Source organism: Lepidochelys kempii, chromosome 6, assembly GCF_965140285.1.
Source record: "Lepidochelys kempii isolate rLepKem1 chromosome 6, rLepKem1.hap1, whole genome shotgun sequence".
Taxonomy (NCBI): Eukaryota; Metazoa; Chordata; order Testudines; family Cheloniidae; genus Lepidochelys; species Lepidochelys kempii.
In genome coordinates, this window is record NC_136385.1 from 92,195,065 (window position 1) to 92,483,422 (window position 288,358).

Sequence of the window (288,358 nt, forward strand, 5' to 3'; positions counted from 1 at the left end):
GGAGGTTGGCAGCTGAGCCCAGCTGGGCTGAAGATTCAGTTGTTTTGCTATTTTCTGTTGGACTTCAAGTGAAGGACTCCGAGGGCCTGGAAGGGGTTGGACTCTGTTAGATGGATTGGCTGGAGGCCAGGTCACTCCTATGGCCAGAGAAGACTCTGGGGAAACTGAGGAAAGGCTGCTACAATACCACTTCCACCCATGATGGGGTGGGTTGGAGTGGCATCTCTGAAACAGTCAGGGGAGCCACGTACTCAACATCTCTCAAAATCTGACCCCAAGTCTCTCCCTTTAGGCACCCAAAATTAGAGCACATTCATGAAAATATGGTTGTGTTTTTGATGAAATTCAAGATTTGTTGTCCGTTCAGTTAGATATTGACTTGGTGTTCGTCTCAGCAAAAATCAAAGGGCCAAATTCAGCTGAAAGGCATGGGTGCATCTCCATTGAAGTCAATGGCACTATACTAGGGCTGAATCTGGCATGCTGTTTATCATAATGCTAAGTATAGCACTTTTCATCTGTAGATACCAAAGTGCTTTACAATGGAGGTTAAGCATCATTATCGCTGCCTTATGGATGGGAAAACTGAAGCACAGAGCTCAACTAGCTCAAAATCACACAAGGCGCAGCTAGGAACAGAACCCATGTGTCCTGCACCCAGCCCACTGCTTCGTCCACTAGACCATGCTGCAAGAATTAGAATATTAGGGAAATGACATGACATATGTTTTTCATGAAATAAGAATTATAAGTCCTGCCCTCTTTACTCAGGGAAAAGGCCCATTGACTCCAAAGAATGCATTGCCTGTGTCGGCACTGAAAGATTTGGCCTTAAAGTAGGGAAACTGCTTTCAGCTATTTACATGAATAATCACCTGGTGTAACCTGAAACCTGGGCCATGCTGGTGTGTCTCCTAGGCTTATTTTGGGAAATCTCCCACCACTGCACTAGCACTGGTGCAACTTTATGGAAATAGTAGCAGTAGTGTATGTGGGACACTAATTTTTGAACATCATCTTACCTAACCCTGCTCAGAGGAAATCTAGATGACATGGTGGTAAAAGTTTTTGATGAGTGCTGGTACCTGGTTTTCACCACCAGAGCTGAACTGGTCCTTGTTACCACACTGTGTGAGACCCCCCAAAATGTCTAATGTTGAGAAGATCATTATTCCCTCAGCTTTTCCTTCTGCCCTCTGTATCCCTCAATACACAGCTGCAGTTGCCACCCACCGGGCCATACCTTTGAGTCCAATTGGTATGGAGAGCTACATATCCCCCATGGAGGTCACTACTGATGTTAAACATCTGGGAGTCAGAGAAGGCTTGGAGAATAGTGCTAACAGCCACTTCCTACAGAAGCTTGAGACTTCAACTGATCTGCTGCTGAGACTGATTTGGGAGCAAGTAGAAGAAATCAGAAGTGTGAGAGGGAAAAGCCCTGTAAAGTCCCATCTAGACCATCCCCACACTTACCAATGCAGGCCAGGCAGGATTGCTTGCTAACGTCCATCCTTAAGGGCTTTATCCAGTCATGCATACGTGTCCCAAAGAACGGGGCTCACCCCGTTCCGTGAAAGACAATTCCATAGCTACACACATAATCACTGGGAGGTTTTTCCAAATATTCAAGGACTTGATCAAACCCCAAACTCCTATACAAATCCCCCAAAGTTTAGTAACTTGTTACTCTGAGCTAACACTAGCCAACAGGGAATTCCTTGGTCTGGGGCTTCCTTTAAAAGTGGGAATTTTGTCAATATCCTGATGTTAGTTGTCAGGGAGTGTCCTGATCAAATGGTTCATGGAGAACAGTAACTTCATTCTCAAGCCCTGAACTCTTTGCAGAGTCCTTCAGGAAGCTGTCTAACCTTGCAGTTACTAACCCAGGTGTCAGCCCCAGTTTATTCTGCAGCAGGAATGCAAAGTTTCATGGAAAGAGTTTGGAATAAAACACAGTTCAGAACTGTACTCAGCTCACATTTTTTCTTGTCTTTTCTTTTTTAACTTCAAGGTGTAAAGGAGTCAAATCCAAGCCAGCATCTGTACTTTTTTTCCTTTTCCTTCTTTTGGTACAGTGAATTTTGTTCACTTGCTTACATACCCAAAGTTGCTGTAATGCTGCTGTGGGGAAATGGTGACTGTGGGGGACTCCTCTCTGGGTGCAGTGCACAGGTGAAAGCCCAGCTTTTGCTGCTTTCCTTAAGACCTATGGTGTGGTGGTGGTTTGTTGTGTTTTTTTTTTTTTTTGTCAGCTGCCTGTTATATCAATCACAGAGCTGGGATCTATTTATAGGTTGGGACTCGGAGTACTGTGTCCTAGTCACAAAGAGGCAGAGACGCAGAGGGGACTGTCGGCTGGTGCAGGCAGAACCAAAAGATATTTAATCCGCAATTAGAAACACCTGAGGGCAAGGGAAATTCTGTTCCAGCCCAGAGCTTCTCTCTCAACCTGCAGCATGTAAGTACTTAACTTCTACCTTTTATTGTGTTTTGGATCCAAATGTCTCCCTGTACTAATCCTTTTATCTGGGCTTAAAATTATGGCAGCATCTCAATGTGATTTAAATTTTTTTTTTTCTGTTTTCACACTGTCAAAGCAAGGTCAGAGTGATCCACAAGCAGGCAAGATGATTTCAGAACTTCATGTAAATCAGTCAGTTTCACTATTTGGATGTTGGGTTTTTTTCTTAAAACAAATGAAAGTTTGAGCAGAATGGGATTTGTTTTGGGAATGGAAATAGTCAGCTTTGCTGGTGTTCTGAAAAGGCCACTGTATAATGTAACTCTGCTTTAAGGGCTTACCAAGGACAGGTGATATTTCCCCACCGCTTGTATAAAAACCACATACTTGGAAACTTCAGCAACCAATTACTAAAAGAAAAAAACAACCATTCTCCCAACCACCCCCCAAAACCCCTAGTTTTGGCTCACACCTTCTCTAGCACACACATGAAAATGAAATTTTGTTTCACCAAAGGCGTTTGGCATTGAGCAGCTGACGTTTGTCTAATTTTAAAGGTCCCCAAACAATTTAATTTCGCAATAGAGGGGTGCAAGACTTTGAGAAGTCAGCACAGTGACAATCAAAGGAGGACTCCATTGTGTGAGGTATTTGCTTTAAGGTATCTAAAATGCAAAATAAAACTCATACAATTGGTGTGTATTTTGGTGTGGTTTTTGTTAAAGGAAAAAGTAGGAGAAGCTCTAATTACAAAGGTTTAAAAATGAATCTGAAACTAGTTTTTATTCATTATGTAAACATTTTTTTGGGTCAAAAAACGGAAATTGAAATCGTTTGTCTTGTTTCTTACTTTGGGCTCAAAGACTTGGGATTTTTGACGGTTTACTTTTAATATTTTTTTTAAAGGATAGAACAGTCTTTATTACAAATGTATGTGGCTTCTTTGAAATTTCTTGCGTTTATAATGTGTCACGGGGGGAAAAAATCAAGATTACATTTTTTATTTTTGTTTTTCCAGTGTGGTACATTTTCGGTTATATACATTGTTCCCAAAGTACACTCTGGCAACTTTTTTTAGGACAGATATTTTAACATTTTGAAAGCAACAAAAAGAACACAAAATGGTTTGGTTTGAAATAATTTGGACTGAACAAACTTCTAATGAAAATATGAACAGAACAACGGGAGAGCTGCCTTTTGATTCAAGTATCAAGTACTAAGAAATAAAGTAGATTGGTGTGGTGGGATTGAGTGTGGGAAGGTGACAAACAGGCCAGATCTCGCCCTATAAATATACATCATATAGAACTGTGGCTTTTTATTCAATGCAAATTTTACCATTCCCAAAGTCTTTGACTTGCGAGTGTATTTTTGTTTTCTTTTGGAACTTATTCCAAATTGTTACTTGCAAAGATTTAAACCGTCCATGTAATGACTGAAGCTAACGAACTGGAATTGTAGAGGCACAGCTTGCAGGACAACACTGATAAACATGTTGATTTTCCATAGGTTAGTAACGTTTAAAATAATTGCAACTCAAAGCTTCCTCCAAAAAAGTAAATCAAATAGAATTCTCAACTTGACAATGCTCAGTATAGAAAGCTTAGTTCTGACTGGTAAGATTTTTTTCACTTTCTGTTGCTCTTTAATGTATTTTTTTTAATGTTTGTTTGGCACAGTATTACATTTATTGTTTCTCTGTTTATTTCCCTTTATAGTTGAATTATTCAAATGAGAGCAGGTTATTCTAAAATGTATTGAAGAAATCAAAATTGTTGTTTTAGTTAAATAAAGAAGGTGTACTGTACAACTAGTTTTAGATCCTCTTAAAATTTTAAAATTAAAAAAGCAACCTCTTTCTCCACCATGCACGCAGCAAAAATCCAACATGCCTACATTCAGACATGACTGCAAATATCCATGATTAAACACTTCTGCAGAGATCCCAACATTCCTGAGCAAGTATTCCCAATAAACCCTCTATCTCTTTAGTCTTAAGGATTTTTGGAATATTTCTTGGCTGTGTCCATGAAACTGCTGGACTTGACTCCCTTTTTCGCTACAGTGGATCTTTTCTTATACAATCTGCAGATTCTTTGTTTTGTTCTTGCATTTGGAAAAATTATCAAGTGCCTGCTGCTGTATAGCTTGTAGATCAATAGATTATGGGACATCTTTCTCTTTTATCTCTATGCATGGTTAGATAAATGATTGGAAAAAACTTTGATGCATTGTGTGGAAGAATGCAGCCTGTTATCATTTAGTTTCTGCTTCGCTAACAATTAATGTTATGTGGACTAAGCACCCATTAACCTCATCTCCTCCAAACTGATTCCTTAAATGTAATTTGTCATGGGCCTGTTTGTGATTTTTGAGGAATGAAAAATCTTGCTCATTACACCCTTTTCTGTTCATTTGACTGCAAAGTAATTGACACATACATTCTCTTTTTTGTTGTTGTGAAAAAATACTTCCTGGGAATTTTGAATAAACCTGTGCTAAACCAACTGTACAGGTGTCTGAAATGCAGCATACCAGGTGTATACCTGTAAATCTCTGCAAATTGGGAATAAACACCTGGGGGGAAACACTGTCCTTACTAAAACAATTCTACGCTGTTAGGGTCCTTCCTAATAACCCCCTGCCCAAAAGTCAGCAGCCAGTTAATAATTATTATTGAGCTATCTTTCTCTCCTTTTCTCTCTTCACCTGTACATCTGTCCAGCTGTTTCTGATCCCTCTATTTTTACATTTCATTATGCTCATGTTTGCTCTCTCACTCGCTCTTTTTCTTTCCTGAAAACACATTTCTATCTGGCACAGAAAATAAACTCAGATTGCGGGTAGTTATGTTAATCTAATTCAATCCTCTGTGGGTTAGGAGTGAAATTCTAATAGTGGAGCTGTTGAGGGCTTTTTTGTTAATGGCTTGGGGATTACATTGAGTTAAAGGCTCATTTCCTAATCAAACAGAGAGGGAGAGAGTGACTCCGAATATTTATGAGTCTCCCAGCGCGAGTTAAACATTGAACTCCAAAGCAGGATTTCAGTGCCACAGAAAGTGTTAAAACCCCTTAGGGCTGCTATGGAAAAAAAAAATGAAATCAGTTAAGCCATCAGCATTTTCAACTGCTGTACAACTTCAGTTCTGTAAGAAAAAATAATCATCTCACAAAGCTAAAATGGAAACTGTAGCAAGCTATTTAAAACAAAGTCAAGTGATGCTTCAGAACAGCTCTCTTGTAGGTAGGCAAGATATATGGAATGCATGCAGAGGCCTAATAGAAACTCCAAATAAATTCTCCACTAACGTATAGTTGGGTGGAGGGGCACATGTTTATGAGAAGAGGAAACTTTTATCCGTTTCTAGAAGACTCGATTTAATGTTTTAATGGATTAGTTTTGGTCCCATTTGTCTCATCGAGAACCCTTTTTGTTTTTTAAAAATGTGGATTGGTAAGCTCCTAAATTGTGCTGCCTCTGTAGACAGATTTGTTAGTGGGCCATATTTGACTCTTCAGGTTAGCAGGAGTCTTGGGTCAAATAGTATAGTTAAGAAATCAGAATCGCGGCCACAGGGACAAATCAATGTTTTGGTGATGGGTTCAGTACAAATGCTTAGATAGAGCCTCGTCCCTCTGAAGACAATAGGTGTTCTGATTGACTTCCGTGGGGTAGGACCCAACCCTATTTTGCTAAGTGTTGGTGTGTTGGAAAATAGGACAGAAGGGCACTGGCCTAGGTTGGGTGTGAAAACCAAACCTGCAAAGACTGAAGTGTAAGAAATGAGCTGGTGCTGTGAAAGTCTCTCTGCTCCCTTCGGCAGGGGTCTTTTAGTGTAGCAGGTGTGCTTCTTGGCTCTGACTACCAAATCACTTCTTCTCCGTGTGCCTCAGTTTCCCTAGCTGTAAAATAGGAATAATGATGCTGATCCATAATCTGAGATAGGTAGATGAAAAACTTTATCTAAACATTCATCCTATGACAAGCAGATCGATATTGAGCTGCGTTCAGCCCTGGTATAACTCTGTTGACCTCAGTGGCATTGTGCATGAGGTCTGAATTTGTCCTATTGTTTTTTGTTAAGATGAACCTCCAGCTTTATTAATCCAAGAGGTAAATATTTACTAAGGTGAAACCCGTGTCAGTATTTACCGTAAGTAACAATAAATCTTGAAGTTCATCCAAACGCTGCATTGATACATGTATTGTTTTATATATAATATATGTTCTGAATATATATATAACAATCATTCTCTTTGCCTTCTCCTGTGCCCTCCATAGTAGTGGCACCCAGGGCAGATCTACAGCAAAGTATTCCCTTCACAGCTTTGAGGCTGATTTCTGTGGCCAAACTGCACCCGGTAAAGTCTTAAATTTTCTTCTGTTCTCCCCATCACAGAACCCTTGCTTCTTGGCTGGTGCAGGAAGAGCTTCCCCTCCTGATTCAATCTATTTTAATCCCTGCCTGGCAGTTTCTGTAAATGCAGGGGTTTACCATGGTGTCCTTTAACCAAAAATTTCTCTTCCTTTCTCCCTCCACTGCTGTGCAGCACTCTGTGGATGGCTTTCTGCCCTCCACCCCAGAGGTGGCTGCATTTCAGTGAAGCTGTGTATGTGTACATTTTGTGAAGAATTTAGAAATATGTATTGCCTTTCATCCTGAAGTGCTTCACAAAATACATACACAGCTCAACTGAAACCTTTACAGAACACACAGTGGCAGGGTACGTATGCCATATGTTACAGACTATTTTAAGAAAAATTATTGGGACTGGTTTTTATCTCTCCGCCTGTAAAGCCAAGTACTGTATTGCCATGAATCCAACTGTACAGGATTAAGAGGAAGCCATAACAATTGGAAAATGTCACAGTTGAACAGTCTGAAATCTCAAGATCTAGACGAAAGCACTGAGTGTCCCACTGGGAATTTCCCCTTTCAGTGGGATACCACTCCTGTTTGGTTAAACATCATCCTCTGGATGCAGAACAGAAGATGCCTAACCAGGGTCTAAGTCTCACATGTATCAGAGGGAAGTTTAATTGGCTCTTTATTTTCATTCATTAGAGGAGCCACTGCCATTTCCCTTCCCTTTACCATTTGCCCAGCAGTTGTGAGTTACAGCCTAGGTGTTTCACTGAGGAGTCATGTGATGCTCACAAAGCCAGGAGAGTGATGTTCATGGTGAGAAGAATTTCACCAGCATTAGGACCTGGACAGATTACCTAACTCAGCAAGCCAGCCTCCCCTTTTTGTTTGATCGCAATCCTCATTTCCTGCTTTGTCAACAAAAACCCTCAGCCCTCTCCTTCTCCAGATATGAATCCACTTGACTCTTGAACTCCTTTTACTCTAGTTGCATTTCTGTGTAGCTTTATGTTGCACTTTTGCTCCCCTTCTTGGAGATTAGATTCGTACCCAAGTTTCCTTCCAGTTTCTCCCTTGTTGGAGTGTGCTCCTATAGTCCAATGCCCTTAACCAGGACCTCCTGAATTCTAATCACACCTCTAATACTGGTTTCAGAGTAACAGCCGTGTTAGTCTGTATTCGCAAAAAGAAAAGGAGTACTTGTGGCACCTTAGAGACTAACCAATTTATTTGAGCATGAGCTTTCGTGAGCTACAGCTCATACTGTCTCCCTGTACTGCCTGTGTCGAGTCCTTTCACTTCTGAGCTTTAGTTTGCCCATCTATAACATGGGATTAATACTCTTCTGCCTCCCAGGAAGGCTGTAAAGATGAACAAGGGCTTTGGAGGTGTAAAGCCCCATAGAAATGCTCAGCATTGTTGTTATACTCTGAGTTCTCCAGTGTGTTTTGCCTATTGTAACCGTTATCCCGTTTTGTGCCATGCAGAACACATCCTTTTTCCTCTCTGCCTGACCTTTTTTCCCTTCCCACCTCCTCCCTTTCCACCTGGCAGTAAACCTCAATTTTGGATCTTTCTTTTTGAAGTGGCCCTGGTGCTGTGGCTCGCTGTAATGCTCACCTACCCCAGCTGTTGCTCCTGATGTCTCCTTTTATGAAATGTCAGCAGGAACTTTGGGAGTGTATTCATCCCTCCTGATGTCAAAGCAGCAGTCAGGCATAGGAAGGCTCTGAAACTGGTTTCTCTGAAGAGGTTAAATGATAGCAAATAAGGGCTCAGGCATCTCCTAAGGAATAAGGACTGTCTGAGAGAATTGATTACTTTGGCTTATTGATCCTTCAGGAAGTAGTTGGCACTGAAGTGACAGTGCTGTTCTTATCACTTTAGGGGATTCTGTACCAAAACCATCCTTCTCTTTGCAGAGGTCAGTGAGGAGAAAGTGCTACTCTTCTACTGGCTCTCCCTAGATATATGCCATCCTGGGCAGCCACACGCTTTGTTTCTTGTCTCTCTTTTTGTGAAGAAGCTCACAGGTGAAATGCGAGTGCTTATAAAGTGAAGGGTGGAGAGCAGGGCATAGCAAATGGGTGGGCTGTGAAAGCAACTCTCCCACAGATTTGCTGAAGCATCTCAGTCCTAGCTTGCACATGGCACTGCTGGTGTGCCCCCGTTTTGACTTGCAGCCACCCCAGATACTCCTCCACCCAAATGACTTTCATTTGCAACCTAACACAAGAGCTGGATTCTTGTCTTCAGAGTTGAAAGGCCAGCACACTGATCATTGCGCCCCTTTCTCCTCTGTTCCCTCTCCTGTGCATGTACATGCACTGTCAACTTGTACCCCCTTTATTTCCGAATGTTCTCCTAGGGTTATAAAGAAACTCACTCAGGTCTCACACAACTGCCTATAGCTAGATTGGAAGGTTGTATGTGCTATTTGCAAAGACCCTGACTCTTGCAGAATCCTCTCCAAAACCAGAGGGTGCTTTAATCTAAAGTAAAGTGTTTTTGTACACTGTCATACCAGTTGCTCACTATACACTTTAAAAAAAATCAATGTAATTGCCCTATATATTATGTCTCTGTATTTCGCTGTACAGTGTTGCCAGTTCTTTGATGTTATTGCAATATTGGATGTTTTACTTAAAACCTCAGCTTCTGGAGACTAGTGATTATGGGAAAATCTCTGTTTTCGTTTTTTAAAAAAAGTTGCTAGCATCATTGTTGCAGAGAAAAGCTTGAAAACATGTTGCCCTCTGATTTTTGGGCCTTTAAGGTTCAAAACAAAACAACCTAACATCTATTTAAAAAAATCTCTTGCCAATCTTGTGACTTTTTGGGGGGGAGGCAGCGGCTCATGATATTTGAATGTTTGGAGCTGGCAGTACTGCGTTTCCTAGAGCACACAGTACTGCACCATGGTTATAACATGTTAAGAAATGAATGAAAAACACTGCTCAATCCCATGTTGTGTTCTGCCCCTGCTCATTCCTTTGTATTTGTAAAGATTCCCACCTTGTGGCTGAGGCCATTGGTACAAGCCACAATGACTGATGTCATCCTGTTTTTATTTATTCATTTAGATCAGGATCAGGGTCCTATTGCCCTGGGGACTGCACAAAGCCATAATAAAAGATGGAGTTGAGGGTCTTACATTCTGATTTTAAGAGGAGACACAACCAGAGGGTACAATAAACAAAGTGAAGGAACAAGAGAAGGTGGATGAGGGGAACAGTGAAAGGAAGACATGGTTATGTAGAATCACCTAGTTATTTTATTTCTAGTTCCTTTAGCGCCTCTGCTCTTTCTGCTAAACAAAGTGCTTTCCATGTTCTCTGTGTCCTTGTACTGAGCTCTTACATGTGCCAACCCTGTTTTCCTATGCTACAGTGCTGCCTTTCCCCTTATTAACATCTCTGGGAGAGTAGTACATTGGTCATCACTTCGTATGCTAATAGCTGAATTACATGCATGTGTGATGTGCTGTTACACAGAGTTGCAACACATTAATCCTAGGGCAAAGCCTTATCTTTGTACTGGATTTTTTTTTTAAATACTGGTATAGTTCAAGCAGTGTACCTGCATCAGTGAACTCTTAGTATAGATGTGCTGCAGCAGTATAAACAGTACAGGGCCCCAGAGTGGGAATGGGGTGATGGTTATGCACAGACTGAGTTTAAGCTGAGTATACTTGTTCTTTCTCTGTCTTCCCCTTCTCCCCCACAACAGCGTGGGCTGAATCTAGATTGGCTGTTGCGAAGGTGTCTGGAGGGCACATGTATCCTGGGGCCCCATGTTAAATATTAACCATTTATAGGAATGGCTCAGAAGCATGAAGATGGTATGTTATAGCATTTTCTGCTATCTGTACCCATGTACAGATTACATGGCAGCCATGGGCTTCAGTCAGTGAAAAATTCAGTCAGTCCCACTTCCATATTGCACAGGCCCACAGAAGGTTTGAAACTGAGGATTCAGTCACTTGATGGGTTTTCATCTTGTGGTCAAGGTGTATCGCTTTGCTGAATCACGCATCAGTGGAGTAATGTTGAATTAGCTGTGAACTACACTGTGTCAGCCAAGTGAACACCTATCCCCGAGAGGATCTTTATTCCCTGTAGCTTCAAGCATTACCTTCTGTTGCATGTTTCCTGCATGCAGGTGAGGGAGGGTGAAGCATAAAGATGTTCCTTTTAGCTGTAGCCCAGCCCAAGGCTCCTTTCAACATGGAGGGGAAGCGGGGTTCAGGGAGGGCAGATGAGCACAAGAGGTTCCACTCTTAAGAAAGGGAGCCTAAGCACAAGAGAATTTGAAGGCCATGAACATTCACAGAATAAGTGTTCACAGGAAGCAACCTCTCATCCCACACCATTAGCATTTAGTGACTGTCTGTGTTGTAGATAGTAGCTCAGGGTCATGTGGTTTCCTCTTCCCCAGTGTAGCCAGCTGCCTTATTGCTATTAGCCTGTGTAAACTCAGAAGCTGAGCTCCTGCTCTTTTGCTGCTTACCGTACATATTCTGTAAAACAGGAGTGTCTTGGGGCAGCTGAAAAAAATTTACCTTCACAACCAAGGATTCAGCTGTGTGGTAAGAAGGTACCACTTCTAGACTCCTCTTGGGGGTTGGAGTAGGATGGGGACGGGATACCTGTTCTGTTCCCTCTGGGGGATGGGGAAGACTGGTGGTGCTTCTATGGCTTTGAGGGGCAGCCAGGCTAGCGAGAGCATCTTTATGTATGTGAAGGTCCCTCTCCTCTCCCTTCTAGGGCAGGGCAGTCGGGATTGTGTTTTCCATGCTGTTCCCAGCCCCTGAAAGTGTCACTCCTCTAAAATGACATTGCTGAGGCTACAGTGTGGATCAGGTATCAGTGAGCCAACTTTCAAGTGGTCCGTCTGGGAGGGCCATCACAGACCTGCTGCTCTGCGTAGCAGGGTATGGGGAGTTTTCCCAAATACTTGAGCACCTAATTCTGCTCCAGCCCTTGTCTTTCTTTGCTCTCATCCCCTGCTGAGTATGTGCATCAATAGCCCAACCTCAGGCACTGACCGAGCTCTTCATCTTCAAATTGCTTTACAGACAGTAAGGGCTGAATGGCCCCCTTCTCTCCTCTGCCTGGAGGGATGACGGTGGTAAGTGTCAACAGAATAGTGTACCCCCTCTGACTGCCTGGGACACCAGGGGAACTTCACTGGGTCTTCCCTCTGTGTTGTTTTGTAGAAGGGGCTAGAAACCAGCTGTCCTCCCTGGTTGATGCTCCATATTTCGGCTTGGGAGTTAATGCTGCTTTCCCAAGGGTTGCTTACTGCATAGCTCTAGGGTAGACTTTGGCCAATGGCAGCATGGCTTCTGAAGGAGGAGCTGGGTAGGACTAGATTTGCCCAAGGTAAGAGAAAGGTTAGATGAGGGCTACTCCAATCTCCCAGGCTTTTCTGTTTGGGTTATGAAGCTCAGGCCTCCGGTTCTGTTCTGGACCTTGACTACTGAGACAAGCCACAAATCCAGCTATAAGCACTGTGAGGCCAGGCTTTAAAATGGGCCTATTAGAAGTGCATGCTTAAAACAAACTAGGTTTTCCAGTGACGCACTGTGGATGCATAGTTGTTCACTTCTCATACAAGTGCAATTGCAAGCACGAATGCTGTTTTTGTCTGTGCAAACAGATGCCCTTATGAATTTTACAGGTATAGTTTTAAAGGCCTTTTTGAAAACTGGGCCCTGTAAAGCACTGAAATAACTATGGAAAATAAATACATTTAATTTTATTGTCACAAAGTGTAATGCTAAAAACTAAAAATTCCACCAAGTAGATGAGGCCCCTGTAAAAAGGTGACCCGTTCACAATGCTCTCTATGCAAAATGCAGTGGTAATTGGGAAGAGTTTAGTGTCTTGGTGCTTAGTGCTGTGTGCTCTGTAAGTAACTTAAGAGCACATTGTGGGAATAAGGCACCTCCTGAACTACTACTTTAACATGGTCTTCCTCAAAAGATCCTGGGGCGAGAAAAGGAGATTGGATGGGTCCAGAGTCTGAACTCTCCATTGATGCCTAGGCTGGGCGGCAGTCAGGAACAGCTAATTTCATTAGAAAAGAAAAATAACACTTTCAGAATGATTTGACTCCCCCTCCCCCCTTGGTGGTCCTTGATTGATTGTTACACTTACCTTGTATCTTGTTTCAAATTTAGATTTCAAGTTCTGTAGGGCAGGGACATTCTCTCCCCTTGTGTGTCTGTACAGTGCTTAGCACATCTGGGCCCTGATCCTGACTGGAATAAAAAGCTGAATCTCTAATGGTGTGTGATCTCCTGTTCGGAGTCCTCAAAGACCTGACACACTCCTGGCAGGTCAGGAGTGGTAGGGAGCCACACTACTATTTATACTCCATGCCAAGCCACAAACAGCACTGTCTCCCTTTTTCTGAGCCCAGTTGAAATGTCAGGTAAATGTGAATGCTGATTTGCTGTTGTACAAACACACATTTTTTAAAAGAGAAGATGTTCTACAGGCATCTCTTAAAATGCAACCAAGTGGGAGTTTGTGCTGCTGCTTTCCTGCTCATCTGGGAGCCCCTGCATCTCTGTTAAAAGCACGTTTCTGAGAAGAGAAGCCAAGCTGCTAATTTGTCAGTAGGACCTTATTTCTGGAATGCAGCGGTATTTCACCAGTGGAGGAGCTGTCCTGGAAACTTACAACACAAGGTCAGCTTCCTTCTTGTCTTGCTTGTATCTGTCGTGTTGTACTAATGCTGGATAACCTGCCCCCAAATAGCAAAGTTGAGGCACGAGCAGGTGGCACTAGACTGGATGATAACCTGCCCCCTTAAAACATCTGACCACCTTGACAAGGTGTCATTGAAGCTATTGATTGTAGGAGCAGTGAGTAAAAGAAGCCTGTACATGTTTCCAGTGGAAATATGGTGGGGACCCTGCTACCACATAAACACATGCATGTCTGTGGGTGCGGGCAAAGGTGAGAGTGAGACCTAGAGGGGCTGGAGTAGCTGCTGCAGGGCCTGGGACTGGGTCGGGGAACAGCGAGAGAACCTAGAGGAGCTGGAACATGCCTGCAACTGGGACCCCTGGAGCCCTCCTTCCTAGCCTGGAGCCGCCGCCCAACTTCCTCCTCCTCCCCCTGCCAAGTCTCAGTACCTGTCCCTTCCCCACAAGTGAAGACATGGTGGCCCAGACTTCACCTTGGGCTGTACAAGCCTGCCCAAAACCTGAGCCCATGCTCCCATTCCTAGCCCATGATACTGAGGACTGTGGGGCCCCAATCCCAGTTTGAGGCCTTTGGGTGCTACCATAATATAAATATTAACTATTATAATAATAATAATAATAAGAGGAAAAGAAGTGATCCTGGACGGATGAGAGAAGTTGTGGCACAGAGAGGCAGGGTTATGGAATTAACTGATTTACAACTATGGTCCTGTGATAAAGGTGACTTTAGTCTTATAACTAAAAGGAAAAAGTCTTTTTTTTTTTTTTATTTTTTAGTGGTAAAGTCTCATTGACCACTGGTACATGTTCTGAAAAGTTTGAGTAAACAGAGCAGAACTTTTTAAAATATTTAATCTATTTTGCAGAGTTTCACCAGCCCAATGACATCAAAAAACTCAAAACATGGATGAATTTTACTGACCAGTCTCAGTGTTTTTTTTTTTTTTTTTAAATCCATGTGCTGCACAGCATTTAGCACTGTGATATCCAAGTGCTTTAGAAATGCTGATAGATTAGACAGATATTCTCATTGGCATAAACAGGCAATTTTCCAGGGCAGAGATAGTGAAATATTTAAGAAATTGCCATTCTATGAAAACTAGCTGATGGAAAAATAAAGAGATGATGGATAATATATTCTCCAACAGCCCTTGTTGTAGGTGAATCCTTTAACTGACAGAAGCAAAGATACTGTGTGGCTTGTACACATCGCACTCTTTCAGATGACTGCTTTCTACAACAATTTCAAAGTGGCAAAATGAATATAAAGTCATAGGGTTTGTTTTCTCCGCCCCCCCAGGCCAGAAGGGACCACTGTGGTACTCAGGCTGGCCTCTGCCATCACACAGGCCATAGAATTCATCCAGTAATTCCTGTATAACTTCTGGTTGTGCTAGAGCATATCTTCTAAAAAGACGTTTCATTTTGATTTGAAGACTACATGGGTATGCCTACACTTTGAGCTGAGGGTGTGATTCCCAGCTTGAGGTGGCATACTCCTACTACCTCTCATTAAGCTGGCATGCTGGGTCTTGGATGGTACGTACTCAGGGCAGCTAGCATGTCCCGCCACTTGTGCTGTCATGGCTATATACTATTTTTAGCACGCTAGTGTAATGAGAGCTAGCTTGGTGATGTCTCCTTAAGCCAGGAATCACATCCCCAGATCAAAGTGCAGATATGCCTCAAATGATGGAAATTCCAGCATGCCCGTAGGGAAATTGTTCCAGTGGTTAATTACCCTCCCTATAAAATTTGCACCTTAGTTCTAGTCTCAGATTTGTCTAGTTTCAGCTACAAGTTATAGGGTCTTGTGCCTTTTTCTGTTAAAGTGCCCTCTACTATCAGCAATCTTTCCCCCATGTAGGTACTTATAGGCTATGATCAAATCACCTCTTAAACTGCTCTTTGATTAAGCTCAATTGATTGAGCTTCTTAAATCTCTCACTGCACGGTGTTGGTTTCCAGCTAGTGTTGGTGTGGTAAATGCCACTCATTCCATTTAATCCAATAATCTAGTGACCCCTCCATCTCTTTCATCTAAACTGTGTCTTCAGTTACTTGTACAAAAGAAGAAAAAATGTTTTAAAAAAGGGAAATATCCCAAATAAGACCTTGTTTAAGAAACCAATTGAGGCGACTAACTGGCAACAGTTCAGTGGCAAATCACATACTTTATAAAAGCCAAGGTCTTAAAAGCAAGGAAGTAAAGAGATAAGGACATTATACATTTTGCGCTGTCTATATAAATAACATATGCACATTATTCACACCAAGTAAAAAGAAATGCATATTAAACTACAACAGAACAACCTAACTCTGACCCTGAAAATGTGATTCTTTCATCAGTAAACTCAAAACATAAATCCTACACAAAGCCCTTCTGGAAAAAGAAACACACACATTACAGGCCAGATTGCAGCTTTAAGCATTGCCCTGGATATAGGGGCAGTGCATAGCTGGGTAGCCTCAGGAAGAGCCCTGGGGAATAATTGTGACTCACAACTACTGGTTTCAGAGTAACAGCCGTGTTAGTCTGTATTCGCAAAAAGAAAAGGAGTACTTGTGGCACCTTAGAGACTAACCAATTTATTTGAGCATGAGCTTTCGTGATGAAGTGAGCTGTAGCTCACGAAAGCTTATGCTCAAATAAATTGGTTAGTCTCTAAGGTGCCACAAGTCCTCCTTTTCTTTTTTCACAACTACTGTGCTCCCCTCCTTCTCCCAGTGAGGGAGAATTGGGAGGTAAGTTACTTGGCTCCATCTCACAGTGCAGCTTGCTTGCTTTCTTCTCCTGTGCCTGGTCAACTCTTGCAGCACACCTGTGTATGTATGGAAAGTTCAGCAGGGGGTGGGGGGCAGGGGAAAGAGCTCCACTTCCTCCTCATCCACTTGCTCACAAGAAATGGATTTTTGGCCATTCAGCTTCTGCTTGTACCCTCCACCTTGCATACCAGCTGTGATGCAAGCTACTGTCCTGTTGCCATGCAAGAGCAGTATATATGGGTGGGTGGGGGAGATTACTCCCCTTGGTAGTGTATTAGGGCCAGTCAAAAACCAACTGTGTGTGTGTGCGCATCCATTAATGACATCTATTGATCAATCTCCAATGCAGGTGCACTTACATTCATAATTTTATCATAAGTTGACACTTACTCCTCTTTTTATTAAATTACAGTTCATTAAAAGAACAATTGTAAATATTCTACTAAAAAAAATCAGTCAGCTGATAAACACATTGAACTGATGTTTCCCATTTAACCCATCCTTTAAAAGAAAATACTTAGATCCTGAAATGAAAATAGCCAGAATAATACATGTAAATGACCTGCATGCGTCAGACATACGGCTGTTGTGATGGAATAGGTCTTTCTTTGAATAACACGGTTCTGTTTATGATGTGTGCTGTGTAATACTTATGGAAGCTGATTTTCAGCTGGTATATGTCAGTGTAGCTATGCCAAATTACAGCAATTTAGGATCTGGCCCTTTATTTCCTTGCTTTTAAGTGCTTGGGTTTTGTACACGATATAGATAACTACATTGGTGTCAACTGAAACTGTTTAATGTTTTTTTCTATCTTTTGGAATATACATATGTGTAGGGAAAACATTCTAATAACTGATGTATAGGTGGAAAGCAGTAAAGGTCTAATGGTAGGCAATAATAGTGAGCAGCAAATAGGATCTGAGTTGGCACAGTGGCATGACACCCAAAAAATGAGAGAGAGAATTTTAGTCTTTGAATGGGATTTGTTTGTGCACACAGAAGCAGCACCTCATGGAGCCAGTGAGGTAGAATACTCCCTCTCCGTACAGCTCTGATAAGACTGCCAGTCTTTCCACTGCAATGGCAAAAAGATAGAGGAATCTTGGAGGGTAGTTAAAGAACAAAAATTGTAAGAGAGCTGGAGGGATTGCTCTATGAGGGAAAGATCAAAAGCATTAAATATGTAGAGTTTGGCTAAATGATGACTAAGGGGGAAATGTGAAAACTACCTATAGCGGTTTGAAGGATATTAATGCTGGAGCTGAGCAAACAGTGGGGGGAAACAGTCTGTGAATTTGAAAGGGATTTTCAGCTCAACTGTGTTTGCAACCCTTTTATGATTATGTTCTGCCAAGATTTTCACACTCAAGCTTTACTGAATGAATTCTCACAAAAGATATTAAGCATTTGAGCTAAAAAATATGTGCAAAAGTGAACTTTTAAATGTAGATTCAGTTTTAAAGTTTGCATTGTGTTTAGTTACATAAGTCACCTAACTGGGTCTAGGTTAGTTTCATGAGTCACATGGTGAAAGAAACAATAGAGCACAAATTACTGCTCTGATAGTTAAATATACAATTTGAAAATTGTGCTCTTGGTTAGTTGCATATGTGTTGTGGTAGTGGTTTTGTTGCAGGGTTGAATATCTTATGTAACTGACCAACACAGCGTGAGTTGCAAATATTTGCAGTCAAATTTTCACAAACCACCCAAAACCAAGAATGACTGAAGAAATTCACTAATACTTTAGCATAACAAATAAACAGGTAGTGATAGTCTGTTCTGTTGCTGACAGGATGTTTTTTAATGAGTGTGATTTGTATGTTACTCTGTTACTTTTATAGACTTTTTTTTTACTTTTATCCACTGTCAAAGTGACTAGAACCTAGAGCAAGCGCTTTCTATGTATAATGATATTGCTATAGATGGTCTATGAGATGGGGTGTGAGTGTGTGTGTGAAATAAATGGAACAACTTCACAATCTGTTCATGGACAATTCACAAAACAACATAGGAGAAATTATTTGTCACATTATTCTTTTAGCTTTAACAACAGAACAGTTGTTTATGGTCCAAAAAGCTATAATTTACAGAATTGGGATAAACTTTAAGAGAAGGAAAATTCAGGCTGAATACTAGGAAAAATTTCTTACTAGTGGTGAAGTAATATCCAGGTAGAAGCTCCATTGTCCATTTAAAATTAAATTAATTTGTTGTCCATTTAAAATTAAATTGGACAGCAAAACATTGGAAAACTAGTTATAGGGCCCAGGGCTATACTGGGTAAGTGTCGGATGGACTATATGATCTGATAGGTTGTTTCCATCTCTAACTTCAGTGACTCTATGAATTAATAAGTATTTGTATAGAAGTTAGAGATGGGAAAGGCTTGTCTGGACATTAAGTGTGTTTCCCAGTTAATACGGGATTGATGTGTGCTGTCCAGTGAGTGATAGAAATACGCACTGAGCCATATAGATGCACATTTCAAGAAAATGCATCTCTGGAGCTGACTGTGTGTGTGTGTGTGTGTGTGTGTCGGGGGGGGGCATGCACATACTGTACAGAGAAACTATAGGCTTTGACCTATGCAAACACACACCAAATTATAGCCTCCCATAAACAAATTAGCATGCTTAAAAGGTGAAAAGCGCTATAAAATTGTCTCCTCTGTTGTTTATAGTGTGAGTAGAGGATGCCTACATTGCAGAGGAGCTCACATTCCTCTCTCTCCCTTTCGAAATGGACGTGTGCTCCGTCCATTTCACCATTGTTCCTGCCAGCCCGGTCCCAGCAGGGGTTCCCTAATTAGCAATCTCTTCATTTCCAATCAAAGCACAAAGCGGCCCCAAAAGCCTCTCTTTATGAGGGAGCTGAGCAGCGGCTGGGGACGTGGAGTGGGATAATTGCCTTTGCCACTGGCAGCGGTAAGCAGCCTGGCTAATTCATTATTGTAATAACTTTGCTTGTCCTTGGGGAGGGAGGGTTAGGGTGGAGAGAAGTGAGCCTATTGTGAGCAGTGCTAGCTGAGGACAGGGGGAAAGGGAAGTCCAGCCAGAGTTCAGGTAGGATGGAAACAATTGGCTGGGAAGAGGAGACTATACCAGATGGGGTTTCTGTCCTCCAGCTCCTTAAGCAATCTCAGGAATTCATTAATTTGTGGCATGATGGCCAGTACTCACTAAGATACAATGTTAACAGAACACCTATACTCTGTCCTTTGTAACATTCACAGAGACCACCACCCTAAAAAGTACACAGTGTGAGCAGGATCAGGATGCTGTGGAACCCAGTTATGATGGGAGAAAGGGTGAGGGAATGCCTCTGAGATCTGATAGAAACCTCAGATGTTTGAGACAGAACTAGAATGGCTGACCTGCCCAACACCAGCAGTCTATGACACTAACCTAATCATGAGACTAAGTTTCTTCTCGTGTCAGGAAATCCTCCACCATGCTTCTCTAATGGATGCTGGCTTGATATGCGTTACACACAGTGATGTAGTAGGGTTTTTTTTATAGTTTTTTCTAAAGTGTCTTTCACCATAATGTCTGTGATGCCTCCTGAGGCCCACAACTTTGTCTTCAGTGGAGCTGTGCCAATTTACAGTAGATACTGAGGGTCTGGCTCAGTGTGCAAAAAGCAAGCTTCAGGCACATGAAGAACTCCAGGAGGTCTAAAGCCAGCCTCATGCTGCAGGAGGCACTGTAGGCAATGGTGTGGGAGTGGTGGCTGTGGGGAGCTGCCTTCTGTTGCATGAAGGACTCTTCCTCACGTGCAGCACTGCACAGTCAGTTGGGGTTGGGTTTTTGACTTCCTAATGAAGCCTTAATTAGTAGCCCCTACTGTAAACAGGACACTGGGGTTGATGGGTCAGTGGCTTGAGCAGGTATGGCAAATCCTGTCTTCCCCCTAGGCCCTCTGATCCTTCCCGTTTACTCTTCCTCTTCAGTGTAGGTGGGGTGGCCCCTCTGTGACAATGCCCAGCAATTGTGTTAGTAGCAAGGAATACACAATCTTTATTGCTTTTATGATTCCTCTTCCTACTTTCTCCCAGCTATTGTTGTTTATAGTACAGCAGTGCCTAGGGGGCCCCAGTGCAGGATTGGGGCCCCATTGTTCTGGGCAATGTACAAATAGACAGCCCCTGCCACAAAGCATGTACAATCTAAGTAGCTAAACTATTGATTTGGGGAAAGGTGTCCCTTGGGTAGATTGGCCAAAGGTGCTGGCAAGTAAATGAATAAACATTTGGCCAATCCACCTAATAAACAGATTTTCCTGCATCAATAGTCAGCCTAGTCCTGCACGAGTTGCTAAGTATGTTTCTGGTGGGATCAGTTGGATGGGATCTGTAGCTTACACCATCTCTAACTTCTCTGTTTTAGTATGTACAATTAGCCTCTTTGAAGCTGCTTTGCCTGCAGTTCCCTCTGTTAAAACCAAAGCAATGTCCTCTCGATGAGCCTGGCTGCTCTCAAGTAAAGAGCAAAGCCCCTCTACCCTGTATTGGGACAGGGTGGAGAGGATGCTTATGGCTGAGAAGAAAATATCTGCCTTTTGATTCCTGTGACCAGTGTTCTTGTCTTGCCAGCCTTGTGCTGGGTGGGTGCTACCTAACATAGTATAGATGACCTTGTTCAGGGAGTGGGAGGTTCTGAAGGTCTTGTGGGCATTTACAATGGTCTGAGAGTGCTGTGCCATCTCCAGACTTCCCAGTACTGCTTGCTCAGTACCATTCAATGTGCAACTCCTCTCCATCTAAGGGATTGTTACAGCTACTCGTTTCTTATCCCCTCACACTCGAGCTGTCAGGACTAAAGTGTGGACCCAAAAAGAAGGATGCATTCCTAAAGAGCAGAAGCAATGATGGGAAAATTGCACCGCTCTCACTACTTAAATTATTCATGAACCACAGGAAGCTGAAGATAGATTAACAGCACGTGTTGATGAGACAAGTCAATGTGGATCCCAAATGAGCTAGAAATGAGAAGTGTCTCCATTCCTGATTCTCCAGGACCTTCCTGCTTTCTGTTGTGTCCTATCCCTTCTTTAACTGAGGTTTCATAGTGGAAGCTGTGTTAGTCTGTATCATCAAAAACAACAAGGAGTACTTGTGGCACCTTAAATTTGTTAGTCTCTAAGGTGCCACAAGTACTCCTTGTTGCTTTAACTGAGGTTGACTCTCTCAATCAGCCAAACCTTTGAAAGTATATGTGGTGACACAGATGAGTGGGATAAGCATTCTCTTGTTGTTCGAGCAAACAACTGGGAGTCCGGGCTTCTGGGTTCTGTTCTGCCACTGACTGTGTCTGACCTTGGACAAGTCAGTTCCTTCTTTGTGCCTTTCTTTCTTTGTAAAATGGGGATAATCTTGACCCACCTCTCTGGAGGATTGAGGCTCAGTGGCCGTGAAGTTCTTCGGGATCCTTTGGAAGAGGAGTTAGAGGCAATGTGAGATGCAGGAAGACATTCTGGACAGAGCCCAGTGGTGCAGCCTGACTGGATGCCAGGATGTAGGAAAAACTGGCTGAAAAGTGATGAACAGAACCTGTTTGGGGTCTCAAACTTCTCCCCCTTCCCCACCCCTGCCACTTCAGTCTTCAAGTCAAAACTGTTGCATTGAAACAATCACTTGTGAAGAGGCTGGAAATCATGGCAATGGGCAGGAGAGGGAATATTAATGATCCAATTTCCAGGTGGGTTCCACTCCAAGGCCTCGCCAGGCGATGTGCATTTTTAATCATAACAAACCAGAATGAGAGGGAGTCATTTACAGTGAGGCAGTCCTGTGTCTGAAGCTGCAGAGTGTGATGTCATCTCACACCTCTGCCTGCTGCATAAAGGAGACTGTGCTCATAGGGGCTGCTGTACAGGATCTGAGATGGAGCACTTTCCAACAGGAACGTGACCGCTCCACACCGGGGCAGGCCTATGATAGAAATGACACCACAATCCAAACTGGACCATATGTCTAATAGAAACTGGATCTCTAATGGGAAAGGATCCCTGGGAAGAACCTTGGAAGAACCTTGAACCAGACTGAACCTCTGGGCAGAACCAGAGGGTCCCTTGAATTAGAGGGGAACCCCAGACAGAGTGGCCAGGGCTGAAAATTGGACCTGATCTGAAATGTGCAGAACCATGAACCAGAACAAGCCCTCCCTCAACAACCAGACAGTACCAAGAATCATAAGTCCTCCCTCAACAATGAATGAAACAGAATCCAGAGTGAACCAGCCCCCAAATTCCATGTCTTTCAGGAGCCCTTACTTCATAGAATCCTAGAATATCAGGGTTGGAAGGGACCTCAGAAGGTCATCTAGTCCAACCCCCTGCTCAAAGCAGGACCAATCCCCAACTAAATCATCCCAGCCAGGGCTTTGTCAAGCCTGACCTTAAAAATCTCAGAGGAAGGAGATTCCACCACCTCCCTAGGTAACGCATTCTAGTGCTTCCCTACCCTCCTAGTGAAAGTATTTTCCTAATATCCAACCTAAGCCACCCCCACTGCAACTTGAGACCATTACTCCTTGTTCTATAGTCTGCTACCACTGAGAAACAGTCTAGATCCATCTTCTTTGGAACCCCCTTTCAGGTAGTTGAAAGCTGCGATCAAATCCCCTCTCCTTCTTCTCTTCTGCAGACTAAACAATCCCAGTTCTCTCAGCCTCTCCTCATAAGTCATCCTTCCAGTCCCCTAATCATTTTTGTTGCCCTCTGCTGGACTCTTTCCAATTTTTCCACATCCTTCTTGCAGTGTGGGGCACAAAAATGGACACAGTACTCCAGATGAGGCCTCACCAATGTTAAATAGAGGGGAACGATCATGTCCCTCAATCTGCTGGCAATGCCTCTGCTTATACAGCCCAAAATGCCATTAGCCTTCTTGGCAACAAGGGCAGACTGTTGACTCATATCCAGCTTCTCATCCACTGTAACCCATAGGTCCTTTTCTGTAGAACTGCTGCCTACCCATTCGGTCCCTAGTCTTTAGCAGTGCATGGGATTCTTCTGTCCTTAGTGCAGGACTTTGCACTTGTCTTTGTTGAACCTCATCAGATTTCTTTTCGCCGAATCCTCTCATTTGTCTAGGTCCCTCTGTATCCTATCCCTGCCCTCCAGCATATCTACCACTCCTCCCAGTTTAGTGTCATCTGCAAACTTGCTGAGGGTGGAGTCCATGCCATCCTCCAGATCGTTAATGAAGATATTGAACAAAACCAGCCCCAGGACCGACCCTTAGGACACTCCACTTGATACCAGCTGCCAACTAGACATGGAGCCATTGATCACTACCGGTTGAGCCCGATGATCTATCCAGCTTTCTGTCCACCTTATAGTCCATTCATCCAGCCCATACTTCCACAGTATTCTTGCCAGCAAGTTAAAGGAGACCGTATCAAAAGCTTTGCTAAAATCAAGGAATAACACGTCCACGGCTTTCCCCTCCTCCACAGAGCCAATTATCTCGTCATAGAAGGCAGTTAGATTAGTCAGGCATGACTTGCCCTTGGTGAATCCATGCTGACTGTTCCTGATCACTTTTCTCTCCTCTAAGTGTTTCAGAATTGATTCTTTGAGGACCTGCTCCATGATTTTTCCAGGGATTGCGGTGAGGCTGACTGGCCTGTAGTTCCCTGGATCCTCCTCCTTCCCTTTTTTAAAGATGGGCACTACATTAGCCTTTTTCCAATTGTCCAGGACCTCCCACAATCACCATGAGTTTTCAAAGATAATGGGCAATGGCTCTGCAATCACATCTGCCTACTCCTTTAGCACTCCCGGATGCAGCGCATCCGGCCCCATGGATTTGTGCTTGTCCAGCTTTTCTAAATAGTCCCAAACCACTTCTTTTTCCACAGAGGGCTAGTTGCCTCCTCCCCATGCTGTGCTGCCCAGTGCAGTAGTCTGGGAGCTGACCTTGTTCGTGAAGGCAGAGGCAAAAAAAGCAGTGAGTACAGTAGCTTTTTGCACATCCTCTGTCACTAGGTTGCCTCCCTCATTCAGCAAGGGGCCCACACTTTCCTGGACTTTCTTCTTGTTGCTAACATACCTGAAGAAACCCTTCTTGTTACTCTTAACATCTCTTGCTATCTGCAACTCCAAGTGTGATTTGGCCTTCCTGATTTCACTCCTGCATGCCTGAACAATATTTTTATACTCCTCCCTGGTCATTTGTCCAATCTTCCACTTCTTGTAAGCTTCTTTTTTGTGTTTAAGATCAGCAAGGATTTCACTGTTAAGCCAAGCTGGCCGCCTGCCATATTTACTGTTCTTTCTACACATCAGGATGGTTTGTTCCTGTAACCTCAATAAGGATTCTTGAAAATACAGTCAGCTCTCCTGGACTCCTTTTCCCCCTCATATTATTCTCCCAGGGGATCCTGCCCATCAGTTCCCTGAAGGAGTCAAAGTCTGCTTTTCTGAAGTCCAGGGTCCATATTCTGCTGCTCTCCTTTCTTCCTTGTGTCAGGATCCTGAACTCGACCATCTCATGGTCCCTGCCTCCCAGGTTCCCATCCACTTTTGCTTCCCCTACTAATTCTTCCCGGTTTGTGAGCAGCAGGTCAAGAAGAGCTCTGCTGGAGACTCTTGCTGAGTTCTCTGCCAGACCAGGGACCATCTTGCTGCCTTGATGTTGGTTACACCAGGCCTTCTCAGCTTTGTCCACATAATTCCTGGAAAGTGGCTTCTCTGGTTTTCAGGGCGCACTAATTTTCAGTCTTACTGGCCTACCCAGCAGGAATCTGTCTCATGACCAGTTTGTTTGACCCTTTCATTCCTAGAGGGGCAAGACTACTGAGGGAGTGTGGGAGAGCCTTTTAAGGTTCCCTCCCCCTTCCATCAGGTAACTGACCACTATTACTCTCCTTCAAGCCACAGAGGACTTGTACTGTCTTTCCTTTGGAGCCCATCTTCATGTGCTTAAGGTGGCCAGAGGGAGTTGCTGTTGGGAGACATTGGCCGTGCACTTCACAGGGCTAAGCACTCTTTCTGCTGGTGTTTTGGGGTCTGTGTGCCAGGCCAGGTCTCCTGACATGCCCTTTACTTTCTGTTCCTACTGGGTTCCCATTCTGCCATTCTGTTGGTTTCCAGGTTCCCCGCTACATGCTTTTGTATGGACTCACTGAGCATAAGCCCCTTTGTCTCTAGGGTTAAACAGCTGGTAAGCCTTGGTCACCTTGGACTTCAGTTCAGTGGCTACGTCATTGTGTGACCACCCATCATAAGTGGGGATGGAACTTAGGCCTTTCTGTTTCAAAAATACAGGCCTACCTCTGCAGTGAAAAAGGAATCACCTTAGCTTTACCAGTGCAGGGTTTATGATGCACTGAAATAGTGACTGTCATTCCACCTAGCAGAGGGCAGTGGTATCACTTCCCCACACATTAAACACTTCTATAGTTCAGAGGCTTTTGTAAAAGGGAACAACCTTCCACTTCACTTCCACCAACCCACACTTCCTCAGGTAGTAACAGGCCTTAAATCACCCATCACACTGGATGCTGAAAGCTGCCACTTTGTTGCCAATTCTTCATGCCAGTGGATCCAAGGCAGGGAGGAGGGCTAATAGATTTGTGTGTGCCCCTCATGTGACATCCCTTGCTGAGTTTGTTGCAAGGACAAGAAAAGTGGAAGGGGTGGTTGGGTTTTGATGTTCCACTGCCTCCACTTATTAGTGAGTTGATCCCAGGGAAGCAGCAGATGAGACAAGGTGGAAAGAGGTGAAGGTGATTTCAGGAGGTGAAGAGCTGCTCTTCTGGTCATCATTCCACTAAGCCACAACATGGATGGTGTTAGTGAGTCTGGTCCCTGCTGACCCAGTCAATCCCTTTTCTATGGGCTGGGGGCTAGAATCCCACGCTGCTCTGCTTCCGGCACAAAAGCTGTTTCTTTAGGAAAAGGAGGTCCCTAAAGAACCCTGGTATCTGCAAAAGCAGAGCCTGGCAAAACCACATGCGCCTGCCACTGTACCAGGGAAAATACCAGCAGCTTACAGAATTTTTGCTTTTGAATAAATGTTATAGCATTCACTGGAGAGCTGCTTCCACCTGAGCAGAAAGTGAATGTGCTGAAATGGCCAGGGGCAAGGAGGTGCCCTGTAATATACCCACAGCAGCCACTGCTGCTGGTCTGAGGGTTCTGGTTTGAGATGAGATGAGGGTTTATACATGCTATGTTCACGCAGCGAGTCCAGCCCTGAAAGGGGCATCCCTTCATACCCAGGGGCCATTCTTCCTCCTGCACAAAATATTTTTTGGGTTGAGGTGTTGAAAACCTAAATTGTCAAAGATTCATTTGTGTATGTGGGTATGAGAGAGAGTGATATGGGGGGCAGGTATTAAGAGAAGACAATCTTTCCCCCTTTAACAAGTGGATCTGATGAGAGAGTGAATGAAATGAACTGTTTTGAGCCCTTGTAGCTGCCAGCCAGATGCTGCCAGATGTGATTTTTATGATCACTTTTTAAGCAAGATGGATACAGCTTGCTGAGTAGGCAGGCATTTGTAATTGTCATCCAGGCAAAACTATTTACAGCAGCTCTGTGTGTGTGTGTGTGTGTCTATATGCCTGTGTTTGTGCATGCTCATGTATGCCTCTATTTCCATACTCTAGCCGCCTGCCTCTGATTTAAGGGCAGGTTTTATTCCCCAGCTGCCTCAGGGCTCCTCTTTTCTGATTGCATTAAAGTCTCTGTAATTCTCCCCTCATTAATGATTGGCATATTTTTACCTCTCACTAAAGGAGCTTGGAGGCAACTCCCGAGGGGCCCTGCTCTCCAAATGAAACAATTTCATCCTGCTCCAGAAACGCATTAAAAAGGGTTTGTCAGGATCTTATCGCTAGTTAGGGAAAGCTAATCAAATTACTTCTATTTATTAGCTGCTGCAGCAATGTGTCATTCCATCAAGTACAGGTAGTGGGACAGGCTGGGACCGTGCTGAGAGCTTCCCACAGCCAGTGCTCCTGCCTTTTACCTTACAGCACCTCCTGTTGGAAGAGCAGGGACTGGAGTAGCTGTGAGCTTTGCACACTTGTGCTCCAATTTCCGACCTTACACTGCCTCTTGCTGTGCCTAGAGTAGCTGTGGGTTCCCCACAGCCAATGTTCCTGCCTCTGACCTTGCAGCGCCTTCTGCTGGGCCTGGAGTAGTTGAGAGCTTCTATTGCCAGTGCTCTTGCCTCATATCTTAGAGTGCCCCCTATTGTGGGAACTGCAAGTGGAGTAGTTGTGAGCTCCTCCCTGTCAGGTCTGCTGCACTGTTCTCTGCAGCCCTTCCCCCTCCCCCCATTACTCTCCTCTTCCAGCAGTATCTGTGAACTCCATTATAATCAGTGCTTCTGCACTGTTCCCTCTGAAGCCAGTGGGTAACTTGGCACCTGACTGACCAATTCCTGCTGCCACTGACAGTTGCTGATTCTAATTGCGATGTGGGCTGTGGGATTTGGTTTTTGTCTGCATGTTAAACTCCGTGTTAGACCAGCACTAGTCACTTATTTTATAGTTTCTCAAAAAGAAAAGGAGTACTTGTGGCACATTAGAGACTAACAAATTTATTTGAGCATAAGCTTTCATGAGCTACAGCTCACTTCGTCGGATGCATTCAGTGGAAAATACAGTAGGGGGATCTTATATACACAGAACATGAAACAATGGGTGTTACCATCACTCTCGTTCTAGTGTCCGGTCACCATAGGTGGGGAAGGTGCTGGCTCATCAACTCACACCAGCCCCTGCTCAGCCCGGGCTGCCTTCTACCTGCATCTTGTGGGCAGGCAGGCTCTGCATCAGCGGCTGCAGCTCCTGTCCCAGCCCTAGAGCAGAGGGAGTACAGCTGGATGGAGGGATCCAGTAATGTGGAACGGATCCAGTAATGGGCTGGGGGGGAGGGTGGAAGAGCAGTGAGCTATGGAGGGAGCGGGGGGAGGGGCCTTGCAGGAAGAGGTGGAGCAAGGGGAGGTTCCTGCACTCCTGCTGTAGTGTCCAGTTTTTAGACATTGACAGAGCTCTGAATGCAGAGCCCAGAACTAGAATAGCAGGGAGCGCTGCAGGTCAGGAGTGAGGGGTTTTAACAGAGCTGCGTGAACAGGGATAGCAGAGGATACCATGTCGCAAACCCCTAGCATTCAAAACCCAAGAGTTAGGCCTTGAAATATTACAAGTGGTGTAAAAATCATGAGATTGTCTTCTGCCTTTTTGCACCATTAGGTATCAAATTTTCAATTTTTTTCTCTGCAACCAGGAAGTCTAGAAAAATGGTTTATTTAAAGTATTAAAGCAGAGAATCTTGGATAATTGCCTGAGTCCAGGAGCGAGCATTTTACGAAACCCTTAAAGTATTGCTAGGCTTATGATGAAATTGCAGGAGTTGGCCACACTGAGGATGCCAAAGATTGGCAGAACAGGAGAGGTGAATATGAACTTTTAAAAGAATTCAGATTCCTACATATGCCCCACACGTTGTACACACTTTATTTCTCTTTCTCTGTCCGTCATATGCACACACTCAGTACGCTTGCACTTATAACCAAATAGATACACGCGTACATTCTTGCATGCAAATATTCCCTCATCCCAGTAAGAGTACACAAATACACATACACTCAAAATGTTCATCTCTACATACACCCCAGGGGCACATCGGTTAAAACTTCAAGAAAATACAAAACAACTTGAATTCATGGTTTCTTATGGTCTTGAAACTGGAACCATTTTTTGCAACACAGTTTACTGAGCAGTGCAAATGTTTTGAGCAAGCAGGCTAATTTTCAAGTGAAAATGGGCCCATTTCCTTGTAAAAATGGCCTCGCTTTAAAAAATAAACATGAAGATAGCCATTTTGCTGAAATGTGTGTGAGTACAGTGGTATAGAATTCATGGTAATCATTTTGAATGGAAAAATTCACCATTTCATTTCAATTTCATATGCCCCAAATGCTGCTTTTAGAGGTGAATACAAATGCATACAATGAAATGGAAAAATATTAAATAAAGAACTTCCTAAAATGAAAACTGCATTTCACACACTAGTAATACAAACACATGCCCCCCCCGCCTCATTCTGCCACGTGTGTATGCTCATAGATGTTGCTTTCTCGCACATGCACTAACACAGGTTTCCTGTCTGAGTGCACTGAAGTTAAAAACATTCCAGTGCACTGGCATTGTGGACCCTGACGTTTGTGGCTTGTGTAGGTGAGAGGAGTGCAGGTGACAAGCTATTATAACTCAAGTTGAATTCACTAAATGGTCTTATGAGTTGACCCTGAAGTGCTACCAGTCAGCAGGGACTCCCCAGGTGCTGTTTAGCGGGATTAGTGAGGGCTCTTTCGCATCGGCCCATACAGTAAGCCATGCTGCGGCATCCTCGTTATCCGGTGCAGTTCAAAAGGTAGCCTGGAGTGGTCCATCATGTCCCACAAAAGGCTGCATCGATTGGTCTGTCGGAGCATTTCCTGGGGTCCTTTATATCTCTCTGCCTCGTTGTCTGTAATGAAGAGGCCAAGTACTGGGCGAGTCCCAGACTCCTGACTGCTAGGATTTCTTCATCTTCTCATCAGGATTTTAATTAGACACGTCCGAGAGGGCAGCATGTGTGAGGGCGGCGGGAGCTTTATCAAGCAGGCCACATCTTTAATTACTGTTTGCTGACAGATAACAAGGCGGGGGTGGGCACAGGTGAAGGGGGAGGCAGGAAAAGGACAGCAACCCCCAGAGTATCTGCTCAGCAAAGGAGAAGGCCTTTTTCACAAATCCTGGGGAAATCATGCCCCATTTGCCATGCTGCTTGTCTGCTACCTGGGCTGAGGGAGCTGCCGTCTGGCTCCATTCTGAAGGGCTGTCTGGTTTGGCAGAATGGGTATGGATGATGATAAGTGATGGAGGGTCGGGGCACTCAGAAGGAAAAGTACAAGTTAAATTGGAGGGAAATAAAGAAATCTTCCTGGCTTGCTGCACAATAGCAGTTAAAATAGGGCCCTGCCACTGTTGTTCTGACTGACTTGATGGTTGACTACGTGCCCTCCCTGCCTTAGCCCTGGTCTACACTACAAGTTTAGGTCGAATTTAGCAGCGTTAGGTCAATTTAACCCTGCACCTGTCCACACGGCCAAGCCTGTTTTGTCAACTTAAAGGGCTATTAAAATCGATTTCTGTACTCCTCCCCGGCAAGGGGAGTAGCGCTAAAATCGACCTCATTGGGTCGAATTTGGGGTAGTGTGGATGCAATTTGATGGTATTGGCCTCCAGGAGCTATCCCAAAGTGCTCCATTGTGGTCGCTCTGGACAGCACTCTCAATTCAGATGCACTGGCCAGGTAGACAGGAAAAGCCCCAGGAACTTTTGAATTTCATTTCCTGTTTGGCTAGCGTGACGAGCTGATCAGCACAGGTGACCATGGAGTCCCAAGACCATGAAGCGCAAAAGAGCTCCAGCATGAACCGAACGGGAGGTATTGGATCGGATTGCTGTATGGGGAGAAGAATCCGTGCAGGCAGAACTGCCTTCCAAAAGACAAAATGCCAATATATTTGCCAAAATCTCCAAGGGCATGATGGACAGAGGCTACAGCAGGGACACACAGCAGTGCCGTGTGAAAGTTAAGGAGCTGAGGCAAGCCTACCAAAAAACAAAGGATGCAAACGGTTGCTCTGGGTCAGAGCACCATACATGCGGCTTCTATGATGAGCTGCATGCAATTTTAGGGGGAGCCCCTACCACTTCCTCACCACTGTCCGTGGACACCTGCAAGGGGGGAGTCTCACGCAACAGGGATGAGGATTTTGTGGATGAAGAAGCGGAGGAGGAGGTTGAGGATAGCGCACAGCAGGCAAGCGGAAAATCCCTTCTCCCCGGCAGCCAGGAACTGTTCATCACCCTGGAGCCAATACCCTCCCAAGGCGGGCTCCCGGACCATGAAGCCGGAGAAGGCACCTCTGGTGAGTGTACCTTTGTAATATAATACAGGGTTTAAAAGCAAGTGTGTTTAATGATTAATTTGCCCTGAAGACTTGGGATGCATTCGTGGCCAGTGTAGCTACTGGAAAAGTCTGCTAACGTGTCTGGGGATGGAGTAGAAATCCTCCAGGGACATCTCCATGAAGCTCTCCTGGAGGTACTCTCTGTGTTAGCATCAGGAGAGTGATATCATTCATGGTCACCTGGTTGAAATATGGGAAATTTGTTTAAGGGGACATTCAGAGGTGCCCATTCCTGCTGGGCTGTTTGCCTTTGGCTGAAAAGAAATTATCCCCGCTGTTACCCGTGCAGTGGGGGGCTGACAGGGATCTTCCCTGATACTAGCCACGCTGTGGGGGTGTGTGTGTGAAGCGATCATCCCAGAGAATTGGGTGGCGAGGTGGTTTGGGCTGTGCTGCACATTCACCCTAAAACCGTAGCCCCTCCTTTTAAATGGCCGACCCAACGGGCTTTTCTTGGTATGGGAAAGGAGGGCGCTGCTGTTTGAAACTGTTCCCACATGTTATGAAGGTTGAAGAAGCCAAAACCCTTTGCCTTACCATGGCTGCCTGCAAGCCAAATTCTGTTGCCTAGCCAAGCGTGTGTGATGTCTCACACCAAACCGGCAGGTACTCAATTATAAGTGGCAAAATGTGACCTTGTACCAAAAGCACATGTGCTATGTAATGTGAATCGCTTGATTCAGTGTGAAATAGTCTTTCCTTTGTTCTCTAAAATGTATCTTTTTAAATACTACTCTCCCTTTTTCTCTCTCCCACAGCTGCAAATGTTTCTATGCTCCCCCTATCATCTCCGTCCCAGAGGCTAGCGCAGATTAGAAGGCGAAAAAAACGCACTCATGATTAAATGTCCTCATAGCTCATGCAGTCCTCCCGCACTGAAAGAGCTCAGCAGAATGCGTGGAGACAAACAATGGCAGAGTCCAGGAAAGCGTTAAATGAGTGCGATGAGAGGAGGGAGGATGCAATTCCGAGGCTAATGGGGGAGCAAAGTGACATGCTCAGGCATCTTGTGGAGCTGCAGGAAAGGCAGCAGGAGCAGAGACTGCCGCTGCAGCCCCTGTATAACTGCCTGCCCTCCTCTCCAAGTTCCTCACCCAGATGCTCAAGAATGCAGGGGCAGAGGCTATGGGCACCCAGCCACTACACCCCAGAGGATTGCCCAAGCAACAGAAAGCTGGCATTCAATACGTTTTTTGAACCGTAGTGTGGCCTTGTCCTTCCTGCCTTCCCTCATCCACCACCCCACCAAATGCTTCCCTCCTCACCCACCCCTCCCAGGCTACCTTGTGAGTTTTCCCCCTATTTGTGTGATGAATTAACAAAGAATGCATGATTTTGAAACAATAATGACTTTATTGCCTCTGAAAGTGGTGATCGAAGGGGGGAGGTTGGTTGGCTTACAGGGAAGTAGAGTCAACCAAGGGAGTGAGTTTTCATCAAGGAGAAACAAAGAGAACTGTCACACTGTAGCCTAGCCAGTCATGAAACTGGTTTTCAAAGCTTCTCTGATGAGCAGCGTGCCCAGCTGTGTTCTTCTAATCGCCATAGTGTCTGGCTGTGCGTAATTGGCTGCCAGGCAATTTGCCTCAACCTCCCACCCCGCCATAAACGTCTCCCCTTTACTCTCACAGATATTGTGGAGCACACAGCAAGCAGCAATAACAATGGGAACACTGGTTTCGCTGAGGTCTAACCAAGTCAGTAAACTGCGCCAGCGAGCTTTTAAATGCCCAAATGCACATTCTACCACCATTCTGCACTTGCTTTGCCTATAGTTGAACTGCTCCTGACTACTGTCCAGGCTGCCTGTGTATGGCTTCATGAGCCATGGCATTAAGGGGTAGGCTGGGTCCCCAAGGATAATTATAGGCATTTCAACATCCCCAACAGTAATTTTCTGGTCTGGGAAGTAAGTTCCTTCCTGCAGCTGATGAAACAGACCAGAGTTTCTGAAGATGGGAGCGTCATGTACCTTTCCTGGCCATCCCACGTTGATGTCGGTGAAACGTCTCTTGTGATCCACCAGGGCGTGCAGCACCATTGAAAAGTACCCCTTGCGGTTTATGTACTGGCTGCCAAGGTGGTCCGGTCCCAAGATAGGGATATACGTTCCATCTATCGCCGCATCACTGTTAGGGAACCCCATTGCAGCAAAGCCATCCACTATGACCTGCACATTTCCCAGAGTTACTACCCTTGATAGCAGCAGCTCGGTGATTGCGTTGGCTACTTGGATCACAGCAGTCCCCACAGTAGATTTACCCACTCCAGATTGATTCCTGACCAACCGGTAGCTCTCTGGTGTTGCAAGCTTCCAGAGGGCTATCGCCACTTGCTTCTCAACTATGAGGACTGCTCTCATCTTGGTATTCTTGCACTTCAGAGCAGGGGAATGTAAGTCACAAAGTTCCATGAAAGTGCCCTTACTCATGCAAAAGTTTCGCAGCCACTGGGAATCATCCCAGACCCACAATATTGTGCGGTCCCACCAGTCTGTGCTTGTTTCCTGGGCCCAGAGTCGGTGTTCCATGGCAGGAACCTGCCCCATTACCACCATGATGTCCAAATTGCCAGGGCCTGTGCTTTGAGAGAAGTCTGTGTCCATGTCCTCATCCCTATCGTGATCGTGCTGTCATTGCCTCCTCCCCTGTTTCTGCAGGTTCTGCACATACTGCAGGATAATGCACGAGGTGTTTACAATGCTCACAACAGCAGCGGTGAGCTGAGCGGGCTCCATGCTTGCCATGGTATGTTGTCTGCAGAGTTGTAGCGGAAACGGTGGATGACGACGATGGTTTAGTTGCCCTACTGCACTGGCTGCTGACAGCAGTATGGCAGCTGCACGGAAAAAAAGTGCAAAACGATTGTCTGCCGTTGCTTTCACGGAAGGAGGGACGACTGACGACATGTACCCAAAACCACCTGCGACAATGTTTTTGCCCCATCAGGCATTGGGAGCTCAACCCAGCATTCCAATGGGCAGCGGAGACTCTGGGATAGCCATGATACTGTGGACGCGCTCTGCCGACTTAATGCACTTAGTGGGGGGACACACAATAGACTGTATAAAATCGCTTCCTAAAAATCGACTTCTATAAATTTGACCTAATTTTGTCGTGTAGACATACCTTTGGATGACTCTGCTGGCTCCCCATTCACTTTAGGATTTGATGCAAAATCACTTTCCTTGGTTTTAAATCCTTCCAGTTGACTTTGCAGGCCTATCTGCTGCTTTCTCTGCTACTGCTTCTCATCCATCATAAACCGCTTCTCTGTCCCTTCATGGATGCGCTCCACTGCTGGTCTGAGAGCCTTCTCCTCTGCAGCTGAAGACACCTAGAACAGGCTCCCTGCAACTCTCCCTCATCTCCTCTCCTTCTGTTTTTAAATTCCATTTGCAGATGTCCCTTTTCTCGCTGGTCTCTGAATCCCCCTCTCCCTCCAGCTGGTATTTATTATCTAACTCTATAACACTGTGGTTTCCTGGATTGTTCTGTTCATTTGCTTTGTGTAATTATGCCCTGACTTTTTTGTGTTGTCTCAGGGCCTGCATTTTCCAGTTTGTTGATGCTGAGCCAGATGCACCTATGTACATGGTGGTGGTGCTGCTGTCTGGCTCATCCAGCCCCAGCCTATGAGGCCAGCATGTATGGGACCATCCCAGTGTGTCAGGTTAAATCTAGAACGGTGACCGTTTCTGCTTGAGCCACTCATTGACTGGAGGCTCAGCTGAATCACACCAATCTGGAGCCAGCTGATTGTTTCAAAAAACGTGCCACCAGCCCTGTTCCATTTGGATCCAGTACAAGGCAGCACAGTGATTCCAAGGGATCAAAATGCTGCTGCCTTTCCCTGCAGTCAGTGCCAGGGCAGGCTTCCCCTTGACCCAGACAGACCCTGGCTGATCTGCACAGAGCAGAGCCTGAAGGATGTGCCCAGGATCAGCAAGGACTCAGTAATTGGACTGTTGTTCTTTCATTTTGCTACGCAGTAACAAGCAGATTATATAGCCCACATGCTATAGATTTCCTGTCATCCTTCATGAATCAAGCTCAACTGTCTTATTTACTGTCAGCTAGTGCCTGTGAATAATATCACCTGGGGATACACTCACGCACTTGTGCAAACACACAGTACAGAGCGGTCAGATGCACCTTTGAGTTGTAATCCCCCTGTTCTCTCTCCCTCCCTTGTCTTCCTAACAAGACTTCATCAGAGAGAACAGCTCCTTCTTTTCCCATCTGTATGAAATGGGCACTAACTTGCCTCTGACCAGGGCAGGTATTATAATGTTAAAAGAAAAATCTGTGATATCACAATAGCATTGAGATCTAGATTGTAATTGCGTGAAAGTCAAAGAATTCAGTTAAGGTTCCTCTAGCCATTTTATCCCTGCCCTTTTGTGCCTGGACATTCCCTCGCTTGCCAGCCATGCGGCTAGATATCACTTCAAGTTCCCTGGAAGCAACATTTCTTACGAAAACTGGAAGGTTTTCATTGCTCATCAGAAAGGAAGGTGGACTTGTGGCTAAAATACCGTATTGGAAGTGAGGACCTTAGGCCTACTCCCAGGCTCCGCCCAGGGGTGGCACTAGACATTACGCTGATCTTTGGGCACTGCTACCGCAGTGCAAATAGAGAATAATATTGACCCTTTCCCCCCTCCCTCCCCGAAAGGGTTTTCTTGGAAGTTTCTCAACAATTCAACTCTAGGCTGCAAACAAATGTGAGAAATCTGATCCCAAGAGAGAGAATTGTTTTGGGAAGTGTCTCCATCTCTCCTATGACTATATAATGAGAATCGGTAGTGCATCCTGGCAAGAATAATTAAAAATGGCAGGATCTGCTGTAGACACTACGGAATACCAAGAAGGAGGTAAATGAGTAAACATCCACTGCAGGATTAGCCTTGCGTATGAGGAATCCAGCCAGAAATTGAGCTGAGGACCTTGTGCATCCAAAAGCAGTCGGACTACCGACAGAGCGACAGGGTAGTCTGCTTCATCTCTCAGTAGTGGCCCTCTTGGTTACAACTCCTTTTCCTATTGCATTTGTTTGTGAAGGCTGTGGTCAGAGGTTTGGAGAGCTGAAGTAGGCCTACTTGTAGTCTCAGTATTTGGTGGTTCTTGGGCAAATTAATAACTAAATAATTGAAATCTTGTGCTGAAAATGTGTAGATACTTGCCTGTGTAACTGGGTCTGGGATAGGCATTGGATGAATTGATATAGTTATGTGAAATAAACAAATACTGGAGCTTGTAAGATGGTTTGTGGTACACAAAGAATGCATGTTCTAGACACTCCTTTTCCCCTTGGAGGTCTGCAGCACAAATACAGACCAAGCCAAACACTGTTAAGTCTTAAAAACTAAGACCAGCCTGTTTAAACAATCCAACTACTGCACCTTCAGTTGGAACTTCCATAAATTATTTGTCTTGGTATGCGCTTGTAAATTGGGCTGGTAGCACTGCCTTTTGTTAAAGTTGCCCAGGACTTACCTTTATAAGAGCCTATTTTCAGTGGCTTACTACTTTGCCAAACAAACTATTTGTACTGAAATTTTCCATGCCAGGTGTCTGCATCAGGCTGAATATTTTTGAAAAAAAATTCCACCAAAATGGTTCAGTCATAATACATGGTTTTGCAATTGTGTTTTTAAAAAAAATTGTGGTGATCTCTTCTTTGAAAACCACTGTTGCCCTAATGCTTTGGAGCCAGGGACTTGAATTTTGGCAGAGTTGGCCTTTGGGTCAGGTATGTGCCTTCTGCCATCCCCATGGAAATCTGCCCACATCTGGCCAAGTTACCAGCCCTTGAAAAAATGCAGTTAGTACCTGCTCAGTAGAGATGTCTTAGATTTACAGCAGCGAAATTCCCACAAATGCTCTGTCCATTCAGGGCTGAACCTGTCTCTCCCGTGCCCTCTATGAGCCCCCTTGCTATTACCAGACAACAGGAAGAAGGAAGCTGCTAAATGCAGAGGGGACAAGAATGCAGAGTGTTTGAGGGTGTGAGAGAATAGTTTGGGTTAAGAAGCGGGGGGGGGGGGGGGCAGTAATTAGGGCTGGAGGGTGGGACAGAGAACATGGAACTGGGCATTGTGGGGTGAGGGGAAGAACTAGGACTGTCTGGGCAAAGACACAGTAAGAATTTTTCTTTACATGATCAATCATAATCATAAGGCTGCACAGGCAACCTTATTTCTGGTATTTTGTAACTTTTGAGTGCTTGATTTTGCAACCTTAATAACATAAAATAATGTTCTTTTAACATACTTGTGTGTGTAATACTATATCATTGAGTTTAATAGGTTAGGTGCTTGCTCTGCTTATGTGCTTAAAAATCATGTTGCCCCCAATCTATGCCATTTAGAATATGTATTGCTGTTTCATGTAGTTGCATATCAGCTAGTTACATATGGACAAATTCCAATATCCTTACTCACACTGAGTGGAATCTGATTCTGTAAGTCACACTATTGAGGTACTCCTCTGTGTGAGTAAGGGTGGCAGAACAAGGCTCATAATTTCGCTACATGCAAACATTATTGAGAACCACACATTGCTGCTTTTAACAGGGTAATTACTCTTAATAAATTATTGGGGATACTCGTGAGCTTTTGTCAATCTGTTTTTTTTTAAATAGTTGTTACTGCTTGCAGCAAAATGCAAGACCAAAGAATGTCACTGGGGCATATGAAAACCTGGAGCTATGACCTGAAAATCTTCACTGTCATGTGGAGAAAAGCCTGGCAAACATTAATTTTCTTAGAGCGAGAATACAGAACTGTTCAGCACTCAAAATGCCTAACTTTGTGTAAATTGAAAAGGAGTACTTGTGGCACCTTAGAGACTAACCAGTTTATTTGAGCATAAGCTTTCATGAGCTACAGCTCACTTCATCGGATGAAGTGAGCTGTAGCTCACGAAAGCTTATGCTCAGATAAATTGGTTAGTCTCTAAGGTGCCACAAGTACTCCTTTTCTTTTTGCGAATACAGACTAACACGGCTGTTACTCTGAAACCTGTCATTTGTGTAAATTGCATCTCTGCTTACTCGTTATGTACTTATTCAGAGATATGTGTGTCAGGGATGTATACTGTAATAATAAATGATAAAATGGGTGGTATTAAAATCTATTGATGTAGGTGTCTTATACTGTGCTGATCATTGTGGTATTTGAACCTAGCCTTTGCTGCTCTATGGTACTGTGGTGTTTGTGGAGTTTCCTAAACTTACGATGGAGAAAGTTCCACTTATTGACTATTGGCAACAATTACAAGTAGAAAATATCAATATTTGAACTGTGTTTACTTCCATTTGATCTTGTAGGTGATGTTGATTTTAAAGGTTCTAGGCACCTTCTGTAAAATGCACTCTTCCTATATCCTTTCTCCTCCCCTTCCATTGCTCATTGTTTTACGTCTAACTTAGATTGTGTCATAGTTTAATCAGAATAGGAGCTTGTTAGTGCTTTACTGACACATAATAGCTAAGCACAATTCTAGGACTATATAAAACATCTTTCTTAACTAGAACTGTTGACGTTTTTTAATATTGGTTAATTTTTGGAAAGTGCAAGTCATGTGCTGTGTCTCATTATTATTGAATGGTGGCAAATGCTCTCTTCCCTCCCATATTTTGTGGATGAATCAAATATGACTAAATAGATATTTTTTTTAAAATCCATTAAATTCTTGAGCACAAGAAATTCCAGGTTAACAGGTATGTTTCTGAGAATGGCATAAGCAGCCTAAAGGCCAAGTTAAGGTTGTGGGAAACTTGTATAATATCTGCCTGCACTGTGCCTCGTTCTCCCTTTAACCTGTGACTCCCTCTCTTTAAAAATTCCTTTAACACCTTTCCCCACTCTCATCCCTTCATCACCCACACACTATTTAAACTCGAAAAAAATGAAAAGAATCAATCTAATTCTTCTTCAGTCAGGACAGAGTGAGAGGTGAAGGGGAGGATAGAAATAGTGGTGCCAAAATGCTCCGTAAATTGAAAGCTGCTGCTGAGCAGGAACTCTGGTGAGCATCCCTGCAGGCAGGCAGACAGCTAAGCACGGCATGGCACTCACAGACAAAGAAGAGAGGAAATAAACAGCAAACTATCTGCTCCTGCATTTGGTCAGACGGAAAGGAAAAAAAGTGAGTACCTTCAGGTGGGAGCCACCATCCACATGGGAGCACAAAATCTACAATTTCCCTCTGGGAGAAATAAAACCTGTTCATTAAAATAGTGTTCGGCCAGATCCTCAGCTGGTAAAAATCAGTGTAGCTACATTGACTTAAAAGAGCAATGCTGCTTCGCACTGGCTCAGCATCCTGACCAGAATTTCTTGTCATTCTTTGTGGCCTTCCATGTATAGCTCTCAAAACATTTTACAAACATAATCATTGTCTTCCCTTCCCCTGCCTCCTCACAATATGAAGCAGGTCAGTATTATTTTACAGATGGGGAAACTGAGGCACAAAGGGGACTGACTTGTTCAGGCATTCTGATTTCCAGTGTTATTTCTAGCCACTAGACCTGCTACCTTCTTTAATGAGCTACAGTTTTGGAAATGACTGGCAGAACTCTCCAAATCAGGGAAAGATGGCAAGGGGAAAAACATCATAAAGATGTAGTTACAAAATGCACAGTTGGGTCAGCACAGTGGGCATAGCTTGTCTTACAGACATGGCTATACTTGCTGCACTGGCAAACTTGGTCACATCTGTTTTGAAAATATTGCCCATGGGCATCTCCCTCACTGTGGGGCACCTGGTCTTCTGGAGAACTGCATGGAGCGGGTAGACTGAGCCAGTGCAGTAACTGTGGGGGACGGAGCATTTCCTTGCCTCCATCCAGCTCCTTGTGGCAGCATGGACATAAGGTTGGGCCTTGGGCATTGTGGGAACTGCATGTGCTCAGAGGCTGAGTGTCTCGCTCTTTACAGATCTGTCAAGCAGAAAATGTTTGCTTGCTGCTTTGGATCCAGGACCTAGGTGAAAAGAATAAAAGTGATTTTAACCTCTGGTAGGAGGGAAATCATCTGACTGAACAGGAGGCAGAGGACAAATGGGACCGTACGATGTGGAGGAGGGGAGATACACTGGTTTGAATTCATTAATTATTCAGCTTCTAATTTTTGGCTGCTCTGATTGCACAACTGTTAGAAATAAAGATTCTTTTCACTGTCTCAGTGAATCTGTGACATGGGATCGCGCTCTGTGACATTGGCTGTGTCTTTGAGATGGGCAGCACCCTCTAGTGGTCAAGGATATTCCAACACCTCCTGTGTCTGGCAGCCACAGTCCCAGCATGCTGGGTTTGGGCTGTGTTGCATGGAGATTGCAGAGAGGCTCAGGTTAATTCCAGCTGGCTTTCAGGTTGCTGTTGCTACTGTGAAAGCCACGGCAGCTGGAGAAGAGGGTATAGGATCTGTCAGGGATGAAGGAGGGAAACAGAAGTTTGAAGAATACGTTCTCCCCTTCTTTCTCGGACTTTTGGGCCTCTGAATTTGTAGCCAACCCCTTTTCAAGCCTCTCTGCTCCTCTGGAAATGGATGTTAGGTGCTGTGCACTATCCATGCCACTTAGTCTGGCAGCTGCGCCTATCCAGTGCCCCCATAATCCATCGCAGGGGACACACAAACCCAGTTCAGTTTTTGCTTATCCCAGGAGCTGTACCCAGAATCCATTGCTAGTGAGCACCAAAATCCAGTCTGGGAGGGCTGCATCCTGAGTCTATCCTCTTCCTCCTCTTTCCCCAAGGGCATATAAATCCATTCCAGAGCTCTCACCAATCCAGGTTTGGTTCTTTTCCTTCTCCCAAGTGCCAGAGTCTGTATAGCCCATTGCAGGGAACACAGGAATTCAGATCAGGTTTCCCTTCTCCTTCCCCTAAGTGGATTAACAGGCTGAGGGGATAGTCTCTGCCTGCCTGACTCAATCTTCATTAGCTAACGTTTCACCAGCCGCAGTGACATCCTGAGCTGGGTGGTTATGTTTAATAGGAGTAGATTCTGGCCCCAGCCTCCATACTAGCAAAGGGCATTGGTCCCCCTCAGAAGATTTTCTTGAGGGCTGGGCCCTGCAACCATTCCTGGTATGGGCCCGGGGGCTGCTCCCCTGGGGAGCAGCGCCCATACCTTCTTGTATTATATTTTCACTGTAATAACTAATCTCTACAAGAGCCTGCTAGGTGAATCTGGCACTTAGGCCCCTACTGCTCACAGTGACATACCGATGTCATTGGAAACAGGGAAATCTTCCTGGTTTTTAGTGGGGGTTTTCTTGCTGTGGGAACTTCTCTCAAACATGGAAGGAACATGGGACTGTTCTGGTGCTCTCGGCTCTTATTATTAGGCTGTTACTTTTGGGCACCATTTCTCCAACAAGTGTTTCTACTGTCGATTCTAATGTGGTGACTCCCACCCCACTGTAAGCAAGTGACTGTCTCTATGCGGGCCCTCCCCCACTAGTCCCCTAGCTAATGCTGCTTTGTGGCTACGGTTAAATTGATGCAACCCTTTTGTATGGACACTTTTATTTTGGTTCACAAGTGCCTTGTATCAACTGAACTGATTTCAGGTCCTTACCAATTTGAGCTAAGGGCTTATCTGCATGAATAAGTTGCACCAATGTAACTTAAATTGGTTTTAATCTAATATAGATAAGCCGTTCAACCCCCTGTGTGGACCCTCTTCAAACCCCCTCAGTTTGAGGGGTTTATTTTCGTTTATTATACCATTTCTCAGATAATCATGGTTTAAACTGAAATAATAGTTGCCTTTTGCACCAGTTTAACTAAATCAGTTTAAAATTGTACCTTACACTATACTCATTCAACTTTCTCATGTAGACCGGCCTGAGCGTAAGGAGAGTATGTTGTGGGAGAGGAGCATGGCTAATACTAGGTCCCACTGAAAGGCTACCAACCTGCTGCTGATCATTGTAGGTATCTCAGCCCCTTCTGGCAGAAGTCTCAGCCCTTGTTATGGGGAGACTAAACTCAGTGGGGTGGCCTCTCAGAGGAACTGACAACAGTAAAGCCTTCTGGTTGTTAAATGGATGTCATTGTGTTCAGTTTGGGTCTGATTACATTTCTGTTAAAATGAGGTGTAAGTCTAATATGAATGTTGTCATGACCTTTTAAAAATTCCAGTGCAAGGGTTTTTTGAAAAAACAAATGTTTCCCTTCCATTTTTGCAACGCAAACATTGCAGCAGGATGCTAGTGCATGGGAATCTGAAAGCAAGGTTAACTAGAAAATGGCCAGAAGCAAAAGCAAAGCTGTCTGTTTCTATGTCCAACCTGGGAGAAAAACAAGAAGTAAACAAACTGCTCGATTGGAAACAGGATTTTAAAAACTATTTAGGCATGTGTGGCAGGTATAATAGGCTGGGGAAGGCTATGCCTCCCCAAACAGCCCTGTGGGGCCCCGCCCATGTTCCGCTCTGTGGCCCCCTTTTCCCTTGGTCCCAGCCCAGGCAGGCTGCTTCTCTTCCAGGGAGCCTGCTGGAGCTGGGACTTGAGGTGGCTCGTGGCTGGGGCCGCCTAGCGCTGGGGGGGGGGCAGGGGTTGCGCTGCCCAGCGCTCCAGGACTGGGGTTGCGCCGCCCAGTGCTCCGGGGCTGGGGGGAGCGGGTGGGGGTTCTCTGGGCTTTGGGGAGGGAAGAAGGGTGGGCAGGGCCTCAGGCAGAAGGGGTGGGCTGGGGGCTAGCCTCCCCAAGCCCGTGGTTCATCCACCGCCCATGTGTTTAGGATTTTATATCCTAAAACTGTTAGTAAGAAACATAAGGGATCAACTGACTATCCCTAACAATGTTTTTTAAACCACAAAATCTATTAACCCTGCCACCTAGGAACTGGGAATAGGCTTGCTATGGCATCATGGCCATTTCCAAACCCACAAGTCTTGGTATTCAAAGCAGCAAGACTGTGCAATTTCCAAGAGTGATCCCTGATTCTTTAGCATTCTAAGCTCAGCAGGGCAGAGACAGTCTCTGTGCCTGTCTCTTGTCCAGGCCTGAGCAGGCTATCATCACATGATGAGCACAGAGTGAGAAACAAGGTTTATGTTGACACACCAACCCTACAGATGTGGCTGGTCCCTTCAGAAATGAATGGGTAGCAAAGGAGATGCCTCTGGAAGTACGAATAGAACAGATCTAATTGGATGTTGCCTCTCAGGGGGTCGGGAAGGTTTGTCCTCTCTTCCCCTTTCCCTTCACATTCCCTCTTGTGGCAGGCACAGGATTCTTTTTACTTCATTTCTTCCATTTGTAAATCAGTCCACTACATGGAACAAGATTGGGAGAGAAGCCCTATTCTTTGGGAAGAGGGGGAGGTCTGCATGGGTGAGTCCAAGAACATTAGGACTCTTGGAGGCCATCAGACTCTCTGGGGCCATCTTGGATCACCAGGTTTGATGATGATATCTCATTCCAGTAGTGCTTTCCTTTTCAAGGGATCCCAAATATCCAAACTATTGAGATGATTTTGCCCATCACTGAAATGAAGCCACTTCTGGATGGAATGCAGCAGCATTTAACAGCACACAGCAACGCTATACAATAGTTCAAGATGGGGAGTGAAGGAGAATGTTGTATCCAATGAAAAGTGCTGGCAAAACTCAGGGAGGCAGAAGGGAATCACCAAGATTGAACAAGATGAGCTTTCCACCCATCATCCTTTATTTGCCAGGTGTGTGTCTGAAGTAGTAATTTACAGCCTTCCCCTTCCTCCTCAATGCATTACCTCCTTGCTAATGAATTACAGGCAGCCATAAAGCAGGACAGCATGGTATATCTTACCTACTACTATGTTCAAGTGTAAGGACCGGACTAGCCAAGTCCAGCCTGGTGGCTATTTTGAGTCTCTGCTCCACTCTAGTACCTCCCAATGGAAAAAAACCATGCTGCTTGATCTTCTCAGAGCCATGGTATATCCATGTCCCAGTGACTCTGCAGATGACATCAGAGTCAGATCACCTTGGGAACGCTGTGTCCCGATGACTCTGCTAGCGACATCAGAACTGTGTTGCTGTGGGGATTTGTGTCTCTTTTTTTTCAGGTGAATTTATCACTGGTGAAAGGTGCCGTGCCAGATACAAGCGGGAACTTTCTGAATTTAGGAAATAACTCCTCCCCAGTCACTGATTTGGTGAAAGGGAAGGAAATTGCACTAGCAATTTCAGAGTTTTCAGGGCAAGAGAAACTCTTGATGTTTTTATTTTATTTTTTTTCCTAGTGTGTCCTAATGTTCCCTCCTGAGCGATTTTTGTACCCCTGCCCTGACATCTTGGTACACATGACAAAATCTGGGCTATTTAAGTATGAGTTGGATCTAGGTGACGACTTGACCTGCTTTCTAAGCAGCTGGATCTGGTAGCTGATCCCTCCCTGAGTTGCTTTGCCAGCTGTGGACTGATTTGAGTGCGTCTGCTAGGAGTGTCAGGTCTTTGTCTTCTCATTGGCGTTCCCTCCATCAAACATGTCTATTAAACACTTGTCGAGTCCCTGAAGGCACTTGCTCTGTGTTTGAAGAGAAGCAGCCTAACCAAAAGCAAAGAGAAAAGCCCTTGTACTCAACCACAGTTGCTCTAAAGGGACTTAATTGAAAGCTAGTCAGAGCCTGCTGCGTATGCTGGGTGCCCAGAGCCCATGTGTGCTGCATCCCTCAGGAGGCCTGTTTGATGCTTTCAGTGTCCTTTGCTATTTTCTCACTGAGACTCTGGCACAGCCTGTATCACCTGGGCACTCTGGACATGAATTGTGTTAACTTCCCTGAGACCCTGGCCTAGGGAAACCTCTGGACGATTCCAAGCAGCTCCCCAGCCCTCCTAAACCTTCCCAAGTGGAAATGTCTGGCCCTGTGGGAAAGGAGCTTGATAAATAAATAATCCCCTCTGTCTCTCCTGATCAGCCCAAGAAGTTGAGATTGCCCCTGGGTGCCCAAATTGCTTTGTTTAAAATGGCTTTTAAAGCAATTTCACCCTTATCTGATGACCCAGCTCCTCCTCCTAAAAGAGCAATTGCTTCTTTGGGGAGAGTTTTTTGGATCTCGTCAGCAGTGTTAACCTAGGTGAAGTAGGGGGATATTTAATCAATTAACCCCTTCACTACTACTGGATCCTGTGTATGCCTCACAGCCCCCATCAGTTTCCTATGGCAGCTGATCAGTAGAGTTGTGACTGGCAAGTGCTCATGCTGACCACACACAGTGTTCTGCTTAGTACTGATGTGCACAGTACCTTGCCACCCCCCCACCATGTCCTAACCACTGCCAGTGGTCGAAATTCCTTTTCCTCTATACTGCATGCTCCCCTTGTCTGTATGTGTTCAGTGTCCCCTCTTGGTTTCATTGAAGTTGGCATCTCAGCGAGTGCATTTGCCAATCACACAAGGAAATTGTTCCAGTAACGTTGGCTTAGCCTGGTAGCACCCAGGAGATGCAGAGCTCTGGTGCCATATCTCTCTCCCCTGGATATTGCAGCATGTAGCTAATTGTCACCCATTGTGTGAGAAGCTTGCGGGGCACATCTGAGGCTCTCAGGCAGCTCACAGATATTTAATTAATTAACTTCCACAGTGCTCTGTGATGGAAATGTTATACTCGCTATACTGTTGGAGAGAGTAAGGCACTGAGAGGTTAAATTACTTGTCCCAGGCCACACAGTAAATTAATGGCAGATTTAGGAATAGAACCCAGGAGTCCAGCTCCCAGCTCTAATGATGAGAGAACAAAAAATATTTGTGAGAGTTGTCCTGCTCAGTTGAAATAATGATAATACCCAGCTTTTATACAGCACTCTGCATCCATAGATCTCAAAGTGCTTTACAAAGGAGGTCAGAATCGTATCTCCATTTTACAGATGGGAAAACTGAAGCACAGGGAGGTGAAGTGATTTGCCTGAGGTCATCGAGCAGGCCAGTGGTATTGCTGGGAGTAGAACCCAAGTCTCCTCAGGTCAATCCAGTGCGCTATCCACTAAGCCACACAAAGTAAGCATTTGATAACTGACCCAAAAGGAGTCATTGCTACACTAAACTCTCAATATAATGCCCTTCACAATAGTGAACCTTGGGCTATAGTGAATGTGGTCCCTGGATCTCACCTCCAGCCCTGCCTGCTGTGGTGGGGGGCTGAGAGCTCCTCTGGCTGCAAAGGGGAGGGGGCTTCTCCAGTCTGGGGCTGCGGTGGGGGGCTGACAGGTCCTCCAGCCCCAATGCCGTGGATGGGACAAAATGCTCCTCTGCCCACGGGGCTGGCAGCAGAGTGCCCCTCTGGCCACAGGACTGGAGTAGCATTCCATCCCAGTGGCAAGCCCGGGGCTGGATGAGTACTGTCAGCACCTGCAGTGGCCCCAGGGCCAGAGGAGCTCTCTTTCTCTCCCCACTGCAGCCCCAAGGCCGGAGGAGCACTGTCCTGGCTGTGGCCCTGGGAGCCGCCTCCGCCTCCCTCACTACTGGCTATACTGAACAAATGGCTTGGATCCCCAGGGGTTCTCAATAGCAAGGGTATACTGTAGTATCTTATATTAATGATACATACTCTGTGTGTGTGTGTAAATATATGATATAGTACACAGGGAGAAATAGTCCCTGCCCCAAAGAATTTACAGTCTAATCCCAAGGAGCATTTTCAGTGACTGCATTGGAATACAGACAGTCTAGGTCTAGGTATATCCCAGTAGAATGCATGTGCTCGGCTTCTGAATGTACTAGTTCTGTCTGCATAGGAAGAGCACACCTACCGTGCTGCTGAATATGCTAGGTATGTTCAGATAGCGCTCACTTTCTGTGCTCTGTAGGATGTCCCTGTGTTGTGCTGCAATATCGGGGGAATAGCTGTGTTGGGCTGCCTGCCTGGTGAAATTCCCTGTGTTGTGCTGCCAAATGGATCCAATGCCTCTGGTTAGAATGCAGCTACCATGCTGCTGATCATGAAACAGAATGAGCAGATTCTGCATCTTGGTCATTAGCCCCGGTGCTATAGTAGCCACTGACCAAAAGTTTTGTTCTAACTGCTCTGCTTTGCTAATAAGATTGAGGCCATTGAGGCCTGTGCAATTATCACTGACATCGAAATGCAGGGTTTTATTAGGGCACTCTGAGTCCTGCCCAAGGATTTTCCCCTGGATATACAGTCAGGGATCTCCAAGTCACCACAATGGGACTAGTTTGCAGAATCCTAATTACATTTGAGGAAGTAATAAATGACTAGACAAATCTTTTCCAGTCTGTTCTGCTTATCCCCCAGCTCTCTGAGCTCACAAGAAAGAGAAGGTTTAACAAAGAGAAGTGATGGCCACACATTGCGGTGCCTCCCAGGGCATTGTAGAAGCACCTAGTGACACCTTACTCTTGGCGGGTAGCCCATCCTTGCCTGCTGGGCTGCTGATTGTACTAGCTATAGAACTACCTTATGTTCGTCTCCAGGCTGACTGTAAGAGATCTCCAAACAGGACACTTCTTCATAATTGTCTTCTCTGGTAATTTTCGTAAAGCAATCAAGAATGTGGTACCGGTTCTGGGACCCAAACTAGCCACAAGTGAGACATACTCTGTGACAACAAAACAAAGTATTTACTGAGTCATCATACAGCCTGTGACACTGCAGCCCCCTTTGTTGTTGTTCCAGAGAAAGGGAGCTCAGAGCAACTTGAGATTTTTTCAGTGAGAAGCTTTGAAACTTGAAAATTTTCCCTCTCTCTTCCCCATGCAGCCTTCAATGGGAATTAAGGTGTGTTGCCTTGATGGTAGCAGCTACAAAGCATTCCACTTCCTCAGGCCCCTTTGCCTTTCTACATCAGACCCATTAACATGTCCCTTGCAGCACACATGGCAATGACTTTTTAACTCTTTCCTTGCAGCATAGGAGCAAATAACTATTATTCCTTTTGATAACAAGGAGGCACTTCTTTTGATCAGTTTAGTCGAGAGCCTATCATTGTAAATATTAGGGTCCTGAGGTCAGTTTCTTTTAGACTAGTTAGGGTGCAAAGAGTTAAAGACAGAAAACTCCCCTGAACCAGGGGAATGAATGAGCACCCTGCTAACCTTCTCCCTACTCCCCTGACTTTCCATTGTGGCCCTCTGCCCCTAGCTCTTTCAACCTTTGTGCTGAAATTAAAGAGCTGCAGGTGGCTAGATGCTGTCTGCTTCTCTCTGCCATCTGATTGGGTGACCCATCAGCCTGGGGAAGCTGTGTTTGTGATGTCTTGGTGCTTTGTAATGGAAGTCTTGGTGATATCCCAAGTGAAGGTATTTCAAGGCCCCTTGATCTTCTTCCTTTCCTGCCCCGCAGCTGAACAAAGGACCCTGGTGCTGCTGTCTGGACTGTGAGCAGTGTCTCTGAGGTCACAGGTGGAGAAGGCTCTGTCGCAGCTCTGCAGGGATTTGGAGATAGGATGGGGAGAAGGGGAAGCATACTAATAGAAAATATGTAACTGTCAGTCTGAATAAGATCACTCACCATTTAATGCCTCAGTTGTGTCCTGTCCTACCAGGGCAGCCTCATCAAGGGCTGAAGGTAATACAGTAAATGGAGGGAATCACAAGGGAGAAGATCACCAATAGGTCAAAGTTTAGATCCAGACCACAGCTCTCATCGTAGCTCTGCCTGGTGTAACAGATCCATCTATTTGCCTTTCTAGCTATCCATCTTTCTTTGTGGGTGGCAGGCTGCTGTCTGCTGTAGTTTGAATGGATTTATGCAAAGATCTGTTACAGCAATAGGCTGCTAAAATATGATCAAAAATACTGTGAAGTCTTGTTAAACATTTCTGGACCAAAAATTCCATATCAAATGCCCCAACAAAGGCAATGATGCAAGAGGGAGCTGATCTTTCAAATCCTTTTTGTAGATTTCCTTCCCACATCCACCTCACCTCCCTTCCATTTTAAAACCTCTTTCAAAGATGGAAAATAAAACCTCCCTCCCAGATACCTTTTATTTTTTTCCATTTGGCAAAATACGTCTTGCTCACCTCCTGCTCTGACTTCTTGTTTTGAATTCAGCAGTTGATGTGCCTCTTTTTGGGATGCTTTTTTGTGTGTACACTTGCATCAGGGGTGTCAGGCACGTGCACTGCTTTGGAAATAGAACTTGTCCTGCTATTAGTATTGCAAAGCTGGAATAAAAAGGCAAAAATAGCGTGGGACCTACAAAAATGGGGACTCTTGTTTAGATTGTTTTCTGATTTCTCCATGACAAAGGAGTGGCTATTTTTATCTTATCTCAAGACTGCTTAATACTCTTGTATCTAAGCGGGAAAGGGGGAAAAAATCAGAACTTCATGACTATTCCCCCTCTCAATTCTACCAATCTTAAAATAGGTCAGATTTTTGGGGAACAGAATTCTGCAACTACAGCTGAGGACCAGAAATCAAGACACTTGGGCAAGTCACTTAACCTCTCAGTGTTTTGGTTTTTCCATCTATAGAATGGGAATGAGAATACTGACTTATCTTCCAGGAGTCTGAGGGCTAATTAATGTTTGTGACACAAGTAGATTTGCAGACAGAAGGCTCTATAGAAGTACATCATAATGGTAATGAACTGGCTGCTGTACATATTCCCTTGTTAAAAAATCATTAATAAAGAGTTAAGGCAAATCCCACTGACAGAAACCCTCAAAATCAAGGAGCGTATATTTAATCTACATACACATCCACCCTCTTACACATCACCACTACCACATCCTAAATGCACAGCACACACCGTTGCCACTTATTGCCTCTACAGTAAATATGCAGCCTTAACTACAAGCATGGTAGCAGTGCATTTCGGATGGATGCAATTAACAAGTAAGGTTAATAATTTTGCTTGAGGAAATGTCTGTGGGGGGCTTGGTTCATGTTAGAAAATTGTCTTTGGAGTGGCAGATAAACATTTCGTACTGTGCAATATGTGTTCTGTGTGATCTGTGCATGAAGAGTTTTACAGGGACAGTTGTAGAGAAAGCGGAGCAGAGTAGGGGAGGGATCCTATGTGTTGTCCCAGTTGGGGATAGCTGATTGCTGTGGAAGGTGATAGAATGGGAGGTGGTGTACTTCTGCCAACAGCTTAAGGGAGGCTCTCCTTTAGCTCAGGAGATTAGGGCCTATCGTTAGGGGCAAGAGGATCTGATTTTACCCACACTGCCACTGTGAAGTTGAGTGATCATGTGTACAACATAGATACATCTGTGAAGCCCTAGTGGGTAATGGTTTTGTTACAATATTATTGCCATAGAATCATAGAAATGTAGGTGTGGAAGGGACCTCAAGAAGTCATCTAGTCCATCCCCCTGCACTGATGCTGGATTAAGTATACCCTGTAGCTCATCCCTGACAGGTATTTGTCTAACCTGTTCTTGAAAAGCTCCAATGATGGGGATTCCACAACATCCCCAGGTAAACAAGTTCCAGGTAACTTGTTCATAAGCAGCATAAAATAATTGTTTATCACATCAGTATGCTATATGCTGTACCTTATAGCATACTGATGTGATATGGTGTCAGACACAGACATGTATACTCAAGTTACTTGCCCAGCTCTCCTAAGTTTTGCATCAAATTTTTTTTCTGTGCAGATGCCACCTTACTGACTTTCCCACAAGAATATCATGGGAGATCATAGTGGGGACTTTTTAAAAAAAAATCTAGGTCTGTTCCATATGTTTGCATTCCCCTTATCTACAAAAAAACATAATTTTATCAAAGAGTGAAATCAGGTTTGCTTGGCATGATTTGTAGGTTGCTGCTGTATTAGACCAAATGAAATTTCTGTCATTCAATCAATCAGCTTGCTGGAAAGTTGACCGTTCTTCCATGATAAAAGTTAAAAAAGTAAAAATTAATCCATCAGAAAATAGCTTAGTCATTAAAGAACAGAAAATAAGTCTCAAGAAAATCTCAGTTCATCAGCTCTCAGAAAGCCAGTAAAAGTACCAAAGATCTGTAGTGATGTGAATTTGCTGTTTTCTTTCTGGGCAGGAAACAGTCTGGTTTAGAGGACTGATATCAAACTATAGAACAATTTGCCTATAGGACACAGATTCCATTCCATCCTATTAGCGAATGAAAGTATTTGCTATCTGATAACTGTGTGGTGGGGGTCATGGATCAGTGTTCACATCACACTTCCTATCAGTACCTGGCCCAGTTTGGAGAAGCTAATGATCCAACAAGCGGACCAAATTCAGCGATGAATCCTGGTCTCATGCTACCTAAGGCACATTGTGCATACGCTAAGAAGAAGACTGTTCAGTGAGCCAGGTGTGATATTGAATGGAGAGAATCAAATCCACATGCCCACATCATGAAAACCATCCCCACGGGTAGTGGCTCACTTGTTGGTATTCCCAGCAGAATGACTATGTACTGAATGGGTGGTAGGGTAACTGAATTGATGTCTCTCCTAGAGGTGATCATTCAAGGGCAGGGTTAAGATCAGTTGGCAAACCTACTCACTGTTGCCATTGTTGTTTTCCTCTGGGAGGGGAGGAAGCCCCACTGGCAGTTTTAGAAGCTAGAAAAGCTTTATGAGGACTGTCGACATCGGCTTTTTGAAAGCAAAATGAAGCCTCTAACGCTCCACAGACAGCGTCTTGGGTTTGTGGCCCTGTTCCGTAGAGACTTCAAGATGGCAGATGTGGCAAAGCCTATAGTGGCCATCCCCTCAGGTTCCTGAGGAGGGAAGCAGGGCTCCACTTAGCAGCTATGTTTTAGTAGCTAAATTTTAGCTACTCCAGAGGCATGGAAAGTGTCATTTGTCCATTTACACTGGGTCTAAAGTGATTATAATTTTTGCACCAAAAATGGGTCTGCGCAGCCGCTTCACAGATTCCCATCTCATCTTTGCCTGGGCAGTTCCTGTCAGCAGGAGCCCATTATCTGAGCACAAAGCGCCATTGTGTTACTGATGTCAGTTAATTAGACCACATGGAGCCTGTGCCAGCCAATTGGATGGCTCCCTGGCTGGCTCCCCTAGGCCCTGATAAAAGTTTAGACACAAAATGAAAACTTCAGCTATTGGGAAAGTGGCAGCTGCCTGAAAGGCCAGTTACCAAGCTGACCGCTCATTGCCTGAAGCAGCACACAAAATGGCTGCTCACTAAATCAGTCAGGGTGCAGCAGGTGAGCAATAGTCCACAATGGGAGACTCGATTTCAGATAAATAAGACCAATCAGAAGCTTCAACCACCCTTGAACCAAATCCTATCCATTCTCAGATTAGATAAAGGTCCCTCCAAACCCCATATCACAGGGCATATTCCAACAGGACCCCTATGGATTTTCTCCAACCCCTCCCATCATCCATCACTAACTGTGCAACATTGGGAATACGTCTTCAAGGGGCAACTGGATGGCCTCTTGCTTCTATTTCATCATCAGTGGTTTCTGAACAGTCTGCTCCCTGCTGTGACCTCGGACTACTTCAGGAAGCATCCTGGTATTTGCTCCCCACCCCTCCTATCAGGTTTCCTCACAGAATCATAGAATATCAGGGTTGGAAGGGACCTCAGGAGGTCATCTAGTCCAACCCCCTGCTCAAAGCAGGACCAATCCCCAATTTTTGCCCCAGATCCCTAAATGGCCCCCTCAAGGATTGAAGTCACAACCCTGGGTTTAGCAGGCCAATGCTCAAACCACTGAGCTATCCCTCCCTCCCTCCTTTGAGGCTGACTAGATTGCCTGCCCCTCCAGTCTGGTGTAGTGGGCCACAGTAATCCTCCTGTTGGATCCCACTGATCTGCCACTTCAAAATATAAAAACACCCCACAGTATGCTTGGTTTTGTGAGATTCTTTGGTAATATCCCTTTCTCCTTTCCCATAGGACCTGCTAATCTCATGGGTATAAAGGGATCTCTCACACAATGTACTCCAGGGTTTTACAATCCCATGGTATACTCTGAGTCACATGCTCTGGCCAGGTTGCTTTTACTGCTTGAAAACAAGACCCACCAGAGGTGTTCCTGGGCTTCTGTGAACCACAGTGGAGAGAACATTCACCCTCAGAACAAGAAGAAGACTTACCAAAGAAGATGGCAGATCATTGCACCTCTTGACAATAGAGAGCATACCAGGGCAGGGGGCAGCCTGACCCAGTTGCAGGGAGGAAGATTGAGAGAAATCTGAAGAGAAGAATGATTGGGAGCACACAGGTTTGGATAAATGTGTAAACATATCCATGCTGAATCAACCTGCCTTTTGCAATTCACCTATCACTGACATTAGTACTGTGTGCAACCATCAGATAAAGTGATTAATTTTCCATCAATCATTTGGTCTAATAAAACATAAGTACCATGTAATAGAAAATTCTTACAGGATCCAGTCCTCTGGCCTTGGAAATAAAACCTCCGCTTCACTTTTTCATTTATGTAGTGCTAAAGAAAGTTGATCTCTGCTACTATACAATGTATTTTATTCTTTATTCTGCATCCTTTAATGCACTGTAGGAACATACTGTAAGATTTGCTATAGTGGACCAGGCAGTTGGTTTGCTATAGTGGACCATCTACTTCAGTTATCCCATCTCTGGCAGTGACAGGCACCTGACAGTGACAATACTTGAAGTTCAGAGAGAGGCTCAAAAAGCCATCAATGCATGTGGAATAAGAGGATAAAATCCACAAACAATCCCCTTGTGTCATTAAGCTTGAGATATGATTTCCTCTTATCTCATTGTTTTAGGCTCTAAGCCCTGATTTACGCTACGCAGTTAGGTCGACATAAGGCAGCTTTATGTCTGTCAGTGTATACACTACAGCTTTGCTCCCACTGATGTAAGGCCTGGTCTACACTGCAGGTGGGGGGGAATCAATCTAAGATATGCAACTTCAGCTACGAGAATAGCGTAGCTGAAGTTGACGTATCTTAGATCAACTTAGAATCACTTACTTTGCATCCTCGCAGCACGGGATCAACAAACACCACTCCCCCGTCGACTCCGCTTCCGCCTCTCGCTGTGGTGGAGTTCCGGAGTCGATGGCAGAGCGATCGGGGATCAATTTATTGCATCTACACTAGACACGATAAATCGATCCCCAATAGATCGGTCACTGCCCGCCGATCCGGAGGGTAGTGTAGACGTGGCCTAAGTGTTCTGCTACACCCAACATAATATCTCCACATCCACGAGAGGCATAGGGCTTATGTTGGTGTAGTTAGGGTGACAGTGTCCATATAGACGCTCTGTTACTTACTTACACTGGCTGCTGACTGTCATTCTTGTCAATTTCACGGCTTCATCCTCCCCATGCCCAGCTAGGTTGCTGCCCACTGCCTGGGCACGCCGCTTGGAGCTGGGCTGCTCCTGGCATCCCTGGTGGGGTGGGGGTGGGGTAATGAGCTCCTGGCAGGGAACAGGGAGGCAAGGTGGGGCAAGTGGGCCACCGGGCTCCCAGTAGGGAGTGGGAAGGCGGGGGCGCAACCAGGCTCCCAGCAGAGAATGGGGTGCGGGGGAGAGCCAGTGGTGAGCCGGGTGCCTGTGGGGCAGCCAGGCTTCTGGTGGGGAGTTATGAGTGGAGCTGAGGTGCTCCCCACACTGCTCCTGTTAGGTCGGTGGAAGCGCTTCTGGTGTACCACCGACCGAAGGAGTGTAGTGTGGACATGCACCACCTCAGTAATTACTACGGTGGCTGTAAGTTGATCTAATATAGGTCAACTTAAGTTTTGGTGTAGAAATGTCTTAAGAGTTGCAAATGCTATTAATGGTCAGAGTTCCAAAAATCAAGCCACATATTTTGCCTGATGCCTCCTGCATCAGTGAGTTTCACAAGTTAACAATATATACTGCAGTATATACAATAGTATTTAATTTATTTTGTTTTACACTTACTGAATGTACTGTTATTCTTCTGGGAAATGGGTAAAGCAGGGAACTATGGGCTTTCACTAGTGGAACCTTTATTAACCAAATCTCACTTATCTGAAAATCCTCATAATTCAAAACAGAGTCCTTTCCCCAGGTCTCTGTTTTTATTTACATGCTAAAGTCTTAGTGAACTGCAGAATTCAGAGGTAAAGATTTAAGTGCTTAAATCTTTATATGCTCCTGTGCATAAAGATGTATGCATGTAAATGTTTATTTCAGTTCATATAAATCCTGTTTCTCAGAACTGTCTATAATCTGAATGCAGTGGTGTTGTGGCCATGTTGGTCCCAGGATATAGAGAGATAAGGCGGGTAAGGTGATATCTTTTATTGGACCAACTTCTGTTGGTAAGAGAGAGAAGTTTTTGAGCTTACACAGCTCTTCTATAATCTGAATGTCACCTGTTATATTCTGCTGTAAATCACCTGTTATATTCTGCTGTAAGTATGTCATACTCTCAAACATCCCATTCCAGTCCCCTCTCCCGTCTCTTTTCCAAACTGAATCATCCTCACTTTTGCAGTCTCTTTCTTTGTAAGCTCCACCATGTTGTACCTCTAACCATTCTTATCACTTTACTTTGATTATTTAGTCTGTTACATCTGAAGGTGAGTTGATCAAAATCAAACACAGTTCTCCAGGTCAGGGCACACCATTATTTTATACAGTACTTTGATCACATTGGGGCAGATTATTACCTAATGTAAATTGATTTAGCTGTACTGACTTAATGTGGACTTCAGTGGAGCTATGATGGTTTGTACCAGCTGAGGATCTAGCCCATTATTTTATCCCTTCCTCAATATCCTGCAAATACGGATCCTCTTGGCTTATATGAGAAATTTAAACTACTTTAGCCAATGTACATTGCTGAATACTGAACCAAGTCAAATTTCACTTGCCATTGTGCTGTGTAATTCCCCTCATTTGAATAGCTCCAATCTGTCTAGTGCTTTACCTGGTGTATTACACCATAGCCTCCAGTTATGGACTCAGGTTTAATGCTGTGTTATATAATGAAGCAATCTCCTCTTTGCCCTAACTTGGGTTTTTTTCCCCCTTGGCATAGGAGAACAAGGGGTTCTGCTGTCCACAGATATATAGAAAGACTTGTTTGGCTTAAAAATCTCTATTTTTCTTAATTATTTATTAAATTAATTTTTAATTTATTGAGTAGCAAAACTCCAAAGATTAAAAAAAAGTAGAAAGCAGGGCAGAGAGAAGTGAAAATAAGATTTGCATGTGTCTGGTTTAGAACATGGAAGATAGCAACAAACAACTAGATCAGTAATAGAACTTTGTAGGAGAGGGACTGCCAGTGTGAGTGTCTGTATAGTATGATCATGTATGAGAGACTCTGACTTTGCATGTGTGGGGTTAAGTGTGAGTGTTTGGATGGGGGTGAGTGTGCCAATGTAACTGTGTGGTTTGAAGGTGAAAATATGTGTGTGAACATGATGGTGTGGGAGTTGGGGGAGATCCCATTGACTCTAATGGCAGCCAATAAATGTGTACAAAGCCTTGGAAATGTCTGTGTGTGTGAGAGAGAGTGAATGTGTGTGATTGACAGTTTGAGTCTGAAATTGAGAAGTTTTGTGAGCACTTCTCTGCAAATGTATGTATCAATGTATTCTGCTGTGTTAACCTCTCAGGGTGTTTCTTTGCACCTCTGGGCGAGAGTTAAAGGTTTGTATCTGGAATGCATGCATTTACCCTGAAGATCTGATTCTGGTCTCGCTTATACAGGTTTTATACCACTGTAAATCCATGGGTTTCATTGAATTTATTTCTGATTTAAATTGGTATGAGATCAGAGTCAGGCCCTATTCTTTGTATGAAAGAGGGTGCATATGTATATTTCAGAATGAATCATTCTGTGTGTGTATTTGAGGGTTTGTATATGGGGATCTGCATATATTAGTCTGTCTGTGTGTATTTTGGGTGGGCTGAGTCACTGTGTGTGTATATTGGTGTGCGCCCAGCACTGAATTGCGTACACCCATACAAGTGTGTGTGTGTATATCTGTTGAGCTGTGTGTGTATTTGTATAGATATACAAATGGAGTGATGTGTTTGCATGTGACAGTGCATGTGTCTGTGTGCATAGATGTATGCAAACTGGTACGTATGCATGTCTAGGTGTGCGTATGGACTACTGTGTGTGAATGTATTTGATAGTGTCTCTGGACATGCACTGAAGTACATGTGTGGATGTGCATGTAGATTGGAATAATACATAAAGCACCTTTCACTTCAGGGTCTGAGTGCTTTATGAACACTAAGTACAGTGAGTCGGTAGGTAAGAGGCTGACGCGTAAGTGTGGGTGTGCATGCACATGCGGGGAGAGTCACCATGTCACAATAACTTACATTTTAAGATTGAATCAGGTGATGGTAGTTAATATTACTGTTATCATTTGCATTTCTAAATCACCCATCACTGTGGCATTTGACTAACAGACATCACCCTTTGGTGAGTGCCAATAAATCCAAGAAGTTCTGTTTCCCACATGCATTCAAACTGGTAGTCACACATATTCATTTATGAGACTTTATTGGCATGACAATCCAAGTACTGACAAAGAGTAGAGACAGAACCCTCAGATTTCTGTCAGGGGTGGATAGGATCCTCCCCGGATACAGCTATGCTGTATCCAGCAGTGTCCATTCGGGAGCTGGTGTTGGGCTGCTACTTAGCACTATATTGTGTCTGCTGTGTCTCTCCTTTCTGTTAGGGTCAGTTTTTCCTCAACACTTTCTGATGAGAAGCCTTTTGTGATTCCTGATAACTTGAGGAAATGATCAGGAATTGCTATGAATGCACAAGCAGCATGAGGTTTTGTTGCTGACCCCAAAGTGTTCCCCCGGCAGACACTTTAACAGTCACAGGCATTCAGAGGAATGCACAGGCTATGTATCTGGAAACAAACAAAAAACAAAGGAGACCCACCAGCCATGAGGTCCTGTCTCACTCAGTTCTGCTGCCAGTGGAATTCACATTGTAGAAGGCAAGGGGGACTGTGTAAAGGACCGAAGGTCACTCCCTGTCCCCCTGGTTTTGCCTAGCCAACTGCAGGATCACAAGCTCTTTGGCTGTGTGATCAGCATTCTCTTCCTCTGATGCTATTAGCCCATGTGTAGGTATGTTAGTCTATTGAAGTCTCACTAGCTTGCCCCCCACCTCCCTCCTTCTCACCCCCCTCCCTGCCCAGTTCTGCTCTGTCACTTCAAGTCCAGCCCCTGAGTGGTAACCAATAGCAGCTTTGCCATATTCATCAGTCTCTCAGTCTTAAAGCTACAGTGGAGTTAGTGGGATCTAAATCTCTTGTGCCTGTGTCTTCTCAGCTGCCTCCCTTCCCTCTGCCTGCTTCAGTGTGTCTGGATGAGTGTATGTGTGTGGATGTGCATATGTCTGTCTCTCTTTCTCTCCTACCCTCTTTAACTGTCTCCTCTTTTTCTCCCACCCCCTTTCTTTCCTTCCTTGTCCCTTTTCTTGCAGTCTGGTCCCCTTTCTGTGGCTCCCTTTTTTCCCCTTCACTCTCTCTTCACTGTAATTTAGTTGCTTTTCTCTGCCAACTGGGAATGCTAAAACTGGACTGATGGACATTTCCGAACTTTGCATCTCAGACCCTCTCAGCTACCACAACCAGTAGGTGCCCTGTTTGTTTGGTTTGGTTTGTTTGGTTTGGTTTGCCTGTGCTGGAAATGACAGGCTGGCACTTGTGTGACCCTGAGTATTGTCTGACATTGAGTTGGGAAGGGGGGAAAGCAATTTTTACTTGAGGTTTCTTCCCTCTCCCCCCGCACCACCCCTGAGGAGAAATTCCTCTGCAGATTTCCTATCTTTTGGACAAATTATGTAGAGGTGGGCAGGGGATTGTGTGAGGGGGTATCAATGTTCCTGTCTGAGGCTTGGAGGGAAGCAAATCTCCTTTTAGAACAGGTGCAGACCAAAAAGCCTGCTTAGGTGAAAGGAAAATCTCTCTAAGGAATCCACAACTCAGTTTGATTTGACTTTAGTTTGTGCCAATTTATTAATTTCCTTCTTGCAACTTCTTCCTTTAATGCTTCATCTCTGGGGAACACAGACTGATGAAACAGAAAATCTACAATGCATGTTCTGCTTTCACAGATTTACTTTCTGTTTGTGCTCAGGGCTATGTAAAATTTCTATTAGATGAACTAGTGCCTGGGTGTAAATAGATATATACTGTCCACACAAAGTAGATACAGTACATGAAAACACAGATATTTTACTGGGTTCACTTATTTAAAAGAAAGGCAAAAGCTTCATCTGTGGAAAGCCAGCCTTCCTAGGCTTGCAATCAGGGCAGCCAGCGCGGGGAAAGAGTGGAGGAGAGCTACTGAGCAGGCATCCCAAGCTGGACTGATGACAGATTCCTCGGCACCTGCTGGTGTTCTCATTCTTTGTATGTTATATTGGAACGTGCCCGACAATGCTTTGTATAAAATCACTTCAGCAAGTAAGTTGGATTTGATCCTTTTTGGGGAACTTGGGAGACAGGATGAATTCCTTTTGCAATTTGTGTCCGGTCCACCGGTACAATTCCTTTTCAAGTACGTTTCTCCTCTCCGACAAATCTCTTTCTAAGTCGAGTCTCCTTTTGTGTATTTGCATATTAGTCTGTGTGTCACCTACAAGGGCTCCATGGTGTCACCAGAGACGGAAATAGTCACTTTGGCTGGTTCATTATTTGTTTAATAACTGCATCCTAGTTAGCATGAATTAAAAGAGAATTAAAAAATTATGCCTTTTACTCTGCTCTTCTCATTACAGCTCTCTTTCATCTCTCTCACATCTTTCTGTTTCTCTCCCTCCCTTTTTCCTGACTTGCTCTCATTCCTTCTTTCCTTACCTTACTCCTTTGCTTCCAACAGCGCTGTTAACATGAGATTTATTATTTTAAATGGGAATTACCAGTTTAAGCCCTATGGCTTTTGTGACTGGTGCTTCGCTTTTGGCTGTTCCGCTTTGAATTAAAAATAAACAAACAGATTTGTAAAGGAAAAGTGGATTGCATCCCATTAGGTATTTTTAATACAAAGTCAAAGTTTTGAAAGTGCGCTGTTACCTCCATGAAAAATAGTTTGTAGCTTGATAATTACCAACTGTCATGTCTGCTCTTGTTAACTTTTTTCTGTTCATCCGTTCTACTTGTTGAATCCGGAAAAGCAATTCAGACAGTACCAAAACAATAAAAGTAAATCACTCATTTGATTATTGTTAGTACCTTTTACTATTTAATGGTCTCCCTGGACAGCCCCCAACAATCGTGTATCCAAGGTGCTTCATTCCTGCTTGTGCCTCCCTTAACTTTGGCTTCTGTTTAGACAAATGAAAGTGACTAGGAAATGTGAGAGATCCATGGCTTCAAAATGGGTTGGAGGAGCTATTCTTTGGTAATGATAAACTCTTGGTGTGATCTCTGTCTTCTTTTTCCTGGGCTTGCATGGCTTCTAAGCTCATTTACAATTTTTTTTTGGTGTGTGTGTGTGTGTATGTGTATGTGTGTGTGTGAGAGAGAGAGAGAGAGAAACTAAATTGGGAGAATTAAAAAAACCAAATAAACGCATTTAAAAAAAATTAAAGTAAAGAAAAGTTAAAGGAGCACAAGCTATGGGGCAAGTGCTATGGAAGCCATGACTAATTCAGAATCTGAAGAAAGTCAAGAGGAGAGGAAAGATGTAGGAAGCCTTCCAGATAATGTGTATAAATAAAAATTTATACAATGGTCAGGTTCTGCTTTGGTTTACACCCTTGTGTAACTAAGATCAGATTTCAGTGTGATTGTGTGTGTGTATCAGTCAGGGCAGAATTTGGCCCAATATATGTACATTTACCTATCTATCCAGTATGTGTAAATAGTACAAGTACACTTTGCAGCAAGTGTAAAATGTGTATGCATGAGTATATATGTACATACAGCATATTGTAGAGTGAGTGTGTGTGTGTGTGTGTATATATATACATTTATATCTGTATCTATTTGCATGAGTGTACTATCCTACATACAGTGGCTTACTACGCTGAATACTGGGTATTGAAATAATGTTATTTTCTGTCCAAACTCTCTTGTTTTAATTATGTTCGCAACGATTGTTTTTGGCAAACTGAACATTACATTGAATGTGAACTTTAAAATATTGAAAGCTGCTCCTTTATTTATGTATTTTAATAGTGGTAAAATGGGGGGATAAGTGTGCATAGCACCTTGGGTGATCCATTGTGGAATGCCCAGAAGTTGTAGTTTACATAGGAGACAGAGAGAGAGAGAGAGGAAAATGGTCACCTCACCACTTTGGAGTCCAGGGAAAGATCTAAGTTACACAAGTTCCAAATCCAGGATGAGTCCAGACAAGAACTAACTGAGCAGAGGAATTTACCTCTTCTAATCAAACTCCATTATACTTTGAATTTCACCTTCTCTGAGTAGTAAAAGTTCCCTTTTCTTCTGCCTGTATGTGTGTCCTGACCTAAGAAATGACACAAGGAGTCAGGGAGGACTCCGGTTATTGGTATGCATTGTTTCCTGCAGTGCTGGATCTTGCAGTGACAGTAAAAAAAACACTTGTTCCTAATTGTTGACTCTGAGTGTGTGTGTGTGTGAGAGAGAGAGAGAGAGAGAGAGAGAGAGTTGATGTGTTGGAGTTACTGCTTTGAGGGACTCATTGCTGTCTCCATGTACTGGGGTTTGGGAAAGTTCTTCTGTCAGTGGCAGGTGAAGCAGGTCCAAGGAGGAACCTTTTGCAAGGGTAGGATTAGCAAACTATAAAAGGTAATGATTTGAGTCTGCAGTTTGTCTCGGAGGTCAGGGCAGGTGGAATGAACATACTTACACTGTGCTTACGATGTCTATCAAAAGTACAGTACATGTACATACACGTTTTTAAAGTATACAGTATGCATACACATATATATATAAAATGCCTCTATTGTATCTCTGCGGTATATAAACGTAAGATTTTTTCACAAGAGAGTGAAATCTGGCATTTTATCCTTTAATATTAATTTCACACTCCCAGATGAGAGAAGAGGTTCTTTTTCTGTTTTGTTTTTGTTACTGCCTAAGATGTTGATAGGACTGTAGGAAAATATCATTGCCATTTCTAATTAATATCCTGGAAAGAGAAAGAAAGAGAGACTGACCAAGTTACGTGTGTGTGTGTGTGTGTGTGTAATTGCCAAATTAGGGCATCCTACTAAAGGTTATGTCTTTCAGTGTTTTTCCTTTGATGTAAAAGAGAGATGCACAAATCATTGTCCGATGATGATTCTGAAATCTTATTGTGCAATTAGAAAACAAAATTTAAAAGGAATAAAGTATCTGTATGATCATAGAAACACAGACACAGAGAGATACTGTACTGGAATTTTGATACAATCAAAGAGCAAATTCAGAGAAAGACTTTGTTTTCATTTGTTTTTGTTTTGTTTTGTTGATTCTTATTTACAGATTGAGGAAATGTCACTTTGTTTCCAGTAACCTCCAAAATCTCCACAGTCTGTGAATGGAAGGAAATTGGTGTCAGATGCTGACTGTAGCTGTGTACTTTGAGCACTTCTGAAGGACTAGAACAAGGAGTTGTTGTTTTGGGTTTTTGTTATATTTTACTGGCAGCATAAATTGAGAAGTGTCTGTAATGAAAAGGACTGAGTATCTGAGTTCCCTGAGCAGGTTCGCATCACAGGATGGGGTCCTGCTTTACTGAGCTTATCAAGAATCTGTCTGGCACTGGAATTTGGGAAATTATTTTATAGGATTTTTATTAACATCCCCTTCTCCTCCTCCCAACTTCCACTTTAAAAAAAAACTTTAATCATATTAATTATTGAGAGATATGGAAAGATCAATTTATTAAAGAAAACCCAACCAAACAGATCTTTCATTGTATTGATTTGAAGTAATCAATAAATATTGCATTTAGCCCGAGAGGGAAAAGACTTTGGAGGGATTGCGTTCAAAGAAAGTTGCTGTGACAGAGATTTCATATCCCAGACCCTTCTTCTCAGAGACTACATTGCTCACTACCAACTGCCCTGACTCAGAGACTCCCAGCCCCATTTCTGCTGCATTATTACCTATGCTTGATTCCCATTATTTTTAATTTCATGCTTCCCGAAATTTCTTATGCTCTTTGAATAATTTTAGTCCATTAAGGAGGTTTGTGTGTGACATCAACAACTCTCTACCAAAGACTTCATGTTTTGGGAGGATGGAATCTCTCCAAAGAAATGTAAAAAGGAAAGGGGGTGGGGGAATGGATATATCTAAACCGAACTGCACCTCATGGTCTCTGTGGGGGTGATGGACATTCTTGGGAAACCTCTTCAAAGCATGTAAAATGTTTTGGCTGCATACAGTTAGAGAAAGAAATAGCAAAAGAAGATGATGATGGTGTATGCTGGATATAAAAGCCAAATCCCTTCTCTCAAATTCTGTCCTTTCTGTTCTGCATCCCACAGTTCAGAAGTCGGGAAGTGCTAACAGCAACCAGATTTTGTGTGTGTGTGTGCGAGAGAGAGAGAGAGAGACTTTATTGTAGACCTCAGAGACAGGGCAAATTCTTCTCCGCAAGTCCATCTCCGCATCTTAGATAGTTAGTTATTTGGCAGCTGGGGAATACAAAAGGTTTTTTACATTTATTTTTAGTTTGCATGAGTAGGTAGGTATAGCATTTGTACAGTGCCTAGCGTAAGAGGCCAGGAACCTTGATTGAGGTTCCTAGGCACCACCGTCAAATAAATAATAAACAGAAGTTCCATAGGTAGCCATGAATCTATTGGCTGTTTGTCTGAAGAGGCTGGTGGACAATGAAAACAGCAACAGCAATCAGATTTGTGTATTTTGCTGAAAACAGGAAAAATCTTGCACTGTTTCTGCCCTCCAGGATCGGCTGCATTTCAGCAGCAGGCGAGGTGATTGCTCCATGTAGTTTGTGGGTTAGTCTGAATTGCAATGTGTTCTGGGATCTGCAAGTGGAAATGTAATGTAACAGCCTTATTATTTATTAATAATAAATATTGAGCTGGATAAATTATTATTTATTGAAAATAATAATAACTAATTACCTGCAGAAATCTTAGCCAACTTCTGGGGAATTTATTGTTGAGGAGCTAAATTTCAGTAACTTCTATCAATATCAATTTCTGTACCTGTCATGTCGCTTCTCTTTAAAACTCTGCCCTGCCTCTTCAGAGCACTAGAGATGCCCACAAAGTGACCCTTGGTGCTGAAACACACTTTACTTTGTTGATCATGTAGAGCTTTTAAGAGCTCTGCTGCTGGAAGCGACTGTCCGTGAGGAGAAACATGCTTGCTCAAGGTGGAGCGGGCTGTACAATAATATATTTGTCATGTTTGTAATTGCAAATGTAATTAGCAAACAAGCTCTGGGGGATAGAGGACTTGAAACTTTCACTGCACATCATTTGACCCTGTGCTGGCTGGACAGGAGCTTGTGTATTGTTAACCCTCACCATTCCTGCACACCGCTCCTCTCTGTCTTCCTAGGGTTTACTAATGCTAAATTTTCTTTTCCATAGGTCTGACCTTGCTTTGATTGGGTGTGTGTGTTTATAATTTATTTTATTGCAAATGATTACGGTCGTTTCACTAATATTTCCTATTCCCTACTGCTTCTGACACCCTCTGGAAAGCATTCTGTGATGCCCTTTACAAAGAGCACTGTGTACAAATAAATACTAGCACATTGCACTGTTCAGTGCATTCTGATCACCGCAGGCAATGTTCCCATTCAGTGCCCCCTTACACTTCGCAAAGGCAACTTGTGAAAAACAGGTGGCAAGCTGTTATCACACAACCTGTGTTGGGTTTGTGTCCCTGCTGAGCTGAATTTTTCTTGCTCCCTTCTTCTAAATGGGGGAGCCTACTCAGCTCTGTTTCTTTCTATTGGGAGAGGGGGAACGGAGCACAAGAAATCCAATTCAATTTTTTGGGATCCCAGAAAATCCCACCCTAGTCATCCTTAATCTGACTTTGTCAGTTTGCAAAGAATATACTTGGCCCATGAGAATGTTATGGACAATAGAACCAGAATCCCTTCAGAAAAAAATCACGAACTTGTGTGTGAGGGGAAGAGTGTCCTTTGCTTTCTCTTGCAAATTCCTTCCTTAGTTGCTTTTCTGCTCCTTTCTGCGCTTGGGATTTAAGTTGCAGTAACATTCCATGACAGAACTGTTTTTGTTTTGTTTTTTAGTGTGAAAGGGAATGGATTGAGCATAGAGAGAGGCGGCCTGTCTTGTCCGATGCTGCACTGCCGGTGAGGTGTTCATTCTTTGGGCATCTCCCTGATTTTACATCCCATTTGAGAGGGGTGGGAGAAAAAGGAAACCTGTTCTACATTTGTTCTTTAGGAGGCTAAGAGCATTTGGTGAGAACCCTTCTCTGACAGTCCCAACTTTCCTTTTCTGTCCTAGGAAATCATGTCCAGTTCACCATACATTTTAAGTCTCAAACACTTTCTTTAACATAAGAAAACTAGGCCATCGGATGGGTTAGAGAGAGCCAGATACTTTCAGTTGGGGAGCCTGTGAAAGAGAGTCTCTTTTCAAAATGCCATTCATTCTGAACTGATTGTGCATTTTTAATACAGCTGTTTTTATTAGGAGATTTCTTGTTGCTATTTTTCTCCTATTCTCCCAGTCTTTCCCACGCGTATAGTTTCACAAAACATTATTTTTTAATTCCTTCTGTTTTTCTCCTGGCACTTTAAAGTTCCCTTCAGTAATAATGAGCCTCAATCGCTGGTGATGAAGCCATCACCGTGAACGATACCGGTGAGCGTATTGTCTCACTGTCCTTTGACTCAAGAGAAAGGTCAAAAGAATAGCCTTAAAAATGTTTAATTCTGTCATTATGATTTTGCATATGGAGATGATCATTTTAAGAGCATCTAGTTTTTCCTCCTCCACAAAGATGTGGGGAAAAGTAAAGGACATAAATATAATTTTATGTCAATTGCCTTCAGTAAATAAAGATTTTTTTGAATGTGTCTTTAAATGTGCTAGCAAAAACAATTACAAAACATCCTTCCACTGCGCTTTATACCAGTTTGTAGAGTTAAAAAAAAAATAAACACACAAAAAGAAGGACAGCAAATAATTTTGGTTTTCCTGATTTTATTTTTAAAAAGTTTTCCTTGCATTTTTTTGTTCATTCAATCTGACATGTTTTGAAACATCAACAGTGTTGTTTTATTTGCTTATTCTTAAAAAAAAAATTCTTTATGGGATTTTCGCAGACTTAGAAATACAACAGTTAAAAATATAGGCTTGTGACATTGAGTTCAGGGGCTCATTTTATAACTGTTACCACAGTACTGGTAGCCAGGGTTAATCCCAAAATTTTGTAAATGTTTGTGTGTGTGTATTCATACTTCGTCTGCTTTTCATTTTTTTACAAATTATCCTTGATTGAAAGACTGTTTCTGAGAATTACCTTTGTCTTTCATTTGTTCCTTGTTTCAGAATTGGGTATGATAGGCAAACACTGCCTGATATATATTTTAGCTGTCTAAAAGGTGGGGGGAAGGTCAGATTAATATCTTTACAACACTCAGATTGCAGTCCCTCTCTAGCCCCTTTTCAGCCTCTCTGGGCATTGCCTTCCTCTCTCCACCCCTCTGACTTGCTGCTTCATTCAGCCTCTCAAATGTTTCTGTTTTTCTGCCGTTTGCATTTTTGGTCATTGTGAGGGAGTGTGTGTGGGGTGGGGGGGGGAGGAGGCGCTGCTCTGTAGTGAGATGCAGGGCAGCTACTCCTATGAAACCAAAGACCTTAATACCCGTTGCCTGACACTCTTTTAGCAGCCAGTTTGCTTATCAGATTAATCTGTAGTGCAAAGGTATCAGAAGGGAGCAAGGCACTCTTTATGCTTAACTGGATTATTAAGCAGTGATTTCCAGGCAATTGAGTGTAGCCTGCAATGCAGTCTAACCTGGGATCAGGGGCAGGGAGAGGAAGCATAGCTGTCTGATAGAGTCAAAACTTACTTTCAAAGCCAAATTAATCCCTATACGGGGGCCTGTAACAGTGGCACTTCAGCTTTAGAAAATATTTTACTTTCACTCCTTGTGGGCTTTTTCTGCCTTAACAGATCGAAGCAAGTGTGACCTTTTGAAAATGATGGTGAGATGTACTGATGTGTCCATACATTCTACCTTATACAAATGATACCAGACAGGTCGCCCTTAGAATAATTGATGAAAATTGTGCTGTTGCACCTTACACACTACACAGACTTAACATGAGTAAAGATGAGAAAGAAACAGTTTTATTCTCACATGCATGTGAATAAGTGTTTATATGTATAATCTGTGTGTGTATATATGTGTGACCTGAAGAAGAGCTTTGTGTAAGCTCGAAATCTTGTCTCTCTCACCAGCAGAAGTTGGTCCGTTAAAGGATAGTACCTCAGCCTCTTCTCTCTCTAATATCTTAGGACCAATATGGCTACAACAACATTGCATGTAATATATTATAAATAAACAAGCACACATACCATGTGTGTATGTGTGTGTGTATATTTCTATATAAAACAGGTACATATACTGTATATGTGAATATATGTGTATATGTATACTCTAAATATAGTGTGTGTGAATACTGTCTATAAATGTGTATATCTACAGTGTGTGTACATAAAGTATATATGAAAATACTTCCTTCCTCATAGAAGTGTTCTATGGCTTAATTAATTAATATTTCTAAAGCTTTTGAGATCTTTGAATAAAAGGCATTCTAGAACTAAAAAGAAATTTAATGGTATCTAGATACAGTGTACATAACATCTGTATTTATAGATTTTTATAGTCTGAATTAGAGCAGATATAATTAGATCGTAGATAATAAGATTAGATATCATTGGATAGCTAAATGTGGTTAGATATTTTGTTTATAGATTTCCCCCCCACATCAGGGTTTCTGATTTTAAAGAAATGCAGTGATATTTACTTCTATTAAAATGCGAGAAAGGATGAAAAGACAAATGTGCAAAATATGGAGCAAACCACAAAGTACTGTTTGGATGAAGCTGGGGACTTGTGCCGAAGCCGGAAAAGTCAACACTTTGGTTTAATCTTTGGTTTACTTTTGGGAACTTTTATTTTGTTTTGGGGAGATTTTAAGCATGGCGCTTATGGGAGGGCACAAAATGTAACATGCTTCCCACTGTATAGTTCATCACTTTTGAAAGAGTTTGAATAAGGAATTTGAATAAGGAATAATTCAAGTCACACCCTATCAAAGCAAACAGCATTTCTGACCATCCTGTTATAACTGTTAGGAGCCGCTTGCGATTTAAAATGAGAACTATTTGCTTTTGGTTCCAGTAAATTACAGTTAAAAGGCTGAAAGAACCATATGCCCTAAACAGTGCCTATACCCGTTTCTCCCATTCCAGAACAGATCCGGTCTTCAAATTTCTCCCCTGCCTCAAGACCATTGCCTTTTTAAGCCCCAAAACTGCAGTTTATTTCCCTATCATCCTTCATTTTCCCTCTGTGTATATTTGCAAAAGGAAATGAATTCCCCCAGCTCAGCACTACAGTATTATGTATATTTTTAATGTATTCATTTTTTCCTTTAAATTTTCACCTAAGGTGTTTAGGAAAATAATAGACACAACCATTTTTTAATGGTTAGTTGAAAGGAAAAAAATCTGCTTTTGGCTGTTCTGCTCTGTCGACATAGAGCTTCTTTTCTCAATTTGTGGGAAATGTTATAGATTCAATTCCCCTGTTGGACCAAGAGTTAAAAATTAATTCATGAATAATAAAAACCAATCAATCTGGTTGAGTTTAAGAAGGATTAGAAGAAAGGTTTTTGTACAGAAGCAGTTATATATCTTGGTGCTGATGTTGAACTATTAGATATTGTTCTGGTCTCCGCTGTTTATCTGATAAAGGTACTTGATTTGCAAATAGGATTGTTATCCTGATGACTAGCTCGATCCAAATCTCCAGCTTGCTGCACACATTCCTGCCCCATATGGAGATCACCAGCTGGGAAGGGTCAGTCTTTCAAGAGCAAAGTTTTGAAGGTGCTGGACTAGAGAAAGTATGAATTGGATTAATTAAGAAAGGTCAGGTGGCTGGTGTCTATTACAAGTTCTCATCCACTGCTTAGCAGATAATTCATTTGATTAAAAATGTATGGATGGTAAAGGGAATGTAACAAAATACATGTTTTAAAAATAATTTAAACTCATTATTTGTAAAAGCTGGGATATTCAACAAAGCCTATGGGATTTAGGCATCCAAATCCCCTTCAACTCCAGTGGGACTGTGGCAAATGTGCTGGGTTCTGTACAATACACAGCAGGCAAGGTAGTCCCTGCCCAAGGGAGCTTACGGTCCAGTAGACAGGCATAGAAAGAACAGACAAACTGGCAGAGCCAGAGGAAAGAGTTACTTTCCATAGTCTACCACCTTCAAAACTTTGCTCTTGAAAAGTGGAGACTCCCCAGCTGGCAGTTTCCTATAGCGTGCAAGTGAGTGGGCAGCAGGCTGGAGATTTGGATCCAGTTAATTTATTTGCTTCAGGAGGACTAGAAAGAAAATGTTTTGGTTGTTTTATTTTTCAAAGGTTGGGCTCCAGTTTTGGGGAGTTTCTTTGCTGTTGAAAATAACTGATAAAGAGCAATGTATGCACAGTTATTCTCTCAGAGCAGAGTCTTGCTGTGCAGTGGTGTGGAATAGGGTATGGGGTAATTGCACGTCTCGTGAGATAGCGTTGGAGCTCAACACAAGAGTGAATAAGGCAGGCCAAGGACAGAAGCACTACGTTGTCTTTCCACACCACAAAGCGATTCACCGCAATCAGTTAAGAAGATGTGCTTATGTGGGTGAGGAAGAAAGACATGACAGCGGCATTGGGTAAGGCAGAGTAAAGGGATAGAGCCAGTATAAGCTCCAAAAAGTCTGCTCCTGTAAGAGCTGTTCAAGATTATATAGCACTTTGAGTTAAAAACAACTGCTCCGTTAACAGGAGTTTGAGGTTAACCCCAGCTTCAGCTTCAAATAGCCACAGCACCTTCTGCTTTGGCAGTTCGGTATGGAAAAATTGTCATTGCAGAATTTTTCTGAGGTTACAGGATATGTCAGTCACTAGTTTAAACCTGAAGGAGACTTGATGTTAAATAGGAATAGGAGAGAGACCTGAGAAAGTAGTGTCATTTTTCCAAAACAAGAATGGAACTGCATACCTTACTGGGAGATCAGTCAGTCAGTGCCCATCATCTTTGCCTCAGCCTGCCTTAAAATAGCTCTGACCATTACGGTACTCCAATCCATGCACCAGATGAGAAAAGTCAGAAGAACTCTACAGCCCCCTGCAGGACTTGGTTGATACTGCATTGACACATCAGAGTTGATGAAGTACTGGGAAGGGTTACAATCACAGATTACTTTTTACATATGTAATTCTGGGAAATAATCAAATTACTTTGTGGTCTGAGAAGTAAATATGGATTCCTTTCAGCCACTTATCTTGGCAGTTCTTTAATTCCTGTGTCAATCACAGAATCAGATATTAGAGATGTAACTATTGGGTCATCCAGCCCATCTTCCTATGGCAATGCAGGATTCTGCTCTATGGTACATTTTCCAGTATTCTATCTAGTCTAGTTGTAAGTGTCACAAGTGAGGAGACTTCCATCCCTTCCCTCCAGGGATGATTCCACAGCCTAAGGAGTTCTCATAACAGAAAATACTTTTTCCTAATATTCAGCGCAAAAGTTTTCCTTCTTAATTTCATCCCATTCCTCCTGATTATGTCCTCTACTATCATGCTAAGCAATTTCTGTCCATCCTTCCTGTTTATTCTCTCTTCAAATATTGGTATATTGTTATCCCCTTAGACATCTGTTGATCTCTCTTCCTAATGAGTCCAGACAACCACCTGATCACTTTTGGGTGCTCAAAGCTGCATCCAGTTTGTCAGTATCATTCTGATAAAATGATGCCCACAAATTAACACAGTATTCCAGGTACAATTACAGCAGAACTGTGTGGAGAATTGTCACCTCCATACTTCATGACATTGTAAGGCAATATCCCTGGAGTGGACGGTTGGCAGTGGAGTTAACACACAAGACTTCAGGATCTGAATGACTGAGCTAGAAGACTCAGGTATGTTGCTCAGTGTCTGTAACAGGCTCTTTGTAGTCCAGACACTAGAGGGAGAGAGAGAGAGATTCATTGTGTAAGTGTGGTATACACATTCCCCAGGACTTTTCCAAAATAACAGTCTGTGGAGCCAGATGTTTGTTAGCTAATCCCCTGTCTGTCATAAAATACATTTTGTTCAGAACAACTAATGAATATATATATTCTTAAGTATTCTTTTACTTTCTTTTTATTAATAGCTGGTTTAGCAGGGTGCTTCTTACTTCCAAAATGTTTGTTCCTCTTTTATTTCTCATTAAAGGCAGATGTTGAAAAGCAGTAACCCAATCATTTTTGGCTTGCCACTAAACTAATCCCCCTATTCAATCTTTAATAGTCCTACTTCCTCCAAGTACTTCTACCATGGGGAATGACGCCATGAAAGTCATGCTGTCCAATATGAGCAATCTCCGTATGTAATGATCACCAGTGTTACAGCTACATTAGAACTTTGATACTTCTCATGGCGGACCATCAGACGAGACAAAAGAGCCTCACAAACTCAAGAAGGAATCTTTGTTGCCTTCTGAGATGGAAGACCATACTAAATGGCAGTAACTCACAGTGATTCACTTTTCCCCACACAGAAGTAAACTAATCAGTACTTCACAACTTCTAGGAGTGACTAATGTGTAACTGATTCCATTTTACATCCAGCAATGAGTAATTTGTAATAATTACTGCACATTCTCAAAGTAACTAACAACCATGAGATGCTGTCAGTGCATGTATAGTATAGAAGGATATTGTTGATAAGAATGTAAATAGGAGACTAAGATAGGAGAGGTCAGTAAATGAAGACACTATCATCAAGTCTTTTGAGTTCTGCATCTGAAGATGCTTTGGGTGGATTCTTATTTTCACTGGGGTAAATGAGGAGTAACTCAGTTGAAATCAGTAGTTACCCCAGTGTAAAACTGATGTGAGATCAATATTAGGCCTTTCAGCTTCACATCATAATAAGGGAAGATACACCTGGAATTGTTTAAAGAGATCTCTGTGAGAAGCAGACTAATGCTCCTACTGTACGGGGAAGACAGAAACTAGCATTCTACGCTCTGCAAAACTGCCAGGTGCTCTTATTGAGTCAGATCACCAGCTGCTTCTTTCAGAGTTCAGGTTTCATGCTTCTAATGCATGAAACAATTCCTTCAGTCCTTTGGGAATAATTTGGAGTATGCTGGAGGAAGCTACAGAGTGGTAATTGGGGATGAATTTGATGCATTGCTGAAATGCACAGAGGACAAAAAGGCAAATGAAGTGTGAGAGGAGACAAAGTGTGAACTCACTGAAGTTGCAAAGAATATTATTGGGATAAAAACATGGCAGAGAGGAATAAAACAAGGCTCAGATGAAGTATTCTGTCATGTGGAGAATCCCTGAGAACTCCAGGCAGGAAGGTGCTCTGATGAGAGAATGAGGAAGAAATCCATGTGGAGGGAGTTGACCCATGCAAATGCTGTTGAAACTCTATAGTGCCACCAAACTGAGCAACAGTAAAGCCCTCACAACAGCACATGAAATCAAGAAAAAGTGAAAGAAGGATGATAACCTCTGCTCTGAAACAAGGCAGGCTGCCTGATAGCCCCGACTGGGGAGGAATTCCAAAAGAACTCTCTAGCCCCTTAAAATCTGAAATGAGCAACGTGTGAACAAAATCCACAGAGACAAAGCTTGGAAGAGATGACAGCACTGCTGCTGAAAAAGGGATGAGTTCTTTACACAAGATCTCTCAGGCCAGAAGGGAAACCAGCAATGGCTGGATGACTGATACCAGCTGATAATCACACCTCTGCCCCTCCACCCCAGACAGGTGGTTTGAAGGAGAGTTGGAGTTACAGGCTAGCATCACACAATTCTCATGTGAGCAGCACCCTACAACCAGTTACTCTAGGAACAGTGTTTGAAGATGGAATGCAAACTGGAGGCAGAACAAGCAAGGGCAGAACTGAGGTCAGGGAGCGTCGGATCAGACATGTAACCGAGACATAATGATTGGGGGAAAAAAACAAAGAAAGTGAACCCAGTCCTCATGACTGTCTTATTCGTGTAACCAGGGTTTCTGGTTTTAGGTTGAAACTGATAAACTGTGACAAATTCCCCACATTTAAGATAAAGTTTTATAAAATATACACTGCAAATGCCCAGGCCAGGGGCAGTTCATTCCAAGGAAAGGCGGGGTTTTGAGTTTGTATCTATAGTGAGCTGGGGGGAAAGGATTTTTTAAAATGCATATTAGAAAAACCGACTTTCACAAAAACTGAGTCAGGATTTGCTTAAAAATAAACATTAAATCCAACAAACAATAATAACAGCACTAACCTTTGTCCTATCCATCTAACGAGCAATTTCAAACCAACACCTCAGTATGCCTCTGAGCCACTCTGCTGGAAATGGGCTTTCCTTCAGGTTTGAGGAACATGTCACACTGAGCAAGTGGCAGCCAGATCGGTGCAAGGTGTAGCACTGCAGAGAGGTTTCGCCACAGCGATTAAGCTTTCATAAAAATATACAATGTCCTTTGTGCTCGATGTCTCTGATAGTGCCAGGTCATTTGTGAAAGCAGAGTCTGCTACCTGCAGCCTTCTTGATGAGTGACATTGAGATCTGGAACTATGCGCAGCCAGAGGTGAATTGTACCTGAGAGAGATGGTGAGACTTGGGAAGCAGGATATTCCAAAGAGCGGAAGAGTTTGAAATGGAGCCATTGATAATGGAAAGAGTTATAGTGATGGACTTCATGGAGTTTGAGGAATAGGGATTGCCCTCATCAGATCAGGAGATAATTTATTACAGCATGTTTAGTGTCCTGGAAATTGGAGAAGACACACTAATTGGAAGCTGATAGAAGCTCTATCTTATGTGGATGCTCCAAAGGAGTGGGAGGAGACAGGAACCATGTCCCAGTATGAGGCTTAATGGAAACTGATGGAAATGGAATCCAAAGGTGGTGTTCACGGTGAGGTGGAGCACATGGCCTGCTGAGTCCTGGCTTGGCACTTGGAGGGAGCAGAAGCTCAGAACCATCCCGTTTTGTCATTTTTGCCTCTGTGATGGATAAAATAAAAATAGCCATAAGAGAACAGACAGGGAGGAAAACTTACAGTGAATCAATCCTAGAGAGAGAAAGGTGATTAGCTTATCTCAGGGTTTTCTTTGACCTGCTCAGTGGGCTCATGCTGACACTTGCAGTGGCTTTAACTCTCTGTGCTCTAACCTAGTGCTTAGTCCTGCTCCATGGAATTACTGAGTCCTCCAGTTGTTCCATTGCGGTTTAACAGCAGTTAATGGCAGTAGCCAGCCTCACTCTCTGCTGATTTGAAATATTTTATACTGAAAATAGAGTGAGTGAGGTGAGAGTAGAACATGACAAAGACCCTCTCTGCTTAAAGGGTCATTAAAGGGCCAGGCTGATTTGCGTTCTGGCCATTTATATTTGCAAAGGTGCTTGTCACAGAGTATGTAGGTTTGGGTGATGTGGGGTATGGGGGGTTCTGTGGAAAGTGTTCATCTGTATGTGTTTGTTGAATGCTTTGTTTAATGTCTTTATGTTGGTGTTTAATGTGAATGTAGGAGTATGCATGCTTGTGTACATATGGTGGGTAGTGGCGTATATGTCTCTTTGTTAGCATTAATGGATTTCAGTGTGTCGATGCATGTGTGTATTGTTTGATGCTTGTGCATGCATCTTGTGCACACTCATGCGTGATCCTTGTGCACATATTATTCTTTTAAGACATGCAAAATGCAAGTTACAAATGAGGCCTACTCAGTGTGGCCCAGATATTTCAAGCAGCCAAGGTGCTTGCAGCCATCCCAGCTCCATGCAGTTCCTATTATCTTGGCCAGAGGGAAGGCTCCCTTTGGGCTCACCTGGAAAAGCTAGCGCCTGAGGGTACTGGAAGACCTAACTGGAGTGTGAATTGCAGTACTGTGCAGATGCTCATACTTGGGGACTCAGCCATGAAATGGGGAACTCCAGGAACCAGAGGCCTCCACTCCAGTGTCTGGCCCAAGGCTGGCGATAGAATAGAATCATGGAATTATTTATTCCGTAGTGCCTACAAATGAATTTATTCTGTAGTGCCTGTCTAATCCTATGTCTGTGAAGAATATAGGATTAGACAGGTGTTTGCCCCTCAGAGTTTACAATCTTAAAGGACAAAGACCAAACAAGGGACGGGGGAAAGGGGAATAGCAGTCTAGAAATTAGTGAAGGAAAAGCCCACTGGGTTCCATCCAGATCTTGCTACCAGAGCAGAATTGTTCCCTACAGCACCTTTTCTACAGTTTTGTTGTGCCTGGATTTAAAGGTGCAGAGTTCTGAGTAAGCAACAAATATCTGTGCATGCGAATGAAAGAGCAAGGCACTGTTGCTCCATGGGGAGTGAGGAGGTGAGGTGGCAACATGCACTCACAAGTGATTCTAAGTCCCTTGCAAACGTGGTATTGTCAGTCGGGTGAGTATTTTGACATTTACTCGTCACTCTGAAAGAGAGGACACAGCCTCTGTCTCTGACAGCAAGTTTCTAGAATGGAGTTAATATTGTTCTGTGACTGAAAGGGCCAGTGTGTCTCCAAGAGACACCAACCAGCAGCACTCAGAAATATTAACAACAATAAAAGTACATTATACAATTCATCAATCTTTTTGTTTCCTGCATTGAAGCGATACTGCTCAGGGCACTCTGGTTACACAGAGGTCAAAACTTTCATTAGACCTCCCCCCCCCCCCCCACGCTCGCATACATCCTTTCCCAGGGTGCTCTAGAACTTTCCTATAGGAGTGGGTGCAGCTGGCAGCTTGGCACAGGCGCACGGGGCCAGGAATGATTGTTTAGTTCAAGACAAAGTGAAAGATCGGTCTGTTAGATAGGAGTGAAAATATTACACATTTCCTCCATGTCAGTGCAGGCCAGTTCTGATTTTAAAAATGAAATATGGCAGCTAATTAATCTAGATCACAGCTTAATCGCCTGTGGTCGTTTTTTAAAAAAACATTTTTGTGTGAATTTAGTGCTCATGAAAGTGAGAAACTCATATCATTGGGCAGACCAAGGCACGGTGTGAGCAAGCCACTTCCCCCTGCCTCTCCACCAGTGCACCTCAGTCTTGACCTGCCACAGCCTCTGCTGTTCAAGATCTGAGCACACCCTTATTTTACTTATGTACCTTAAACCTAGTGTGCAGCAGATTTCCACAGCTCTGCCAATGAACTTTGATCCAGATCTGCAGCACCCCTGTACTTCATTAATCTAATCATGAAGATTCCAAAGCACAGACTTGCAGTTGTGCAGATTTATAGTTTGATGTTGGTGGGCAAATATCCGCTTACGTATTTGCATTATAGTAGCACCCTGAGGCCTCCTACCAGGATTGGGGCTCCATTTTGCGGCATGCTGTTCAAACACATGGTCAGAGATGGTACCTGCCCTGCAGTGCTTCCAATCTAAAAGGACAAATAATTGACAAAGGAAAGGGGAGCAGGTTAGAACACAGATAGTGATCAAGGCCCTGATAGGTGCATATCTTGCCAGTTCCATTCTTCCCTCAGAGAACATCCCAAGTGTAAGTAGCAGCATGGAGGAAGGCTTGTAGACATTTATGTGAGGGGCTGACAAATTGGTGGAAAGCGCTGGCATAGCTGATGGACTAGAAAAGGTGGGCTGGGCAACATGGTAAGTTCTGTATTAAATTCTTTACGGTGGTTTAAAAAAATCCTACAGAAAAGGCAATAATTTTCTATTAAATTCTGTAGGACTGTTCATTGATGGTTACATCATTTAAAAACAAATAATTTGCTCCATCCTCATGCTTGCGGTTATCCTTGCCTGGGTTATGATTTTGGCTGATCTAACAGGCTAGGCAGAGTTAAACCCGATTAGTATGCTGTGGGAGGCCTGCAAGGAAAACTTTAGAGCAGTGTAAAAGGTGATGCTGGTGAATCAAGATCTTCACTCTCGAAGAGTTGAACCACAGCAGAGTACTGGTGTTGGGGGGCTGTGCAAGAGGCCATCGTCTTTCAGATGAGATGTGAAGCTAAGGTTCTGACTACTGTGTCCTTAACCATCCCATCATGTTGGGGTATTAATCAGTTGGGGCATTAATTCCAGTGTCCTGACTAAACTTCAACTGGGGTAATTCCATTCTTGCTCCTTGTGTTCTGCAGGAGTTGCAACCAGACACAAGATTCTTCTTTTCCTCCTATCTTAAACTGTCGTGCAGCATTGATATGTACTATAAAATAGCTGCTGTGTTCTGCCTCAGAGGTGGCTACATTTCTGGAGAGGATGAATGGATCCCTTAATGTGTGATCAATTTGCAGAGTGATTTGAAAACCTTTTGGCTGAATGGCACTGTGTAGTACGTATAAAGTTATTGCAATAATATGAACACCACATTCTGTCAATTTTTTTTAAATGTCCTTCTTATTGAGTGGATAACATGAGTGCTTCCATTTTGTGAGGTAATAACTGTACCATAAAGCTAAATAAAATCGAAGGCCAATAACTTTGTGTTAACAAGAAGTTGTTAATATATTAATAAAACTTCGCAATAGTGCTTGATATCCTTTATATTAACTGATTATACTTATCTGTCTAAGGAGTGAAATGTTTTGAGATGTAATGGGGTAAAAATATTGTCTCTTATTCTGTCATCTGGATGAAACAAGATGATGAGGTGGCTGTTTGTTGAGGGCACATGGAAGGTGAGCCCTGAGGACTGCAGCAAATCAGAGTGCACGGATATGAAGAATGGATGGTTAATATACAACTAGAGCCTTGATTTGTGGAGAGAGATGCATCTCAATATAGTAACTAGGATCCAGACAAACTACCATAACCCTGAAAGCACAATACTAATGGGGTAAATTTTGCTAGGTAGCGTTTGAGCAGTGACTCTCCCATTGGCTTCAAGTGAGGGTCGTGTGGCTATCTTGGGAAATGGTTTGAGAAGTTCAGGGTACGAGTCAGAGAAAGGGCAAGAATTCAGAGTTCACAGTTATGTGGAACAGAGCAGTTTCACTGTAGTCTAACTATTGTAACAGGTAGAGCTGCAAACACCCTTAGCCCAGACCGAGGGCACTAAAAGTCATTTGTGATGGCTTCAGGTAAGGACCTGTCTGTTAATCAGGACATGGGCAATAAACAAAAATTCACAGAAGCCTGTGACCTGTCCCTGACTTTTACTAAAAATAACTGTGACAAAATGGGGATGGAGGAGGATCCAGCATCCACCACTGCTGGGACTCTGGGGTCCCCACAGTGGCTGAGAGGGCCAGGGTCTCCCTCGCTGCCCGTGGCAGGTGGGATCTGTGGCTTAAAGCCTGGGGCTGAAGTGGAGAATGTCACGGAAGTCTCTGGAAGTCACAGATTCCATGACCTCCGTGACAAAATCTTAGCTTTAGTCATGATCTCTCTCTTTTCCATCTTCTGACCTAATTCCATCTATCTACAAGCTACTTGCACTACTGTACAGCCTCCACCTCCATAGTATCTCAAGTCTGTTGGGTGTTTAGTGGGAGGAAGAATAGTAATATTTATATGGGTTTTAGTATTACACATTATTAATTCTTACAAAACAGGGCTGCCAGGAACCCTGGGGGGGGCGTACCGTAAACTGTTTCATTTTATTGCAGCCCCCTGGGGAAGAGTCTGGGTTTCTGTCTCTGGAATTGCTTTGTAAAGGTGATGGCTAGTTAGCATTTATCTAGAACATTTGATCTCTGAAGCTCAGTCAACTGTCACTCAAACTTTGTCCAGATTAGAGGAGGAGAGAAAAACAAGACTGGGCTAAGCACCAGTGAACTGACTTACGGAGCCGTCCTACACTGACCCCTTGGGGTGCTGGTGGACTAGATGGAACTTATTGGGCTTTTCCAGCTCTAACTTCCATGATTCTATGAAAATTAATGAGGCAAGGCAGTCAGCAGTCTTGGAATGAAAGAAATCCGAGGACTTCCAACCAGTGTTCTCTTTTGTTTTCTCCATCAAGGGGAGCTGATTAAGAGGCAAGAGCATCGCAGCAGGTAACAGCGCAACCGCCCCAACCTCCATCCATAAAGTCATTATTCATGAAACTGAGTTCACACTGGCCTAATGGAAGGGTCCTTTTCCCTTCATTGCTTATTTCTGTCCCCTACCCAAGAGTCTTCCACTGATGTTATTGCTGTGCAAAACTCTTACCTGCCTTCTCACCAAGAGTCATTAATTTAGCTCGAGGACAAAATTTTTAGAGAAGAAATGGCAAAAATTTGACCTTCAAGAAAATTGAAGGTTTCCTGTGTGATGTTGGACAAGTGACTTAATCTCTCTGTGCCTCTATTCGCCATGTGTAAAATGAGGGTCATAGTGTTTTCTTTTCTCTACTATTTGTCTGTCTTCCTACTTAGATTGTCCCTGCCCTAATAAGTACAATCAATTAGTAGGAGTGTGTACAGTGCCTAGTGCAGTGGGGCATCTAGGCACATCTCTATTAATACTAGTAATGATAGTGATGATGCTTTTAATAAGAGACCTTTCTGCTCCATCCATAATCCCATAAATCAGATTGTTTTCCATTCCTGTTTTGTCAGGACTGGAGTTTCCAGAGATGGATGCCACGAATGCTGGGCCCTGTGCCCTCAAAGATGCATTTCTGAATTCAAGGGGACAGCTTTCACATTGGAGACCTGCGCATGCACTACCTTGTCATAGAAACTTTAGGCAAAAAAAGCAGAAGCTGACCTTGCTCCTCTAAAAATGGCTTTGCAAATATGGCCTGTATTTGTGTGTGTACTCCCGTCCCTCCTCCCACAAACATACAATGAGTCACTTGCATATGGAGGCACCTGATTAGCACATCAGGTGATGAGGTGCGTGCATTTTCCAGTTTTAAAAAATATGCTCCTATCTATTCTTTCCCTTCCTGCTAGTAGCTATACTAAAAATAACCAGGGCCCTAGACTAACCTCTGTAGGCACCTGTGACTAGGACTGGAACCGTTTTGGGATTGTGTGTTTCTTAAAGTTATGGACAGAGCTGTAGATCAGAGGAGCAATCACATTTTTTTTTATGTCAGGAAGCTGCTGGTCAGTTGACTATTATTATTAATTTGTATTTTGGTTGCAATCTACTGGTCCTAATCAGGATATAGGCCCTAAAGTACTGGATACTGCACAAACATAAAAGTCAATCCCTGCCTGGAGTTGCATTGGTGCAGCTGCACCACTCTAGCTTTTAAGTGTCAAGAAGCCATTGGAGTCTACAATCTAATATAATAAAAGATCCAAGAAAAGTATGTAATGGACAAAAGATGGGAATTGGGGAGGGAGGATGATGGTAGCAATGGTTTGAACACACAGTACAAGGGTAGTATGCGTTTCATAGCACAGAGTAAAGTGACAGAGCTCAGTGGAGCCTGATGTGTTGCCAACTCTTCTGAGTTTATTGAAAGTCTTGCAGCATTTGGTGTTTTTTCTTATAGCATCAGCTCCTGGACTCAGTTTTCTCCACTTTCATTTTAAAAAAGTAACTCTCTAGCCCTCAGGAATGCAGAGAAAAGTTTGAAAGCATGACTCAAGAAACCCCAGAAGGCTCAGAAACATAGAGGCAAATAAAAAGAATCTAACATTTATTATTATTTAAAATATCGTGATTTTGGGGAGCCTGACTCATGATTTTTGCATGCTTGAGTTGCCAGTAGTAAGGCTGAACAGTGTAGGACAGATCTGAGCTGGGGAGTAATGGGTTAAAGCAACAGAGTGGCGTATGGAATGAGTACTGTAGGACAGGCCTGAGCTGTGGGAGAAGCCCTGTGGGAGGGATCTGTGCTCATCCAGAATCCCTTTGACCCAAATCCACTGGCTGCATTAACCCATGCAGATCCGTAACTAGAAAGCGGGAGGTGACTCTGCCAGTGTTAGGCTCTGTATTGCTCCAAGCATTCAGGTGATGCATGCAGTGTCCTCAAAAAGATCCCGGTTCCTGGCTGCTCCCACCTGGCAGATTGAGAAGGCTGGAAGCCTGGGAGTCAGTCCAGGAACTGCCTCTCCGAGGCAGGAGGGGGGCAGCATCTTGCCTTTGTACCACACACAGACTAATCCTTGCCCTTCCCCAGCCCTGGAATTGATGCCTTGTTTCCTCCTGAGCTCTCCTGCCGTGTGGGGTACATTCCTGGAAGAACTTTGCCTGTGACACAGCAGATCGACGGGCCCAGGCTCAAGTCACCTCTCGTTCCTGGGATCAATACAATGTTGGCGTGTGATGCTGGGGCTGGCATCACTGCTCCTTTCAGGTCTAGCATTGATTAGCTGCAGCCTGCAAATAGAACTAGAGCGGTAATGCTGTGTGACCTCGATAACCCCTTCTCAGGAGCCTGCTGGAGCCAAGGGGCTTCTCACCACCATCGCAGCCAATAGAACCATTTCATTAGTCTGGAAAGGTTAATTGCATTGAAAACTGGCATAGTCCTCAGTGCGTGACCATCATAAAGCTGCACAGCAGTGCAAGGCCTGGAACCTTCCCAGGGAAGGGGGAGCACATCTGAGCTCTGAGCATGAACCCAGCTCCACCCAACTGCACTTCTGAACAGAAAAAGTCAGACCCCAAGTTTTTCTCTCTTGTCTCCATTCCATTCCTCCTGCTGCTGCGCATCCTCCTCTTCACTTCTGCTTACCCTTTGTCTCTCATCCCTCTCTTCTCTGCCAGGGTACATCTTGCTTTGGGGAGGTGGGGGGTGGGGGAGAATTGGCTTCTGAGCTGGTGAAAGATATTCCCTTGTTATGCATCAGTCAGAATCCTGTCATGCAGCCCACAGCTGCTTGAATGGTTAATACAGATGTGTGGCCAGTAGAAGCATTGCAGGCTGGGATCTGTAGTCTCTGTGAGCCACAACTCTGTGCTTATGGTAAGGCAATTGCATTCTTCTCTATTTTATGCCAGTTAGATATAGACCTCGGGCTTCTGGCAAGTTGTTGCTACAGCTCTTGGCTGGGTGTAGTTTGAGTTCCCCCTGCTGCAAAATGCCGTATTTACATTTTGTATCCTTCCCAATTCACATTACAATCACCACCTCTGTGGAAAACAATAGGACAAGCTGATTTTATTAAAGGTTTGCCCTTCATCTCAGACATTTTATTGATAATATAAAATAAAAATTATATATTTTGCAAGATGAAAATTCCTCCCAGAGAGAATTGTTAATGAATCTGCTCTAGGGAGCATGTATATTTATTTACATGTCTGTTAAAAACATATTATTTAAAAAAATACGAGGATTTCCTGGTCTGTGGGAGAGCTGAAGATGGGTGGGGAGATGAAGTGTAAGGGCTGCCACCTTCTAAACACCATCCTCTGTGGCAGACTCAGTCACATCCTTACTCTAGGATGTGTGTATTGTGGCATCACAACTCAGTGTTATGATATCCTGATGTAGCCAGCACCACATCAGGTTTAATATCTTGTAAGCAGCCACTGGACAGCTCTTTTGAAACTGAGACTCCCCTTCAGCCACAAGCAGGATGGCTTGCTATCTGGGACCCCTGCCTGCTGGAGATGCAGCAGTGTTGGAATTTAGCTGTCAGAACTACAAGGATCCCCACTTTGTTACTTTTAGCCCCCTTCCCGGCAGGTACTAATGCTCAGTAATTCCCACAAAGAGGAGAATATGGTGTGCAGGAACCTCCTGCAGCAGCTTGAAAGGGAAGTAAGGAAAGAGAGAGAGAGCCAAATGGAGGTCTGAAGGATGAAAAGGAGAGAGGAGGATGGGGGGACGTCTTGTCCGTGTCAGGAGGGCTGTTTTTGTATTTTGAATTGCTGTTCCCATGTGCGCTGGGCTCTCAGTGGGAAGGGCACAGCGAAGAGCTCTCTCTTTAATACAGTATGTGTTTTATCTCCACAGACTTCTTGCAGACTTAGTTTAAAGATCTCAGCTCAATACCATTAGTGTATCTCTGCTGAAGGCCCTTTATAAAATTGATTAGAAAGTGGGCTTTTGCATGTGTGTGTGTGTGGGCTCTAATCTGATTTGAGTCCGAGATGGTATCTTTAATTCAGTGCATCGCAGCAACTAACTCACGAACTTCACCGAGAGTCAGGGCCTCTAATTTGGTTTGAGAATACATTAGCAAAACGAGCTCAGAAGGCCCCTTTTGGGAGGGGATGCTGTGGGGAGAGGGGGTGGAGTGACTTGATGGAAAAGAGTAGTGGATTTAACCAAGATCCTGGGCATGATATTCCTGCAATGGTTCCTAGGGAAAAAAAGAGAGCAAGATTGATTGATTGCTGGGCTTGCACAAATCATGGAGAACAAAGTGAACCTCAAAGCAGGCTTAACTCTTTCCACTCCAGGCAAACAAAGGCCTAAAGAGCTGTTCATTCAGCACTGTTTTCTCCTTCCACACACTTTCCTCTCCTATCTGCGAAGATGCCCCAAATAGGTGCCAAATGGTGTAGAATTTAAGCTACATTGCTGCAGTGACATACGGTCCACAACGTCAAAACCTTTTGGGGCTGTTCTGATCACAAAAAAACCCCAGCCATGCTGTCATTGCTGGGAGTGACCGTGAAAACCATAAGGTAGCCGAGACCCATTTCACTAAGTTTAGTAAGCAGGTAGTGTGCGATAACCAACTTTGAGGGAAACTGACTTGGCCCTTCGGGGAAGTCGTTGCACACAATAGCTGCTTTATTGCTGCCTTTCACTTTTAAATTGATTATTCATTGATTGTATGCGCCAGGGATTGTGTGTAACATTGCATACCTCTCAAAACCTACATTTCAGTGTTAAAAAAAAAAAAAAGTTGGGGACAGGAAGTAAGCCTGATTATTCCCCTTCCCTTGGGGAAAAAAAGATCATGTTCATTTAAAAAAAATAAGTGTGCAAAAGGTAGGAAAGCAATTAAGTGTTAGATTCTATAGGGTGATATAATGATACCTAAGATAGAGGAAAGTAAATATTTATTTTGAAAAGTTAATTACCGAGTTATTAAATATAAAACCTATGGTATATTAATTTTAATTTAATGGCTGAGGTTTTACATACACAGGATGTCAGGAAACTCCAAGTTCTGCTTTCTTTGGTAACCATACTGCAGTCCCCTTGCAATTAGATAATATTTTGTATTACTATGAGTGATGATGACTTTAGTGTTTTAGAGCTAGCTGCCTAGTTGTTGTAAATCATCCCTGCTACATTGTCTTCAAGGGACCTATGCCAATTTACACAAGGTGAGGGTCTGGCCCTTAATGTGGCGTGTGTGCCAAATTTTTGAACATAGGTGTCTAAATCATGCCTGCAAAATATTCACAGGCAAACACACAAGTATTTGTATGCACAAAGACGTGTGCACATAATTGCACATGCAGATACATGCTTGTGGGCAGTTGAGTCTGCTTTCATTTTTGAAGCAAAAATGCATATTCATACAGGCATTTTTTATGGATGCAATTTAGGTGACTGTTCGAAAATATGGCCCTCTACGCAATGTGTCCATGTCACATGTGTTTTGGAAAGTGTAATATTGAATTTCCTGACTTCAGTGCACGTAAAAGCTTCATCATAATGTTCCTTTGGGATTTTTTTTTTTTGCGCTTGAATCCCTGATTAAAACAACAAACAAAGATCAGAGCTGTCCCTGAGGGCATGGCATATTCAGTGACTTGCTCTTATAGTTTTCAGAGGCCCTTTGCTCTGTGATACTTGTAGATCACCTTTTGTGGGGAGGGAGGCTGATCTACTATTTAAAAAGAAGGAAAGTCCAGAAGTGATCCTCAAAATCAGGAAGATTCTTTGATATCCTGGGATGATCTGACAGGTGGGCCTATCACTGTCACTTGAATTGAAACTGGATATGCTGCTTGATTTGAACATATCCATACATGGCCACCATATTATTTAGCCTGACCAAGTAACTCCATGCCCTTCAAATTGTATCCCCATATGGTTAGATGATTTCCCTGTTTCTACCTTCCCTGACAAACTGCTGAGGTCAGCTATTTTAGTTCAGTAGCTTGCTCCAATGAATTTGAGTTCTATACCAACCTACCCATCCAGTCAGCACCGCAGTGCAGAGAAATAATCCAATTTTACTTGATTATTAATAATTACTCTCTTCTGTAATTTTTTTAGTTGATTGATTAGAATAAACACTGATCCAAGGGGACTCCCTCCCCTTCACTTCCATCCACCCTGATCTTTGGAGGTACAGAGACCGCACAAGCAGCAGGAGCGGAAAGTGGGTTACAGGGATATTTAATATTTGGGAGAGACAGATGAAGGGTTCTTTCAGTCCTTTGTAGCCTGAAACTCTATCCAGCAGTTCTGGAGCGTCAGAGGAACTTTAAAGCATTTGCAGGTTTGCCAGAAACCTAAACATCTCAGCTAAATTACACACACAAAAATAGAAAAAATAACACTGATAGGACTAGCTGTTTGTGCTGGGCAGGAGCAGCCACTGGAAATGGCCCACATTGATTATCACTACAAAAGGTCCCACTCCCTTCCCTCCCCCCCCCCCCCCAGCTCTCCTGCAGGTATTAGCTCACCTTAAGTGATCACTCTCGTTACAGTGTGTATGGTAACACCCATTGTTTCATGTTCTCTATGTATATAAATCTCCCCACTGTATTTTCCACTGCATGCATCCGATGAAGTGAGGTGTAGCTCACGAAAGCTTATGCTCAAATAAATTGGTTAGTCTCTAAGGTGCCACAAGTACTCCTTTTCTTTTTGCGGATACAGACTAACATGGCTGCTACTCTGACACCCAGGATTGCATCTCAATCATCACAGTTCCCTTGCTGACCCATTCTGTACTGTATCAAAGGCAGTACCTTCATACAAGTTCCCTGTATGTGCCTAGGGATGAGCAATGATGCACTTGGTATCTCAGCAGTCTACAACAGGTGATTTGCTAGGTAGCTGGTGTGATCTGCAGTTTTTCTGTTGAATAGCAGTTGTCACTGCATACTGGGATGCTCTCTTGTCAAGTGGCTGGTGCTCTGTTCTGGTTAATTCTTGTTGTCTGAGCTTGGGGACTCACTTGAGTTCCTTCTGTTGTGAGGATATTGCTGTTTTTGGGAGGAGAAAGTTGTTTGGACTTGGACTGAATTTTCTGCATCTGTGAAGGCACACCACTTGTCAAAGGCACCTGGAGCTTGGGATGGGTGGTTGTTGTTTGCTTGTTATGAACTCAAGTAAATAAAGGAGTCATTCATAGAGGGACACTTTTAGGGTAGCTGTTGCTGCTGAAGATTTCTTCTAGAGTGATCTGCACAGGGTGGGTGAACTTGCTGACAGCTAGTGGTGAAATGGTCTCCCTGGGGTCATTGTACTACTGGATGTCACCAGAGGACTGGGATGTGTTAATTGACTCATTACTTCCAGTAATACTCAAATACTGCAGTTGCCACCAGTTGGGTATCTAGCACCCTCAGCAATACATGCAGCGTGACTGACACTACAGTTTGTTAGCAATGTTTATTAGCATTACTAGTGACTTCTGACAAATTTGTATCATTGTGGCAGGTCTGCTCACGCCCTTTCCTTCCTTGGAACAGCCTTGTCTTTGATCTAAGTACCTATTTCAAGAAGAGCTGATTCAGCTCAGGCATGGTAGGCAGACGGACCTCCAGCAGGAACCTCAGAAATCTGACCCTCCAAACTAAAGGCAATGGATGGCACTACTTTTTACCATATCCATCAGAGTACATATGTCCTGTATTCTCAGGTCCAACTCCCACTGGAGTCAGTGGGATTCTCACCATTTAACTTTAATGGGAGCTGGTTCAGGACCTAAATGCAGATGTGGGTATTTCTCTTACCTAATTTCTGATGGTCTTCCAGTGGAGCTATAAACGATTTGGGTAGGATTTAGGTGGTAGATAGGATATTGCTTAACAACCATTCTTCCTCAACAGATTGTAAAATTCACTATTGTTCAATGGCTCACACAGCTTCTGTAGCTCCTATCACAAGTGGATGAGGAAGAAGTTTCATTCAAGCTCATTTCAAAGGGGATAAAATGTTCAGGTCACTTTTGCAAGTCAATATGCAGTCAGGATTTCTGAACCTCTTACCAGATACTAGCACCAAGTTCATCTTGTAGCAGGAGAATCGGTGTAAAGCTTAAATGGCACCATATGGAAAAACAGACTAGGATTTCTCCATGAGCACTCAGGTTTCAAAACAGGGTGTTTGGTTTTAGCTGTGTGAAGCCTACGACATGTGGCTAATTCCCCTACCCTTACAAAGCTCTGCATAATAGAGGGTGACCATTTCACATGAATTAAGGGCAGAGCATCCACTGTACTTGTGAATTGTCAGGGTTTCTCTTTTAGCATTAGAACTTTTAAAGTTATTTCAATGTAATTTGTAAGCCTCCCTCTTTCTTCACCATTAATCTCCCTATTTATATAGATAAGTGTTGAAATAGAAGCCCTTTCCATACACAATACATATGTAAAGGGGGACATGAAATGCTGCATCTTCTGTACTGTAGATAAGACAGAACAAGGCAGGATTCAGATACAGAATGTGTCACAGGTAGATGGAGTTGGGACTGGAGCTGTTCAAATAACAGATTTTTCAGTTCACTGGCAGTCCCAAAATATTGGGGGGAGGGATAATTTCAAGTTGACCTGAAAACTACTTCAGGTTAAGCTAAAAGTTTTGTTTGATCCAAAATGAATATTTTCATTTAAATTCTGAGCAATTATTTAAAAATATAATTGAAAGAAATTCCAAAATGGAAAGTCTTTTTGACCCAAAAAATCAAAACATTTGGTTAGAACACGTCAAAACAAAACATTTTGATTTCTTTGGAATTTTTTTTTCCCTTCTAGACTAACAGTTTGGCAAAACTGACACAAAGCCGTGAGCCAACTCAGCTCGGAGGAAGAATTTAATTAAAAAAAATGTTAATGATTATTGGAAATTGTTTAAGAACACTTTACTAGATGCCCCCAAAGCCACAATCGAGGAAGAAGGCTGTATTGTCAGGAAGAAAGCTAATGTTGTACCAATATTTAAAAAGGGTAAACAGAATGACCCAGGTAATTCTAGGTCTGTAAGTCTGATATCGATCCCAGATAAAATAATGGAGTACCCGATATGGGACTAGATTAATAAAGAATTAAAGGAGGGTAATATAATTAATGCCAATCAACATGGGTTTATGGAAAATAGAGCCTGTCAAACTAACTTGGTATCTTTTTTTGATGAGATTACAAGTTTGGGTGGTAAAGGTAATAATGTTGATGTAATAGACTTCTATAAGGCTCTTGACTTGGTACAGCATGGCATTTTGATTTTAAAAAAATAACTAGAATGATATAAAGTTAACCTGGCACACATGAAATAGATTAAAAGATGGCTAACTGATAGGTTTCAAAACATGACTGTAAATGAAAAACCATTCAGTGGATGTGTTTCTAGTGCAGGGGTGGACAAACTACGGCCCATGGGCCGTATCCGGACTGCCAGCCGTTTTAAACCGACCTTTAAGCTCCCACTGGGGAGCGGGATCTGGGGCTTGCCCTGCTCTGGAACTCCAGCTAGGGAGCAGGGTCCGGCACCGTTCCGCACGGCTCCTGGAAGCAGCAGCATGTCCCCACTCTGGCTCCTACGCATGGGGCAGTCAGGGGGTTCCGCTCCACACACTGCCCCACCCCAAGTGCTGCCCCTGCAGCTCCCACTGGCTGGGAACCGCAGCCAATGGGAGCTGCAGGGGCGGCGCCTGCGGATGGGGCAGTGCGCAGCAGAGCGACTTGGCCATGTCTCTGCGTAGGAGCCAGAGGGCGGACATGCCACTGCTTCTGGGAGCTGCTTGAGGTAAGAGCCACCCAGAGCCTGCACCCATGAGACACCCCCTGCCCCCCCGCATGCACCTGCCCCAGCCCTGATCCCCCTCCCACCCTCCGAACCTCTCGGTCCCAGCCTGGAGCACCCTCCTGCACCCCAAACCCCTCATCCTCCGCCCCACCCCAGACCCTGCACCCTAAGCCAGAGCCTTCACCCCCCTGCTCCAACCCCCTGCCCCAGCCCTGATCGCCCTCCCGCCGTCCAGACGCTCTGTCCCAGCCCAGAGCACTTTCCTATACCCCAAACTCCTCATCCCCAGCCCCACCCAGAGCCCGCAGCCCCAGCCAGAGCCCTCACCCCCCACACACACCCCACTTCCCCCTACCCCAGCCCAGAGCCTCCTCCTGCACCCTGAACTCCTCATTTCTGGCCCCACCCCGGAGCCCGCAGCCCCAGCCAGAGCCCTCACCCCTCCCTCACCCCCAACCCCAATTTCGTGATCATTCATGACCCATCATACAATTTCTATACCCAGATGTGGCCTTTGGGCCAAAAAGTTTGCCCACCCCTGTTCTAGTGGGAGCCCACAGGGATAGGTTCTTGGCCCTATGCTATTTAACATTTTTACCAATGAACTCAAAGAGAACATAAAATCACTTCTGATGCAGTTTGCAGATGACCTAAAAATTGGGGGAGTGATAAATAATAAAAAGGACAGGTTATTGGGCACAAGCAAACAATATGCATTTTAATATATCTAAATTGAAATTGTATACATCTAGCAATAAAGAATGTTGGCCTTACTTACAGGATTGGGCACTCTGTCCTGGGAGGCAACTCTGAAAAAGATTTCGGTATTGTGATGGATAATCAGCTGAATGTGAGCTCCCAGCGTGAAGCTGTGGCTAAAAGGGCTAATGCAATTCTTGGATGCATAAAGAGGGGAATCTTGAGGAGCAGATGTTATTTTCCCTCTTTATTTGGCACTGGTGTGATCGCTGCTGGAATATTGGGTCCACTTCTGGGGTCTGCAGTTCAAGAAGGATGTAAATAAATTGGAAAGGGTTCAGAGAAGAGCCACAAAAATGATTAAAGGATTAGAAAACATACCTTATAGTGATAGACTCAAAGAGCTCAATCTATTTAGCTTAAGAAAGGGAAGGTTAGGAGATGACTTGATTACAGGCTAGGAGTACTTACATGAGGTACAAATATTTAATAATGGGATGTTCAGTCTACCAGAGAAGAATATAACATCATCCAATGGCTGAAAGTTAAAGCTAAACAAATTCAGACTGGAAATAAGGTGTAAGTTTTTAAGGGAGAGTAAGTAACAACTGGACGAATTTACCAAGAGTCATGGTGGATTCTCCATTACTTCCAGTTTTGAAATCAAGACTGGGTGTTCTTCTTGAAGACCTGCTCTAGGAATTACTTTGGGGAAGTTCTATGGCCCGTGTTATATAGGAAGTCAAACTAGATGATTACAATGGTCCGTTCTGGCCTTGGAATCTATGAATCTATAAAAGTCAGTAAATGTTTGTTTCACCAAATCTGCATTTTTTCACCAAAAAATGTTTGTCTGAGAAGTTTTGCCCAGCTCTAGTTGGGATGTAACAGAAGAATGGGTTGTATGGAGATGGGGGTCAGGAGATGGCTGGAATCTGAAATGGGACCCGGGGAGATAGAGGTAGAATGAAGTTCTTGAGTGAGTTTAGGGTGTAGTGAGATAGTGGTGCAGGCAAGTAGAAGGAAAACCGAGTTGGTCTGAATGATGCTAATACTCATTGTAAGATGTTTACAAAGTATATGTAAGGCTTCTGTTTGTCAAAGTTTATTAATTTCATTTTTCAGGGTTTATTTTTAGCAATTTTAGAGTTTTATATAGGTGTTTAAAAACTGGGGTTTTTTGGGGCTTTCTCTTTGTATATTCTGTAATGAGTAATCTCTTTGTAATGTCTTTAGTGCATTTTAACATAGTATATTTCAAAAAGTACTGTGTTAACACTAAAGGTTCCCAAGTGCATTTTCACCAGCAGGGTCTACATGGACTGATAAATGCTCAAAGTGTTAGTGTACTTTCAAAATCACAGCCCTGTTGTCCACATTACTGCTCCGCATAGACAAGCCCTTGGATACAAGTAACCATTTCCAGATTTCATTGTTTTTTGTGTCAGGGTGTTTTATGTTTTTATTGGTTATAACCTAAAATAAGAAGTCCTAAGTATATGTTGTATTCCCATCTAGTGGCTAGTCCACATAGAAGAAACCTGCTTACTACTACTGCCGGCTAGTGGAGTTACTCCTTTAGTTGAAATGGCAGAGGTCTGTGCTTTGGCGCTGAAGGAATGGGTTCAAACCCTAATGACAGCTTGTCGTAGAGGTTATTATGTGAGCACTTAAGATAAAATCTAGCCATCATGTTTAATTCACTCATTCTCATAAAATCTATATGCTTCATATTTCCAAGCACTGTGTAAACTTTAACGGATTAACCCTCACAATGCTCCTGGGAGGTGGGTCAGTCAATTTGGGAAACTGAGGAACAAGGTGTTGAAATGACTTGCCCAAGTCTACAGAGGAGAGTGTCAGAGTTGGAATAAGAACTTAGAATTGATTCTGTGCCCAGTGCTCAGTGCCCTATATCATGTTGCCCCACTGTGATGATGAACAAGAGAGAGGGAACTGAGTTATATAATGGGTCTCAAGGGCATGCATGGGGCTAGGGAATACAGTGCTCACTGGAAAAATAAAAGGTTAGGGTGCAGAATAAGTCACACAGAGAGTATTTGCAATAGAATGATGAGTCAGTAGAGGACACTCAGAGGGAGTAAGACGTACTAGGGTATATGGCTCTGGGGAGACAGGGCTTAAGAGTTTAGAAGAGGTTGGAAGGAGATAGGGCTGGGATAAAGCTTAGTCTCAAGAAGTCAGGGCTGGGCTATAGATCAGGTCAAAGATAGCTGGAGGTTGGCTAGACACTGTAGATGAGGTCAGAGGGTGTGGAGTTATAGATTCTGTCTTTACACATCACACTGATCTCATTCCAGTGTATTATACTGAGAGTTTCATTTATGTAATGTGGATGTTTTATATGGACTTGTTTATTTTTAATCCCTAGGTGGCCAGCAGTTTCCCACTTTGTCAGACACACAGACACTCAATGTGGCTGGACTGGGAGGCAGAGTTCAGGTCTGGATAAAGATTTTGCAAACTGGCCCTTAAAAATTCATAACCTCCACAAAAATGGCAAGTTCAAATGTTCTGGACTGAGTCAGAAGCAGAATATCTGGGGCCTGATTCTCCATTGTCTGGCACCTTGTGTTGCCATTTATGCAAAGTGAGTGTAAAATGCTACCAAATCATAATGGCGGTATTATACACCCATGCTGAATGGATGTAAATGACTACACAAGGAGCAAGGTGAGGATATCAGCCTTGTTGTGATTTTGACTCTCCATAGCCAAATGTAGAATCCTGACTGAAGAGATGAGGTTACATGTTTTATAATGCACTTGTCTCTCTCTCTCTCTCTCTCTCTGTGTGTGTGTGTGTGTGTGTGAAAAGTTGCAGTCTGTCAGCCAGTTGGGGCATGTCGGAGATGTTCTTGTGGCAGAGGAAAGCTCCTATTGCAGTGAGCATGTTTATTACTTAACCCCACAGCGAGAGCTCGTTCTGTGCACTAACAAAGTGATCTTCTGTCCCTCCATTTGAGAATAGATCTGTGTGGCATTGGAGGATATATTATCTAGTTGATCCCAGAAGAAAGGCTCTTTCAACATCAGTGGGACGACAAGGCAGTGGACAGAAGCTTTCTGTGGCAGATCCACCTTATCAGCTTTATCTGCAGAAGGAGCTAAGTTTTTTGAAAACAAGAGGTAGCCAGGCGATCAGAAAGTCATTGCCTTCCAGAGAAGGTTGTTGTTGACAGAAGCAGGCTTCTGTGTGGTAGTTTAGGGCTGACCTATATGTGTGCACCTCCCTTTGTGTGTTTTTACAAATAGTCTGTGTTAGTTTGGGATTGGTATTTTTAGTTGGCTTTATGTTTTCTTTGCATTTGATTTTTTTTTTTTTTTTAAAGAAGGGACAGTATAAAAGAAGGTACTAGTGAGGCTGGATACTGACACCTGCCACTTGACAGGGTATGAAACTTTTGGAATTCTGACCCGTGTCATGTGATTTAGGCCAGGAACTATAGAACAGTCTCTTACCAGCACTTTTGTGTGTTATGTTGTTACTACGCCACCTCCAGAACTCGCCATGTTTCCTCATCTCTTCAAGGCTGTAGTCAGGAGTTAAACGGATTCTCTTTCCCCAAACTTGAGTGCAATGCCTTGTGTGCATCCTGTGTGTTGCTAAACCCCAAAATAGCCAGGAGAAAAATAAAATCTTGGAAGCCACCCCATCTGCCACTGATTGGTTTTCAGTTCACACTGCTGGCCCGTAATCACAGATTGATCTCCAGTTCTCATATTTCTGAATTCTTGCATGTCTCCAACCTAGTGAGCTCAGTCCCATCTGGAAGATGGACCATCAGAACCAGCCATTTGCAGGCTAGAGCTGACTTACCCCCTGGAGAACTCCAGCTGGCAAATGCCTGGCAAACTCCTGATGTCAATGTGTTCGTGCTCCTGCTTATTCCTGCACCGTCTCCAGCCCCCACACACTTCCCTTTCTGCACATCTTTTCCCCTTCATCGCAAGACTGTCTGTCCATCACCCTTTCTTTCTACGCACCTAATGGAGGGTGGTAATCCCGTTAGGTGCTTGCAGCAGGCGCTGCCGAGTTTGCTCGCAGCGCCTGTGCCAGGTCGAGTGTCATTGCCAGCAGCGCTCTTGGCGGGATGAAGGTTGCATTAGTGAACAGTAATTGAAATGCAAAATAACATTTTGATCGAGCGAGCAGGCTGTTTATTTATCAGATCAATAGCCAAAATGCCCCATCTGGAGAAGTCAGCGTGATAATAAGTGATAGCATTCCAAGGGCAAACGGAATGCATGCACTAGGGAGGACCCGCCATCAGGGTGGGCTAGGGTGTCTCTGAAACATGCTCTCCTATGACTCCCCTTCACCCTTCCCTGCAGAGGGCAGCCCCTTTCCTACCAGCAGCCACTAAGAGCTGCGCCCTCTTTTCTGTCTCTCAGGAAAGAGAATGACCATCTCTAAAATATCAGATTCAGTGTAGTGCAGATATATGGAAAATCATGTGAGACATTCTCCCTTTCATGTCCCGGTAGACACAGGGCTCTGACACAGGGTGCTGCTCACAGATATTGTGGCGCTGGTAGGCAATGATTTTCTTCTTTACTTAGTATGTTTTTGTCTGTTGTAAAGCTCTGTGTACAATTATGTCGCTATATAAATATTAAATCATAGTTTGGCAATGCAAGGGACCCATCACCATGGTATTTAGACACATGTAGAGAGGGAGAGCAGTGTGTGTGTGTAGCATAAATTTATATTATACATGCATGGTATATATTTACCACATATACACATATGCGCACACACACGTAACATCACATACACCTCTCCCTCAGCACATCTGTATAATGTGGCCTGGATACTATGGTGGTGGATTCATTACAAATTCCTAATTGATTTAATATTTATACCACTTCAGTACGTTATATTTAGATATACATGCATAAGTATAGAAACTGATTTGTTACAGATTAATTTCTATCTGTTTCATTCTCTTTCATTTATGTGGCTGATCCAAAGTCAGGTCAGTTTTTATTTGCTTAACGGAGCTGCCAAATGTTAGGAAAATCTGGCCAAATCTCCATTATCTTTCTGTGCGCCTCCTGGCCTGAAGTCCCAGCTGAAAACCACCTTCTTCCATATACACTCAATGAAGACCATCTGACCCACAATGCTCACCTTAGGCAGATACACAGTGGAAGTCTGTCTCTGCCATATAAGCAGATGCAAATCTCCTCCTCCCTGGGTTTTCCATCTGTGTTATTCTGTCTCTTTGGCTTCTGTTTGTCTGTTAGTAGAAATATTGAAAAAGGAGAGCAGGAAGTGAAACTGACATTGAAGTAGTTGTGAGTTTGATGCGTTTCCCTTTCCTCCCTGAGGAATAACACAAGGCAGAGTGACAAATTCCAGTGATGGGAGAGAGGATTCCAGCTTCTCAATTTAAATCATTGCTTTGATATTTTTGAATTTGATTATTTTTATTTTCCATCCAGTGATGTCATCTGCTTTGGGAAGGCACAGGGAGAAATTTCATGTTTGGTTTGGGTTTTTTTGTGTGTGTTGGTGCTCAGAGACGTGAAAGGCACCTAGAACTGGCTAAAAATTAAGGCATGATGTGGGCATTTGCTGTGCATTTTTCCTTCACACAGCTATCCCAAAGCACTTGAGACCTGACTTCAGAACCCTTTTCTGTTTCAGTTCTGGGTGCGCTGATGAGCCTCAGTCATGATCTGCAGATCCATTACAGTCTTGAACTCCATATTCTGTATATATATGGATACAGACATGTATAGATGTAAAACCATTAAGAACATAAGAACGGCCATACTGGGTCCATCTAGCCCAGTATCCTGTCTTCCAATAGTGGCCAGTGCCAGGTGCCCCAGAAGGAATGAATAGAACAGGTAATCATCAAGTGATTCATCCCCTGTCGCCCATTCCCAGCTTCTGGCAAAAAGAGGCTAGGAACACCATCCCTGCCTATCCTGGCTAATAGCCATTGATGGACCTATCCTCCAGGAATTTATCTAGTTCTTTTTTGAACCATGTTATAGTTACATAGATTAGATATAACACAAGTATAATTTGTAAAGGTCTGCAGAATCCTCTGAGAGGAAAGGTTCTCTATACATGTAATAAATTATCACTATAATAAAAGGACCTGCTCATTGCGAGGGTGAACTTTCAGTAACCTCAGTGGACTATTACTGGTTTTGAATTTTGTCAATAACTAGGCATTCTCAGTACCAGATTATATTGCATAAAAAATGAAAAAGGTAAAATGCTCCTGCAGTTGTCTTTGTGATGCTTTCTAATCATCTATATTGGGCAGCTGGAATTAAAGGTATGTCTGTTTTGTAGTCAGAAGATATTTCTACTCTTTTTGAATTTCTGTTCTTTTAGTCCTAGGATAATTGATATTTTAGGGGCCTGGAATATTGAAAGTTTATTACATTCTTTCTGACTGTTTCCGTAGAGACTGTGTTTTTCATTGTTATTGGCCACTTCACACTCTGTAACAAGGTGACTGTCCCATATCACAGTTCTAGTGACATCTCTCTGATTCCTCTGTCGAACAGTTGGAAGCACTTGCAGTATTTATGAGTGTACAGAGGAGAGAATGAATGCATGCGCCATAAAATTCCAGATTATGGAATTATCGAATAGAACAACAGTTATCATGACCTATGGCTCCTTCTCATCTCTTCGATCAGTCAGGCAAGAGTGCATCGCATGGTGTGGCTGAATTCGGACTGGGCTTGAGTGCGATGGAAACTTCTTTGTCAGTACGAGGGAGGAGTGAATAGACAGACCGTCTGGAAGGTGGATGGATGAGGTGGATTTAAAATGAAATTTAAAATTTCAAAACCCAGACTGAAAAGGAGTACTTGTGGCACCTTAGAGACTAACCAATTTATCTGAGCATAAGCTTTCGTGAGCTACAGCTCACTTCATCGGATGCATTCAGTGGAAAATACAGTGAGGAGATTTATATACACAGAGAACATGAAACAATGGGTGTTACCATACACACTGTAACGAGAGTGATCACTTAAGGTGAGCTATTACCATCAGGAGAGCGGGAGAGGGGGGAGAGGAGGCACACCTTTTGTAGTGATAATCAAGGTGGGCCATTTCCAGCAGTTTACAAGAACGTCTGAGGAACAGTGGTGGTGGGGAGGGGGAATAAACATGGGGAAATAGTTTTACTTTGTGTAATGACCCATCCACTCCCAGTCTCTATTCAAGCCTAAGTTAATTGTATCCAGTTTGCAAATTAATTTCAATTCAGCAGTCTCTCCTTGGAGTCTGTTTTTGAAGTTTTTTTTGTTGAAGAATTGCCACTTTTAGGTCTGTAATCGAGTGACCAAAGAGATTGAAGTGTTATCCAACTGGTTTTTGAATTTTATAATTCTTGACGTCTGATTTGTGTCCATTTATTCTTTTACGTAGAGGCTGTCCAGTTTGACCAAGGTACATGGCAGAGGGGCATTCCTGGCACATGATGGCATATATCACATTGGTGGATGTGCAGGTGAACGAGCCTCTGATAGTGTGGCTGATGTGATTAGGCCCTATGATGGTGTCCCCTGAATAGATATGTGGACACAGTTGGCAACGGGCTTTGTTGCAAGGATAGGTTCCTGGGTTAGTGGTTCTGTTGTGTGGTGTGTGGTTGCTGGTGAGTATTTGCTTCAGGTTGGGGGGCTGTCTGTAAGCAAGGACTGGCCTGTCTCCCAGGATCTGTGAGAGTGATGGGTCGTCCTTCAGGATAGGTTGTAGATCCTTGATGATGCGTTGGAGAGGTTTTAGTTGGGGGCTGAAGGTGATGGCTAGTGGCGTTCTGTTATTTTCTTTGTTGGGCCTGTCCCATAGTAGGTGACTTCTGGGTATTTTTCTGGCTCTGTCAATCTGTTTCTTCACTTCAGCAGGTGGGTATTGTAGTTGTAAGAATGCTTGATAGAGATCTTGTAGGTGTTTGTCTCTGTCTGAGAGGTTGGAGCAAATGCGGTTGTATCATAGAGCTTGGCTGTAGACAATGGATCGTTTGGTGTGGTCTGGATGAAATCTGGAGGCATGTAGGTAGGAATAGCGGTCAGTAGGTTTCCGGTATAGGATGGTGTTAATGTGACCATCGCTTATTAGCACCATAGTGTCCAGGAAGTGGATCTCTTGTGTGGACTGGGTCCAGGCTGAGGTTGATGGTGGGATGGAAATTGTTGAAATCATGGTGGAAATCCTCAAGGGCTTCTTTTCCATGGTCCAGATGATGACGATGTCATCCATGTAGCGCAAGTAGAGTAGGGGCATTAGGGGGCGAGAGCTGAGGAAGCGTTGTTCTAAGTCAGCCATAAAAATGTTGGCATACTGTGGGGCCATGCGGGTACCCATAGCAGTGCCGCTGATTTGAAGGTATACATTGTCCCCAAATGTGAAATAGTTATGGGTAAGGACAAAGTCACAAAGTTCAGTCACCAGGTTAGCCGTGACATTATCGGGGATAGTGTTCTTGATGGCTTGCAGTGCATCTTTGTGTGGAATGTTGGTGTAGAGGGCTTCTACATCCATCGTGGCCAGGATGGTGTTTTCAGGAAGATCACCGACGGATTGCAGTTTCCGCAGGAAGTCAGTTGTGTCTCGAAGATAGCTGGGAGTGCTGGTAGCGTAGGGCCTGAGGAGGGAGTCTACAAAATCTCCCCACTGTATTTTCCAGTGAATGCATCCGATGAAGTGAGCTGTAGCTCACGAAAGCTTATGCTCAAATAAATTCGTTAGTCTCTAAGGTGCCACAATTCCTCCTTTTCTTTTTGCGAATACAGACTAACACGGCTACTACTCTAAAACCCAGACTGGAATTTGGGTCCAGTGTAAATGGCTACTTGTTATCGCAAAGACATGTGTCTTAAGGGAACTGCTAAATAGCTACCAAAGATGGGTCTTTAAAGGTGAACAAAATTGCACTGGAAACCTTGGGATATCTTAAATTTGTGGCTGAAAACAGTGCTGTACATTAACAGTGGCCTCTGGTACACATAGGTACATTGAGTGTTTTAGGGACACCAGCAAAGGGATTGGGTTACAAATTTTCCACATTAAGCGAACCCCTCTCTAGCTTTCAGTATTGCTTGTGAAATACTGAGAGAGGCTGAGAGAAAGGGCAAAAGCCAGACACAGAGTAGGTATGTGCCATGCAAGTGTACTTCACACAACTCTGCCAATGCATCTCAGTCCTTATCTGTAGTGCCACCCCCACCCTCCACTTCTTTTCTAGACCTGGACTCATCCCACAGCCCTACAGCTGTACTTCAATCCTGATTTGCAGTATTCATGCCCCCCCGCCCCGACTCTGCCACGTGCCACGTCTGTAGCACCCCTGCTGTTCCATTCCTAATTTCCCTATACCATTCTGGCAGTAGCCCAGGGGTTCTGTGGAAGCCAGACTATGCCAGTTCCTATGCCCATGTTCACACCCTCACCCTACTTTTGTGCCCTCTCAGTCTGATGACTGCTTCCAGGGAAGTCGGAGAGAAAAAGGTCTGATTGAAAAACACTAATTGCCCCTTGTTATTTTCGGTGCCATAATTTGTGTGGAATGAGATTTCAATCAGTTGTCCAGCTCAGGCTGGTTTTGACTAATCTTTATAATGATGAGAGGCTTAATTATAGATTTCTGTAAGAGCTCCGGGTGGAGTCTAGGCCCAGCAGACTGCCGCTTACTGGTTCAATTCCTCGGGTGGGTGGGGAGGGAAGATAGAGAGGCGATGTCTTGCTCCTGCTCTGGATTGTGGGGGGGGGGGTTGTAATGGAGGGAGACTAAGAAAGGACAGAAAAAGAAATTGAACAACAAACCAAAGTCAGAGAATCCCCGAACACAGTGAAGTTGAAGAACAGGAGTGCTGGGGTTTCCAGCCTGCCTATGTCTAAATAAATCCAGAGTCCACTTTTCAGCAAATACATAGTTAGAAGGTAATTCTTTAGTCTCTTTTCACCTTTGTTCCTGGTTTTGTGTCCCTGATTTCTCCATCAATTCAGTGCCACTTCATTTTGTGTAGTGTCTTTTCTCCCAGCTTCTTACCCAAACATTTCACGGAGTTAAATAATCCCCCACCTCCCTCTGCTATTGTTCAACATGAAGCATAGGCAAAGTTAAGGGGAGATGCTATCAAGGGAGATCTAAAATGTGATAGAGAACTGGTGATAAGGCAGGGAGGAGCAAGAAGGCTGGTCCAGACTGAAAGAAGTTGCAAAGGAGGAGGCCTTCTCACTGACAGTGCGAAGGTGGTACTGAGGGAAGGAGTGCTAAATGAGCCAAGGGAGCAGGGCAGAATGCTAAAATGAATGGGATCTCGGGGAAGGTGTTGGAGGGTGGCATGTTTGCCTTGCTTTCCACATTTGAGAGCGTGGACGCAGAATGCTGTGCATGCTGGAGATGAAATGTTCTATTTTATTCTGTTAGGTTCTTGTATAGCACGTATTACCATAGTGTTTGAAGGACATTGGGAAGGACACTTTAGATACCAAGGTGAAAAGTATCTTGTAAATACCATAGATAAGTAGACTGTAGAGAAGGGGACTCCAAGAGGAGATGAAGGTTTGGCTGAAAATTTCAGCAGGGGCTGAGTTGTGGCCTTGGGCATTATATGAGCAGTATTGTGGAGGTGGTGTGGTTAGATTTGCAGATACAGGAATGATTGCAGAAGGCGCAGTGTAGTAAGAAGCAGGCAGGCTAGAGACATGAAAAACAGGATTTTAGGGGGGAAATTGGGGTCTTTTTGGATAAATAATGATTTGCAAGTCAGTCTTGGTCTTCATTTTGTTGGGATTTCACCAGTAGCTCTCCGTTAAAAGCATTAGCCCACATAATAAAGCAATTTACTTTGGAGGAAATGCTTGCAATGCACCAGAGGGCAAAGTAGCATCGGAAGCTGACCTGCTAATAAGAGAGTGAACTGATAATATGTGTCACAGCTCCAGATTAATTGTCTTAATTCATCTGTATAATTCTTCTTACAGTTTACAAACAAGAGAGTACTCTTAAAGGTGAAATAATGAGGAGTAGGACTGGGGGGTGAGGTGGGGAGGGGGATAAAGGCTAACAGGAAAACCAGAAAGTCTCCTCACTTCAAGAAGACTCTTATTTTTTTAAAGGCATCCAGACAGCTTGTGGGGCAGCTTTTGTCAGTATGATCAGACCTGGGCTATTGATGTATAGCTGGGATCTAGTTATACAATGGATCAGAGGAATAAAATGTTTCCTGGGTGTTAAGCAAGTGATTATTATTTGTGCAAGACTCTGAATTTGAGCATCCATTTCTCCATCCCCCAATTTGCTAGGAAGCGTGGATTTAAGCCTCCCCCTGGCCCCATGCCAGGAGTCGATTTCTTTGATCCATTTGCAGGAACTGGGTCTCAGCCAACAGCCCATATCAATAGACCTAATATAACCCAGTTCTCTTGTGGCCACCAGTGAGACTGCCCCCTGGAGACCTGCCTCAAGATAGACTTCTCAGGGTGGGGAGCTGTTGGGTTTACTGGCAAACTCACTCGTTTACAGTTTCAATCCATCTCTTTCAACCTCTGGACTCATTAGCTTTTCCTCCCTACAGGAAAATATAAGGCCAAAATTTTTTTTTAAAAAACCCCACCCAAAAAACCAGATCACTGCACAACAAATCAGAGACAAGGGGGCAAGGTGGTTGCAATGTATTTGTACAAAAGAAACCAGATCCAGATTAATAGCAAAGAGAGAAGCAATAGAAAAATACTCCAGGTTAAACTCAAAAAGTCTGGGCTTTGTTACAATCTGGAACTAACTCATTTAGCACTTGAGGATTTTTACCCCAAATCAGGGCAAATTCAGCAGCCTTCTGCTGTGAGCTGTTCTTTGTGTATGAGCCCAAAACAGAAATCTGATATTAGTGAGTGTACAAAAAAATCCATGTGAACACAAACCCCTGCAACCTAAAACCGTGGGGATTTGCACTACTCTAGAGAAGAGGCACAGGAGACTCAGGAGAAATAGAAAACCAGACAATCCAAAGGGAGGAGCTGCTGGGGAGCTGAAAGAGCTCTTAGAAAAGCATCTGTAGTCCAGGCCAAAAACACATAAATTAAATTAAAGTTGAGACTCTCTTGACCTTTAAAGCAACCTAAGCAAAGTGCTTGAGTTTAAAAATCCCCAAGCCCTACATGCTAGAAACTCAAGAACGTCACCGTTAAGATCCAATTTATAATACCATCTCTAACTTTGCCCTAAACCCTGTCCACTTACAGCCCAGAAACTCTTCCCTGCTGCCCTACAAAACTGAAGTTTGCCCTGCTGAGCGCATGAATTCCAACAGGATGCTCTTTAGTTGTAGAACGGGTTAACCCACACCAGCCCTTCCAGCCTACATCAGCTATAGCAGGATCTCTGCTAAATAACTGTAAAGTGTCCAGACCAGATCCTGGTATTTTTGGGATTCAGACCTTGCACTGAAAAGGGCCACCAAGTTTGTCAGGAGGCGGTGCCCATGTGATGATTCTCTGCCTTCTGCCAGTGTAACATGCAGGGTTCATAATGAGTGGTCAGAGGAACCGGGAAGACTTCAGGAGTATCTGCCCTTCAGATGACATTAGTCATTTATTGACAGACCTGAAAGAATGGAGAGCATGTGGCAATTATGAGCTATCCATAGGTGATAAGCTGTCAAACAGGCCTACACACATGGCAGCTTCCCTCTCACCTCCCTTGCTCCACGACATCATCCCTTTGCATATGCAGCCCAAAAATTTCATTGGCCATTGTTGTAGCCACATCACATTGCAAACTCTTTTCTGATCTGCTGCCAACGCTCTCCCCTTGGTCTCTCTCGAGTATTCTTCATAGACTGATAGATTCCAAGGCCAGAAGGGACCATTACGATAATCTAGTCTAACCTCCTGTATAACACAGGCCATAAAATTTCCCTAAAATAATTCCCAGAGCAGATCTTTTAGAAAAACATCCAATCTTGATTTTAAAATTGCCAATGATGAAGAATCCACCATGACACTTGGTAAGTTGTTCCAGTGGTTAATTACTGTCATGGTTAAAAATGTACACTTATTTCCAGTCTGAATTTGTCTAGCTTCAGCTTCCAGCCATTGGATCATATGATACCTTTCTCTGCTAGATTGAAAAGCCCATTATTAAATATTTGTTTCCCATGTACGTACTTATAGACTATAATCAAGTCACCCCTTATCATTCTCTTTGTTAAACAAAAGAGATTGAGCTCCTTACTATCATTCTCTTGGCTTTTCTCTGAACCCTCTCCAATTTATCAAAATCCTTCTTGAATTGTGATTGCTGCTGGAATATTGTGTCCAGTTCTGGTGTCCACAGCAGTGCCAAATACAGAGGTAAAATAACCTCTCTACTCCTACTCAATATTCGTCTGTTTATGCATTCAAGGATTGTATTAGCCCTTCTGGCCACAGTGTTGCACTGAGAGTGACTTTTTCAGAGTCTCAGCTTCCCAGGATAGAGTACCCATCCTGTAAGTAGGGCCTACATACTTGGTTCCTAAATGTGTACATTCCCATTTAGCCATGTTAAAATGCATATTGTTTGCTTGCACCCAGCTTACCAAGTGATCCAGATCACTCTGTATCAGTGACCGTTCCTCTTCATAATGTACCACTCCAATTTTCGTGTCTGCAAACTTAATCAGAAGTGATTTTAGGTTCTCCTTCAGGTCATTGATAAAAATGTTAAATAGCATAGAGCCAAGAAGTGATCCCTGTGTGGTCCCACTGGAAACATATCTGCTTGATATGATTCCCCATTTATAATTATGTTCTGAAAACCTGTTAGCCACCTTTTAATCCATTTCATGTGTACCATGTTAATTTTATACCGTTCTGGTCTTTTGATCAAAATGTCATGCTGTACCAAAGCAAACGCCTTACAGAAGTCTATTATGTAATCACTATTACCTTTATCAACCAAACTTGTAATCTCATTAAAAAAAAGATATCAAGTTAGTGTGCCAGAATCTATTTTCCATAAATCCAAGTGGATTGGCATTAATTATATTCTTGCATCTGGGTTTCTGACTACTTTTTCTCAAGTATAGTTACTACACTTTTCTAAGATGACTCTCATTTTCTTTTTTCTTACTCATGTTAAATCTCTCTAGGTCTGTTTGGATTGTTCCTTTGTCCTCATGAGTATTTTGCAACTCCTCTCAGACTAGCATCATTTGCAAATTTTATAAATGTTTGGGATTATTTTGGTTATAAATCTGTTAGACTCTGTTAACGTAGCTTTAAAAAGCAGCCACAGCACCCTGAACTGAGAATTTCTTTATTTTTTCCAACCTTAATAAAAATTTAATTTATTTTCTACTTGTATGCCTGGACAGACTTTGCTTCTGACTTCAGTGCAGTTTCTGTTTGGTTGGTGGTGTTTATGAGGTTTAAAAGTTCTGCAGCCTTTGCTGGTGGAGCTTAAAACTTCTATGCTGCTGCAAATGTGCTTCTCAGCTCTCACAAGTTGGTATCTGATGTGAGTTGAACAGAATTATAGTGGGGGCCCCACAGACCTCCTTCGCCAGAAAAGCCTGTCACCCCTATGAACTCCCCCCCACCCATTTGAGGCTTTACAAAAGTGGTAAATTCCACCAGCATAGCCATAAGCACATGGAAGTTAGAAGCTTTACTGGTATATTGCTTGCAGAGGTTACAAACTTTATGGCAGAGTTTAGGGATTAAAATAATCAAGATTTCACACAGTTTAGAATCCAGATCCCATAGTGGGAACCAATGAAAAGGCCCCTTTTTGACTCTTTGCTCTGCCAGAGTATCCAGAACAGAGAAACCTCTGCAAATAGATAGCAATCTGACACCCCCACTTCAGAAACACATAAGAGAATGTTCCTTCCACCACTTTTCCCATGCCCAGAAATGTCTGCAATTTCTTATGGGAAATGGTTCAGTGTTTGTCCCTTTTAACCATGATTTAAATCTTGGTCATGGAAATCTCGACCACTTTGGGTCAGTTTATACATGACTTGGGCACAAGACCCTCATGACAGACCTGGCCTATAGGTCAGAACTTCCAACAACCACGTCCTGCTCCCTTACAGGAAGTTGGAGTCTAGTATTAGGCTTGGGTGATGAGATGCCACTGCCTCCTCCCTGTTCATTTGTCCATGTGGTGAAGACTCAGCCACTGAAGAAGTTAAGCAGAATTATTTCCTGTAGCCTCCAACCCCCCGCCTTCTTGGTATTGTTGGCAGGAGGCGGAGAGTTGGGGCCAGATTTTTGGTCCTGCTCCCACCACTTTTGTGCTGCTCAGATAGCAGAGAGTAGCTGGATTCTGGCCAAAAGTAGCCAACAGAAAATCCCTCTGGTGGATGGGAGCTCCCCTCTAACATGAAGCCAGCTATTGTTCCAGCTATTTCACACTGGCATTGAGTTTGTGCCGGGGGTATGGATATGTCTTTGTTCCACTGATCCTCCACTGTCCTAAGTAAGAGTGTGTTACTGGAGATTAGAAAATGTTGGCCTTTTGCAGGAAGAAGTCTGGTATTCCACAGCTATGTGTGTGGGGATGGGGACGAGGGCAGGGGAAAAGGGTGACTTCTTACAGACATCACCATGAATAACGTGCCAAAAATTGGTATGGGAGCTTTAACTGCACATATCCTGAGTTTTTGCCATTTATATATTATTTCTGAATTCGAAAATTCTGTGAAAGGGTGTGTTAAAGGGCAGTGTTCACTACCTTAATGTTATAGTGAGAATACTTTGCCTTCTCTAGCACTATCTATCTAGCAGCCTTTCCAGCTCCTAACATTGCTCTTAAGAGTGTGTTGAGCCATTAGCAATCCAACCATTTCAGGGAAGAGGGGGAGGATGAAAGGCAGGAGAAAAGCTAGTAGAGAACTGGGAGAACTCCTAACTCCCATTAACCTAACATCACTGCCTAGAAAGATAATGCAACCAATATTAATAGATGGAATCTGTAAGCTTCCAGAGCCCAGTTCTGCCCTCATCTAAATCTGTACAGCTCCATCCAAAGTCAATGGGATTTGTGCACGCGTGTCTAACGGCAGGATTGGGTGTGTAGAGGCTAACAGCATCATGAGCAATAAACAACAATGGGTTTATGAAACAAGTTCAACAGACAATAGCTGTTCTTGATACAATTAGATAATTAGTGGGCAAAGGCAATACTGTGGATAGACTGTCTGACTTTACTTAGGCATTTGACATGGAGCCATACAAGATCTTATTAGGGAAATTAGATCCAATTGGTTTGGATGCAAATCCTGTGAAATGGATCGCAGACTGGCTGACAGACTGTAAAGGGAGGGAAGTTCTTTACCATGCTCGGGATGAAATGTTCAAAAGGTCCTGAAAGAGTATGTGAAAGGCACAAGTTGTTATATTCACAGACAGTCCCCAAGCTGGAAGGTCCTGGAAACAAGTACCTAGCAAGTGAGGAAGCTGTGCTAGAGGGGTTTGGTAAAATGGATAGAAATTAGAAACATGAGGCTGAAAATGGCAGAATCCCCTGTGCTAATGGAAGCAAGGTGGCTAAAGCTGTTACGTTCAGAAAGACCAGGGTGGGTTAGTGCAGAGGTTCTCAACCTTTTTCTTTCTGAGGTCCCCCCAACATACTATAAAAACTCTACGTCCCACCTGTGCCACAATAATTGGTGTTCTGCATATAAAAGCCAGGGCCGGTGTTAGGGGGTGGCAAGCAGGGTAATTACCTGAGGCCCCATGCCACAGGGCCCCCCACGAACTATATTGCTCAGGCTTCAGCTTCAGCCCCGGGTGGCGGGGCTCAGGGACCTGGGCTTCAGCCCTATGAGGTAGGGCTTCAGCTTTTTGCCCTGGGCCCCAGCGAGTCTAATGCTGGCCCTGCTTGGCGGACCCCCTGAAACCTGCTCAAGGCCTCCTAGCGGGCCCTGGACCCCTGGTTGAGAACTACTGGGTTAGTGGTTACCAAGTGATAGCAGCCTATAATGTGATCCAACCGCTAGAAAAGCCAACACTGTAGTGCACGGCCAGGAAAGAGACTCTCCACAGAGCCCTGGCATGATTGCACTTGAAGTTCTGCATGCAGGTCTGGACACCTCACTACAGGAAAGACTGGCAAATTGGAGAGAATCCAGAGAAGGGCAACAAAGATGCTAACAGGATTAGAGGGAATGACCTATGATTAGGAAAGGTGAAAAGAACGAAACGCTTAGAACCTCTAAGCTTGTTACATGGGCACAGAAATAGTAACGGAGCGTCCTGTGCCAGCTCGGAGGAGAATTGGATCAAGTCTCTCTCCTTTTATATTCCCAATAAGAGCAGGAGTACTTGTGGCACCTTAGAGACTAACAAATTTATTTGAGCATAAGCTTTCGTGGATACAGCTCACTTCATCAGATGCATAGAATGGAACATATAGTAAGAAGATATATATACATACAGATTTCAGAGTAAAAGCCGTGTTAGTCTGTATTCGCAAAAAGAAAAGGAGGAATTGTGGCACCTTAGAGACTAACCAATTTATTTGAGCATAAGCTTTCGTGAGCTACAGCTCACTTCATCGGATGCATACTGTGGAGAGCACAGAAGATCTTTTTATACACACAAACCAACATACAGAGAACATGAAAAGGTGGAAGTTGCCATACCAACTCTAAGAGGCTAATTAATTAAGATGAGCTATTATCAGCAGGAGAAAAAAAACTTTTGTAGTGATAATCAAGATGGCTCATTTCAGACAGTTTACAAGAAGGTGTGAGGATACTTAACATGGGGAAATAGATTCAATTTGTGTAATGACCCAGCCATTCCCAGTCTCTATTCAAGCCCAAGTTCATGGTATCTAGTTTGCAAATTAATTCCAGTTCAGCAGTTTCTCATTGGAGTCTGTTTTTGAAGCTTTTCTGTTGCAAAATTGCCACCTTTAAGTCTGTTGCTGAGTGACCAGAGAGGTTGAAGTGTTCTCCTACTGGTTTTTGAATGTTATGATTCCTGATGTCAGATTTGTGTCCATTTATTCTTTTACTTAGAGACTGTCCGTTTTGGCCAATGTTCATGGCAAAGGGGCTTTGCTGGCACATGATGGCATATATCACATTGGTAGATGTGCAGGTGAATGAGCCCCTGATGGCGTGGCTGATGTGATTAGGTCCTATGATGGTGTCACTTGAATAGATATGTGGACAGAGTTGGCATCAGGCTTTGTTGCAAGAGTAGGTTCCTGGGTTAGTGTTTTTGTTGTGTGTTGTGTGGTTGCTGGTGAGTATTTGCTTCAGGTTGGGGGGCTGTCTGTAAGCAAGGACTGGTCTGTCTCCCAAGATCTGTGCAAGTGAGGGATCATCTTTCAGGATAGGTTGTAGATCTCTGATGATGCGTTGGAGAGGTTTTAGTGGGGGCTGAAGGTGACAGCTAGAGGTGTTCTGTTATTTTCTTTGTTGGGCCTGTCCTGTAGTAGGTGACTTCTAGGTACTCTTCTGGCTCTGTTAATCTGTTTTTTCACTTCATCAGGTGGGTACTGTAGTTGTAAGAATGCTTGATAAAGATCTTGTAGGTGTTTGTCTCTATCTGAGGGGTTGGAGCAAATGTGGTTGTATTGTAGAGCTTGGCTGTAGACAATGGATCATGTGGTGTGTCCTGGATGGAAGCTGGAGGCATGTAGGTAAGTATAGCAGTCAGTAGATTTCCGGTATAGGGTGGTGTTTATGTGACCATTGCTTATTAGCACAATAGTGTCCAGGAAATGGACTGATTGTGTGGATTGGTCCAGGCTGAGGTTGATGGTGGGATGGAAATTGTTGAAATCATGGTGGAATTTCTCAAGGGCTTCTTTTCCATGGGTCCAGAAAAGCTTCAAAAACAGACTCCAACGAGAAACTGCTGAACTGGAATTAATTTGCAAACTAGATACCATTAACTTGGGCTTGAATAGAGACTGGGAATGGCTGGGTCATTACACAAATTGAGTCTATTTCCCCATGTTAAGTATCCTCACACCTTCTTGTCAAGTGTCTGAAATGGGCCATCTTGATTATCACTACAAAAGTTTTTTTTTCTCCTGCTGATAATAGCTCATCTTAATTAATTAGCCTTTTAGAGTTGGTATGGCAACTTCCACCTTTTCATGTTCTCTGCATGTATATATATCTTCTTACTATATGCTCCATTCTATGCATCTGATGAAGTGAGCTGTAGCCCACGAAAGCATATGCTCAAATAAATTTGTTAGTCTCTAAGGTGCCACAATTCCTCCTTTTCTTTTTGCGAATACAGACTAACACGGCTGCTACTCTGAAACCTATTCCCAGTAAGGTAACCAGACTCAAGCAAATAGCTGCTGTTCACTTTGTGAACTTGCAGGACAGGTGGATCTATTTTGCAGTTATTTCTGCTGTTCAGAATGCCTCATTTTGTGCATTTTGCTGCCATCACTTTGAGTCATCTTAAAAATAACAAACATTCCTGGTCCAAAGGGGGGATTTTTTTGTTAGGAGTGTTCATGGAACCTATGGAAGGTCAGAATTTGTCAGGCTTTGCTCAGCACATGGAGCTTTTTGGGAGACCCAGAACAGTGCTAACCCTGGGCTGTGATGGGATGCACAAATTGTGCCATAGACCAGAAAATAAAAATATAGGCTCAGTTAGTAACAAAGATGTCCTGATTGCCAGTTCTGTTCCTCAGTGGCACATGCAGCCTTTTACTCCAAGTCACTGATGCAAATCTGGCCTAGTCAGCAGTCACTAGTCCTTACTTATTACCATCTATTGGCTAGTCGGTGTCCCACGTGAAATGGCTTGGGGAGGACTCAGTCTAGATCCTAGAGGACTGGTGTCAATATCTCGAAAACCACCATCACAGGTGGCACTATCTGGCCCCTGTGTGTTGGTCTCAGCACTGAGTCAGAGGACTGAACTGGGCCAAGGAGACTGAGCATCCCTCACATTCCTCCAGCACAAGAAGGCAGCACATTGATGGGTCAGCATATAGGGAAGCCCACCCTGCCTCTATTCGTGGCCTTCCTATGCTGGAGATAAACAGAGGCCTTCAGTCTCCAGGTTTGTCAGTCCTTTAAATACACGTTTGACTATCAGGGATTATGATTTTGAGAAGTGGCTGCAAACTAGAGTCATCTCTGGGCTGGGTTACGATTGGCCCAGACAGGGGCATGAAACCTAGATGAAACCTCACTTAAAAGCTATTTTTAATAAACGAAGACTCAGTATGGGAATAAAGTAGAAGATGCTTCTAAATGTTCCTGAGTCTCAGCCAGAGAGAGTATATCTGGATTTTCTTGAACTATTATGGGGGAAGTCTCACTAGTACTGTTCTCCTAACAGTCACAACTCTATTCCTTCTAATAGGGGTTTGCTTTATATTTTTGAAAGCTACCATTAGACTGTGTTGCAGCAGACTGAGTATGTTTCCTATGATTCATGTGGAATGTGCTCTTCCCAGGATGTGGGTAGCTACCAGCTCAGACACAATATCAGAGTATTCTCCATCTGTTTTGTTAGCCCCTGATGCTGTCTGTCTTCCATTAGGGGTGTTTGGTGCCTGACTATGGGGTACGCTAGCCTGGTTGTATTTCATTTCTGTGTTTGGCTTATATTTTCCCAGACCCTTAATTTATCAGCTTTCAGTATCCTTTTCCCAATTCATTGAAGGGTCTAATTTGTATTCCTGGGGGAATTCTGCATGACTGTGCGTGCACAGAATTCATGGCCCCCGCAGATTTCTTTGCTTCCCCACAGAAAAATGACTTCTGACGGGGAAGCAAAGGGAAGCCGCAAAAGCGGTCATGCGCCCCTCCTTGCAGTGCAGACAGGTCAGTTTGGGTGCCTGGAGCAGCCAGTAGAGACATAAATCACCAGCAGGACAGGAGGGCTGGGCAGTCATGCATTTGAGAGAGAGAAACACTCTGTCCCTCTCGCTCGCTATTGTGGCATACTCATCATGGAGGGGCAGGGCTTTGGGGTGTTTCTGGGGAGGTAGGCATGTCCCCTCAGGCAGAGCAGAATGTAGCAGCTTGCCTGCTTAGTGAATTGTTCCCATTGTTCTTAGTGAATTCCCCCAGGAGTATAAAACTGGTGTAAAAAGTTTAAGGCTCCTTTACGTTGCCAGAGTGGTCTAAAGGAGCCTTATTGTAAAGGACAGGGTGGCCTCATAAATACTTATGGTGCTTTAGTGATTAGAACTGGTCTAAATTTTTGGACCGAAAAAATTTCCTATCAAAATGTGCTCCATGAACTGTTTGCTACTGACCTTTCTGGGGATGGTCAGTAGCCAATATAAATTGTGAATTTGAGTTCCCAGCCCTCCCTTGTTCTTCAGTTGCCTATGATGTAACACTGAGCATATTTGTTGACTAATAATTAGAAGTAAAGGGTCAATACTAGCTACATTACTATTAGAGGGGATTTGTGGTATTTCCTCCAATGCTCCTCTCTCCCATTCTTCATCCATTGGATTGTAGTTTACATAAATTACCAAAATAATTGAAACCAGAGTGATTATATGGTGTTAATTTAACAAATAAAATATGCAGAATTTTGCAGACTTTTAAAATATTGTGCACAGAATTTTATTTTTTGGTGCAGAATTCCCCCAGCAGTAAATTTGCCTTCCTTTGTCTCCCCTTCCCCTTAAGCATGTGAATTACAGTCTTCTTAAAAGAAGAGGCTGGGATTCTAATTCACCTGTTTGAATTTGGGAATGTGGCTCACATCCCAGTCTGATCTTTTTCATAATCCCCAACATAGTGTGGGGGCCTTGCCTATATGCACAGCATCAGTCCCTCCATCTGGTGTTATGACACAGCCTGTTCTCACCTGTGAGCTCCTTTGTGCAATAAAAGGCAACCAACATTGTTTTTTGGTGTCTCTGCCTTCCATTGTGACCCTCACCTGATGATATTGTGCCAGCTGCTCTTCAGATCAGAGCTGCATCTGGACTCCTTTCACAGTGGTGGTCAGATAGAGTGAAGCCGGGAGCTTTCAGCAGTGTGATAACAGCTTTCATCTACAGAGATGTGGCCATGGAGGATAGAGGTGGGTCTCAGCATGCAAAGCTGTATTTTGACCAAAACAGACAGGTAGCTTTGCATGCTGAGATCTGTGGTTGCTGTAGCTGCCCTCTCTACTTAAGATGAATGCAGCTGCAGTCAGCTACATTTTTGCAAACTTTTGGTGGACCTTAGTCCATTGTAGTCCTCTGCTGGGCGAGGCTTGGGTTGGCCTTAACTCTTCAGATCTTGTCTCTGAGTGGGACTAACAGTTGGGCTCCTCTTTAGTAACCCTGGCACAGAGGAGCCCATCAGGCCAGGGATGGGAGATGCCTGCCCACACTCTTGAGGTCAGAAGTCTCAATAGGTAACAGAGTTGTTGGCAGATCTAGATCAAACATATTGGGCTAAACAGAGAGTAGAGGAGGGAAAATTAGGAGAGACTTGGTTACAATGAGGTTATGAAGATACAGGATCCTAAAGCTGCTGCATCTCCAATGTGTAGCTGCATGTACATAAATACACAGGCATGAAGCACATACACATTGGAATAAGTACTCACCTACTCATGCATACTCTAATTTTGGTACATGAGAGAAGCTCTGTCGTGTTGTCTCTTCTGGGTTTGACCTTCTGATGGCTGGATGGTGGTACATTTAACAGGTACCTGGGCTGAAATTAAAAACAGAATGATAAAATACCTAGATGATTAGGGTATGGCAACCATGAAGGAAAATTATGTGTCACCGATCAGTTAGAATTCTTTGGGCATGTCAACAAATTAGTGCACACAGGACAACGAATTGCTATCATTTATTTGGATTTAAAAAAAGCTTTTGACAAATTCCTTCACAAGAGGGGAAACTCAGTAGTTCTGGGGTGAGAAGTTAAGTACTAGTATGGATTAAAAAGTGTCTAAGAGGCAGAAGACAAAGGGTAGGAATAACTGATTAATTTTCAGAATGGCAAACGAAGGTTAACAGTGGGGTGCCTCAAGGTTCATACTTGGGTTGTTTAATGGGGAGAGCAGTGAGTTGGCAAAATTTGCAGATGACATAAAGTTAGTTATTTAGGTTATTCAAGACCAGAAAAGACTGTGATGAACTCCAGAGGGTCCTAACAAAGCTGGGTAAATGGGTAGCACAATGGCATATGAAATTAATTGTTGACAAATGTAGGATGATGTACGTTAGAAGGAATCATTCAATTTTTCATACATGTTGATGGATGTAGGCATAGATCTTGCTGGGCATGAGTAAACTTGCACATAGCTTGATTTGAGTGCAAGGTTAAATTGTAAACAAGGGTGTGACAGGCTGTGTGCTGGAGATGGCATTTTCGGGCTATTTGAGATAAGTGGGAACACGCTGAACTGATAGGCTTGAAAGGTAAATAAGGTGAAGGACATAAAGCAATTTCTCCTTATGTGATCTGTGTGATGGCCAAACCAATCAGGTCAAGAAATATGGATGTTAGTAGTTAGGAAAAATATATATAAACTGTGTAGTGTGTGACATGATTTGGAATTGTAGTATCACTCTGTTTCTAAATCCCTGTGTCTGGCCCTGGCCTGTGTGGGCATAGGGTACAAGCCTAAGTGATGAGGGGACTTGAACTGAGTTTTTGGATCCCAGAGAACTGGATGAAGTGTTCTCCCAGAACTGGACGAGGTGTTCTGGATAAGCTGTGTAGAAAAGGTCTCGGATGGAATCCCAGCAATGAGTTCTAAATTAACTGTAATAACTCAGAAAAAAGACTTAAGCATCATTGTGGACAACTCAGTGAAAGTCTCTGCTCAGTATGTAGCAATGGTTTAAAAAAAACCAAACAATGGTAGAAGGTATAATAAATGGGATGAAAAATAACACTGAAAATATATAATGTCCTTATATGAATTGGAGATTCATCCTGATCTAGAACACTGGGCTACACCTGCAGCTGGAGAATTGATTTCAATGTAGTTATGCTGATTTACATCAGCTGAGGATTGGGATCATTGAATTCAGTTCTGGTCACCCTCTCTAAAAACAAATATAGCAGAAATGGAGGAAGTTCAGAGATGGCTGATGAGACCAATGAAAGGCCTGGAAAGACTTCTGTATTAAGAAAGATTGAAAAGATAGTGGGGAAATGAATAAGTGGGGAAAATGACAAAGGTACACCAAGTAATGAATGACATAGAGAAAGTAGATTGGGCACTCCTCTTCACCCTCTCACAACACAAGTATAAAGGGTCTTTTAGTGAAATTGAAAGGCAGCAACTTTAATACTGATACAAGGAAATAATTTTTCACAAAGTGCACAATTAACTCATGGAACTCACTGCCACAAGATATCATTGAGGCTGACAGTTTAGTGGGATTCAAGAAAAGATCAAACATATCTATGGCTAATTAAAATATTCATAGATACTATAGATGAGGTTTTGTTTGTTTGTTTGTTTCTAAAAAACCCTCAACAGTTGGGAGGCTTTTACAAACTGTTATCTGTCAGCTTCTGAAGCCTCTCTTCTATAGGATTCCCAAATGTTTAAGAAAAAAAGAAAAAGGTGAAAAAGAAAACAGTGGGCATAATAACCCACTTTACTGCAAGGGAATTTACAAATGGAAGGTGTCCTCTCTTGTTGATGTCCTACTATGGAATCTGCTAGTAAACTCTGTTTGCCTGGAGCAGTGTCTGGGAATCCCAGATTGAGGGATCCCGCACCTCATCTGACACCACTACAGACCTGCTCAGTTCCTGATCTTCACCTGTCCTCCATGGTAGTGAACTCCTGCTCTGGATAGATTATAACCAGCTGGCACTGCTAACAACATAGCCGCTTCAACAGATTGCTCACTGAAATTTGGGACTGTCTCAAAAGGTGACCTACAAAAAATATCATGGTGCTTACTTACCCATTGCTCAGGTCAGTGGAGAGTAGGGAGGCAGCTCGTAACAAATTGGACTGATGTCCATTAGGAAGTCAAAGGGAGTGGGTTGAACTAGACCAAAGGTGGGAATGGGATGGACTCTGTGGTGACTGCACCCTGCCTGATATTTCTGTGGACTGATAAGTTTCCGTCTTCCTACAGGCTGCTTGGCAGAATGTCCACAGAGGAGCGGCATCTCACCTCTAGCTGCGGATCCTTCATTAAGACTGAGCCGTCCAGCCCATCTTCTGGCATTGATGCCATCAGCCATCACAGTCCCAGCGGCTCCTCTGATGCTAGTGGTGGCTATGGCATCGCCATGGGTGGCCACCCAGACGGCCTGGACTCCCCACCCATGTTCAATGGTGCGGGGATTGGGGGTGGGTCCTGCCGTAAGCGCTATGACGACTGTGCCAGCGCCATCATGGAGGACTCGCCCACCAAGTGCGAGTACATGCTCAATGCCATCCCCAAGAGGCTGTGCCTGGTGTGTGGGGACATTGCGTCTGGCTACCACTACGGCGTGGCCTCCTGCGAGGCATGCAAAGCCTTCTTCAAAAGAACAATTCAAGGTACAGTGTGGTGGGAGAGGGAGCTCACACGTTCACTCCATGGGGGGCTGGGTTCCTGTGGTTGAAGAAGCTCTTGTACTCCTGTGGCACTTTAAAGGAGAGAAGGACAAGCAACAAAAATATACATAATCTATCCTCTGCTCCCCAGCACAGCTCTGCCAAGCCTCCTCCACCTCTCCCCCACCCCTGGATGTGACCCAAAGCCTTTATACTTGGTGACTCTGGGAAGCTTTGCTAGGTTCCCAGCTTTCAACATCATCATCACACGTGGCAAAGCTGTTTTCAAAATGTTGCTGCAGGAAATGTAATTCCAGGGAGTTCTCCAGTTTTGCAGTGAAGAGGCAGCACCCCTCCCCACTCCTGGAGTCACCCACTGATTTGTAGCTGGCAGGGGGGTTAGGGTTTACTCTGGGAGGGTATTCGTTTGGCACAGGCTCATCTGGAGAGCAGAATCCCTGCCTGCTGAGGGCATCAGGATAGGGCTGGGGCCTTGTTAGTAATGTTATGCATCTTGTGGGGAAAACAACAGTGCTCCAGGAAAAGAGGTTTTCACACAAACCTGTCAATCCTTTTTGCATCCGTTAAGTTCTGAAGCACTATAGGCCTCATGGAGATGCTGTATAGTGCACGCAGATACGGAGACACACTGATACCTCTCCCTTCTCAGCAGCACAGCACATGGTTGTAAAGATTTAGATGAAGATTTTCAGATGCTGGGGGTGGGGGGGTTAGACACCCAATTTCTGATTAGTCTCAGTCAGAGTTGCAAATTCCTTAATGTTCCTCACACATTCTTGTCAACTGCTGGAAATGGCCCTCCTTGATTATCACTACAAAAGGTTCCCCCCCCCCCCCCCCGCTCTTCTGCTGGTAATAGCTCACCTTACCTGATCACTCTTGTTACAGTGTGTATGGTAACACCCATTGTTTCATGTTCTCTATGTATATAAATCTCCCCACTGTATTTTCCACTGCATGCATCCGATGAAGTGAGCTGTAGCTCACGAAAGCTCATGCTCAAATAAATTGGTTAGTCTCTAAGGTGCCACAAGTCCTCCTTTTCTTTTTGCGGATACAGACTAACCCGGCTGCTACTCTGAAACCTGTCATTAAGTGGTTTTGAAAATTTCAACCTTGGCGTTTCAGTGTAAACAGCAGCGCACGCACCACAGTCCCCAAATGTGTGCACGCATGGACACAGACACAAACATACAGCCAGATATACCTGCATGCGTACCTACATGCGCACACATATGTACACCTATTACATACCACACACACACAAAGGTACACAGAAGAATTGTACATACACCTCTACCCTGGTATAACACTGTCCTCAGGAGCCAAAAAAATCATACCGTGTTATAGGTGAAACCGCGTTATATCGAACTTGCTTTGATCCACCGGAGCACGCAGCCCCGCCCTTCCCCCCTCCCCCTCCGGAGCGGTGCTTTACCGCATTATATCCAAATTCACGTTATATCGGGGTAGAGGTGTACCTGCAGGACCAGTGATGCATACCAGCAAAGGCACACGTGTATACATGTACACAGATATACCATGCAAATATAGACAAATACACACACACTTACAGGCAGGCTGCCATACACAGATACTTGTATGTCCATTCATATACATGTACCAGTATAAGCACACATGCATAGACACGCTGTACATACATTCCCCCCCTCTCCAATTGAAAAGATGGACAGCATCATTCAGCCTGCAATAGAAAGTGAATTGAATTTACTACAAAGACACCTTTGACTCTGATTAAATTAATTAAATATGTATGCGGGAAGGACACACGTTTTATTTGTACTCAGTGAGTGGTTCCCTCATATCTGATCACACCTCATTGCTGAGGATGCTGGAATCTGGACTGGACAGAGCTGGGCAGGGAACAATCCTCCATAGGTCTCTGTGGATAGACTGTTTCTATCTCTGATCTCTCTGATTCCAGGCATCTCTACTTACTGTTACACTCCCTGGAAATTAACTCTCCATTGCCCCAGACTGACATGGTCCATCTCCCTCTGCCTGGCTTGTCCTCTCTCATCACACCATGTAGAAAACATGAACCACTATGGAATGCCCAGCTGTTCATATGCAATATTTCTGTGGCTTGTCATTGCAGAGTTTTCATGGGTTGAATGTGAACTTTTACATCCAGTCTCACTTAGCAGCGCTGAGTGTCATCCCTCTCTTGATCCATTCTTGGTATTTCAGTTCTGAACATTTGGGCAATCAACACTAAAGGAGGGACTTGGGGAGGGGGATGACACACCGGGGGATCTTTGTATGGAAAGAGAGTAAAGGTTAACCCTTTAGGGGAGCAACACTGGGGAATCTCTGTAGCAGAGGAGAAGGCAGTCTTTACCGTACCCTAGAAAACTACCAGCCACAATAGATCAGGAGAGATGGGGAAAGACCAGCAGCTGTAGAGTTCAGAAAGAATGAGAGAAAGCGAAGGGGGAAGAGACAGTGTAATCAGAGACTCCACTAGCCTATGTAAGCTATCAGCTGATTTCATCCTACAGCACAGAGAGACCCGCTGAGTGCAGCAGCCTTGCTGGCTGCTCCCTAATTGTAACGTGTAACAGATGGGGAGAAGGAATAAGTGGGGATTTCTCTCACCCTGTCATCAGCCCATCTCAGGCAGCATCACATCCCTCTCTCCATCGGCTGGTCTAGCAGTTAGGGCACCAAAATGCTCTTATTCATCTGAGCTGCAGAGCTCGGTCTAATGCAGTTGAGACTGAGGCTTTTATTCCATCATGGAGATGAGGGGCAGAGGCAGAGAAGGTGATCAGATTGGAGGAAGCAGGGCCTGCTTGGGAGCCAGGGCGGTCTGCAGATTGCACGATCAAAAAAGGCTTTGCTGCAGGACATGTTGAGCAAAAGGAGAATGAGCTCTCAAGTGTGACAGGGCCCTATGTAGGGAGCAGTAGGAGGGAAGAGACAGAGGCTCTCTATATATCAGTAGCAACAGCAAACAGGTTTCCAAAAGCCTTATTCATCCTGCAGGTTTATTTCATTCACTAGATTTGATAACAAATGAGAGAATTTAAATCACCATCCAAGCTTCTTAATATACATGTGCGCATGTGTCTGTGTGCACCCGTGTGATGTATTTGTGATGTGTGTTTTGGTCTAACCTATTACATTGCCTGCCAGCACAGATCATCTTTTTTGTGGCTGTGATGTCAGAGAGAGGTGCTGTCTGATCGTGCAAGCACAGAATTGGGACTGGGGATGCAGATAGCACAGTGATGTGCATACTATAAGAACCTAGATAGACAGATACTGCGGATAGATTCTGTACTCAGTTCTGACACTGACACCCTTATGGCCTTGGACAAATCACTTCACTCCTCTGTGACTTAGTTTCCCAATCTGCAGAATTAATGACTTCATTACATGCATTTCTAACCTGTCTTCTTTACAGGCGTTACATGGGGAGCTAAAGTAGTAACATGCTACTGTACTGTTCTCTGCATGGTGCTAAATTCTGATTCCTGTGAACAGTGAGACCGAGTGCAGCATGTGGCCTCTGATTGCAAAGCAGAGTTTCATGCTGAGAGCACGTCACTGATGCTCCCTAGCCGCACTGACTCCCTGTTGATTTCATAGTGGAGTTGAAAGCTGCTGACCCCTAATTGGTTTGGGACTGAATTACTCGTCATATCCTCTCTCCCGATATGATACTGCCATAGCTGTGATCAAACAAGATGCCCAAGCTGAAGATCTTTTGATTTAAAGGACTGGCAGAGTGTTTTCTGTGAAAGCCCATCAGTTTTGGACCTTGCTTCCCTCTCCTAAACACATTGCAAAGTCCATTTCTTTCAGGCTCGGGAAGGTGATGGGCTGGGGGATTGGAGGGATAAGCTGTTTGCTATGTAGTTATCATGAAAGCTGGTCAGGAATTTTCCAGCTGAATGATTTTTCCAACAGAAAATGCACTTTCCACCAAAAACAAAATTGTGGGAAAATTTTGTTTTTTCTGGACATTTTTTATTTTTTTTCCACTGGGGAAAATCTAAATGAGATCTTTCATTTGGGGTAACAAAATATTAAACTGAATTTCCCAATCAGTGTATTGCCATGTAGGAGTTGTAGTTTAGGCCCCAATCCTCTCATCTTCCACAAAGCTGGGCTCCACGTGTCCAATAATGCAATGCAGATTTCCCTCTGGCTGAGTGTGCAGTGCATCATGGGAGTAACATGACTGTGGGTGCACTGTGGGAGATGTAGTCCAGCCACATAACCTGGCACGCAAGGGGCGAATGGGGGTGTTAGGCTCCCAGACTACAGCTTGCGTGAGGCAGTGTGCCAGTGTTAGAATATGCAGTGCGTTATTGATCAGATTCAAAGTCTTTTGGGTGAGTTCAATAAACTGAAATGAAACATTTTGATTTTGCAAATGTTGAAACATTTTGTTTTGATATTTCACAATTGGAATTTTTCAGAATGTCCATTCTGCAAAAATGTTGACTTTTCATCCTGATTTGGGACAAAAGCAAATGTTGAAATGTCGGAATTTCTCTCACAATGGAAATTCCAAATTTTGCTCTGCTCTAGTCATTATTAATTTATTCGTTTGGGCTGGTATTTTGATATATTTGATTTTTTTTTGAATTGTTAAAAAAAATTAGGGTTCTGGGTAGGCAATAAAATAAATGTAAATTGTTGTATTCTCCTCCCCACAAAATCAGCTTGTACTATGCTCTGGGTCTCCGACCCTCAAATCTAGCCAGTGTACTAAATGACAAGAGATACCAGAACCTACAGCTAGTGAAGACACAGACAAACAGAAACATTTTACATCATATTTTACCTGGCCAGGTTCTGGATCAGCCATATCTCTGAAAGTGAATTCCAAAGTGGAGAGCCCACTCATATGAATGCCCTGGATCCTGTAAGCATCACCCTCAGGACAAATAGCTGACTGTAGCTGCTATGGCAGGACATAGCAGGATGTGCAATTTCTGGAAAAAACATAGCTGGAGTTTACACCAGTTAAGGCTTAAAATGTGGATAATGCTAATCACCCACCTCATAGGGGTGGTAACAAAGTGCTTGTAACAAATCCGTGGATTTCTAGGGCTCTGTGGTTGTTGCTACAATGCTCAGAGAGGCCCCTGGGAACTTCATAGCAGCAGCAAGGATAGAATCCAGATCTTCCTGTTCCAAAATTCCAAGCCACTAGTGTTTGAGCTAAAGGAAATTTCCCCCTAGTGGTTGGCCCTATAGGGCTTAAGACACACAATTGAACAGTTCTGCTTCCATCCCGTAGAGAGCAGTGGTATGCATGCATATGCACACGCTAGCCCTCTTGTAAACTTATCCTCAGAGATTTATATGTTCTTTCTCAGCTGAAAGGTCACAACTTAGAAATAGGATTTTTTTTGAAAGCTCAGAACAACTTTTCCATTACAACCAATAAAATTGCATAAACTAATGTCAGCTATGTAGTGATTGGCTAAGTTATATCTTATGTCACAGTCAATGTTCCCTCTAATTTTTGACAGGCCGTGTGTGCAAAAAATTTCTTCTGTGCAAATTTTTGACAGGCCGTGTGCACAAAAAATTTCTTCAGTGCAAATTGTTGTGTGCGTGGTGTTTCGCCGTGTGCGCGGGGTTTAGGATCCGTGTGTGCACGCACACATGCACAGCTTAGAGGGAACAGTGGTCACAGTCCTTCCACCCATAATGAGAAGATGTCTTGAAATCAGCTGCCTTGAAATCAGACAGCATCTCGGACACCCCTGGTTTTCCTTTTTCTCTGAGGAGAAGAATCATGCAGACTGGCTCCATGCAGAAGCATATCTTCCCTGGGACTTTAGTAAAAATGTATTTTACTTGTTAAAATCCTGTGATAGTATTAAAATATAAACAAAGCAGAGACATGCTGGTGACTCAAGCTTGGCATTTGTGGCTACTGTCAGCAGACGCCCTTGATGGTATCATGCCTTATAAGTGTTTAGAATCTCACCCTTCCCTGCCATGAGACCTGGTTAAATGAAATTCTTGGTTAACCAAAGTGCTATTGCACAGAATCTGCTTTCTCAAAATCTCATTGTCCCGAAGATTACACCCATGCACACACTAGTCCTTGCCAAAATTTTCAAAAATAGGCTGTAACTTTAGGCTCCTGAATCCATATTTAGACACCTAAATAAATGGCAGTCGGGAGCTGAAAGGTGCTCACCAGTTTTGAAAATCAGGTCACTAAAATATGAATTTTGGAGCCTAATTTCAGGCTCCTATTTTTGAAAATCATAGTCACAGAGTGTATTTCCCCCCCCGACACAAACACACACACTCACCTCACTTGAATATAGCTGAAGGGATTTCCTTCATATTTTCATAGGGAGCAGAATATGAAGTTTCAACCCAAACAAGGAATGTGTCTGTAAATGATGCATGTGTAAAAGCAGTGGGTTAACACGGAATCAATTCTGCAAACTGTCACTTACACATAGTATCCGCGTTAACGTAAATCTGAGTGAGTTACTGGGAAGAGAGCACTGCTGAACTTTACTGGTACAGGGTGCCGCTGTATCATTTCCAGGTTCTTTTTGTGGTGGACAACCTTGATTGATCCAAGTGAACAAGTTCAGGAACCAAACTGGAACCCGAGATAAAAAGTAACTAAGTAAAACACTGATGGAAACTGGAATGACTGTGTCCCCTGACTTAGTTGCTTGTTGAATAGTCCAGTTTTATTCCCATTGAACTGTCCAAATGTTGGGACATCCAGGACTGTAGCCTGTATGGCTTTGTGCAGTCCTGACCATGCAGAACTGCTAAAGTGTAGATGCAGTATTCTGCACGTGACGTGTTGCTCTTTGATTGAACAAAATAATTTGTCTGCTAAAGTAATCTCTTATATTTAGGCCATTTTGAAGCTATTTCTGATTAAAGAAAGAAAATGAGAGGAAACGTCTCTAATGTTATGAGAAATGGAATAAAGGAAGAACAAGTGGTGTGATCTGAAATGGATGTGAGACCAATCCTGATGGGAAATCCTGCTTCCCACTTCCCATGCTCTATGGGACCGAAGAGTGGCATCATGCCACCCTAGCAAGTCTATGGCAGAGCCAGAAACTGAACCAAAGAGTCCTGCTCTAATCACTAAACAACACTGCCTCTCCTGTCTTTTAGTTTCATAAGTAATTTCTGATGTAAATAATGTGCAGATCTGTTTGGATCAGAGGTAAATACTGTTCTAAAGTGAGGAAAGCCCCTGTAATGAGAGACTATTCAGAACTGTTTCTTGGGAGCTTAGGTTTACCCATCTTCTACTCTTCCCTTCTGGCTCATATAATATTAAACACACACGAGGCGCACACACTCACCACAAATTCAAACACATGCAGATACAGACTCACATGCAGGAACAAACACGCACCCTTGCAGCTGCTCATTGACACGCACAGCCTCCTCCGCTGGCTGTCGCAGAGAATCGAGTTCTTTTAGCCTTCCTTCCCCAGAGCACCCAGTCTGTGGTGACTGAGCTGGCAGCGTGACCGCCAGCCAGCAGGAGGCTGCCGGAATTCCGATGAGTTAATCTCATCACTTTATCACAGGGCACTTACAGAAATTACAAGCCAGCGTGAGCAGCTCAGCTGTGCTGGCAGCCGGCCCAGGACCCATAAAAGAAATTGAGAGGAGAAAAAAAAAAGTCAAAGAACTTTGCTAAAGTTTTGAAGACAGTAGCTTTTCTTGGATGAGTTTTGCTTGGCTAACACTGACTGCGTCTTTCTCTCCTCTGTGGTGTCCTCCTCGCTTCACCCCCTGCAAAATGAAGAACCATTTTAGGCAAAGGTACTTCATCCCTGCACATCATCCTGTTTACAGCAGAGAACAGATTTGGGCCAAGTGACATCTGGTGTAATTGCACAGAAGTAAATGGAGTTTTACACTGGGGTGAACTGGCATGAAAGGGACATATTGAGACTGATTCTCCACTGGCTTGCAAGTTTGCACCTGTACAAGTGGATATAAAATGCTGTTCTGACTTAATACTTTGCCAGATGTAAATGACGACGCAAGGTGTGTGGCAGGGAAGAAAGGGGCACAGAAGCATGGATAGAATTAAAAGAGAAGCCAGGAAATGAAGGATCCGCTATGCAAGGGACTACTGCATTCCCATCCTGAAGGGTCGGTCTGAGAGATGAGCACCCTCCTTTTGCTCTGCTATGGCTATTGTACTGACTGTGGGGAGCCACTGGCTCTTGCATACAGACTGTAGCATTTACAGACTGGTACTCCATCTGACAGTGTCAGAGCTTTCTCAGGGTACCTTCATGTGACAGTCCCAATTTCTTACATGACAATTGGCTCCTCAAATTGGGAGTAATGTGAAGCGGTGAAATCTTTGCCTTAATCCATCTGTGATGACCTTGAGCTGCAATGTGAGGAGCCCTTGTCATCCACAGATGCAAAGTTTTGATATGAGGACGCACAAACCTCATAGCAGCATAGTGCAGTGTTGCTGCCTCATGAGGTGACTGCTGAAATCCCATAACATTATGGTGCTGTAGGCCTCTTAGCAGGAGGTGGGGCCTCATTTGGGAGGGCTGGGGTTTTGCTTGTGAAAGAGAGGCTTGGAAACAGAAAGACGGGAACCACCCTGACAAAATGAATCTGCCACGTTCTTCTCCTTCGGGGTGTTACTGCATACTCCTCATATGTGGGACACAGCAGCTGTGCAGCCCTGAGGGCAGGGACGCTGCACTCTCCAGTCTGTGGCTCACTGGATGTACAGGAACAGAAGTGGGAGTTCCTTTATTACCTTGGGACCAAGCCTGAATCTCAATTTCCAGTTTTCAGAGATATTTGATACTTAGACGGCTATTGAAATTCAGGTGCTGTACAATGCTGAGGTATATACTGAATGGAAGTGGCTTGTGCAGCTCTCTCCGCTTCCACACAGCGTCCGTGTCTCCGATCCAACTGTGTGATGGCAGTGCTGCGAGCATGCAGACGAGCGATGGCTGAGAATTTAACAGTGACGCTGGAGATCACTGTCAGGGTGCAGGGCTTACAAGACAAGAATCTGAAGGTGAAAGCTCTACATACTGCATGCAGACATCAAGTCTTTGTGCCTTTGGGGCTTACAGTGCTCCTGGCCCCATGCCACCAGTGTGGGACTGAAATTCTCCCACATAACACTGTGAGCTAAACAGCTGGTGAATCCTTCACTTTGAATTTCCCTTCTCTGCCCATCTTTAGCCCTCTTCCACTCAGATTTTCAATGGGCTTTATATGGGGTTGGTCTAACTAAACTTCACCTCTCACCCCATCCCCATGCAAAAGGTGGGTATTAGAGCATCCCCATTATACAGTGAGCTGTAGCTCACGAAAGCTTATGCTCAAATAAATTTGTTAGTCTCTAAGGTGCCACAAGTACTCCTTTTCGTTATACAGAGGGGGGACTTGTTGAAGATCACACAAGTCCACTGCAAAACCAGGAACAGAACCCTGGAGTCCTAACTCCCAGACTTCTGCTCCAACCCCACTAAATCAAACTCTCCCTCCCTGATGTGGTTATAGAAGCCAAGAGTCCTGACTCCCTCTCCCCTCTGCTCTAACACTAAATGAGTACTCCTTCCCAGGGCTACCAATGAAAATCCAGGAGTCCTAAATCTCAATTTCTGCTCTAGCCCACCAGAACAAACTCCCCCCACAAAACTGAGTATGGAACCTGGGACTCCTGACACAAAGCTGCCTGCTTTAACTACTAGACCTGCATTTCTTAAATACATTATTGCTGTCGATGTATCACTATCAAGCTTAGATTTCCAACCCCCTCTCTTCACCCCTTATACTGAACAGTCCTGTCCAGAAGTATCTTCTGAAGAGTGATTGGCAGGAGGTGAGACAGCCCCATTTGTTACAGTCTTTAACAGTAGGGTTAAAAAAGTTCTGTGATGCTGTGACCGGGCATTACAGCACTTACATCCTCATGTCAGGTCATTGTACCTGTGTCTGAGGTTGTGTTCTTGCTTCATGATAGTGCGCCATGTGGCAGGAAATAAATTTGGGGTGCTTTCTTTGCCCTTGGGTGTTGCAAGGGATGAACCAGAGCCCTGGCAGCTGGAGTGGGAGGTGACCTAAAAGAAGAAAGTGAGAGGTGCACCTGGAAACATGGGGGCTCTGTGTGCTGAGCTCAGGGACTAGAGGTAGGAACTGACAGGATCAATATCCCTCAAATGCAGTAGGAAGCCTCCATCCCTCTTTGGAGCAAAGTCCTCAGAAGAAGTCCCTGTTTGTAACAAAACCAGATTCTGTTTTCATTAAGAAACCAGAGTCTCTGGCCAGGTTTGCTGAAGCCCATGCACCTTTTGCCAAGTCCAGCGGCCAAGTTTCAGGAGATCTGCGTTCAGTTTCTAGTTTCCATGGGAAACCATTGGAAATGTGTTTGTCCTTGTGATTTTGACCCAAAACCAGGAAAAAAATCAGTATTTTTGGATAAATTTGACTTTGTGTTGGGGGTTCATTTGAACTCCAAATAAATTCAAAGACAAGATCAGGGGACATCAGTGGCACATCAAGTGAAACCAAAAAGGTTTGCATTATCCTTCCTGTAACCAAACCTGGGGTATTCCACAGGAATGTCCTACTCCAGATCGAGCACTTCCCTGCCCCTGCTATCCCATTGTACTGTACCAGATCATAAGCATAAGATCATTAGAGTCAGTGTGTGACACAGTGAAGAGAAAAGTCACTTCCCCAGCTCCCTGCCCCCCAAAAACAAAAGGTGGAAAAGATCAGCAAGAGTCCCAAAGCCCTGAGGGAAACACAATCATCACAGGAAAGGCTGAGACTAGGGCAGCAAACGGAACAATCCCCATGGGTTGGGCTCCTGGGGATACGGTTATAACAGTAAGGGATATGTGCCAATAATAACACCAGGTGCATTGATTAGACTGGTAAGCAGTGCATCTCAGAGACACTACATGGCTGAAGGCCAAGCACCCCCAGCTGGGCTTGTACTCTAATTCCACCTGCAAGTACTGCTTTTTATTTAATGTTTTCATTTTGCTTTTCTAACAAAGAAGCCCAGCCTGTGTGGTAACCCCAAACATTTTCACAGATGGAGTCGTCATCACAGTCCCCTAGTGTGTGAATGAAGGAACGGACAGTATGCATCTGGGTGGTGTAGGGGGTATAAGGGTATTACCCAGTGCAGGCAGGAGGCATTGTACTCTGGCCATGATAGTGATTCCTGCTGTTAGAGGGAACAAGGCCTCTTGAGTGACCATCTCTGTGTTTGATTGCAGGGAACATTGAATACAGCTGCCCAGCCACCAATGAGTGTGAGATCACGAAACGGAGGCGCAAGTCCTGTCAGGCCTGTCGCTTCATGAAATGCCTCAAAGTGGGGATGCTGAAAGAAGGTAAGATAGAGGGTACTAGGGACTTGGGACCACTCACTACCTTTGAGCCTGGGCCAGGCCTCGTACCAGCTTCCAGACTGACTGCACAGGGGCCTCCCTGGCTTTCCCAAGGTGCAGCCCTTATAAAGGACTCAGGAAGGACAACAATCTGTTTCTGCTAAGTGGGAAGATGGGCCCTATGAGGGCTAGTTTCAGGGTATGTCTACACTTACCTCCAGAGCGATCAATCCGGGGGGGGGGGTGTCGATTTATCGTGGCTAGTGAAGACGCGATAAATCGACCGCCGAGTGCTCTCCCATCAACTCTGGTACTCCACCGGAGCAAGAAGTGTAGGCGGAGTCAGTGGGGGAGCATCAGCAGTCGACCTACTGCAGTGAAGACACCCCAGTAAGTAGATCTAAGTACGTTGACTTCAGCTATGTTATTCACGTAGCTGAAGTTGTGTAACTTAGATCGATGCCCCCCATCTCTCCCCTTCCACCCCCATCCCCCAGTGTAGACCAGGCCTCAGTCTCCAAAGGGCAGGGTCCTTATGTTATATTTTGTATGGAGCTGCAAATCTGACAATTAGTGAGAGCCTGACCCATGATAGTGTACATTCCCCTTCTAAAGGAACCCCAGATGGGGGCACATCCCTCCCTCCCACAGTGACTTGGCTGAGTAACTGTACTAGTACCTGTACAACTGGAGGGAAGAGGGAATTATTGTTGTTAATGAACAGGTTGGGTTGTTTGTAGGGGAGGGTGAAGTTGGCATGAAGACATGTCACAGAGTGCAAGGAGGGTCTGGCAGCTATTCCATTCTGAGGGGAGGCTTTAAGAAAGTGATGGGGAAGAGACCTTTTTCCCTGAGCAGGTGGGTCCCTCTGCCCTGCATGCTCAGCCTGTCTCTCCCCTCTCTGAGCCTATTGATCTGCGCAATGTTCTCTGAGCAGCGCTCGGCTCCTTTCTTGTGCTGCTCTTTCCCCTCATCCTTGTCTATTCAAGGTGAACCACTGGGAATTCAGTGGCAATTAAACACATTCTTATGGATTGACTTTAAAGCTTCATTTCCCCAAGTTCCTTCTGGGAGAGGAAGGGAGGAGAGGCACTGCTTGTAATTCTCTGCATTGCTGTACCTGGCAAAGCACAGCGGCTTCAGCCTAACCCCAGTGAATAGCAGCCGGCAGTTGTCTGTGCAGGTCCAGCACGCTTGAGCCAAGGATGCCAGCACTTCACACTACTCACTTCCAGGCACGCCATCCTATGAGCCAGTGATGAATTGTAAGCTCTTGCCAGGAGGGTGTGTTGCTTTGCTGTGGGGTGCTGATACTTATCTCCTGGGAGACAGGCTGGTGGCAGCCAGTGCTGTTAGGAATGTAGATTAGATTTTAAACCCTTGCCTGTTCTTTGATGGATGTGTAATGTCTGGGGCTAGATATCTTCCTACCACAGCTCTCCAGTGACTGACTTTGTGAGGGTGTGAGCAGTGTACTGTCTGACCCTCCATGGCCTTGCCTTAGAAGGTGATGGAGTCTGAAGGATACATCAATCTGTTTATAAGAGGGATGCACCTACTTTTGGGTTAGGGGTTGACCCCCTTGATACCACTGCATTCAGTACTGCAGAAAATGAAGTATCCTCTGGTCTCTTTTGCTATTTCATGTTTATTGACACTTATTTGCTGTCGTGTCTTATGATACCAAACAGCCTTAATGGCAGAGTTCCTTACTGTTCTTCTTATAGGGACTGAAACTGCATCATTAAAATCAATCAGAGTTTTGCTACTGATGTCAGTGGATCTATGACTGGACCTGTAATATTTTAGATACGTAATATAAAGGTAGTTCAACAGTAGTATAATATATGTGCATATAATAATCTACGCCAGGGCGGAGGAGATTGGTTGAGTGATCTGAAAACAGATCTGGTATCCAGGATTCCTGGTTTTGACACAGACTTGCTGGGAGAGTTAAGGCATGCTTTTCCACTCAGTTCCTCAGTTTCCCCATTGTAAAATAAAGATCATACTGACCTGGTTTGCAGGTGGACTCTGTGGATTGATTAGTTAACTTACGTAAAGTCCTGTGGAAATACAACATATTATTATATAGAATTCAGTCAATACACATTTTTAAAAGCCAAAGCCAAAAAGGGGAAAAAATGGTTTTATAGTACATGGTCTCCACAGAGTCAGGAGTTTCTGGAAAGAGGAAATCCATAATTGTTTGACTTTCTGCTCAAAAATGGAGAATTGACAGAGGATTTCGATTATAAAAGGTTCATTGGTCTTTCCCATCTCTGATTTCTGTGATTCTATTAGATCATCCACTCCATCTCCCAGCCAGGGCAGGATTGTTCCCCTTTGTACATTTTCTAGTGCTTTGTCCGGTCTAGTTTTTAAAGTCCCAAGTGGCAGGGTTTCCCTGGAGAGATTGCTCTGATTTCTTGAAGAGCTCACTGTGAAGAAGTGTATCTGGATACCCATGCTAAGTTTCCTCCATTTTAATAATTTCATCTAATTATTCCTAGTTCTCCCCACTCCCTTATATCACACCAAGTAACTCCCCTCTCTCTTCTTGGTGTTTACCCCTTTCAAAAGACTGTTAACACATTTCTCCCCCCAGCTGCCAGGAAACGAGGTGGGCACTAGAGACTACAGATGGTCTAATGGTTAAAGCAAAAGATCAGGGAGTCAGGACCCTGGTTCTATTCTCTGATGCCCCTGTGGCCTTGGGCAACTATTTTCTGTAATGGTTCAGTGTAAAGACACTGACCATCCTCACAGGAGGGTTGGGAGACTGCACTGGTTAATATTTAGTTCAGCTGCTTTGAGATCTTTGAGCAGTAGGTACTACAGAGGGGGAAAGTATTAATTTTAATTTATTGTATTACATATTTATACCTTCCTGCCTGCTCGGCACTTGAGTTAAGCCAGAGGGATGTCTGGGGACAATATGTAGAGGTGACACGAAGAAAGCTGGTAATGATTCTGAGCCTGCTCCTGTTGGGATCCATGGCATGATTTCCATGGGAGCAGGCTCAGACCACAGTTGGTATGTGTGGGCATGAGCAGGAATACACATGCTCCCCCCTGCATCAGGTGAAGATGGAATGATCCAGTAGGATGCATTGATATGACTGTGCCCCTTTAAGACCCAGCAAGACTATCCCTGGGATGAACACAGCAGTGCAGGTTTGTTATGGGGGAAAGTGAATGAGAAACAGGCAGGAAGGGAGCCAAGTGAGAGATCAATAGGTTTCTCAGATATCCCCAGGTCACTTTCTTTAAGAGAGCCCTGATCAATGGGCTGCAACCAGGGAGTTGCACAGGCACCGGAGTTTTGACATCTCAGGTTCTTCCAGCGTGATGCAGCAGAGCATGGGAGACTTGCTAGGGAGAATACAACATGGTGCAGAAAACTCTTTTTGCAGAGCACATCTGGCTCCTATTCCTAAAGCATTTGCTTTTTGTAGCTTTTTTGCCTGTGAATCTCTCTCTCTTTTCATCTAGAGCTTACCCCAGTTAGTACTAATTGGCCCCCTTGTTGGCAGTCTCAGCAGAGAAGCCAAGGCTGTGTGGACCTGAAATTCTACCTAACCGCCAGAGAAAGGCATGTAACCTGGGAACTCTGTGCTACTTGTGCTGTATTGTTTGGTGTCCCTGCCTGAATTACATCAGGGGACAGTGGTTGAGAACCTTTCACCATCTCCTGTGCAGGGCCAGGCACTATCCTGGTCCATGTGTTCCTACTGTGCAAAGACTGGGGAATCTAGAGCAAACTGGTACAGATTCCTGTGTACCCCACACACAGGACAGTGGAACTGGGCCTGTAAAGGGAGAGCATATGCTGCTGCTTGCAAAAGAGAGGGGATGTTCAAGACTGTGCGCCCCCACCGGCATTGTCTGTTTCAGACACACAATTGCTGGAACGTAGCTCCTCCTTATCCCACTCCAACACAGGCAGTGCTTACAGCACAGTCTTGCCTGAAGTGCTTATACTTTGCTACCTCCTGATCATGGATTTGTGGATCTCTGGAGTGCTGCAGATATGACTCTTCTAATCCCTGTCTGTGCCGTATCAGCTATGGGGAGAATAAGCCTTTGCTACTCATCCCTCAGTCAGCTGTTGTGTTTCTTTTTTCTAAGAGTTTTTCAGTCATGCTCACAGTTTCTTTGTCTAAAAGTGGAGGAGAAGGATGTAATTTCAGACAATGTTCATGTAAATGGGTTCAGAGAAAGGGGGATTGGTTCCAGATGGAAGCTGATTGGATAAGGTCTCCCAGCCCAACTTCTCCATCTTTCTGATACTGCACTGAGGTCACAATCCTATGTTTGTTACCTCATAGGGTGTTGCTATGGAAATGACTATGGTGTCAGTTTTCCCTGAAGGAGCCAACAGGAGAAGAGGGTGCCAATCCTTTGTTTAAACATAAACAGCGTGAGCAGCTACAAGACATGGGAAGGGGGATGATGTATGGCCAGTGAGAAGCAGCTGCATGTTAAATTCCCCCTGGAAAAATCCCTTGTTGAGGGGAAAGGGAGTGGGAGGAGGCCTGTTTGCTGGGATCACAGGAAACCTCACCACAGACAAATGCGCAAAGCGAAGAAGGAGAGGAGCTAGAAGTTGCCAGAAGTATTGAGGGCACAACAAAGATACCCTCCAGCCCCATACTAGGTGAGCTCACAGGCAGCTTATTGAGCAGAATGGCCCTAGGAGTTCTCTGACACAAGCCTTTCCTTCTTCCTTGTGTGGTCATTCAGCCCTTTGTGATATCCCACTGAGACCTTTCCCCGCAGGGAATGCTTGCCTTGTCCCTGAAGCCGTGTAAACGGCAGGTGGCTGCCACTGCTCACAGTTCTGTGTTGGTGCCTCTTATTCTCATTGCAGCTTGGCACACACCTGGCAGGCTACCAAGGCTCAGCCCACTCAGTCACTTTTCACTTTGAAAGAGAAACTGTTTAATCTTCCAAAGGCCCCGTCCTTTCAGTGCCTGCTCCCTCGATGCTGCTTTTAGCTCCACTGCACTTCTGCAGCAGCATTTCACACATCTAATAGGAGTCAGAGAAACTCTGAAGGGAAAAATGCTCTGAAGTCAGGAGTGCCAGATCCCTTCACAAAGCACATGGGTGGGGCGGGGGAAAGAGGAGGGGTCACCAAAGTGCATAGCCCTCTAATAATCCTGTCATGCTTTGCTGGCTGGCTGGCCATGGAGAGCACATCCTGCATTCTTGCTGTTTTCTTTCTCAAGTGAAGCAGTAAGAATCTGTTTTATGTTGCTAAGACTTAGCCATCTTCTGCTCCCTGCAAGCAGTGTGCTGAGACTCATCTCTTTTGAGTCCCCACTCGCTGTAAGGACTGGGAGCAAGTCTCTGAAATAGGCTAATGGCCTCCATCCAGTTCCTCGTGGACTGGTAAAAACTATCATTACAGTTGGTACTAACTGGCTCCTACACTGGCACTCTCAGCAAATAAGCCAAATATTGATTGGGCTATGGAGCCAGGAGCCCTTCTCACTCTAGAGATGGTCCCAGAAGACCACGGGTGGGGATTAACACTACCACTGCTCATGCTGTACCCATTATTCTGTGGATAAACAGAGGTGCTTTGCTCTCCACAGATGTTAATTACACACATTTCACCAGCCTCAAATTTGCTAAAAATACTGCTTGTAAAGGACTGAGAGTAAGTTGCTCAGGAGGGGCAGTTTCTGAAGCTGCTAGTTCAGGAAAAATGATTCCATAAAAGGATCTGAAATCTGTTCAAACTAAACCTGGTACTCTGGGGAATTGCAGATTGGTACCAGGATGGGGTTTGTCAGATGCCCCTTCTGATCTGGTGCCTCCATGGCCACTGCAGGAACCTGTATGCTGTCTCACCTGGCAGGTATAGTATGAGGGAAGCTTTCCCCTGAGGCAAAGGAGTGTTCAGCTATTGCATAAAGCAGACAACAACTGTAGTCTCCCAGATTTCCAGCATTTTACCTATAAGAACTAGAGTAATAAAGGCAGGAATGGGAACTTCCATCCTAGGGCAAGAGCTGTTGCTCCGTGAAGATTCTCCATACTTAGCGTGTCTGGGAAGGGAAGTGTTCTTCTTACTTTCCTGCACCAATCGCATTGCACCAGGATTCTGAGGACTCCCCCAGTGACTGTGCAACTTGTGTTTCTTTGTGAGATGGGATGTGGTGAGACTGACAAATGCAAAGAAGGTTCTTTTCATAGCAGAAAGAAGAGGCTGGGTCTCCAGGAGCAGAAGAGGGACTCTCATCAACAATAAGAGACTCCCAGAAGACACTCTGACTTGGCAAAAATGGGATATGATTTATTTTCCTCTCTACATATTCCATTCTCCCAAGAACTGGAACTTCCATGGTACAGGAATCCCAGTTACTGAGATTCCAGAATGAGCCTTTCCTTTGCTACCTTTTGCTACTTGTCACACTCGTGAATTTGCAAAGGACGTGACAGAAAATATGTTAGGGCTTGTCTATGCTGGCTTGTCTACGCTGTCAGTGAAAAAACACCCCCCTGAGCGCAGCAAGTTGCAGCCCTGTAAAGCGCCAGTGTAAACAGTGCCCGAGCTCTGAGAGCTACGCCCCTCGTTGAGATGGGTTTTTTTAGAGCGCTGTGCCGTGACCACACAGTGTTGCTGTGGCAGAGTTGCCAGTGTAGACTAGCCCTTAAAATTGAACAGTGTGTCCAAATTCTTTCTGTTGCCAATCTCACAAGCTCTTGGACTCCTCTCTTCCTAATCTAATCTCTTTCTGGTGCACTCATCATCTGAGTACCACCATTGTGGGGCCAGGTAGTGAAATAAAATATGAATGGGAAGTAAACAATGACCACAGAATTGACCCAACTATCCTTTCTGTTAACTGTATACCTTCCCAGCACATTTCCAACTGCCATGGGAATGGTCTCAATCCTAGGACCTTCCAACCTTATACCAACTCGATCTTTTTGCTCTCCAAGCCTCTCCATGTCCATGTATTTGGGAAGTAGTCACTGTTCACTTTTAGTGATGAGAAGAATGGAAATCAAACTCATCTCTCACCCCAAACAACTGTCCCTTGCTACTTGACCTTCTTTCTGTGAACCCAGTCTGTGAGCTGTGAAGTCCTGTAGACAATGGCACTTTACTCAGGTTTAGCCTCCATTTTGCTGTTCCCAACCCAACCAGCTGCATGGAATGGCAGGTGCCACCCAGTGTTTGTAACAGAAATAGATTCACTTCTCACCCAGGGCCAACCCACATCTCTCGTGATGTGAATAGAATATGGTGGTCTTGTAACTAAATGGGAAATGGCAGGCATCAGTGATCTCAATCCACTTCCATTTAATAACCCTGCACAAAACCCCAGAAAGCTGGATAAACAGTAGAGCTTGCTTCCAGCAGAGTAACCGAATCTGGGGTGTCTCTTTTCTGTTTAAGTTTCAGAATCTCTCAATAGAGCAAAGTGTTTCCAGAAACCTCCCTCCTCCACCTCCTGCCCCCATCCTTGTTTTCAGACCATGAGTTTCCTAAATGATATTTGATTTCAGTGAAAGCTCAGCTGGAATCCATGCAATATGCTTGGGCTGTCTCGGTGCTTCGTGGGAAGGATGAGGACTCCTCTGGGAATTCTGGGTAATTGGGTTAGTGGCCAGCTCATGTCAGGAAATTAAAAGGCAGCCCCGATCAGGTTGCTGCTGCAGGGATTTAATGGTTTTGTATTTATAGAGTATTCTGCCTCTAGCTCATGCCAGAAATATCACTTTTCTAAGCATCCAAATGAAGAAAGAGAATGAAAAACAATTTTTCTTTCTCTAAAATACCCCTGTGCTTAAAAACAAACAAACAAACTCCATGCCCTTTAGAGCAGGAGCCAGGGCCAGTAACACTTTGATGTCTGTGTCACCCACACCCTGAGTACCTACCATTGTAGGAATATAGAATTTATATACTGGAGCCACATCATTGGTCCATCTGGTCTGGTATGTCAGCTTCCTGCCATAACAGATCAGACCACTGGCATACCTGAACAGACTATTAGGTTACCTGGTCCGGTTTCCCCCACTCTGTGTATCATTGAGCTGTCTAGTTTGGTATCTAGTCTGCTGCCAGAGTGAATTGGACCATTGCACCAGCAAACCTGGTGTCCCGCTTCCATTAGTGGTATATAGCTCTTGTTTCAGAAAAAGAGCTTCAGGTCTGCACCAGGCACTCTGCAAGTGGCATTTATTTTAGGGGACTTCGGAGAGCTTAATAGATCTAACTCCCATCCCCCCTCTCTCCCCCCCCCATCTGCTTTTCCCACATCAGGGGGATTCTATTCAGTACTTCGACAAAATGGACATTGGGAAAGGAGACATCTGACATCCTGGTGAAGGTCCCAGCTCTGCAGAGATGTCCAGGCCCATATGGCTACATGTTAGCCAACTAAAACCGTTTTATGAAAGCAAGACTGAGCTCCAAGCAGGGGTGGGATTATGCTAGATACCTGCTTCTCTGAGCCAGTTAAAGGCACTTGGATAAAATTTTCAGAAGTGCCTACTAGGTCTCATTTTCAAAAGTGACAGACACTCGGCAGCCTATGTCCCATTTATTTTCCAAGTGTCTAAGGCCCCGATCTTTAAAGATACTTTAGTGCCTAAGTTCACCATTAGCTGCCACTGACCTTTTCAAAGCTGCTGCCAAACCCGTAGGCGTCTGAGGCCCCAGGCGGCTAAGCTTCCACCAGTCAACATTTGCCTAAATGCCAAATCCATCCCAGTGGCTAGTGAGCTACTTGGAGCCTTAACTCAAGCCAAAGCAGCCCCGTACCTAGATTCTCAAACTCAGGGGAATGCCTATCTTGCCAGCAGGGTCTGATCCCATGGGCATGTGCAGAGCGTGCCTAACACCTGTCACCTGCCAGCCACCACATCAGGAGGGCCAGAGGCAGGCCACCAATAGGGGGTGGGACGGCCAGGGGTACATGCAAATGCAGGGCGAGCACGAGAAAGGTATTGAGTGTGAGCAGGAGAGAGAGAAAGCAAGAGATATTTTCGGCTGCTAGGGTATGGGGTACCTAAGCTGCTGATTTGGCATAGGTACCTACCTCCAGGAGGGGGGCTCACAGCTATGGCATTGTATGAATACCCGTGGTAGTGGTGCACGGGAGTAGAAGCTGTACCTGATTCCAGTTAGCCTGTGAAAGCAGCTTCTGGCCTCTGTATCCAGGGCACAGCCATGCGGTGGTGCAAACACTAGGGCATCACTCCCTGGCCTATGCATTTCTCTTAGAGCTCCATTTAATTATGTTCTTTTCAATCTGCGTACCAATCATCCCATCAAAGCCACTTGGCAAAATTCTGCTGTGAGCCCTTCGGGCTGGGATAGATCGCTCTGTTACTATCAGTTCAGGAGCATGTGATAGGACTCTATAGAAAGTGATGTGAGGCTAGTAATTCGATGTGACAGCTGATATTGGGCCTAGGCTGCATTTCCCACTGGCCAAGGCTGAGCTTCACAGAGCTTTTAAGAGTATTTTTAGCCCCCAGAATATAAAAGAGAAACTAAACCTGATTTCCCGTGCTGCTGCCTCTGCACACTCGGCTATTTTTACTTCCGACGGACTAGGCGTGGGTCCAGCTTTTAAAAAAAACGCTGGAATTATTTTACTCCCATTAAGAAAAAACCCCCAAAGCCTGATGTTATCAAGTCAGTGAGGGGACATGTGATCTTGAACTCGTCAGGCAGATGTCTCTCTGAGGGGGCACAGCAGAGAATTGCAGGGAGCTTGAACAGATCAGCAGATTGGCTCTTGCACTGCAGAGGCTTGGCACTGGTACAGACTTTTTCACGTGAGCTCCTGGAACACGAGTGGCACCAACAGGATGGTTAGAAAACTGACAGCCCTAACCAGGGCAGAATGATGGGTTGAAAAGGACCAGGCAAACACCCAAGTCCAGGGCCTCCACCTTCCTTCATCCTGGGACCCCCTTTGGGATAGGGCAGGCAGGGGAACTAATAACATACACCTCTAATCAAAGAAAGCCAGACAAACATGGCAGACGCTGGTCAGAAGGGAGTCTCGTGTACGTGTCAGGGCTAACACAGGTGTTCCTTTCAGAGGCGACAGGACTGGAGTGTGCCCTTCCCTTTGTTACTGCACAAGTAGATCTGTGGGATTGTTTACATTCTCAGCACAGAAAGCATCCATGTCAGAAGGAGCCCCTGCCCTAAAACTGGAATAGAAAAAGCAGACTTCCCCCCAAACTTTCCCATGCCAATGTGCCTCACACCTGATGCGGAGGGACTCCCTCTAGGTGTGAGGAAGGAATTCTGAAGCCCATTCTGTCTATGCCTCTCTGCTGAAGCTGCCAACATGGGGGCCAGTGAGTGCCAAGTCCTGGTGGTGATTTTCTGATGGGTACATCTGTCCTGCTGGGAACTGGACTGTGGTGGCCCCTGTGTGAAATGAGTTGGAAAGTCATAGAGCAGCTGGAGGGTAACAAGTTTCCCTTGCTCCCATCATGGGATGGGTTGAAGGCAGCAAATCATGCGTAGGTGTGTCCACTAAAGGCTTGGCTGCCTCCCACAAGTATCTGCATACCAGGTGTCACAGCCTGCAATTCAACCTCAAAGGAATTAAGCAGAATGCTTAACCACCATGTGATTTCGGATTGACATCCATATGTTTCCAGGCCCTGCACAGCCTGGTGTCCTGGCTCGTCTGTGCCTCTCATCTCATCTCTGTTTGCTTCCTTTACCCTCCTTGTTCTACTCAGGCTCACAATTTGTCTCCCTTTTTGTTTCTTTCTCCCATTCTTATCTCATCTGACTGCTCCGGGCCTGGCACTGCCTCTCTAGCCCCACCCATCCTGCTTTGGACTTGACACTGCCTCTCTGTGACTGCACCCATGCTGCTCCGGGCTTGGCTGTGCTTTTCTCACCCCACCCACCACACGTCCAGTCCTTCTTCACATCTCTCTTGGAACCCCATTTTAACACCCTTCTTCTTCCCTCCCCGCTTCCTTGTAAGAGGCAATAACAAAATCAGACAATAAACAAACCAAACAGAAAAGTAACAAAACCCAGGGAAGTGAAAAGTTCAAGAGAAAAGTAAGCGCTCTTGTTATCAGCTGAGCTGCCTTTGTGTCTGTATGGGACTGTTAAGACTGTAAGCTCTTCAGGGCAGAGTACTTCTCTTGTTACTTGTCTCTCCACTATCTTGCACACTGTTCCCAGGATTGACATGCAGTTTGTTGCTTGTCACGCCTACAAATTGCTCCGATTAACGATTGGAAGATGGATGAGATGTTTCGCATGTGGGTCAGTCTACGCACTGTCTCTTTAAGGCTAATGCTTGTGTTGCTGAGGCAGAACAATGGTTGTGACCTTATTTAAAGCGTTTGCCTCAAGGAGTGTCACACTGGATGGGGAACAGGAGGAAAATACAGTCTCATTCAAAATTAACAAGCCAAAGTCCTTGGAGGAACAGGCCTATATCCACTCAGCCAGGGAAGGAGGGATGGAGGGTAAATCTCCTTGTCTCTCTCTCTTATCTCTTTTAATGCACTTAAGTCCTTTGTGTCCCTATAATCTGATTGAGGATCCCTAATACCTCTGCAACCTGTGCAGCCATTCCACCAGCCAAATGCTGGGGACGATGCGCCTGTCTGCATGTCTCTTTGGTAAAAGTAAAGTGACTCCCTCCCCAGGTTTTTTTTCCTTTCGCTTCATCAAAATGTGCAGAGAGTGCACTCTGGGGAATTGCAGATTGGTTCCCAGCTTCCTCTACTAAGCGGATAGGTGATTCCACCCTTTAATATCATATCTGCCCATCAGCACATAGAAGAAACAGGAGCTGCGAGCCTCTAGTGAGAGGGAATGGGAAGTTGTGTTTCATTTAGAAAGCCCTGCTTGGGCCAGGCAATTCAGTCATATTCGTGATGTTTGTCACTTTCACAGCCTTTTCCCCATTCTGTTGCTGACTCAGCACTTCCCGGGGAGGCATATTTTCTCACTGACTGACTTGAGGCACTGCTCATTCAGCACAGCATGCGGTGGAGGCCTCATGGGGTTTCTGTCTTTTGAAATCTGAACAGATTTATCTCAATGGAGAAGTCAAAGGAGAGAAGCCAGTCTTGGGGTCTCCTGGCTAATACAGGACTCCAGGTTTGTACTCACACAGGTCTACCATTCTTCCTGGGTCTCCCTAGGCTCCAAATTCTGCTGTTTTCTTTTTCTCTTCTCTCCCTGGAACTTGATGGGACATCAGAGAAGGAGCTGTCCAGCCAGGCTCCTTGGTGCTGAGCAGGGAAATAAGAAACACCCGCTAAAATTTTCCAAGGTGCCCCTGTAATATGGAAGCCAGGTCCTATCGACTTTCTGTGAGTTCAGTGGGTCTCTTCATTGGATCAGTGACGAGCTTAGAAAATGTGCCAGTTGCAGCAAACTCGCTCAGTATGCTCTGACTCCACACATTTCACTTCCTGGGCTTTCTTCTGACATATCTCTGTCAAGCCATCTAGCCTCCCTCCCCCTGCTCAGCACTGGTACCTGAGCCCCTGAATACCCTGACTTTACTCACAGGAAAAACAACTATTTGAACTCATTGGGGCTGAATGGCTCCTGCCTTGCACTTTGCGTAAGATTCTCCAGTCCGCGAAGGCCTCTTCGTGCCAAATAAGTTTGCACCATATAAACGACACAGAGTGGCCTTAAAAGAAAGCAATATAAGTGAACTCTCTGCTGGTTGAAAGCTCTGCCACCTCTCACATCAGTCAGCTCCCACACCCCATGCACAAGGAGGGAAGGGGTGTATCGGGGCATTTGTGGGGAGTGATGTGGGCAGCAAGCATGTGGTGGAGTAGAGCCGTACCATATCTGTGCATCTACAGGCATTGGCCTTTACATCAGTAGTGGAAGTTAGAGTAAGCCCTGTGTGGTTCTAACTTCTCCTGGGGCCAGGTGGCTGAAGATCAGTCTTTTACCCTGCTCTATGCAGCCACCATTCCCTGCTCTATCCAGGCACAGCTCAGACATCATCAGGGCCCTTGTGTCATCATTTGCACCTGTGCAAAGTGGGTGTAAAATGCTGCCAACTCAGAGTGATTGTGTGGGACACGTACTTTGCGCCCCTCTGCACTCATGTAAATGACAATATGAAGGGGAAGGCAGTGGAGAGAGAGGCCTAACATCTCAATTAAAACGAATAGTTCCAGGGCCCAGACTGATGGCTTAAATTATAGTTTTAGGGCTTGATTCTCTACTGTGCGGGGCCTGGTGCAGAGAGGGGCTGACATGCAGCTGATCTCATCCTGATTCTTAGCAGCCCAGCCTCATCTGCAGGGAGACAGCTTTAACTTATACCACTAGGGCAAGGTCCGATGCCAGTGGAGAACCAAGTGTAGCAGAGCCTAACTCAGCCATGTTCCCTCTACTCCCCGACAGCCGCATCTCATGCTCTACCCCTCTCTTTCCTGCATGCTGGGCTATGCAAGGGCAACTCACAATAGCAATTCCTTTGCTCTGGGGATTTCAAGGACTGGTCATTTCTGCTTCTCTCCACATGGGAGCAGGACTCTGAAAGGGAGCAAGGTGGGTCTATGGCTCCTCTCGCTACAATGCTGGCTCCTGGAGTGGGGATGGCATACCAGGGGAATCAATCTGTTCCATCAGATTGGATGGCACTGATTGAATGTACCTATCTACCCACGCCCAGGCTCGTGTGCAAGAAGCAGCGCTGGAGAGCCGTGCTTCATGAAGAGGAAGCTCCTTGTGCAGCCCCAAGAGCCTTGACATGCGTACGAACAGCAGCACCAATAGCAATACCAAGAACTAGGCACCCCTGGCACACAGCACGAACAGCACCATTGTCAGCAGAAGCCTCGCCCACAACTGTGCTCCTACATCGGTACCACAGGTGCCACTGCGCGGCAGCGGGGCTCGCCCTCGCGCACTACTCAGGCCTGTAGCTTAAAAACCACCCTGTAGCCCTTAGGTGGGCGCTGACGTTGGGCTTTGCCAACAGCCCTGGGTAGCCCTATACGGGGTGCTGTAGGAGAACGGTTGTGGAGCGTGCTGGTGTCGATGTATTTGTACCGCTAAGCGTGTTGGCGCTGGTGCGTACAGACATGCATGGTAAGGGATGGTAGGGCTAGCAGCAGGGTATGACGGCTCGTATTGGGCAGGGGTATCACTGCTTCTGGCACGGCTTTCATATAGCTCCTCCCGCGCTGTTGGTATTGGTTAGTGACCAAAGTGCTGATCTGAAATGAATAATTTACTTGTCAGATTAAGTCTCTTTCTGCTGTAAAATATCTGTGAGCAGACTGCAGTTTCCTCAAAGGTACGTGTTGTTCAAAATTTATTCATCTATCACGTTCTCTTTTTTATTTTTTACTGTATGGATTGATCACCAAATATTTGTTGCTTATTATGATTGGTCAGATAAGTCACATGGTGTTGTTTCTGTACTCTGGATGAAATCAGCACACAAATATTACAGGTGTGAATACTTGCATTTGCAAATTTTAAATTCAATTTCCATGTATACTCACAATTGACTTTCAACAGCTGTTTGTCCATGTAAAATTCAATTCCCCCAATTTCATAGAAATTGAACACAAAGGACCAAGGATCCAACAAGAAAGGAATTTATTTAATAATCTGGACAACTATTCATGGTCTTATTTTTCCACCATTTGCTCAAGTCTAGTACTGATGTAGAATTTCAGCTGCTGTTCTTGTATCGATGCTTGATCCTGCTGTTGCTGTTTGTATAGGTATAGTGATTTCGGTGTTGTATTTGACGCTTTGTTTGCTGTTTAACTCATTGTATTTGAGGCATTGTTGCTACAAATCTTCGCTTTCTGCCTAGTTCAGTTTTATTATTGCCTTACTGTGGTAGAGGTTGCATTGTCTTGTTTCTGTTTATATTTAGTTCTACTTTCGTTATGGGTTGCCTTGCTCGACAGATCTTGGTTCTATTCATATTTCATAATCTATTTGTTATGGGAAGCTTTCCTCAAATATAGACAGTGAAAGGTCACAGAATATTTAACTTTTCATTTTTAAGAACAATCTAAAGGGGTTTTTTAATAAGCGCAGGTTTGATTGACATTTCTGAGACTTCCTTTTTAAAAACATGATCATCCAGAGAGCACTGAAATCTGAAGCCCTCAATTTATCTACCAAACAGATGATGATTCAAGAGTTGAGGTGGGTTGGGTTTTGTCTTCATTAATGTTTTTAAGAGAGGTAACTATCCCAGTGATGTGGTCAGAGCAGGAGGCTGCCCAGCTGGCATTGTTGGGACAGCTGTGCTGGATTCAGTGGACAGGCCAGGTGGCCTGGTCAGGGAAGTTCTGCTGGGTAAGGAAGAATATCCAGGCCTCCTCTCTTACAAAGCTGTAGCAGTGAAATTCCAGGATTCACTACGACACTGCTAGGGGATCACGAGTTTCTTTCCTCTCTTACCCACAGGGGTTCGTCTGGATCGAGTCCGCGGAGGACGCCAGAAGTACAAGAGAAGACTGGACTCTGAGAGCAGTACTTATCTGAGCTTACAGATCCCTCCTCCAGCCAAAAAGCCATGTATGTACAAGCTTCCTATTGTTTTCCTTAAGGCCAGCACAGCTTCTTTTTCTGTTGGTGCCATGGATGCACAAATAATGTTGTGTGGTTGTTGTCCCCTTCTGTTTCCATTACAAATCACCATTGTCAGATATTCATTTTTTTTCCAATGAGTATAGTGTGTGGGTGGAATAGTGTCATCTGAGGTTGTGGCCCGTTGATGATGGGATTCTTTGGATCATCAGTCAGAGCTTTCTCAGAGAGGGAGACTAACTGTATAACTTCAGTGATGTTCTGGTCTTCCCTGCACCCAAGATCCACTAAATCAGCCTCACACCCTGATCTCTCTCTACCATGTCACCAAGTTGTTTTCTGAACTTCTCAAAATCCCAACAGTTGTTTGTCTATCACATTCATCTTAGGCTTCTCTCACCCTGTCATATCCCCATGGGATCTACCTGGTATAACTGAGCCATGACTTAAAATGGGCTCCTGCTTTTTTCAGACTTCTACAGGTGTTGGCTCAGTACTGAAGAATCACAGATTCTAGTTTCCAACCTCTACACCAGTGTTTTTCAAACTGGTGTACACATACCCATAGGGGTACGCAGGCTCTATCAGGGGATTCATGAGAAAAGTCCTGTAATGGCGGACAACGCATTTTATTTAGGAAGACTTGGCAATCTAATCATAGGTCTATTATTATCCTATCTCAGATGGGGGTATCTGGTAGACTATATTATTTGGAAAGGGATATGCAGCCAAAGAAGTTTGAAAACTCTACTCTTAACTACAGTGCAGTCTCCCTCCTGCTGTGAACAAAACACATTTCTGAGATCCCAAATTGCAGGCCGTATGGTACGAGAACTCCTATCAGTTGTGTATCCTGCTAAGTGTTGTCTGAAAGCTGCTACATACACACCATCTCCTGAAAGGTACAGTAGTAACTTCTCCTTTGACATTTGCAGTGACTAAGATCGTCTCCCACTTGCTGGTGGCTGAGCCAGAGAAGATTTATGCCATGCCTGACCCCACTATGCCGGAGAGTGACATCAAAGCACTGACAACCCTCTGTGACTTAGCAGACAGGGAACTGGTGGTGATCATTGGATGGGCAAAGCACATCCCAGGTAATGAAGGGGAAGTTACGGATGGGGGCATTAGTGTGAAAGACAAGGGGAGGTGATTATTTACTCTGTGAGCATCACTTTATTTTGGCACTCTGATGGGTTGAATCTACTTCAAGAGAAAGCTGCTCATGGTGAAGCCTCATTAACATTGAGTTCCAATACAGTGTGTATTAATTTGTGTAAATTAATTATTATATACACGTAGTGTCCTGGGATTATGTGGTAGCCTTAGAGATGATATTGTACAGCAGTCAGTAGTGCCTGTGACCGAGTGGTACAGCAATAACCCCTGCTGATTAACCTTTGGGACTAGGTGGTACAGTGGTAGGCTTCGGTGATTTTGCATGACATTTGCTGCACCACCACAGAATAGGGAGCTCACCGCCCATCTGAAGGGGAAGCTTTCCTAGCCATAAGGAGCGAAGCCACAGAGCAAGGCCCACTCATACAGGACACTGATTAAGGCGCCACTCTGGAGCTCCTGTTTCCTGTGTTGATGGAGGCTGGGAACACTTTGACTGTGATGTGATCAACCTCTGACAGGAAGCTGACTGGAGCATTCACAGGACTTCCATACTCTTCGTTCAGCACAGCAGCAGCAGTCCATGTAGACTATCAGCACTACAGTAACAGATCCAGGACTGAAGGAGTGGCCATCTCCCTCATTCAGATATTGGGGGCTCCCATGTGATTCCTGCTGTTGGAAGAGTTGCATTCTGAGTCCACGGCTTGACCTTATGTCAAGCTCCATAACATAAAGTATCAAAGGGAGATGCCCTGGCACCTTGAACAGAAGTTCTGATTGCAAAGCAAAAGTGCAGTGGCTAGTAGGGAGGGCTTTCAGAAAGTGTCCCCAGGGCTCACTTTGCTGCGTTGCAGAAGACTGCTTCAAATAGACATGCGGCATGAATAATCTGATACAGCAGTCTCATCCCCTCTCCCTTCTTTCCCCCAAGCCCAGAGGAACATTTTGTACTCAGCTACTGGACCTAATCTGCTGCCAAATCTTGCACATATTACTCCAGCTTCAGTACAAGTTCACACTCTCCCATCCCGCTTCTTGGTTCATCAGTTCCTTGCTTCAGCCATGCAGCATGTTTCCATGAAACATTTTCGACCCCATCTGATCATTTGGGAATATCTGCTATACGTCAGTTGTCCTAGCCTAGCAGACATTTGGCTCACACAATGACTAATTTCTGCAGCTTGTCCTTGTTCTCTCTTTGACTGCCGCTCCTCTTTGTTCTAAGTGACTGTTTCCCTGTAAAATTTGTCATCATTGGATTCTAAGGTTGGAGGCTCCCCTTGAGAAGACTTCCTGGGCTGTTTGAAGTGGGTACCTTGGGCCTAGATCCACAAAAGGATTTAGGCACCTGAAGTGCAGATTTAGATAACACTGTGATCCACAAAATCCCCGCTCAGCTATCACCCAACTCTATATGCGCCTAAACTCACTTGGCACCTACGTTTCCACTGTAAAAATTCCCTAGGCCCCTCTGGGCATGTGCACTGCTGCATCCGGCAGGGGTCCAGACGCCTCTCTCATGCCTAAACCCCAGCAAAATCCTCAAACAGGGGAAGACAGGCATTCCCCCGCCTATCTCCCCCAGGGCCCAATCCAGTAGGTGTACTCAGAGCATGCCAAACATCACAAGGGGGCCTCCCTTACATCCAGTGGTTAGGGTACTCACCTGGGATGTGGGAGACTCCAGTTCAATTCCCGCACTGTCCAATGAGAACGGTTTTGAACAGGGGTTTCCCCATCTCTCAGGTGAGTGCCCAAACCACTGGGATATAGGATATTCTGATGTGGGTCTCTCTTGTTGAAGTCATTCTACTTTCATTAAAAAAATATATTAATTGGCCCTAGAGTGTGAGGAACACTCTCCAGTTCAGTGGTTAGGGTACTCGCCTGAGAGATGTGCAACTGCTGTTCTAATCCCTTCTACCCATCAGGCAGAGAGGGGGGAATTAAACATGGATCTCCCATGTCCCGTGTGAGTACCCAAACCACTGCGCTAAAGGTTGTAAGGAAGGTCACCACTGTCACCTCCTCCTCACAAGAAATGGCTGAGATGGCGACACCATCTGACTCTAGACAGCGGGTCCTGGCTATGGATTGCAAGCAGAAATAGGTGCCTGCAGCCTGGATTTAGATGCCTATCTCCATGATGTGGGTGGGTGGGTGGTGGGGATTAGGACACACCCCTCTTGCTGGCATCACCCACTGACTACTTTACATGGCTCTCTGCCTAGCGTGCAGGCTTTTATGGATCCCATTCTTAGGCACCTACCTCTCCCCCATTCATTGTATAGGGAGCTTAGGGGCCTAACTCAGGCTTTGTGGCTCCCACTGTTCTTCCAGTGATTTGCTAGATGCCTACGAGTTAGGTGTTTCATAGAGCCACACCCCTGATTATAGAGTTTGAAGAAATAGGTCTTTCTGCAGGCAGTGTTTCTGAGCGGAGGTTAATGCCATGGGTGCCCTTCTTAAAGGAGATCTTCAGTATCAGGGATTACACCACTTGCTAGCTGTGGAATCCACCTGAGGCTGATTCAGCACAAACAAGGCTATGTTGCTGATTGAGGAATCTCAGCCTGGATTGCTCCATTAACCCAGCAGCAGGGTTAACTCCATTAACAGAAAGGGCATTATCACAATGCAGCTAGGGGTATGGCTCCACAGCCTAAAAACCCTACAACAGTGAGTCTCAGAGCTCAGGTGAACTGATTCAGGCTCACGCCACAGGGCTAAAAATAACAGTGTAGATGTTCCTGCTCAGGTGGGCCCAGGCTCCAGCCCCAGCACAAATGTCTACACTGCTATATTTAGCTCCTGAGAGTCCTTGCCATGGTCTTTTTGTTTTTGCTAGATAGACATACCCAAACACAGTTACTCACAGATTACTGTCACTGTGGCTATTAGTTCCCAAACACCTAGGTGTTGCAGGCCATTATCACTGCTACGCACTGGGGATGCCCTACAGTAGCTCAGGGATCTCTTGCTTACACCTGTGATGAATAGCTACTCCTCCCTGAATTTCATTTTGGAACCAATGCACTTTCCATCTTGCTGCTGCTCCTGCTGCTCTCCTAGAACGGGGATGTAAGCACAAGGTGACGACTGCTCTGTAAAAGGGGCGTTTTTTTTCTTCCAGAAGGACAGGGTACTCCTGCAACCTCCTCTGTTTTCTCTGTATTTCCCTTTCCGGCAAAAAAAAAAAAAAAAAACCCCAGTGTGGCAACCCAATCAACACAGCTCCTGGGTCGGTCAGAGGGCTCAGTCCAGCTTTATACAAGAGATTTTAATATATATAAAATAGGATACAGCCTTTTTATTTTAATCCCCCATCAGAAATAGAAAAGGACTAAAACAAACTGAGCACATCAGGAGCACGGGGAAGGGGACTGACTCAAATGGGCATGTCAATGCAGTCTGTTCCCTTGAGTCTGCACTCCCCGAACCCCAGACACCAAGGAGCTCACACATCAGGGTGATCGCATGCTCAGGTTCCCACACAACTGCGCTCATAGACATGTGAGGCTTGATTCCCAAGGGGCACTTAGGCTGAGCATTTGCAGTGCATAGCCGTTAGGCACCCTGCCACCCAGTAGAATTCAGAGCCTCAAGTTAGGCACCCAGGCCTGGGGAGAGTTCGGAGCAAAAAAGGGGATTAACAGAAGCCAGTATGCTAAGGGGGGAGCTGCCTAAGCTAGGCCCTCAGAGGTAGTTAACTCAAGTCAAGGCTGGCCAGAGATGCCTTCCGCCACTTGGGATTCTCTTGTTGAAGCTTTCCCACTTTGTATAAAAATACTTAAATCGCCCTGGGGCTAAGGGGAAGAGGCCCCTACAGGTATTTTTCCTGCAACAGCCCAGCAGACTCCTTCTTACAAACAGCTTGTTTATGATGTTAAACTGATCTCCCATTGGCAAATCCAGGCAACAGCATTCTGGCATGTGGCTCACACATTAGGAGTGCACTGTACCAGAGCGTCCTGAAGGAATATTTTTCGTAACATCATTCCATAAATTTGAATTGTCTGCAAGGCTGTCTTAGTGGGGCACCATGGTTCATTCGAAATAATAGAGTTCTCTTCAAGTACAGGGATAGACATTGGCAGGTATGTCACCAGAAATTGTATGTCAGAGATAGCTCACAAGGGAAGTACATAGTAGATAAAGGCTTCCCCTAGGACAGAGGAGACTGTGGGTTCCCGTGCACTGCAGACGTTCCTGCTTGGGCTGGAGCCCAGGCTCTGAGACCCTTCCCCCCAAGCTCCAGCCTGAGTGGGAACACCTACACTGCTATTTTTAGCCTCGTAGTGCAAGCCTTATGAGACTGGCTGCCACATGGCTTTTTCTGCAGTGTGGATACACCCCATGGCACACTTCCTACTATTCTGCTCCTTTAATGGCCACACTTGGGATCTTTTGGTCTGAAAAGGAGAGTTCCACTGTTGCATGGCCAGACTTATGGCCAGTTGGCTTTTGAACCTTTTCAGACACCAAAGGATTTGGTATCTACCTTGATAAGGTAGGACAGCCATTTGCTGTGTATTTTCTTTGAGCCTATGGCAGTTGTTACTGCAGTAATTTTATACTACCTCTGGCAGAGCTGCAGGTCAGCCCGCTTTCAGGCACAGAATGCCTTACCTGAAACTCTAGTTCACACTATTTTTGCAGTCATTCAGTTGCTCACAATGGCTAAGGAAAAAAACAGATGAATTTGGCAAAATGGCAGCCTCAGGATGGCCTATGACATCAAATTGACCTCTTAGTTCTCAGACCAAAACTGGGATGGGGAGGAGTTGGCTGGTTTCTTTTCATAGCTGTGATCTGTCCCATTTGTGACTGTGCTTTTTGTTTTGGGGTTTTATTCCATAGAGGGTTAGAGTTTGAGACTGACTCAGTGGGTGGGCACTTGTGGGAGAGTTCAAATCCCTGCTCCAGTGACTACTTAAGTTGTCATTGCCCCCCCACACTTGAGCAGCTGGGGACATGCGCACGGCCCTGGCAGAAATTTAGATGCCATGGGGACCTTATCAGTGGAAACTTAGGTGCCTGCAGGGTTAAGGAGCTGCTGGGAATAGGAATTTTTGCAGCTCTAAATGTTGGACTTAAAGGCTATGTCTACACTATGCAGCTTTTAGCGACACGGCTGCTGACAAAAAACTTCCACCTGCAACAAGAGCGCTCCTGCTGACAAAGCGCTGTTCACACCAGCACTTGTCATTGACAAAACTTTTGTCTTTTGGGTGTGTGTGTGTTTTTTTAAACACCTCTGAACAACAAAAGTTTTGTCTTTCACTTGCCAGTGTAGACAAAGCCTTTGGAACCTAAAGTGGCAGTTTAGCGCCTAAGCCCCCCCTCGTGAACCTAGCCCCTGGATCTCAGACACTAAGAACAAGGCGAAAGGACTAAAGATCACATCTGTCAGTCCTGTGTTAAATTAGAATGCTGTTTTTAAAATCAAGGCACAGGATTGCCTGCACTTCAGATACCAGGTCCCAGAGCAAACTCTTATTCTTTAATGTCAGCAAAATGAAACTGATTAAGCTTAAAGCCACTCTCCTGCAATCAGGAACATGAAAACACGATTTAAAAGTGTTCAGCAAACATTATTAGCTCAGTGTCCTCCCCAGCCAGCTTGGAGTCCTTGCCCTTTGGATGAGGCTCTCCCTTTTTTTTTTCTCCTTCCACCCAGCCCCTCTGTCAATCACATTTGTATTTCATCTACCTTTTACATGTGCTTTTCTGCGGGACGAGGAGACTTCTCTTGAGGGACAAGAACAGAGGCTGTCCCAAGGTAGCCGTTGTGCTGTTTTCACTAGGAAGCTGATAGCACCAGCACAGAATGAAATATGGCAAGTGGAGTGACAGCAGCTGTGTCTGGAGTGGCCTTAGATCCTATAATTACAGCTCCCTTTATTACCTCTGCTAATGGCCCTCCAGGATGACAGAAATGATAATAAATTAACAGATTATGAACTCCACTTGCCACAAATTATGTGTGTGGGTTTAAAAAAAAATTCTGGGACCTCACCCTGCCAAATCACTGAAATAAAAAAACCCAAATGTCACTACATCAGCTAGGGCAAATCAAATAACTTTCCACAGGGGATATGGCAACCTGCAGCTGGAATACATGGGAAGGAAATGCATGTGTGGCTCTGTGCTAGAGGTGACCAGGTACAGTGCTAGGGTATAGCAGAGCGAACGCAGCTGCAGCACATCACGGTAGATTCCTGAATGCTTCAGTACAAGGGCATAAGCAGTAGGAGTGGTGTCAGGAAGTTGAGTGCTCAGCACCCTTCAGGACCAGGCCCTAATATAGTAGCACAGAGACAATCATGTCTCATTGCTGAAGGTTCCCCAGTGTCGTAATCTAGTGGAGGCGATTTACCTTTCATTGCTGGGTCTTTCTGAAGGCTGTGCTGGCAAACAGCACAGGTAATGCAGTCATATTGCTGGAAGTTCTTAGATGCTGTATCATTAATGCAGTTGGGCTCTGTATATTAGAGAGCTGGTCAAGGTGAAACCAATATATACCTCTCCACACAGCAATTGCAGCATCAGGGCCCTAGGCTGTATAATCTTCGGGGCTCTATCTTTCTGATTGTCAAGCAGTGCCCAGGACAACAGAGCCATGATCCTTCTACTATAAAACAAATAAATAAAATTGGGGAACTGGGGGCCCTAGCTTGCAAGCCAGTTGCTGGCCCCCCACTGTTGTGCTTCTATGCCAGTCTGCTGGTGCAAAGCTGCTTAGTTGGCTTCCTGAGAATTCCCCTGTCAGAGGGGGATCTCCAGGCAGTATAGGCCTAGTGTAGTTGGCTCTACACCACCAATCTTGTTTGCCTGGCCTAGGGAGCATTGCTATGGCAAAGGATGCATGACCAACAATCCCCAACTGCCATAACTATCCCTTGGGTTGGGGGCCATTGTGGCTGGGTGGAAGTTAGAGCAACCCTAAATAGTGCTCTAACTTGCACCAAACAGCCGTTAGCCAGCTGCATGGGTTACAAAGGTGACATAAAACAGTTTCTTTGCTCTGTGTTGAGCAAAGCTCAGGCAGACCTGAGCAGCTAACCCTGTATCTCTATTTTTGCATTCAGTGGGGTTTTGTCTATGTACTGTTTCTTATCATTCCTGCCTCCCTAGTCTTGTTTCTTCATTGGTATAGGAGGCAACTGGTGAGTTTGCTGTGCATATAGATTAGGTCTTTATGGCCAGTAACTCTCCCAATTTTAGTCCAACTAACAGAGATTCTGGAGAATGGACAAGAACAGAGGAGATGGCTGAAGCTGGGTGTAGAGTCCATGCTGATGCAAACTGACTTGTAACCTCACACTGCTACTAACTAGCTCCAATTGAACAGGAAGCTTCCTTCTTCCTGGGGACAGGCTTGCTCACTGCTTCTAGTTCTTACCACAAATCTCGACCTAAACTCCTCGGGCCACGTTCTGATCTCAGTGACATCAGCGTAAATCCAGAGTTCACTTCGCCTGGGGTCCATGGAGTTACTTAATTTATACCAGTGTGAGATCAGAATCTGGCTCTTTAAATCACAGTTCTCTGGTAATGACTGATCTCTGAGGGGGGTAAGAGAGACAGGCACAGGTGCCATAGGTCAGTGGTTCTTAACCAAGGGTCCATGTACCTCGGGGGTACACAGAGGTCTTCCAGCGGGTATGTCAACTCATCTAGATATTTGCCTAGTTTAGAACAGGCTACATGAAAAGCACTAGCACAATCAATACAAACCAAAATTTCACACTGACAGTTTATACTGCTCTGTGTACTATATCAGAGTTTTTCAACTGGGGGGGAGGATCATAATTTATTTTATAAGTATATGGTAAAAATGAGAAAGTCGCAGGTTTTCAGTAATTGTGTGCGGTGACACTTTTGTATTTTTATGTCTGACTTTGCAAGGTGAAACTTGGGGTACACAAGATAAATCAGCCTCCTGAAAGGGGTACAGTAGTCTGGAATGGTTGAAAATTACTTGCATAGGTCCATCTAATATACACAATTCATTTCCAGCGAGCATACTTTCTAGCAGTTTTCCACAAGTGCTTGCCATTTGTACAGGCCATGAAGGAGGCACTGTATGTAACAATACAATGGCAGTATAGGAAGCAGGCCACATTTCGCTCTTACGTGGGTGCCTGTTGCAGTCAATGGAGAGCATGCCTGTGTGAAAGGGGGATTTAGACCAGCAGCTGCAGGTGGAATGGGAGTTAGGGTGCAGAGGCGACACTTTGGCGAGAATGACTGAGCCCAGGGGGAATCAGAACCCAGCAGGAGATGGGGTTCCACGGTGTGTTTTGAAGAGAAAGTTTAGGACACAGTTCTGTGCAGGAGCAAAGGGGGCTGTTTCTGATGGTGCTGGCATAGTGGGGAAAGGATGTACTGCCTGCTGGGACTGGGGACAAGTAGGTCAAGCTGGAGATGTCATGGATGACATCGTGGGAAGACTGGTGATTAATAAGGTGTACTTACAGAGGTGGATGCATCTGAGCATTGCTCTGGGAGGCCAAAGGAATCAAAGCAATGCACAAGATCCATAGAGAGCAGGATGGACTTTGTACACGCACCTGCAAAGCCACATACTGTGCACACCAGCAGCTGCAAAGAAAGGAAATAACTTGGAAGAACTGATTGACGCTATCCAAAAAGAAAAGCAGGAGGAAATTCTGTGTGTCTGGGCCCCATTACCAGATGGCTGAACACCTCAAAATCTTCACCATATTTATTGTCACAACACCTCTTTTAGGGAGAGAAGTGCTATCATCCCCATTTTACAGATTGGGAACTGAGGCAGAGTAAGACTAAGCAACTGACCCAGGACAGCTGTGAGAGTTGAATCTAGGGCCCTCAAGGCTAGAGCCCAAACCACTGGACCAGCCTTCCTTTCCGTAGCTGAATGAATGGATAATGCCACAGTAGTTGGACTGAGGGTAGGAATGGGGAGTGCAGATAGGAGAGAGAGAGAGGCTATAAACTTTGGGAACCGAAGCTATAACTACTCTGCACAGCAGACGTCCTCTCTCCCAGAGGGGATAGCATCAGCTCCACATGCAGTAGAGGGCAGTGTCAGCAAGGTGTCAGGAGATCAGGAGCCTGATACGCACTTCACCTCAGCCCATTCTCCCATTTACTCAGAATACTGCCTTCAAGGGCTGGGGTAAAGGGGACTGTATACTAACTGCCGAGGAGGGGCTGAGGACAATGAAGAGGCAGATCTAAGAGAAACAGATTTTTTAAAAGAAGGAACCCATATGTTACTGTTCTCTTGGCTGTGACAGCCTGCAGTAGGGGGCACCAAACTTTACTAATGTGAAAACTGAACCCTCCAGGACCTCCACGCACTTCTGGCAGAGCACAGCTAACTCAAGAACGCAGCAGGTCCTTCCTATACAAATATATCCAAGGCCTGGAACAGGCCTGGATTGTTATCTGGAGAGAAGCCTGTGGCAATGGGGATTCTGCGCGAGCATCCCTCGCATAATGATGATAGACCAGACGCTGTTGGGCAGATAGCTCTCAGCTAGGGATTCAATCTAACTCATTTCACTCTCTATTCCAGCTTGTCTCCCTGGTGGTCTTTAGCTGTTCCCTTATTCCCTCTGGCACTCCTCCCCAATGGATTATCGATTCCTCCCTCCCACGCACTGCTACCCCCAGACCTCTCTCACACACACTCACACAACACGTGACAGCTGATTGGTATCTGTTAATTAATGTAGCCTGGGGCCTCTTTTCTATTCAGGGGCCTGATAAGGGAAATTGGATGTCCAAGGGCTGCCATGCCATTATCACCCTTTTCTTCCCCTGGCAACACAAACACAAAACATGGCGTAGTGATAAATAAATAAGACTAACCCATCCCTCTGCCCTCACTTCCTTGGGCTGAGATAGCACAGATAGAAAAACAGAACCCACAATCGGTCAATACAGCAATCACCAGCTCTTTTGTTAATTGCTGACTTGATAACAAGAGAAATCAAATGATCACTGCAGTGGCTGGTGACCTGGGCCCAGACACAGCGACGTGAGCGGTGAAGGCTGTGGGAATAAAGGGCATCTCACTGCACACAGTTTGCAGCCTGCCGGGCTAGGGAGTCTCAGAGGCAGAGGCTAATGAGCTCAGACAGGGCTGCAGGAGGAGAGTGATCCAGGGGCAGAGGATGCTGAGTTATGAGAGAAAACTGGAGGGAAAAAAAAAAGCCAGTGTTGGGGAGAGAGGCAGCAGCCTGAAGGTGAGAGAGGGGAGAGAATGCTACACCAAGTCTTAGGTGTTCCTGCTGCTTAGAAATACCCAGGCCTTCCCATTTCAACTCAGTGCTGTGAAACTCTATTGCCAGGACAGGCTGCCCCAGTGCTGCCCAAGTGTAAACAGAGACAGACACCCCGCTCAGGTCTCTGTCAGGGTGGACAGGGACACTACATACCGTGATTTCTGACAAATAGACGCAGGGCAACTGTGTCCATTCAGGATCCAATGTCAGGCTGCTACAGAGCCTGAGGTCATCTCTGCCATATCGCTCCTTTATCTGAGGCTCCAGCAGAGTTTTTCCTCATAGCTTTTCTGATGAGGTCTGATCATTTCTGGAGAAATCTTTCTCAAACTCCCTTTTATGTCAGACACTGGAGCAGAGAAAGCCTCTCGTCTCACTCTCCTCTGTCACGTGGGTTGTGAACTCACTCTTCTTTTGGTGTGAGCAGTGCTTTGTGCCTCCCAGTTTATGGTTATTTTGTCTGTATTTGGGGAGGGTCTGCCTCAGGTCTGCCTGTCTCTGTAGTGAGCTCTATTCATGTGGGCCAGGATCTATGTCTGTGGAGGGATCTGTACCATCTTGCTGCTTGGTTTGTTCATACTGACGCATCTGTTGGTATTTTAGGGTTTGGTCTGGCAGCCTGAGCATTTTTCAATATTGGGTGGGGCTCTTTCACTAGAAAGCTGGAGTCGCTGAGTGCGGGGAGTCGTGATGGTCAGAAGTGGATAATGTTTTCATATGGATTTAACTTTTGATCCTCCAGTGTGCTACAGTGGAAGAGAATTTGCCACTTGGCTGAGATGGCATTTTGATCATGATGAGCTTGAAACTCAGGCAAGCGTCTTCTCTTCCTACCCCATCAGGAGTCCACTCTCTCCCTTTGGAGTGCTTCCCTGTCAAGTCAGCAGAGTTCCTGGCTGGGGTATGGAGACAATGGGTTGCATTACATAAAATACAGCATGAGGAACAGGGAAGAAAAGTACCTACCAGGCAGTACTGCAGGAGGAACAGGGTCAGGGTACATCCCACCATGGTGTGGCCTGAGGACTTGGCTGTATTCAGGACAGCGCTGCAAGGAAAAATGGGGAACACAAAGGATGGATTCCAGGCAGGGCTTCAGGTGGACTGGGAAATAGAGAGATGGGTGAATTCCAGAGGTGCCAGACACTACATGATAGGGCCACGTAAGTACCTAGACAGGGCATGTCTACACGGCCCACAGCAGCAAGCCTTCCAGCCCAGGTCAAGAGACGTGGGTTCCCAGTACCACACTAAAAATAGCTCTGTAGACATAGCAGCTCAGACTCTGAAGCCTGGGGGGAAGGAGGTGGCATTAGAGCTCCAGCCCAGGCCACAACTTCAGAGCACTGTCTCCACAGCAGTTTTTGAGTGCTAGCAGGAGCCCCACAAACCCAAGGACGTTGACCAGAGCTGGCAGGCTCACCACAGGCTTTGGAGAGGTGCTCAGAGATTCCATGTAATGAGCAGGGGATTGGGAAGATGGAGTGACTCCCAGAAAAACTGGGGAGCTGTGGGGGATACAGCCTTTGGAGCCCATCCCAGTTTGACCCTGCTTGTCGTTTGCCCTGCCAGGTTTCTCTAATCTCTCTCTGGGGGACCAGATGAGCCTCCTGCAGAGCGCCTGGATGGAGATCCTCATCCTGGGCATTGTGTACCGCTCACTGCCCTACGAGGACAAGCTGGTCTATGCCGAGGACTACATAATGGATGAGGAGCACTCGCGCCTGACGGGGCTGCTGGAGCTCTACATGGCCATCCTGCAGCTGGTGCGCCGGTACAAGAAGCTGAAGGTGGAGAAGGAGGAGTTTGTCACACTCAAGGCCCTGGCCCTTGCCAACTCAGGTAAAGCCATGACCCGGTCTGGTGTGAGGCTCAGGGAGCCAAGGCCAACATGGATCTAGCATTCTAAGATGCTCCTGAGGAGTCAGAGGACTAGTGCCTGGCAATGCTCTGCCTCCTGGTAACAATGAGTCTCTCCAGTGGGTCTAACACAGCACCCACTCTCCCACACTGTTTTTCCTTCAGTTTAGAAGAGAATTGAGTACCTGGTGGAAATGTAGGCCTTATCTCCAGGGGGTCTGGAAATAGGGTATAGACCCTTTTCCCTCTTAGAATGCTGCTCCCAATATGGGCCCTGGTTGGAGAGGAATGACTGGCTGGGACAGGAGTTGAGGTATGAAATATGAGCCCTTTCACTTGCGAGTCCCCAGCTCCAATCTGACCTCAAGTTTGTTGAGAGAAGGGACTGGCTGGCTTTGGGAGACAGAACTACTGAATATGGAGCTTTTTCCCACTAGTGTACTGGATCCAATCAGACCTAGGTCAGGGGGACAGGCTGGATAAGGGAATGGGATATGGAACCCTTTACCTTGAAGTCACCAGTTCCCATTCAAGCCCAGGTCAGAGGGAGCCAGATGGCTCTTGGAAAATGGGATTCAGCACTTTTTGTTTCAAAGGCCCTGTCTGAATCTGGTCCAACTCAGTGGTGACTAGAGAGAAGTCAGACTGTAAAATCAGATTTTATACCCTACTCAAATGTATGGGTGTATGCTGGCCAGTGTGAAATTAGTTGAGAGTTCCAATCCCAGTTGACAAGTGGCTACAACACCAAAACCACCACTACAGTCGGCACTGACTGTCCCCCTTCATTGGCAGCCTCACCAGAGAAGCCAAGGTCTGAACAGGCCACAGAGAGTAAACTCCACTTTAGCCAGAAAATGGGGAGAGGCCCTCCAGAGCAGAGTGAGGTGCACTGGTTGGGATTAGGGCAGAGAAAGCTTGCCCCAAATCACAACAGATAGTGTGTGCTATGTTAATACTGCCCATGCAGCTGAAAAGGTTGCTACTCGCACATCTGTCCACCAGGGAACAGTGAAAGTCATCAGAGCTAAAGCTACTGCATGATGAGACCTGCATGCCTAAGCTTTCAGAGATTCATAGAGCTTAAGGCCAGATGGAGCCATTAGATCATCTAGTCCAGTGGTTCTCAACCAGAGCTCTGAGGTCCCCTGTGGGGCCACGAGCAGGTTTCAGGGGGCCCATCAAGCAGGGCCAGCATTAGATTTTCTGGGGCCTAGGGCAGAAACCCAAAGCCCCACTGCATGGGGCTGATGCCCCGAGGCCTGCCACCTGGGGCTCAAGCCAAAGCCTAAGCCTGAGCAACTTAGCTTTGCAGGGCTTTGCGGGGACCCCTGGAGTGTGGGGATCCAGGCAGTTGCCCTGCTTGTTACCCCCTAATGCCGGCCCTGGCTTTTATATGCAGAAAAAATATGTTGTGGCACAGCTGGGTTGTGGGGTTTTTGTAGCCTGTTGGGAGGAGCCTCAGAAAGGAAAAAGGTTGAGAACCCCTGGTCTATAACACAGGCCATTTAACTTTACCCAGTTATTCTGCCTTGAGCTCAATGAGCTGTGTTTGTAATAGTCTAAAACATAGCTTCCAGAAAGGCATCCAGTCTTGAAGATATCAAGAACTGGAGAATCCACCACTTCACTGTGTAGCTGGTTCCATGGTTAATCACCCTCACTGTTAACAGTTTGGCCTTACTTTCTCACATGAATTTGTCTGGCTTCAGCTTCCAGCTATTGGTTCATGTTATGCCTTTCTCAACTAGATTAAAGAGCCCTTTAGTGCCTGGTATTTTCTCCCCGGGAAGGTACTCATACAGCTTAATCAAGTCATCTCTCAAACTTATTTTGGTAAGCTAAACCAATCAAGCTGTTTAATCTCTCACTGTAAGGCATTTTTTTCAGTCCTTGAATAATTTTGTGGCTCTTTTCTACATCCTCTTCAATTTCTCAACCTTCTTTTTAAAATGTGGACACCAGAACTGTATGCATTATTCCAGTTGGTTTCCCCAGTGCTGTAACAGAGGTAAAGTCCTCCCCCTACTCACTACTCCTGTTTATAAGACCACATTGGCCCTTTTTGCCATAGCTTTGGAGTGGCAGCTCACGTTGAACTGCTTATGACCCTCTAAATTATTTTCAGAATCACTGCTCTCCAGGATACAATCCCCCATTCTAGCAGTATTGCCTGCATTCTTTGTCCCTACATGGATAACTTGACATTTGGCTGTATTAAAAGGCATTTTGTTTCAATGGTTGCTCTGTATGACCACACGGTCCTCATCATTAGTTACCACTCTGACAATCTGTATCACCCACAAGTTGTATCAGCAGTGTTTTTATATTTACTGCCAGATCATTGATGAAAATGTTGAACAGCATCAGGCCTAGTTCCAATCCCTGCAGAACCCCATTTGAAGATGATTCCCCATTGACAACTACTTTTTGAGATCTGTCAGTTAGCCAGTTAACATGCTTTATTGCTATCCTACAGTGCTAATTTTTTAATCAGTGTTGTGTACTACTAAGTCAAACACCTTACAAAAGTCTACGTCTATTTTTTCTATGCAGTTACCTTTATCAGCCAAACTTGCAATTTCACCAAAGAACAAAATCAGGTTTGTCTGACATGCCTTATTTTCCATAAAATAATGCTGACTGTCAAATGTTATATTCCTATTCTTTATTAATGGAATCCTGAATCAGCTTTTCCATTATTTTTCTTGGGATTGAACGCAGGATAACTCGCCTGTAATTCCGAGTCATCACACTTGGTCTTTTTGAATATTGGCATATTAGCATTCTTCCAGTCTTCTGGACTTTCCCTGGTATTACAAGATTTATTAAAAAATTATCAGTGAGCCAGAAAGCTCCTGAGCCAAATATTTTAGGATTGTTGGGTACAAGTTATCTGGGCCTTCTTATTTAAATTTTAAATTTTAAAAATGTTCATGCCTAGATGTTGTCTAACGTTGTCCTCAGTTACTCAGGGACTGAAAAGTAGTTCTTCATCCTCAGATAATGAGATTACATCATTCTGCTTCTTTCCAAATACAGAACAGAAATATTTATTGAATACTTCTGCCTTTTCTGCATCATTATTAACAAGTGCACAATTTCCACATAGTAATGGAGTACTGTTGCTAGATTTTTTGTTCCCTAATATACTTTTTAAATAAACCTTCATTATTGTCCTTAGCCTGACAGCCATAGATTTTTCCCTGATGTCCTTAGTTTCCCTTATCAATTTTCTGCACTTCATCACTTCTAATTTATATCGATTGCCATCTATTTCCCTCTTTTTCCATTTGTTATGAGTTGCTTTTATATTTCTAATTGCTGCCTTCACTTTGCACTGTACCAGGATGGGCTTTTAGCCACAGTGGACCTCTTTCTTGATTGTGGCTTTTTGGCAATCTACTAAACTCTTTATGAAGAAATAGCCTCTAACCTAAAAGGAAGGTCCCTGCATTACACTGGGAGCAGAAACCAGAGCAGTGATGTGAAGGAAGCTACAGGCCCTAACACCCACCCAGTTGGGCTGAAGTGCTAAGGAGTACCACAGGAGGTTGTTTTGTGGGCTATACTCTAAGTGGGGACATATGAGCTCGATGCTGCCATCAGGGTTTTTTGCAATAGGCGCTTCAGTACTCAGTGTTGCTCTCTCTCTCTTGACCATGCTCATGCCTGGGGCATAAGCAGGGCAATGCCCAGCTCAGGATGCTGGAGCAGACAGTCTGTGGGGTGAGTTACAGTGTGTGAGATCTCCCTGCATGCCTCTGTTTTTTTCCTGTGGAAAAAATAGGATGTGATCATGTAACTAAAAACTGCATCACAATCTATACACACAGGAGTATGAATTAAGGTTGCACAGTTGACCTTAGGCTGGCATTTTCTAACTTTTTAGAACTTGACTTAACCTTAATGTCCTTGTAATGTCACTATGGACTCAATTTCCATCTCGAGGGGCACACTTGCACAAATGCAGGGACACACATAAATGCCTTCATGCAAATGGCCAACACCTGCACCTACAGATGTACCTCTGAGCCAGTCCCCAACTCTACTAATCATGAGCTAATTCAGTTTAAACTAAGTGGAAGGATAAACAAAAATAAGTCTGCAACTAGGGACTTTGATTTCAAAAGGGCAAACTTAAGGGAATTAGTTAGGGAAGTGGACTGGACTGAAGAACTCAAGGATATGAATGTACAGGGGGCTTGGAATTACTTTGCCAAGTTGCAGAAGCTATCTGAAACCTGCATCCCAAGCACAGGGTGGGAGGAAATTCAACCAAACTGGATGAGCAAGCACCTCCAAGAGGTTATTAAGAGAAAGCCGAAAGCCTACAAGGAATGGAAGATGGGACAGATCAGCAAGGAAAGCTACCTCCTTGAGGACAGAAAGTTTAGGGAAAAAGTGACAACTGCCAAAAGCCAAATAGAGTTGGACACCTGTAGATGAGGGGAAAGTAGTGGATGTGTTGTTCCTTGACTTTAGCAAAGCTTTTGATACGGTCTCCCACAGTATTCTTGAGGGAAGTTAAAGAAGTATGGGCTGGATGAATGGACTATAAGGTGGATAGAAAGCTGGCTAGATAGCCAGACTCAACAGGTAGTGATCAATGGCTCCATGTCTAGTTGGCAGCCGGTATCAAGCGAAGTGCCCCAAGGGTCAGTCCTGGGGCTGGTCTTGTTCAATATCTACATTAACGTTCTGGAGGATGGCGTGAACTGCACCCTCAGCAAGTTTGCAGATGACACTAAACTGGGAGGAGTGGTAGATATGCTGGAGGGTAGGGATAGGATACAGAGGGACCTAGACAAATTAGAGGATTGGGCCAAAAGAAATCTGATGAGGTTCAACAAGGACAAGTGCAGAGTCCTGCACTTAGGACGGAAGAATCCCATGCATCGCTACAGACTAGGGACCGAATGGCTAGGTAGCAGTTCTGCAGAAAAGGACCTAGGGGTTACAGTGGACAAAGAAGCTGGATATGAGTCAACAGTGTGCCCTTGTTGCCAAGAAGGCTAACGGCATTTTGGGCTGTATAAGAAGGGGCATTGCCAGCAGATCAAGGGACATGATCATCCCCCTCTATTCAACATTGATGAGGCCTCATCTGGAGTACTGTGTCCAGTTTTGGGCCCCACACTACAAGAAGGAAGTGGAAATATTGGAAAGCGTCCAGCAGAGGGCAACAAAAATGATTAGGGGACTGGAACACATGATTTATGAGGAGAGGCTGAGGGAACTGGGATTGTTTAGTCTGCAGAAGAGTAGACTAAGGGGGAATTTGATTGCTGCTTTCAACTACCTGAAAGGGGCTTCCAAAGAGGATGGATCTAGACTGTTCTCAGTGGTAGCAGATGACAGAACAAGGAGTAAGGGTCTCAAGTTGTAGTGGGGGAGGTTTAGGTCGGATATTAGGAAAAACTTTTTCACAGGAGGGTGGTAAAGCACTGAATGCGTTACCTAGGGAGGTGGTGGAATCTCCTTCCTTTGAGGTTTTTAAGGTCAGGCTTGACAAAGAAAGCCCTGGCTAGGATGATTTAGTTGGTGTTGGTCCTGCTTTGAGCAGGGGGTTGGACTAGATGACCTCCTGAGGTCCCTTCCAACCCTGATTTTCTAAGACTCTATGATCGCAAAGGAAACTAAAGCCAATAGTAAAAGGTTATATAGCTATATAAACAAAAAGAAAATAAGGAAAGAAGAAGTGGGGTTGCTGAGCACTGAGGATAGGGAGGAGATGAAAGATAATCTAGGCATGGCCCTCTGTTTTTAATAAGGCTAATAAAGAGCTTTGGGAATAGTGGCTAATGGGAGTGAGGATATGGAAGTAGAAATTACCACATCCGAGGTGGAAGTCAAACTCAAACAGCTTAATGGGACCAAATGAGGGGACCCAGATAATCTCCACAGAAGAAGAATACTAAAGGAACTGCCACATGAAATTACAAGCCCACTAGCAAGGATTTTTAATGAATCTGTAAACTGGGGGGATGGTCATACCCTTTACCTGGAGAATTGCTAATACAGTACCTATTTTTAAGAAAGAGGAAAAAAGTGATCTGGGAAACTACAGGCCTGTTAGTTTGACCTCAATTATAGGCAAGGTCTTGGAACAAATTTTGAAAGAGAAAATAATTAAGGATATAGAGATAAACAGTAATTAGGCTAAAATACAACATGGTTTTACAAAAGTTAGGTCATGCCAGATTAACCTGATCTCCTCCTCTGAGCAGATAACTGAATTTTTAGTAAAAGGAAATGCAGTAGATTTAATCTACCTGGATTCCAGTAAGGCATTTGATATAGTTCCACATGGGAAATTATTAGTTAAATTGGAAAAGATGGGGATTAATGAGCGAATTGAAAGGTGGCTAAAGAACTGGTTAAAAGGGAGACTACAATGGGTGATACTGAAAAGTGAACTGTCAGCCTGGAGGGAGGTTACTAGTGGAGTTCCTCAGGGATCGGTGTTGGGATCAATCTTATTTAACATTTTCATTAATGATCTTGGCACAAAAAGTGGGAGTGTGCTAATCAAATCTGTGGCTATCACAAAGTTGGGAGGTATTGCTAATACGGAGGAGGATCAGAATAGCATACAAGAAGATCTAGAGGATGTTGAAAACTGGAGTAATAGCAATGGGATAAAATGTAATAGTGCAAAATGCAATGTCATGCATGTAGGGACTAATAAGAATTTTTGCTGTAAGCTGGAGACACATCAGTTGGAAGCAACAGAGCAGGAGAAATCCTAGGTGCATTGGCTGACCACAGGATGACTGTGAGCCACCAATGTGATGCAGCCGTGAAAAAGGCTAATGCAATCCTAGAATGCATCAGGTGAGGTATTTCCAGCAGAGAGAGGGAAGTGTTATTGCCATTACATAAGGCACTGGTGAGACCTCATCTGGAATACTATGTGCAGTGCTAGTCTCCCATGTTTAATAAAGATGAATTCAAACTGGAACAGGTGCAGAGAAGGGCTACTAGGATGATCAGAGTAATGGAAAACCTGCTCTACAAGAGGCAACTCAAGGAGCTTGGCTTGTTTAGCCTAACAAAACAAAGGCTGAGGGGAAATATGATTGCTCTCTATAAATAATGGAGAGGAGTTATTTATGTTAAGCACCATTGTTGACGCAAGAACAAATGGATATAAACTGGTCCTCAACAAGTTTAGGCTTGAAATTAGACAAAGGTTTCTAATGATCAAAGGAGTGAAGTTCTGGAATAGCCTTCCAAGTGGAGCAGTGGGAGCAAAAACATAACTAGCTTCAAGACTGAACCTGATCAATGCGGAAGGGCTGGTATGATGAAATTGCCTACAATGGCATGTGGCCCATCTGCAACTGCTACTAGCAAGAATCCACAGTGGCCAGAGATGGGGCACTAGCTGGGGAGGGCTCTGAGTTACTACAGAGAAATTCTTTTCCAGGTGTCTGCTTGGTGGGTCTTGCCCACATACTCATTATCCCCAGGTCAGATTGGAAGAGATCCTGGGGTTTTTTCACCTTCCTCTGCAGCATGGGCATGGGTCAGTTGCTGGTTTAAACTCAAGTAAATCGTGGAGTCTCTTTAAATTATGATTTGAGGACTTCAATAATTCAGCCAGAGGTTATGGGTCTATTAAAAGAGGGGTGTGTGTGTGTGTATAGGAGTGCCAGTTTTGGTTGTACATAGTCCTGGAGGTTTCAGCACATTAATCTTTAATTCCTGGATACTCAAGGAGAATCCTGGAGGGTTGACACCCCTATGTGTGTGAAGTTCTGGGGCCCTCAATGTGCAGGAGGTCAGACTAGATGACCACAATGGTCCCTTCTGGCCTGAAAGTCTATGTGAAGAAGCTGAGCGATTCAGCTGAGCACAGACAGGAGATTGCTGGGAGACAGCTTCCATTGCTGGAGCCCTGGCAGATCACTGACCCTTTTTGTGTGTAAAGCTTCAAGGAGCTGCTGTGTGGGACTACTGGAGAGAAGAAGGAGTGTGGTTTTATTTGGAGAACAACAACAAATAAAGAGCAGTGAAGACCACCATTTCCCAAATACTTCATTCGAAACATCCCGGCAGGGAGCAGGTTCTGAATCGCCTGTTGCCCTGTTATTCTGTGCTGTGTGTGCCACAGTGTCAGCCGTTACCACCCAGAGCCTAAGCATTCAGAGGAATTCTAGTGCTGAGGGGCTCCCCGCAGTTGAGCCCTAGTTAGTTTGGGGGATCTCATCCTGTCCGTAACCTTATCCCTTTATTCCCTGCAGCTGCCCTGCCTGAAGACATAGTGCTGAGGTGATTTGAGCACAGTTCTGCAGCAAGGGGTGAACTGTGCCACAAATTCTGTGAGGGTAGAACATGGAGACCCCTGCTCCTATGGGGCGCCAGGGTGCCAGCTTAAACTAAACTTTTGTTGTTGGGGGAGGCAATAGGCCCTGTCTGCAGCAACTTCAACAGACTGGCTGTCCATTATCACACGTTCACTCTGTCCCCCCATTCACGGAGCTCTGCAGAAGTGCAGGCATGGCTCTTGCTGAATGCACACGTTAGGAGGGAGTCCTTAGATTACCATGCCGTATGCCCCTGTGGGCCACAGCCTGGCAGCCTCCCTCCTCCTTGGTGCTCTGGCAGCTGTAAAAATTCATAGCCATTGATTTTGTAATTAACAGTTTATCAATGCAATCAACGCTCACTCGCTGATGGATTGCTGGGAAATTAATCCTGCACTGTTATTTTAGTTTTTGCAGGCCGCTGCAGATTTGGAGCTCTTCTCAGCATAGAGAAGGGCAATAGGCAGAGCGGGTTTGGGGTGCAGCTGGGTCTTTATAAAAGAAACAGAGGGGAGGAAATGGGAAATACATTGCTGCAGGATTCTTCGGCCTATAGAAATCAGCTGGTAAGGAGAAGCAGCGCTGTTACTCTGATTCACCTATCACACAACAGCAACCCCACTCCAAGAGTACCTGGTATATAAAGCGCAGTAAGGTACATGCTTCCACCCGATCCCACTGCCCCTAAGGGAATGAACACAGGGAGCGTGAGCTGGGGCATAGAGCTAGTGATAAGGATCAGATCTGGTGTTCTCATTTGAAGCTGACTCGTTGTATCTTTGGACAAGTCACTTAGCAGCTCTGTGCCTCAGTTTTCCCATCTGTAACACACCTCCCTCTCAGCTGGGGTTTGAGGCTTATCTGTAAAGCACACAGACTGGCAAAATACGATTGTAAGCACTCACCTCAAGGGCAAAAGCTTGTTGTTAGCAGCTGCCCATGTGCCTCAGATAGACTGTGCAGCCACTCCAGTCACACTGCTCAGCAAAAGGGGGGAGCCACAAAGCAGCTGTGGAGAAAGGATAGTTTTGCTGGTTAAAAGCCACACTGATGCCGCTCTGTGACCCTCTGCTCCACCATGTCCTGAGCTGGGTATGGCCCTGCCAGTACTCCAGGAAGTGTTTCCGTCTCTCTGCCATCCCGAGCAGCTGCACAGCAATTAGTTCATACTGATGAAGCTCTATGGAAGTGTTAATTATACCTACTGCGATCACTCCTGATTGATGGCACAGCAGCAGCCCCTCACTGTTCATGCCACTCCCCCTCGGGAACATAGAGGGCTGGTAGGCACAGGAGTAGCCAAGTACCCATCCTAACTTCAAGCTAGTTTCGTTCTTGCACAGCTCTCTAGCCCACCTGTAGAAGTGGTTTGGTTATAATGCAATTCACCAGCCACCCTTTGCAGCCCTACTGGCCCCTGAGCAGCCACTGCTAGAGTGCTGCAAAGCCTGGCACAGGGAGCCACACTGGGGGGCGCACCCACCACTTCCAGCAGCAGCCCTGCTAGCTCTTCTCACAGGGGCCCTGATGCTTCCTACCCAGGAGCTACTTTCCAGAAGCCGCAGCATTGACAAAGCCTTAGATTCAAATTAAAAATGCAGTTCTGTTTTTTGACCGTTGCTCTTTGCTATCTGTCTGCCCCCTCACAGATTCCATGCACATAGAGGACATGGAGGCGGTGCAGAAACTCCAGGACCTTCTCCATGAAGCCCTGCAGGACTACGAGCTGAGTCAGCGCCACGAGGAGCCGCGGCGGGCGGGCAAGCTGCTGCTGACCTTGCCCCTCCTGCGGCAGACGGCCGCCAAAGCCGTGCAGCACTTCTACAGCATCAAACTGCAGGGCAAGGTCCCCATGCACAAACTCTTCCTAGAAATGCTAGAGGCCAAGGTCTGACAGCCCTGGTGCCAGCCCGCTGAGGCCGGGGAACAAACTAGAAACAAAGACGCAGACACAAAGCAATCCAAACAGCAGCAGGGGCCGGCTTTTATCTCCAATCATTTATTATGGAAGAATTATTTAATGTCCAGTTGTCGGCCTGCTTGCCTGCCTGCCTGCCTGTCTGCAGAATCTCATGTACAGAGGGGGAAACTCTTTTAATCAGTCACCTGTTTCTCTGTGTTTATTTTCTCTGTAGGAAGTACCAGAGCGTGCACGCACTCTTGCACTTGCAGAAGGGGCTGAAGGGAATGTGGGCCCCTGAGCAGTTACGCTCTCTGCCCTATCCGGGCCAGCCTGTTCCCCAGCTCCCTCCACCAACTCTGGAGGGGTGATGTGGTGGGTTGAAGCAGGACATGAGGAAGAAAAGAGGCAATAGACTTCATCTCCTGGTGTTGTGAGGGAGGAGGCAGAGAGGGCAGCTCCTGCTGTTTGTCATCTCGTGCCAGCTTGCAGGCCCATGGGGCAGGTGCTTGTTTAGAGAAGAGCCTCATGGGACCTCTTCACTCGAAAACGGTTGCCTCCTGCACGCCTCTAGCCACATAGAACACATGTACGTAGAGGCCCCACTTCCAATGGGGAAAGATGTTCCTGCCCATGGAAGATATTTGGCGATCTTGTACAGTGTGTCATCACGCCTGGCTATTCCACGCCTGGGGCAATCCCACATTCGCCCAGGCTTGGCAAGTGGGAGGCTACATGTTTCTGAGAATGCGAGATCCCCCCCCCCCCCTCACGGGGAGGAGCCTGACATTTTGCTCCGGTGCTGGATTCACATGATAGTCTCTGCAACCTCACCCATGGTGCTAATTAAAATCCCCCCATTTCCACCATGCAGTGCGTCAACTCAGTAAATAGTCCTTCCCCCACTCATGTGACACAAATACCTGTCTGCAATAATGGGGCCCAAATGTAAATACCCCCCTCTCCTACCCAAGGATTACCCATCCATTTTTGAGAGAATGGATGTTTGCCCCCAGAGATGCTGGGACTTTACTCCACCCACTAGTTGGGAACAAAGGGAACTGTCCTTTGGAGAAAACTATGTACCGCAGGCCTAGGAAGCTGCTAGTTGATGCCAACTGAAAACACATTTAAATGGAGTCATTTAATCCCTGACTCCCACATACAATTGGCCATGTCCCTTGCCTCCCTTCCACCCCAAAAATAATCAACAGCCCATCTCAGAATGTTCTGTGGCCTCGTGAAGCCTCATGGGGCTGGCTCCAAAAGAAAATATTTCTTTTCAGGAAACTTTCATGGGGAAGGGTTTGTGCCTGTCCTACTCCCCACCTTTAACCAGGTTTCTAGAATGGCTTTTGAGGTGGGAACTACCACAACTCCAGCCGTCAGAGGGGAACTTCAGTGGCTGAAGAAATTGGGGAAGGAGTTTCAGTGACTACCTTTTCTAGGGCACTTGTTCAAAGCCAGCCTGACACAGTGATGGCTCAAAATTATCTTCTGGCACCAGATTTGGGGAGGGAGGGCGAAGAGTCTTGCTTAATTTATGCATCCTAAACCTACCAGCACGACTGGCACTCAGTGAGCCCTTGCTGGCAGTCTGAGGAGAAAGGCCATGAACTGACTGAGCAGGTCATCCCCTAGACGTAGCACCTCTGAGGCAAGGCTGAGGCACATTAGCACACAGTATCGTGGAGCTTGATCTCCATGAGAGCAGCAGGCATCATTGTCCAGGACTGTCATTCAAACTACATTTGCCACTGCTACACTCACTCCCTTTCTGGATCAACCACGTTAGAGAACAGACAGAACCACCCAATACAAGGCTTAGGTGGCAGAGCCAGCAGCCACTTGGGAGATGTGCATCCACTTCCTCAAGGCCAAGAATGGACAGCAGCCTTGTGCTTGGAACAGACTCCGGTGCTGATCACCAGCTGCTCTCGAAACAGACTTCGGTTGTATAAAACATCCATGTAATGCTCCGTGACCTGAGCTGGGAAACACGTATGGTTGGCGTGTAGCCAGCTCTGAGTACATGCTGCATTTTGGCAGCTGGTTCTGGCTGTGTAGCATCAGGTAATTTTACTCACAAGCTGGGATGGGCTCTACCCAGCACTGTGGCCAACACCCTGGATTCACGTCCTGTTAATGTCACTTCCACCTGGAGCTCTGCAGGCAGCTGCACTGATCTGTGTTCTGAGCGAGCCTGGCCATGCCTCTTTTCTGTGCACAGCACCCTGGTACAGACCTGGCTGTAGAAGCCCTCAGAAGCGGTTAACATCAGTGGCCTCAGCCACAGGTCCCTGGAAGAAAGCCTTCTCTTTGTTGCAAAAGGGCTTGTCCTACAGTGCTACTGGTGGGACCATTTTTGAGTCACTAAGGGAAAGTTGAGCCCCAAAGGAGGGAGAAGAGAGGAAGGAGGGAGCTGCTGAATCGAGGTCCCATCTCCCCAAGGCTGCTGGCTAGTTCAGCCTGAATAGTTTAGTGGTGTAATTTGTGTAGTGAGAGGGGAGTGTAAAACTTCTGAAGTGCTTTCTGCGGTTATCGCCTCACCCTTCACCCCTAATGTGCTACCATTGGAGATAAGCAGAGCCTAAAGCAGGCTGGATGGATACATGCTGCCCTCAGAAGAGCTGCAGGACTCTTTCTCCATTTTATCTGCATAATCCTTGTGCCCATCACGTCCCCTCACACTCTAAGATGACAGACCCTGGACCAAGCCATATAAGTATCTCAGTGGGCTGGAAAAACCAATCAGTGTGTTAATGAATCGCTTTGCCTCTAAGCAAGGGCTGTGATCTCTCCCCTGGAAATGCAAAGGGAACACATGCCGGGAACAAACCCCAACAGCCGCCCCACCTTCTTTAACTAGGAAACAAGGCCACAGCTCTTTAGCACGTGAGGTAGTCATAGGAAACCTACATCCAGGCTTACTCTAACCAGCCAATATGATAGCAGTACTTAAAACTATGGGGATGGATGCCCAGGCGAGCAAGACAATGGCATTTGGGTTTATGGGTGTGTCACACTCCAGGCCTCTCACACTTAGAGAGCCTGGGGGGCTGCAGTTACTGCTTAGGCTAGTGTATGCTCAGCAACATCTCCCACACATGGTCAGCGATGTAACAATCTAGCCTTTAAATAGGAAAGAGGTTCTAGGACAGATTCCCTAGAAACCCTGTAGGGAATTCATGCCTTGTGTAAGAGTCATTGATCCAGTCCTGTACTACTGTAACTTCACATGGTGTAGGAGATGCTGGAATGCAAACTTGGGATGCATGTGGTTACTAAACACCTGAGATTAGTTTAAAACAAGACACAGAGGTAAGTGCCTCAACAAGTGTGCATAAGCATGAAGCCGAGTCCACCATTCATTCACACTAATGGGAGCTGCATCACACAGCTCCCACTCACTATGTACCACACACAGCAAAGCTTTGCATAGGCAGATAAACTAAATAGCAGGCAGCTGCTACAAAAGGTAGTCCTACTCAAGAGGGGACAGCGCCTCTTAGACAGTCACATTCCTCTTGGGAAACAGAGGTCTCTGGCCTCTAGAGCAAAACAAATTGCACAGGGATCAATTCAGATAAATGGTGAAACGCTGCATGGAACTATGTTTCTGGGCAAACACGGGCATTACCTTACAGTGAAACTATGACGCTACGGAAGAAACACTGAATCACAGCCTGGCAGTATAGTTCATGCCAAACAGGGGGCATTATTCTCTCTCATTAACCTGACTGCATCAATTTTTGAACTATTACAAACATATTATAAAATCATGCTGCACCAGAAAATATGTAGGAAACGATTAAAGGAAAAGTCACTGAGAAAGACCCTAAAATGTAACTGGTTGAGCTGAGAAAGAGCTTCCACTGTGTATCCACAAGCTGCAACCAGACACCTGGTCAAAGTCCACCCTGTTTCTGTGGCTGCACTATATGGGGAAGCCGGAGGGAGAGTGAGGCTGTACGAATGATGCAGGGAGTTGTAGTCAGACAGTGCAATAAACAGTATCTATTTTACTCAACTATTATCTGCTCCTGAAAAACTGTTAAATAAATAAATTGTATTCTTGTGGTACAGGGCATTTCAAACAAAACAAGAAATAAAACACAGACATGTACAAACTAAGCCAGCCAAGGTGATGTTTATTGGGTTTCTGAAATGCTCCTTCCCCCTTTGCTGAGGGGAGGTGGCATTTTGCAGTGCACTATAGGGAAACTATACCCATTTCACTTTGTATAGAGCACTATGATAAAAGGTTTAGAACAGACTGAACTATGAGAAAAGATTAAAATAAAACTGGGCATGTTTAATCTTGAGAAAAGATGCCTGAAGGAGGATCTGATAACAAGTCTTTAACTATGTTTAAAGGGGGTTATACATGGACTGTGGTCAATTGTTATCCATGTCCACTGAAGGTACGTCAAGAAGTAATGGGCTTAATCTGCAACAAGGGAGATTTAGGATAGATATTAGGAAAAGCTTTCTAACTATAACACAGCAGGGCACAGATTATGCAACAAGTTTTTGGAATGTATTGGAGACAATTTTTTATTTCAGAAAGTGGAGAAAGCTACTGGGGGGAGGCTGTTCTGGATTTGATTTTGACAAATAGGGAGGAACTGGTTGAGAATTTGAAAGTGGAAGACAACTTGGGTGAAAGTGATCATGAAATGGTAGAATTCATGATTATAAGGAATGGTAGGACGGAGAACAGCACAATAAAGACAATGGATTTCAAGAAGACAGACTTTAGCAAACTCAGGAAGTTGGTAGGCAAGATCCCCTGGGAAGCAAGTCTGAGGGGAAAAACAGTTGAAGACAGTTGGCAGTTTTTCAAAGAGACATTATTAAGGGCATAAGAGCAAACTATCCCACTGCGTAGGAAAGATAGGAAGTATGGCAAGAGACCACCCTGGCTTACCCAGGAGATCTTCAATGATCTAAAACTTAAAATAAGAGTCCTACAAAAAGTGGAAACTCAGTCAAATTACAAAGGATGAATATAAACAAATAACACAAGTATATAGGGACAAAATTAGAAAAGCCAAGGCACAAAATGAGATCAGACTAGCTAGGGACATAAAAAGAAACATGAAAACATTCTACAAATACGTTAGAAGCAAGAGGAAGACCAAGGACAGAGTAGGCCCATTACTCAAGGAGGGGGGGAAAGACAACAACAGAAAATGTGGAAATGGTAGAGGTGACTTCTTCGTTTTGGTTTTCACCAAGAAGATTGGTGGCCATTGAACATCTAACATAGTGAATGCCAGTGAAAATGAGGTAGGATCAGAGTCTAAAATAGGGAAAGTCAAAAATTACCATACTTAGACAAGTTAGATGTCTTCAAATCACCAGGGCCTGATGAAATGCATCCTAGAATACTCAAGGAGCTGACTAAGGAGATATCTGAGCCATTATCTTTGAAAAGTCATGGAAGCCAGGAGACATTCCAGAAGACTGGAAAAAGGCAAATATAGTGTCCATCCATAAAAAGGGAAATAAGGACCACGCGGGGAATTACAGACCAGTCATCTTAACTTCTGTACCCAGAAAGATAATGGAGCAAATAATTAAGCAATCAATTTGCAAACACCTAGAAGAAAGTAAAGTGATAAATAACAGTCAGCATGGATTTGTCAAGAACAAATCCGCGTCAAACCAACCTGATAGCTTTTTTTCACAGGTAACAAGCCTTGTGGATGGGGGGAAGCGGTATATGTGGTATATCTTGACTTTAGTAAGGCTTTTGATACTGTCTCACATGACCTTCTCATAAACAAAATAGGGAAATACAACCTAGATGGAGCTACTAGAAGGTGGGTGCATAACTGGCTGAAAAATCATTCCCAGAGAGCAGTTATCAGTGGTTCACAGTCATGCTAGAAGGGCATAACGAGTGGGGTCCCGCAGTGATCAGTTCTGGGTCCAGTTCTGTTCAATATTTTCATCAATGTTTTAGATAATGGCATAGAGACTACACTTATAAAGTTTGTGGACAATACAAATCTGGGAGGGGTTGCAAGTGCTTTGGAGGATAGGATTAAAATTCAAAATAATCTGGACAAACTGGAGAAATGGTCTGAAGTAAATAGGATGAAATTCAATAAGACAAATGCAAAGTACTCCATTTAGGAAGGAACGATCAGTTGCACACATACAAAATGGGAAATGACTGCCTAGGAAGGAGTACTGTGGAAAGGGATCTGGGGGTCATAGTGGATCACAAGCTAAATAAGAGTCAACAGTGTAACACTGTTGCAAAAAAAAAAAAAAAAAAAAAAACAAACATCATTCTGGGATGTATTAGCAGGAGTGTTCTAAGCAACACACGAGAAGTAATTTTTCTGCTGTACTCTGCGCTGAGTAGGCCTCAACTGGATTATTGTGTCCAGTTCTGGGTGCCACATTTCAGGAAAGATGTGGACAAATTGGAAAAAGCCCAGAGAAGAGCAACAAAAATAATTACAGGTCTAGAAAACATGACCTATGACGGAAGATTGAAAAAATTGGGTTTGTTTAGTCTGGACAAGAGAAGACTGAGAGGGGACATGATAACAGTTTTCAACTACATGAAAGGTTGTTACAAGGAGGAGGGGGAAAATGGTTCTTCTTAACCGCTGAGGATAGGACAAGAAGCAATGGGCTTAAATTGCAGGAAGGGCAGGTTAGGTTGGACATTAGGAAAAACTTCCTAACTGTCAAGTGGTTAAGCACTGGAATATATTGCCTAGGGAGGTTGTGGAATCTCCATCATTGGGGATTTTTAAGAGTAGGTAGGACAAACACCTGTCAGGAATGGTCTAGATAATTCTTAGTCCTGCCTTGAGTGCAGGGGACTGAACTTGATGACCTCTTGAGGTTTCTGCCAGGCCTGCATTTCTGTAATTCTGTCAAAATTCTCTTGTGAGCAGGTAAATAAACCTGGCTGTTTAAAGTTTGGCCAGCAATTCTACTTTTAATCTATGGTGATGTATGCATTGTACTTGGCACTGGCTTGGGAAAGGTCCATCTCTATTATTGCACTTTTGTCCCTGCAGCCTGAGCTGCACTTTCATAGGGCATAAAAATAAGCAAGTGATGAAAAAGCTTGAAGCTGTTCCAGTGAAACAGTGACTCGCTAATCATAAAATACACAGTAGGCCTAAATGCAGCAGTGACATGAAGAATGATGCAAGCTGCGTAGCAGCTCTAAGTTGCTCAGAAAATCAAGGGGAGCAGTAAAGTGGTGTAACTTGCCCTCATTTGGCATTCACAGGATGTGAAAATCTCACACATTGAGCAGATGGAGGAAGAGTGATTCACTGGCTGAGGCAGAGAATTGGGAGTCATCAAACCTGGGTTCTGAGCCTATTTCTACCACCAATACTGGGACCCAGGGCCAGTCAGTTCCCCTCTCTGTGTTATTCGCTCCAGGCTGAGTGCATCTTACATCGTGCATGGTATGAACTCAGCAGCACTGTGGGGCAGAGCTGTAGTTCCCCCTCCAAGCCACCCATGACCACGGTGGTACCTGGTGTCAGGTAACTAAGGGTATGTTGGACACTGCAGCTGGAAGCAAGCCTCAGCATGGGTAGACAGGCCTGAGCTAGCACTGGAAATAGCAGTGTGGACCTTGCAGCTTGGACAGCAGCTCAGGCTCTCAAGCCTACCCAACCCCATGTCTGAGCTCTGGCAGCTAGCTCCAGTCTCTGCTGGGGCTGCAACGTCCACACTGCTATTCTCAGCGTCCTAGCTCAAGCCTCACTTGTGCGAGTCTGTCTACCTCTGCGCTGCAGTGTAGACATACTCCAGGAGGCCTCTCTGGCCTGTACTCCATAGAGAAGAGGAGAAGACACCAGTGGTGGCTAGAGGAGGAAGGGGGCAGGATCTGAACAGGATTAGTATGGAAAGCAGGGGCTGAAAGAGGGTTGATCAGAAGAGTAGTGTGAGTAAACCCAAACCCCTCACACATAGCCCCAAGATGCTCCCCCACCCATAACTATCTTTGCACCCCCCCAAAATCTATCCTCCTTCCAAACTCTGTCCTCCCACCCCCAAACACACTGGTGATCTCTGCATCCCCTCACCACCACCGAAAGTGTTAAACTTCGTTCTCCTGTACCAGTAAATGACAGAGCTATGACTCATTCCACATACCGCATCCAAATGCTTCATCATCCAAGGAAATTTTCTCTCATTGCCACTGACCTGTAACTGACACCAGCCAAAAAACTGGAAAACTAACTATGGGGAATAAACTGAAACCCAATTGCCAGGATGGGCGGGAGAAACCTAAAAAAAGTAAACTAGGGGTGGCTAAGAAAGACTAGGTAACACAACCTTACCTGTATGGTAGCTGTAATGAAACACAATGGGCCTGCTCCTGAGGCCTTTTCAGCCAGTGGAGAGACTTCCATCACCTGTAACCAGATTGAAATCAGGCTCAGTATGATTTTGGCCTTTATATGCAGAGTTCAGCTCATAGAGCAGGGAGGGGATATTCGCTCTCCACAGGGCTCTGTATCAGAAAGATGTTGCTAAGTCGGAGGAAATTCAAAGACGAGCATCAAGAATGAGCAACAGACAGTAAGGACCGATGTGAGAAAAGATTACAACACCAGCTTGGCACGAGGGCACTCAGCAGCTCCCGCGGTGACCCTTCTGGTCAGATTTCCAGAAGAGTTCAGCATCCAATGTACTGAGCTCCTTTGAAAATCTCGTCACTCAGTTTGTGCCTAAACGGGAGCTGAGCTCTTGAAAATCTGACCCCAACAGAGGGTGCTGAGAAATGAGCACATATGAATACCTGGCCCATAGTGGCCCCTAGAGACCATTTTGATGTTGATGATTGCCAGAATGCAGGACTTTTCTCCCTTCATGGCCCCTCTACGCTGAGTATGTGTTAGGAAAATGAGTGGTGCAAAGCTAATTTGCCCTTTAAGGCAGCTGTCCCGATGATTTGCTCTGCCTGAGCTAGATACTTTATGGACATGTATGAAAGCAAGGTCCCGCCTAAGAAGAGATTACAGTTTAAACAGTATAGAAGATAGATATCTTTAGTCATTCTTTCATGCACAGTATTGTATGCAGTTAGTGTGTATCTTCAAAGCAGTTTACAGACAAGAACTAATTAATACCATACTTAGACTGGTGATTTTTTCTGATTTAAGAAACAATATACCCTCCTTCCTTTTTTTATTCATTTAATCCTTGCCCTAATAGATTCCTTTCCCACCTGAAACGGAAAGAATTATAAACTCACCTTGCCCTTTACCTGGTAATCTCTCTTTATTACAGTACAAATGAAATGTTTAGGAAAAGCCAAGTTTTTAAAGTATTTCTTGAGGCTGCTGTCTCTCTACTAAAACTGATTTTCTGATTAGAAATCCCACTTTTTGTAAATTCCATAATCAAAATTCTCTTTTCCAAAACATTTACAATGAAAACATTTACCCTTTTACAAAATAGTCTGAGCCAAATGCATTACTGGAATGAATGGAGTTACACCTGGGATGTATTTACTGCTCTGATGAATTGGCACATTTTCAGTAAGCTTTATCGTACACTCCCAACATGGCTGCAATTGTAGAATAATAAAGGTAGAGCAACGATCAGATAAGCAGAAGCTAAAATAGAGCAAACTGAAACCACTTTACCTAAATTGCCCGGAAATCAACACAAAAACCAACCCTGTATTTAATAGATCAGTTAGAATCAAACCACGTAAATCACCTTTTTGAGGAGGGTTAATTTACACCACCTGTCAATTAAATTGAGTGCAATGCATAGGTTATTAATACATTTATTGGGGTGAGAAATACTATATTTGGAAGGAAAATGATCCATCTGAAGCCAAAATTATGATCACCTCTGATCATTACATTTTCAGAGTTGTAAAATTAATTTCTATTGCAACACTGAAATCAGTCAACTTTGCACATAATTTTCTCATACCATTTACATTATCAAACCCAAACTCATTAACCAAAACATAAACAACCATTTTACCAGCAGTTAATGCCACTGCTAACCAATGATCCCCTGGATCTGATTTAGAAGACAATGTAATCTCACCACAACCCAATGACCAACCAAGCCGAGCAAATGTAATCCGGGCTAACAAGCAATTATTTATCTCCCATTAGTTTTTTCAGAGCTTTAAAACATTCTCCCAGGAAAGCACACCAAAACCTCACATGATTGTACTGTGAGAATAATTCTATCCCCAGCCCTCTCACTACCTCTATGTGCCTCAGTTTTTCCAGCTGGAGATAATATTATGCAATAAAGGTGTTAGAATCCTGGATGAGTTTCCCCAGGCAGATACTCACCAGGGTGGATCCCCTGTGCCCTCAGACTTGCTGGGGGTGGACAGAGACTAAGAACTGGCTCTGGGCCTCCAGACACAATCTCAGGGTGCATATCCTTTCTCCAGCTCCCCTTCTGAGGTATTGGACTCTGCAGTCCAAATGTCTAGGGCCTGAAACTAGTACCAACTCTCCCATGTTTCCCTAGTGACTTCTTCACTCTATCAGAGTTTCCCTGAAGCTGTGGACCCTCTGGAATACTATTTCACCCGTGAGGGCTACTTGACAATTAAAGCAAGTAAGTAAAGCAACACAGACTTTGCACAGGAATCTCTAAACCCATCATACTTCACTCACAGACAAGCATAAGAGATATAGAGATCTATGGAAAAACAACAAAACCCACACGGAAATCCCTGCCTCAGCTTCCTCGCAGCTACACGTGAGGAGTGATAAGGATTTTGTCATATAGGGAAGATGAGGATTGGATCAGTGTCCTTTCAGGGTTCCGGGACCCTCCTATCATCATCTTCCTCCTCCTGTCCCTTCTGGCTTCCCTGGGCAGCAGCTAGCTCTTTCATTTGACCATCCAGGTTAACAACTCTTGATTGTGCTCCATTGTTAATCCTCTCCTAGGAAGCACTGCTAACACCTCCTAGAATCCCAGTCCAAAATGGAAGGTAAAAAACAACAGAGAAGGCACGATACAGTTTTACAATCAAAATGGTGTTCACAAAACAAAGTGGAGTTTGCAGACTGAGACAGAGACATGCAGATGTATACTAATCAGGCACAAAAGGGTTAAGCTTGAAAAGAAATTTCAAGTTGCCACTCATCCTGCAGGACGCTTTATGGGGCTACACTGCTGTTGAGTCTTACAGACACACATGCAGACTGGAACCAGCTGCAGGACTGAGACAAAAACTACAGCCAGGCTAGCTCACAAAGTACACGCTGCTCAGATGCAGTTAACAGTTATTTCTTGTTGATCATTAGATAAATCAGGTGTCCTAAAATCTGCCTCAGTTATCAATGAAATACCACATGTAACCAGATGTGAAAAGAATGGAATGCTGGTAAATTGCAACTAGACTGCAAATGTTTAATGGAAGTAAGTGACACAAATTTCAACAATGAGAACGGTGAACTAAGAATGGCTGCAGTAAACCCTTTGCAAATGCAACATATAAATCTCATAGCAGCTCTTGTAGGGGATGCTGAGGAGATCTCGAAAAATTCAAATAGCAATTTCAATTGTAGCTGAAAGCCAGAAGAGTTAATAAAATGGAAGATAAGCCATAAGTATTGCACATTTTTTGATAATGGCTATGCTGAAGTGTGGCATATCCACAATGCATTTTAAGGGAGAGGAAGTTGTGAAGAAGCAGTGATCGGTTTAAGAATAATTGTACCCCTAGAAAAAAAGTGTTCCTTATGAAAGATATATTCCAGATAAGGACTCAAAAAAAGGAACAATATTAGCAATGTGGCAACTGTCAGGAGGACAGCAAATGTCAAGCATTTGGGCAAACGCAGAAATAATAATAAGTCCAACCTTTTTGCAGAAATGTGAAGACAAAGCAGAAAAGTGGATGATGGGCTAAAGGAAGAATGTGAGAATCCCTCAACTAAAGATGAGCTCTTCATAAATATAAAAGACTGATTCTGCCAAATCAAAATAATAGCTACTAAAGACATGCACAAATGGTCTACATACAAAATATATACAGAAGTGCAAGTGAATGTGTTGGGAACACTGGGGCATGGCCACTAGGTAACTCGAGGGGATGGAAGACCACAAGTGTCGATGAAGCCCCCTCGCACTAGGCCCCGGTGTCCTTGGCCCCCCCCTCCCACCTGGAGGCACTCGCAGCAGCTCTGCGTGCTAGGCCCAAGTGTCCTTGGCCCCCCCGCCTGGAGGCACACACAGCAGTTATGCTGAGAATCTGCAACAGTATGTTGCAGAGTCAGACTGCCTGAAACTAAGCAAGGCCAAACAGGGGAGATATGGAAGAACAATGCTGAATAAAGCAGCTTTATGTATAGTTTAACAAATGATACAGAGAATCAGGAAACTAGCTGGGAACTGGATTGGCTGGCTATATGGATACTTGGAGCAGCTTGCTATTGGATAAGTATGCTGGGAAAAAGGATGTATAAAAGCCTGTGTAACTTCCTGCTCTGTTGTGCAGGATTTGAGATTTTATTCTCCCTGTACCTTTTTGCAGCTGCAAATAAACTTTTCTGCTTCTCCACCCCGTTGTGATTATTGGGTGTAGCACACCGGGTAACGAACCACTCAAGCTGTTGTTCAGCCTCTTGGCACTGGGTGCCGGCAACAGCTTTTGGCGTCCCTGGGTGGGCGACGAGGCTGCAATTTAGCCTTGCCCGGACCCCTCCTGGAGGTCGAGGATTGCGGCGAGAACCGACGCCCAGCGCGCACCGGTGAGTTCATCGGGGGCCTTGGAGGAGACGCGATTTGATCGACCCTAGAGGGCACAACGGTGCAACGTACTCATATAGTGGAGAAGCTGTTGTGGACGGCGGTGAAGAACCGGTCCCTTAGACATGGGGGAGCAGCAGCTGCAGGACGGCGGTGAAGAACCGGTCCCTTGGATAAGGTAGGAACCTTTTAAAATCCGGATTATATGCTCTGTTGGAACCTGGGGACGCCCAGAGTTACCCTGTAGGTATGGGACAGGGACAGAGCTCAGAGGTTAGGGCACGGTGTACGCCCCTAGAGTGCATTCTAGCAAACTGGAAGGTATTTGGTGCGGATCCGATGACTAAGAGCCAATTAAAACGATTCTGTACAGTTGACTGGCCTCAATATCAACTAGAGGACCAGGAGTGGTGGCCACCAGGAGGGTCAATTAATTACAACACGATCCTTCAGTTACTCCTGTTCTGTCAGAGAACAAGGAAATGGAATGAACATATGTATGCGCATTTGTTTCTGACTTTATGTACTTGACCAGATATTTTACAGCACTGTAATCTGACTCCGACTGGTTCGGTAGCAGCTAATGTTAGTCCCCAGACCCCCACCCCCACTGTAATGGCAGAGCCGGTGTCCCCTTCGGCCCCTACACCCACACCTTGTAAGTCCCCAATGGTTGGCCTATACCCCTTAATCACTGAAACTAAAGTCGCCCGGTCTGGATCAGACAGGCGTCCTGCCACAACTATGCAGGTTTATACTCATGTGCCCTTTAATCCTGTGGATTTGGCTGCTTTCAAAGCACAGGCAGGAGAGTTTTCCACCCAAGCAGGTTTATTTCAGTCTTTGAGGGGTGCCTCAGTAGTCACAAGCCGATTGAGACGACTGTAATATCCTCCTGAGAACCTTGTTGTCTGAGGTGGAGAGGGATCAGGTTACAGCTAAGGCAAGGGGAGCGTCAGCGTTCAAGCGAAAAAAAAGAAAGGAATCTGTCAAGTTCCTCTCCAAATAATTGTAAGCAGCTCAGGGCATTTCTGGGTATGGCAGGCTTTTGCAGGATATGGATCCCAGAGTTTGGACTGTGGGCTAAACCCCTGTACGACTGTGTAAAAGGAGCAGATCATGACCCTTTCTATTGGACCCCAGAGGCTGACAGGGCATTTAAAATCCTGAAAAGAAAATTGATGGAAGCCCCAGCTCTGGACCTGCCGGATCTCTCTAAGCCGTTTCAGTTGTATGCACATGAACGAAGGGGGGTGGCCCTAGGAGTGCTTACACAGCTGTTATGAGCATGGAGACGTCCCGTGGCTTATTTTTCTAAGCAATTGGATCAGGTTGCAAAGGGTTGGCCGGCATGTTTACGGGCGGTCGCAGCTACTGCCCTATTGCTTGAGGAAGCCGAGAAGCTAACATTGGGAGGGGTTATGCAAATCTATACTCCCCATATGGTCCGAGCCTTACTGGATGCAAAGGGAGGGCTTTGGCTCACCCAGGCTCGGATTGCTCAGTACCAGGCTAAGCTGTTAGAGAACTCTGAAGTCACCCTACAGCCTTGCCCCTCCCTTAACCCAGCCACTCTCTTGCCAGAAACAGAGGAACAGAAACATAACTGTTTAAAGATCATAGATGTCCAGTACTCCAGCCGTCCAGATTTAAAGGATGTACCTCTCCCAAATGCAGATTATGAGTGGTACACTGATGGTAGCAGTACTGTAATAGATGGGCAAAGGAGGGCGGGTTATGCTGTTGTGACCCTCCATGACACTGTGGAAGCTGAAGGTTTGCCTGCTGGGACCTCTGCCCAGCTTGCCGAACTAATAGCCCTGACCCGTGCACTTGAACTGTCAAAAGGAAAGCGGGTCAACATTTTTACTGATTCAAAGTATGCTTTTGGTGTGCTGCATACTCATGCTGGCAGGGAAGCACTTATCCAACTAATGGGAAAATACTTTATCACTTCCGGACTCCGACCCCTGGCTGCCCAGGTACAAGCGGACTGCTTAGTCTGCCAAAAGAATAACCCCCGACTGGGACATCCTGTGCCACCAGCTGCCCTAGAACCCACTCCGGGCCCCGGACAAGGGTGGCAAATAGACTTTACTGAGTTTCCCCGGACCCAAGGGTTCAAATATCTCCTTGTTATAGTGGATCGGTTCAGCGGATGGCCAGAAGCCTTCCCATGCCGTAACTGCACTGCCAGGACAGTGGCCCTCAAGTTTGTTAAGGAGCTCATTCCTCGCTTTGGACTCCCCCTGTGGATGGAATCTGACAACGGGACACACTTCACGTCAAAAATCATCCAAAGCATCTCACATGCCTTACAGGTCCCCTGGAAACTCCATACGCCCTGGAGACCGCAAGCCAGTGGTGTAGTGGAGCGGACCAATCAGACCCTTAAACGGCATCTCTCAAAAGTGTGCCAAGAAGCCTCACTGCGATGGCCTGATGCTTTGCCCCTCGTCCTACTCCGTATCCGCGTTCTCCCAAAGGGTAGATTAGGGCTCAGTCCCTTTGAAATTATGTTTGGAAGGGCATGACCCATGAATGGCACCCCGGTTCTGTCAGGGGAATGGGAGTTGGGTAATGTTTTTTTGTCACAGTATATGTGTTCCCTGTCTGCTGTTCTCTTGTCTCTTCACAGGTATACCAAGGATTCCCAGCCTCTCCCCTTGGACTCTCCCGTTCACTCCTTACAGCCCGGTGACTCTGTGCTTGTTCGCACCTGGAAAGACGAGCCTCTCCAGGAAAAGTGGAAAGGACCCTATACCGTCCTGCTGATCTCCCATACAGCGGCAAAAATCAAGGGACACAAGAACTGGATCCATCACTCTCGTCTGAAGGCAGTACCTGCCCCCTCGTCAGCAGAACAGTGGACCATCCAACCTGCTGACTCCTCATCTAGTGACGATCTCGGGCTAAAGCTACTGTTTAAAAGACACAAATAGCGGGCACCTTAATGCTAAAATGGGCCCACCCAGGTACTGGAGACCCTGGGTTGGGAAGACTCTGGTAATAATTAATTGGGTAACATTGTTATTCTTTGTATTGGTATTTCCAAACTGTGCATATCGGGAGCATAACTCCTTTGTTTTGCTTGCGCACCATGTTGCTACTTTAACGAACCAGACTGATTGCTGGGTATGTGCTCCAACTCCACTGTCCCCCAAAACGGGAATGCCCCTTGACATGCTGCCCTTGACCCTAGCAGAATTAGCCACCACCAAAGAGCAGAAAAGAACGGACTTACCGTTCTGGAACAAGACCTCTTTACAGCAAGCCACCTATCAGGACCAGGAGTATTCAGTTGCAGTACTCACTAAGGGAGTGTTATGTTTTACCCGAAACCAATCTGATCACTATGGGCATCCTGTGGGAAAGAGCTCCTGTGTTATTACACAGTGGGCTGATGGGTATTAAATAAAAACCAACACGGGAGGCCAACAATGTGGGTGTAATGGTTCCTCCCCTTTTAGGGAAACTCTTACAAATACTCTTACCACAAAAGAGGAGTTTGGAAATGTAACTTGCCGTCCAGTTAATATCTCCAATGTAGCAAGCCCAAGTGAGAAAACTCAGAGCCAAGGCTGTTGAGTGTTCTCAAAGGGGGGAGTTGTTGGGAACACTGGGGCATGGCCACTAGGTAACTCGAGGGGATGGAAGACCACGAGTGTCGATGAAGCCCCCTCGCACTAGGCCCCGGTGTCCTTGGCCCCCCCCCCACCTGGAGGCACTCGCAGCAGCTCTGCGTGCTAGGCCCAAGTGTCCTTGGCCCCCCCGCCTGGAGGCGCACACAGCAGTTATGCTGAGAATCTGCAACAGTATGTTGCAGAGTCAGACTGCCTGAAACTAAGCAAGGCCAAACAGGGGAGATATGGAAGAACAATGCTGAATAAAGCAGCTTTATGTATAGTTTAACAAATGATACAGAGAATCAGGAAACTAGCTGGGAACTGGATTGGCTGGTTATATGGATACTTGGAGCAGCTTGCTATTGGATAAGTATGCTGGGAAAAAGGATGTATAAAAGCCTGTGTAACTTCCTGCTCTGTTGTGCAGGATTTGAGATTTTATTCTCCCTGTACCTTTTTGCAGCTGCAAATAAACTTTTCTGCTTCTCCACCCCGTTGTGATTATTGGGTGTAGCACACCGGGTAACGAACCACTCAAGCTGTTGTTCAGCCTCTCAGCACTGGGTGCCGGCAACAAATGTAATAAACGGAAGCAGAGCAACACAAAGCAAATATTTAACTTAAAAGTCAAAGTCAAACAACGAGAGGAACAAATGCCAGCTCCCAGAGAGTGAGTGAACTGTCATTAAGGTACAAGAGCTAAACAAGACAAGAGTTTGTCATAATACACCAAGGACAGCCATCGGTTGGGCTTGCACACATGTGATGTGCTTGGCTTAGTCAAGAGAGAGAATGCCACAGAGAGGAGTCAGAACAGCAATGCTGGTAACGAGCCAGAACCAAGATGTGCCTGTGTCCCATGAAGATGCGTCCACAGGAAAGTGATGTCTCCCAGCAACAAACAAGATGCAGAGTCATTTGTAGACTAGAAGAGCCAACAGATGGCTTAGAAATTCCTTAGAAATTGTAGAGGGGAAAAAAGGATGCAGAATGAGGTAGTGCATTGACACCCCCCTCCCCCGGAGCTGAATGCAAACACTAAAAAGGAACATTTCCACATGCCTACAAGGAACAAAATGTTTGCTGAGGTGGCAGGAGCCACATTCTTCAGAAGATTAGCTGCACTGGCAGGGTTTTGACACATTTCCTTGGACACAGAATGCTCCAAGATTGGCACTTTCAAAACACTCTTTGGCAGACACTGCTTTTTTAGATTGCCTTTTGGAATACATTCAGCACCAGAAGCCTTTTACCACACAACGTCCCAGAATTAGGGACTCCCGGGAGCGAGTGTGGGTGTAGATAACCCAGCAGCCTCATGCAGCACTATAGCACTTCTACTCAACATTAGGAACGAGTGTGAAAATTCCTGGGAACTGCAAAAAACTATCTTAAATGGAACAAGGCTATGAGTGAATTTCACACAACTGAAAATTACTTAGGAGAGAAACTGACCAAAAGGGTATAATGCTCGACGAGTTTAAGACTCCAGTGACAAAAATATGCAGCGGCCCAAAGATAAAAAAGTAGAGACAGCAAGGTATGTTGAATTAGTGAATTCACATCCAATTATGCAGCTTGGGCAAGTCACTTAAGAAAATTCGTTTATAAAGATTCAGAATGGGCATGGAAGCCAAAGCATGAAATACTAAGGGCTGGTCTAAACTACAGCTGTAAGTCCACCTCGGTTACACTACTTCAGTTAGGTAAGTTACATAACTGAAGTCGATGTAACTTAGGTTGACTTACAGTGGTGTTTACACCATGCTGTGTCAACAGGAGACACTCGCCGGCCGACTTACCTTACGCTTCTTGGGGAGCTGCAGTACAGAAGTCGACAGGAGAGCGTTCTGCCATTGATTTAGCAGGTCTTCACCAGATCTGCTAAGAAGTGTTTCTCAAATATGACCACTGTGGCTACATGTGGCCACCAGGGGCTTTTTGTGTGGCCACAGACTTCTGGGTGGTGACTGGGGAGGCGGGGGAGCGCAAAGCAGTGTTAACAAACATACAAACAACACTTTTCACAGAAACAGACTTACTAGCTAACGAGTCTAAAAAAAAAAAAACAACCAAACAAGCAAAAGAAACAAAACAAACAAACAACAGACAAGAACATGCAAAGCACATTACTTGTTTCTATTCCGTTTAGATCCAGTAAAGAACAGAGACAACTTACATTATTTTTTATTATTGAGTCCGCAATAAAAACCTACATAAATAAATTACAATGATCTGGACCTGTATATGTGCATATCTATTTGTTTTTCCTTAAAGTGGCCACCAGCAAGAGTTAGTGGCCGCACTCTGAGGCCACCAAAAAATTTCTTGTGAGACCCCCTGCGCTAAATCGACACCATTGCATCAACTGCAGCAGTGCTGATCTAGCTGTAAGTATAGACATGTCCTAAAAATATCTGAAGGATGTACTGAACTCAGCACAGTGCTGCTACTTTTTGCCCTACTGAAAGGGCTCAAGACCTCCACAAGATTCTTCAAAAGGAGGGTGGAGAGCTGTAGTGTTACCGAGATGCGACAGTGAATGGCTGGCTGTAACGTTTGGTTTGAGAACCATGACAGCAGCAGAGAATACATATGTACAAATTAAGAGAGAGATGCTAGGCATCATCACTGGCTGTTTAGAGTGTCATAATTTTCTCTTTAATCCTCACTTCACAGCTGAAATTAATCAGGTCATCTAGATGAAAGTACTATAACGGGAGTGCAAATTGATTGAAAAAAACAAACTCAGAGAGCAGTTATCAATGATTCACTATCAAACTGGGAGGCCATATCTAGTAGGGTCCCACAGGGGTCTGTCCTGGGTCTGGTACTAATTCAGTAGTTTAATTAAAAATTTGGATAATGGAGTGGAGAGCATGCTTATAAAATTTGAGGATGACACCAACCTAGGAGGGGATTGCAAGCATTTTGGAGGATAATATTAGAATTCAAAATGACATTGATAAATTGGAAAACTGGTCTGAAGTCAGCATGATGCAATTCAATAAAGACAAGTGCTTACCAAGGAAAAAATTAAATGCACAAATCCAAAACAGGAAATAACTGGGTGGGCAGTAGTACTGCTGAAAAAGATCCGGGAGTGGATCACAAATTGAATGAGTCAACAATTTGATGCAGTTTCAAAATAGGCAAATGTCATTCTGGGTGAATTACCAGAAATGTCATATGTAAGACATGGGAGGTAATTGTTCTGCTCTACTCTACTTTCCACCTGTATATTCCCAATATAAAAAAGTGAGCTTTCACTGATTAAAGAAGTTCCCATCAAAGTACAAATATCTTAATTCCTACAGTGAGGAGATGGAAACCATTGGGAAGAATTCACAAAGAGCACTTTGGGATGATGAAGTCCTAAAGAAGAGCTGGGAAAGTCCCATTCTGGCCACAATGGAACAGTGATATTGCTGAAATGGTGAGCTAGTGTGGGACCTGCCCGAAGTACACGGATACATAACACCAACAGAGACCCTATGACACAAGCGCCGATTTCCCAAAGTGCCGGGGGGAAGGGGGGTTGCCCTCAATCCCCGGCTCTGCTCCAGGTCCCGCCTCCACTTCACTTCTTCCCCAAGGCCCCACCCACACCCTGTCTCTTCCCACCCCACCCCCACCGTGCCTCTTCCCACCCAATTCCGCCCCTGAGCGCACTGCGTCCTCGCTCCTCCCCCCACTCCCAGCCTCCTGCATGCCACAAAACAGCTGATTTTGACGGGCAGGAGGTGTGGGGAGGGAAGGGGAGATGCTGATCCACAGGGCCCGCTGGTGGGTGGGAGGCACGGGGGGTGGGGCTGCTAGTGGGTGCTCAGCACCCACCATTTTTTCCCCATGGGTGCTCCAGCCCCGGAGCACCCAGGGTGTCGGCACCTATGCCCTATGATACCCAATGATCAACCAACATTTCCAGGGGACATATTAGAACTACCAAGGAAAACAGGACCAGCTGCTTATAATGAACTGTTCTAGCAGCCTTCCAGAACGGTGACACTTGCAGATACCACAGCTGTGATCAAAGACATTAAATCCATCTTTTCACATAACAGACACCCAGAAAAAAACAAACATTGGACCATGGTCCAAGAACAGCGAATTTCTGGATTTTTCTAAAAAAGTATGGATTTCAACCTGAGATATCTAGCCCAAGTTATATATAAGCAAATGGACTAGCAGAATGTAGAGTCCATCTAGTCAGACACTTGGTCAAATAAGTAAGCGATGCAAGAGGAGATCCATATTTAGTACCACTCAGGTTCAGAGCAACACCGCTGCAATGTGGAAAATCACTGGTAGAATTGCTATATAACTGACTTATAAAACACACTCAATTACCAGAAATGAGACTAAAAACCAAAGCATGACAAATAACTCTATTATCTTGTCCAAGACATTAGTCAAGTCAAAACAAGATATAACAGAGGCATAAATCCTTCATACAGATTAAAAACAAAGTTTAGAATTTGGCAAGATGGTTGTTGACCTGAACAAGTTACAGCGATTGAAGAAGTGACACCATGTTCACATTCACTGATCAAAGAAAGTAGGACCATTTTATAAATGAATCAAACATCTGCTAAAGGTGCCCAGAAATGGAAACATGAAAGAAAACAAGCAGTTAACAGAGAAGAATGAAGAGAGAACAGATACGCTGGAGGAATGCTTCGTGGATTGATCCTATTCTGGATTAGGTGAAAGAGACCAAGTTGTCTGATAATACCACTGGCCATCATGCTGCCCAGTATCATCTCATTGTTTTGTGCTCTGCTGCCTGTACCCCTCTGTTGTCTATTGTCAGCTCTTTGAGGCCGGAACAGCCTTTTTTGTGTTTGGACAGCACCTAGCACAGTGGGGCCCTGGTCCACAACTGCGGCTCCTAGGCACTACTGCAATATAAGTGAATGAATAAAATAAAATAATGGACATGCCTAAATATATTTTTGCTTTACAGCAGATCTGGAATCCTGTTGAAATATTGCAACACACTGACTAAGACCTCTCAAATACAAAATAAAAGATGTTAAATCGCTGGGATTTAGAAGCCAACTGTTCAGAAACCAGTTTGTTAAAAGGGAAGGTGTCCAACATAAGAAGTCTAAGCTTTAGTAGGGAGTTTAAAGATGCCACACATCAGACAAGACACTATGCAGTTCTGACACACTCACAGAGACAGAGAATACAGCCAGGCTAGACAACAGCAACAGGGGTGCTGTGTTTCTAACTTATCCCTTGTTGTTAAGTTAAATATAAGTTATCCTACAACCTGCTTCAGTCACCAATGAAATACTACAGCAAGTACGAACACTGTCGCCTCCTTGGTACCACATGTATACATGGCTGGCTTCATGTACCCACCCACCCATAAGTCATTAAGGCAGGTGCCTTTTTCACTGACTCTGGCCACTGTGTCTTGGTGGCATGAATGGTTTATCTAGCAATGGTGCAGTATTCTTTTCAAAAATCCAAACCACCAAAGGAAAGGAATTGCAACAGCATCTGTCTTGGTCATTTATATGACTCAATGAGATTCTGATGTGATATCCTTGAGGAGGGGGCTGACCCAGTTTAAGGTGCTGTGGTAGGAGATGAGCAGTGCTGGCTGAATGTCCTTCAGGAAGGTGTTCTGGTGACCTCCCAGCTGCGATTGAGAAATGAGATAGTCTCTCTCATATACATCAGGTAACTGGCTACCCAGCAAATCTGGAACACACAGTGCCTCAGAAACAAAAAAGACAGAGGGGACAGAACGATAGAATGATAGCACATGAGGGAAAAAAGAAGGTTTCAGCAGTTCCTCAGAATCTCAGCATCTCAACTTGGCTGAGGATTCAACCCCTTTTTGAGGTTAGCTCTTCATTTCTCAATGATTAATGCACAGCGGATTAAAGAATATTGACCTCTCTAGCTCTGCTTCCTTCACCCACCTTCCTGTTTTGTTTCCTGTCACGGGTTCTATCACCACCTGCCTTGTAACTTCGGGTGCCTTAATGCTATGCTGATGTCGCTCAAAGCCTTGACACCAAGAGCCAATTCACAAGCATAAAAGTCTCACCCTGGCTTCCACCAGCCAAGTTACTCTTTGGAGAGTGACCTCAACAGCGCTTCCAGTCCCGAATCTCCCAAAATCTGTCTACACCGAATTCTTAACTACCAGACACTTAGACTTTTCCCGTGTGGGACATCACCCCCAAAATTGTGAAATAGGCCCCCAATTGTCAGTTAACTTTGGGGGGAGGGGGACATGCCACACTGTTTGCACAACAGACACCTATTTGGGGTAAAAATAAACAAAAAGTTGAACAGAAAAAAAAATCACAGATTCCAAGATGAAGTAATAATGCAAACACATACAAGTTACACAGGAAAACAAAGATTCAACCTCAAGTTTTACACTTCTATATCAGCTAAATTCCCTTTTCTAGTACAGGCAACCTGTTGCCTCTGAAAAGTTTCCCAGCATTCCCTCTATGCTAGGGGAGCCAGTGTTTCACAGACAGCACCCTGCTTAGATGTCAGCCCTCAGTTTCTGGATATCCCTCACTAAAAAGAGAGGGGGGTTGAAGTATTTCTTTTTTCTCTCAGACTACGGTGGTTCATGGTGGGGCAAATTCCCTCCTCTCTTAGGCTTGATCTACACTACATACTTACTTTGGTATAACTACGTTGCTCAGGGGTGTGAAAAATCCACACCCCTGAATGATGTAGTTATACTGACCTTAACACCCCACCCCCCCATAGACAGTGTTAGGACAGTGGAAGAGCTTCTCTTGCCAACATAACTCCACCTTCACAAGAGGCAGTAGCCATTAAGCTGATGGGAGAGCTCTCTCCCGTTGGCTTAGAGCGTCTTCATCAGATGTGCCGCAGCAGCTCAGCTGAATAGGTGCAGCTGTGCTGATGTAAATTTGTAGTGTAGACCTGCCCTTAGTTTTTCAAGACTGGGATTTTCTTTTCAATTTCAAGTTGTTTCAATGTTTTCCCATTGGCTTTAATGGCCCCACCATTGTCTCCTCTGGTTGGGCAATGGTGGGGTACTTGAAGTTGGTTTCATGTAAACAACTAGACTGGGAGGTGCCCCTCCCTGCTTGATTGCTTCCTCACACTGTTGTGAGGTGATGCTGTAGTTGCACCACCATTACTGTTACAATGTTACACACAGACACACACCCATAACCTACATACCTATTTTCTAATGACCATCAAGTTCACATTACAAGATTTCATAAAAGACCTTACTGGATACATTTTTATACTTAATAATATTGTATATAACCAGTTGATTCAATGGCTTATTCTTCAGGGTCCAGCCCCCCTGTTCTCCCTTTGGGGTGTCTGGACCCTGATTGTCACACTAATTCCACGTCTTAAGGAGATGTGGGTAGACACTGGGCATAATGCAATTTCCTATCAAGCCAGGTTCAACATGGACCCAACCAGCTTGCCCAGAAAGAGATGACCTTTTTCCTGCACCAGCAGAGCCACTTCCTGTGGAGAATCCTTACTGCATTAATGTACACCAGCCCCGTTTTGCATGGTGCCTTCTACAGCCTGTGTGGGAAGCTAGGTTCCCAGCTAATGGCTGCCAGGTCCTGCACAAAAAAATATCAGAACACCATCCAAGTGCTCAGCTGCCCCCTGAGAGTGGAGGGGAGTCTCACATCCCAGGTGGTATTTGGGATTTAGCTGGAGCCAGTGGTGGTGTTATCTTGGTCCCTCTCTCTGGCCTGGCCTGGCCAGAACCTCTCTCTGGATTAGGACAAAGAAGGTCCAGGGTCCCAGAAGATGGTAGCGGTGGTAACTATGACGGAGAAGATTGCTCCAGCAGTCAATTTTTCTCCCCAAAGTTGCTGTCTTTCAGGAGCCCAAAAGAGAATGGTGGATAGAATAGCCCATCCCCTCATTATTTTGTCCACCAATTAAGCCTAATTTCCAGCACCAATTCTGGTTCAGTGATTTTCTTGTTTACTAAGCGTGATCAAACAGTCCTTGAGTTATATCAGTAGGTCTTTTTGTCTGGACTAATTCTGTTTGTCTCACTTTTGCGCCTTTTCCATACGTTTGTTATGGGTTATTGTGACATCTTATGAATTTACATTCACTTTTCACAGGTAAAAACTCACAATTAGGATAAATTTGTAGACCCAAGTATCACAACAGTGGAAAGAAGAATGACAACAGTGAGAAGACAACACAGCTTCCCTCCCTTGTTAGTTGGCTGATGCAACAAGTTTTGCCACTTGCTACATGCTTAGTTAATCAGAAGAGTAAATGGCATGGATTTTTTATAGCCTTTTATCCTATCCCCATCAAAAAGGCTGCCACAAGTAAGGATATGGCAAGAAAATGTGAGACTGCCATCTCCTCAGAGGAGGGAGAAAGAGGAACCACTGGCACTGGGGGAATATACTGCTACCTCCCATCTACACGGATTCCATCTCTGACTTTTGCCTCTACACAGCTGCTCTCCCCTTCCATTTCTGGAGCAAGACTTGGATGATTTCTGCTGCCACCCTGGGTTACAGAGAAACATGTCAGGTACAGATTAGGACATCGCCTTGTGCCATGCCTGGAAGGTCAACTGAAATGATCAATGCTGATCAGGGTGGACAACAAGTTCCAGAATCAAGGCACTCACAGAGAATGCTCTCCCAGCAGCTCTCTAGTACCAAAGGGCTGGCTGACCCTGTGCAGGTATCACATAGGGAGAAGGGCTCTCAGGCAGGCAGCTCCCATGCCACCTAGGGCTTTATAGGCCATAACCAACACCGAAATCAACAGGCAGAGGGTTTCTTTGCACAAGACTTCACCACAGAGGATGTCAGGGAGGTACTGCCTCCAGAATTACTCTTTTCGGGTAGGGAAGATGAGGCATCATCAGAGATCAAGGTATCAGAAGAGGTGGTGCTGGAACTAATTGATAAATAGTAACACATCACCAACACCACAGATGTATAAATCCAAGAGATCTGCATGAACTTGAGAATGAAGTAATTGAGCTAACAAAACTATACACTCTCTTATTAAAGTCAGCTACTATTAGCAAATGTTGTATCGTCCTGGATCATGCCAATACTTTTAAAGAGATATTTACCATTCACTTAGCCTTACTTCAATACTAAGGTACATTGGTTGAATAAAGTTAGGACCCTAGGAATGGACTGATGCAAAGAAATCATTTAGCTTTTCTGCAATGTCCTTCTCCTCCTTCCTCCACTCCCCGCTAGTCCAGGGGACCGCCCCCCAATTCTTTTGCAGGCTTCTTGCTTCTGTGATATTTTAATAATTTGTTGTTTCTTTTTATGCCTTTGGCTACATGCTCATGAAACTCCCTCTGAGTCCTCCTTAACTTCCATCCTACACTAATCTAACACTGAACTAACAAAAGATGTAGATGGAAAGTGTATCTTTATTTATTCAAATAATATATTAATTACGGTCACTCAAAGGATCCTGGGCCCTGCCCAAAAAAGTCAATAGTTGAAAAATCAAACTATGCTCAGTGCCCTACAGCTACCAAAACTCCAGCATCAGACCCTTCCCCTGGCTCGATCTCAATGGAAGGGAAATGGAAATTGTAGGCGGTTACTTGGAGAAACTGACCCAAATAGGATTTTGCCAGGAGTTCTGAAAAGAGCCACGGAGGAGATTGTAGGAACATTTTCAAGGAAGAAGCTTCCCAGAGAGCCCATAAACTGCCTGATCCAGGCAGGATAGAGAGTAAAGCTAGCTGATCTGTTTCCTGGGCAGGACCCAAGGCAAGAGATAGTCCTGCAAGTGTCTTGGTCTTGGAAGCCAACTGTCAATCAAATGATCAATGCCAAAAAAAGTCTGCAGAGCCGTTTTCCACCTCTTCTCCCAAGCTGCTAAGAAGGCTACCAAATGCCTATTTGAATGCAACATCAAATATAACTCAACACAGGCAATATGTGATTAGCAAAACTGTACCTGTCACAGTTGCAAAATTAATAAAATGTAGTTGGAATGAGGTGCGTGAATCTTCACAGGCATGAAGCTTTTAGAATCAAAATGGACAACAGGCAGAGCCTCTGAGATCCCATGAGAATACCAGCCACAAACACTTAGAATTAGTGAGCGAAAAGGGTGGAAATAGAGGTGCTTTCGCCATGAGCCTTAGCAGAGCTTTTCAGGTCTCCCCAGGGACTGGTGCATAATGGGCCTTTGTGAATTTCATTTGGAGAAAATTAAACTCTTGCATCACTGCAAATCAAGGAGGGAAGAACACCTGTCAGGGACAAAGGATGAAATGTCTGTTGCCATGACACATTCTGTATTGGAGCAGTGTCATTTTGTTGGTTTGTGGACAGTGCAATACAGATTATTAGTATTTATTTACCCTGGGCATTGATCTCCACACTATGCAGACATAGTGGATGCCCTGGTTTCTGCCCCCAAGAATGCTGCAATCTAAATTGTAGACTAATCCTTTGTGGCTTTTTGTTGCTACTCTCGCGCAGTTTCTCTCCAGTCAAAACTGCTTTCGCTGTGCAAGGAAGGAAACATTTAGGAAATTTTGAAGAAAAAAAAAAAAAGTCGGAAACCTGAGCTGAAAGGACCCCCTGAAAGAACGTGAGAGGAGTTTAATCCCCAAGAACAATTCAATCCTTGGCCTCTCTGCTGAGACTTGGAAACCAATTGGTACCAACTGTGGTGGTTGTGTGGATAACTACCCACCAAAACCAGGACTGTGCGCACCAACTCATTTCATAGGCCACCAGACAGCAATGTTTGTTTCTTTCTATTAGCCTGAGGCTGGACTGGAACAAATGACCTCAAGGTGAAAGGCTCCCCACCCCACTACCAATTCCTCCTTGGAGAGGAGAAAAGAACCTTTAAGAAAGGAAGACAAGCCCTTTGCTGGCACTGGAAATTCCCCTGAGTGACAGGGAGCAGTTCTACAGCAATTGCTTTGTTTAAAATGCAAAATGTGGATGTGTTTAGAGGACATATCAACATCAATCACTGTATGTAAATGCCAACCATGGAGAAGAGCTTCCCCTGTAAGTCACTCCTCACTGCCCTAATCGAGTTAATGCTAGTGGCTGAGGGCAGTCTGAATGCTGATCGGCTGCTGATAGCACTGTCCCAGGAGAAGATTAATAAGAGGCTGCAGGAAGCAATCAGGCCCAGCTTGGGGACACAGCTGAAGGGAGACAGAAGCCTCTTCCACTCTAGCACTCACAACCCACAACTACACCGCTTCATCCTGCAGAAGGAAAGCAAAGCTTGCAAGCCACTCCTCCAGCCCACGACACACTCACAGAATGCCAGCGAAGTTCATGTCAGGTGAGCTTGAATATAATGAACTATTTATAGTACTGGAGAATGAGATCCTCAGTTGTTCCAGCACATTGCAAAGGGTTTGCATTCCACATGGGCTCTGCCAACACTGGGGATATTTTTGAAAAGATTCCCACCATTGCTAACGCTGGCTCAGCTGAACTGGCATGAGCAACATTGGGAGCACTAGAGTAAAGGCCCAGCCAGGTGCTGACACAAATTTTCAGCATGGTTTCAACTGACAGAGAACCTGGTGTTGGAATTTGGTGTCAGCCGCAGGCAGTCTGTCTAACCAACACAGATAAACTCGGCATGAGTGTTCCAGCTACAAGTGGTTTCCTCTGTTAAGTGCAGTGGTGCTTTGCACTTCCCGAGCAGATATGAACAGAAGCGTTGCTAATGATGTCCATTAACATCACATCCCCCCTGCTCACATCAGGCAGAACAAAAGGGAAGAGCGGGAAAGCAGGAGGAGTGCAGATGTTCTCAGCTCCTTCTGCAGCAGCAGAAGGATAAAGATGAAGGTAACGGGACTGGCCAGGTTGCTCTAAAGATCGTTGCATCCTCCCCTTCGTAACTCCACTGTTGCCTACACTTTTGTTCCCATTTCCTCTGTTCACCTTCACTCGACATGCACCTCTCAGGCCTCCCCCCTTATCACCCCCTCACTAACTAATTTGTTCCCCTTTCAGCGTCACACCTTCTTCCATGCCAGCCCCTACTCTTGGGTCAGCTCCAAGCTTCCGTGCCATGAGGGTCTTCCCTCTCCTCCACTGAGTCCCTCCTTCAAACATACGTCTTTTGCAAAGGCTCCCTTCTTTATCTCTTCTGCCTCGTCTGCCCTCCTCAAAGTCTGAATTACTGTCCCATGTCTCCTGTATGTCTGAGTTGCACTGGCAGCCTGTCAGCTCCTCAGAGAGCAGGAATCTTGTCTTTTATGTGTCTATAAAGAGCTCTAAACATTTATGATACTCTATAAATAAGGATAATAAGAAGTCTGCTGCCGGCAGCTCCAACAGATGCATAAGGAAATTATGGTGCCTGGCCCAGAAGAAGAGAAAACTGAGCAGTGAGATCATTCTGCTTACTGTGAAGATTTTTTTTATTTTTTATGCCCAAAAGGCTGCCCTTTATACGGAGTCCAGTGAGCATCAAAACTCCATTGACATCTGGGACATAAAAGCAAAGTCTGTGTTAGGGAAGCATTAGCAGCTGATTCAGATGGAATGATTTGTACTGCTGCACTTCTCATTTGCGCAGTGCATTGAAAGAAACAGAGCTCAGGTAACAATGTCTAGTAACTTCCAATCACACACAGAATCATAGAAATGTAGGGCTGGAAGAGACCTTAAGAAGGCATCAAGTCCAGCCCCTGCCTCAGAGCAGGACCAAATAAACCTAGACTATCCCTGACAGGTGTGTCCGTCCAACCTGTTCTGAAAAACCTCCAGTGATGGGGATTCCACAACATCCTTTGGAAGCCTGTTCCAGAGTTTAAGTACCCTTATAGTTAGACAGTTTCTCCTAATATCTAACCTACATTTCACTTCCTGCAGATTAAGTCCATTCCAGTCCAACTCTCCACATGGAGAATAATCTATCACAGACCTCTTTATAACAGCCCTTAACATATCTGAAGACTGTTATCAGGTGTGTCCCCCTCCTTAGACTTCTTTTCTTAAGACTAAATATGCCCGGAGTCTTTTTTAGCCTTTTCTCATAGGTCACATTTTCTAAACCTTTTATATTGCTCTCCCCTCTGGATACTCTCTAGTTTGTCCATATCTTTACTAAAGTGTGGTGCCTAGAACTGGACACAACACTCCAGCTGAGGTCTCATCCGTGCCCAGTATAGCAGCACAATTGCCTCTTGTGTCTTACATACAACACTCCTGCTAATACACCCCAGAATATTATTAGCCTTTCTCACAACTGCATCACATTGTTGACTCATATTCAATTTGTGATCCATCAGAAACCCCAGATCCTTTTCAGCAGTACTACCATCTAGCTAGCTATTTCCTCATTTTGTAGTTGTACATTTGATTTTTCCTCCCTAAGTAAATTACTCTACACTTATCTTTATTGAATTTCACATGGTTAAATTCAGACCAATTCTCCAAATTGTCAAGGTCATTTTGAAATTAATTCTAATCCTGTTCTCCTAAGTGCTTGCAACCCCTCCCAGCTTGGTGTTGTCTGCAAATTTTATAAGCATATTCACCACTCCATTATCCAAATCATTAATGAAAATATTGAATTGTACTGGATTCCTGACACATGGAGAACAACTTCTGAACTCCTGAAAAACATCATATTTGCAGGGATAGACTGGTTCTGGGGATTGCGAATGGGATATGGACCCATCTGCCCCTAGTGGCTGTGTCCTACCTGAAATGAGTTGTTGGTCTGAACCCAGTTCCTAGAGAGAACCATCAGCACAACTGACAGGAACCAATCAAGGAATGAGTGGGTCATGGAACCTGAACATCTTTCTCACTGCTATAAGCAGTGTATCCAGGGCATTGTGGGTGCATACCAGCAGGACAGCATGGGATACCTACCATCCTCTAGAGTGAACACAATACTCCCAGTAACACAATGCAATGATCCTTATGTTACTATGGCAAGAGCAGGCAGGATGGCGAATGATAGGAAAAGTAGACCCTTCCAGCACCATGTTTCCACAGTAGTTTATGGAGCTGTCACATTCTGCAGCTCCAAAATGTACCTGCACTATCTTCTGATTTTTAACTTAAAACATTGCCAGAGCAGATGAGGGCAAGGGATAGTATTCAGCCCCTAAGTTATCCTTCCCTACCACTCCATATGCCCTAGAAATATCCCTGTTTCCCTCTAGGTTATCTAAAGTGATGCTGGGGAATTGATGGGCTGTTGGTCTGCAATTAAAGGGGTGATTGTAGATTATTTCTTGGGTGGGTATAGAAGGGGGGTTGGACAGGAAACTCTTCTTATAGTTATGTCCCTCCCCAGCATATCCCCCATCCATGCATATACTTGATTCAACCCAGTGCTACACCATAGACCAAACAACGAATATACCAGGAGGTGGAAGACTGGGAAAGGCCCTACTCACAATCTGTCATTTTAAATTGAATACTGATGTCCTTACTCAGGCATCAGCCTCAGTAGGAGATTCCCTGAGTAAATCCTCATGATTTGGCTCTTACCAGCAGTCTTTCTCCTTGAATCAGGTCCATCTCATTCCTCCCAAGCCAGAGTCCTGACCTGTACAAACCATGACTCTTGGCCCTGGGGAGCTGAGAGACGGACAGAGCAGAAAGGGCGTCATTGCACTTCCAGGCCTGACTTCTTCATCCCTACTGATGGAGAGAGTGTTTGCTTCTTGGATACAAGACATCTCAATGCTGGGGAGGCGGGGGAGCAGAAAGCCAGGATTGGGTGGTGGGGGGATGTGAGCTGACAGTTCCAGCTTTACAAGAGGATGATAAATGATAACAGCACTAGGAACAAAACCAAACATCCTTCATGCTGTCAGAGCAATGAAGCCAGCACATAACAAGACATGGGCACAGGGCAGCACAGTGCTTTCCAGAGAGGCACACAACTATCAAGTTACTTCTGCTCAGAATCAACAGACCAATTCATCTTCCCTGGGTTCCCATGGAACAGGGGCAGGGTGGGGGGAGATGCTTCTCTTTGGTTAGTTCAGCGCTACAGCCTCTCCACAGTATATTGGACGCATCATCTCTTTGCAGAGTCAGGTCAGTCCTGGGAGCTGGTGCTGAAGGTTCCAGACACGGAGCTTCTATGAGAGACTTAAGTGTGCTGCCTCTCTTGTACCCCCTATATCCCTCGCAGCAGTCAGCAAGGGCAATGAGGAAACACCATCACGAGAGAAATGTCACAGAATAGGTTCAGCCCCCCGGGAAGAGGCAGACCCAGGGGAACCTGGCCCACCAGAATGTGTTCTCCCCACAACTGAACAGATCACATCAAACAAACATAAAACCCAGGGCCTCCCCTGATTCCCATCACAACTCAGCGGGTGTGAGAGGGTGAGCAGGGCTGTTAGTACATGTTATTGGTGCTGGCTGCCTATTTTTCAAATTGAGGGACACAAAGAAGTTGTTTAGGCTCAAATTCCAACCTCCCTTACCAAGATAAAACTTTGCATTTTTCATCTTACAAACAGTTCATCTTCACCCACCATGGGAGAGACATGGGTGACTATCATTATCCTCCTTTTGCAGATGGGAAAACTGAGGCAGAGTGGGGAAGTGACCTGCCATGGGTCATAGACAGCAGGGGTTAGAGTCTGGGTTTTCCTAGTTCCCAGTCCTCCATTTTGCTCACAATTTTCTCTCTCAAAATGGTTTATAACCTCTCATACCCCATAGTATGTGCTGCCAGCTTTTCCACAGGCTAGGTCTCTACCTCTCCTGGTGACAGGCACACACCCAGCCTCTCCCCACAGGCCCCAAAGTGTGGTAGGGCTCAGAGATACCAGCAATGGGGCTGGGCCCAAGGCTATTGGCACTGCTGGCTGTCTTCTCGCACTTCGGGGGCAGGAGCATAGGGAGGCTGAAGTGGACAGAATATCATGACTGAAAGCACGCACTTCTCACATGGCTCTGGCAGGAATGCCTGTGACACAGGAGAGCTCATGAATATTAAATGAATACAGCCTTTGGATTCAGGCATAAATATATTTTGCCATTTAACAAATCTCAAAGAGATTATTCAGGCCCAGAAAATGGAAATCCAATTTAAGCAGCGCCAGTAAAAAGGACCATAAATAGTAAAATGTAAGATGGACATAGAATGTCAGGGGGATTCTGAAACAATTAACCACATTCATAAAAATATAAGACAAGTATATTGGAAGCAGGAAACCTGTGAGAGATTTGGTGGATCTGCTGGATTACCAGAGGAAAGGGGAACAATTAAGGAGGATAAGGACATTGCAGAGATGCTGAACGGCAGCTGGGCAGATACATACCCCAGAATTACTCTTTCCAGGTAATATAGACAAGACACTGCCAGAAAGGTAGGTGTCACAGCAGAAGGTGCTGGAACAAATCAATAAATTAAATAGCAAGACGTCCACAGGACTGGATGTCATTCACCCAAGAGTCCTGAAGGACATCCAGAATGAAGCAGCTGAGCAGCTAACACAAAACACACTATCTAAATAAAATTCGCTATTATACAGGAGAACTGGAGGGTAGCAAATGTTGACCACCCACACCACTTTTACACTGCTGTAATTGTGACATTGGAATTACTGTAAGTTACAGCAAAATCAGGCCCACACACAGAGGAAAGATTTCCCAGAGTGCCATTAGATGTTTAGGGCATATATCCAGCTGTGCATTTCCCCTCAGCCAGATATATACCCATCTCTCCAGACACAACAAAGCCCACTCACAGCCCCATTACTCATCATTAGTCCTGATTAGAACTTTTCAGAGTGACCATATTATTCCAATATTCTCAGCAATGATTAAGAACATTGGGGAAGTCTCCTTAGCCACAGACCTACAGCTTTGGGTTCATTTTGCCCACTCTGAGCCTGGTCCTTTACTTGCTCCACTCACTGCTTTTACAACACATGGCAGCTAAGCTCCCCTGCATCCCTCAGGCCCTGGCCTTTCCACCTTACTCCTGACAATAGCTCCCAGATATTACTAACCCAGAGCAGAGAAGTAGGAGCTTCAGATGTCATCCCATGTCCCACACATCCCAGACAAGCTTGAACCTGTAGCACAGAATCCTGCACATGCAGATGTCAAAGGCTAGGGAAAAGTCTCCTCAGCTTGGAAGTTAAAAGGACGTCCGTCCCTAACCTAATAAATCCCCAAATTTGCCAGGAGAATTAATTAGGAAGGGAGTCACGAGGGAGACAAACATAGGTGCCGACTCTTGTCGGTGCTCAGGGGCTGGAGCACCCACGGGGGAAAAAAAAAAAAAAAAAAAAACAGCCACAGCTGTTTGGCGGTGCCCCCGATGAGCTAAAAAGCTGATCAGCAGGTCGGGTAGGGGCTTGAGGGAGGGCAGAGAGCAGTGGGCAGGCGGGGACCTTAGGGAGGGGATGGAGCAGGGAAAGGAAGAGGTGGAGTGAGGGCAGGGCCTCGGGGAAGGGGCGGAGTGGGGGCAGAGCCTCGGGTGGAGCACACCTGGGGAAAACTAGACATCAGCGCCTATGGAGACAAAGGTGTTCGACTGAGAGCTCTAGGAGCAGGTTGATGCACAAAAGCATCGTTTTTGTGAGAAGTCTGGGGGTGAAGCAGTCCATGAAAGCAAGAGCTCTCATAGCTGGTTCTGAGCAAGAGGAATGGGGCACGTAAGTGTTGTGTAAACTTCCACCATACTGCTCTGCCTATGTCCCTCAATCCTGAACCACAGATGCCCCTTCTATTCCAATCCTGGTCTCCTCAGAAAACTCTGTTAGTGCACCTCAGTCCTGCCCTACAGCACCCCTTCTCATTCCACTCCACTATCCTACATCCACCCACCCAGCTCTTCCAACACCTATCTACCTTTCATCAGTTTTCTGGGCTTTCCTTGCCCTACAAAAGATATTTTAAGAATTTATATACAACTTCCTAGAATTTACAAGTCACTAAGGAGAAATTTGTATTAAAAAAAGAAATAAAATACTGTCCTTGAGCTAAGCTTTTAGAGATAAAAAGAAAAGGAGTACTTGTGGCACCTTAGAGACTAACCAATTTATTTGAGCATAAGCTTTCGTGAGCTACAGCTCACTTCATCGGATGCATACTGTGGAAACTGCAGAAGACATTATATACACAGAGACCATGAAACAATACCTCCTCCCACCCCACTCTCCTGCTGGTAATAGCTTATCTAAAGTGATCACTCTCCTTACAATGTGTATGATAATCAAGTTGGGCCTTCTCCCCCCCACCCCTCCCCGAAACACACACACACAAACCCACCTGCGGAAATGAAGAAACAGATTGACAGAGCCAGAAGAGTTCCCAGAAGTCACCTACTACAGGACAGGCCTAACAACGAAAATAACAGAATGCCACTAGCCGTCACCTTCAGCCCCCAACTAAAACCCCTCCAACGCATTATTAAGGATCTACAACCTATCCTGAAGGATGACCCAACACTCTCACAAATCTTGGGAGACAGGCCAGTCCTTGCCTACAGACAGCCCCCCAACCTGAAGCAAATACTCACCAACAACCACATACCACACAACAGAACCACTAACCCAGGAACCTATCCTTGCAACAAAGCCCGTTGCCAACTGTGCCCACATATCTATTCAGGGGACACCATCACAGGGCCTAATAACTTCAGCCACACTATCAGAGGCTCGTTCACCTGCACATCCACCAATGTGATATATGCCATCATGTGCCAGCAATGCCCCTCTGCCATGTACATTGGTCAAACTGGACAGTCTCTATGTAAAAGAATAAATGGACACAAATCAGATGTCAAGAATTATAACATTCATAAACCAGTCGGAGAACACTTCAATCTCTCTGGTCACGCAATTACAGACATGAAGGTCGCTATCTTACAACAAAAAACCTTCAAATCCAGACTCCAGCGAGAAACTGCTGAATTGGAATTCATTTGCAAATTGGATACTATTAATTTAGGCTTAAATAGAGACTGGGAGTGGCTAAGTCATTATGCAAGGTAGCCTATTTCCCCTTGTTTTTTCCTACCCCCCTCCCCCCCGACATTCTGGTTAAACTTGGATTTATGCTGGAAATGGCCCACCTTGATTATCATACACATTGTAAGGAGAGTGGTCAGTTTGGATGAGCTATTACCAGCAGGAGAGTGAGTTTGTGTGTGTGTGTTTTGGGGGGGGGGGGGTGAGAAAACCTGGATTTGTGCTGGAAATGGCCCACCTTGATTTTCATACACATTGTAAAGAGAGTGGTCACTTTGGATAAGCTATTACCAGCAGGAGAGTGGGGTGGGAGGAGGTATTGTTTCATGGTCTCTGTGTACATAATGTCTTCTGCAGTTTCCACAGTATGCATCCGATGAAGTGAGCTGTAGCTCACGAAAGCTTATGCTCAAATAAATTGGTTAGTCTCTAAGGTGCCACAAGTACTCCTTTTCTTTTTGCGAATACAGACTAACACGGCTGTTACTCTGAAACCTTTTAGAGATAAAGTCTCAGCTAGGATGGAATACTCCTCTCTCAGTATGGGCTCATTATACAGTAGTCAATTCGTAAGTGCCCAGCATGTGACCCACTGGCCAAACACAGCCCACAGAGCTGTATGATGCCCCCTTTATCTTTCGATATAGAAGAAACCCAAGGAAACTATAGGTACCAAGATGCAATACTCATATAGATCCTGGCAGCTGGGTTCTCCATGGAGCACTGTATGCTGGGACATGTAGTCTTCATGGGCTGTACCTCCATCCTGAAAGTGAAGAGTACTGCAATCTGCTCCATGAATGGCCAGACAATTGACTCACTGCTCCAACTATCTGGGAGCTCAACAACATAGGGCAGCCTAATGCACAACACAGACACCCTTGTCACCTGCTATCCCACTGTCCAAGTTTCCTGGGCTCTCTCAACAGTAGGTGCATGTGCACCCCAGAGGAGCACATACAGGGTTAACTTTCTTGAATTCCTGCCCAGAGACAAATGGTTTGTGTTGAGGAACTGCTGCTGGGAAGAAAGAAAAAAAAAGCCCCTTTTTTATTATTCTGAGGTGCATTTTAATTTGCACAAGCGACATTGTGTCTGTGATGGATTACACAGAGGGAAACATTACAGCCCAGCAAGCTCGGCAAGGGGAAAAAAAATAAGGGAGATATGGAGAGGATTAAAAACAACCTATTGCAATCCTGAATTCTGATAAGGGGTCCGAGCTGCTTTCAGAATGGGAGCAGGTGGAGTTCAGAGTGCAAGGGAAAGAGAGAGGGACATGGGCAGAGACAACAGTACTCCACTCCTGTCCTCTCTCCTTGTCTAACCTACTGCTGCCTCCTTCTCCCCCCAATACCCTGCCTCTCCTTTATTCTCTGCCTCCCCATGTACCCTCTTTGTGCTCCCCTCTCCACTGTCGCAATTAATAATATTTTGATCTTCGTGGGTCTTCTCAAAGTGCTTTGAAACACTAGTGAATTAAGCCTCACAACCACCCTGCATTATGGGTCAATATCTTTATCCCCACAGCAGCCGAGAGAGCACTACCAGTCTTTGGAGTGGTGGGAAGAAACCCAACCCAGAATCATAGAATATCAGGGTTGGAAGGGACCTCATGAGGTCATCTAGTCCAACCCCCTGCTAAAAGCGGGACTGATCCCCAATTAAATCATCCCAGCCAGGGCTTTGTCAAGCCTGACCTTAAAAACTTCTAAGGAAGGAGATTCCACCACCTCCCTAGGTAACGCATTCCACTGTTTCACCACGCTCCTAGTGAAAAAGTTTTTCCTAATATCCAACCTAAATCTCCCCCACTGTAACTTGAGACCATTACTCCTTGTTCTGTCATCTGCTACCACTGAGAACAGTCTAGCTCCATCCTCTTTGGAACCCCCTTTCAGGTAGTTGAAAGCTGCGATCAAATCCCCCTCTCATTCTTCTCTTCCGTAGACTAAACATCCCCAGTTCCCTCAGCCTCTCCTCATAACTCATCATTCCAGTCCCTTAATCATTTTTGTTCCCTCCGCTGGACTCTTTCCAATTAGTTATCATTATGCAACATACCATGGCCACTTGGAATTTCACAGTCACAGCAGGGAAAGAACTCAGATCCTTCTACTTCAAAAGCACAGACTCCTACCACTTGAGTAAGGGAGAATCTCAATTCACCATTAGCTGTATATGGCCTCTGACATAGTGTTAAACAATTCTGATTCCATGAAGTAGAGAGCAGAGTGACATTTATACTCTAGCCAGTCATTAGAATATGTATATTCTCCTAAATGCCCAATGGTCTTTTTACTTCCTCTCTTTTTCTATAAAGACTAACTATAAAGGCATATCCCCAGGAACAATACAGCATGGAATTAAGGAAGGTGCATTTTGGGGCCTAAAGAGATTGGGGGCACTTGACAACAATAATAAACATACAGCTCAATAAGCATCCTTCGAAACCCACTAAGTAGCCAATGAAAGTCTAGGAAGTAAACTGAATTAGATACACTTGGTGTTAAACCAAGCTAACAAATTCTTTGTACTGTGTATTGTATAGAGGATTTTGAAGTGACTACAATAAAGATTTATGTTTTAATTTATACAATGCATCTTATTATAAAAACTCAGGGCATGTGTACAAGACTGAAAAGAAAAGAAAATCCTCCCAGAATGTCTACAATAATAAGCACATAAATAAAAAGAACAGGCCTGCCTCAAAAACAAACTAAGCCCTGCAACTAGCAGCTATTTCTATGGGAATTATAGATGCTCAACATGCCTTTTGATCAAATCGAAATACCAACCCCCAAAGACTCCTTAGTCAGGGAAAAGTCTGATGGAAGAGAGGAGCCCAGGGGAATTCCCTTAAGGTCAACAAAATTGGGCTCTATTGGGCCAAGCATATTCTAGAGTTTCTGCTAACAACACTTGTCCTCCAAGGCATTTACATTTGTCTATTTCTATATGCACACAAAAAACCACACCCACAACCACATATAAAATGCCAGCACAGCAGGAGGTTTTATGTTTAGGGTATCTCAGTGATTCCAGGTCAAATGTCCTCAGTTTATACATACAATTAGATTTTTACTAACTGCCCCTAACACAAACTTCTTCTGGGCTCTGAGAGTCAAACTGGGTTCTTTACGTCTCACGCATCATTAATCATAAAGATTCTGCAGACCAAATTTTGCTCCCAATGACACTCACAGCTGCCATCAATGGATTTTCACAGAAGTACCTGACTGGACTCATTCAGTTGGTAGGGCTTGAGAAAGAACAGAACCTACAATCCTCTTTTATAGCCGTGTTGACTCTACAGCACTGTGGGAGATTTGTGCACTATTTTTGTAATATTATGTGTGACTCAGTTTACCTACCTACTTTTGTATTGTGGGCTACAAAGGGACACAAAGGCTGATTCCTGCCTGGAGCTGTCCTCCCAGGAGAGAGACAATGATCTGAACTAACTCTGTCACTCAATACTTCATCAACCACACAGGTGATCAGGGCTGCAAAGTACTGTCTCTACACAGGTGGGCAGATGCCCTGGCTTGGGATAAAGGAGGGGGAATTATTGAGGTAGGAAAGCTGAAAGTAAGGGATTTGATTCTGTTAAAAAGAAGCCCTGACAAACTGGACGAAGAGGACTCTGAGGAATGTCTACACAGCAACGTAAGCCCAGGTTCAGACTCAGGCTTGAGCCCAATCCCCTATTCCATCTAAGATCTCGTACGGGGACAAGCCCGAGTCAAGCTGGGACCCAGGGTCCAAACCCTATCACTTTGCAGTGTAGATGCAACCCTGCCCAGACCCAGGTCCTGGGAGTCTGTCAAAAGTCTCCCACAATCCCATGGGCCAACTTCCTTTGTCCTCTCCCCGAATAATCACCAATTGACTCCAGGGAAACAGAAATAACCTCCTTTGTTGTAGTACAGCAGCTCAACAAGTCAGCGTTTAACCCTTCCATTTTATTCTGACCACCAAGCTGCTAACATGCCTTCAGAGAAGCTTCTGTGTTTGCAATGGACACCATCCAGAAGTCATCCTTTGCAAAGGCGTGCTGCTTCATGGTGACAGGAGCACAGCCGAACAGATTAATCACGGGTGCGAGGCGCGCAAAACAGTGGATTTTAGTAAGAGTACCATGAATGACCACAATTATCTTCAAACAGCAAAGAAACAGGCAGCACTGGAAATTTACTGACCAATAACCAGTGCAGGGAGTGGATTAGGCAGCTCAAATCTGAATACTGGAAAACCAGGAACCAAAACTGCATCTTGGGCAACTCGCTGACCTCATGCCTGTTTTATGAGTTTAACCAGCTACTGAGTACTGTGTCAAGCTCAGAGCCTACAGCAATTCAGGATGACCTGGTCCGTCGGGATGGTGACCTACTGGCTCCTGTGGAAAAATCTCCTCTAGGACTGGTAGCAGCAGCAGCGTCACTAGCTGATCTCATTCGGCACCAGCTGCTGCCTCCCATCAGTTCCCATGCTGGATTCTGGGGCCAGTCATATTTCAGGAAAGAGACTATTTTCCAGGGCCCCCTCAGTAGCTGACCAGCACACTCCACTCATAGATGAGCTGTTCAGTCACTGTATTTTGAATACTTCAAGGGTATACACTGCTGGTTTCCCACCGGTAGCTTATTAATACCTCTCTTTGTCAGTCAAGCACCACAAGGACGGTTATGTCCTCCAAAATGTGGAAGGTCTGAAACAATAGAGAAATTTTCATAGTATGGCCACCAACTGTCAACTATCTACCCCAAATCCAAATTATTCTGCAATTTTTAGGGTGGGAAAGGCTTTGATTTTTAACTTACCATTGTCTCTGCACTTCTTTCAGTGCAATTAACCAGGCTATGTCCAGGGCGTGTCTGAGGCATCCCTCTCACAAAATATTGAAATTCAGATTGGAAAAGTAACATTTCATGTCCTTGAAATTCCACCTGGATTTTTGCTGTGCTTCCGCACAGAGCTATTTGAGACCATCGGCCTCTGTGTCTTGTCCTGTTCCAGGCCCCTTGATCTCTACAGGCTGCAGTACCTCCACAGCTTGGCTCACAGTGCAGGAAGCCTGGCCCAGCGTGCCATCACGCACTGTTTCACAGGGAAGCATTTCATGATGAACTTATGGTTGAAGTTCTGGACGGGGCCAATAAGCAGAGAGGCCAAAGATAGAGAGACTTAATAGCCAGAGGAAAGGCTCAGGCTGGCTGCACAGCTTGAGAACACAGTTGCAGCACAGAAGCAGGTACTTGCTTTGCAGTTCCTGGAACAGGAATGACAGCTAAGAAAGGAGGACAGAGCTCAGCAGAAAGAACCATTTGAGTGGCTGCTATCACTAATGGCTACAAGATTGCCAGCTCCTGTTGCGTTCACACCCTGGCCTGCATCCCCTCCACAGTACCGTGATACAGTCCAGGAACAGCTTGGACAACTCCATGGCTGGGTGAACCTGTGCAATCAGGCCCTATGAGTGACTGGGCAGGGAAACTGCCCCATGCCGTCCTCCATATTGATCTCTTTCCCTGTGGAGGCCTCCACCCCCTTCCCCTAGCACCAAGTGTGCAGAAAATGTGGAAGGAAAGGAAAGGAAAGAACAGGCAGCCAGGGCACTGTCTTGTACATGGTTTCACTGTTTGCTCTTGCTCATATTAAGCCAGTTTATTGCTATCACTGTATCACATCATACAACCTGTATTGCAATTAATAAAGGTAAACACATGACCAGGGACAACTGGGAATTTGTATGCAAACACTATTTCTCAATCAATGCAATTAGCTACATCAATCCATACACCAATCACTTCCGTACAGCAATCCATACTGTGAATCAACCCCCTTACCTCCCTCCCACTTGATAACCGGTCAGGTCATTCATAAGTACATTGCATGGCAATCAACCCCACCATCCATCCCAAACACTGACCCTCTCCCCTCCCCCAATCACATTCAGGTCTGCATATTGCAGTGTGGATGCCACAGTCCCGGATTTGGGCCCAGGATAAAAAAAATCTTATCTAGGATCATAGGCGACGACTCCATGGGTGCTCTGGGACTAGAGCACCCATGGGAAAAAAATAGTGGGTGCTCAGCACTCACCGGTGGACCCACTGATCAGCTCCTCTCCCTTCCCCCCCATTGCCTCCTGCCTGCCATGATCAGCTGTTCAGCAGCATGCAGAAGGTGCTGGGGAGAAGGGGGTGGAGCAAGGGCAGGGTGCACTTGGTTTCAGGGGCAAAATGGGGTAGGAAGAGGTGGGGTGGGGCCTTGGGGAAAGGGGTGAAGTAAGGGTCGAGCACCCCCTGGGAAATGACAAAGTTGGTGCCTGTGCCTAGGGTTGGCAACCCGTGTAGATGCTCAAGCCCTGGGTTCTCAAACCCAGTGGCTGCTGACTTGAGTCCCACTAACTCTGAGCTTACATTGCAGAGTAGACATGCCTTGGAGAGATGCTGGCAGGAAGTCAGAGGTGGGAGCTGCAGGCTCCCTCCCCCAACCCAAGGCTGAAGGCTCCCTCGGCTAAGCAGGCCTGCTTAAGTAACCAAGGAGAAGCTAACATGTAAGGCAAGATACATTCATTCTTTGTTTTTTGAATCCACATCTCTGCACAGTGTGTTCCCGTTGACAAATACCTGTTTTTTTAAAAGGCTGACCCATGTCATTGCATATTACTTCCAGTTACCAACTGCCTAGAGAAAAGACTCCTAGGGGCAGCCCAGCCAAATTGGCCCTGCTGAAGCATGAAACAGCGATGCTGAAGCTTAGGGACCTACAGTCCCACGAGAAGCAAAGTCCTGGAAAGCCACCTTGAGGGACGTGGAGGCTCAAGGCCTATCACAGGAAAAGACTCATGAAAGACTGTAGAAGAGTACAAGGCATAGCATGCTCCGTGATCTGTGACACAGACTAACAAGAGTAAAACATTGTCACTAAAAACAGCAGATCCACACAAAGGGCAGATCTGCCCAGTAAGAAGATGCCTTCCTTATTCAAAGTCATTTTTTGGAGCAGAACTGACTTTGATAACACAAAGCAAAGCTCTCATGAGTCAAGAAATGCCAGCATTAAGGCTGCATGTGTCATGTCACAACAGTAAAGAATCACAGAAAGTTACTTTCTTCTAATGCTGAACAAGGAACTTTATTGAAATAAGAAACCAGGTTATCTGTAAAGCCTCTCTCTCTCTCTCTCTCTCTGCCTCACTACACAGCTTCTGCCCAGAACCTTCCACAATTCCCCATCTTGCTACAAATTTAAAGAAAGAGTACTCACATCCTTACAGCACACAAACACAACTTTAACTCTGCTCCCAGTGTGGGTCAAATTCATTCATATGAACTAAACTATTTGTCAGAAAGTAACATGCAACAAATGACACTTGGAAAATTCAATGTGAGTTCACCTACAAACAGAATAATTTGAACAACTTAAGTTCCAAGCCTGGCCCCTTTCACCAGTGCTAAATTCACTTAAAAACAAACCAACCTAACATTGTCAGGCAGGGATTCTGAATTGAGTTCAACTCCCTCCTTTCCCAGTTAATCCCAAACATTGCTGGCTCTTTCCCCAACCAAGCAAGGCTTAGGAAAGCAACCAGTGCAGCCTAATTGGTTTCCTGCTGTGACGGACATAGGCTAAAGAGCCTCTGAGATAACCTTCCCCACTGAGATTTGTTTTAGAGACAGAATGAATGTGGCAGGAAACATTAGTGCTGCCTGGAGATCTCTTGATAGGAGAAGGCTCTTCTCTTGCAATGATGGTATCACTGGCACTGGGTCACCTCAGCAGGGCCCAGCCTATTCCTCTTATCCTTTATTTTTCTTTTTTAATTTAGTTTTATTCCAATGCTTAGTGGCTCACAATAAAGCCAGGAGGGGAAGACACAGTAACACAGACTAACGTTTGGGTGAGAAAGGGAGAAGCATCTCCTGAGAAATCACCCTCTGAATGGCTGTCGGGCTGGGACAGAAACAGCATCAGGATGTATTTTGTTAGGGGACTGACTGGCTTAGGAAATTGGGAATTGGCCCCTGAGCCACTTGTCTCTAAGTCACACATTGCAGTTGGCAGCAATTGACCCATTAGGCTCAACTGGCTCAGCAGGGAGGCCAGGGACTCATCGGAAACAGAACTCTCTTTTGACTTTCCAGAGGAAGCCCCTCCCCTAAAGAGTCAACATACACTGTTGGGGCAATGGGTGTGCATGAGTGGGAAAAGCTGGCACTGCCCTTGCTGTACCTGCTGTGAGGATAAAGCCCCAGGCACAGCCTCTTCACAGCAGTCAAATCCAGCATCAAACCTATGCGCACACACAAAAAATTGAGTGGATTTTTAGCAAGTTATTTCATCCAGTATCCAACAGGAGTAGGTGAGTTACATCTATGAGCAATGTGCTTAAGTCTAATCTGACCACTCTGACCTGACCATACTCTCTCTCTTCCTGTCCCACCTCAGGACTGTCTGCTACACTCCTCTGGATGGCTGCCAGGTCAGCATGGACAAGGACTGCTTCCCATCAGAAGTTTCCTGAGGAATTTTTGCATTTGTATCACGCTACCAGCACAGAGGCACAATGGCTAGGAAAGAGGTGAAAGGAAGGCACACTGGGTCAATTATGAGCCACTTGAAGGATAAGCCAGTCCAGCCCCATCAGAGAATCCTGTAATGCGTACTAAGGAGCCCCTACAGTCCAGCGTGTGGAGTGATAACTGCTGGAGGCACATCTGAGGGGAGCAGTGTCACTTTGCAAGAAGCAGCAGAATCTGTGGTTCTGACACCTCTAACAACAAACATGCCAAGTCTTACACCTTAAGATGTGAAGCCTGCTGCAGTTTCCACGATATGCATCTGAGGAAGTGAGCTGTAGCTCACGAAAGCTCATGCTCTAATAAATTGGTTAGTCTCTAAGGTGCCACAAGTACTCCTTTTCTTTTTGCGAATACAGACTAACACAGCTGTCACTCTGAAACCTGAGCTAACAATAGTTCAAGAACCTTAAACTCTTTAGGCACCTGACTTAGGATGCCTAAGTCTTCAAGCCTTCATGTTGCTCTGCTCTAGAGCAGGGGCAGCCAGCCTGAGAAGGAGCCAGAATTTACCAATGTACTTTGCCAAAGAGCCAAACTAATATGTCAGCAGCCCCCCCCCCCGCCCCATCAGCTCCCCCCACTCCAACCTGCAGTGCTCCTGCCCACCAGCAGCCCCACCAATCCGTGCCTCCCGCTCCCTCCCCACACCTCCTGCCCGCCGTGATCAGCTGTTACGCAGTGCGCAGGAGGCTTGGGGGAGAGAGGGGGGGAAAACGAGGGCATGGCAGACTCAGGGGAAGGGGTGGAGTGGGGGCAGGGCCTGGGGCAGAGCAGGGGGTTGAGCACTGAGCACTCCCCAGGGTTGCTGTGAAATAACAGGAAATTGTGGGGAAAGTTTCTAGTATTAAACTACATATTTAGGATTTTCCAAATATGAAACAGAGCAGGATAGTGGAGCCTGTCATTTCAATGTTCCAGGTGTACCAGGTTCTCAGGAGAACTCAGCCAGAAGATTCCCTATTCCCTAATCCCCTTTTGGGAGGAGGGGGAAGAAAAATGTTTAAAAATAAATAAAGCCTCAAAAATCCTTGCCTTAAAGAGATGTGCAGGGCTCCCCTACTTCTGAAAACAACATGTGGGCTACACTAACCCAATTCCTAATAGCTGCAGAGGGATCTCAATTACCTATGCTGAAGGAATTGGCGGCTGTGATTGCAGAGCCACTGGCCATTATCTTTGAAAACTCGTGGCGAACCGGGGAAGTCCCGGATGACTGGAAAAAGGCTAATGTAGTGCCAATCTTTAAAAAAGGGAAGAAGGAAGATCCTGGGAACTACAGGCCAGTCAGCCTCACCTCAGTCCCTGGAAAAATCATGGAGCAGGTCCTCAAAGAATCAATCCTGAAGCACTTGCATGAGAGGAAAGTGATCAGGAACAGCCAGCATGGATTCACCAAGGGAAGGTCATGCCTGACTAATCTAATCGCCTTTTATGATGAGATTACTGGTTCTGTGGATGAAGGGAAAGCAGTGGATGTATTGTTTCTTGACTTTAGCAAAGCTTTTGACACGGTCTCCCATAGTATTCTTGTCAGCAAGTTAAGGAAGTATGGGCTGGATGAATGCACTATAAGGTGGGTAGAAAGCTGGCTAAATTGTCGGGCTCAACGGGTAGTGATCAATGGCTCCATGTCTAGTTGGCAGCCGGTATCAAGTGGAGTGCCCCAAGGGTCGGTCCTGGGGCCGGTTTTATTCAATATCTTCATAAATGATCTGGAGGATGGTGTGGATTGCACTCTCAGCAAATTTGCGGATGATACTAAACTGGGAGGAGTGTTAGATACGCTGGAGGGGAGGGATAGGATACAGAAGGACCTAGACCAATTGGAAGATTGGGCCAAAAGGAATCTGATGAGGTTCAATAAGGATAAGTGCAGGGTCCTGCACTTAGGACGGAAGAACCCAATGCACAGCTACAGACTAGGGACCGAATGGCTAGGCAGCAGTTCTGCAGAAAAGGACCTAGGGGTGACAGTGGACGAGAAGCTGGATATGAGTCAGCAGTGTGCCCTTGTTGCCAAGAAGGCCAATGGCATTTTGGGATGTATAAGTAGGGGCATAGCGAGCAGATCGAGGGACGTGATCGTTCCCCTCTATTCGACATTGGTGAGGCCTCATCTGGAGTACTGTGTCCAGTTTTGGGCCCCACACTTCAAGAAGGATGTGGATAAATTGGAGAGAGTCCAGCGAAGGGCAACAAAAATGATTAGGGGACTGGAACACATGAGTTATGAGGAGAGGCTGAGGGAGCTGGGATTGTTTAGCCTGCAGAAGAGAAGAATGAGGGGGGATTTGATAGCTGCTTTCAACTACCTGAAAGGGGGTTCCAAAGAGGATGGCTCTAGACTGTTCTCAATGGTAGCAGATGACAGAACGAGGAGTAATGGTCTCAAGTTGCAGTGGGGGAGGTTTAGACTGGATATTAGGAAAAACTTTTTCACTAAGAGGGTGGTGAAACACTGGAATGCGTTACCTAGGGAGGTGGTAGAATCTCCTTCCTTAGAGGTTTTTAAGGTCAGGCTTGACAAAGCCCTGGCTGGGATGATTTAACTGGGAATTGGTCCTGCTTTGAGCAGGGGGTTGGACTAGATGACCTTCTGGGGTCCCTTCCAACCCTGATATTCTATGATTCTATGATTCTATGCTCAAGACAGAGAGTAAGAACTACGTCCCCACCTTTGACTAGGCATTGCCCAACTTTGGTGAAGACCAGTCAGATTCTTTACGTAAACCAACACTGCCAAGTTAATAATTACTGAAGCGGTCCCAAGCCACTCAGGACTTTACACGTTAAACCAATCAATTTGCCAACGCAGCCTCTAGGGTGGGCAAGGTTTGGGTGTCCATGCAATTGATTATCCTCCTGTTTGTTGACTGCCTCCTTGTGGGCTTTCAAGAATGTTGCTCGGCACTGATTTCTGTTCCACTCTATGGGAAGTATGTTGGGTTTCAAACTCCTTCCGTGCAATTCATAGGGTTACCTTTCCAGTTCTTCTGCAGCAGATTAGCTTTGCCCCACCAGAGGGGAATATATCTGTGTTCTCCAGCTCTTGTTATGAACCTGAACAGGGGACACTGCCAAATTGTGCTTCCTACATGTTTTTCCTGGGGGAGGCAGTGTTGCCAACCCTCCAGGATTGTCCTGGAGTCTCCAGGAATTAAAGATTAATATTCAATTAAATATTATGTCATGTGATGAAGCCTCCAGGAATAAGTCCAATCAGAATTGGCAACCAGGGGGGAGGGGGAGGAGAGGAAAGGGAAGGGAAGGGAAGAGAGGTGTGTTTTTGCTCTCACATCAACACCCGGATGGACATTTGAAAACACGGCATCCTTCCTTCCACATTTAGTCCTATTCTGTTTGGCAAATATGGATTTAAAAAAAGAATCTCCCTTGTGTTTTGAATGAAGCTGAAATGTTGTCAAACATACTCAGTGCCTCATCTTCACCCTGATCTGTGAGCCAACAGCATTTGCAGCCTGTCAGCAGTGTGGCGTGGAGCAGTTAGTACATTGTGGCTGCAGAGCCAAGGGGGAGAATGAAATGAAGGATCTAGTAGACAGTAGCATAGTCCCTCCCCTGGGAAGTGGGGGGAAGCTCCATCTCTTAGAACATTTAAAATTAAACTAGATGCTGACCTGGAGAATAGACTATAAGGAACAACACTATCCTGGAAATGAGCCAAAAGACCTAGAAGTTAGAGATCGAAAAGAGCTTATATGAAGTAAGGAAAACCAGCTAGCAGACCATCTTTCCCAGCTCTATTTCTCCCAGTCTACCCCCATGTCCCAAGTCCATTTCACCCCCATTTGGAGTTGTATCAGGTTTAGGACGTGCCCAAGTCTACATGGGTATTATCTGTATCCTTTAGATAAGCTGGAAAATGTAAAGCATTTGTGTGGTGTTTGGGTGCATGCGGACTTCCTCAGTGCAACATCATCCATAGGGCTGAGGGAAGGAATTGGAGGATACAGGCTAATTTCCAGTAGCCACAAGAATCTTCCCTGTAAAATTTATAGAATGTCTGCATCCTGTGAAGCAGAATGCATGGAACTCTTATTTAAAGCATCAGTGACTTCAGAAAAGCAAGGAGGGCTACTACTACTGCAACATGCTGTCATTCAGGAGGCCCAAGCTCAGGTCCCTGGGCTGGAGGGGACACTGTAGAGGAAGTGCACACAGCCCCCGTGGGAAGGGAAGGACTTGTGACTAGCTCCTCTGGCCAATCTGGCATTGACAGGACCCAGTGAGAGATGCCTCCCACCCTCCTTGGTCAGACAAGGGGATGCAGTGATGACACAGGGTCTTTGAAGGATAGGAATAAAGGGTGAAAACAAGAGCCCAGAGGCCTGCCTCACCTAAAGGGGTCACAGGAAACATGTGCCCAGATAGAAGCACAAAGAAAATGCTCCCTTTTTCACATCTGCTCCCATGTAAAGTCCTTATTCAACGAGCAGACTCTAATTAACTCCTGTTTATATCTCACAGTGGCACATTTAGAGAAGAGCGCTCCTAGGACAGAGATGGCAATACCCATTGCAGTGTGTGCTGGAGCGCCCCTCGCTCATGAGTTCTAGCATCAGCGATTCCTCCATGTGATTTATCACTAGGTAATCCATCTCCTCCATCCATTATCCAGCTCGAAAATCAGCTCTGGGCAGCAGCCTTCTCAGCAGTAAGGCAGTCGGAGCTGTCACTTTGCCTATCCTCTCTTCTGTAGGGCAGGGGAATCTCCTTTTTCAGATTCAATAAGTTTCATCCACTTTGATTTAATGTCTTACAGGAATTACTAACTCTTGGTACGTACTGCTAGGCTGTATACTCCTTATTCAGATTAGTGAGCACTTACCCACCGGAGCAGCCCCAATCATTTCAACGGGACAACTCATGTAAGCGCTCACCAACGTAAATAAGGGTGTACACATGAGCCCTTAGTAAGCTCTTCTTGTTTTCTACACACTGTATCAATATCATCTAATTAACCCTTCAAAGACCATGTTATTGTCCATATCTTGTTGATGGAGAGACAGATAATTTTCATGGTGTCTTACCTATCAAGCATTTGTAACGGACCCACTGCTGTGGTTTCTAGGCACCACTCTCCTGGAGCACAGCATCCACCCAACCTCTTCCCCAGTGGAATCTCAGCAGCTGTTGGATTCCCATAGATTTTACCTTATTGGTATCCTTACCGAAAAACCACATTACTTGCATGCTGAACTAGTGAACAAAAAAAATGCAGTTATGTGAAACATATAGACTATAACATAGACAAATAGGACTCAACTAAATATGGAGTAGTCTATGCTATGAAACAAAATATACAGGCAAGACAACGTTTCAAGACACATTTATTCTTCTAGTGTTTAAAATATATTTGCTGAGATTTTTTTCTCAGATTTGAAATCATACCCATCCAGTGCCTACATAGTATGAGGATTCTCACTATATTAAGTCCTTCTGTACACTAGAAAAATGTTGTGGTATAGATATACCAGCAAACCCTCCTAGAGTAGACGCAGCTTATGCTGTCAAAACAGGGCAACTACAGCTTATACCACAAATGAAATAAGCTATACCGGCAAAACCCCTTTTCTGCCAATATAACAGTGTTTATGCTAGGGTTTCTGCTACTATAGAAATGTCATTCAAAAACCCAAACCCCTAACGAGCATTGCTCCACTGGCAAAAGTTGCTAGTACAGACCTATCCTAAGTTACCTGTATTAGGGCCCAGATGCGCTCTTCCTATATGTTTGTACAGCATCTAGTACTGGGACCCTGCAGAAGAAGCAATGCATTGCCACGGAGCTTACAATTCCCACAGTTGCAATCAGTGCAGCACAGAAACTCTTTCAAGCAACCATGTTTTACAGAGAACTGAAGCTATACATGCAATATGCAGTATCTAGTTCAAAGAAAAACACAAACTGATAGAGAATACAGGGTTTTCTATAAGGTGAAAAACAACCTTTCACCAATAAGCCATTTAGGTCTGGTATAGATTTGATGGATCTAGAATCTGCCATGCACCTAGAAAAAGGACACAAAAAATTCAAAGACACTCCACATTGGCAGAAATAACTAATTCCCATGCGCCTCCTGCAATCCAGCTAGCTTCCCAGTTGGGAAGTGCCAAAAAGAGATCTCTACCCTACCCTTCTTATTTAAAAATAAATAAATAAAAATATAAAATAAAAAAATCAGAACAAAAGAACCTGGGGCGGGGGGGAAGGGGGATAGTGGGAGAGGAAGAAAAAAGCACTTGTAAAATTAAAAGGCAGGGCCCCATCAGATTGTGTTGGGCAGGGGAAAGCGTGTCGTAGGAAGGAGTAATTGGCAATCGGAGCAGAAGTGAAGAAGGGGATGATTTATGGGAGCATGGAGACAGGGGTGGAATAATTTTTGGAGCAGAACGGGGAACTTACTGAACGCCTGAAACTCAGCTACTTATCCACTCGTTCTCTTGATAAATTAGCTCTTGTTTAAAGTAACTGGAGCTCCATTTTTCATTCTGATTACTACACTTGATATCTCTCTCTCTCTCCCTCTGTTTCTCTCTGACCACTGCCCCTTAGCGGGTTCTCTGAGCTGAGGCAATGGGTTTATGGAAATTCTTCACCCTGCCACCACACGCCCCCACCCCCATACAATTATTATAAGGTTCTCTCTTTAAACATCTCTGTGAAACAGAACGACTTAAACTCTTCCTCAAGGTGGACCTGAGAGCATATGGGATGTTGTTTCTCCCTATCCATTTGTAGCGTGCGTAGGATGATGTGTGCCTGCGTTAACATGTAGAACGCCTATTGGTATGGGATGGTATGCAATGTTACATTTGCTGTGCTGAAATGTAACAAGGTGTACACTTCAGTGCATATCAGTTACTATGGATCTGTTTTATGGCACAACTCGGAGGCTACAGTCAGGCTCTGGGTCTCATTGTGCAGTGCACCATATAGACACATACAAAGACTCAGGGCTTATCTTCACTACCGCGCTTTTGCGGTGTCAATTTAGCGCGTCTGGTGAAGACGAGCTATGATGACAGGAGCAAGCTCTCCCACTGACATAATTAATCCACCTAAACAAGAGGTGGAAGCTAAGATGGCGGGAGATGCTCTCTCACCGACATAGTGTGGTGTAGATGCCACTTTAAGTCAATGTAAGTTGTGATGCTCAAGTGGGTGGTTTTTTCACACCCCTAAGCAACATAAAACTTACATCAACTTAAGCAGTAGTGTAGAGGAGCCCTAAGTCCTTTACCAAAGAGCTTACAGTGCAGTTTTGGACAAGATACAAGGAGTAACAAACAACTGGAGGAAAAAGAAGAGAGCGGACGGGGTTAACAGAGATAGGCACATATAGTAACATAGACTCCCCGTGAGCACAACTAGATGGATTAGAGCCAAAGACATTTAACAGTAGGCTTATAATAAGTTATAAGGCAGAAATAAATACTAAATGAATCTCCTTATTGGCATTCACAGAGCCAGTTAGCGTCCCAAAGGCATCACAGTATAGGTCTGTCTTGAGGAAGCATTTGAAGAAGTTGAGGGAAATGGCTCTATAGGTAAGTTTGTGGAGGATGTTCCATGAATGAGGGGCAGTGTGGGAGACAGCGTCACAGTGTTTGTCTGTCAGCTTCTCCCACAATCAAGGCTGACATCATTAGCAGAGTAGAGAAGACAGCAGGAAATATGAGAAGATGTAAGAATGGGCCAGTGGGAGGTGGATTTATTATTTGTCTAGCTCTGTAACATACAAGACCATGGGGGTACTCAATGATTTTGAAAGGTAGCAAAAATTCAAAACTGATTAAATTAAATACCTTTGCTACACAATGCATGTAATTAGCCAGTGGAACTCATCGCTACAAAGTTAATTGAAGTCAAGAGTTTAGCATAATTCTAAAAAGGATCAGACCTTTACATATAGATAACAAGTACCTCTAGAGATACTACTAGTAAAAAAAACCAAGAGTTTTGGAAAGGATAGCCACTGTGCAGCAATAGGGCACAGGCCAACCTCTAACTATTGGGAGTTAGGAGGAAACTATCCCCGTGAGCAGATTATCTCATAACTGTCTCCTGCAGGAATCCTTGCATCTTCCTCTGAAGTATCTGGTACTAGTCACAGTCAGTGATAGGATACAAGACTAGATGGACCATTAGTCTGATCCAGTATGGCAGCTCTTATATTCCTACATGATACTGTGTAGTTACAAAACAGTGTCAAACAAACAGGTTCTCTGCCCCGCAGGGCTTGCATCGTATAGACATTATTATGTCAGTCACATATGCCTATTAGACTGCATATGTGGCTCCGTCAGTGACTGTGTTCTTGTGGAGGAGTTGCAGTCTGGTAAATGTTGATGGGCTGGTGAGCCTGCCTGACTATGGGAATTAGTGGACTCACTGGTTGGGAAGATGTATGTTACATCTCTTCATCTCAGGAGCACTGGGCTCAGTTTAAAGCCCTAAAAATGCACAGGATGACTTCAGAAGCACAAATTCTATTCAACAGCTATGAACCACACACTATTCTTCATACAACTTGCTACCAATGTCTCAATATGTTCAGTTACACACACAAAAATTAAAGATACTCTACTATTGGACTTAGCATTTATTGAGCCCTTTACATCTTCTAAGCAGTTTGCAAACCTTGCCCCTTATTTTCAGAAGGGTCTTGACTCAGATAAATGTGGGCACAAAATTGAAAGTTACTACTGAAAATGCAAGGCTGTTTTATGCAAAATCTTCACAGTCTTTCAGGAGCTAGGCAAAACCCTGTGACTTACCTTTACAGACAAAGCATTTCTTCAATGGAAATTTCACAGAAAAAAGCTTTAGGGACTAAGGGATTTTAAACAGTCTGTCCTCACCTACACCACATGCATCTGGGAATATTCAAGCCAGGAGCAGGTACTCATAGACATCAAGGTCAGAAGGGACCATTATGATCTAGTCTGACCTCCTGTGCAGTGCAGGCCACAGAATCTCACCCACCCACTCCTGCAATAAACCTCTCACCTATGACTGAGCTACTGAAGTCCTCAAATCATGGTTTAAAGACTTCAAGATGCAGAGAATCCTCCAGCAAGTGACCCATGCCCCATGCTACGGAGGAAGGCGAAACCCCCCCCCAGGGCCTCTTCCAATCGGCCCTGGAGGAAAATTCCTTCCCGACCCCAAATATGGCGATCAGCTGAACCCTGAGCATGTGGGCAAGATTCACCAGCCAGATACCCAGGAAAGAATTCTCTGTAGTAACTCAGATCCCACCCCATCTAACATCCGAATCACAGGCCATTGGGCCTATTTACCATGAATAGTTAAAGAACAATTAATTGCCAAAATCATGTTATCCCATCATACCATCTCCTCCATAAACTTATCGAGTTTAATTTTGAAGCCAGATAGGTCTTTTGTCCCCACTGCTTCCCTTGGAAGGCTGTTCCAGAACTTCACTCCTCTGAGGGTCATCTAATTTCAAGTCTAAACTTCCCGATGGCCAGTTTATATCAATTTGTTCTTGTGTCCACATTGGTACTGAACTTAAATAATTCCTCTCCCTCTCCGGTATCTCCCTCTGATATATTTATAGAGAGCAATCATATCTCCCCTCAACGTTCTTTTAGTTAGGCTAAACAAGCCAAGCTCCTTGAGTCTCCTTTCATAAGACAGGTTTTCCATTCCTCGAATCATCCTAGTAGCCCTTCTCTGTACCTGTTCCAGTTTGAATTCATCCTTCTTAAACACGGGAGACCAGAACTGCACACAGTATTCCAGGTGAGGTCTCACCAGTGCCTTGTATAATGGTACTAACACCTCCTTATCTCTACTGGAAGTACCTCGCCTGATGCATCCCAAGACCGTATTAACTTTTTTCACGGCCATATCACATTGGTGGCTCATAGTCATCCTGTGATCAACCAATACACTCAAGGTCCTTCTCCTCCTCCGTTACTTCTAATTGATGCGTCCCCAGCTTATAACTAAAATTCTTGTTCTTAATCCCTAAATGCATGACCTTACACTTCTCGCTATTAAATTTCATCCTATTACTATTACTCCAGTTTACAAGGACATCCAGATCCTCCTGTACGATATCCCGGTCTTTCTCTAAATTGGCAATACCTCCCAGCTTTGTATCATCCGCAAACTTTATTAGCACACTCCCACTTTTTGTGCCAAGGTCAGTAAAAAAAGATTAAATAAGATTGGTCCCAAAACCGATCCCTGAGGAACTCCTCTGGTAACCTCCCTCCAGTCTGACAGTTCACCTTTCAGTATGACCCGCTGTAGTCTCCCTTTTAACCAATTCCTTATCTACCCTTCAATTTTCATATTTATCCCCATATTTTCCAATTTAATTAATAATTCCCCATGTGGCACCGTATCAAAAGCCTTAGTGAAATCTAGGTAAATTAGATCCGCTGCATTTCCTTTGTCTAAAAAATCTGTTACTTTCCCAAAGAAGGAGATCTGGTTGGTTTGGCACAATCTACCTTTTGTAAAACCATGTTGTATTTTGTCCCATTTACCATTGACCTCAATGTCCTTAACTACTTCCTCCTTCAAAATTTTTTCCAAGACGTTGCATACTACAGATGTCAAAACTAACAGGCCTGTAGTTACCAGATCACTTCTTTTCCCCTTTCTTAAAAATAGGAACTATGTTAGCAATTCTCCAGTCATACGGCACAACCCCTGAGTTTACAGATTCATTAAAAATTCTTGCTAATGGGCTTGCAATTTCATGTGCCAATTCCTTTAATATTCTTGGATGAAGATTGTCTGGGCCGCTCGATTTAGTCCCATTAAGCTCTTCAAGTTTCGCTTCTACCTCAGATATGGTAATATCTGCCTCCATATCCTTATTCCCATTTGTCATGCTACCATTATCCCTAAGATCCTCATTAGCCTTATTAAAGACGGAGGCAAAGTATTTGTTTAGATATTGGGCCATGCCTAGATTATCCTTAACCTCCACTCCATCCTCAGTGTTTAGCAGTCCCACTTCTTCTTTCTTTGTTTTCTTCTTATTTATATGGCTATAGAACCTTTTACTATTGATTTTAATTCCCTTTGCAAGGTCCAACTCTACTTGACTTTTAGCCTCTCTCACTTTGTCCCTACATGTTCTGACCTCAATAAGGTAGCTTTCCTTGCTGGGGTGCTCTTCTATTGGGAGCACTTTCAAAATCGTATTTAAAATTAGAGTGAATTTTGAACTCATAAGAATGACGAACAAATCATAGGAGCAAGATTTCAGTGCAGAATGTGCCTGCAACCCACATACAGCTACGCCAATGCACCTCATTTCTCACCAGTAGTAACCCTCCTATTCCACTCTGTCAGTGCCTCTCAGCTCTGCCCTGAAGCATCCTCTGCTATTCCAGTCCTGGTATACTCCTACACACAGCTCTGTCAAATCATGCTGAATCTTGTGGTGGTTGTGTGAATTTCCACTAACCACTAGAAAAAGATTCACCAACCACGAGTCAGAGCTAAATTAATGTATCCATAGCTGATAGGTCAGCATATCCACATAAAATGCACATAAAAAAACGGTAACAGGGTCGGGCCGGATGGCAACAGAAGAGTAACAGAAGGTAGATATATTAGTCCCAGGTTAAGTAGGTCCCTTTTCCCTGGGTAAGGTAACAGGGAAGGTTCCAGAACAATCAGGAACCTTCTGGAGACAATTAAGACAGGCTGATTAGAACACCTGCAGCCAATCAAGAAGCTGCTAGAATCAAGTAAGGCAGGCTAATCAGGGCACCTGGGTTTTAAAAAGGAGCCCACTTCAGTTTCTGGTGCGTGTGTAAGGAGCTAGGAGCAAGAGGCGCTACGAGCTGAGAGTGAGAACGCGGACTGTTGGAGGACTGAGGAGTACAAGCATTATCAGACACCAGGAGGAAGGTCCTGTGGTGAGGATAAAGAAGGTGTTGGGAGGAGGCCATGGGGAAGTAGCCCAGGGAGTTGTAGCCGTCACACAGCTGTTCCAGGAGGTGCTCTAGACAGCTGCATTCCACAGGGCCCTGGGCTGGAACCCAGAGTAGAGGGCGGGCCCGGGTTCCCCCCAAATCCTCCCAACTCCTGGTCAGACACAGGAGGAGTCGACCTGGATTGTGGGTTCATAAAAACGTCCAAACTGAGGGCTGTTGTGAAGCTCCAAGGTGAGCGAATCCGCCAATAAGCGCAAGACCCACCGAGGTAGAGGAGGAACTTTGTCACACTCACCTTCTCGGAACCGTTGCTCTTCGAGAGGTGTTGCTCAAATCCATTCCAATTAAGTATGTGTGCACTGCATGCACAATCGTCAGAAAGTTTTTCCCTGAGCAGCTCCCGGTGGTGCCATTATGGTGCTGAATATATACCCCAGCCGACCCAGCCCCTCCTCAGTTCCTTCTTGCTGGCTATTCCGACAGAGGGGAAGGAGGGTGGGTATTGGAATGGAAATGAGCAACACACCTCAAAGAGCAACAGTTACAAGAAGGTGAGTAACCATTTTTCCTTCTTCGAGTGATTGTTGTATCAATTCCAATTAGGTGACTCCCAAGCCCTACCTAGGCGGTGGGGTCAGAGTTATGGAAATACTGATAGGAGCACCACTCTGCCGAATGCTGCATCATCATCTCTGGCATGCTGGACGATGGCGTAATGAGAGGTGAACACATATACCGAGGACCATGTTGCTGCCTTGAAGATCTCTTGTATTGGGACCTGGACCAGGAATGCTGCTGAAGACACCTGCCCCTTTATAGTGTGTGCCGTAAGGGCCAGCTTGTAGCACATCCAGATGCAGGACGTGATCCACAATGAGATCCTCTGAGATGAGATCAGGAGGCTTTTCATCCAGTTCACAAATCACCACGAACAGGTAGTTCAACTTCTGGAAAGGTTTTGTGCGCTTGATGTAAAAGGCCAGCACCCGCCAAATGTCCAGTGAGTGGAGCCTCTGTTCTCAGACATTAGCGTGAGGGTTTAGGGAAGATGACAGGCAGAAAAATGTCCTGGTTGGTGTGAAAATATGACACCACCTTTGGAAGGAAGGCCAGGTGAGGTCTAACTTAACTTGTACCTTGTCCTTATGGAAAACTGTGTAGTGGGGGTCGGAAGTGAGGGCATTTAACTCCGACACCCTCCTTGTTAAGGTAACAGTGACCAGAAAAGCAACCTTCCATGAGAAGTAGAGAAGGGAGCAAGTCACCAGTGGTTCGAAGAGGGGCCACATTAGCCTGGAGAGGACCAGGTTAAGGTCCCATGCAGGGAGCAGTTGTCTAATCTATGGGTATAATCGCTCAGAAGAAGAAGAAATCGGCAACCATACAGTTGGCGAAGATTGAACGCCTGGCCGTTCCTGGGTGGAAGGCCGAAATAGCTGCAAGGTGCACCTTGATGGACGACGCTGCAAGACCGTGATGTTTCAGCTGCAGCAGGTACTCCAGGATGAGTGGTATGGGCTCCTGGAGTGGAGGTGTGCGATGCTGAGCAGAAAATGAATCTTTTCCACTTTGCTAGGTATGTGGCCCTAGTTGAGGGCTTTCTGTTGCCACCTGGATAAGGAGTTGCTTGAAGGGACAGGGAATGGGGGTGGGAGGGAGAGGAGGAGCAGAATTGGAGAGAATATCCAACTTCTACCATGTGAAGAACCCAGCAGTCCGATGTTATTTGGGACCCAGTATGGTAGAAATGGGACAGATGATTCAAGAAACAAGGGGAAGGATCCAGTGACATGGCTGGTGTGCCATCCTTGGGCACACCTTCAAAAGGCCTGTTTTGAGCTCGACAATGGCTTGGTCAGGCCCTGCCCGGGAGCAGGAGGCTGGGCAGATGGGAAGGCTTGAGCCTGCCATTTCTACCCCTCCTTCTTTTAGACTGTGCAGCCTGGAGTCCATCTGCTCTGAGAACAGGCCTGCCCCATCAAAGGGCAAGTCTTGTAAGGTCTGCTGCAGTTCCAGGTGCAACCCGGATGCCTGCAGCCATGAGGACTTTCTCATGGCTATCCCGGAGGAAAGGGTGCAGGCGGCAGAATCCACAGCATCCATCCTGGCCTGCAAAGAGGTTCATGCCACTGCCTTCCCTTCCTCGACTATTGCCGCAAACTCAGCTCTGGAGTCGGACCCTGACTCTCTTTCTTGTTTACCGCAGACACCACCAACAAAGAGCAGGCTGTGGGTGCGAGAAGAGGCACTCATGCTCTTTACAAGGTATAAAGTATTTCCGCTCAACCCCTTTTGCAGTAGGTGGAATGGATGCAGGGGTCTGCCACAGGGTCTTGATATTGCTCTAGATAGTTTTTATCAATGGCAGAGCAACTCTAGATAGCCCCTCTGGTGCCAAAATATCCACCATGGGGACCACAGGTTCGACCTCCTCCTCTGCCTGCAACCCCATGTTGCGGGCAATCCTGCGGAGTAGGTCTTGGTGGGCTCTGTGGCCAATCAGGGGTGGTCCTAAGGCCGAAGCCCCTGCCACCACCTCATCCGGGAACAAGGATGATGAGGCCAAAGGCGGTGCAGGGTCTTCCTGACCCTCCAGCTCTCTTGCATCCTCCTGACTAGTGCTGGAGACATTGGCAGTGGCCTGAGTGGGAGACGGTCCTTGTGCCGGCATTGTCTCAGAGCCCCGAGGCATAGGTTGGTCTGCAGGCAGTGGTGGAGCTCAATTTTTGGAGGCCACCTACCTGAAGCCCCTGGAAGGAGCGCCCTGGGCCTGGTGATAAGCCCAGGGGGTCCAAAAGGGCCACTGTGCAGGCAGCTGCCACTGGAGGTGTCAGGGGACCACTGGTGCATCACGTCAGTGCCTACCTGACCTGTGACGGCTGCTTCTGGAGTAGAAGGAGTCCGCATCAGAGTCCAACAAGGCCAATCTCAACTGTGAGGACCATGGCGGCGCCAATGGATATTGCGCCAGGGACTGGTGCTGAGCCAGGGATTGGTGCCTAGGGTCTGGTGCCAAAGACCAGTGCCGTGGACCGATGCTGGTCCAGTGATCATCGCCCCAATGGTGTCGGAAAACCTCGCCTGGAACCCAGTGCCAGTGAATGGTGCTGCAACTGAGGAGATCAGGAGTGGTGCTAAGCCAGGGAGGGTGACCAACTCATCATGTCCAACTTGCCTCTAGACGGTGCCGGTCGTTGTGCAGGCTGTTTTATGAAACAAAGGGAAATGGAGTCTCTTCCCTGGAGATCTTACACAAATCTAAGGGCTGCATCCTGCAAACACTTATTTCTGGGCATGTGGTCTGATCTAATTCCCACTAAAATCCAGGGAAAGACTCCTACTGATGATGGGAGATGAATCAGGCCAAGTGTTTTACTACCATGAGTATTGCCCTACTCACTTCAACGCACATATTATAGCAGTAAGCACTATACTCTGTAGTAAGTGATTACAGAGTTGGCCGCTATTAAAAAAAAACAAACGACATCAGCAAGAGAGGACAACAACAAGAAAGGCATTTTGGGAGGATAAGGTGCGGGAAATAAGGGTGAAGACAATAAGTTCATGCAGTTTCTTTTAGGTGAGTATGTGTTACATAACTCCTGTAACCTTGAAAGATCCTGAAGGAAAGTGGAGGGAGGAGGAAGGTTTAGGGTTGCTAATATATTTTTATTATATATTTTATTATATTAAGTAGAGGGCAGACCAATCACTATGACCAGACAAGGACAGTTGAGATTAGCCTTACTGCAGTGTGGGGCAGTTTTTTACCTGGACTCCAGACAGCTTATCTACCCATCAAACTCCAAATAGTGCTCACCTTATCTGCAGGTAGGAGCCAGGCCCTTTTCTCTTTCTCAAAACCTTTGATATCATCAAGGGACTAAAAACTTTTTGACCAAGATTTATAAAAGCCAGATGGATGAAGCAGGTGAAATCTCTGCAAGTTTTGCTTTTATAAACTGCAATTTTAATGCAGGAGCAAATGGGGCTAAATCTGAGGAGGCCACTGATGAATCCAGCTTGAACATTTATGTCCAATGGGCTATTTTTTTTAACCTACTCAGGCTAAACTGGGCGTCTTTCAGGCAGTGACACAGCAGGCTAACAGGATTTTCAACACAATCTCTTGGAGCTGTGGCTTTCGCTCAGAATCATTGGAACCATGGGGTCAGGGAGCAGAAAGGTTGGAAATCAATTAGATGACACTTCAGTTCCAAATAATCCAACATGGGACCCTGGTATCAGAAAGTGAAAAGGGATCAAGCAGATAATTCTCTCTTTTCCCTTCCATTGTTCAGTGCAGCTGCATATTGGCTACTGCCATCCACCCAGGAAGTGGCTGCACTGTAGGGGAGATGCCTATCCATAGTCTATAACATGCCTTGGGGTACTTCAATGTGAGAGGCACTAATGAAATGTATGATGACATCCCTGGGGGAGAAAGATTGGTCTCTTGTACATAGGCATCAAACAGGACCCAGTTTCCCATGTTCAAATCTGAACAAACCCAAATGGTGAGGGATGGAATAGGGCCCCCATTTTCAGTCCCAAGAAAATACCACATTGCTTGGCTAAATAGTTTTTTGTTTCTGACCACCAGCTGGCAGACTTAGTATCCAAGATATGACACTTGAAGGCAGACATAGGCCAAAACCAGAAGCCTCATTTCTTGGGACATTTCAAGTATGACAGGACACAACCTTGGAGTATAGGGTATAAGGAAAAACCCTGGCCTGACCCCCAGAAGATGAGGCCTAACAGAGATGGAAAAACGCTGATTTATCCAAACCATCATTAACTTTTTGAGGATGTAAATACTGGGAATTGAATCCAAACCACCTTTAGTTTTGCAAAACAAAACAACCCCCCAATTTTGCCAATGTTCACTTAAGGAATGAACCTTACAAGAGAGCCTCTGCAGAGCCAATGCTGTTCTAGAAGGTCTCCAGACAGGGACAGAGAGAGGGGTCCTCGGTTACTAGGTAATGATCCTTTTACCTGTGACTGCATTTTAAATGGGATCATTGCTGTGGCAGCCTACAACATATAGAGATACCATTTGCTCATATACTAGTAAAACCACATAATCAACATGCTCTTTGACAGACAATTTTCCTTTGTTGTGACTAGAGCACTAATACAGTGCGCAAAACTGGCCTCTGAGGAGACTGAAGCTTGTATTTCCCCAGAACAGGCATAGCCTAGCCAATAGCAAGGCAAACTTCTATTCACTTCTCCCCAACATGGTGGTTTTCCACAGATGTGGCACCGGGTCCAATAAGAACTCAACTGGAACTTTAACTCATTTTACACAGGCCAAACTGCCATCAGATGGGAGTGACCTACTACTACAGGAACTGCCAAACTAAAGGTAAAAAGATGCAGGTCCCAATCCCTTCAGTCACTCGAAGATTTTAATGTGATAATGCATGTGCTAATGTTACCCACTGGTCAGTGTGTGCTGTGTATACCTCTCCGTGCCCAATCCACAGAGGATGTGAATCTGTTACAGCCCCCCAGCTACATAGCCAGGCACTTTAGCTCAAGCTGTAGAGACTCAAACTTTTAGCTCAAGTCCCGGGTTCTATCCCTGGTGGCAGCCAAGATGGTAGTTGGCATGCTAGTGTAATGGGGGACAACTCTGCCCCACTTACTCCATCACCCAAGGAAGTATTGAGAGAGAGTCCCCAAGCAAGCACATAACCACACTAGCTGTGGTAATACCCTTCTTGCCCTTGTCCTCCAGCCTTCACACAGCACTCCACACTGCCAGGGATGGCTGAAAGGCTTCTGAGCAAATGAGAACAATCCTTCCCCACAAAGAGAAAAAAAATCATTTTCAGAACTCAAACAAACCTTCGTCGCTCTAACACCATTGGCTAAGTCAGTTTTCTGGCCAGCACAAGAACCGGAGATGCCAAGTACCATAGAAGTAGTTGTTCCAATAGGGTTTCTACAGCACTTATTTCAGACCCAAGGAAGCAGGATAAGTATCTGAGCTTTTGGAAGCTTAACTGAACCCAATCACCACATCTTCAGAGCTCCATCCATCCCTACTCAATGCCTGGACCTAGGTGAGCTCCAAACAACTTGTACATTAATTTTAGGGGCTGCAGAATGAGGGGACCATGTACTGGATAGAGGGGAAATAATTCCAGGAACACAATGGATATATTTTTTTAAAGAGCTATCATTGCTTCTCTCCATGCCTCCTCCCCTGGCAAGGGTGAACTGCATATCTTTAGTTAATAATTAACTTGTCATGAGCTCCATCAATATCCCATCACCCAAGTGACAGAGGGAAGGGAGGCGATGGGGGAGGTGATCAGTACGCCGTGCCAGCTCTGCCCGCAGCCCGCGATCTCGTCTCGGCCATAATAAATAGGATGAAATGCGCTCCTGATAAATGCCCATGTCATGGAGAGATTTTACCTTCACTCAGAAACAATGTAATATCTCAGCTATTACCCAAAATAATTTATCAATGTGTAATAGCTTTGTGCAGAGCTCAGATAGGAGGGGAGCAGCACTGCCCGAGATGGATGGATCCTACCTTCTGCTTTTAATTTTTAATGCTTGTAGGCAGCTTCACATTAAAGGCCAGGTGTCATATATAGACTTAATGTAAGAACAGAGTTCATGAATTCTAATCAGGAGAGAATCACCCTCTCTCTTCTCACTTAAGTCACCTTTTTTTATTTATCAATTTTCCTCTCCTCTCATTCTCTTCTCTGCCTCTTTTTGAGGCTGTTTTCCCCTATTCCTTCGTTTGTGTTTTGCTCCCTGTCTCAACGTTCAGATAGCTGTCTGCCACTTTAGGTCCAAGAACTTCCCCACAGTAGTCCCCATTCTCATCAGCTCCACTCCTTGTGTCCTCATTTAGATCTGGACAAAGCAAGTGCCCAGCAGATCCCAAAACAGAAGAGTTGCATTTTACACCTGGGGAAAATGGGCATCACTGCCAACAAGGTGATTAGCCTTCAGGCTGCAAGCCACAGAAATTTACAGAGGAATTTAAATAAGGTGCTGGCCTAACTAGCTAAGTGGGCGAAAGTGAGTCCCAAGGCCCAAAGCAAGTGGTGCCAGTAGTAAAAGAGATTTCTTAACTGGCCAAGATACAACTATGAAAAAAGGGGTTTTGAATAATACAGAGAAATTGCTGCACTGGTGTCCCATCACTGCCAGTGGACAGTATGAGGAGCTTTACCAGCAGATGTAAAATCCCTATTATGCTGCTGGTGTGCTGAGATCACAGCCAATCATGCTGACCAATAGTCTCATTGCTTCCTTATATTCCCCAATCTGTGTGTACCCATTTGTTGTCTCTTGTCTTATACTTCAATTGTAAGCTCCTTGGAGCAGGGACCCTCTTTTAGTTCTTTGTATGTACAGTGCCTAGCATAATAGGGTCCTGGACCATGCCTCGGACTGCTACACTTCTACAATAATAATAATAAAGGACAATCGTGCAATGCCAACATCACAGTGAAGACACCAGTACATCTCACACCAGAAATGCTGGTAAGTCACATCACTAAATCACATCAGAATCCACACCAAACACCCTGGGCCAGAAATATCTGAAAGTGATTGTAACTGTGCCTCAGTGGGTCACAACTGAGGATGCCAAATTCAGGACAAACTGCTGGAAAATAGGGCAGATAGCCACCAGTCTTGGGGTGTAAGCCCCCATAGGATATACCAAACCAGCAACAAAAGTAAACTTCTGTTTCACCACACTGGCTAACAAGAAGTCATAAAAGCAGTCTGCTTAGGCATTCCAGTCCTCGTATTATCCCCGAGAACATTAGACATAGAGATGAGTGGTTCTTTAAACCAATCTCTTCAAATAAAAAGGTTCTTCTGATCCCAAAGGACAAGCCACACAAGCAGGCCAATATATAACTTAGATCTTACCCAAAAGTCATGCTGATGCGAATCTTTTAGTATCTAAAAGGTTTATTCATAAAAAGAAAGAAAAAGGTGAGTTAAAATTGGTGAAAGGAATCAAATACATAGAGTAATTGCAAAGTTCTTGGTTCTGGCTTGTAGCAGAGATAGAATAAACTGTTGGCTTAAGTCAAGTCTGGCTGCTTTCAAATCATTGGAAGGTCCTCAGTTCCTTGGTTAGAATGCTTCCATTAATATAAGTTCATAGTACAGAGGCTGGAGCAGAAAAGAGACAAAATGGAGGGGGTCTCCAGGGCCTTTTACATCTTCTGCCATGTGGAGGGAAACCCATTGTTCCAAACAAAGCCCTCAGCATAGCTAGTGGAAAATTACAAATGACAAGATGAGCATTCGGAGTCACATGGGCAAGTCACCTGTGCATGCCTGATTTCACTTAGTCATTGCAGGAAGCCATTACCTATATTTCAGATGGAACGTCCACTCAGTGTAGATGGGCATCTCCCATGGTTCATTGTGAGTTAAGTGTTCCTTGATGAGCCACTTAATTTGAATAGTCCCTTCAAGCTGTGCTGGCTAACTACCTTGTGGCGTTACCCCAGGAGCAAACATTTGAAATACAGGTATAGAGCCAATACTCATAACTTCAAATACAAAAATGATACATGCATACAAATAGCATAATTATATTCAGCAAATCATAACTTTTTCATAGACATCTTACATGCCACATTTTGCACAAGATTTGTTGCAAATATGTAATAGTGGTTGCAACAATGATCTATGTGGTCATATTTTAATCATATAACGTTACAGTGATACTGAAGCAAAATGGTGCTTCTGAGTTCTGCACAATGACTAGGAGGCTGGGCAGCCCAGGAGCACCGGTTACAGTGTCCAGGGTGAGACTATTGGCACCTGCTCCACATGAGAATGAACATAAGCAACAGACCCAAAGACCCATGAAGAACGGGAGGCTACGCAAGGCAGGATGTGTACAGGAAGAATCTGGCTGATGGGCCTGCTCACCTTGTTTACACACACAACTACAAGAAAATAAACAGGCACCTAGTACAATGCTGCCTGTGGGACCTACACTACTATTTGCCAGGCCATGCTGCAAGGGCCATAATCCTAAATGTTGGTTCCATTATCCCCAGTAGCCCCCAAATAATTAAGCCACAGGAGCTGAATGGAATCTGGTTTGATTCTGCAGCTGATTTTCAGTGGCACTCACACTGCCCAGGTCCTGCCCACACTGCTCCACTGCTGGCCTGGGGTACTGGCCACTGGCCCTGTCAGCCAGGGTTCTGGCCGCTGGCCCCCTGCCAGCCAGGGTTCCATCCACTGGCCCCACTCAGCCTGCTGCCGGCCCCAGGTTCCGGCCACTGGTCCAGGGGGGCTCTAGTGCCGGCCTGGGGTCCCGGCTGCTGGCCCAGGGCTCTGCTGCCGCCCAGCCTGGGGCAGTGAGGGGTGCAGACAGGAGCAAGAGGGGCCACAGCTCAGCACCCCCACCTTAAAAATTGTTCCAGCGCCACTGTGCTGGGATATTTTTAAGTCCGGATTTGCTGCTTACATCACTATGGCACCACGTGGAACAGCGCACTGCGTTTGACGCTGAGATTAGAATGTAAATGCAAGAACTGGAATCAGAATTTTCTGATAGATTTCAAGATTTCCAGCCATTTGGCCCAGTGCTTTCTTTTCTAATTAAACCTGAAAAATTCAACGAAGCAACTTGGATTTGTCTGTATTTCAGTGGATGGGTGTTGAAGATTTCAAAATGCAGCTCATTCAGTTAAAAAGCTCAGAATTGTGGGCATCAAAGTTTCGAGATCTGCGGCGTGCACTTGAAGCTACCGAGAGAAATCATGGGGCCTCTATTCTGACCTGCTGGACGTCCCTGCCAGTGAAATTTAACTGTTTGAAGAAAATTGCGTTTGCAATGCTTTCAGCATTTGGATCCACATACCTGTGTGAGAGGTATTTTCACACATGAAACCTGTCCCTCTCGGAGCTGGTTAACAACTGATCACTCAGAAGCCTGTGTGCAGCTTAAAGTATCCAAATACATGCCAGACATTGGAAAACTCAGCAAGGAAAAGCAAGAGGAAGGATCATACTAAACCGATAAGATCTGCATTTTAATTTAATTTTAAATGAAGCTTCTTAAAAATTTTAAAAACCCTATTTATTTTACATACAACAATAGTTTAGTTATATATTATAGACTTATAGAAAGAGACCTTCGAAAAATGTGAAAATGTATTACTGGCACAGAAAACCTTAAATTGGAGTGAATAAACGAAGACTTGGCACACCACTTCTGAAAGGCTGCCAAACCTTGTGCTAGGCACTGAACAAACACAGCACGAAAAGATAGTTCCTGTCCCCAAAGAGCTCACACTCCAAGTAAGCGGAGGAAGCTTCCACTGCTGCCGCTTGGGCTAGCCCTGTGCTGTGGAAAAACAGTGGGCAAAAGCCTGTAGGGCTTGTATTGCTGGCAAGTTATTTCTCTTTTCCTCACCCTTCATGTGTTTGTCTTTTTAAAATGTAAGCAATTTGGGACAGGGACTGTCTTTTCATACATTTCTGTACGGCACCCAGCACATTCTTGGTGCTACTAGAATACACATCACTATAAACAACAGGACTGCCTCGCTGTACTGTTCACCAGCACAACATTCATTAAACCTTCCAATGATTTGAAAGCAGCCAGACTTGACTTAAGCCAACAGTTTATTCTATCTCTGCTACAAGCCAGAACCAAAACTCTCCAAAGGAAAAAATCCCTTCCAGCTTCCTGTCTTTAGCAAGGACTGTTCCAGTGCAAATCACATAGGTGCAAATCACCTAATCTTCCCCTGATGCTTCAACCTTGCTCCTGTACCCAGCTTGCAGATCACGCACTTCTGGAGCCCAGGGCCTGTCTCCTTTCAAATCATGACAATTCCCAGCACCTCATCAATTTCACAGTTCTTTTCTCCAGTTGACTGATGCTCCCTCGAGGGGGTGAAAAGCTCCCTAACAAAACCGTCCTAACAAATCTAATTCCGTATACCTAAAAACCAGTTTATAACTGCACCCCTATATAGCGCTAAAAACAAAATCATATACAACAGAAAATGAAAGGCTAGGTCTGGGCAGCAATCCCAGGGATTTCAGGATAAGACGATTTCAGGGTAAGACTTCTGGGCAGCAGATCTGGAGATTTCAAGGTCAGAGAGAATGTCATGCTGCCTTTGGGCAGCAGCAGCTCCAGAGGCTTATGGGCAATAATGTAGTAGTGGGCTGGGTACTAGGGAACTTCAGGGTAATAAAGGATGCACAACTGGCTCCAGGCAGCGGCTCTGGAAACTTCAGTCTGTTTATTCAGGTGTGACAATTCCTACATGTTCTGGGAATGCGCTTCCAAGCTTCCCTGCCTGCTAGTGCATGCTGAGCAGATTTTTCACTCCTGCCTCTCCCCATATCATAGTGAGATCCTGTGCTGCACAAGGAAGCCAAGACATTAGCATCTCTGGGAGCAGCAACCCCAGGGTACACTCTCTGATCTACACTTATCTAAACTAATAAGGAAGAGAGATCTTGTTTGAAGACAGAAAGAAAGATAGTGTTACGCTCCCTGAACACTACTCACTTAGTGGCTTTGGCCTGGCTCCAAGCCAGCTGGATTGCATCATGCCCTGGTCTGTGCAGAATGAAGGTCCATTGCTGGCTGCCAGATAGCCTCAGGCAGGCTATGCCTCCAAGAGTTAAACTGAGATCACCACATTCATCTCATCTATGGCCTGAGACTATTCCCAGTCCTGGGGGGGGAGGGGGGGCAGTAGGGAGAAGGAAAGGCCATCCTGCAGGTAACACTCCTTTGCAACACACAACCTGAGCCTAATCAGGGTCTATTGCCGTCTCATTCCATCACTAACACTGTGAGTCTAACTGCCGTGTACTACAAATTAATTCATTCCTTCAGGCCTTGCTGTTCAGTAACTGGCTGTCACAGCAATCTCCCAAGGAGCTAATTGAGAGTTGTGATCCGTGCAGTATTTCCATTAGTGCTGTAATGACAGGCAGCCAGACACACACGCACACACAGAGACGCTAACGCACAGCACAGGTTCCTCCATCCCGACAAAGGGAAGAAGATAAGGGGCAAGCACCATCTCAAGTGTTAAGCACGGGCTGGGAAAAAGGAAAAGCAACAGAGGCAATGGCAGCTTCAGTGACTCAACAGATCAGGGTCACCCAAACTTTGCCTAACTGGGAGCCTAACCAGCAACTTGACAAAAGCCTGCACACAGGACCTAATTTGCATTAATGGAGCAGATCCCAGGCACCCTCCTTTTCAATACAGTGGTGCAACTCCTAGAGACTACAAATTCCAGCTGGCAATTCACCTCAATCCAAATGACCGTCTTCACTGCATGCTAAGACCTCTACTCTCGATAGGCCATGCCTCCTATAAAAAAAATGATGGTAGTTGTGGGCTGCATTGTAGGGTTTGGGAATAGCCAGATGGCAGTATTACAGATAGCCTTATAAGTGCTGCTTAGCTCACCGTACAGACAGGGTTAATGCTGAACAAATGCTTTGTGTCAGTTGTGGCGCAGTTCATTTAAGAAATTGTGCATCTCACCAGTGAAGTCTGTTTGCTGCCTTAGCCTCTCTCTGACTGATATTCTTGTATGCAGCTGCTGCCTGCAATCATATTTCATAAACTTTTGAGAGCTGAGCTTCCTGCAGGAAAATTAAACTGCTACAGCCCCCCTACAACCACAGCATTTGTTGTTAAAGGCCGTACCCCATGCACCCATCGCTTCTCATCCCCTGGGTGGGGGTGTACCCCACACTTGAGGGAAAGTTGGCCTATAGGATATGAACTTAGCAAGCAAACAAAAATAAAGTAGCATACAACAATGGGCCTGCAACCTCACTTGTCAAGCTGCAGGTGGGAAGTGCCTGATGAAAATAGGAAAGGCAGTTGTGGGTACTACAAGTCAATGACATTTCACTAGAGTTGGTTAAAACACAGGAACAAAATTTCTTGAAAACTTTATCCCAACTAGCTCTAGTATTAACTCTCCCGTCTCTAAGGCCTTGTCTACACACACAAAAAAGTGTGCCTAATTAAAGTGGTTTAGAAACTGGTTTAGTTAAATTAATGCAAACCCTTGGGGGAGGGGACTCTTTTTGGTTTAAGTGCTTTATTAATTATGGAGCCAAACCACCAGTGCCTCCATAAATAAGGTGGAGTTTCATTTTGCCCTTAAACAGGGATTCAACTATTGTTACATATGAAAAACCAAAAAGTACAGTTATTACTTAATGAGTTCAAGTTACCTTAAAATGAGTTCTTTAGGAAATTTCACATTGGTACTGTGGTTTTTTTGTTTTTTTGTCCAGAATTATTTCAGTAACAGAACAGACTCCTCAAACTTTCCCTTTCACTACATTTCATTGAAATCTTGTGCACAATCCATATTTGAATAAAATAAATTGCAATTACATCAAGTTATTAACAAATTCTATATCCAATTGTTACTATATAGGTTACAGACAGGTCAGTTTTAAACTAGGGTCACTGTGCCATCAGAGGTAACTCAGCTATTCTCTGTACACTGAGGCATAAGTGCCAGGTAACCCTGAAAGTGCAGACACATTGGAATTCAAGACTGGGTTCCTCTCACATAGCCCTACTCTCTAACCCAAGGGTAGTCAATAGGCAGACCAGCAGACACTTTTGAATGGACCCCGGAATCTGTTTATTTGCTAATCATCATCATCGTTGTTTTTTATTATGTTCTTTGGAATCTGGACCTTGACCATATCATAGAATCATAAATTATCAGGGTTCGAAGGGACCTCAGGAGGTCATCTAGTCCAACCCCCTGCTCAAAGCAGGGCCAATCCCCAATTTTTGCCCCAGATCCCAAATGGCCCCCTCAAGGATTGAACTCACAACCCTGGGTTTAGCAGGCCAATGCTCAAACTACTGAGCTATCCCTCCCCCCTTGACCAAGAAATGTGGACCTTGACCAAAAAAAAAAAAAAAAGGATTGACTACCCCTGCTCTTACCCAATAAGTCAACTAAAAATTATGGGCCAGATTCACCAGTTCATTTTGACGGCTTTGCACTGCTCTAGCAATGTAAAGAAATTGTAATCTCATTTTAACTGGTTGGTGCATTCTGGCTGCTTTGTGCTGCTCTGGCATAACAGTGAGTCTGCCCTTAATAGTTAAATTTTTAAACATAATTTAAAGTTGATACTATGTATCTTCATATCATTAGAAATGGTAGCATTCACCATTTCTTTTGCTTAGTGGTCACAAATGAAATTTTTTTTAATTAAAAAACAACAGCACAACAAGGAACTGCAGACACAACATTAACTCTGCCCTGTAGCAACACCATGAGAAGAAAAAACATTGGGGGAGGGGGGGAATGTTTTTTAAAAAATACTTTAATCTAATCTGGGCCCACAGAAACTAAAATGCCGTTGTTATAATCATATAGTTGTTGTATAATCACTACAACGCAGAGTTATGGTTACTTGGGTGCCTTAAGCGTGCACTTCCATACCATAAAATGTTTGGATTTCTTTTAAATGTAACCTTAAATCTGAATATCCTGTGCTTATACTGCTTGATTTAGGGATAACTGCAAAAGCCCCCCCCCCTTTTTTTTTTAAACCTTAAGCTTCTGATGTATACCCTCAACCTTATCACCATCTTAATGTCTTTTTTTTTAAATCTTGGAATATCAATTTAGCCGAAACTGGTAAGGAATCAATGTAAGCTAAATTAATGTAAGGCACTTTTGTAAACTGAAATAGAAGTGTCCAAACTAGAGGGTTGCACTAGGGTTGCCTAGTCACAAAGAGGACCCTGGTGGCTTAGCAGGCCACTAAAAGTCCGGTCAACGGCACCGCGGGACTAAGGCTGGCTCCTGCCTGCCCTGGCTCTGCGTGGCTCTCAGAAGCAGCTGGCATGTGGCACAGGCGGCCACTGGAGCTCCCGGCGCTGCCCCTGCCCCAAGCACCAGCTCTGCCGCTCCCCTTGACCGGGAACCGCAGCCAAGGGGAGCTGCGGAGGCAGGCAGTGCGCAGAGCCACCTGGCCGTGCCTCCGACTAGAGGCCCATAGGGACATGCCGCAACTTCCAGAACCTGTACAGAGCCATGGTAGGCAGGGAGCCAGCCTTAGCCCTGGTGTGCCGCCAACCAGGAGCCGCCTGAGGTAGGCGCCGCCCAGCCAGAGCCCACACCCTGAATGCCCTTCCACACCCCAAACTCCTGCCACAGGTCAGAACCCCCTCCTGCACCCTAACTCCCTCCTGGAGCCCACACCCCAACCCCCCTTCCCCAGCCGCACCCAAGCTCCCTCCCGCACCCCAACCCCCTGCCCCGGCCCTGAGCCCCCCCTCCTGCACCCCAAACCCCTCATCCCCAGCCCCACCCCAGAGCCTGCACCCCCCGCCAGAGCCCTCATGCCCTCCTGCACCCCAACACCCTGCCCCAGCCCGGAGCCTCCTCCTGTACTCTGAACCCCTCATTTCTGGGCTCACCCCACTCTATGTAAGAGCCCTCAAGCAAATACACCTTTCTTCTTTATTGGCAAGAAAATGAACTCCACTTACTCTGACTGAACCCAAAAGAGCAGGTCAGTTCCTTGCTAAAGAATCTGACCATGCAAGTATGATAGGCCCGGCTAACTCTACACTGCCACTGCACTCTTCTTCTTTTCTCACCTTCTCCAGAGTCATTAGGGTTAACAATTCACCAAAGCTGAAGAGCAAATAAATGCCATAAAACTAATGCAATGTAATAACTGACCTCAGATTCTGAACTGTAGTGCAAAACTGATCAGTCTTCTTAATTTTACTCTGTGGCTACTGCTGGCCAAATCTCAGTGCAGCAACACAAGAAATGAAACTGATAGTCTGCAGACTCAGGAATACAACACTGCATTGAAGACCACTCTATTAATAACTTCCTGATAAACCATGTAGTTGCTGGTGAAACAGCTGCATCCACATTGTGTCTTGATCAAGAAAAGCTTAGCAATAATACACAGGCATTGTCTACATGAGAAAATTCTACATAGGTTTTGAAACTGATTTAAATTAAACCTGTGCAAACCCCTTGACAGGTACTCTTATTTCAGTGTAAGGCACTCTTATTTTGCTTTAGCTTAAACCACTTAAGCTAAACTGAAATAAGCCACTCTTAATATGAATTAAGAATGTCTGCAGAAGGATTACCACCAGTTTGACTAAACTGGTTTAAAAATCACACCATCAATTAAGCCAGTGTTTCCCAAACTTGGGAAGCTGCTTGTTCAGGGAAAGCCCCTGGAGGGCTGGGCCGGTTTGTTTACCTGCCGTGTCTGGGAAGTGGTGGCCAGTATGTCCCTCAGCCCGTGCTGCTTCCTGCAGCCCGCATTGGCCTGCAGCAGCGAACCGCGGCGGGCTGAACCTGCGGACATGGCAGGTAAACAAACCGGCCCAGCCCGCCAGGGGCTTTCCCTGAACAAGTGGCATCCCAAGTTTGGGAAACACTGAATTAAGCCAATGCAATTGTCTCATAAAGACAAGGCCTCAGCACTTCTGCTGTGTATTACACCCAGTGATGAAAGCCTCATTACCCCTCTATGAGGTCAGTCAGTATCATCCCTATTTTAAAAAGGGGGAAACAGAGGCACAAAAAAGAGAGTCGTTACTTACCCAAGGTCACACAAGGCAGCAGTAGCAGAGCGGGGCCTGGAATGTGAGTGTTCCTGGTTCTCAGTCCTATGCTCAGACCACTATGCCAGAAGGCCTCCCTAAACCAGTGTTACATCTTAAGCAACAGCTTTATAGTTTATCCTGAAGTTAGTTCTGTATTTGGTTACAAACAAATACAAATATCTCTGTCACTCACCAGGACTTATACCTGAAGTTTCCCCCTCTTTTCTTTGGCTTTTTTCTTTTTCTTCCCCTTCCCGTCACCCCAAACTCACAGTGGATTTCCTTTTCTTTGTGGTTGGTCTAGGGGATTTTGCAGTTGTTAAGACTCTGCCCAATGTACCAGCTTTAACTGGCTCAATTTTAACTGCTCATACCTGAAAAGTTGAGCCATCCCTTTGCAAGCACATAGCTCGTTCCCATCCCTTCTGTCCCATCTTCCTCTCTGTCCCAGCACAGTTTACAATGTACAGTCCGGTATGGCCAGGTCTACACTACACATTTGCTGGCATAGCTATACTGGTCAGAGGCATGAACAGGTGTGATCCGTGACGTGATCCCTGATCACCAGAGCTCTACCAAAAAAAGCTCCAAATGTAGATACAGTTATACGGGTAAAACTGCACTTTTACTAGTATAACTTGTTTCATTTGTGGCGGGTGCGAGGAGGGAGATGGGGGCAGTGGGGATGGGGGGGGCTGAAGAAGGCTACACTGGCAAATGTGCTGAGTTTTGCTGCATAAGATGTGACCACACTAGGATTGTTTTGCGGGTGTAGCATACTGGTATAGCTATACCGGCAAAGCCTTCCAAGTGTAGAGCTGGCTGAAGAGTGGTATTAACTTCCATAGAGACTGGAGGTTCATCAGGTGACATTTCCGATAGTTACACAAACACAACATTAATGTTAAGTACCAAAACAGGCTTGCAACTGTACAACCTTCTAATCTAGAAAGATACAGTCCCTGTCTTTAGGAACTTGCAATCTGAAGAGAGACAAAAATACAACACAAGCACATTCAGTACACACAGGCCTTAGGGAACAGGACAGATATTTTACTTAGTTGATCATTTAAATGGCTAATATTGTCCCATTTATTTTTCCCCAAAGATATTACACCTGCATGTAGGTAAAAGAAAGCAAAGAAAGATCTGAACTAGCGTCCATTAGTGTAAACAAAGCCCTGAACACCAAATGCTTTGCTATCAGCTGAATTCTAAACCAAGTCCGGCATTAAAACACTCAGCCTGAACTAATTATTCACTAGGATTTGGCCAACGGAGACAGAATAATAAATAATAATATTAATAATTAATAATAATACTTAGCACTTACATAGCACTTTACATTTTCAAAGTGCTGTACAAACATTCACTAATTAATCTATTAATCAAGAAGTTATAAAATTAGCTACATTAACTAATTAATTAATCACGAAGCTATTAAATCCCGACTGAGAGGCTATCGATTGTAGCTGGAAATAACAATGTAATTACAATGTTGCTGCAGAAAGAAAAGAATTCTGGATCTAGGAAATAAAATTGAAGCTATCCATGTGTTAAATGTGGATGGATTAGAGATGTGCCAGAGAAATCCGTGATGAGGAATCTGAAAGGATTCGAAGTTTGGATTAGCTGCTATAAGTGTGAATGTTTATTTGAACTTGTGAAGCCCCACAACAGACCCCAACCCCAACTCCAGAACAAGCTGGATGACTATCAAACGTGAATGACTATGAGACTGCAAGGAATCCCTGACGTGAAGGAAGCAGAGTGCATCAAAGCCCCTTGGGGCCAGGACTGCCTCTTTGTTCTGTGCTTGTACAGTACCTAGTACAATGGGGTCCTCATCCATTACTAGGATTCCTAGGTGCTCTGATAATATAGTAATCAAACCCTGAGAAGAAAAGAAGTGAAGATGAGCGAAGGATCTATCTAGTCCTCCATCCCTAGTATCAGCTGCTGTCTTTACTGTAGGGTCTCTGGGACCTGCTGGAATGAGAAGTAAAACTGATGATTTTTGCAACTACATTTAACAGCATCCCCACAGAGGTTAATACCCTGTTCGGTGTATGCTACTCACCCTGTGGCAGTGCCTAAGCTAAACCTGAGAAGCATTTGTCAGCGTCTGCTTGCTGGCCTGCAGCAGACCCCTCAAAAGAAGGGGAGATGAAGGGCTGCATTCCATCTGGCATAAAATGGAATAAACTGCAGGCACTTTAACTCAATCTTTAACACTGAGAAGTAGATTATGGAATCGGCAGGCCAACATAGGCTATGCTCCGGCTTGATCTGAAGGCCGATCACTTGAAGAATGGTATGCTATCCACCCAGGCATTTATACCAGGCCCACCAGTTAGTGATGGAGCATCTTACTAAATTATAAAATACAAGACATTTACAACTAACCCTGAGTTTTCTCTTCTCTCTCCCGCCCCAGGATTGGGCATGGTGCCTAGGACTCAGGAGGTCTTTAATGATCTAATCCTTCTAATTTTATTCATTTCTCCATTCGGACAACAGGCAGAGTGGTCGATTTCCACACACACGCCTCCCACCCCCCCCCACCCCCCCAATAATGATTGTCAATGTTATGCGGAAGTGTTGGTAAAAGGTGGGTTTTACATTCTGTCCTGAAGGCAACCACACTTCATCCTGAACTCATGTGCACAAGATTTCCACAGCCATGGACTGGCTGCTGCTAACTCTCCATCTCCCAGTCTTACAAGTCCTTAGCCTTCATTCAAAACTGGATTGCAAAAGCCTTGCAAAGTCTTGATCATAGAAGCAGTGTCTGAGATAGCTCAGTCCCAGCTCACTTAGCTTACTGGGACACACCAGGACCTGTAGCATCTGTGGGCTGCACTTCTGTATTAAAGATGAAGGTGGCTGCAGGCTGAGACATAGAAAGTACAGACCATACCTGGCCAGCAGTCCTCCACTAAGAAACTGAATGGTCCGTGTTATGAGCAGACAGGAAGTTACCTGCCATTCCTTTCCTGAGCTGTGGCTCCGTGCATTATGTACTTTTACTTGCCTACTGTCTTATGCCATTCCCCCCTTATATTTTATTAATTTTCAATCTCTCTTCTATAATAGTGAACAAACAAAAGAGAGCAGAATATTATATTTCATAACACCTCAAGAGCTTGAACGACAAAAGCATTCTCAGCACAGTCAAAAATCATACTAGACACTGCCTTCCCTCACAAGACAGAGGACCTTTTGTTCTAGTCCACAGTTAGCCTTCAGCTGATACTGGATCTCATAGCACCGAGTACAGGAGTTTCCCATGCTTTACCCTTTCCAACTGGCATAAAATGGAACAGATTGCAGCAGTCCTCATCTTCTATAAGGGTTAACAGCCAAAAGAGACTACAGATCTCAGCATCCTGTTCTCTATTTGAGCCAAGCCTCCTCCTGGTTAGATCAAGATGGAGAACAGCATTTTGGGACCTGTAGTTTTATATAGGCCACACCTGCATGCTAAGATAAGAGTGACCAAGGCGGGGACTGGCAGGGCACATTTGGCCTGTGGCTGCATTGTGATGTGATAACTGGAATGGTGTCTTAATTACTTGCAGAAGGTACAGCTCAATCCCCAGATTTATAGCCTGAAAAGTTCAACAGAAAACCGAACCAGATGGAATAAAAGGTAATTCTGAAAAGAATATACATAGTTTTCTTAGCAAGCCCCTACTAGATGTGTATATGGCTGGTATACCATCTGGGAGGGGTCTGTCTTAACTCCTGTCTCCTGCACTGTGCAGCCCTGTTGGACTTTGCTGTTCAGGAAAAGCCCATGCTCCCCAGTTCTGAGCTCACTATTTTTATTGGACACCCATTAATTGCATTGCTTGGAATGATTTGCTGTGGGTTCTCTTTCTTTTTTATTCTAGCTGCTTTATTCCGTGATCTGATGATTGATTGGGCCTTGTGAGCAATCATGAGCCTCAGCCTATTGCTGCTGCTTGATAGAGTGTATATCTCTATTTCATATTCAATAATGATGAATGGTCACGACTTACATTTATATAGAGCCTTTCATCCAGAAAGATCCCAAAGCGCTTTACAAATTGATTTACTCTGCAAACTATGGGGTTTATTCTCCGCTTCATAAGCTCATATAAATCCCATTGAGTTACTTGCACTTCATCATGGTACTCAGTATTGCCCAAACAAAACACATGAGCTCTTTAAAATACACCTAGGAGACAGCCAGTTATAAAAATATGCAAGCATTCAGGGTCTCAGTTTTGTGCATCACCCAAAAGCAGCATCTCTAGCAGCTCAGTGTCTCCTAGGGCTGGGAAAATGCCACAGTAAACCACCAATAGGACTTCCCGTCTCAACCTATTTCTTGAAGGTCTCCCTATCCAAGTATTGACCATGCCAGATTCTGCTTAGCAAGGTGACAAGATCATAGCCCAAGGTGGTGGTGCCTGCATACAATTGGAGTAGCAGGTATTTCTCCTCTTAATAATATTATTATATAGAACGGTGTCAATGGCTGCATGTTCAGAGTCATTGATGTACAAGTAACTAGGATGAAATTCTACAGGACAAGTTAAAGATGCCATGCAGTAACTGTCCCCAGATAGTCATTAAGGGTATTGTACAAATTAAAGCACTCTTTTTTGTCTGCCAGTTGAAACTCTGAGATGCCTTTGTGTCACAAAACATCTGCACAAAAGGAGGACAGATGCCCAGGCTCACCTTCGTAAGCCATAGTCTCACTGAGCAGCCTTTTACTAGGGCTTTCACAGGTTGAAAGGCAGGAGCTGAGTCAGGGTACGTCTACACTACAAGTGGAACAGACGCAGCTATGCTGCAGTAGCACAGACACCTCCCACTGTGATGGACGGGGGCTTTCAATCGTTGTAGTTAATCCATCTCCTTGAGCAGTGGTCGTTAGATTGACGAAGGAATGCTTCCATCAACCTAGCCGTGGGTATAGCAGGGCTTAGGTCAACTAAACTCCGTCTCTCAAGGATGTGAATTTTTCAAATCCCTAACCAACACTGTTAGGTCGACCTACATTTTAGGTGCAGACCAGGCAGTAGGAAGAGGAGCAGAGAGCATGTTAACCAGAGAGAGACCTGTGTGAGGCCTTCTCAGACTGATACAGAGTACAAGCTGCTTCTGAAGGTGCCTTAACTGAGCTTTCCGCTAGAGCAGTGGTTCTGAACATTACCAGATTACTGTACCCCTTTCAGGAGTCTGATTTGTCTTGCGTACTCCAAGTTTCACCTCACTTAAACCACAACTTCAGCTTCATTAACATGCTTGCATGCATCAGTAAATGACATAAAACAGGCATGTCTAATACAGTGCATATATGCACATCACATTATCATATAATAGAGTATATACAGCAGTATAAACAAGTCATTGTATGAAATTTTAGTTTCTAATGACTTATCTAGTGCTTTTTATGTAGCCTGTTGTAAAACTAGACAAATATCTACATGAATTGACTTACCCCCTGGAAGACCTCTGTGTACCCCCAGACATACACATACCCCTGGTTCAGAACCTCTGGGCTAGAGGGAGAGGCCTCCGTTGTCATTTGTTATCACGCCAATTCAAAGAATCGGGAATGTGCACATCTGGTAAATAAACAAATTACACTACGGAAATACCTGACTCCATGTTACCAACTTTTCTCCATATAGGAAACTGAATCACAAGGCTCCAAATCCTGCTAGCTTTTAGCAAAGGGGTAACTGTATAATGACAAATAATATTACCCAAGGACTCTGAATCTATACGAGATCATTAAATTCACCTACTGGTGCCATCTAACCAAAGCTCTTCTCAGATGGATACCCTGAGAAATAGAAGCAACGAGCGATGTCTGCCACTGAACTGAGGGATGAATGAATTGATAGAGGGGCTCATCACTTACACAAAATGCAAATGACCTTGTCAGTAGTTTTGCGTATTCCCAGCTATTCAGTCAAATATCTGTGTTGGAATAAAAGCATCCCTGCTTCATTCATTTGAAAAAAACACAGTGATTTTGGTGCTGATGAAAGTGAGGTGCTGATAGTGTTTGGTTAATGCAGGCATAGCATGGATGTGTGTTATGCAAGATTCCCACACAGAACTTTACCACTGGTACCATGTCTACAGCACCTGGTACTGTTCCAGTCCGGATCCTCTTCTGATCACAGATGCAGTCATGTCAAGTTGTGCAATGCTTGTGTGGTGTAAAAACATCCCCAAGGGATCAGGCTAAGATATCCCAACTCATTTCACTTTTGACCAAGAAGCAGTAGTTTTCAGGTGCCCCAAGACAAAAGGAATTAACACACTGTTAAAACTGCATGTGCCACCTGTTTCCCAGACCGTCTCTTTTCCTCCTTGATCTGCCATTGAGATTGTCCTCAGATTCCACAGTGATGGGCACAGTATAACAAACATGAATAGAATTCTATCAAGTTTATTATGTGCACAGACTGTTGCCAAGCTTATCATTACTGTGGGATCAAGGAGGACGAGGAAGAGGCAGGCTAAAACAGACTGAAAATGAGGCTGAAAAGGCAAGTACCTTGAAAATTACAGTAACTAGATTGTCAAAGACATTTTGAGGGACTATCGAATTCTAAGTGCATGCTAGAAAGAGGCAGACTACATGGGAAATGTTGATGGTCTCAGAGAGAACAACTTGGCGGAGATAAACAGATGCAATAGGATGCAGATCCTTAACTACACCCCAATAAGCAAAGGGTTAACTCTTTGTGCAGATCTCCCACAAGTGTACCCTAATGAAGCCAGGCTGGGGACTGAAGGGCACTCAAAGACATTCTAGAACAGCAACTGGAATGTAGGGGTCCCTCAAGAGGCAGAGGCCCACACACAGTCATATAGCTACTGGATCATAGCCCAATCTTGGCTTTTTCTGTCTGAACCTGTGTTTATATAAAACCCTGTTGTTTCTTTCCTTATAACTTAGCTCAGGAATAAAAAAAACAGAGAAAAAAACCTCACTTGTTTAAGACCATTGGGCAACATTTAATTGTAACTAAACACCACTGAATTTCTTTAAAAAACAAAAACAACAACAACCCCAAACCAACATTAAAAGAGCATTAAGATGGCAAACTCATAAGAGTTACGAAATGCCAGAATTAAGGTTACCCACGCAACCAGTCTTTAAATTGCATAATCACAAACTATTTCTCCCTGGGACCCCTGTTTCACTTAGTGAATGGGTAGTTATTCAACACTTCTTTTTGCCCTCATTTAATGTGCAGCCCAGGTCTCATTTAAAAGGCACACAATCCAAAGCCCACACTGAATATAAAAAGTATTAATTTCCTCTTGGGTGTTTCTACCATAATGTCTGAACACATCACAAATATTAATGAATTGATCTTCACAATATCCCTGGGAGATTAGGTGGCAGAAAGTCCTACTTAGCATCTGCAGGCCTATGGTGGAGCATACTCAAGTCACTGTGAAGAAGACACCTGCAGTGCAGTCAGCAGGCAGGTGCTGTAGGAGGCTGAAGCATTCTCAATGCACACAGGCTCTTCAGAGAACTTAGCTATTCAAACTCTAACCAGTTGCTATTGAGCACATGCAAATAGGTTTTTTCAGAGCCTTAAAACTTGAAAATTCACCCAAATTTGGCCAAAGGGATGTCCTGGACTCCCAATTTCAAACCCCAGCTGGAATGAATAGAGGTACTAGAGCTTCTCAACAAAAACATTATAAGAATTTTTTTTAACACTAGCAAAACAATGTGTTTTTCCATGATCTTATTCTCAGAAACAGCTTAACTATTTACCTGAAACCTTTGTAGAAAATTTCAGCCAGAGGCAGACACCTGGCATGGAAAATTTCAACCTGAACAGTTTAAGTTTGGCAAAGTTATAAGCAACTGAAAACAAGATCTTAAGCTGGAAGAGTCTGGCATTCTTAAAGAGAGGTGGCTCTACCAGATCTGCCTAGAATTATTTTTTGAGCATCTAAAAGCATGCTAGAAACAAGTAAACAAACCACCATTTTTAAAGTGCACAAGAAACACGCTTACTTACAATACTGCAGGTGGGGAACATGCTGCTTTATTGAGCTACCTAACAGAGTGGGGGAACGCACACTAATTATCAAAAGTAAGAGAGGGGTGGAGCATAGCTCCAACCCATAATAATCTAGTAACCCAGTTAACCCCTTGATGACCACTTTACTGCATTCCTCTCCTCTCAATGTTATATCCTGAATGTAAATCTTTTAAATAACCAGGGGCTTTTCTCTCTCTCTTAGAGGGTACCACCTGCATGCAGCAGCCTGAGCCTCCTCCAGGAGCAGAGACCCCCTTTCCTCAGTGCCCTGGTCCAGCAAGTCTGTCAATACCCCGTCTCAGCTATTTCCTGATAAAACTGCATCCTCTCCTGGCCTCAGTTCCTCCAGGTGGTCATCACCCAAGGGCAAAGGCTCTGGTGCTTGCACATCACTCTGCAAGCAGACATGATCCTGATATCATCTTACGACTTGCCCATCACTTAAACAGATTTTAAATAACCAAGGTTCAACTTGCTCTGGGATAGTACCCAGAATCCATGTTGGCTGGTGAGCTTTGAAACTTTTGGTATAGAGCAGATTCTTTGTGTCCAACTCCCTGTCTTTAGCATGACTGTCATGGCTTTTTGAAAAACTAGCTTCCTTAACACACCCCCTTCCATGGTAGGATGGATGAAGTCCCAATTATCTTCCATTCCATCAACAGCTGGGCCAGGTTCACACTCCCTGTAGGTGGAGGAGTGGTTCTGTATTTCAGAAGAAATAGAGACAGCTTTGTCCCCAAGCTCCCATAAATCTTCTTCTCCAACCCCACTTTAAAAGTCCTTACAGCTGTCTCTGCAAGGCCACTGGATGATATGGGGATGTTTTAATATGTTTAATCCCATTCTTGATCGGAAAGTCTTTAAATCCCATGCATGTAAAATGTGGTCCATTGTCTGTGACAAGTACTCCTGGTAGCCCAAGTATGACATCGGTCTGTCTGAGCTTTTCACAGGTAGCAGTGGAGGTCACCGAGGTCATCATATGGACTTCTAACCATTTCAGATGTGCATCCACTATGATTAGAACCATTTTTCCCATGTTAGGTCCTGCAAAGTCTATACATGGACAGAACCATGTGGGTCCTGGCCACTCCCAGAGATGAAGGCATGCCAGCACAGAGGTCTGCTTGTGTATTTAACATGGATGACATCCCTTTACTACTTCTTCCCGGTAATCATCCATGTTTGGCCACTATACACAGCTCTGAGCCAAATATTTCATGTGTGAAATGCCAGGTTGTGCTTCAGATAACTGTCAGGACTTTATCCCATCCTGGTGGGGGGAATAATAACTCTTGTGCCCCACAACATCCATCCATTCTCTATTATTCAAGTCAGTACTCCTAGTCATAAACAGAGAGAACTCTTCCCCTTACCGCAAGGCTGGCCAAATCAGAGAAAGTGCCAATGCATTTAGGACAAGATAGGAACCTGTCTAGTCCATTTCCTTAAAGGGGAAGCCTTTGTCAGAGGCCTTCCACAATCTCTCCTAGAAGCTCCATGGAACCAGATTGTTCTGATTATGGCAATTGATTGAGTGCACCTTTTTTGGCATGCTTGTGCCTTGCCTTTTAGACTATCCTATAGTCATAAGTGACTACAGTCAAAGCCTAATGCTGGAGCCAGGCAGCTGCAATGGCCGGCAAACCCTTGTTTTCACTAAAGAGGCCACAGAGCCACAGCACAATCCAAGTACTGAATCTGGACACAGCTTTCCCTCTGCTGTACCCAGAGCAGAGATTCCATGACCTGACCAAGTTGTTCCAGCTGGATGGCCCCAGATCGAGATCATCAGCATAATTCTCATAGGCCACCAAATAGCAATCTGATTGTGGCAATTGTGAGTCGGTACCAAGTCTGTACCTGTAACACTGAGTCCCATTCCAAGCCCCTGGAGTTACCTAATTCTGTTGCTCAAAACAGCACACTAACGTCCCATCTCACACAAGAGCCATAACAGACTTGAGGTGAAACACGCTCCCTATTTTCAAAAACCTCTGGAAGTTACCAAGCACTGTCAAAGGCATATCACACAAAGAGAAAATGACGGGTTTGTTTTTTCAGCATTTGGCTGGCAGGATTTTGCACCTGCGAAAATGGGAAAGTGTCTTCAAGATTGCAGAGCTGGTGATAGGGAGACCTTATCAAATTAATTAAAGGTGCTGGGTCTGAGTTTAGTTCCCAGCAGGACAGCTGTCTACATCACATAAACCACGAGGAGAAGTGCCAATAATTGCCCCCCATAATGGCACTTAGCAGAAAAGCCAAAGACTGAATGGATTCTAGAAACTGAACTCCTTTCACCCCTTGGAAGATCCATTTCACTCCAAGCTTGGAGTGAGTCACATTAGCAAGGGCTGGTGTGTATGGGAAGCTGTATTTACCCTAGGGATAAATAGAGGATTCTGACACCTTCCAGAGCTGTCAATACAGCCTCTTTCACCAGCACTGAATTCACACAAAACTAATTGTGTAAAAAAGAGGAAGAAAACACGAACACTCTTTCACAAACTTTGTGAAAAGAAAAACAATTACTAAGCAAAACACCAGAAACTGAGTTGCTGCATATGTACGAGAGAGAGAATGAGAATGGGACTGTCAATTCTTTTAACCCTTTGCAGATCACCTTGCTGCTAATCCCCAACCTCCACCCTTCATGTCCTTCTCAGTCTCCCCACCCGCAGTTCTCAGTTGCCTAGTGCTCCTGGACACTTTGTCAAGTGGACAGAGGAGCAGTATGCATGTCAATTCATCCACCATTAAATCAGAGCTCCTTGTATAAAGGTGCTTTAAGCCAGTGATTCCCAAACTTCGTGGGTGTTCAGCTTAACCAGTCTAAGACCTTGCCTGTTCCAGTCAGAGTGCGCTGCCTCCCATTCAGCTACATGTGTTCCATCCCTCACTGCTGCCTGAGAGCTGCTAGTGATTGTGTGACAGGAGTTTAGAGTACCCCATGCTTCATGGGGGTTAGAGCCTTCCCAGCTGAGTGGGAGGTGGGCAGTACCATAGCAAAAAGTCCAGGGGTTGCAGAGTGTCATTTAAAGGGGAAGCATGTGAGGGGTGAGGGCCCAGTTCTGCCCTGGGGCTGGGACGCTCTGGAGGGGGAAATGGTGCAGAACAAGCCTGACCCACATTCACCCCACAGTGACTTCTATCCTATGGGGCTGGCCTGGTTCCCCACTCTGGCCTATTGCCTCTTGCCACAGTGTACAGGTGGAGCCATTTGTCCTGTGTGAGCTGGAAGAAGCTGAGCCCAGGAGGAACAGGCTGTTGGCCCTAACTCTGAAGCATTTTGCAGCAGGTTAGTGATATTTTTAACCCTCTAACAGGGAAGCATGGGCAATGCTAATTAAAGCAAGGGGAAATTGGGAGGGAAATATAACAACTTCTGTTTTAATTGTATGCTTTGAATGTTGTTTTGATTTTAGCCAAACTGTTCTAGTTAAATTGTCTCAACTAGTCTGATTCACCAACTTTTCTTTAAAGGCAGTAACGGGGAAAGAGTCATTTATATTTTGCTATTCTCAGTTTTGTATTTGCTTGTAAGAGGGTTTTCTTTTAATCTATACACTTAACTGAGTGTCAGTTAGCTGACTGGCTAGCAGTGATTCAGCAGAGGAAGAGTCTGCATGGATTCCAGCTGAAAATTCCTACAAGCAAGTGGAGGGAAGATGTTGTTTTAGACTCAGCAGTCTGTATAGATTTGGTGATCAAAGACTCTAACTGAGACTTAGGTGAACAAAACCTAGGCTTTTGGGAACTTTCAGTTTCTTCTCACTTTTTCTGTATTTCTGTGGGGACTGAACTGTTCAGATTTTAATTAGTTTATTTATGTTTATATATAACCAAAACGGTAATGTCTGTGGATTATAAAATAGATACGTCATGCTGTAAAAATTAAATTATTATTTGTTTCTTTATCTTTATAGTCATTTATCGTTATAGTTATTTAATTAAATTCATTTCTTTAGTTCCTTTTGGGACTTGAATGTGGTTGACCCTGTGCAATCCTTGCTGAAAATCCTTATGGGCTGAATTCTGGATCTCCAGCTACTTTCTATGGGAGCTGAGAGTATCTTTAAGGCACTGGAGATGGGAAATGAAGTGAACTCTAGCCCACCCAAAAGTTACACCAGCACAGAGGATAATCTCTAAAGCAGGGAGGGGAGCCTAGAGCACAAACATCAATACACGGATCAGAGCCTGCAAACAAACTGCTTGACAGGACCTTATTACACAAAAAGGAAGACACTGCTGTGGGGTTTCTTCCTCCCCAAGCAAAACAAATGTCCGAAAGTAGGAGCCCTGCATACATAGGAAACCACAATCCCCTCCAGCTTTCCAGCATGGAGGAGCATGCTGAACTTCCCCATCCCCCTGCAGCCTTTCCTCCCTCGGCTCCCTCCCACTGTAGATATACAAGGCTAAGTTGATGAGCTGTTCAGCTTAGTGTGAAATGTGTTACATTTTCCCCCCAGCTGCTTCCTGATTGCAGTATTTACTTTTAATCTCCTCTGCCTCAATGCCCGATAAAAACTTTGTCACATTAGATGGTGACAGATGGGAAAGAGAAGGGGGGGATCACTGCAAAGGAACGTCCTGGCTTCCCAATAATTTTTCACAACGCCAATTATGTCCTTCAGTGCTTCCCGGCATGTGCACCCATGTCAGCAGAGAAGGAAATAGAAAGGCATAAATAAAGACAAAACCAGGCGCTGCGTGGCTTTAATCTGCACAATAACATTTCTCATTTGGGTGAAATATTGTTGGATTCTCTCCCTGTGCTGGGGAGAGATGCACACACAAAATTCAGGACTGCCTGCCCTGTTCTTGGAAAGCATCTACCCTTGCAAGTGGCTCCCCAGCATCACGAGCAGCAGAGTAGGCATGTGCCTTGCCTTCTGTAGTGGTTCCTATTTCCAGTAAACCAAATCTTGAGATCCTTAGGCAAATTCCCATGGATTAAAGGAGGCATCAAGATTAGCTGCAAATAGACTAGCACAAGAATTCTTACAACCTTTAAAATCAACCCCTCAAGAACATACTGCGTTGTTGTGCTAGAGGGTGTTGGTAGCTGCTATCAAGTGGGTCTTTGATTTATGGGCAAACCACAGGTGTCACTGACGCTGATGGGCATGCTAGGCCCCTTTCATTCAGGCTAAATGTAAGAACAATTAAGCTTCTTTATTGATTAAGACAGAGAAAACAACTGAAACCACCATCCAAGGCGCAGGCCACATGAGAAGGCCTGAGCAAATACCACCTGAAGAAGAATAAAAGGGATTTTCCTGGGACTGAGTGAAAATGCAGCGGGTTGGGCATTGATTGGTGAGACTGAGTCTGTCTGTGCAGGTCGAAGTAGAAAGGAACCAGAAACCCAGAGAAACATGGGTAGCATGACCATGAGAGGAAGCAAAGACAGAGATCCTTGGGGCACAGAACTGGCTGGAAAGCAGGCTTAGATTTTTGAATAAGGAAACTGCCTCCTTTTAGTTCCTGTTGTGTTCAGGGAAACAGGATGCTATTTACAAAGAATGCACACGAACAGGATTTAATCAAAGAAATAACTGACCATCAATATCCCCTTCAGATGGAAACAACCCAGGCAGGCCCTGGGCCACGGGAATATTGGTATTCATCATAAACCCTGGTTTATGACATCAGCACAGTGCAACAGAATTAGAAACATCAAATATATGTAAGAGCAAATGGTACATGGTGTGGATGGCACTGTGGGTTAGTATAGTGGCTGCTCACTTCTTCATACCAGTATTCAAATCCTGGCCCCATCGCACAAGAGATGAGAGCTTGGTGGTTTTCCTGCTAGACACAAAACCTCACAACAGTCTGACAGGATAGCACCCAAGGAAGGTGCAGTAGTGAAATAGCAGAGATTGCTGTAGGTCAGAATTGAGGTGTATCAACTGAGCTACTGGTGGGAAGGGGTGTCAAGGTCTAAAATAGCAAGGGGTGGATCACATCAAAGAATAACACACAGTCTCCTGACACTAACCGAAGTATTAGCAGGTGGAAGATACCAGCATGCATTGTGCCAGTGGAAAACTAGGCATCAGCCAAGGAGCAGAATTACAGATTCAGCCAGGCAATGTGTGAGCGCGAGGGGTCTGTGTGCACAGACAGGGCTAGAAGTACTGATGGAGGGCAGGGAAGGAAAGGGTTTGTAAGCCACATGAGTGATGATCAGTATTCTGGGAAGAAGTCAAGTGAGCTGTGGGTATGACCAGGCAGGCAGACAGAAAGCTACTGGCAGAGGGAAAATAGTTAGGGCAAAAGTATGTGGGGCCATTTAGTTAAAACCCTTTTGCTGTAGGGTCAATCTGTAAGAAACACGCTGGCAACAGAGAGGGATTCACTTCACATATGGCTTGAGATGCAGCCTCCTTGTGACTATATAAGGCCAGATTTCAGCAGAAGTATTTATATTTATGTGCCTGTCAGTATGGACATGAGCATGTGTACGTGCAAGTGTATGTATGGGCAGGTTTACAGACCAAATTATGTCAGTGAACCTCCATCTGGCTGCGCACAGCTAACATGGGCATGGATGGATGTTGCCGCAGCAGCAAAAATGTCTCCTCCTCTGTGGGCAGAGCCACCAGCCAGGGAGGAAAGATGCATCGCTTAGGAGCACTCACACTGCAAAGGAAATAAAATACAGTAGAACCTCAGTGCTACGAACCCCAGAGTTACGAACTGACTGGTCAGCCACACACGTCATTTGGAACTGGAAGTATGCAATCAGGCAGCAGCAGAGACAAAGATAAACAAACAAAAAGCGAATACAGTAAACTACTAAAAAAAAATAAACAGAAAGCAGCATTTTTATTCTGCATAGTAAAGTTTCAAAGCTGTATTAAGTCAATGTTCAGTTGTAAACTTTTGAAAGAACAGCCATAATGTTTTGTTCACAGTTACGAACATTTCAAAGTTATGAACAACCTCCATTCCTGAGGTGTTCGTAACTCTGGAGTTCTAGTGTACCCCCAGGCCAGCTAAGATTCAACAAATGCAGGTACAAAAATTGCTGAAAGCCACAAAAGACAATGACTACAGAGCGAAAAGATAACAAGGCAATGGGACTTAACAATTAGGAAGCTAGGAGAGAAGAACATAGGCCTATCCAAGACATTTTTAAGCACCTACCACTTTTTAAATTGTGCACTCTGTGGGACAGAGGCTGTATGTTTGCACAGGCCTACGCCTGATTGGAGCCCCTGGGTATAATGGTTATACAACTACTAAGTAACAGTACCATTTCTGCAAGGAGAGCAGTCTAGAACAGCCCCTGAAGTAGGAACCTCAGGCCACAGGGGGACTCAGACCCAGCACCTTTAATTAATTTGATAAGGTCTCCCTATCACCAGCTCTGCAATCTTGAAGACACTTTCCCATTTTCGCAGGTGCAAAATCCTGCCAGCCAACAGGCCACAGGGGGACTGTTATAGGGATTTTATCCTCTAAATCATAAAGTTGGCAGTGCCCAAATGACAATCAAGGTTCTAGATGCAGAATGCAATAACTTGCTTGTGCAGATGAGAACTGCCATTTCGATCAAGCTGAGGGCTAGGTAGCCAGGACAGAAATGCTGCCATACCTCATAAGAGATAACTGCTTCAGAGGGGGGAATCAAATCTGGGTCTCCCACTTCCCAGGTGAGTGCACTAATCACTGGGCTGAAAGTTATAGGAATGGGTGGCACCACCACCAGTTTTGTGAATCTAGCCTTTCGTTTTCTTTGCTTTTATTTTTGAAATGCTTAGCAAGGAAACAACACATTTTGTTCCATCTGAAAAGATGTTTTTCCAACTTTTTTCAGTTTACCAAAAATTCTGAAAAAATGTTGCTTTCAATTGGGGTTGAACTGAATTTCTTTTCCTGGTTTTTTGGAACGGCCAGATATTCACCCAGCCCTACTGGTAATGTCTTAGCACCCTCATTACGCAGTTGTAAATGAAGACACACGGTGCAAGGCAGGGGAGAATTAGGTCCAGCCTGTTTTAACAGCTACCTGTGTGCTCAGCTCAGTCTGATGGAAACATTAGACTGGGACTTTCAAAGAGGCTTGAGATAGTTAGGCACACAAGTCCCATTGACTTCCCTTAGGTCTCTTTAAAGATTCCAGCCTTAGTTCACACTGGGCGTGCTCAGAGGTTTCATTCCCACAGTGTCCTTATATAATTTATTTATACAACTAAATTAAGGTCCCATTCTACCAACTTGATGCCTTCCTTATTCCTCTGGCATAAGCAGTTTGAGGCGGCTGGTAACATTTTACTCAGCTGGTAACTTCCAGCTATTTAATGATATTGCACATACTAATCAGTGGCCAGATAATCATAATATGCCATCAACATAGAAAGTGTATTTGTTAAGTACAAACTTTGTGCTCTGTAAAAGAAAACAGAAGAGAGGACACTGTCCCTGCCTTGAAGAGCTAATTTACAGTCTAACAATACCATGTAATCAAACCACCTAGATATGACAAGCACCACACAAAGAGAGTGTAAATACATGATCATTTCTTCTGAACCAGAGAGCAGGTCAGTGTATTATACATGGAAATTACTGGACCTACTACTCAATAACCTGCAGGAGCCTAATGGTTGTAGATACAGAGTCCTCAACAGTAAGTCCTATTAAATTACAAAGTTTACTAAAGGGTAATTAAAAGACATTTGTGCTGCTGTCATTGAAAATATTACGTTTCCTTAAAGGCCAGCCAACCCCTCCTGCAAAACTTAGACAAATATAATATTTAGAAACAATTGCATCAACATTTTTTGTATTTTCCATTCCTGGTTCTTTGTTATATTAGGATATATACATGACAACAGGATCTTTGTTCTGTTCCAAAGAGACTTAATATGGATAAATGGTGGCAATACACTTGGGGGAATAATACCACACACAGAGAGAAGCCAGGAGGGAGCTGGTTAGAGAGCAGTGATCCAGAGAAGGACCTACGGGTCAGAGCAGATACCAAATTAAACAGGCATGTGCAGCGTGATGCTATTACCAGTGCTATTTTGGGACGTATCTAAAGGGCTATCCTTTGTGAGACTGAGAGGAAGTCATCATTTCTCTTTGTTCAGCCTTAGGAGAGTGCATAGGAGTCTTGTACTCAGTTCTGGCCCCTGCCTACAGCAGGCACATAGGAACACTGGAGACCAGAGTCCAAAGAAAGGCACCAAAAATGCTCAAGGAATTAGCATATCCCAAAACTGTTCAGCATGGGAGAGAGGAAGCAAAGACAGCAGCTGGGCACAGACTCTAAAAACCTGAGGCCAGGATAGTTCTGAAAGGATGGAAAGGAGAAGTTATTCGGAAGTAATGGCCTGAACCTAAATAAAGGATTTCAAGCAGAGAACTCCTGACCGTGAGGTCACTGTAACCAGCATCTCCCAAGCTACCTAGCAACTGGATCAGTTCAATAAACAAAGATCACAGTGATAGCAGCTAGGACCTACTGCCTCCTGTTGACCAGTATGTCCCCTAACCCACCAGGCAGCTTTTGAGAGACTGGGGTACAGAGCAGCCATTGAATACACACAGCTGAATGGGAAGTGGGCAGCTGTGACACACAGAGGCCCAGCACAAAGGTCTGACTCTGTTTCTCTTGAAGCCAAAGGCCATAATCCCAGTGTCTTCAATGGGTGCAGGATCTGTTAGGGAACCTAGACTACCAGCCCCGAAATAGCAGCCCTGGGATGTGAGCACATGGCCAGGAATCACTCTCACAAGCAATGAGAATATCCCTCTTTGCAGAAGTTTTTAAAGTGAGTTTCATCTCTGTGACTTTGTTTGCAGCTAGTTGAGGAGTCAATCTGAGCATCTGCTGGGAGTCGGGTAGGGGGGCCTTGAGCTTGTCAGGGTTCATGTAGGGGAGGGGGCAGGTTTCAGAAAGATTATCTCAGAGTTCGAACTCGTTAATGAAAGAAATAAATTAACCAGGCTCATTTTTCAGGGAATTCTTGTGTAAACTGGAAATTTTCCAGTCTGTGAGCCCCGCTCTGGACTAACCCATAAATCACAGAAAGCAGGTTGTCTGTATAGCGAGAGCAGCCAGATTCAGAGACTGGGGGAAAGAACCCAGCATATGTTCGTGGAGAAAAAACTACAGAAGCAAGACGGAAAAGACGAATACCTCCCTCACCCACTGTTGGGGAAAAAAATAAAAGGGTTGGCCTCAGGCACTGGAACATACGCCGTCTCCAAAGAGCTCCCCAAATCAGGGGAAGGCACCTGAAACGGGTCAGCTTTTAATTGAATACAATATTAATTACCGCGTGCACCATTAACGGTTTGTGGGATTTGACTAATTAATGTAATAGTTTCTGAGTCACGCTCATTAAATATGAAAATTACGCCGGTGAAAGGTATCGGTTTCATTATCAATCTTGTATGGACAGGGGTTGGGGGGGAACGAAGGAACGGTTGAGGGGAGTTTCCCACCCTGACTTATTGCATTATCAGCTCCTTCCTCCTAGAGCTCATTGGTATGGGGAGGAGGAAGAGCAAGAGTGGAAAGGAAAGTAATGAAGAAGAAAGGAAGGTGGGAGGATCAGTAGTGAAGGAAGAGAGAAAGAGAGGGAATGTAGTCTAGTAGTTGGAGCCAGAGACAGTCAGGACATAGGGGTTACATTTCACCCCTGGGATGGAGTAAGGTTTACTGGTTAGAGCTGGGAAGAGCCAGGACTGCCAAGTTCTAACCCTGACTCTGCCACTGATTCGCTGTGTGACCCTGGTCACTTCATGTCTATGCCTCAGTTTCCCCATCCCCTAAAATATGGGTAAAGATACTAACCCACTTCACACAGGGTGTAGGCAGGCTTAATTCAATGGTGTTTGTAAAGTGCTCTGGGATCCTCGAGTGAAAGATATTGGGTAGGGACAAAGTGTTAACTTGCTATTAAAAACCAGGACTGGGTGGCAATACATTGGGCTGTACCCACCCCTCATGGGAACCTGAGATCATGTGCCCTTCCCACACTGGGCTGGCTGTGCTGCAGAAACAACACATTCAGCCTTGCAAGAAGAGCTGAGGTGGGTGGCCTATCTCCCACCACTCTGCAGCAGCTCCCTTCAGCCAGACTAGCAACTCCAAAGGGAGTTGTGGCAAGTTTTTTCTGGCCAGAATTGGTGACCCACATGTGGAACCTTAGTGGAGGGAGGCAAGGTGGAGCGAGGAAATGGTGAGATTCCAGACTCCCACCTCTCCCCAAAAATGGAGCATAACGAAGAGGCAGCCTTCTAGGCTAGAGAATACAGAACTGAGAATACAAGCATGATGGTCGGAGACAGCCAGAGGGAAGAGCTCGGGAGTGAGATTAAAACTCTAACATCACAGGGTGACATTTTCCAGGCACCCTGGAGGGAGTTAGGGGCACCATCCTTGTTAACGATAGTGAATAAATGCAGCCCAGGGAGCCCTGGAGGAGCGAGGAGTGGAGATGATGCCAGCTCTATTGTTTTTATTGCACTCCTTTTGGCTGATTCCAGAAGTGTTTGGCATGTGCTTCTGGAGGTGACTCCATGCCAAAGCTGCAGGCCCAGGTATCCACCCCCTTTTTTCTGGCTACTAGGCACCTACAAAGGGGAGAAACGAGAGAGGGTGGGAAGGGGGGAAAAGACAAAGGAAGCCAACAAAGAGGAGGAACAAAAGACAGGGTTTTCCTTTAAAAGAAAAAAAAGGAGAGAGAGAAAAGATACAGAGTAAATGGAAGACCTGGAAAGAAAGATTCCCAAGAAGTTAAAATAAGGAAACCTCAAAAGGGAGTGGGATAGGAAATGTAGAAAGTGGGAGAATCAAGAGAGACCTGGGGTCATTTTTTTTAGTAGCTGTCAGCGGCTTCATACAGCTGGGGCCAATTTAAGTAGCTGCCTGTCTAGGCAGCAGCAACTCATCAGAAACCTGAGGCTGGATCCACTGAGAGCTGGTGGAGGACCCACAATTAGTGATAGTCTTGGGCTTGGAAGATGAGACATTATATAGCGTGGGTAGCCAAGGCATGGTCCACAAACCAAATACAGCCCACGAGCTTCTGCAATGCAGCCCAGTAGTTCTCTCATCTCTAATATAGATGTGTGACCTGCAGATCTTAACATGCAATGCTCCACCTTGAACGAGCAGCCAGGCCAGGTCCTGTAATCTCCAGGGGCCACCTATACCTTGGTGTGAAAGAGAAGGGCGGCTACAACCTGTTGCATTTTATGCAGATTCCACGGCTCTTGGGCTCTTAGCAAGATGCCAGGGATCTGCTTTTGGGTGGCCAAAGTTTGGGCTTCCCTAGTATAATATATAGCAAGGCCTTGGTTAAAGGACAAGTTAGTTCCCCTTGTTAACATCCATAGCAAAAGCAGGGTAAACTCATTCACATTTTCATGGCCACTTTTGTCAAAAGGACAATTAACTGTTCTTTATTTATAGGTTTAGGTCAACTTTCCTCTATGAATTTCCACCCTGAACCAGAGATCTCCTGTTCTGAACTAACTCACTACACTGAGGGCATCTTTTGGAACAAACAGGCTTCAGACCAGACTGGTAAATCACTACGCTCCCTCCTGGTCCTGTTTGAAAGATGGCTTTTGAATTTACTAGCCAAGTTCACCAAAACGTCACCAGACTTTAGTTTTGGATGTCAAACATTCAGGTGCCCATCAGAGCTACAGCCTTGAATCCTAATCAGCTCATACTTTGGGGATTGCCATGTAAACACACACACAAAAAAATCCCAAATTTGAACTTTGACCTTTATGGCATTAAAAGGCATCTAGGTCATCAGTTAAGTGTATTTTAACCAAGAAAACAGTGAGCAAATATGCTACAGACACCAACATTGGTAGCAGCAGCCTTTTGAAGGGTGCCAACTGCTAGTATTAAATAGTATCCGAGTCAGAAGTTAGGAGGCACATGGAAGGAAGACGACAAGTGTCTTTTCAGTTAAGACTGGAAATGAGATGGAAGATTCACAAAGGATAGCATAGAAAATGGCAATTCATGGTTTTCCACCACTGCTTTGCCGGAGTAATAGGGCAGGGCTGAGGAAGGACCCCCTCCACAGGTAAGAGAGGAGTTTGATTTTTATGGCTCATTCAAACTCTTGTGACTGGCCTCCTTGACAGTTTCACTGGAAAAGCCAAGGATTGAATTTAGATATTTACCCACTAGGAACTGGACCGAGACTTCCCCAACCTGTTATCAGACGGTAAGAACTTCTGCTCATAATCAAACTGGAGCCAGGTTCAGAATGATGTCCTAGAGACAAATGGGAGCCCGTCTCCCTCCCCTTACATAAGGGCGCAAACTGGGATGTTAATTGTGGGCCCAGAGAACAAAGTTTCAGACCAGACTAGTAAATCACTACGCTCCCTCCTGGTCCTGACCCAACCCAACCGCAGAACATCCAAAATAGAGAATTCTGCCCTCAGACATCCCATGCCGGTTTTTACACTTAGGCCAAGCACATGGTAGGGACAGGACTTTGAGAGTTCACTTGTTGCTGTGTGAATAGCCAAGTAGTAGAGATCAGATCAACAAAGCTCATAGTTACACATCTCTCTACAGTTCTCAAAACTATGCCAGTAACAGTACAGGATGCTGAAGGGATTGAGTCCTGCAGCCCAATGTAACGTTGTCACCAGCTTTATAACTAAGTTCTCTTCAGTTTAGAAATTTCTTACAGCACAGATGTATCCTGTGAATAAAAGCATAATATTCCCAATGAACACAGCAACTTAAACTTTCAACTTCAATGACTGGAAAAGGGTTAAAAGTAAAAACAATCAGCTTCATACTCAGCTGCTAGAGTGAAGCTGTAGAGTGTGTAGCACAACAATGAAAGCTACTTAATAGTTAGTGAGAAAGAGCTGCCGAAAGCTGTAGAAAACAAAGTATGTTAATACTTAATGCTAGAAGCTATGGTCATATACCAGTGCTCTAGGGCAGAACTAGAGAGCAAAACTAGGTCAGCGTAGCATCGCTAGGAAAAAATATAAAAATAAAAACATTTACTAGATAAGTTCACGAGAACTGATAGGGGTTTGTAAGACTCAACACTGGGTGGAGTTTTGCCTCTGAACACTTCAGTGAGGATGGTTTGAAAAATTAAACCATAAGAAATGACAAAACATAGAAGTCAGTGAGTAGGTGTTCTGTGTTTCTCTGTGATCACGACTACTCATATTTATTAATAACAAATCAGCGCTTACAGTACTTCTCATAAAAAAAAATCTCAAAGTGTTTTAGTAAGGAGAGTAAGTAACAGTATCTTCATTTTACAGGTGGGGAAACTGAGGCACAAAGACATTAAATTATTTGCCAAAGTCACGCAAAAGTTAGTGGCAGAGCAGGAATACAACCCCTATCTCCTGACACCCACTCTGTTACTTTTACTACTTCGGTATTTGTTTTCTGTCACATTTTCCCCACAGACACTGCACTTGTTTAACAACCATAGCACAAGTTCTATTAGAAACATTAGGGAGAGCTCCCGATTGGTTAAGAAAAATCGGTCCTTACCAAAGCCCATTGTCAGCATCTCTTGTGTCCAGGCCAAAGGAAGTCCAGCAGCCAGTATTGTTTGTTATTTCTGTAATGCCATACACGTGGATGGTGCCTTGCAAGTAGATACAAGATAGAGTTCTTCTCCCCCGCCCACAGTTTACAACATTAGTGCCCTATGCTAACAATCTCACACAGAGCTTCCATTTAAGTCAGCTCTACATGTCAAGGGTTTAAAGGATCAGCCTTTCAGAGAGCATGTTCCTCTCCCCTTGCGGTCTATCATGGCTCTGCAGGCATATTGCACTCAGTGTCCCTTGGGTCTTTTCAGAAAATTACCCAGACCAGATCAGCTCAAGCTCTCTTTGCAGGGACTGGTTTATTCACTCATTCTACAGAGGAAGAAGAAAAGGCGTACGTGTGGCACCTTAGAGACTAACAAATTTATTAGAGCATAAGCTTTCGTGAGCTACAGCTCTAATAAATTTGTTAGTCTCTAAGGTGCCACAAGTACTCCTTTTCTTTTTTGCGATACAGACTAACATGGCTGCTACTCTGAAACCATTCTACAGAGGGTAACTCACTTATTTAGCTGCTCCAATTTATACCCACTCTGGGTCCATGCAAGAATCCTGATCAGTTTCCTCCCCTGTTCAGGAGGTTGCAGCCCTCCTCTTGGAGCTGGGCTGTACCTCATATAATCCCACTGTCCCTCTCCTTGCTCTCTTCCTCAGAGTTGGCTTTGTACATTAGGAAAGCTGTAGAGCCTCAGTCAGCTCCTCCAGCTGGCCCTTTTCCCAGTCAGTCCCTCCAGCCTCAGGCTGGGAGGGTTCAGCAGCCAAACCCCTGCCACAGTCTTTTTCCACTAACTCAGGGCCCTGCAGGAGCCTTCTTACTCCCTGCAGTGCCTACAGGCATCTGCCCTGGTGTGAGAGGAAGGAGGCTAACTCTTCCAGCTCATTCCTTATTGGCTGGGTGAGAGGGAAGCCCTGCCCGCACATGCTGCAAGGCTCCAGGTCCCAGCCCCTTACAGATTCAGTAACAGGATGCCTTCTAAATGCTACTTCTTCCCAGGACCCCTTTCCTATTTCCTCAGACTGTCTGTATCAGCCTACCCCCAGTCTCTTAAAGGGCCATGCCATGTAGCAGGGAGGACTGGCCAGTAGGCAGTACCCTGTCACACAGGCATCCATAGCTAACAAAAGCAGTGGGTATGGGGGCAAATGACCAGGACAAAGGCATTCAATTCTAGGATACTGAGGTTTGGCGCTCATCCTGTTTGTTTTTTTAAACACTATGTTTTAAATTATATAGTGCTTCCTCACCACACATATGGGCTGCTGCTTCTTTCGTATGGCTGGTGTAGAGCAGCAGCTACAATTTCACCTGAAGTTGATCGAGCCAAGTGGCTACATCAGGAATAGCAGAATTTACTACAGTGATGACTTCTTCATATTTATAGATAGGGCAGTAGGTGGTGATGTTTGATAGTCTATTGTGCGGAGCCACACTTGTATGCTGGGGAGCCCTTGATTTTCCATTTGTGCATTAGATGTCTGCATCTACCATAGTTAGTTCGGATTTGCTTCAGAGTTGACCCAGATGACCATGGAAGGGTGAACCCAGGAAACTGCTGTGTGGTATCCTGTACAAAGTGCTTATTTTTTAGCCTAATCTGCTTTCCAAACCTCCTTCTGATCATAGCCCGATTGCATGAGGCTAAGCAAATGTTCCCAGAAAGGCTTGCAGGACTTACGGTGTTGGGGGGGGCATTGTCAAGGTCTTGGTGGATAGGAAGACATCTGTTTTCCTGGATTCACTGAACTTCGCAGAGTGTCGCAGCAGTTCGGTATATCAGTCAGGAAGCGAAGTTAGACAGAACAGGCAGCCATGGTGTTGGAGTCGACTGAAAGGTTCTGGTGATGCACCACATCACTGTATTCAGCGGGTTGTCAACAAGTCGCGTGTGGTGGCACCTGCTCTATACCGGAGCACAATATTCAGCCACCAAATATACACGTGCCAATGCAGATGTTCCCAACACTGAAGCCGATGCACCCCAGGTTGTACCTGCTAGTTTTTGAATTACGTCAGCTCTCGTTTTTATCTTTGCAGCTACCTTCTCAAGATGATCATGGAAGGTGAGGGTCTGGTTGAGTTTCACTCCGAGGTATGGAGGGGTGTAATCATGTGGCACATTTTTACCACAGAAAGCTACTTTCAGTGTGTTTTTGGCACTCCTATTATCAAGATGAAACGCACTTACTACTGTTTTTCCAGACTTTGGTTTGAGCCTCCATTTCTGGAAGTATCGGCGATATGGGCAATAACCACATAATAAACCGCAGGGCCATTGTAAGCTCCTTGGGGCATGCATTATGTCTTGCAATGTGTTCGTACAACACAATGGTGCCCTCAATGATCCTGCCCAAGTACTGCCACAGGACCTATAAAAATAACATGATGAATGGCATTGTCATGCACCTTTGGAGGCACTTTGCACATTAATCCATTGCTACCGGGACTACATTCAACATTCCAAGCCTCTGCACAGCTTCAAAAAATTGCCATGTCCTTTCTTGGATATTATGGACATGTTCAGGTATAATAGGTTTTACATAGAATATCAGGGTTGGAAGGGATCTCAGGAGGTCATCTAGTCCAACCCCCTGCTCAGAGCAGGACCAATCCCCAATTTTTGCCCCAGATCCCTAAATGGCCCCCTCAAGGATTGAACTCATTACTCTGGGTTTAGCAGGCCAATGCTCAAACCACTGAGCTGTCCCTCCCCCCAGGAGGGATATTTTCTGCACATGAAAAAGATCAATTGGAAGAGAGGTCATTCCAGCCCACCCATTGTTCAATGCTGGATTGTTCCCTACCATACATTTTCTAGTGCTTTGTCCAGCTGAGTTTTAAAATGTCCCAAACAATGCAGCTCACACCATTACCCTTGGGAGACTATTCCCTGGCTAATAGTGAAATCTATTACTAAGGCTCTTCTCTGATATTCAACATAAAATTTTTCCATTAGTCTTAATTATAACTCCAGGCCCCACCCAAAAATAGTTTCCTTTGTTCCTTCATCTTTAGGCTTGCAGACCTTTATGCCATCTCCTAAACATATTTAGCTCTTTAAATCTTTCCTCATGAGTCCATATTTCCATCCCCTGATCAGTTCCGTTGACTCTCTTCATTTTGACATATGCACCTTTCCGACCTGCAAGAGGACATCCTGCTATTGCCAGTCAAAGACAGAGACTGATGCTACACAGGGTCCAGCTGCAGAGGGAGAGGAATTTCTAAACTTCTAGCTAAACTTACCATGGTACAAGACAAGAAAATCGCCAGAGATGTCTTTATTTTCCTGTTCATCTCAAAAAGACCCTGAGAATTCCCCCACTGCCCACAACATGCAAATGACACTGATCCCAGAATAAAAGTTTTGCTGCTTTTCCTGTGCTGTGCAGCAGTTTTAGACTCTTGTGCTCTCACAGGCATCAGGGAGCTGTAAACCAGTAATTTTATAGGCAAGGCAAAGTTTTGTAGATGAAGGTTGGCACAAACTGACACAGCCTTTTCAGAAAGAGGCCCAGGAGTATTAACATCTCTGCATCAAGACAGAAATGTGCTCTGTGTGCCTTTGGGGGCACAGAATTGTGTCCTGTTCCTTTAGTCTTTAGTTACAAACTCTTTGGAGATCATTCCACAAATGGATCTCACAGAGCTATGTAAAGTAGGGATCCTTTTCTTAAAATGAACAGACCAGCCACACCCAACTGTTTAATACAGTTTGCAAATTCTGAAGGACGCAGCGTCTGACAGAAAAATCCTTCCTGCCTTATTTACCACTGATCTCTATTTAATAGAGCCTGTGAACAGTTTATACTACACACCTCTGCGGTATCTGAACACCTACCTTTATCTCTGCTCTTCATACTTACCCTTACCTGAACTGTTGTGCTGTGCTTTGTCTTGTCTATATTAGATTGTAGACAACACAGGGCAGGGATTATGTAGTTTCTACGTTTTGCAGAGCACTGTGTACTTTGTTTCAGAGTAGCAGCCGTGTTAGTCTGTATCCGCAAAAAGAAAAGGAGTACTTGTGGCACCTTAGAGACCAACAAATTTATTTGAGCATAAGCTTTCGTGAGCTACAGCTCACTTCATCGGATGCATTCAGTGGAAAATACAGTGGGAAGATTTATGTACACAGAGAACATGAAACAATGGGTGTTGCCATATACACTGTAACAAGAGTGATCACTTAAGGTGACCTATTACCAGCAGGAGAGCGGGGGACGAGGGGGTGAGAACCTTTTGTAGTGATAATCAAGGTGGGCCATCATGGCAGTGACCATGAGATGGTCGAGTTCAGGATCCTGACACAAGAAAGAAAGGAAAGCAGCAGAATACAGACCCTGGACTTCAGAAAAGCAGACTTTGACTCCCTCCGGGAACTGATGGGCAGGATCCCCTGGGAGAATAACATGAGGGGGAAAGGAGTCCAGGAGAGCTGGCTGTATTTTAAAGAATCCTTATTGAGGTTACAGGGAAAAACCATCCCGATGTGTAGAAAGAATAGTAAATATGGCAGGCGACCAGCTTAGCTTAACAGTGAAATCCTTGCTGATCTTTAACACAAAAAAGAGGCTTACAAGAAGTGGAAGATTGGACAAATGACCAGGGATGAGTATAAAAATATTGCTCGGGCATGTAGGAGTGAAATCAGGAATGCTAAATCACACCTGGAGTTGCAGCTAGCGAGAGATGTTAAGAGTAACAAGAAGGGTTTCTTCAGGTATGTTGGTAACAAGAAGAAAGCCAAGGAAAGTGTGGGCCCCTTACTGAATGAGAGAGGCAACCTAGTGACAGAGGATGTGGAAAAAGCTAATGTACTCAATGCTTTTTTTGCCTCTGTCTTCACAAACAAGGTCAGCTCCCAGACTACTGCACTGGGCAGCACAGCATGGGGAGGGGATAACCAGCCCTTTGTGAAGAAAGTAGTGGTTCGGGACTATTTAGAAAAGCTGGACATGCACAAGTCCATGGGGCCGGATGCGTTGCATCTGAGAGTGCTAAAGGAATTGGCAGATGTGATTGCAGAGCCATTGGCCATTATCTTTGCAAACTCATGGCAATCGGGGGAAGTCCTGGACGACTGGAAAAAGGCTAATGTAGTGCCCATCTTTAAAAAAGGGAAGAAGGAGGATCCTGGGAACTACAGGCCAGTCAGCCTCACCTCAGTCCCCGGAAAAAATCATGGAGCATGTCCTCAAGGAATTAATTCTGAAGCACTTAGAGGAGAGGAAAGTGATCAGGAACAGTCAGCATGGATTCACCAAGGGCAAGTCATACCTGACTAATCTAATTGCCTTCTATGATGAGATAACTGGTTCTGTGGATGAAGGGAAAGCAGTGGATGTGTTATTCCTTGACTTTAGCAAAGCTTTTGAAACGGTCTCCCACAGTATTCTTGTCAGCAAGTTAAAGTATGGGCTGGATGGATGCACTACAAGGTGGGTAGAAAGTTGGCTAGATTGTCGGGCTCAACAGGTAGTGATCAATAGCTCCATGTCTAGTTGGCAGCCAGTATCTAGCGGAGTGCCCCAAGGGTCGGTCCTGGGGCCGGTTTTGTTCAATATCTTCATTAATGATCTGGAGGATGGTGTGGATTGCACCCTCAGCAAGTTTGCGGATGACACTAAACTGGGAGGAGAGGTAGATACGCTAGAGGGTAGGGATAGGATACAGAGGGACCTAGACAAATTGGAGGATTGGGCCAAAAGAAATCTGATGAGGTTCAACAAGGACAAGTGCAGAGTCCTGCACTTAGGACTGAAGAATCCAATGCACCGCTACAGACTAGGGACCGAATGGCTCGGCAGCAGTTCTGCAGAGAAGGACCTAGGGGTGACAGTAGACGAGAAGTTGGATATGAGTTAACAGTCTGCCCTTGTTGCCAAGAAGGCCAGTGCCATTTTGGGGTGTATAAGTAGGGGCATTGCCAGCAGATCGAGGAACGTGATCGTTCCCCTCTATTCGACATTGGTGAGTACACTGGAGTACTGTGTCCAGTTTTGGGCCCCACACTACAAGAAGGATGTGGAGAAATTGGAGAGAGTCCAGCGAAGGGCAACAAAAATGATTAGGGGTCTGGAACACATGACTTATGAGGAGAGGCTGAGGGAACTGGGATTGTTTAGTCTACGGAAGAGAAGAATGAGGGGGGACTTGATAGCTGCTTTTAACTACCTGAAAGGTGCATCCGAAGAGGATGGATCTAGACTATTCTCTGTGATAGCAGATGACAGGACAAGGAGTAATGGTCTCAAGTTGCAGTGGGGGAGATTTAGGTTGGATATTAGGAAAAACTTTTTCACTAGGAGGGTGGTGAAACAGTGGAATGCGTTACCTAGGGAGGTAGTGGAATCCCCTTCCTTAGAAGTTTTTAAGGTCAGGCTTGACAAAGCCCTGGCTGGGATGATTTAGTTGGGGATTGGTCCTGCTTTGAGCAGGGGGTTGGACTAGATGACCTCCAGAGGTCCCTTCCAACTCTGATATTCTATGATTCTATGATTTCCAGCAGTTGACAAGAACATCTGAGGAGCGGTGGGGGGTGGGGGATAAACATGGGGAAATAGTTTTACTTTGTGTAATGACCCATCCACTCCCAGTCTCTCTTGAAGCCTAAGTTAATTGTATCCAGTTTGCAAATTAATTCCAATTCAGCAGTCTCTCATTGGAGTCTGTTTTTGAAGTTTTTTTTGTTGAAGTATTGCCACTGTTAGGTCTGTAATCGCGTGACCAGAGAGATTGAAGTGTTCTCCAACTGGTTTTTGAATGTTATCATTCTTGACGTCTGATTTGTGTCCATTTATTCTTTTACGTAGAGACTGTCCAGTTTGACCAATGTACATGGCAGAGGGGCATTGCTGGCACATGATGGCATATATCAGATTGGTAGATGTGCAGGTGAACGAGCCTCTGATAGTGTGGCTGATGTGATTAGGCCCTATGATGGTGTCCCCTGAGTAGATATGTGGGCACAGTTGGCAACAGGCTTTGTTGCAAGGATAGGTTCCTGGGTTAGTGGTTCTGTTGTGTGGTGTGTGGTTGCTGGTGAGTATTTGCTTTGTATTTGTAAGCAAGGACTGGCCTGTCTCCCAAGATCTGTGAGAGTGATGGGTCGTCCTTCAGGATAGGTTGTAGATCCTTGATGATGCGTTGGAGAGGTTTTAGTTGGGGGCTGAAGATGATGGCTAGTGGCGTTCTGTTATTTTCTTTGTTGGGCCTGTCCCATAGTAGGTGACTTCTGGGTACTCTTCTGGCTCTGTCAATCTGTTTCTTCACTTCAGCAGGTGGGTATTGTAGATGTAAGAATGCTTGATAGAGATCTTGTAGGTGTTTGTCTCTGTCTGAGGGGTTGGAGCAAATGCGGTTGTATCGTAGAGCTTGGCTGTAGACAATGGATCGTGTGGTGTGGTCTGGATGAAAGCTGAAGGCATGTAGGTAGGAATAGTGGTCAGTAGGTTTCCGGTATAGGGTGGTGTTTATGTGACCATCGCTTATTAGCACGTAGTGTCCAGGAACTGGATCTCTTGTGTGGACTGGTCCAGGCTGATGGTGGGATGGAAACTATTGAAATCATGGTGGAATTCCTCAAGGGCTTCTTTTCCATGGGTCCAGATGATGAAGATGTCATCAATGTAGCGCAAGTAGAGTAGGGGCATTAGGGGACGAGAGCTGAGGAAGCGTTGTTCTAAGTCAGCCATAAAAATGTTGGCACACAATCATCAGGCCAAGCAGGGATTGGAGCATTTAATCACTATGGGATTGGATTTTCCACCTTCTACAAAAAGGATTGGTAGATTTATTGAGTACTAATGACCTAGTCACTGACAGCCAATAGGAAAGCTTTGTCCATGTCCCCTATTCCAGATCCACTTGATCATATCAGCTGAAAAGAGTGCTCTCTGATTTCTGTCACACAAAGGTCCAGTTCTCTCTCATGACAATCCCAGCCTGTTGGCTGCAGCATAGAAATGAATGGCAAGTGGCCTCCTGGTGTGCCATTACCACAGAATCCAAGCATGGTAGGAAAACACTGCCGAGCACAATCCCCTGTACAGGGTGACCAGACTTTCATGGTAAAAAACAGGACACCTGTTCCTCAGAAAAGGGCATGGAAGTGTTAAGGGAGCTGGAAAGGAGAGAGAAAACGGAGTCCACAATTCAGCAAATAGCTACCACCTTTTACTCCCCAGGCCTCCTTTCAGTATAAAACCTGAGCCACATGATTGTGAGAGGCCAGGTGGGAATTGACAGTACTCACCCATGCTATGTTCCCTTTGCTGTATTTCCTACTTGTATCTGCTGGCTCAGGTTTTTTGGAATATCCTTCTTGTCTAAGCTGTCGCTTATTTCCTGCCTTTAGCTTCGTCCTTCCAGGCTGTCTAATATTCTCCTCTCTTCTTCCCTTTTCCCCCTCTTTGTTCTTTTGTTCTGTTGCTGTTTACTGAGCACCCCTCATGGCCAGAGGTGCCTCTGGAGCACCCTCTGTTCACCCTCTTTGGGGACCCTTAGAAGCTTCCCACACTGTTCGAGATGACCACCACCAACTACCTGGGGCTGGATTAACCATCAAAATCAGTTCAAAATAGTCCTCAGTGTCCCAAATGTAAAGTCCATTTCAGCAACACAGAACTTCATACTCATCTCTGGCTTGTCTGCCACACACAGAGCTTTTATTCTGCCTCAGACAGTTCTTCATGGAGCTGCCAGTCCTGTTGTTCCTAGCTGGGGCTGGGGCTCTGGCTCCCTTCTCCCTGTCAGTGCGGTCCCTGTTCTGAGGGAGAAGGCAACATATATACTGTACTGCCCTCCTTTCAGAGCTTCCCCCCCGTCGGTTGGGAGAGAAGGGAGCCCTGTTCCAACCTATAGGGCTCCTGGTCCAGGGCCCTTAAAGGGACAGTGTCTTGGTTTTCCCCATCCAACTACTAATCCCCCAGGACCACTTCTCTTCCTGCTACCAGGCCATTTCCATGGCCTCTCTTTATTCCAACGTTCCTGCAAGGGAGTCTCTAACACTAGAGGGGGCCAAAAGGCCAGTATACCCCATTACATGATTACTTTTCTGCTCATTCCTTCTCTCTTTTTGTTCCTTTAGTTGGCTCCCTCTTTCCTCTTCCATACCCAGCTCTCATGTCTTTCATCCTGCTCTCTCACACCCTCCTCATCTTTGTCCCACCAGACTCCCTTTTGGCCCCATTCCCCACACTCCCAATATAATCCACTGTAGGGCAGCTGAGAGTAAATGAGTCTCTGACTCTATGCAGGGTATAGGGGCACACAGAGCATCATTTCCTACAGAGCCTGCTGCTGCGATTGGTGTAGTGGGACCTCAGCCAGAACCAGCACCTCTACCACATTCCTTATAGCGCCTCCTGCTAGAAGAGACTAGGACTGCAGTAGCTGAGAGCTCCCCCACAGCCAGCACTCTCACCCTGTTCCCTACAGTGCCTCCTGCTGGAGCGAGCTGAGCTGCCCTCAGCTGGAGCTCTATGTCGTTATCTACTTGGACACCTCCTGAGAGACATGAGTTTAGAGACATGAGTGTTTAGAAAGCAGACAGCATTCTCTAACAGGACAGGAAGTGGTTTATGCCCATTCCCTAAAGGTCCCCCTAGGTATTTCCACCCAGAGGACTTGAAACATCTCCATTTATAATGCTGTGAGAGGTTCTTTGGGACTGACATTCTTGTGCCAGTCTGTAAGCATTGTATGACATTCCAGCAGGGCATCAAGCAAGCGAGGGGGCAGAAGACAAAGAAGAAGTTAATTTCAACTGGATTTTTGGGACCGCTATAATATGCAAGATCATATGGAAAAGAAAAGAGAGAGCTGGAATGAGAGAGATCATCCAAGCTTCCAGGAGCCACTGGAGGTATTAGAGGTTTCAGAGTAGCAGCCGTTTTAGTCTGTATCTGCAAAAAGAAAAGGAGTACTTGTGGCACCTTAGAGACTAACGAATTTATTAGAGCATAAGCTTTCATGGGCTATAGCCCACTTCATCGGATGCATAGAATGGAACATATAGTAAGAAGATATATATATACAAACAGAGAAGGTGGAAGTTGCCATACAAACTGTAAGAGGCTAATTAATTAAGATGAGCTATTATCAGCAGGAGAAAAAAACTTTTGTAGTGATAATCAAGATGGCCCATTTAGACAGTTGACAAGAAGGTGTGAGGATACTTAACTTAGGAAAATAGATTAAATATGTGTAATAACCCAGCCACTCCTGACTGAGATGCAGGCAGGGCTGTTTCTTGACATTGGGCCACAGTTCCTTACCCAGGCTTCTCCCCCATCTAAAGGAATCTAAATGTTTCTACTTGTGGAATCCCCTCCCAGTTCTTTTAGTTCAGGGGGTGATGATGCCACAGAGGTGGAACCCTTCCACCAACAGGGATCTACTGAGTTTCCATCCCCTCCCTGTATGGAGGAGACAATATGCCTCCTGTTATTTCTGTAAGACTACAGCGGAGCTCAGGAAGTAGTGGTAGAGGTGGGATTTCGTTACTGAAAGCCCATTTCAAAACAAGAGCTAAAATTTCATGACAGGAGTGCCACTCTCCAGTGGAAATAAAGCTACTGGGAATGATGCACCTCCCCCCAAAATGGCAGCCCCCACAAAGGTAGGACAAGTTCCACAGCACTCTTTCTGACAAGCTACAAAATACCCTTCCTGCCATCATGCAGTTCTCAGAGACATGTGGATCACTATTATGTATAAGCCCCCATGCCCCGAGCCATGATTTCAAACCCCATTTCAAACCCCATTTCAAATCCCATGGGGATTCCATGGAGAATCTTTGCTGAAGAAAGTTTGTAGCCAGCCCAGCCCTGGCTGAGCTTTGGCATCCCCACCAAATCTCTCTGTTCTCCATTTGTCAATTTTAAGTGATCATTTCTATTCAATCTGATACATATTATAAGAATATAAACAAATGCCTCTTGCTATATCGGGGCTGGGATCACTTTCCTTTATAGCCATCATTTATTACGCATGGACAGTTGGCCGTTCCACGGAATTCCAAAGAGGCTATCACCTGAACTATCACCAGGAAACACACTTGCATTTACATTCTGTCCAAACAGATAGGTAGGAGGCCTGTGATTTATATCAAAACTTCAATGCGCTCCAAAATTTCTTCTTCCTTTATTCCCCCCACTCTATTCACATCTTCAGAGTGAATTTGAATCCCATCAATATGGCTCATCAGGACAATCACAAGACACTGGGGTAGAGGGAGGGGGAAATTCTCTGTTTTCTTCCTAGTTTGTTTTCATTTCCCTCTCTCCCCGCCACCACACACACACTCTCTCTCCCTTCCCCTCTCTCCCTCACACACACACACACACACACACACACACCCTCTCTCTCCCTTCCCCTCTCTCCCTCACACACACACACACACACACACACACACACACACACACCCCCCTCTCCCTAGAAAGGCCCACAGCTATTGGCCAAAGATGTTTGCTGGGGTATCATCCAAGATGCTCTCTTCGCCTGAGTACTGAGTGTGATGCCTTTCTAATACTTCTAGACCTCAGCTTCGCTAATCAGTTTGAAAGAATGTGTCTGTCATCTATTACTTGGTAATTATCCTATAATGCCTTTAATTACAACAAATCACAAAAATCGGTAGAAAAATCACAGAAGTGAAGTGTAGAAAAATCACTGTAACAATTAAATGCAGCCACCTCTGCGGTGGAATTTGGCAGCTGTTTAATAGTTCACATAACAGTTTAGGACAGAAAGTGAATAATAGTATTGTATCTAACTAAAAATGCAAAGAGAATTTACAGAAGGAGAATATAATTAGCATGATTAGAATTTGACAAAGACAAAAGGATTAATGTCAACACTTACATAAACATCTCATGAGATTTGTAATGGCCACACGTAGATGGGGCCTTGGTTTTATATTGCCTCTAAAAAATGGCACTCCGAGAAGCACATCACTGTCAAGCACCATGACAGGACAGTTGGTCAGTATGGATTCAACAGAAAAGCAAACACCAGTACCATTGCAACAGGACTCTGGGTTTTCTGGAGGGGGCTTCCAACTAAGTATAAACTAGCTCTGACCTTGCTTAACTTGGGACATCTAACAAACCTCGAGCCTTATATGCAATGACTGCAAGGGAGAGAAGGGAGCAGTGGAACATAAGGATGCTGTTGGATCCCATCCCAGACCAGAACTCCGATTCCAATGGGCATGACTCAGAGATTTTTTTGTCATGAAGTAGCATTATCAAGCTGTTGTTCAGCACTTCTCCTCTCTCATATCTTTATGGGCAATGTGGTCTAGTGGTTAGCATACATGATTCGCAATCAGGACTCCTGAGGTTCTAGCTCAAGTTCTGCCCCTGACTTTATCTGCAATCTTAGGCCAGTCACTTAATCTTTATGCCCTGATTTCCCCATCTGTAAACTGGGTATAACACCTGCCTATCTCCAGGGTATGTTGTGAAGTTACATTATTAATGTTGGCAATGTGCTGTATGAACCTCTGATTAAGGCTGCCCTAAACATGCTAATTATCACTATGCATTTTACCAGATTGCTGTGATGCATCCTGTCATGAAGGACATCCTTATAAGAGATGTGATACAACCGGAAAATGACTCCTCTGCCCTTTACAGCTCCAGCTGGTAACTTGGATGGTACCATTTTGGCTCAGAGTACATTTTCAGTACAGGTGACCAGTGTTGGAATTTCATCTCTTGGTGGATCGGCAAGGGCACCAATTCCCCTTCCCTTTGATTTTGCGGTGATCCTGTGAAACAAGCTTCCAGGGCAATATGCAGAATAACCAGTAGAATAACACCCTACTACACATGGGAGCAGATTTACAACTGGGGGGAAGCTCAGAAAGGCAATTCTTTGTCCCTCCTACTTAAAAGACCTTGTTTTGAGTAGAGGGGGAGGAAAATCTTCAGCTTGCCTGCCACCTCCTGTGCTCCAGGACAAGTGCTGGGCTGTCCACATAGGTGGCAACACTTAGACTTTTTCCAAAGGATAGCTAGGGGCTGCCAAGCTCCATCCACCACAGGTGAGGGCAAACTATGGCCCATCAGGGCTTTCAATCTGGCCTGCAGGATTGCCAGCCCATGGCACAGCGGGGCTAAGGCAGGCTCCCTGCCTGCCCTGGCCCCACGCCGCTCCCAGAAGTGGCTGGCACCACGTTCCTGTGGCCCCTGGGGGAGGGTGGGGGCAGAGAGCTCTGTGCACTGCCCTGACCTGCAGGCACTGCTCCCCACAGCTCCTATTGGCCGGGAATAGGGAATTACGGCCAATGGGAGCTTCGGGGGTGGTACCCTGCAGGTGAGGGCGGCGTGCAGCAGAGCCACCTGCCTCACCCCACCCCCAGGAGCCACTGCCAGACATGCTGACCACTTCTGGGAGTGGCGCAGGCCCAGGGCAGGCAGGCAGGGAGCCTGCCTTAGGCCTGCTGCGCGCCACTGCCACCCCGGAGCCGCTCAAGGTAAGCAGTGCCAGGCCGGAGCCCGCTCCCCGAACCCCTCCTGCACCCTGCACTCCAACCCCCTGCCTTGAGCCCCCTGCCACACCCCAACCCCCTGCCCTGAGCCCCCTGCCGCACCCCTCCTGCACCCCAACCTCCTGCCCTGAGCCCCATGCCACACCCCTCCTGTATCCCTCCTGCACCCCAACCGCCTGCCCTAAGCCCCCTGCCGCACCCCTCCTACATCCCAACCTCCTGCTTTGAGCCCCCTCCTGCACCCCGCACCCCCTCCCACATCCCAACCCCTGCCCCATCCCTACATGCATGGCCCTGCATACAAAATCCCCACCCAGATGTGGCCCTTGGGCCAAAGGGTTTGCCCACTCCGATCCAGCAGAAGGTTTTGGGTGCATTCTGGTGAATGTTAGCTCAGATATAGTAACACCTTACAAATATAAACTGATCCACCCCCTAGTCAGCACCACCCCCTAGTGAGGTAGTCAGTGTGATCCCCCTGGGGTGCGGGGAAGCTAAGGCAGAGAATAAGTAGCCTGGCCATGCTACAGATGGAGTCATTAGAACACAGGAGTCGCTTGCTTTCAGTCACATACTTCACCCCATACACCATGCTGCCTCTCACACTCTTGAGCTGTCCATCTTTTGTGACCAGAGGCTGGACTAGTTCCCCTGCACAGGAACCAGCTCAGCCACAGGCAACTATCTAGGATACAGAACACAGTGGGCTAGAGCCAGCCTGAGTGAAGCCACCCTCACAGTTGTAACTTGTTTTAAGCCACCATACCCCAAACTCCAAAAAATTGAGTGACCCATGTTTGTGGGATATAAAAATCTCAGAGGCCAGCCTGACAGGCTGCAAGGGAGAGGTGTGTAAAAACAGTGAATTACCTGTGATCTTGAGGATAAATTAGTGAAACCCTCAACACTGGCAATCAGTTTAGATTTGAGATTATTCCCATAACATAAAAGGCTAAAAACATACATTTTAACTGAAAGCGGAGAGTCTTCTTTGCATGTATAGGTCTCCTGAATCAGAAATTCTGGGCTTTGCAGGTCCCCCAAGATTGACCTTGCATGGGAACAGTTCCACAAGGAGCACAGGTATATGCGAACATCCAAGCCTGTGTTACAAGCTTTATAAAGGACATGGCGACTCCCTTGCGTTCAGGCACCTCAGGTCACAATTCTTTGGTTAAAAGCTTTAGTGAAGGCTTAGATGATGAAAATATCTACAGGGTAGCAGGTGCTCCCTCTGCTTTTTAATAAAGCATTGACCCATCTTGCCTCAGTCCCAGCCTGAATTCAGAGGATGCAAGCAGCAAACAAAGCCTACAGTGGACCCCCAGGGGGATCGGTGGGTGACCACAGGAAACATCCAACTGTGATTAACCTAAGTATTGAAAGGAACCTGACTGTAATTAACCTAAACCTAATGCTGAATAGAAATTAGTCCTGGTAATTGACAAACAGTGAAGTGGAGTTACCAGGCAGTGATGCGTTGAATCCACTGATGTCTCTCTCTCTCTCTCTCAGGGGTCCTCCGCACCAGCAATAATGAAGTGGAATCTCTTTTTGTAACAGATTCTTTCAGCTAGACTATGTGCATGCCCATACACACTCACTCCGTGCATCTCTGCCCAACTCAAAGAAGTCAGAAGGAGGGGATCAAAAAGGGAAAGACTCTGTTCTGGAGTGGGAAGTCCCCACAGAAAAAGGTCACACCCACATGCTGGTAGTCCAGAAGGGGCATCTATGGGTCTAACAGATTAATATATGGTTCCCTGGTTGACTGTCCAAACCCCTCATCATTATGTTCCACTGTAGGGACCTCCAACATTCCAGCCTCTCCCCCACACATTGCCTATGAAAGTCACTCTTGCATCTCTCTCTCACAGGGAATTTTGGTGCTAACACAACATACCAGCTCAAATCTAAAGATGCATGGCCAGAAGCAGAACAGAAGATAGGGGGCTATCAATCAATCAAAGCAAAGAACCTCATTTTCCATGAGGTCCCCTATAGTGTCCTCCTGGAAAATGTCCCAGGGACAGCTCTCAGTATCTTGTCCATGTATATTCATTTTGGTTTGCATTTTTATCCTTCCCTTCCCTCAATGCACAAGTTTGCACACCCTCCTTTCATGCCCATTTTGAGGCATGATCCTGTTCTCTTACTACTCCCTGTGCACACAACTTCTCTGAACATTAGCATATCTCAGGGGGAAGCGATCTCCATCCATTACATAGAGACAGCAAAACTGAATCAGACCACTGGTCCACCTAGGCCAGTATCATGTTTCCAACACTGATCAGTATCAACTGACTCAGAAAGCTGAAACAAATCCTGCAGTGGGCAAATATGGGATAGCATAACCCCAAGGAAAATTCTCTCCAACCCTCATAGATAGAGGATGGCTTATATCCTGATACATGAACATTAATATCCCCTCCAAAACTCCTCTGTTTTAAAAAATATTTATTATAACAAACTCTGGATATTCTTGTTATCCATATAGATCTCCAGTCCTTTTTGAATCCTGCTGAACTCTTGGCCTCAGTGATCTCTTGTGGCGATGAGTTCCACAGGATGTATGATTTGAAAAAAAAAATATTCCCTTTCACCAGTTTTGAATCTGCCAGCTCTCAATTTCATTGAATTTCCCCTTGTTTTTGTATTTTGAGATAGGAAGAATAAAAGTTTCTGATGTAGCTTCTCTAGATCATTTATTATTTTATATGCTTTTATCAGGTTCCCTTTTATTCCTCGTTTCAAAGGTAAACAATCCCAATCTTTACAGTTTCTCTTCATATGATAATTTTTCCATGATCTAATCAGTCTTGTCAATAGGACTGTATGAAAATTTTCTGTTGAAACTGTTCTTTTCAAATAGTAGATTGGATTTTCAAGACAATTATTTTTTTTCCAGTAAGTGTCCATTTTCTGCATAAAATATTGAAGTATCATAAAAAATAAAATAAAATCCTCATGCAGTATCTCCTGGGAGGAGTTGTTTGATTTCCTCATGTCCCACTGTACTCAATGGCCCAGGCTCTCCAGCCAGACTACATCTCCTATTACGCAGCCCAGCCAGAATACTCATGATGCAACTGCCTTCCTGAACTTTATGAAGGGTGACCAGATGTAGTCCAACCAGGGAACCTGGCCTGAATGGACGCATGAGCCGTCTGAACTATAAGTTCCCATGAGGCACCATCGCAACATTTCTGAAATAAATTAGTTCAGTTTTGGGTGAAAATATTTCAGTTTTCAAATTTTTGCTGAAAAGTTGAACTTTTCCATGGAAACTTTAGACATGTTTTTTTTCCTTTTTGCCTTAATATTTTATAGGAAGAAAGGCTATTTTCCAAACAGCTCTACTCATTACCCCTCTCTGAATCCCCTCTATTTCTGCTATATTCTTTTTAAATGTGAGAGACCAGAACAAAACGTGTTACTCAGAAGAGTTGGGTTGGGGGCAGAATAACAAAAGGAATCTGAGGCCTCATCAGCTGACCAAATAAAGTCAGAGGATTGTGAATATTCCAAGCTAATTTTTGGATTCACAAATCTAGGTCAAGTTACCAACCATTCCCCTCCCCCATTCTAAATAAAAAAAATTATTTAGAGGATGATTTAATTTATTTTTGTAAAAAATCATGTTTTTCTGGTTACAGTACAGCTGAATTAGGTATGAGAGAGAGAATAACCCCCTCAAATGGGTCAGATACAAATAGATACTCTATAGACAACAAATAGACTGTCATTAGAGCTTATCATAGAATCATAGAATATCAGGGTTGGAAGGGACCTCAGAAGGTCATCTAGTCCAACCCCCTGCTCAAAGCAGGACCAATCCCCAACTAAATCATCCCAGCCAGGACTTTGTCAAGCCTGACTTTAAAAACTTCTAAGGAAGGAGATTCCACCACCTTCCTAGGTAACGGATTCCACTGTTTCACCACCCTCCTAGTGAAAAAGTTTTTCCTAATATCCAACCTAAACATCCCCCACTGCAACTTGAGAAAATTACTCCTCGTTCTGTCATCTGCTACCACTGAGAACAGTATAGATCCATCCTCTTTGGAACCCCCTTTCAGGTAGTTGAAAGCAGCTATCACATCCCCCCTCATTCTTCTCTTCTGCAGACTAAACAATCCCAGTTCCCTCAGCCTCTCCTCATAAGTCATGTGTTCCAGTCCCCTAATCATTTTTGTTGCCCTTCGCTGGACTCTCTCCAATTTCTCCACATCCTTCTTGTAGTGTGGGACCCAAAACTGGACACAGTACTCCAAATGAGGCCTCACCAATGTCGAATAGAGAGGAACAATCATGTCCCTTGATCTGCTGGCAATGCCCCTACGTATACATCTCAAAATGCCATTGGCCTTCTTGGCAACAAGGGCAGACTGTTGACTCATAACCAGCTTCTCATCCACTGTAACCCCTAGGTCCTTTTCTGAAGAACTGCTGCCTAGCCATTCAGTCCCTAGTCTGTAGTGGTGCACGGGACTCTTCTGTCCTAAGTGCAGGACTCTGCACTTGTCTTTGTTGAACCTCATCAGATTTCTTTTGGCCCAATCCTCCAATTTGTCTAGGTCCCTCTGTATCCTATCCCTACCCTCCAGCGTATCTACCTCTTTTCCCAGTTTAGTGTCATCCGCAAACTTGCTGAGGGTGCAATCCAAACCATTCTCCAGATCATTAATGAAGATATTGAACAAAACTGGCCCCAGGACCGACCCTTGGGGCACTCCGCTAGATACCGGCTGCCAACTAGACATGGAGCCATTGATCACTGCCCGTTGAGCCTGACAATCTAGCCAGCTTTCTATCCACTTTATAGTCCATTCATCCAGCCCATACTTCCTTAACTTGCTGTCAAGAATACTGTGGGAGATCGTGTCAAAAGCTTTGCTAAAGTCAAGGAACAACATGTCCACTGCTTTCCTGTCATCCACAGAGCCAGTTATCTCGTCATAGAAGGCAATTAGCTTAGTCAGGCATGATTTGCCCTTGGTGAATCCATGCTGACTGTTCCTGATCACTTTCCTCTCCCCTAAGTGCTTCAGAATTGATTCTTTGAGGACCTGTTCCATGATTTTTCCAGGGACTGAGGTGAGGCTGACTGGCCTGTAGTTCCCAGGATCCTCCTTCTTCCCTTTTTTAAAGATGGGCACTACATTAGCCTTTTTCCAGTCGTCCGGGACCTCCCCCGATCGCCATGAGTTTTCAAAGATAATGGCCAATGGCTCTGCAATCACATCCGCCAATTCCTTTAGCACTCTCAGATGCAGCACATCCGGCCCCATGGACTTGTGCTCGTCCAGCTTTTCTAAATAGTCCCGAACCACTTCTTTCTTCACAAAGGGCTGGTTATCCCCTCCCCATGCTGTGCTGCCCAGTGCAGTAGTCTGGGAGCTGACCTTGTTTGTGAAGACAGAGGCAAAAAAAGCATTGAGTACGTTAGCTTTTTCCACATCCTCTGTCACTAGGTTGCCTCTCTCATTCAGTAAGGAGCCCACACTTTCCTTGACTTTCTTCTTGTTGCTTACATACTTGAAGAAACCCTTCTTGTTACTCTTAACATCTCTTGCTAGCTGCATCTCCAGGTGTGATTTGACCTTCCTGATTTCACTCCTGCATGCCCGAGCAATATTTTTATACTCTTCCCTGGTCATTTGTCCAATCTTCCACTTCTTGTAAGCTTCTTTTTTGTGTTTAAGATCAGCAAGGATTTCACTGTTAAGCAAGGATTTCACTGTTAAGCCTGCCATATTTACTATTCTTTCTACACATCGGGATGGTTTTTCCCTGTAACCTCAATAAGGATTCTTTAAAATACAGCCAGCTCTCCTGGACTCCTTTCCCCCTCATGTTATTCTCCCAGGGGATCCTGCCCATCAGTTCCCGGAGGGAGTCAAAGTCTGCTTTTCTGAAGTCCAGGGTCCGTATTCTGCTGCTTTCCTTTCTTCCTTGTGTCAGGATCCTGAGCTCGCCCATCTCATGGTCACTGCCTCCTGGGTTCCCATCCACTTTTGCTTCCCCTACTAATTCTTCCCGGTTTGTGAGCAGCAGGTGAAGAAGAGCTCTGCCCCTAGTTGATTCCTCCGGCACTTGCACCAGGAAATTGTCCCCTACACTTTCCAAAAACTTCCTGGATTGTCTGTGCACCACTTTATTGCTCTCCCAGCAGATATCAGGGTGATTGAAGTCTCCTGTGAAACCCAGGGCCTGCGATCTAGTAACTTCCGTTAGTTGCCGGAAGAAAGCCTCGTCCACCTCATCCCCCTGGTCCGATTGGTCTACAGCAGACTCCCACCACGACATCACCCTTATTGCTCACACTTCTAAACTTAATCCAGAGACTCTCAGGTTTTTCTGCAGTTTCATACTGGAGCTATGAGCAGTCATACTGCTCTCTTACATACAGTGCAACTTCCCCACCTTTTCTGCCCTGCCTGTCCTTCCTGAACAGTTTATATTCATCCAGGACAGTACTCCAGTCATGTGAGTTATCCCACCAAGTCTCTGTTATTCCAGTCACATCATAATTCCTTGACTGTGCCAGGACTTCCAGTTCTCCCTGCTTGTTTTCCAGGCTTCTTGCATTTGTGTATAGGCACTTGAGATAACTTGCTGTTTGTCCTGCTTTCTTAGTATGAGGCAGGAGCCCTCCCCTCTCGCACTCTCCTGCTCGTGCCACGTCCCCAGTTACCTCAGGGCTTTGGTCTCCTTCCCCCGGTGAACCTAGTTTAAAGCCCTCCTCACTAGGTTAGCCAGCCTGCTTGCAAAGATGCTCTTCCCTCTCTTCGTTAGGTAGAGCCCGTCTCTGCCTAGCACTCCTCCTTCTTGGAACACCATCCCATGGTCAAAGAATCGGGGTTGGACTAGATGACCTCCTGAGGTCCCTTCCAACCCTGATATTCTATGATTCTATGAATCCAAAGCCTTCTCTCCAACACCACCTGCGTAGCCATTCATTGACTTCCACAATTCGACGGTCTCTACCCAGGCCTTTTCCTTCCGCGGGGAGGATGGACAAGAACACCACTTGCGCCTCAAACTCCTTTATCCTTCTTCCCAGAGCCACATAGTCTGCAGTGATCTGCTCAAGGTCATTCTTGGCAGTATCATTGGTGCCCACGTGGAGAAGCAGGAAGGGGTAGCAATCCGAGGGCTTGATGAGTCTCGGCAGTCTCTTCATCACATCGTGAATCCTAGCTCCTGGCAAGCAGCAGACTTCTCGGTTTTCTCAGTTGGGGCGGCAGATAGATGACTCAGTCCCCCTGAGGAGAGGATCCCTGACCACCACCACCCACCTCCTTCTCTTGGGAGCGGTGGTGGTGGAACCCCCATCCCTAGGACAGTGCATATCATGCCTTCCAATCGGCGGAGTCTCCTTCTGTTCCCTTCCCTCAGATGTACCATCTAGAACATTTCCTCTCTCCCTCTTTTCATAGTGTTTCCTCTATGGAACATGAGGCCAATAACAGTTGCATTCAAGTGGAGTTTTTGAACAACTGGATGTTCAAAATTAGGCAAATGCAGGATTGCCAATTTCTGCCATTTTATCATTAATCTCTCAATATTTGGGTCTCTTTTTAAAGCCCCAGCTCCTGGAGTCATGGGATAATGTGAAAATCTCAGCTTTCATTTAAAAAATTGTTTCTATTCCTCCTATTTGCAGAGAAAAGCTTGAAAACGTGAAGCATGAAGGCTCAAAAAACCAGAAGGCAAATAAACAGAACCCCAAATTTGTTTTTAAAAATGTCATGATTTTTAAACTATTGATTTTTTTGGTCCTGACTCATTATTTTGGATTGCTTGAGGTTCACAAAATTGCCAAAATAATGCTTTCACCCCTTCCTGCTCTAAATGACACCTGCCTCCAATCAATCACTCCTGCCCTATACTTGAAGGGCAGAAGAGTGGTAGCCATGACAGTAATGTGGTACCCAGGATGTCATTATATGGCAAGATCACCGAGAAGGGGACAGACTTTATTGCTCACTTTTCTCCTGCACAAAGTACAAGAGGGGAAAAAAGGAAGGAGGGAGTGAACATGTCCACAGAGGTCTCCATCTAATTTGTAATTGACAGAGATATAAATGCAACATGATTCACTTCGAACTGGCCACCTGGATTAGATGAAAGTTAATTAAAACAATGCCTCATTTCTCACTGTTTAAAACTTTTTAAGACTTCCTAGAGGAGGGATAAGATAGGACTTTTTATTACTCTTAGAGGGTGTTGGGAAGGCCCATAAATACATCTCTGCTTCCTGTGATCCCATTCATCTTGCTGCCTCTCCTAGTCCTCTTTGCCAACAATCAGATTTCAGTAAACAACCTCAAGTGAAATTTGCAACTGTCAGATAAACATTAAAAATGCTTCCCTTGTCCTCTCCCATTGATAGTCCCATTAATATTGTAATGGAACAAAAAGTTATGAAAATGAATGCATGCTGGGTTTGGGAGTGAATGATGCAGTCTGCTGCTGGGAAATATATATATATGCATATGCATGGACAAAGATATACAGTGTGCACACACAGATATGTGAATACTCACATACATGTTAGAAAAAACACACACAGGGCCAAATTCTAATCTCACACTTGTAAACCCCAGGAGTAAGTCCATTGATTTTACACCAATATAAAAATCAGGATAAATTAAATCAGAATCAATTGGAAAATTTTGTTGTTTTATCATTGCTTTTGTAACCCTTCTCCTAGGTGGAGCCAGCAGCAACCAGAGTCGGGTTTAATATCTATGGGTTCCTTTTCAACAACATATCACAGAGCCTGCTTGAGCCCCCACCCAGTAACCTGGGAAAATTACACACTGCCCCAGACAACTCTGAAAGGCAATACTTCCCCTCTCGCAAGCACAGAGTCTGAGTGTAGAAAAGCAACTTTTAATGAAAGGAGGGAAGTCACCCGACATTAATTAGGGAAAATGCCACGAGCAGGATTCATAATCGCAAAGCTGTGAGCAGAACACCCACGCCAGAGTGCGTGCGGCAGTGCTTTGTGCCTCATGTTCTTGAGTTCTACAAACAAAAGTTCCTTTTCTGTGCCCCTCTCTGCTCCCTTACCATACCCCACTCACAGTGATTGGCCTTGGTCAGTGAGGACCCAGAGTTCAGAGATGCATCTGTATAAGTTCACCTCCCACTTGGGGAAGAAGACATCTTGCTTGTTCCACAATCTAAGCACTTGCTTTGGCTGCCCCCACCCCAGCCAACGTTTCGCTCCACTGGCTGCCCTGTCAGCCTCTTGTTCCTCTCCACTGGCTGTCCCACCATCTGCTCAGTCCGCCCCACTGGGAGAAACAGGTTAAACCAGACCAGGGACCCTTAGGGAGAGTCCACACCTCCTGGCTAGGACACCTGTCTCCATCCCTCTGACTTCTAGAGCGGTCTGGCATTCAAGCCCCTGGCTTAACAAGGTCCTTTCAGCTGAGGGCGACTCTGTCATTGGGCACAGGTTAAGCACAGCTCTACTCCCCTTTATTCATGCAATAAAGACAACATTGATAACAACATTTGACTACCCCTGCATTCAGTACTAAAGTGATTTGTAACCCAACACCAGCCAAAGTTGATCACTTTGAGCAACACAACTCTGTCTGCTGGATATCTTGGCAGAGTAGGTGTGTTTATGTAAATACAGTTTGCTCCTGAAATCTCTCCCCTTCCCAGTTAGCTGTCAGGGGAAAACTCATTCAGACCCTGCTTACACTTTTCTCTATCTTTATCTATTTTCACTTAGTGGTTAGAATTATAACCAATTTCTCCCCCACTTAGGATTTCCTGATAATGCACATATTTTAGATTGTACACTCAAATCATTTGCTAACAAAAGCAAACAACTCCATGGAATGCTGGACCTCAGACTTGAGTTCTAGTAACTGGCATTAAAAGTAAAAATAATGAGCCATGAATATCCAGATGAAGCTGCTTTACCTTTGAATATCCCAGGACTTGTGCAGTTATCAAGCACCCCCAACTGACACATATACTGTTCCAATAGTTCCAGTCTCCGAGTCTCAGGAAAGGATCAACTCTTAGTTCCTAATCGTGCAAGGAGAACTGTGTGGGTGGACCTATCTGCCCATGAGAATCCTGACTGGAGTCAGTGGCAGTCTTGCAACCCTCAGGCTTTCAAAATTCATGAGTCAGGCTTCAAACAATTATAAGATCAGCTTCAAAATCATGAGATTTTAAAAAAATACATTTTGAAACTTAATTTGCCTTCTGATTTTTGAGCCTTTAAGGTTTGCATTGTCAAGCTTTTCTCCACAACTATGGTGGCTAGAAACTTTCATTTAAAAAGAGTTACTACTTGAAAATCTCATGACTCTAGGGGCTACCACTTTAACAAAAAGACCAAATATAATGACATTTGTGATCAAGTCATGAAGGCTGGCAACACTGAGTCATGGAACTCCACGCAGGCACAGGGGTCTGCCTTGGTAGTTCTCCTTTCAGGACTGGGGCTTTTGTTTCCTTAAGCCAAATCAGAGAACATCCCAGCCCATGTTCCAATTCCCAGCTTAAGAGTTTCATCATGTCCCTTTACTTTCTCAGTCTGTGTCTAGACTTTACCTGCTTGCCTATTCCTCAAGTTCATGAACCTTACATTGGCCTAAAATTCTCCATCTCCCAAATCTGGACATTCTTCTCAACCACAAGCCTTGGATGCCTTAATTCTCTGTATGCAAGAAAGAGATACTAGGCTGGTGATATCAATTGATTCTTTCAGTTCCTCATTCTCAGTTCAAGTTGACTCTAAAGTTTGCACAGGAACTGAATCCAAGTTCACTTATGCTTAAGTTATGCAAGCTTTTAAACACAAGAGACATGGAAGGCACTATAATGATTTTAGTTAACATCTAATACAATGCAGATACTTGTTACAAGGGGATTGTCTGACAATTAATTTCCAGGTTCCCACTGAACTATAATCTTGAAATGTGGTACGCTTATTTGTTATAAACCACGGAGTACAGGAGAAAGTTGGCCTTTGACTTTTCCACCAGAGGTCACAAAAAGGTCATTAGTCTTTATCAGATTTCACCTGTTCTGGTGCCTCTGAACTACAATGTTGAAATTTTGTTCACTCATTTATTCTGAATTGCTGATGACAGAAAAATCTCAAATTCAAAGTTCAATATTTCAATCATAGCTTCACTAGAAAGTAATCAAACAATTTACAAAATTTATATTAAAATTTCTTCTGTGTGGCAGTTAAATTAGGTATGAGGCTTCCAGGCTGGAGAAATTAAACTCATTTGAGATCATCAGTTTAATAATTTTCAGCCAAAGAAAATTGTTGAAGGTGTGTGAATGCACTGCAGTAACCAAGGTTGATAGCTACAATAAGCCAAAGGGTGCCCTTGTCTGTCAACTTGTAATTCTATATTATTACTTCAAACACAAATATAATAACTAGAGCTGGTCATTTTTTTTAATTGGTTAATTTTCTTCATGAAAAACTTTTACAAATATTTCATCATACATGTTCACCATGCTCCTCAATGACTATTTGGAAGTAAGTTTCAAAGTCCAGCTGTTATAGTTAAGAGAGAGTATAGTAATCACAGAGCCCTGCATTCCAACATAGAGAGTCACCTTCTAGCCTCTGCAGACACCACACACAACAACAGCTACTCCACACACCTTCCATCCCACAGGTGGTTAACTTTTGGTTCAATGTTTGTACACTCCCTAGCACAATTTTCAGAGTAACAGCCGTGTTAGTCTGTATTCGCAAAAAGAAAAGGAGTACTTGTGGCACCTTAGAGACTAACCAATTTATTAGAGCATAAGCTTTCGTGAGCTACAGCTCACTTCATCAGATGCATATCGTGGAAACTGCAGCAGACTTTATATATACACAGAGAATATGAAACAATACCTCCTCCCACCCCACTGTCCTGCTGGTAATAGCTTATCTAAAGTGATCATCAGGTGGGCCATTTCCAGCACATCCAGGTTTTCTCACCCTCCACCCCCCCACACAAATTCACTCTCCTGCTGGTGATAGCCCATCCAAAGTGACAACTCTTTACACAATGTGCATGACAATCAAGTTGCGCTATTTCCTGCACAAATCCAGGTTTTCTCACATCCCCCCCACCCCCATACACACACAAACTCACTCTCCTGCTGGTAAGAGCTCATCCAAACTGACCACTCTTCAAGTTTAAATCCAAGTTAAACCAGAACATCTGCTTATGCTCTAATAAATTGGTTAGTCTCTAAGGTGCCACAAGTACTCCTTTTCTTTTTCCCTAGCACAATGGAGTTCTGGTTCATTATTGGGGCTCTTATTAATTTGTAGTATCATAATGCCTAAGAAAGAATAAAAATAAATTTCACTGGTGGGTGAAGTCCTTCTTGAGAAAGATTTGTAAAGTACATTTAGATACTTCAGGATAAATTACGTATTTGTTAACAAAGCAACTTTGTGATTTAATTGGGGATCGGTCCTGCTTTGAGCAGGGGGTTGGACTAGATGACCTCTTGAGGTCCCTTCCAACCCTGATATTCTATGATTCTATGATTTGGATGTTAAAAGTTTTTATATGAACATAAAAGGAGTACTTGTGGCACCTTAGAGACTAACCAATTTATTTGAGCATAAGCTTTCGTGAGCTACGACTCACTTCATCGGATGCATACTGTGGAAAATATAGAAGATGTTTTTATACACACAAACCATGAAAAAATGGGTGTTTATCACTACAAAAGGTTTTCTCTTCCCCCCCCCCCCCACTCTCCTGCTGGTAATAGCTTATCTAAAGTGATCACTCTCCTTACAATGTGTATGATAATCAAGGTGGGCCATTTCCAGCACAAATCCAGGTTTTCTCCCCACCCCCCCAACAAACCCACTCTCCTGTTGGTAATAGCTTATGTAAAGTGATCAGTCTCCTTACAATGACAGGTTTCAGAGTAACAGCCGTGTTAGTCTGTATTTGCAAAAAGAAAAGGAGTACTTGTGGCACCTTAGAGACTAACCAATTTATTTGAGCATAAGCTTTCGTGAGCTACAGCTCACTTCATCGGATGCTGTAGCTCACGAAAGCTTATGCTCAAATAAATTGGTTAGTCTCTAAGGTGCCACAAGTACTCCTTTTCTTTCTCCTTACAATGTGTATGATGATCAAGGTGGGCCATTTCCAGCACAAATCCAGGGTCTAACAAGAACGTCTGAGGAACAGTCTGGGGGGGGGGGGGAAAGGAATAAACAAGGGGAAATAGGTTACTTTTTATAATGACTCAACCATTCCCAGTCTCTATTCAAGCCTAAGTTAATTGTATCTAATTTGCAAATTAATTCCAATTCAGCAGTCTGTCATTGGAGTCTGTTTTCGAAGTTTTTTTGTTGAAGGATAGTCACTTTGAGATCAGAAATCGAGTGACCAGAGAGATTGAAGTGTTCTCTGACTGGTTTTTGAATGTTATAATTCTTGACATCTGATTTGTGTCCATTTATTCTTTCACGGCTAACCTGGTGGCTGAACTTTGTGACTTTGTAACTATTTTACATTTGGGGACAATGTATACCTTCAAATCAGCGGCACTGCTATGGGTACCCGCATGGCCCCACAGTATGCCAACATTTTTATGGCTGACTTAGAACAACCCTTCCTCAGCTCTCGTCCCCTAACGCCCCTACTCTACTTGCGCTATATTAATGACATCTTCATCATCTGGACCCATGGAAAAGAAGCCCTTGAGGAATTCCACCATGATTTCAACAATTTTGATCCCACCATCAACCTCAGCCTGGTCCATTCTACACAAGAGATCCACTTCCTGAACACTACAGTGCTAATAAACAATGGTCACATAAACACCACCCTATACCGGAAACCTACTGACCGCTATTCCTAC

General features: G+C 44.8%; 1 protein-coding gene across 1 annotated transcript; it reads left to right on the forward strand.

Moving 5' to 3' along the window:
• Nucleotides 1-2,244: 2,244 nt before the first annotated feature.
• Nucleotides 2,245-168,652, forward strand: ESRRB (estrogen related receptor beta). The gene is made up of 7 exons (XM_073349257.2): nucleotides 2,245-2,461; nucleotides 114,942-115,351; nucleotides 126,643-126,759; nucleotides 142,196-142,306; nucleotides 143,254-143,415; nucleotides 155,293-155,562; nucleotides 165,542-168,652. Coding segments are annotated over exons 1-7 (1,317 nt in total). The 5' UTR covers nucleotides 2,245-2,459; the 3' UTR covers nucleotides 165,787-168,652.
• Nucleotides 168,653-288,358: the final 119,706 nt, after the last annotated feature.

Bases quoted from the DNA above. Each gene is read 5' to 3' on its own strand.
- ESRRB (XM_073349257.2), top strand. The intron at 126,760-142,195 runs GTAAGATAGAGG...TCTTACCCACAG, and splicing joins AGTGGGGATGCTGAAAGAAG to GGGTTCGTCTGGATCGAGTC. The intron at 143,416-155,292 runs GTAATGAAGGGG...TTGCCCTGCCAG, and splicing joins ATGGGCAAAGCACATCCCAG to GTTTCTCTAATCTCTCTCTG.